The sequence below is a fragment of the Sorex fumeus genome, unplaced genomic scaffold (genome assembly GCF_029834395.1).
Source record: "Sorex fumeus unplaced genomic scaffold, SorFum_2.1 ptg000042l, whole genome shotgun sequence".
In the NCBI taxonomy this organism is placed as follows: Eukaryota; Metazoa; Chordata; class Mammalia; order Eulipotyphla; family Soricidae; genus Sorex; species Sorex fumeus.
The window spans coordinates 874,278-1,141,389 of record NW_026606099.1 but is presented as its reverse complement, the minus strand read 5'-3'; the positions used below and the strand labels follow the sequence as shown (position 1 = coordinate 1,141,389).

General features: G+C 51.6%; 13 protein-coding genes, 1 long non-coding RNA gene and 3 other non-coding genes across 31 annotated transcripts; 10 read left to right on the top strand and 7 right to left on the bottom strand.

The window, feature by feature from the left end:
* The first annotated feature begins 3,146 nt into the window (after window positions 1-3,146).
* On the top strand, window positions 3,147-4,230 carry LOC130029329 (uncharacterized). Its single transcript, XR_008793312.1, has 3 exons — window positions 3,147-3,300; window positions 3,701-3,723; window positions 3,921-4,230. It is a non-coding gene; the product is annotated as an uncharacterized LOC130029329 (long non-coding RNA).
* A 385-nt stretch (window positions 4,231-4,615) lies between these two features.
* ZC3H10 (zinc finger CCCH-type containing 10) lies at window positions 4,616-9,774 on the top strand. 2 transcript variants are annotated; one of them, XM_056120053.1, is made up of 3 exons: window positions 4,616-4,683; window positions 5,436-5,499; window positions 7,072-9,774. In XM_056120053.1, exon 3 carries the CDS (start codon window positions 7,127-7,129, stop codon window positions 8,432-8,434), a length of 1,308 nt encoding a protein of 435 aa, XP_055976028.1. In that variant the 5' UTR covers window positions 4,616-4,683; window positions 5,436-5,499; window positions 7,072-7,126; the 3' UTR covers window positions 8,435-9,774. The 2 variants fall into 2 exon arrangements, with proteins under 2 accessions (XP_055976028.1, XP_055976029.1); XM_056120054.1 differs by having other exon boundaries at window positions 4,634-4,683; window positions 7,075-9,774.
* A 7,437-nt stretch (window positions 9,775-17,211) lies between these two features.
* Window positions 17,212-35,280, top strand: ESYT1 (extended synaptotagmin 1). Its single transcript, XM_056119976.1, has 31 exons — window positions 17,212-17,806; window positions 19,377-19,418; window positions 19,726-19,860; window positions 20,026-20,099; window positions 20,215-20,287; window positions 20,586-20,675; window positions 20,852-20,907; window positions 21,574-21,697; window positions 21,788-21,964; window positions 22,050-22,132; window positions 22,600-22,648; window positions 22,782-22,868; window positions 22,965-23,057; window positions 23,519-23,590; window positions 23,705-23,791; window positions 26,196-26,345; window positions 26,805-26,960; window positions 27,081-27,257; window positions 27,414-27,496; window positions 27,593-27,641; window positions 28,067-28,156; window positions 28,240-28,335; window positions 28,554-28,625; window positions 29,207-29,293; window positions 32,845-32,985; window positions 33,102-33,256; window positions 33,332-33,430; window positions 33,511-33,642; window positions 33,715-33,820; window positions 33,930-33,979; window positions 34,373-35,280. The coding sequence occupies exons 1-31, from the start codon at window positions 17,417-17,419 to the stop codon at window positions 34,404-34,406; spliced, it is 3,309 nt and encodes a 1,102-aa protein (XP_055975951.1). The 5' UTR covers window positions 17,212-17,416; the 3' UTR covers window positions 34,407-35,280.
* Window positions 35,281-44,447: 9,167 nt separating this feature from the next.
* MYL6B (myosin light chain 6B) lies at window positions 44,448-48,764 on the top strand. Its single transcript, XM_056120160.1, has 8 exons — window positions 44,448-44,540; window positions 45,073-45,096; window positions 45,582-45,792; window positions 46,410-46,437; window positions 46,823-46,966; window positions 47,680-47,853; window positions 48,439-48,516; window positions 48,623-48,764. The coding sequence occupies exons 3-8, from the start codon at window positions 45,625-45,627 to the stop codon at window positions 48,649-48,651; spliced, it is 621 nt and encodes a 206-aa protein (XP_055976135.1). The 5' UTR covers window positions 44,448-44,540; window positions 45,073-45,096; window positions 45,582-45,624; the 3' UTR covers window positions 48,652-48,764.
* Window positions 48,765-49,008: 244 nt separating this feature from the next.
* On the top strand, window positions 49,009-51,846 carry MYL6 (myosin light chain 6). Of its 3 annotated transcripts, none has more exons than XM_056120118.1 (7): window positions 49,009-49,119; window positions 49,271-49,298; window positions 50,073-50,216; window positions 50,389-50,562; window positions 50,662-50,739; window positions 50,999-51,043; window positions 51,685-51,846. In XM_056120118.1, exons 1-6 carry the CDS (start codon window positions 49,117-49,119, stop codon window positions 51,025-51,027), a joined length of 456 nt encoding a protein of 151 aa, XP_055976093.1. In that variant the 5' UTR covers window positions 49,009-49,116; the 3' UTR covers window positions 51,028-51,043; window positions 51,685-51,846. The 3 variants fall into 3 exon arrangements, with proteins under 3 accessions (XP_055976093.1, XP_055976092.1, XP_055976094.1); XM_056120119.1 differs by lacking the exon at window positions 50,999-51,043 and adding an exon at window positions 49,455-49,474 and having other exon boundaries at window positions 49,078-49,119; XM_056120117.1 differs by lacking the exon at window positions 50,999-51,043.
* Window positions 51,847-53,327: 1,481 nt separating this feature from the next.
* Window positions 53,328-79,577, bottom strand: SMARCC2 (SWI/SNF related, matrix associated, actin dependent regulator of chromatin subfamily c member 2). Of its 3 annotated transcripts, XM_056120106.1 has the most exons (30): window positions 79,359-79,577; window positions 77,468-77,587; window positions 76,555-76,640; window positions 75,866-75,947; window positions 75,483-75,575; window positions 74,220-74,289; window positions 73,942-74,011; window positions 71,474-71,549; window positions 71,083-71,214; window positions 70,864-70,979; window positions 69,885-70,009; window positions 67,310-67,369; window positions 67,177-67,214; window positions 66,791-66,921; window positions 66,542-66,613; window positions 61,330-61,443; window positions 60,885-61,038; window positions 60,133-60,225; window positions 59,786-59,905; window positions 59,625-59,687; window positions 59,045-59,303; window positions 58,650-58,811; window positions 57,812-57,876; window positions 57,167-57,302; window positions 56,918-57,084; window positions 56,520-56,654; window positions 54,871-55,249; window positions 54,486-54,569; window positions 54,141-54,206; window positions 53,328-53,587 (listed from the first exon to the last, which is right to left on the bottom strand). In XM_056120106.1, exons 1-30 carry the CDS (start codon window positions 79,467-79,469, stop codon window positions 53,511-53,513), a joined length of 3,456 nt encoding a protein of 1,151 aa, XP_055976081.1. In that variant the 5' UTR covers window positions 79,470-79,577; the 3' UTR covers window positions 53,328-53,510. The 3 variants fall into 3 exon arrangements, with proteins under 3 accessions (XP_055976081.1, XP_055976079.1, XP_055976080.1); XM_056120104.1 differs by having other exon boundaries at window positions 54,141-54,569; XM_056120105.1 differs by lacking the exon at window positions 60,133-60,225 and having other exon boundaries at window positions 54,141-54,569.
* A 740-nt stretch (window positions 79,578-80,317) lies between these two features.
* Window positions 80,318-80,399, top strand: TRNAS-CGA (transfer RNA serine (anticodon CGA)). The gene has a single exon. It is a non-coding gene; the product is annotated as a tRNA-Ser (tRNA).
* An 8,995-nt stretch (window positions 80,400-89,394) lies between these two features.
* On the bottom strand, window positions 89,395-132,954 carry RNF41 (ring finger protein 41). Of its 3 annotated transcripts, XR_008793286.1 has the most exons (8): window positions 132,819-132,954; window positions 125,051-125,235; window positions 102,260-102,372; window positions 94,387-94,658; window positions 93,266-93,401; window positions 92,321-92,424; window positions 90,680-91,577; window positions 89,395-90,197 (listed from the first exon to the last, which is right to left on the bottom strand). XR_008793286.1 is itself a non-coding variant. In XM_056120066.1 (7 exons), the coding sequence occupies exons 3-7, from the start codon at window positions 102,347-102,349 to the stop codon at window positions 91,226-91,228; spliced, it is 954 nt and encodes a 317-aa protein (XP_055976041.1). In that variant the 5' UTR covers window positions 102,350-102,372; window positions 125,051-125,235; window positions 132,819-132,954; the 3' UTR covers window positions 89,395-91,225. The 3 variants fall into 3 exon arrangements, 2 of the variants coding, with proteins under 2 accessions (XP_055976041.1, XP_055976042.1); XM_056120066.1 differs by having other exon boundaries at window positions 89,395-91,577; XM_056120067.1 differs by lacking the exon at window positions 125,051-125,235 and having other exon boundaries at window positions 89,395-91,577; window positions 132,819-132,950.
* A 939-nt stretch (window positions 132,955-133,893) lies between these two features.
* Window positions 133,894-141,697, top strand: NABP2 (nucleic acid binding protein 2). 3 transcript variants are annotated; one of them, XM_056120149.1, is made up of 7 exons: window positions 133,894-134,030; window positions 135,315-135,416; window positions 136,055-136,193; window positions 136,513-136,584; window positions 136,731-136,812; window positions 136,897-136,960; window positions 141,421-141,697. In XM_056120149.1, exons 2-7 carry the CDS (start codon window positions 135,338-135,340, stop codon window positions 141,618-141,620), a joined length of 636 nt encoding a protein of 211 aa, XP_055976124.1. In that variant the 5' UTR covers window positions 133,894-134,030; window positions 135,315-135,337; the 3' UTR covers window positions 141,621-141,697. The 3 variants fall into 3 exon arrangements, with proteins under 3 accessions (XP_055976124.1, XP_055976123.1, XP_055976125.1); XM_056120148.1 differs by lacking the exon at window positions 133,894-134,030 and adding an exon at window positions 134,765-134,904; XM_056120150.1 differs by lacking the exon at window positions 133,894-134,030 and adding an exon at window positions 134,862-134,904 and having other exon boundaries at window positions 135,245-135,416.
* A 1,749-nt stretch (window positions 141,698-143,446) lies between these two features.
* Window positions 143,447-148,412, top strand: SLC39A5 (solute carrier family 39 member 5). The gene is made up of 10 exons (XM_056120271.1): window positions 143,447-143,730; window positions 144,355-144,538; window positions 146,330-146,492; window positions 146,613-146,782; window positions 146,910-147,047; window positions 147,368-147,461; window positions 147,549-147,695; window positions 147,797-147,877; window positions 147,968-148,158; window positions 148,269-148,412. Exons 1-10 carry the CDS (start codon window positions 143,447-143,449, stop codon window positions 148,410-148,412), a joined length of 1,596 nt encoding a protein of 531 aa, XP_055976246.1.
* A 5,034-nt stretch (window positions 148,413-153,446) lies between these two features.
* On the bottom strand, window positions 153,447-170,292 carry ANKRD52 (ankyrin repeat domain 52). Its single transcript, XM_056119940.1, has 28 exons — window positions 170,158-170,292; window positions 169,739-169,822; window positions 169,297-169,375; window positions 169,053-169,123; window positions 167,691-167,891; window positions 167,391-167,478; window positions 167,071-167,213; window positions 166,256-166,468; window positions 165,850-165,928; window positions 165,238-165,352; window positions 165,027-165,109; window positions 164,812-164,929; window positions 162,616-162,684; window positions 161,998-162,138; window positions 161,831-161,911; window positions 158,958-159,069; window positions 158,658-158,729; window positions 158,222-158,423; window positions 157,777-157,864; window positions 157,579-157,696; window positions 155,929-156,148; window positions 155,541-155,628; window positions 155,350-155,433; window positions 155,121-155,266; window positions 154,693-154,775; window positions 154,462-154,544; window positions 154,240-154,331; window positions 153,447-153,822 (listed from the first exon to the last, which is right to left on the bottom strand). The coding sequence occupies exons 1-28, from the start codon at window positions 170,182-170,184 to the stop codon at window positions 153,572-153,574; spliced, it is 3,231 nt and encodes a 1,076-aa protein (XP_055975915.1). The 5' UTR covers window positions 170,185-170,292; the 3' UTR covers window positions 153,447-153,571.
* On the top strand, window positions 170,183-190,298 carry COQ10A (coenzyme Q10A). The gene is made up of 6 exons (XM_056119978.1): window positions 170,183-170,676; window positions 185,397-185,813; window positions 186,365-186,511; window positions 188,225-188,417; window positions 188,763-188,864; window positions 189,615-190,298. The coding sequence occupies exons 1-6, from the start codon at window positions 170,183-170,185 to the stop codon at window positions 189,780-189,782; spliced, it is 1,521 nt and encodes a 506-aa protein (XP_055975953.1). The 3' UTR covers window positions 189,783-190,298.
* Window positions 187,347-187,453, top strand: LOC130029367 (U6 spliceosomal RNA). The gene has a single exon (XR_008793320.1). It is a non-coding gene; the product is annotated as a U6 spliceosomal RNA (small nuclear RNA).
* Window positions 190,299-190,965: 667 nt separating the features above from the next.
* Window positions 190,966-229,024, bottom strand: CS (citrate synthase). The gene is made up of 11 exons (XM_056120159.1): window positions 228,895-229,024; window positions 209,869-209,919; window positions 206,750-206,857; window positions 205,997-206,062; window positions 204,658-204,789; window positions 204,238-204,426; window positions 195,433-195,632; window positions 194,345-194,474; window positions 194,136-194,237; window positions 193,449-193,658; window positions 190,966-192,522 (listed from the first exon to the last, which is right to left on the bottom strand). The coding sequence occupies exons 1-11, from the start codon at window positions 228,934-228,936 to the stop codon at window positions 192,352-192,354; spliced, it is 1,401 nt and encodes a 466-aa protein (XP_055976134.1). The 5' UTR covers window positions 228,937-229,024; the 3' UTR covers window positions 190,966-192,351.
* Window positions 203,949-204,050, bottom strand: LOC130029371 (U6 spliceosomal RNA). The gene has a single exon (XR_008793325.1). It is a non-coding gene; the product is annotated as a U6 spliceosomal RNA (small nuclear RNA).
* Window positions 229,025-243,887: 14,863 nt separating the features above from the next.
* Window positions 243,888-248,586, bottom strand: CNPY2 (canopy FGF signaling regulator 2). Of its 3 annotated transcripts, none has more exons than XM_056120145.1 (6): window positions 248,159-248,586; window positions 247,529-247,644; window positions 247,259-247,374; window positions 246,081-246,284; window positions 245,840-245,936; window positions 243,888-244,047 (listed from the first exon to the last, which is right to left on the bottom strand). In XM_056120145.1, the coding sequence occupies exons 2-6, from the start codon at window positions 247,617-247,619 to the stop codon at window positions 244,004-244,006; spliced, it is 552 nt and encodes a 183-aa protein (XP_055976120.1). In that variant the 5' UTR covers window positions 247,620-247,644; window positions 248,159-248,586; the 3' UTR covers window positions 243,888-244,003. The 3 variants fall into 3 exon arrangements, with proteins under 3 accessions (XP_055976120.1, XP_055976122.1, XP_055976121.1); XM_056120147.1 differs by having other exon boundaries at window positions 248,204-248,586; XM_056120146.1 differs by having other exon boundaries at window positions 248,212-248,586.
* Window positions 248,587-249,001: 415 nt separating this feature from the next.
* Window positions 249,002-265,994, bottom strand: PAN2 (poly(A) specific ribonuclease subunit PAN2). 4 transcript variants are annotated; one of them, XM_056120163.1, is made up of 26 exons: window positions 265,873-265,994; window positions 264,844-265,229; window positions 262,195-262,364; window positions 261,956-262,076; window positions 261,746-261,823; window positions 261,044-261,311; window positions 259,951-260,293; window positions 259,651-259,747; window positions 258,824-258,943; window positions 258,516-258,635; window positions 257,326-257,454; window positions 257,015-257,214; window positions 256,786-256,922; window positions 256,574-256,680; window positions 256,311-256,409; window positions 256,149-256,222; window positions 255,893-256,040; window positions 255,460-255,603; window positions 255,315-255,374; window positions 254,957-255,047; window positions 253,163-253,320; window positions 252,928-253,071; window positions 252,642-252,821; window positions 252,420-252,513; window positions 250,997-251,230; window positions 249,002-249,716 (listed from the first exon to the last, which is right to left on the bottom strand). In XM_056120163.1, exons 2-26 carry the CDS (start codon window positions 265,123-265,125, stop codon window positions 249,682-249,684), a joined length of 3,633 nt encoding a protein of 1,210 aa, XP_055976138.1. In that variant the 5' UTR covers window positions 265,126-265,229; window positions 265,873-265,994; the 3' UTR covers window positions 249,002-249,681. The 4 variants fall into 4 exon arrangements, with proteins under 4 accessions (XP_055976138.1, XP_055976140.1, XP_055976139.1 ...); XM_056120165.1 differs by having other exon boundaries at window positions 251,033-251,230; XM_056120164.1 differs by having other exon boundaries at window positions 256,786-256,919.
* Window positions 265,995-267,112: the final 1,118 nt, after the last annotated feature.

Genomic DNA, 267,112 nt, shown 5'->3' with positions numbered 1-267,112 from the left:
GTAAGCCAGTAAAAAAGTCTTTAGTAGTTCTTTGGCAATATGGTTATTTAGTGTTTATTTGGTACCTCGGAGACATTTTTGGTGACTGGTCAAAAAATTTCTTGACATACTTGGAGTTGTTGAGGGGTTATTCGTGGCTCTGTGCTCAGGGGTTGGTCCTGGTGTACACAGGACAATTTGCGGGCTGGGGATCAAACCCCAGGATAAAATTGCAAGGCAAAGCACCTTATCCCATGTTCTCTGGTCCTGAAAAATGTTACATTAGAAAGTTTGAGATTTTGCTGACCTGCATATAGTTTCTGAAGAGTTGGCAAGGAATAGGACCATAGAATTCTGCTTGGTTTCTATATTTGTTTTCAAAACTTGGGTTCTTTATTGCGGGGGACGTTTGCCACACCCATTGATGGAGGAGGGTTTACTGCTGGTGGTGCTCAAGAGACCATATCAGATGTGAGGAATCGAACCTGGGTTGGCTGTGTGCAAGGAAAGTGCCTTAACTGTTGTACCATAATATCTCTAGCCCCAAAACTTGTTACTTTTTGGGGGGGGGTTACACCTGGCAATGCACAGGGATTACTCTGGGCTCTGCACTCAGGAACTATCCCTGGCAGTGCTCAGGGGACCATATGGGATGCTGGAAATCGAACCCGGGTTGGCTGTGTGCAAGGCAAACGCCCTACCGGTTGTGCTATTGCTCCGGCCCCAAAACTTGTTACATTTTAATGGTTATAGTACTATTTAAGCACCAAAGATGAGTTCCCTAAATTTTAAGACCCTTATTTATCCAGAGTTAAAAGGGAGAAATACAGGACCAGAAATGGTATGGGGTTAAGACACTTGCCTTGCCTGTCATCAATTCAACTTCAAACCCATATAGTACGCCTTCACTTTTGGGAGAAGCCTAACCCCACCCAAGTGCAAAATGCATAAATAGGGGCTGGAAGATAGTGCAGGGGTTAAGATACAGGCTCATCCTGGTTTGATTTGGCACCACATATGGTCCACCGAGCACTGCCAGGAGTACAGCAGGACAAGCCCCTGGGACCCTAGCACTGTCAGGTGTGGCCTCACCCCACCCCCAGAAAACATTAAAAAGATAATATTTTCAAAGTACCTTTTTGGGTAAAAACCAAGTGATGGATTTCCTCTTTTTTTTTTTTTCCCTTTTTTTGCTTTTTGGATCACACCTGGCGATGCACAGGGGTTACTCCTGGCTCATGCACTCAGGAATTACTCCTGGTGGTGCTCAGGGGACCATATGGGATGCTGGGAATCGAACTCGGGTCGGCCTCGTCCAAGGCAAACGCCCTACCTGCTGTGCTATTGCTCCAGCCCTGATGGATTTCCTCTTTCCCAGAGAAAAGACTTGCAGTGCTAGTTTGGACCCAAGTTTCACACATGAAAATCAAAGTGTTCCAGTTTTTTGAGTTCTCACCCAGACAAAAGCCTTAAAGAGCTCCTTCAATTTAGTATTATTTTTGTTTTTAGGTCACACTGCTCAGGGATCAGTCCTGGTGGAGTTCAGGTGACCGTATGTGTTGATTGGGCGTAGGGAATTGAACCTGGGTCAACTGCATGCAAGCTGTGCCCTTTCTAGCATTGCTTAAAGGGAGGGTAAAGTAAAGATGGTGGTTAAGGGTTATCATTTTTACTTTCCTGTATCTAAATCTCTATATCTTGTTTTTTGGGTTCTTTTGATCCAGTCATACTGGATGTTAGTTTTTTTCTTATTCTTTTTGGGCCATATTTGGTGATGCTCAGGGGTTATTCCTGCACTCATGAATCACTCCTAGCGGATCACTGGGAACCATTAAGGGCATCAGGGATCCAAAAAGTTCTGCCTTGTGCAAGCCAAATGTCCTACTCTCTGTACTGTATTATAATTGTTCCAGCCCCTGGGAAGTCATTTCTTAATACCTAAGTCTTTTGTGTGTGTGTGTGTTGGTTTGGGGGGTCACCCTGGAGCTGCTCAGGAGTTACTACTGGTTCTGCACTCAGGAATTACTTTACTCCTGGCTGTGCTGGGTGGACTATATGGGATGCCTGCGATTGAGCCCAGGTCAGCAGTTTGCAAGGCAAATGTCCTACCTGCTGTACTATCGCTCTGGCCCTATAACTAATAGTTTTGCCATTTAGGAATTAGCCAATCTTGCTTACACTCTTGTGGACTGGGTTGATCTTTACAGAGAACGAGAATAAAGTGCACTGTGGACAGGAATCAGATACTCAGCCACAACCTCTGTAGAGCAGGTCCTTTGTTGGCTAAGAAAAAGCTTTGATCTAGAAAACAACGATTAAGGCTATTTTTTGTAGTATAACAACTTTCTAGACCCATCACTCAAAAAAGTTTTGGGGGGTTGGGGACTTGGTTTTTGAGCCACACCTGGAGACGCCCGGGTTACTCCAGGCCGTGCTCAGGAGACCATATGGGATGGATGCTCAGGGAACCATATGGGGTGCCAGGGATGGAATGGCAACGGCCCCGTGTAAGAGAAACTCCCTACCCGCTGTACTATCGCTCTGGCCTCTATCTCATCACTCTGCATCCATCCATCTCCTGAGATCTTAAGACCTTTGCAAGTTCCAATACTGCATCTACGAGCAGCAACTTTAGAAAATAAGACGAGGCTCAAAGGGCTGCAGGGTATTTTGGGGAGCCCAGGGCTGAAATCCTTAGCACCGCAGGGTCTGTCAGCATCATCGGGTGTGGCGTGCCTTCCTCCTCCCCCTTCCCAAATAAAACAAACCAGTAAGACAAATACGGGATTTTTGAATAATCCACACCTATCCATAGCAAAATGGAGGACTTCACCAAGAAACTGCAACTCCCATGAAGCAATGAGAGTAAAGAGGGAAGTCCGTACCTCCTGCTCATCTGCAGGTCTTGTTCCTAGATCCGAAATGTGTGCTCCGGTTAAAATACAATAACGCCCTCATAAAAAAAAAAACAGGGAAGGATAATTTGTTACTCCAACTCGCCGCCAAAGCCCTGCGTCCTAAGAGAAGTCCCTACAGCTCACGGAAGCCGCCTCGGAGAAGGTCCCAGAGCCCCGCCCCCGAGGGCAGGGTGGGAGAGCGGAAGTGACGACACCGAGAGCGCCATTAAATAGCCATAGGCGGCCCCCTCGCGTTCTCTCGGCCGTAGCGCCATCTTCTCGGGTGAGTGTTCGGGCCCTCGGCGTTCGCGGTGCGCGTACCATCCACTGACATCTGATGCCTACGCTTAACATCAGTACCGCAAACTAACCGTAGCCTTTCGTTGTCTTTCCCCGTAGCGGCCTCCGCACCATGAGAGCTAAGGTAAGCTTGCCCTGCTAGAGAACGAGAAGCTCCTTACGGGCAGAAAGGAGGGAGTTCCCGGCGCGGAAGTCCGCCATGGCTTCCGAGCCTCTAGGTGTTCGCGGCTGCCCAAACGGCTCGTGAGAGAGGCGCAGCAACAACGGAGGGGTGGGAAGTCAAGGCCGTGGGAAGTGCTCGGGAGAAGCGCGTCTGCGGCATTGGGTATCGGAGTTGTAGGTCCGAGTCGAGTCCGTTTAGATGGCGATTGCAATGACCAGTGCTTTGTGCGGGGATTACGGCTCTTAGTCCCAAACATTAGAATTGTGGAGCTGGTGGGGGTGGAGGTGCAGTAGGGCCCTTAGCCGTTCGTAAGTTTGTTGCTAATACTGTTTAATTCCCTGTCCATTGTGATCTTTTTCAGTGGAGGAAGAAGCGAATGCGCAGGTAATGGGGAGACTTGGCCGTCGGGGGAGAAGGGAGATGGGACGTGCGCAGACAGAATTTGGGAGGAGCGGTCGCTTGCGACTCCGAACTGAGCGTTTCAAATGCCGAGTCGCAGTTTGCGTCGCACGCCGCCCGATTGGTGCACGTGAAAGTTGCAGTCGGGCTTAGGGGGGCGTATTCCTGGGTTTGCTTTACAGGCTGAAGCGCAAAAGAAGAAAGATGAGGCAGAGGTCCAAGTAAACTGCGATCTGGTGCACCGTGGAGGCCGCAGGAGCAGAAGCAAAGAATGGCCGAGGCCTGGGACACTGGTAGAATCTACTAACACCGTGCTCTCCCGGAATTCATCTCGCTGGATCTGGAACATCTGGTCTCCGCCACCACCATTGAGGGCGCTCCAATTTAGTCCCCTTTCGGCCCTTTGCCCCGGACCTAACATCCTGGACTATTTCTGTTCTTGACTGGCTGAATGTAACGTGTGCACAATAAATCTTGGCTGAAGATAAATAATCTCAGTTGTGGTTTTCATCTTGGATTAGGTGTGGGGATCCCATTGGCACCCATCCCCGTGCCGGTGAAGACTGTCCCCCAGCTCCACAGAGTGGTCTGACTAAGTGGTCCCCGGGCATCCGAAGGGGTGTGGAACTGGTGGGCGTGGGCAGGGTCGTCGCCCCGCGCGGTGCGGCGCGGATGAGGGTTCCGCCCCTCGGCCCCCTCGCTCGCTTCCGCTCTCCCGCGCCTCGGCCGTAAGCGGTTGGGGCTGGTTGCCATGGTGACGCGCAATGCCTGGCGGGAACTTCCTGCGTCCCGCCGCGTACTTCGCGCACCATCGAGTCTAGTTCCGGGTCCGGTGGCTAGAGCGCCGTTTCTTCCGCAGGAAACGGAAAGGCGCCAGGGTAGGCGGCTCTTTGTCGAAGCTAGAGGACCGGCAGGCGGCAGCAGCAACTACGGCGGCGGCGGCAGGTGAGGGAGGCGGGAGACTTAGGTGGAGGCCGCGCCCGAGGGGAGGAGTCGGGGCCGGCCCAGCGGCTGGGCTCCGCCGGACGACGCGAGGCCCCCCAGAAACGCCGGCTCCTCTGCCCCCGGGCCGAGCCGCTTTTCTGCCTGACCCCGCTCCGCGACCAAACGCCAGCTCCGTGACGTCACAGCCCTGCCCATCCCCTCCGCTTGATGTCACCTGGAGTCCCGCTCCTTTCACTTCGTGTGCCCGCTAGTGTCCTCTCACCTGCTCGTGGCCGGGCCCCGTGGGCCGCGCGCAAGCCTGCCAGAGCGAGACGACTTGCCGCGGGAAACTCTCCGGACTTTCCCGGCCAACTCTGGGCTGTCCCGAAGCGTCACAATCACCGCCCCCAAGTCGACTCTCCCACCCCCCGCTGTCAGTCGCTGCCCTCGCGCGCCCGCCTTCCCGTTCGCCGCGGCGTTCGGCTGACTCGAGCCCACGTTCTCCATCCCGAGGCCGAGCGGCCCCTCCGCCCTCGCCCCCTCAGGACGGGGCCGACCCCCAGGCCCGCGGCCGCGCCGACCCGGCGCTCGCCCTTCCTCGCACGGGCCACTTGGCTCGTCCTCGGGCCGCCCAAGTTCGGTGCCTCAGAGCGGGGAGCCCGGGAGCGCCCCGAGTTCTTGCCCCTTTACCAGACCTCTCTCTTGTCACGGTCGCCCCGTCGGCCCGTTCGTGACCCCCTCCCCACTCAGGTCTCCCTTTTTCTCCTGTTCAGAACCCAGCAGTGATGTGGAGGTGGAGACCCACCGGAGCCCCGGACTTCACCTGAGCTACCTCAGGTATCAAACAATCCTGGGACAGTTGGGTGGGGAGGACGAGCTGACGGTCCGCGGCGGTGGGACTTGTCCCTCGGGCCAGCCGGGGCTCGATGGCATTTCTTTTTCACCGGTTCATTTCCCTCTTCCCGAAAATGTGTATCTTTTTTTTCCAACCACTTTTCCCCTCTTGGTCGTTTCTCTCGATTTTCCGGGATTATCCCTCTCTGAGGAAGAGAACCCTGTTCTCCGGTCTGCTCTGTTCACCTCCGGGAGGTCTGAAGGCAAAGTCAAGGCAATAAAGCGATCCTGGGGAGAGCCAGACCGAAGAGAATCGATTCCCATGCACTCCGAGGGAAACACAGTGAGGCTTTCCTGTTTGAACGGCAGAGGGAGCCCGAACTCCGCCTGGGAAAGGTTTAGGGGCTCAGACACGTGGTGGCAGGAACTCCGGGCCTGTTGGGGGAGGAGAGCCAGAGCAGGGAGGGCTAGAACCAGTGCGGTGGACTGACATTCCGTGGGCCCTCTTGGGAAAGAGAAGACTTAAAAGCTTTAACGAAGTCTATAAATAAATAGGATCTTTACAGGGCGAGGAATGGTGTGGTTTGAAGTCAGTCAGTAGGCTTGTCCCACGGAGGAGCAGGACTAGGGTCTAGAATGGGGAAAGGAAGAGCATCGTAAAACGCATTTACTCTTGCTTTGACCTTCCCACAAATTATTTTGTCTTCTGGGACAGATTCCAGCGCTAGCACTCTTCCTCTGAAGTAAGGGGCAGGGGTAGGGGCTGGGGGCTGACCTCGCTGGGTTGAGGGTGGAGTGAGCTAGGAGGGAATACTAAGAGATAACAGGTTTAGGAAGGTCCGTAAGCTGGTGACAGGCTTCAGGCTCGACTCAGAAGCTCCTGTAGATTTGTCCATCCGAGAGTCCACACCTGAAATTCCCTAGAAGAGGAGTTAAGGGAAGTTGAGTCACCTGTCTTCCATGAGCCATAGCCCTGGTAGCACACCAGCTTATTTTTTTTTTTTTTGACTTTTTGGGTCCGGCGATGCTCAGGGGTTTTTCCTGGCTCGGCACTCAGGAATTACTCCTGGTGGTGCTCAGGGGACCATATGGGATGCCAGTGATCGAACCCGGGTCGGCCGCGTGCAAGGCAAATGCTCTAGCCACTATACTGTCAGTGGTCCCCCCATCCGCCATTCTTGTCCATTATTGCCAGTCTCCTTTTAACCTCGTTAGATGTTAACCGCAGTTTCCATTTCACTTCCACAAGTTTCCTAAGGCCAGTTGAAATAAAATCCCACACTATTCTCTCCCTGCCCCCTCCTTGGCCCATTATCATCAGTGAGATGAGGTGACTTCACCCCAGCTCCCTCCTTCTCTGGCCAGGCAAGTGTGAATCATTCTGACCCACACCAGGTGCACGAGGACCTGGGCGGGACCTTCTGATCAGCCAGCCAGTCCCTGCTGAATTCTCACCCCTTAGACTCTCCAACCCCAAAGCCATTGCTCTGCCTCTTGCTGGACTGCCTGCTCTGTAGTCGGGAAGAGTGTGGCCTCTGGAAGACTTCTGTTTGACACAGTTCTCCTCTTTCCTAGCAGTCACCAAGGGTGGCAAGAAAAAGAAGAAAGCCCTGATTTGGGGGGGACCAGGATGCCAGACCGGGACAACTATGCGAACGGCACTGGGAACAGCGGTGGAGGCCCCGGAGGTGGTGGCAGCGAGGAGGCCAGTGGGGCAGGGGCAGGCAGTGGCGGGGCCAGCTCAGATGCCATATGTAGAGACTTCCTGAGGAACGTGTGCAAGCGAGGCAAGCGTTGCCGCTATCGTCATCCAGACATGAGCGAGGTGTCCAACTTGGGAGTGAGCAAAAATGAGTTCATCTTCTGCCATGACTTCCAGAACAAGGAGTGTAGCCGCCCAAACTGCCGATTCATCCACGGCTCCAAGGAGGACGAAGATGGCTATAAGAAGACGGGAGAGCTTCCCCCTCGGCTAAGGCAGAAGGTGGCAGCTGGCCTAGGCCTTTCACCAGCTGACCTCCCCAACGGCAAGGAGGAGGTTCCTATCTGCCGGGACTTTCTCAAGGGTGACTGCCAGAGAGGAGCCAAGTGCAAGTTCCGTCATCTGCAGCGGGATTTTGAGTTTGATGCTCGCGGTGGAGGCGGCACTGGTGGTGGGGGCTCCGTGGGCCCAGTTCCCCCAGGACGACGTCATGATCTCTATGATATCTACGACCTCCCTGACAGGGGCTTTGAGGACCATGAGCCAGGCCCCAAGCGTCGGCGAGGTGGGTGCTGCCCCCCAGATGGCCCCCATTTTGAGTCATATGAATATAGCTTGGCTCCACCTCGCGGAGTGGAGTGTAGACTGCTAGAGGAGGAGAATGCCATGCTCAGGAAGCGAGTAGAGGAGCTCAAGAAGCAGGTCAGCAACCTGCTGGCTACCAATGAGGTCCTGCTGGAACAGAATGCCCAGTTCCGAAATCAGGCCAAGGTCATGACCCTGAGCTCTACTGCACCAGCAACTGAGCAGACTCTGGCCCCCACTGTGGGCACTGTCGCCACTTTTAACCATGGCATTGCCCAGACTCACACTACTCTCAGTAGCCAGGCTCTACAGCCTCGCCCCGTGTCCCAGCAGGAACTGGTGGCCCCTGCTGGAGCTCCAGCTGCTCCCCCAGCAAATGCTGCCCCTCCTGCTGCTCCACCACCCCCACCCCCACACTTGAACCCAGAGATCACACCACTGTCAGCTGCTCTGGCTCAGACAATTGCCCAGGGAATGGCACCCCCACCTGTCTCCATGGCTCCTGTGGCTGTGTCTGTGGCCCCGGTGGCCCCTGTGGCGGTCTCCATGGCCCAACCCTTGGCAGGTATCACAATGAGCCACACCACCACTCCCATGGTGACTTACCCCATCGCTTCCCAGAGCATGCGTATCACAGCCATGCCACACTGATGGGGCTCACGGACATTCCCCTGGTATTGTCTCCCAGGGTTAGGATCAAGGGTCCTTACCCTCTCTCCTAGCTCTCCAGGCTCTGTCTGAAGGGCTCATTCAAGAACTAGGACAAGAGACTACAAGGAGTTTGCTTCTGAGAAGGAGCTGAGCAGGTGTTTTGTCCACTTCCCTTTTATGAGGGTCCTCTTGTCCATCTTCTTCAAGCCCTACACAAGAAGGGGCTTGTGTAGGCGACTGAAGCCAGCAGAGAGGAAGGACTGACTGAGGGGCCCCGTGTCCCCTGATGGGAAGTTGGGGACACCCCTGTCTTGTCCCACTTCTGCACAGCCCAGGTTTCAGCACTGACCTGGAAGAAAAAATATTCAGCCCAGAGGGAAAGCCAGAAAAGATTGGGAAGCAGGTGACCAGGAAAGAAGGCCTGATAGGAACCTTCAGACAATTTTGGGCCTAGTTGAGTTGGACAATACAGGAACTACTCCTGGGCCCCTGGGAAGGCGGGGACCATAGTGCTCCAGCCCCAAAGATGAGGGGAACACTCATTACCTTGGTTTGGCCTGGAAATCCATAGGGCAGGGCCCACCACTTTCCAAAGAAATAAAAGAACAATTATTTTTAACAAATGGAGGCAGTTGCTTAGCTATTGTGTGGAATATGGGAACAGTAACTAGACCTCATGCCAAAACGGGATAAAGACCTAGCTCTCAAAATGGGTAAGGATGGCTAGAGACCAGTGAAAAGGGAATCAGAACCCAGGAAAAAACAAAATGGAGTTTTGGGGAAGGCACTTTGTGGGTAACAAAATTATAGTCACCTAATCTAGTTTAAAAATAGTCCCATCTGTTTCTGATTTCTATCTGCATGTACTATTCCCAGGTTGCCTTAGTAACCAGGGCTCTTAGGGTCATTTAGGGGGGCAGGTACTAAGGAAGGGTGTGTGTGCTGGGAAGTGAGAATGGGATATGTATTAAAAGATCGTCCCCTTATTCAAACAGCTGAGCAGGTGGCATTTTGCTCTCTGAGTGTTGATGGCAGTGTCCCTCCTAACCCATCCCTTTCTCAGTTACCAATGCCTTAAGCCTTCAGGGCATGGGAGCTGCTGGGAGAAGGAGAGTTCTTCTCGGGACACAAGCACAAGGTTTACCTCTTACATCCTTCCTTCATATAGGACCAGTTTTAAGTCAAGTCATTAAGGCCAGAAACCTCAGTCATCGGTCCTCAGTTCTTCCTCAGCTCATGGCTGATGTACACGAAATAACTCAGGTGTCTAGTCTAATGGGGGTGGAGAAAGTGATCCTGAGTGTGTGTGTGTGTGTGTGTGTGTGTGTGTTTGTTCCCCATCATATCTCCAGCGACCTCTTCCTCTTTTACTTGGTTGATATTCAGGCCAACACCTGGGGTGGGAGATAGTGGACTGGTCATTTGAGTGAGCGAATGAGTGTATGTATTCCTCCCATCATATCTCCAGATCTCTCTTGCTCTCTACCTGATCGATACTCAAGCCAGCACCTGGAGTGGGAGATTGTGGGTCGGTAATTAGAGAGAGGTCTCCCCCATCATATCTCCAGCTACCTCTTGCTCCCTTTCCTGATTGATACTCAGACCACCACCCTGGAGTAGGAGATTGTGGGCTGGTCATAAGAGTGAGAGAAAGTGTATGTGTGTGTGTGTGTGTGTGTGTGTGTGTGTGTGTATGTGTGTGTGGTTCCCCCATTATATCTCCAGCTACCTCTTTTTCTCTTACCTGATTGATACTCAGGCCAACACCTGGGGTGGGAGATAGTGGGCTGGTCATTAAGACTGGTCATTAAAAAACAAAAAGGGCGTAAAGTTTAAAAGGGAAAAGCACTGAAATACTGTTTGTGGATTTTACAAACCACACATTGACAAGCTTATGTTGATTTTCTGGCTCAATTCTAGATTAAAGATTGGATTACAAACATTACCAACTTGATTGTAAATAAGCAATATAAATTAATTCAAGCCAAAACCTAACTTTCCTTTTTGCCAAATATGTCTGACGAGGTGGATTTGGGGAACCAGATCTATATATTACATATGTTCTTGATTAATATGCTCCAGCTCGAAACCACCAGGCATGGCCTGGAAGTTGTAGTATGTTTTAGCAAGAGGCTATTAGAGGGGCCAGCAAGATAACACAGCAGGTAAGGCACTTGCCTTTTACGTAGCTAACCTGGGCTCAACACCTGGTACCCCATCTATTCCTCTGATCCCGCTAGGAGTGATCCCTGGGCACAGGGCCAGAAGTAAGCCCTGAGCGCCACCAGGTGTGGCCCAAAAACAAAGGTATTAGAACATACAGGATTTGGACTTTGGCTAAGTGATTTGGAGTCAGTGGGACTTCATGTTGAATTGGGTACTATTAAGGAAAACAGGATAGTTTATCTTATCTAGAAAAGGCAGAATAGCTTAAAGCTGAAGCTATTTACTCTGTGATTGGTCAGAAACGGCAAGCATTCAGCTGGGAGAGGGGGTTCGCTATTCTGTAGTTCCCGCAGATTTTTCTTTCCTCTTAAAATTGTGAAATGATTGTGGTTTTTGCCCCACTTAATAACAGTCACCGAGTGACTCTGCTATGATTGCTTTGTGAGATTGTCACCGCCCGAAGAGCATCATTTCCTAGCTGTGTTAACCCCTAACTCCTAGCAACACCGAAGCCTGGCTGTGTCAGGACAGTTCCCAGATATGAGGAGCAGCTTGCTCATTTCTTTTTCGCTGCAGATAAGAGAATAATTAACAGTCAATTAATAGTAGAGTTTGATGGAGTCAAAACAGCATTTGTGCATATTTTTTAAAGGATAAAATATGCAAATCTGTGTTAACAGAGACAAAATGTAACTTGGTTGACTAATCCCTCTCCCCCTAAAATATTGCTTGTGTTTGTCTGAGGGAAAAAATGCAGAATCTACATGAGTACAACACAGGACTTTCAATTAGTTACAAAATGGGGGCTGTATGGAGAAATAGTACAACAGGTAGGGTGTTTGCCCTACACACAACAGGCCCACATGATCCCCTAGCCGTCCAGGAATGATCCTAAGCATTATTGGGTGTATGTGTCCTTACACCCCACCCCTGAGCACTGTTGGGTGTGGTCCCCCACCCCACCCTCAAATAAAGGACCAGGGAGAAGAGGAGGTAGGACATTCCTCTTGTACACGGCTGACCCAGGTTTGATTCCTAGCACCACATGGTCCCCTGAGCACACTGGGTGTGGCCCAGAAGCCAAAACAACAAAACACCAGGGCTGGAGAGAACATAGGGACCCCTACAAGGTCTCATTCCTTGACTGCAGCTCACTCAGTTTCCATCCCCAACCTCGTGTATGGCTCCCTGAGCAACACCAAGAATGATCCCTGAGGGCCAGAGCGATAGCACAGTGGCTAGGGCGTTTGCCATGCACGCGGCTGACCTGGGTTTGATCCCCGGCATCCCGTATGGTCCCCCAAGCACCACCAGAAGTAATTCCTGAGTGCAGAGCCAAGAATAACCCCTGAGCATCTCTGGGTGTGACCCAAAAAGCAAAAAAATAAAAATGAAATCCCTGAGCATCACTGGGCGTGGTCCAAAAACAAAAAATAGTTACAAAACATAAAATTTATAAAAATTCAAATTTTGGGTCCCAGGTGCTGGTTCATAGGTCTGGAGTGTGTGTTTTGCATGGAGGAAGAGGCCTGGTTCAGTTCCTGGGCTGCATGGTCCTCCAAGTACCTCCAAGAGCAACCCCAGCACCACTCTGGAAGGGGCCCTCAGCACCTAACTCCTAAGCCAGAGGACAAAAAAAATACCGAAATAGATGGTACTTAAGAGAGGATCCACTGAAACAGCAAAACTGCAATATTTAGAATGTATGGGCCAGGAAGATGGTTCAAAGGGCTTCAGGTTTGTTTGCTGAAGGCCTGGGTTTAATCCCTCATATCACATGGTCCCTTGAACACCTCCAGGTGTGGCCACAAAACAAAGCAATGCTTGGCTACGGTTCTGTTACTCATTTTTACTTGGCAGGGGTGGCGGTTGGTTTCATTCTGTGACACTCAAGTCTTACTCCTGGCTCTGTACTCAGGGGTCACTCTTGGTGCTCAGGGGACCATATGTGATGTGAGGGATCAAACCACTGTTGACCACATACAAGGAAAGTGCTTTATCCCCTGTACTATATCTCTAGCCCCTAATTGTCATTTTTAAAGATAGCAATTGACAAATCAGTGGAGTAGTTGGAGGTAAAGATTAAAGGGAAATCTAATTTCTTCAAATATTGGAAGGACTACTCAGTGCATGAAAGTCTTACAGATGAGGCCAGAGGGATAGGACAGTAGTTGGAGTGCTTGTGTCATATGTGGCAGACCCAGATTTGAGTCCTTAGCACTCCGTATGGTCCCCCGAGCCTACAAGGAGTGATTCCTACGTATCATTGGATATGCCCAAAAGCAAAACAGAAAAGAAAATTCTTTTTTTTTTTTTCTTTTTGGGTCACACCCGGCCGCTCAGGGGTTTCTCCTGGCTCAGCACTCAGGAATTACTCCTGGCAGTGCTCAGGGAACCATATGGAATGCCAGGGATTGAACCTGGGTTGGCTGCATGCAAGGCAAATGCCCTACCCGGTGTACTATTGCTCTGACCCCAAAAGAAAATTCTTGCATAGGAAATAATTGGGGTTCTAGAAAAATAGTTAACAGTTAACATTTACTAGATACCTAATATAAGCCCAAGGCACTGTACTAAGTACAGTACATGACGGTCACGGTCACAGTCCTCCCATTGTTCATCAATTTGCTCGAGCGGGCCCAGTAACGTCTCCATCGTGAGACTTGTTGTTACTGTGTGTGGCATATCGAATATGTCACGGGGAGCTTGCCAGGCTCTGCCCTGCAGGCGAGATACTCTCGGCAGCTTGCCGGGCTCTCCGAGAGGGGCGGAGGACTCAAACTCGGGTCGGCCATATTGGCTGCGTGCAAGGCAAATGCCCTACCGCTGTGCTATCGCTCCAGCTCAAGTACAGTACATACAATTTCTTATTTATACGATGGGTATTATTATTTTTTTTTTCTTTTTGGGTCACACATGGCGATGCACAGGGGTTACTCCTGGCTCCTGCACTCAGGAATTACTCCTGGAGGTGCTCAGGGGACCATATGGGATGCTGGGAATTGAACCTGGGTCAGCCGCGTGCAAGGCAAACGCCATACCCACTGTACTATCACTCCAGCCCCACGAGGGGTATTATTTTGCAAAGAATAAATCACCCATTTTCCACAACTTAACAGGAATGGAGTCAGGAGTCTGTTCACACATTCTGATCCAGATTTTGTATAACAAGAGTTCTTTTGTTTTTATTTTTTATTTTGTTTTGTTTCGGTGCCACACCTAAGGATGCTCAGGATTTACTCCTGGCTCTACACTCAGAAATTACTCCTGCTTGTGGTGCTCAGGGGACCATATGGGATATCAAGGATCAAACCCAGGTTGGCTATTGCTCCAGCTCCCTTTTCATTTTTTTTTTAAAATCTTTATTTTTACCCCCTTTCATTTTGGAGAGTGGGCTGGGACAAGATTATCACATCCAACCCTCTGCCTCCTCATTGAAGGAATTGTAATTGACATAAATGCAGATTGAAAATAGAGGAAATCTCCAGTCTCCTTCAGTCCCCCTTTAACCAATTGGGCCATTCATCTTTTTTATTTTTTTCCCTGTTACCCACTTACTGCATGTCACCACCAGGTGGCACCTGGGCAACAGAATTGTCAATGAGCAGGGACCCACCCTGTTTACTTGTTCTGGTGCCTGCATTGCAGCTGCTGATCCTGTGGCTTCAATGTCCCAGCTCTGAAGAGCCTTCCCAGAGGATAAGGTTTCACCCTCCACACACCATCTTTAGGAGGGTCCGTTGATTTCTGTGAGGTGAGAAAAGGGAGAAGTTTGGAAAGAAACGTCCTAGATCACCCTTTCGGTTCCCTGGTACAAGAAAGCCGCCTCCACCTACTCCTGTGCTTAGCAAATTGCGGTTTACAAAGGTTGTCCTCTCAGGAGGTTACCAGTTTTCCTGCAACAGTTCTGCTTCAGCTGTCAAGCCAGCAGATCTTTCTCATGTCCTCTAAACTCCTCGAGCTCCCTTTATACTTGTAAACATTTTATATTCTGGATAACACAGAAGATAAAAAGAAAATTGTTCCTTGAGTCTGGAGGTGTAGCTCAGTGGGTCACTAAGCTTTGCATATGTGAGGCTCAACTTTATTTTTTTAGGTGGGGATTTTGGCAGTTCAGCAATTCTCAGCCAACTTGGCCAGCGGTTTAATGCAAGGGCCCATAGATGAAATGCCACAAGGGTCTTGCAGTGCCTGAGATTGCCTGAACCACCCCCATGGTGCCAGGACTACGGGGCTAGCCAGTGGTGCTCCACTATTACATTTGGCAGACCCATGGGGACCATATGGTGCCAGGGATTGAACCAGAGTTGGCCACATCAAGGTATATACCTTTAGCCACTGTACTGTCTCAAGGCTCTAGGTTTGGTACCCGGCACCTCCAAAAAAGAAAAATAATTGTTTCTTTAAGCAGAGGAGATAGGTGTTGGGAATATAGGTTCCAAGTTCAGTCCCCAGCACAGCGCTGGGGTGACTCTTTGGGTCCTAGCAGTACTGTAGTCAAGGGCTCTGCATTAAATTGTCTATCCAAATGGTCAATCGTTCAAGTATTCCCTGAGCACTGCTTGGGAGCTCACCCCGCTAAAAGAGAAAATAAGAAAATAGTTCTGCAATTGGAATGAAGCAATCTAGGACACTGCACCAGAGAAATAGAGAAAGGGAAGTGAGAAAATTTCAGATTAAGGAAGGCTGGTTAGGGATGGCTTTTATTTTTTGGATTTGGGCCACACCCCCACACCCAGTAGGGCAGGGCTTATGCTTGGTGCTGCTGGAGGCTAGGTTTGGTGCTGGGTTGGAAGAAACCTAGAACTCCAGTATGTAAAGCATGTACTCTAGCTCTTTGAGTTATCTCTTCAGTCCTGCATAGGGGTTGGTTTTAAGCAGCTCTGATGAAATACAACCTGATATAATCTATGCCCTGAAGAACTAGATATAATTTACCAGCTCTTGATCTAGTCTCTTCCTGTCAACCCTAGTTCCCCTTCTTTATCAGAGAGAGACTAACACAGTCCCATATATACAGATCATAAAGTAATACTCTACCTTAACCCCTCCTCCTGGTGGTATAGTTTCTAAGTCTCTGAACAGCGCCTCTGTAAGTCCAATTTCCAGTAATAATCAGTAGTCAACAAGGTCCTTGGTCTTTTCCCTTTCTATATCTACAGTATAATGCATTAGTTCTACCCCTGTATTTCAAATCCTAACTCATCAAATGAATTAGGAATGCCTCTCAATCATTTTGGTTTGTTGTTTTAGCGGCCTGGCAGCCTATCACTTTTTTCTTTTTGGGTCACACTCACTGATGCTCAGAGGTAACTCCTGGCTGTGCATTCAGGAGTTACTTCTAAAGGTGTTTGGAGGACTGAACCTGAATCTGCTGCATGCAAGGCAAGTGTCCTACCTACTGTACTATCTCTCTAGCCCCAGTTTACTAGTTTTTAAGGCCGTGGCAGCAAGTACTCAGGCATTCTTGGCTCAGTGCTTAGGGCACTATATGGTGCTGGAGATCAAATCTGGACCTCTTGCATGCAAGGCATGTGCACTAGCTCTTTGAGCTGTCTCCCTGTTCCAGTCTAGCAGTTCTTCAGGGTCACAAAGTTCTTGGAGGGGTTGGAGTGGCTCGGGTACTTTCCTTGCATGTGGCTGACCCGGATTTGTTCCATAGCAGCCCATATGGTCCTCTGAGGAAACCTGAAGTGATCCCTGAACTCAGAGCCAGGAGTGAGCCCCAAGTACTACCCCCCCAAGTGGCCTCCTGAAACAAAGCAACAACCCCCCATACACACACACACACACACACACACACACACACACACACGAGAGAGACAGGAAAAGAGATAAGAAACAGACCATTCCTGCTTTTGAAGCTAGTTCAGTCTTTTTTTTTTTTTTGAGGCAGCAGGGATCAGATTTGGGGCCTCACACCCAAGTGGCTATATCCCTGGCCTCTTCAGAACCAATTTAAGTTAATCGGCCATGATGGAGATTTCCAAAAAGAAATAAAACTTTATTTCCTGTTTGCTGTTTTTCTCTTCCCTTAAAGCCTACGTTATTTCTATTTTCATGTGTAATTCTTAGATTCTCACATTTTCTCTAGTCTCTGTTACAGCACAAAGTGGAGGGCTGGGGACAGGAAAGAGAGGCTGTCATCAAATACTTTCGATCCAAATAGGGTAACTTCCTTTCCTTCTGTGAGAACAGCCAGGGGTAAAAAAAGAGATGCGGAATGTGCCTGGAATATTAAAACGAGGGAAAGTTGACAAATGAATATGTAGGAATTGCTGCCAAATTCTGCCAAACTGTACGAATGGAGTATAAGGAAATCCTGACCCTCCGCAACTCTTCCAACTTCCCAGCTACTCCAGCTCGCGCCAACGCGCGAGTAATTGGCGGCGCGATTCTGCATGACGTCACACACCCGGCACTCCAATCCACGTGGGGGAGCTCCTGGGCCCGCCTCTCCCCGTAAATGGAAAGCCACGCCTCTTTGTTGTGGCCAATCAGCTGCCGCCCTTCGGCCTCTCTTCTCCTTTTCCCGCCATCCCGGCCCGCCCCTCCTGGCTCGATGGTCCAATCCGGGAGAGGAGTGCCTCTTTCCAGCCCGTGTGCTTCCCGGTGAAATGAGAGGAGGCGTTTCGATCGCTTGGCTCCACCTTGGCGTGCAGCGCGGGCCAACCCGAACTGTCGGAGGGAGGGGGCGTGGCTTGGAGTTCCCGCCCCCGTCCTGGGGTTTACGGTTTGCAGGGGGGCGCTGGTCTCAAGACCCGGCCACCAGCAGTCCGGTCTCCGGCTAGGGCGGGGCCCCTCGAAGCTGGCACCATGGAGCGCCCTCCCGGAGACGGCTCCGGCCCCAGCCCCGCCGACCAGCCCTCGGCTCCCTCCGACCCTCCGGACCTGCCCCCCTCGGCTCGCACAGAGCCGGAGCCCACTTCTGAAGACCAGCCTGCCGGCCCCAGCGCGGCGGGGGAGGCCCTGACGGTGTTGGCTTCCTTCGGGAGGCGGTTGCTGGTGCTGGTGCCCGTGTACCTGGCCGGGGCAGCAGGACTCAGCGTGGGTTTCGTGCTCTTTGGCCTCGCCCTCTACCTGGGCTGGCGCCGGGTTCGAGACGCGAAAGAACGGAGTCTCCGCGCGGCGCGGCTGCTGCTGGACGACGAGGAGCGGCTGACGGCGAAAACACTTTATCTGAGCCAGCGCGAGCTGCCTGCCTGGGTGAGCGACCACCCTCGGCCCGCAGGGCGGCAGGGCCCCCCCCTTCCAGTCCCTGCGTTCGCGAGGCGCTCGCTCCTTGTCCCCGAAGCCAGCCCAGCACGCTGGGACCCGGGACCCCCCGCCCCTCCCCCTCCCGCTACTTGTCCCGCTAGCCGTCCTCCCGGCGGGACGCGCCACCCTCGGGGCCGGCTCTCCCCTCCGCCCTCTCCCCTGCTTCTGCCTGTCCGCACGCCCCGCGCCTTCCACGAATCGGGACTTGCTCTGCGCTCGGGCCAGAGCTGTAGTGGCAGCTGGGGAGCGCGTCTCAGCCGCGGAGCTCCCCGCGCCCCTCCTCGCCGCCGCCGCCGCCCGCGCCCGGCTAGCGAGCATCCCGTGCGCGGTGCCGCCCCGGGCCTCCCCCGTCTCCCCTGCGCTCAAGACTTGAACCTTTTGGGAAAACCTAGGCAAGGCCACAAAGTTCTCCCTTTCCGGCCCCGACCCCGGATACCTGCGGAGACCGCGCCCCGGGTCACTCCCCAGCCGAGCCCCTGCACCTGCACCGCGCCCCAGGCTTCCAGCTCGGGGCAGCCGGGCCGCAGCGCAGCGCAGCGCAGCGGAGCGGAGGCGGCCGCGGGCCGCGCGGGGGAACTGGGGGCGGGGGGCCCGGCTGCTGCAGTGCCCGCTACCCCGCTCGGCCGCGCCCCGGCCCCACCCTTTTCCGGACTGTGCGCGGTGCCTGCTCGCTTGGGGCTGGGACCGAGACCCTTATTTCTCTGCCCCGTCTCTTGTGGGGAGGCCTCCCTGCCCCATGCCTTGTCTTGGTCGCGGGCAGAGCCCGTTACAGGGTCCCACCCTTCCTGTTCCTGGCCGAGGTGCCCGCCTGCCCGCAGGATGACAGAGAGATGAAGCAAAGTTGATTCGAGGCGCGCACAGCCGTGGTCCCCAGACCCTAGGTGGAGACCAGCAGGAGAAACGGCCCCGGGGGAAGTGTGACCCGGCCAGCAGCTGTCTCGGTCCCGTTCCTTGGGTGGAAACTGATCTTTCAGGGCGCAGATTTACTTTTCCCCTCCGCCCCCACCCCAATACATAGCCCAGGTGGGCCGCTTTTCCACAGTAGGCATCACACTTAGAGAAAGAAAAACCAGGGCCAGGTCCGGAAGGGCTGTTCTCCCTGTTCCTGCGGTTCTTCTTTGCTTTCTTAGCCAGGGGAGGAGGGGAGGTTGGAAAGGAGCCCCGACTCCGAATGCATCCGAATGCGGGGATTCCTTCTAGTCGGATTGGCAGGACCTCCTTTGCCAGAAGGAATGTGCCCTTCTCCCCTGGCTGCTCTCTGGCCCAGCTGCTGCCATCATTTCGATCCTTGAGCTGTTCACAAAGCAACTTTGTGTGGCCAGTGCTGTCAGCTTCCTTTGTTAGAAGCCACAGTGCGCCCTGGACAGGAAGGGGCGATATCTGGGGCATCCCAGACTCTGCGGGAGAGAAGCTCCGTCACTTCTGTGTTTCTGGAACTGTGGGCACCCACTCCACATCATGGTAGGCGCCAGGGGCTGGGGCGTGCGTGCTCACCCCTCTCTGCCTTCCCCACCCGCAGGTTAGCTTCCCGGATGTGGAGAAGGCTGAGTGGCTGAATAAGGTGAGGGTGGAGTGTCTTCAGTTTTTTTTTTTTTTCATGAGGGAGAATGAAAAGGGGTTTGTTTCTCCCGACAGAGTCCTCCCCCTTCAATTCTTTTTTCTTCTGGTTGTTTGAGCCACACCCAATTGTGCTCACCCAAAGGGTGCTGGGGGGGGGGTTGCCCAAAGAGCTGGGAATCATACCCAGGGCTCCCCCTTCTCAAAGCTGTCTCCCTTTGTAGCTCTAGCCCCAGGGAGGATACGGAAAGGACTGGCCTTTAGCGGGGAGGTTGGGCTCTGCCATGACCAGGAACTTCCTCTCCTCCCAGATTGTGGCCCAGGTGTGGCCCTTCGTGGGCCAGTATTTGGAGAAGCTTTTGGCTGAAACCGTGGCACCTGCTGTTCGAGGATCTAACCCCCATCTGCAGACATTTACATTTACAAGAGTGGAGCTGGGTGAAAAGGTGTGTGTGTGTCTGTGTGTGTGTGTGTGTGTGTATCTGTGTCTGTGTCTGTATCTGTGTGTGTTTAAGGGAGAATGCTGAAAGGGAGCAGATGGGACAGGGAAGGTGGGTGGCAGAGCGGGCTGAGATGCTCCTCCCCTCTCAAGAATTTCTCTTTCTCTCCAGCCCTTGCGGATCCTAGGGGTCAAGGTTCACACAGGTCAGAGCAAAAAACAGATCCTGCTGGACTTGAACATCAGGTACCACTCAGCCCGCTTCCCCTCCCGCAGGATCCTGGTTGCACTGACTACTTCCCCCACTCTCCGCATTTCAGCCTGGCTCTCATCCTCTCTTCCCTTTCTCACCAACCCCTAGCTATGTCGGTGATATCCAGATTGATGTGGAAGTGAAGAAATATTTCTGCAAAGCGGGACTTAAGGGCATGCAGGTGGGACGGATGTCAGGGGTCCCCCATAGTAGGAGTCATTCCACTGAGTTTCCTTTTATTTGTTGGTCTTTTTTTGTGGGGGGGGGGGCACACTGAATAATGTTTACTACTACTTCTGTGTTCTGGAGCTGCTCCTGGTGGAGGTGGGGGACCCTATGGTGTTGGGGATCATACACAGCGGGCACTCAGCCCATCGAAGCAGGTCCCCAGCCCTTAAGATTCGCTGCACATTGGGAAGTGGCAGCTAGAGAAGGGGAGCTGGGAGGGGGAAGCCTTTCATCTTCTCTTTTCGCCCTAGCTACATGGGGTGTTGCGGGTGATTCTTGAGCCACTCATTGGGGACGTTCCTATTGTGGGAGCCGTGTCCATGTTCTTTATCAGACGCCCGGTAAGGAGCATGAAGGGGACGGAATGGGCTCGGGGAGAACGGGATCAGGGGAGGAGCAGTCAGCTCTGGGGGATGGTGGAGGGAAGTGACGAGCACTTAGGGGTCTGGCAGCTCTTGGTTGGGCATGACATGGCCATCTTACAGTCTGTCGTAATCCCCCTGCTCTTTCCTTCTAGAGTCTCGACATCAACTGGACAGGGATGACCAACTTGCTAGATATCCCAGGACTCAGGTATCAAGACTAGCACCTGGGGGCTGGAGTGATAGCACGGTGGGTAGGGTGGTTTGCCTTGCATGTGGCCGACCTGGGTTCGATTTCCAGCATTCCATATGGTCCCCAAGCACCGCCAGGAGTGATTCCTGAGTGCAGAGCCAGGAGTAACCTCTGTGCATTGCTGGGTGTGACCCAAAAAGAAAAAAAAAAGGAATTAGCACCTGCCTAGTGTTCTTTCCTGGCCGGGGGCTTCAGGGATATAAAGCAATAAGATGCCATGAGTAGGGCACTTGCCTGGCACATGACTGACCTGGCTTCAGTCCCTGGCACCCCATAATGTCCCCTGAGTACTGCTAGGAGTGATCCTTGAGCACAGAGCCAGGAGCAAGGCCTGAGCGCTGCTGGGTGTGGCTCAGAAACAAAACAATCAGAAAATAGAAATGACTTCCCTCTAGCTTTGGGTTGTGGGAAACACAGTTGGAATTTGGGGGGGGGCAGCTCACCTCTTTAGGCCACACCCAGTGGTGCTGAGGGCTCTGTGCTCAGCGATCACTTCTGGGGTGTTCGGGGGACCAGACGTGGTGCGAGGGACCCAACCTGGGTTGGCTGCTTGCAAAGCAAGCCCTCTCCCCACTGTATTATCTCCCTGGCCGGCTCATGTCCCTTTTTCCCTCCTCCACTCAGCTCCCTCTCTGACACCATGATCATGGACTCCATCGCTGCCTTCCTTGTGTTGCCCAACCGATTATTGGTGCCTCTTGTGCCCGACCTTCAAGATGTGGCCCAGTTACGTTCCCCTCTTCCCAGGGTATGACTCCTGCCCCGTGAGATGGCGCCTTCTCTCAGCAGCCCCGGGTAGGGGCCTTCAGTGTCTCACTCTTTGATTTCCTGTCGCCAGGGCATTATCCGGATTCACTTGCTAGCTGCTCAAGGGCTGAGTTCCAAGGACAAGTACGTGAAGGGCCTGATCGAGGGCAAGTCCGACCCCTACGCCATTGTGCGAGTAGGCACCCAGACATTCTGCAGCCGTGTCATCGATGAGGATCTTAACCCTCAGTGGGGAGAGACATATGAGGTGGGTTGCTGAGGAGCAGGGCTGTGTACAGTAGGAAGGGAGAGAAGATGCTGACAGCATGATCTGGTCGCTCGGTGTTCCTCAGGTGATAGTCCATGAGGTCCCCGGGCAGGAGATTGAGGTGGAGGTGTTTGACAAAGACCCGGACAAAGACGACTTTCTTGGCAGGTGAGAGTTTTGCCTGCGGCATTGGGCTGATAGTAACAGGGCTTGCTTTGCATGTGGTCATTTCTGGCTCAATCCCCAGCATCATGTGGTCCCCTGAGCACAGAGCCATACCCCCCAGCACCACCAGGGATGACCCCTATCCCACCCCTGTCCACTTCCTGCTCCAAGTGATTCTATGTTAGTATTCGAAAGCCCTGGTGCAACCAAAGTCCCAGAGGTGATGCTATGACTTTTCTGAACTTGGAAATCGGCATCATTTTCCCTCCAAGTCTCTCTACCCTTTGCCCTCCCCATCCCATGCATTTGTGTGTGTGTGTACCTGAGCCTTGCATGAATCTCGACTACCTAAATATTCCCTGCATAGAAGGAGAAGGGACTGTGAGATCTGCCCTGTATTGGGCGGCGGGTGAGTGCGTGCGCGCCACTGGCCTCCTGCTCCTTCCTGTCATTCCCTCCCTCTTCTCCAGAATGAAGCTGGATGTTGGGAAGGTGTTAGAGGCTGGAGTTCTGGATGACGTAAGTTGAGAGGAGAGGAAGGGGGGACGGAGGGCTCACCCACCGGGCAGACAGGAGTTGCTGCTGCCGTGGCAGGGGAGAGGCTGGGCTCTAGTCTGAACCACGCTTCACTTTGTCCTCCCTCTCGTTCCAGTGGTTTCCTCTCCAGGGTGGGCAAGGCCAAGTTCACCTAAGGCTAGAATGGCTGTCGCTTTTGCCCAGTGCAGAGAAATTGGAGCAGGTAACTGACGTGGGAAATAGGAAGGTGGCAGGGGATCAGCCAGTAGCTGGAAATCATGGGGTTTGGGTCTGACTGCATTCGCTGCCCACCCACCAGGTTCTCCAGTGGAATCGTGGCGTCTCCTCCCGACCCGAGCCCCCGTCAGCTGCCATCTTAGTTGTCTATCTGGACAGAGCCCAGGATCTTCCTGTGAGTGTGGCTTTCAGTGGGTGGGTGCGCAGGAGAGCCTGGGTGCAGCACTCCACGTCCTCCCCAGCCCTGCCTGCTCTGCTCTAGGGGCAGCAGCAGAGAATGGAGGGGCTCTGGGCTGAACCATCGCACAGCCGGGAGGGCACTGGTCTTGCATGCATCCGACCCGCGTTTGATCCCCGGCACCCCCTATGGTCCTGCAAGCACCACCAGGAGTGATTCCTGAGAGAATCACTCAGAGAGCCAGAAGCAACCCCTTGAGCATCACCAGAACCAGAACCAACCATCACCAGAACCAACCACAGAGCCAGAAGCAACCCCTTGAGCATCACCCGGGGTGGCCCCGAGACAAACAGAAGGGCTCTGAGAAGGGGACTTGAGCCACCCCAGGGCAAAAATTTAGATGAGCGTCCTCCTCCCTTCAACAAAACGAAACCCCGTTCTGAATTGTACCCCCACAGCTGAAGAAGGGGAGCAAGGAACCCAATCCCATGGTGCAGCTGTCGGTTCAGGATGTGACCCGGGAGAGCAAGGTGAGGGGCAGGATACCCCTTGGGTGCGGAGCAGGGGACAAGATGGTGCTCAGGGCACCACCCAGGGTTCGAGTAGTGCTGAGGCACCGCCCTGATTCCACCCCACGTCTCCAGGCTGTGTACAATACCAGCAGCCCAGTGTGGGAGGAGGCCTTCCGGTTCTTCCTGCAGGACCCTCAAAGCCAGGAGCTTGATGTCCAGGTAAGACGACCACCATTCCGGCCCCTCCTTTATACGGTTGCCTTTTCCAGATCTCTGCTGTTTCTTTCCTTCATCTTTTTTGCTCTCCATTTTATTTTTTCCCCTCTATATTTGCAGTTGGAATTTTAGTTTGGCAGCTACACTTGGTGGTGGTCAGGGGCTATTTCTGGCTCCATGCTCGGGGTTTCTCCCAGTGGTATTCAGGGACCTGGCAGTGCTGGGGATCAAACTTGGGCCTCCCACTCGCAAAGCTTCCACTCTAGTCTGTTGAACTGTCTCTGGCCCATCAATTCAATTTATTTTTTTTTCCTTTTGGGTTTTTGGGCCACACCTGGCTTACTCCTACTTACTTACTCCTACCGGGGAATCACTCTTGGGAGACCTCAGGGGACCATAAAGGGAGTCAGGCATTGAATCCAGTATATCAGATCCAATCTCCAACTCCTTGATAAAAATTTTATTGTTATTGTTGGGTTTTTTGGGACCCTATGGTGTTGGGGATTTATTCAAGGCTTTGGTTCTGGGCCATACCTATAATGCTCAGGAGTTACTCCTGGCTCTGCATTGTAGTGCTGGAAGAGTGTGCGTGGGATCAAATGCTGGTTGACCTTGTGCAAGGCAGAGTCCCTACCCACTTGTACTATGCTCCGGTCCCTATTATTTTTTAAGAAGATGGGGTCAGAGATCTATAGGAGTTAAGGCACTTGCCTCACAGGAGGCTGACCTCCGTTCAGTCCCAGACACCACATATGGTCTCAAAGCAGTGCTAGGAGTCATCCTAGCACCGCCAGGTGTGGCCCCAGACACCCTCCCCCTCAAAAGAGCAAAAAGACCAAGGAGATGGCGCCAAGGTGTGGGGTGCACACTTTGGGTATGAGATCCCCAGCTTTGATTCCCAGCCCTGCATGGTCCCCTGAGCACCACCAGGAAAAGAACCCAAAACTTGCTGGGAGCAGCCCTGCAGCACTGCTGGCTGTGGGCCAAAAAGGAAAAAAGAGAAACAAAAAGAACCTGTTGATGTTAGATACCTGGTGTTTATTTTCTTTGTTATGTTTGGGCAGGACTATTCCTGCTTCTCTGTTGCTCAGGGGCTGGAACCAAGCATTCTTATACATGGCATGTGCTCTAGCCCTCTGACAGTCTCCTGACCCCAAAATACCTGAAATGTAAAAGGTCAGACAGAAGAGCATAAAGCAATCTACTGGGGCTGGATGCATAGGACAGTGGATAAGGCACTTCCTTGCTTGTGACTGGCCAGGGTTCGCTCCCCAGCATCCCATATGGTTCCCCAGGCATTGCCAGGACTAAGTCCTGAGTGCCGAGCAGGAGTAATCCCTGAGCATTGCTGGGTAGGCGACTCCAAGGCAAGCAAATAACCAGACTCTACTTTCTTAAATCTTACTAGCTGCTGTATAGAAAACCATCCAAGAATGATTAAATGTTAACTGAGTAGTGTGGAGATAAAAATATCCTTAGGAGCCTGAGAGTAGTGCAGTGGGTAAGGCACTTACCCAGAGCACTCAGCTCTAACCTCAAAAACCTCGCCTTGCACACGACGGACCAGGTTAGATCCCTGGCATCGTATGGTTCCCTGAGCCCACTGTGAGTGATCTGTGAGTGATTCCTGAGTGTAGAGTCAGAAGTAAGCCCTGAACATAGCCAGGTGTGGCTCAAAAAAAAAATCAAATAAAAATATCCTTAGCATAGAGCTAAGGATGGCCAGACCAAGGCGCAGAGTAATGAGTATTAATCCTCGTGAAAAAATCTGCACAGTCACCAGATAGTCTCTGCAGAATCTTTCCTCCATCTTTTTGCCTTGGCAATCCCCCGACTTTCTTCATTCTGTTCTTGCGTTCCTTTCTCTAGTTATGTAGGTCTTTTTCTTCTCATACAGGCCATGTCTTGCCAGTCTGTGTTTGGTCTCACTTTTCTTTGCATGCTCCAAAGAATCGTAAATCATGCCAAAGCCACCAAATCGTAAATCTTGCTGCCACCAAAATGGGTTCTGAATCCAAACATGAAAGTGACATCTGGAGTGGGTAGACATTTTTTTTGGTTTTGTTTTGTTTTTTTAGTTTTTGGGTCACACCCAAAGATAGTCAGGGGTTCCTCCTGGCTCTGTACTCAGGAATTACTCCTGGCAGTGCTTGGGGGACCAAATGGGAAAATGGGGATTGGCCCTGGGTTGGCCACATGCAAGGCAAATACCCTCCCTGCTGTACTGTCACTCTGGCCCCCTTACATGGGGACTTAATGTGGGATTTAATGGCAGAGCAGAGGAGAATTACTGTGTAATGGAAATGGAATGAGCAAAGGTTTGGCACCGAGAATGCCGTGTTTGTCTTCCCCCATGCCACCTCCCTCTCCCTAACTGTTCGCTCCGCCTTCCTCCCCCTGACTATAGGTGAAGGATGACTCCAGGGCTCTGACTTTAGGGTCACTGACCCTGCCCCTGGCTCGCCTGCTGACCGCCCCAGAACTCACCCTGGACCAGTGGTTCCAGCTCAGCAGCTCTGGCCCAAACTCCAGGCTTTACATGAAGCTGGTCATGAGGGTACGGAGATGGAGGGACTGCTGAGGATGTGGACGGGCACTGTGGATACCTCGGTATCAGGAGATAAGAAGGGGGACCGTCTACGGTGGAATTGGCCGGTGTGTCTGGAAGCCCCTGCTAGGCGCCCCAGACACACTTGGGATCTCACTGGGGCAATAAATGTCGTATGAGGAGGGTGAGCATGGGGCCGGCCCTGCTGAGATAAACCCAGCACTTGGTTTGCCTGTCAGAGCTCGGCTCTGCCCACATGAGTCACACCCCTCTGATGGTGGCCTGGCCTCTGTCTCTGTCCCTCCAGGTCCTGAACTTGAGGTTTTTTGTTTGACTTTGGGCCGCACCTGGCATTGCCTGCCCGGAGATCACTCCTGCCGGGACTTGGGAGGACATTTGGGGTGCCAGGGATCAAACTGGAGTCAGCCGTGTGCAAGGAAAGTGCTGTACTGTCTCTCCGACCCCCAGGTCCTGTACTTAGATTCCTCTGAAGTTCATTTCCCCACTGCGCCTGGAGCTGCTGGTGCCGGGGACCTGGACAGCCAGAGTTCGCAGATAGGCAGCAGTGTGGATGCGCCACCTCGACCCTGCCACACTACCCCTGACACTAGCTTTGGAACCGAGGTGCGTGTCCGCGTGAAAGGCCTGTGGCCTGTAGCAGCCTGGGCTGTGTGCAGGCCTGTGGAGGCGGGTCTGCGCGGCGTCCCTCTTGCCGACAGGCGCCCGTGCCCCTCTTGCCTGTAGAACGTGCTCCGGATCCACGTCTTAGAGGCCCAGGACCTGATTGCTAAAGACCGTTTCTTGGGGGGTTTGGTGAAGGGCAAGTCAGACCCCTACGTTAAACTGAAGCTGGCCGGACGAAGCTTCCGGAGCCGTGTCGTTCGGGAAGATCTCAACCCCCGCTGGAATGAGGTTTTTGAGGTTAGAGCTGAGGGCTCCGGGCTCTTCCCCATTCTCCTCCTAGTTCTAAGAATGTCCCCGAGCCAGCTGGGGTTGCACTCCTCGCGGGAGGGTGTCTAACCGCTTTGAGAAGCAAAGCCGAGAAGCCCCTCTGGCTCTCACGTGTCCTCCCACTAGGTGATCGTCACATCGATCCCAGGCCAAGAACTCGAGGTGGAGGTTTTTGATAAGGACCTGGACAAAGATGACTTTCTGGGCAGGTGAGAGGCTTGGAGTTCAGGGGCCAATGGGCTGGGGCTGCGGGGGACGGGCCTGCAGGCGTCAGCTCCTCCCTCCTTGAACCTTCTCTTCTCCAGGTGTAAAGTGAGTCTCACCGCGGTTCTAAACAGCGGCTTCCTTGATGAGGTGAGCCCAGAATTAAAATCAGCATCCAGGGGCTGGAGCGATAGCACAGGGGGTGGGGCATTTGCCTTGTACCAGCTGACCTGGGTTCGATCCCCAGCATCCCATATGGTCCCCTGAGCCCCACGAGGAGTGATTCCTGAGTGCAGAGCCAGGAGTAACCCCTGTGCATCGCTGGGTGTGGCCAAAAAGGAATAAAAGCATCCCTTCTGGGTAGGAGGCAGAGCACAGCAAGGAGGGGGCTCACCTGTGCACACACCCCGCCTGGGTTCGATCCCCAGCACCCCAGGTGGTCTCCTGAGCATCGCCAGGAGTGATTCCCGGGCACAGAGCCGGGATTCAGCCCCGAGCACCGCTGGGTGGACCACCTCCTCCCTTCTTCACCGAAGGCTCGTTCTTGGGAGCCTTAACTTTGCCCCCGTTCATAGTGGCTGACCCTGGAGGATGTGCCATCAGGCCGCTTGCACTTGCGCCTGGAGCGTCTGACCCCTCGGCCCACTGCGGCTGAGTTAGAGGAGGTGAGGAGGGCGCGGAGGGGGCGGGGCTTGGGCGGGCGGGGCCGCGCTCCCACACCCATGGGTGCCCTCCCCTCCCTGGGCAGGTGCTGCAGGTGAACAGTCTGATCCAGACGCAGAAGAGCGCGGAGCTTTCGGCGGCGCTGCTGTCCGTGTACCTGGAGCGCGCTGAAGGCCTGCCGGTAAGACCCGCTGCCCACAGCCCTCAGGTCTGGGGCTCCCTGTGCATGGCGATGTGGGGTGAAAGAAGCCTTGTTCCTAGGCTGGGGGTGGGGCTGACGGGTGCCAGTGGGACTGCAGGGCCTAAGGGTGGCCCCAGAACATGTGGGGAGAGAGGGAAGCCTGAGCCGCTCCAAACGGGAGACAGCCTGGAACATTTCACCCAATTCTCCCTCGCCAGCTCCGGAAAGGTACCAAGCCTCCCAACTCTTACGCTACTCTCACTGTGGGAGACACGGCTCATAAAACCAAGGTAGGAGGAAACTGCGGGGCTAAGGAAGGAAGGGACGAAGGGCTGAAGGGATACTTGGCCAAGCCGGGTTCAATCCCATCACCCCTGATGGACCCCAAAACCCGCCAGAAGTGATCCCTGAGTGCTGAGTCAGGATTCACCCCTGAGCATCTCTGGGTGTGCCCACAAAACAAAAATAATAAAAAAGTATAAACAAATAAGAATGGGAGCGGGGCTGGAGCAATAGCACAGCAGGTAGGGCATTTGTCTTGTATGCGGCTGACTCGGGTTCAAGTCCCAGCATCCCATATGGTCCCCCGAGCACCGCCAAGAGTAATTCCTGAGTGCATCAGCCAGGGTGTGACCCAAAAAGAAGGGGCTGGAGCAATCGCACAGCGGGTAGGGCGTTTGCCTTGCACTCGGCCGACCCGGGTTCGATTCCTAGCATCCCATAGGGTCCCCCGAGCACCACCAGGAGTAATCCCTGTGTATAGCCAGGTATGACCCAAAAAGGAAAAAAATATTAAAAAATAATAAATTAGAATGGGAGAGACGAGAGGGGGAAGAGTAGCAGCTGCTGACCCTCCCGTCGCCTCCTGCAGACCGTTTCCCAGACTGCAACGCCCATCTGGGACGAGAGCGCCTCTTTCCTCATCAGGAAACCGAACTCCGAGAACCTGGAGTTGCAGGTACTGTGATTCACTCTCCGGAGAACTTCTGTCATTGGCCAGGCCCTGAATCAGGCACAGAGCACTCCGGGACATCAGATCCTGTCTCATCTTTCTGAAATTCAACTTCCGTGGGAGGCAGAGGGATGGGGCGGGGCTCACAGGGCCTCCCCTCGTGCTCAGAGCTCTTCCTGGCTCTGTGTTCAGGAGTGACCCTTAGCGGTACTCAGGGGACATACGAGGTGCTGGGATTTGACCTGGGGCCGACCGCATGGCTGCATGCAACGCAAAGTGCCTTTTCCATGTCCTGTTCCTCTAGCCAGGAATTTCACAACCTTTAGGGAGAAAAATAATCAGAAAAGACTCCCAGACTGTTCACTGAGGTAAAAGACATGGCAGAGAGACAGTGGTTTGAGGGCCCAGGTGACCCTAACCTCAGGCCAGACTCGTGGAAAGGCAGAGGTGGAACAAAAGGTAACCATGATGATGATGCCTGAGCTTAAGGACAAACAGGCTCTGACAAGAAGGAAAAAGCTTCAGGTGGAGAGAGCGAAGGAGAAAGAAGGAAAGTCTTAGCTCAGAGGCACAAGGAAGAGCAAGACTACAGGGGGTTTTGACTATATATCCAAGAGACATGGGAAATGTTTGGCTTAGAAATGTTGACCTGGTTTGGTTTGATTTCGTTTGGGGGCCATATCTGGTGGTATTCAGGGGTTGCACCTAGCTCAGTGGGCCCCTTCGTGGTGCTCAGGGATCAAACCTGGATCTCTTACACGCCAAAGCATCTCCCCAACCACAAGGAACATTTGAAGGAGTGAAGAATGACATACCAAGGTTATGTTTTATGATAGAGTGGAGAAAAGTGGGCTGGAGGGGCTGGAGAGAGAGTTCAGGGGTAAGGTGCTGACTCAGGCTCAATCCTCAACACTGCTGGATGTGGCCAGAAAGCAAACAAGAGTGGAGTGGAGAAAGATAGCACCGGAGGGAGATGGCAGATTATTTAAGAGCCGAAGAGTAAATGAAGTAAGACAGGAAAACCTGACCGGGCTGGTGCACTTGCTGCATGCAGGAAGCCCAGTTCAGTCCCAGCACCGCATGGCTCCACAGATGCCAGGAGCAGCCCTGGAGGGGCTGGAGCGATGGTACCGTGAGGAGGGCGTTTGCCTTGCATGTGGCCAACCTGGATTTGATCCCTGGCATCCCCCTCCTGGAGTGATCCATGAGGACAGAGCCAGGAGTAAGTCCGAGCAGAGCCAGGCGTGGCCCAAAAATCAAGAAATAAAGTTGAGTGAATAGTAAGAGAATTTCTTAGCTAGAAGTCAGTAGAAGGACCCAGAAGAATAAGGCGGCTTAGAGCACCCACCCTAAGTGTATGTTTGTTGGGGCTGGCGCCATAGTGCGGTGGGTGAGGCGCTTGTCTTGCATGTGGCCAAGCAGAGTTTGCTCCCCAGCGCCCCGTATGGTCCCCTGAGCCTCTTCAGGACTGATCCATGAGCACGGAGCCAGGAGTAGCTCCTGAGCAACCATAAACAAACAAATGTGTATGGTTAAGGCCAGGCGGATGGTTCACATCCTGTGAATGTGGGAGACCAGGGTTCGATTCCTAGCATCACAAGTTCTCCAGCAGCACCGAGTGACATCCCAGCACTGTGCCTGGAGTAGCCACACTACTGTAAGGCGTGGGTGAGGGCTGGATGGTAGTAGAGGGGCTAAGATCCTTGTCTTGCATATGGCTCACCCTGATTTGATCCCCAACACCACATGGTCTACATGATCCCAGAGCACAGAGCCAGGAGTAACCCTTGAGCAACCCCTTAGCACCTGAGGATGGCCCAGAAACAAAAATAATAAGGAGCTGGAGTGATGGTTTTATCTGAGTAGGTTTTATCTGTGGCATCCCATATGGTCCCCCAAGAACTTCCCGGAGCAATTCCTGAGTGCAGAGCCAGGAGTAATCCCTGAGCATAGCTGTGTGTGACCCAAAAAGCCAGTCAATGATAATAATAAAGGATGTGAGCATCATAGCCAGAAAGTTCGACTGCTGACAGGCATTACAGCCATTACGTGCATGCCAGAACTAGAATGCAAGCCCTGTAAGATAGCATTGCCGTCCATGCATGAGACCCAGGAGCAGTGCCAGCCCTGCAGGGCTCCCTGAGCAGCAAGCAGAGAGCAGCCTCTGAACACCACTGGGTGTGACTACACAATAAGAACCAGTAAAGAATGCAGTCCCCAGGCCGGGACGTGACTCAGTGGCAACGAACTCTTAGTTGAGGTCCACACGTTTTGGTTTATGTGTTTGGGGTGAGGAGTGGCTGCAGTGTCACACGTGTGCAGCCAGAGTTGCACTTCCCGGCACTCACACATCTTTGAGTGCAGTGTTCACCGGGCATCATGCCCACTTTGATGGTGCGTACACACACCTGGCTGTGGTGCAGCAGGAAATTGCTCCTGGTGCTGGATGGCATACGGCAAAGCTGCCAGGCATGTCTGGTGGACATGGAACGTGGACACGTGGATTTTGAGCCTATGACAGTACGCATGCTAGACCCACCTAAGTTGTGAGGCAGGTGCCACCCCAGGCTCTTTATTTCCATTTGTGTGATTCTCCACACCCTGCAGATATCACTGTGTAGTCTGTGCAAGTGTAGGAAGAAAGTCCAGTTTCCTACTCAGGAAAAAAAAAGGGTGGGCCAGAGAGATACTCGGTGAGTTGAGCGCATGCTTTGTATGGGGGAGGCCCAGGTACAGAGCCCAGCACCACGTGATTCTTAACACCTCCAGAACTGACCCCTGAGCACAGACCGAGGAGTAACCCCTCAGCATTGCCAGTTATGGTCATCCTCCCCCCAGAAACAAAAAAAAAAAAAAAGAAAAAAGGGGAAGAGGAGTTAGATAATACAGTGGGTTGGGTGTTTTTCTGACACATAACCCACAAGTTTCCATACTTGCCACCTCATAGTCCCCTGAGCCCACCAGGAGTGATCTCTGAGCACAGAGCCAGGAGCATAAACTCCCTGAACATCACTGGGTGCAGCCCCAAAACCAGAGGGGGATAAAAGGAAGAGGGTAAGGGGAGACAGCTCATAGGGTTAACCTCAAAGGGTTACTCAGTGGGGCTGGAGCGATAGCACAGCGGGTAGGGCGTTTGCCTTGCACGCGGCCAACCCGGGTTCGATTCCCAGCATCCCATATGGTCCCCTGAGCACCTCCAGGAGTAATTCCTGAGTGCAAAGCCAGGAGTAACCCCTGAGCATCGCTGGGTGTGACCCAAAAAGCAAAAAAAAAAAAAAAAAAAAAAAAAAAGGGTTACTCAGAGGATTAGTACAGTGCCGAGCTTTGCATGTTGAGGCCCGGGTTCAGTCCCTTGCACTACATGGTCCCCTGAATACTGAGCTGGGAATACACTTGAGCATCAGAGGGTGAGCCCCCAAATGGGGAAGCGGGATCAGCGAATGGCACGCGACCCCGTCCCTTCTAGGCCCTTCACAAAGGGAACATCTCTCTCCAAAGTCACCAAGAATTCAAGCATTTGACCCGAATTTCCTGACCAAGCTGCCTCTGCTCCACAGGTCCGGGGCGAGGGGTCTGGGACGCTGGGCTCGCTCACGCTGCCCCTCGCAGAAGTCCTCGCGGCTGACCAGCTCTGCCTGGACCGCTGGTTCACGCTCAGCAGTGGGCAAGGGCAGGTGCTGCTGAGGGCACAGCTGGGGGTGAGTGACGGCAGACTGGGGACGGGGGAGGAGGGGACCACAGGGAGGGTGGGTGGGCCGAGACGTGGGTCCTCGTAGTGGGGGGCTGAGCTGCTGACAGCATCCCTGCCCCCCAGATCCTGGTTTCCCAGCACTCGGGCGTGGAGGCCCACAGTCACACCTTCAGCCACAGCTCGTCGTCTCTGAGCGAAGAGCCGGAGCTCTGGGGCCCCCTGTCTCACCCCACCGCCTCCACCCCGGAGCTCCGCCAGCGCCTCGCACACAGTGACAGGTGGGGGGGAACTGTCCCTAGAGGCCAGGCGGCAGGTGTCCCGGCCCCAACCCTGAGTCACTGCTCTCTCTGCAGCCCCCAAGATGCTCCGGCGGGGCCCCTGGGCCAGGTGAAGCTGACCGTGTGGTACTACAGCGAGGAGCGGAAGCTGGTGGGCATCGTTCACGGCTGCCGGTGAGTCCACGCCCGCCTCCTCCAGGCTGCCCACCCACGCCCCTGGCCTCCTCTTAACCACCTTCCGCCTTCTGTCACAGCGCCCTGCGACAGAACGGACGGGACCTCCCGGACCCCTACGTGTCACTCTTACTGCTGCCAGACAAGAACCGGGGCACCAAGAGGAAGACCTCCCAGAAGAAGAGGACCCTCAACCCTGACTTCAGCGAGCGGTCAGTCAGCGGTCTGTTGGGGGGCTGCCGTGGGCTGGGGGGGTGTTCCTCCGCTGACACCGGTGCCCCCAGGTTTGAGTGGGAGCTGGCCCTGGACGAGGCGCTGCGGAGGAAGCTGGACGTGTCCGTGAAGTCCAACTCCTCCTTCATGTCACGAGAGCGGGAAGTGCTGGGGAAGGTAAGCAGGGTGGGCACTGGCCACCAGGGGACACTGCTTCAGTGTGTGACCCAGGGGTGGGCTCCGTGGAGGGAGCAGAACCCCAGCTTGCCCCCACGTCACCCCACAGGTGCAGCTGGACCTGGCCGAGATAGACCTTTCCCAGGGAGCTGCCCAGTGGTGAGTGTCCAGTGGCTGGGGGGACTGGGCTCAGGTACCGAAGGAGAGAGAAGAAACCATGGGGAGGGGCTGGAGAGATAGCACAGCGGTAGGGCGTTTGCCTTGCACGTGGCCGACCCGGGTTCGATTCCCAGCATCCCCGTTGGTCCCTCGAGCACCACCAGGAGTAATTCCTGAGTGCATGAGCCAGGAGTAACCCCTTTGCATTGCCAGGTGTGACCCAAAAAAAAAAAAAGAAAAGAAAAATAAAGAAGAAACCACGGGGGCAGGAGGGAGAAGAGCAACACAGAGGAGACGCTGGTTCTCTGCCGTGAAGAGCCCTCGCACCCTGTCTCGTTTATACATGGGCCCGAGTGGCCTCTTTGTACCTGAACCTTCTCTCCTCTCCCACAGGTATGACCTCCTGGATGACAAGGGCAGCGCCTAGGCGCAGGGCGCCTGCCTGACTGTCTTCTGGCCTCACCTCTCGCTGCATCACCGCCTCAATGTGATGAACCTCCAGCTTGGGCCAGGGGCAGAGCCTGCGGTGCTCAGCCCTCTCACCTCCCAGGCCCCGGTGCGGGCCTTTGCCTACCAAAGAGGAGGCCCGGCGTTCTCCTTCAATGCACGGCCTTTGTCCTGAGGCAGGAACCTGAGCTGGCTGTTTCCTGCTCTGCCTACACAGCGTCTTCCGTCCGGACTCCTCAGGGCCTTCTGCACCTGTGCCTGCCACTGACCGCACCATCAGTGGCGTTAGCTTATGCCAAATACAGCTTTTGGAAAGGTCTTTTTTTTTTCCTTTCTTTCTTTCTTGAGGTGCTGGGGATCGAACCCAGCGCCCCACGCATACAAGGCATCTATGCTCTAACACTGAGCTATGATCCCCCGCCCCAAGACCTTCCTTTCACTGGGGAAACCACCTTCTTCCCTGCCATGAACAGTGTTTATGGGGTGCACAGAAGGGCGGGAAGGTGGGGAGACCAGCCTCAAGCTGGGAGCATCTTTGGCGATTGCATGTACCAGAGGCTCCCGGGCACTCCGTCCATTTCTCTCCCCACTTTCCTCGAGTCTGTCCTGAAAATGATACCTGGTAACCGGAACACTTGGATTCCGTCCAGGCCTTCAGTTTGCAGTCATCCATCAGTCTTGGCGCTTCTGAGTGGTGCCGTGCAGAGCACTGTAAAGTACTGAGGACAGCTGGGCCGTATTTTGACCAGGTGCCAGGATGTTGACACACTGACCGGAATTGAGTTGGCTTGTGCATCGACTCTGTCATTCCACTGTGTCTTATATTAAACATCATAATCAAACCAGCTGCGTCTCTTTTCCTTAAGGCTTTCTCGTCGCGCGTGTACTCCAAGTGTTAAGATTTCATTCACGAAGCTGCTGTTGCGTTTCTGCTGAGACTTAGTTCACTTGATAAGCAGTGAAATGAGAATTTTTTTTTTTTCTGTGTCACACTCAGAGGTGCTCTGAGCTCAGGAAGCACTCCTGGCAGGGCCCACTGTACTATCTCGTCACCTTGAGAAATAAATTTTGTTTTAGATCTCAAGATTAAGGGGTTTTCTTTATTAAATTTTTTTTTCCTGGTGGGCCAGAAAGATAGTACAGTAGGTAGGGCACTTGCCTTGCATGCGGCAGACCTGGGTTTGATCCCATAGGGTACCCCAGAGGGTCCCCCAAGCACTCACCTCAGTAACCCCTAAGCATCTCTGATTGTGCCTCAGCACCCCCACACACACACATACACACACATTTCGGGGACCAGAGAGATAGTACAGTGGGTAGGGTGCTTTCCTTGCATGTGGCCAACCTGGGTTTAATCCCGGCACCACATATGGTTCCCAGAGCCCCGCCAAGAATGACCACTGAGCACAGGGCCAGGTTTATGCCTTAAGTATACAACCTTGTTGTTTTGACTTCTACTTTTAACCCATTGAGATCCTACCTGAACTCTGCTCCTTTCCAGATTGTCTTACAATTACCATTTACGTGATCTGTAGGAAGAATAAATTACTGGAAACAGTGTCACTGGCATAGGAAATAGGGACTTGGCTCAGGAGAACTTTCTCATCAAAGTATATAAACTGGGGTTCTGTCTGTTGGGAAAGAAAAACTCAGGGCCAAGGATTAACCTCAGTTTCTTGAATTGTGAAAACTCTGGCAAAATGCCACAGGGTCTGGGAGCTGGCACAAAAGCCTGGAACACATGCTTTGCCTGCAGGAATCCTGGGGTGAAACCCAGCATCAAGTGACCTGTGAGTACAGCCCAGGATGACTTCAAAAGCAAAAGAAAACGGGGAGAAAGGACAGGGCATAGACATCTGCTTTGCGTATGTGGTCAACCCCATTAAATCCCATCACCCCATCTGGTTCCCCAAGCACAGATTCAAGAGTAAACTCTGAGGACCTCCAGTGTGACTCAAGAGGACCTCCCACCTTCTTGGGGCCTGAGGGATAGTACTGCGAGGAGGGTATTTACCTGCAAAAGCCAACCTGGGTTTGGTTCCTGGCACCACAAATGGTCCCTTGAGCACCAGGAGTGATCCCTGGGTTCAGACCCAGGAGTAAGCCCCGAGCACCATTGTGTATGGCCCCCAAACAAAATAGGACCTCCTCCCTCAGCCCAGATGAAAAAAAAATGAAAAAAAACCCCCAAGAAACCCAATCCATGCCATCCTCTCATTCAGCCTTTTTTAAACTATGGCCTTCGGGCCATGCTTCTTGCTTTAGGTCTCAAACCAATGACCCTTGACACTGATCCCTACCTACGGCTTTTATCTTCTACTAGTCCAGGGCTGGAGAGATGGATAGTCCCACGGGCAGGTGTGGATCTTCATGAGAGGGAGTCCAGGTTTCATCCGCGGCATCACAGGCCACTGCCCCATTGCCAGGAGCAACTCCCAAGTACTGAGCCAGCGACTGGCCCTGAGAACCGCTGAGGTGTTGCTGAAACCAACCGACCAACCAACCAACCAACCAACCAATCATCCAACCTGCAACCATCCAAACTGCTGGCTCAAAAGATAATTGGTTTCAGGAACCAAGTCATAGCACAACCCATAGGGCATTTGCCTTGTACACGGCCAACCTGGGTTTGATTCCTGGCATCCTATATGGTTCCCCCCAGAACCCCCAGAAGTAATTCCTGAGTGCAGAACCAAGAGTAAGGGGCTGGAGAGATAGCACAGCGGGTAGGGCATTTGCCTTGCACGCAGCCAACCCTGGTTCAATTCCCAGCATCCCATATAGTCCCCCGAGTACCACCAGGAGAAATTCCTGAGTGCAGAGCCAGGAATAACCCCTGAGCTTCGCCAGGTGTGATCCAAAATGGAAAGAAAAAAAAAAAAAAGAACCAAGAGTAAACCCTGAGCATTGCCAGGTGTGGTTCAACAACCCTCTCCTCCACAAAAAAAAGTTTTGTTTATTTTAGGTGGGTGGGGATGGGGGGGGGGCTGAGGAACACTGCCAGGCAATGTTCTGAAAGCCTGGGACATAACCAATGGAATTGGTCCCAGCTGTGCAAAAGGTTCTGCGCTCTGTCCTGGAGAGTGATGCGAAGCGGGGGAGGGGGGGAGGGGGGTGTCAAAACTAGGCTCCTGCGTAGTAGGTGTGTGCTCTGGTCCTTGAAGCTATTTCATCTCTGCCCACAAGAAGGGGGCAGGCTTGTTTTTGTTTGGGGGCTGCACCTGGTAGTACTTGGGGCACCATATTCCATGCCCAGGATTAAGCCAGGGTCGGCTGCGTGTTCGGGAGGTGTCCTAACCCCTTTCCCATCTCTCTGACCTTAGTTTGTCTTTATGGTCTTTGAGCCTCTGAGTCACACCTAGGAGTGCTCTTTCAGTTCTACGCTCAGGGGCCACTCCTGGTGGTACTCAAGGGGTGCCAGGAGTTGAACCCAGACCTTCTACACGTAAAACGTGTGCTCAGTTCTTTTGCTATCTCTCAGGATTTAGTGTGTTTTTTTGCTTTTTTGGGGGGGTGACACCCAGCAATGCACAGGGGTTACTCCTGGTTCATGCACTCAGGAATTACTCCTGGCCGTGCTCGGGGGGCCATAGGGGATGCTGGGAATTGAACCCGGTCAGGTTGCGTGCAAGCCCTGCCCGCTGTGCTATCACTCCAGCCCCTATCTCAGGGACTTAGTATTTGCCAAAATGCATAGAAAAGAGTCAGATGGGAACAATAGTACAGTGGTTAACGATAATATGTAGCCAACCAGGGTTTGATCCCCAGCATCCCCTATGGTCTCCTGAGCACCACCAGGAGTGATCCCTGAACCAGGAGTAAGTCCTGAGCATAGCTGGATGTGACCTAAAAGCCAAAGAAGAGCCAATAGAACAGTGGATAGGGTGTTTACCTTGCAAGTTGCCAACAGGGTTCAACACCCGGCGTACCATATGGTCCTCTGAGGCCGCCAGGAATAATTCCTGAGTGCAGAGCCAGGAGCAAGCTCTGAGCACCACCAGAGCTGTGGTCTAAAAAAAGCCAAAAACCAAAGAAGAGGGCCAGAGGAGCCGCAGATAGACAGTACAGTGGGCAGGGAGTTTGCCTTGCGCATATCTGACCTGAGTTTTGATCCCTGTCACCCCATATGGCCCCCAAGCACCACCAGAAGTGATTCCTGAGCACAGAGCCAGGAGATCCCCTGAGGATCATCAAGTGTGCCCTACCCCCCAAAAAAAGAGTAATCCTTGAGCACTGCTAGGTGTGGCCCAGGAACCAAAACCAAACAAAAAAGAAAAAGGGCCAAAGTCCCTTCACACTTGCTTCACACTCAGTAGACTGAGGTTTATTCCCCAGAACTGCAGATACCTCTGGGCACTGCCAGGAGTAAACCCTGAGCAAAGCAGCATGTGGCCCAAACCCCTTCCAAATACATGTGTGCAAGAATTTTAACTAGAGGAACTGGAGTGATACCACAGCAGGTCGGGTATTTGCCTTGCATGCAGCCGACCCGGGTTCGATTCCCAGCATCCCATATGGTCCCCAAGCACCGCCAGGAGAAATTCCTGAGTGCAAAGCCAGGAGTAATTCCTGAGCATCACTCAGTGTGACCAAAAAAGAAAAAAAAAAAGATAAAAAAAAAAGAATTTTAACTAGAAAGACAGCATATCAAAATGAACATTTTTTTTGGTTTGTTTTTGGGTCACACCCGGCAATGCACAGGGATTACTCCTGGCTCTGCGCTCAGGAATTACCCCTCGCGGTGCTCAGGGGACCATATGGGATGCTGGGAACTGAACCTGGGTCGGCCACGTGCAAGGCAAACACCCTACCCGCTGTGCTATTGCTCCAGCCCACAAAATGAACATTTTTTAGATATGTATTCATTTTATGTTGTAAAAGGTGCAGTTACCTGTTTTTCAGACTCAAAAGGACCCCTCACCTTCTTGGGGCCCGAGGGATAGTACCGCGGGGAGGGTATCTACTTTGCAAAGGCCAATCTAGGTTTGGTTCTGTGCTCCTAGTAAGCTAAGTGTATTTCAATTAGATTCCTAGGCCCTAACACAAATTTGGAGTTAGAATCTTTGGAAGCAAAATATATATGGGCATTTGTGTTCTTACAAAACTCCTAGGAGATTCTGGAGAATGGCTAAGACTGAGAACTACTATTTCAGAGCACAACAATACTAGCATTACTTACCATAAAAAAAAAAATCCCTCTTGACTGTATTGTGTGATTTTCAGTCTGTTGTTAGTGGTGCTACCAGATAGGGGTGCCTAGGAGCACTGACCTGGCCACACTAGCTGTGAGAAACCCCAGCAAGACCCCTTCTGTGGTCAGTGTTGGACTGGACCAGAGTCAGGAGGCCCAAGAGTGTCCACCACACGCGTAACTCAGTGAACTACGGGACCCAACACAGCTTGCATTATGGGAGGGGACGCTGTCTCTGTGCCAGTGAAAATGAGAGAAGATTCTCCAGAGCTTATGTAGGTGTGTGTCAGCCTCGGTAGGGGAGTGTACTCAAGTGCGACTGGAGGCTGGACAGTCCTCTGCACAGCCTCGTATGGCCCCCACGCCCCCCCCCAAAAAGAATGTGTTCTCCAATCTTTGTTTTCTTTGGAATAGATCAATCTGTTGTTGGAAAATATTTTTTTTCTATTTATATCTTGTATCTAGTGTGTGTATAAAAATAGAACTGTGTGTGTATGTGCGCGCGCGCGCGCGTGCGTTTGATTTTGCAGCCACACCGAGCTGTGCACAGGGCTTTTTCCTGGCTCTGGGCTGGAGTCACTCCTGGGGGGACACAGGGGACCAGACTGCGCTCATGCGGTGAAGTTAAACTGGGGTGAAAACATATTAATCCCCATATTTTCTCTCTGGTCTTTGTTGAGTCAACCCCCCGCAATTCTCAGGGGCTACTCCTCTCTTGGTGCTTGGGGTCTCTCCTCACAGTGCTCAGAAGACCACGTGGAGCTGGGGGCTGAGTCACGGCTGAATGCGCTTTGCAGCGACCTCTCAGCCACCTTTTCTCTTGATTATTTCTATTATGGGATGCCACCAGTTTGGCCACACCCAGCAGTACTCAAGATTTACTGCTGGCTCTGTCCTCAGGGATCACTCCTGGCAGTTTTGGGGGATCATGTGGGATTCTGGGGATCAAACCCAGGTCAGCTGTGTGAAAGGGTGAAAGGCAAATGTTCTACCTGCTGTACTATTACTTGGGCCCCAGTGCTACATTCTGATGAAGAGTCAGAGGGCTTGGGGCCCAGAGTGATAGTACAGCGGGTAGGGTGCTTGCCTTGTACACGGTCGATCTGGGTTCGATCTCCAGAATTCCCTATGGTCCCCTGAGCACCGCCAGGAGTGATTCCTGTGTGCAAAGCCAGGAGTAATCCCTGAGCATCTCCAGTTGTGACTCAAAAAAGTAAAAAAAAGAAAAAAAGTTTTTTAATTAAAAAAATAAAAGAAGTCAGACATACAAATTCCTTCTTGTTTATTTAGGAAATGGTATTCTCTTATCTGTACTATTAGTCGTGTTAACACAGTAGCTAGTATATCTTTAAAATATTTATTTTCTGGATCACATCCAGCTGTGCTCAGGGTTTCCTCCTGGGTTGCCACGTGCAAGGCCAAGAGCTTTCCCCACTGTATTATCTCCAGTCCTAAAATAGCTCTTTATTTTATTATTTGTATCTGTTTTGGAACCACACCCGAAGGTGCTCAGGGCTTATAGCTCTGTGCTCAGATATCACTAGTGGCGAGGCTCAGGGGACCATATGGAATGCCGGGGATCAAACCCAGGTTGGCCACGTGTGAGGCAATTGAATTCCCCACTTGTGTTATGTCTCTAACCCTAAAATGGCTCTTTAAATAATAACTTTAAATATTAACATACTTGGTTGTATTCTCTTATATATATACTCAGTCCCTCTCGGAGAGCTACTGAGAGTATCCTGTCCTCATGGCAGAGCCTGGCAAGCTCCCCCTGGTGTATTTGATATGCTAAAAACAGTAACAATAACGGATCTCATTCCCCTGACTGAAAGAGCCTCCAATACAGCAGCGTTGGGAAGGACAAGTAAGGAGAGGCTGCTGAAATCTCAGGACTGGGATGGATAGAGACGTTACTGGCGCCTGCTCAAGCAAATCGATGAACAATGGGATGACAGTGATACAGTGATACAGTGAAATATTAACTAGTGTTAGGGCCAGAAAGATCGGACACAGTGGGTAGGGCGTTTGCCTTGCATGCGACCGACACTGGTTCAATTCCCAGCATCCCATATGGTCCCCCAAGCACCGCCAGGATAATTCCTGAGTGCATGAACCAGGAGTAACCCCTGTGCAATGCTGGGTGTGACCCTAAAAGGAAAAAAAAAAAAGAAAGATTGGACAGTAGGCAGGGCACTTGCTTTGCATGTAGCCAACCTGGCAGTGCTCAGGAGAACATATGGGATGCCAGGATTGAACCTTGGTCAGCCTTGTGCAAGGTCGGCTCTCCCCATTGCACTATTGCTCCAGCCCCACTAATTGGGCTTGAATACGTATATTTCTTTTAAAGACATGTCCTTGGCTGTAGAGACAGTACAGTGGCTAACGCAGTTGTCTTACACAGGAGGTGGCTAAAATGGTCTGAAACCTTCATATAATCTCCTGAGTAGAGTCAAAAGTGGTTCCTGATCACCACGAATGTGACTTAATACAAAAACAAAAAAGTTGAGGGTGGGCTGGAGCAACAGCACAGTGGGTAGGGTGTTTGCCTTGCACGCAGCCGACCCAGGTTCAATTCCCGCATCCCATATGGTCCCCTGAGCACTGCCAGGAGTAATTCCTGAGTGCATGAGCCAGGAGTAACCCCTGGGCATCGCCAGGTGTGACCTCCCCCCCAAAAAAGTTACGGGGACCAGAGTGATAGTACAGTGGGTAAGGTGCTTGCCTTGCACATGGCCGACTTAGGTTCGACCCCTAGCACCTGATATAGCCCCCTGCAAGCACCATTAGAAGTGATTCCTGGGCACAGAGCCCCTGAGCATTTCTGGGTGTGGCCCAAGAACCAAAACCAAACACAAGAAGTTGTACACTTGTTAATCATTTTATTTAAAGTACTGAATAAATATGCAATCCCTAAGAGCTAAGTCACATGCCAAGTATGGAAGACAAGAGGCTGTTACCTCAGAAATCCACATTCATGCTGGCTAAGTCATCGTTCAGTCCGTGTTATTTGGGATCAAATGTAGGGAAAGTGGCCAGGGAGGAGGCTCAAAGTGCTGGAGCACGTGGGATCCATGGGCTGGATAACCCCTGAGCCTTCTGGGAGGGATCCCTGAGCACTGAGCCAGGAAGGGTTACTCCTGGCTCTGCACTCAGGAATTACCCCTGGCGGTGCTCAGGGGATCATATGGGATGCTGGGAATCGAACCCGGGTCGGCCGCGTGCAAGGCAAACACTCTACCTGCTGTGCTATCGCTTCAGCCCCCCTGCACGGCAAGTGCCTTAACCACTGTACTATTCCTCTGGCCCCAGGACTTAAGAAAGGAAAAGGAATTGTGGGACCAGGGAGATAGTTCAGTGGGTAGGGTTCTTGCCTTGAAACGTGGTTGGCTCAGGCTTGATCCCAAGCACCATATACCCCTGGGTGCCACCAGGAGTGATACCTGAGTATAAAGCCAGGTAGTAAACTTTGAATACCGCTGAGTGCTCAAAAAACAACTCCCGGGGCTGGAGCGATAGCACAGCGGGTAGGGCGTTTGCCTTGCACGCGACCGACCCAGGTTCGATTCCCAGCATCCCATATAGTCCCTTGAACACCGCCAGGGGTAATTCCTGAGTGCAGAGCCAGGAGTAACCCCCGTGCATCGCTGGATGTGACCCAAAAAAGAAAAAAAAAGAAAAAAAAAACCAAAAACCTCCCCCCTCATCCTCTCCCCACTCCCCCCAAAAGGGAGAGGTGCTTGCCTTGCATGTACCAAGCCGGTTCCGTCCTAACAGGGAGGAGTGTGCAGGGGAGCACAGAGATAGCACAGCGGGAAGGGCACTTGACTTGCCCTTGCATGCAGACAACCCTGCTTTGATCTGCTGCACTGCAGATGGTCCCCTGAGCCCTGCCAGGAGTGATCCTTGAGCACAGAGCCAGGAATAGTGAGCACTGCAGGTGTGGCTCCAAAAACTTTAAAAAATAAAGTGCAAGAGGAATTGGGTGACCCAAGTCCCTTGCACTGATGAAGTTCCAGAGTTGCTTGTGTGAATGAGGGTGGCCTGAGCTGACAGCTCAGTCTAGTGACCTCTGGGAATATTCCGAGCTGTCCTGTGCGGTCACCGGGTTTCTCCAGCAGGTGTCCGGACTGCAGGCTGGCAAACACATCTTCCACCCCAGGGAGCCCCAGAACCCCACAGGGAGCAGCAGGATGGAGAAGGTACAACTTGGGGTGACTGGTCCTAACTCCTTGCTGGGGATTCCACCCAGGGTCTCACCACTTTCTTGGCAACACCCGGCGGTGCTCCTGGGCCACTCCTGGTGGTGCTGTGGATCTGAACGGGGACAGAGACATGCCTTTAACCCCCTAAATCCCACAACCTTCGAGCTTGTTATTTTGGAAGGACACCCCAGGCGCTGCTCAGGGCTTACTCCTGGCTCTGTGCTTTGGAGTTATTCCTGACCGTACTTGGGGGACCCACACGCAGTGCCGGGGACGGTCTCTGCGTCTGCACTCAAGTGCCTTTCGGCTGTACTTTTTCTCGGGGCCCCTTAACTCCGTATCTCAATATCGATTGCATTCAAGAGAATAAGGAACTGCGGTTGCTGTTCCGAGTCGCACAGAACTCCGTGGCCTCTGACCTCTATCAATCAAGGCTCTGCGAGCGCGCGCGGCGAGGGACACCCCGAGGGGCCGAGTCCGGGGTGGGGACTGGAAATTGCCTCTAGTTCCGGAACAAGAACCGTGTCCAAAGGCGCCTGAGTCACCACCGGCCCCCGGGAGCCGGAAACCACGGAACCCGCCTCCGCTTATCGCGACGTTTCCCCACGAGCCCGAAGAACTACAACTCCCGGCATGCTCCGCGGCCCTCAGGACTTAACCCTTCGGGGCCTGAGGCTCCCGGGCGCCCCGCCTCCGCCTCTTACCTGGATGCTGCAGGGTGAGATTTGGGGGAAATGGGCGAAGGCTTCTTATATTTACGGCGTGTGTGAGCGTGAATGTGTCTTGATTCTTTTATTTAAGAATTAAGAGGTATGTGCGTCTGTCTGATTTTCCTAAGAAGAGAGTTTATTATGAGATTCAGATGCTTTTTGTGTGTGTGGGAGACCCAGTACCAACTTTCTGTGTCGTAATTTTTTGTTTGTTTGTTTTTTTACGACCGTCCGGTTGGGGGCGTGGGGGTGGGAATATTCATGTAGCTAGAGGACCCCACAGCATGCTTTGGATTAGAGCCTTTAGGATTTGGGCCCTTGGCCTGTCTGGGGGGCCCCTTCCCAGGTGCCACCACGGAGGTCATTTCCTTTGTCTGCTTGAATGGCCACTGGCTTGTGCAAGGGGCTTTCTTCCTTCGTAGTGTGGATGGGGGTCTAAGATGGTCTTTCCCTGCCCCTGAAGCCTCTTAGCAGGGACACAATGGTGAGGATCACGCTCCTTTTAATTGAACTGTTCTTTCCTCTTTTTTTGGTGCACAGTTCCAGTTGAGGGGGGCAGGGACTGTAAGTATTAAGCGTTTAGGCTGTGGGGGGGTCAGTGCTCCCATGGTCATTGGGCAGTTCAGGGGCTGCTGTTCATTTATTTGACCTTTCATGGTTTCCAACATTCTCACCTCTCAAGCCGCCCGCTCCCACCCGTAAGCCCCCTCAGCCTTCAGGAGTCCGAAACTGCTGTAAAAAAGGAGCTTGAGAACCTGGAGCTCCAGAATCTCCTTTGCGCCCCCCCCCCCATTGTCTAGTTCCGGCAGGCATCCCCCCACCTCCCCACCCCGGGTTAACTCCCTACTTCAGGGGCTGGCTTCCCCAAAAGGGCCATTGTTCTGGCCAGCGGAGAGAAGACCTTGAGGCCTCAGCTGTGAGCCGTCCAGGCCAGGGGAGTGCGGGCTGCCCTGTCCAGTATCTCCGCTGTCTCACCCATCCCGCCGCCAGCTGGCTCCCTGCCCCCGCCCCCGCCCCTTCACAGCACGGACTCCCGGCTATTTAAACAGAGATGGTGCCCCCATCTTCACTGTGCTCTGGTCACCGCACATCATGCCTCCCAAGAAAGATGTTCCCATGAAGAAACCCACCGGCCTGTCTCTGTCCAAGCCTGCTGCCAAGCCAGCCCTGGGGGCTTCTCCAGCCAAGAGCAAGGCTGAGCTTGGTGCCACCGTCCCTGACAAAACCCAGGACCCTCCCCTCGACCTCTCCAAAGTGGTGGTGAGTCTCCCCCGGAAAGTGAGGACAGAATTTGGAGGGCTCCCTCCCAAGGTGGGGAGACAGCCTAGGGAGTCAGGGGGTATCTTGAAGTGAGGGGGGTGGTCAGGGGCAGGAATAGGAGGCCTTCCGTTGAAAGTCACCAGCTTTCTGACAATTTACTGTTTCCCCCCACTAACCATCCCCATTCCCCCTCCCACCCACCCCAGCACTCCCTGATCCCCCACAGGACCTGTGGGATGGGGAACCTCTGGGCCTCCAGGCAGTTCCACGGTGGAAAGCGGGGAGCTGCCCCGTGCCCCCCTGAGGGAAGGCTGAAGGGGAGACTTGTTAGACAATCACAGCTGGGGGCAGGGGTAAATTTAGCCTTTGTTCAGCCCCCAGTTATGCGAGGGATGTAAGGCTCAGAGCAGGCAGGGAGGGCAACAGGTGGCGTGGGATTAACCCTGTTCCCAGGAAACCCTCCCCCTTATAATTCCTCCCCTTGGGATTCTCCCAAGGCCCCTGCGCTGGGCTCCAGGCCTGGTCCCTTCACTCCTCTCTAGAAGTGGCTGCCAGCTGGCTGGGGGGAGGGGGATAGAGGACCGGGCGCCCTCCTCACCTGCTCTCTTCTTCCACAGATCGAGTTTAACAAGGACCAGCTGGAGGGTGAGGAGACGCTGATTCCCACGTCCCCTATCCACCAAACCCTGGTCAGACCCTCTTTTTGGTTTTTGGGCCACACCCAAAGGTGGTCAGGATAACTGCTGGCGGGGCTCAGAGGACCTTAAGTGTTGCTGGGGCTCAAACCCATGTTGGCTGGGTGCAAGGCAAATGCCCAACCAGGCAAATGCCCAACTTGCTGGTACCATCGCTCCGACCTTCAGACCCTCGTCCTACTCCCTCACTAGGGTCCTGACCAAGGAAGTCCCCACATCTCTCCTCTTTGTGCCTCTGGTTCTGCTCAGCTCACCTGTGATTTCTGACCCTGCTCTCTGTCCTGGGGGGATGGGAGTGAACCCCTGGCCAACACTCATCCCAACTTTTATTTCAGAATTCAGGGAGGCTTTTGAGCTGTTTGACCGAGTTGGGGATGGCAAGATCCTGTACAGCCAGTGTGGGGACGTGATGCGGGCACTGGGCCAGAACCCCACCAACGCTGAAGTGCATAAGATCCTGGGGAACCCCAAGAATGATGGTGAGAGGATCCCTGGAACAATGGGGGGTTTTAGCTTGGGGATGGGACTGACGGATGGAACTAATGTGATGAGGGGTGCTGTGTGTGTGTGTGTGTGTGTGTGTGTGTGTATGTGTATGTATGTGTGTGTGTAGTCTCAGGACTTGAAAAACAGCCTAGCCTGCATGATGAGAGGTGCTGTGTGTGTGTGCGTGTATGTGTGTGTGTGGAGTGTCTCAGGACTTGAAAAACAGCTTAACACAAGACTAATGTGATGAGGGGTGCTCTGTGTGTGTGTGTGTGTATGTATGTGTGTGTGTAGTCTCAGGACTTGAAAAAAAGCCTAACCTGTGACTAACATGATGAGGGGTGCCGTGTATGTGTGTGTGTGTGTGTGTGTGTGTGTGTGTGTGGAGTGTCTCAGGACTTGAAAAACAGCTTAACACAAGACTAATGTGATGAGGGGTGCTCTGTGTGTGTGTGTGTGTGTGTGTGTGTGTGTGTGGTCTCAGGACTTGAAAAACAGCCTAACCTGTGACTAACATGATGAGGGGTGCCGTGTGTGTGTGTGTGTGTGTGTGTGTGTGTGTGTGCTGTCTCAGGAACTTGAAAAACAGCCTAACACGAGCGGGAAAACATCCTGAAGTTTGCACGGATCAAAGCTATTCTGGTAGGAAAGGGAAGTGGGGCCTGGTGACCCCAAGTGACCGCTCCCTCACCTCTCTAACCTCCAGAGCTCAAGTCCAGGCGTGTGGACTTTGAGACTTTCCTGCCGATGCTCCAGACAGTGGCCAAGAACCGAGACCAAGGCACCTACGAGGACTACCTGGAGGGGCTCCGGGTGTTTGACAAGGAAGGGAATGGCAAAGTCATGGGGGCAGAGCTCAGACACGTCCTCACCACCCTGGGTGAGGCCAGGGTCTCCTGTGGAGTAATCAGGAGGGAAGGGGAGGCCAGGCCAAGACAGGGAGTCATGTCCCCCCTAGCCCCCCACCCCTGCAGGAGGAGGTCAGAGCCGGCCAGAATCTGAGGCTAAGGAGAGGGGCACAGAGATGCTTCCCACAGGGTAGAGGGAAGGAGATGAAGTGGGAGGAAGACTTTGTGCCCTGACTTGTGATTTGATGTACACTGAACCCCCAAGAATGGTTTTCTCGGATAAGTTTTGCCAGGTGTTAGCTAATGCTGGTGAAATGAAAGGCAAGATGGAGAAACCCATCCAAGACATTCCCTTTTTTTTTTTTCCGGGGGCGGGGGTCAGTAGGAGTCAGTCTGCAGGGCTCAGGGCTTACTCCTGGCCCTGAGCTCAGGGATCACGCCTGGGTCACGCCCGGCCCTACCCTCAGCATTCCCTTCGGAAGGAAAGGAGGATTGGGGAAGGGCTGCTGTGGGCGAGTCTCCCGGGTGGGAGAGGAGGTGACACCCAAAGAAAGGAGCTTGGCCGGGGTTGGAGGGGTCCAGCCGGCAGTGGCTAAAACTCTGTGCGGGGGGCGCAGGCGAGAAGATGACAGAGGAGGAGGTGGAGACTGTTCTGGCGGGACACGAGGACAGCAACGGCTGCATCAACTACGAAGGTGAAGGCGCGGGGAGGCGGGGAGCGGGGCCTTGGGGGCGGCGCCAGGCCCGGATGGGCGCGGTCGGGGTCCTGCTCCCCAAGCACCCCCTGCCTCCTCCCTGCAGCTTTCCTGAAGCACATCCTGAGCGTCTGAGCGTCGCGCCGCCCCTCTCGGCCTGGGCAGAAAAGCCAGGGGAAGTGCATCTTCGTGCCCGGCTGCGGGGCTCGGCTACGTTCCCCTTTGTCCAGCCCTGGGAGGGGGCGGGGTGGCGGGCGTGACGCCCGGCCCCCTCCCCACTTCCCCCCGCCGGCGGAAGCGCGTTCCCGCCGCTAGGCGGCCACCCCCTGGTTTCAAAATAAAGAGCCGGTTGCTCCCGGGTCTCCGACTGTTGCTTTCTTCGGAGCTGGCGGTGGCGGGGGCTGCGCCGGCTGCAGGGCGGGGCCGGGCCCCGCGCCCAGCCCGGGCGCTGGGTGCGGCCGCGCCCGGCTCGGCGGCGGCGCCCCGCCCCCCGGCGAGTCCTCGGCGCGCGATTGGCCGGCTGCCCGGTGACGTCACGGGCGGCCGCAGCCCGGGGCCGGGCCGGGACCCGGAGCCATTACTGCGGGGGACGCCGGCAGGATGGTGCGGGCCGGGCGGCGCGGGATGCGCGGGGGGCCGAGGCCCGGCGGGCGCGGGCGCGGGGGCCGGGGCGGCGGGGCGCGGGGCGCGGGGCGGGGCCGGGGGGCGCGGGGGCTGCGGCCGGGCGCTGACCGCCCCCCTCTCCTCCGAGCAGTGTGACTTCACCGAGGACCAGACCGCAGGTGGGTGGGCCCGGCCCGCGCCGGGGGGCTTGCTTCGGAGAGGGGCCCTGGGGCCGGCGGCCGCACCCCGACCCGCACCTCTTCCGGGGAGCACTTCCTGGGTCTTCCCGGCTTCCTTCTTCTCACTCTTTCTTCCTCCCTCCCCTCCCACTCTAGATCTGAGCCCCACGCACCGGGTGAGTCTCGGGCGGTGTGTCTGTGGGCCAGCGTAGCCCCTCCTGCCTGCTCCGTGTGCCTCGGGGAGGGTCCACTAAGCTGCCTGCACCCCTCTGTCCTTTAACCGGCGACCTCTGTCTCTCCTCTCCCTCTGGCCGCCCCCGCCCCACCCCCAGCTTGGAATTGAGCCTGTGCAGAGCGGTGACCTGCTGTTTTGCGAGAACGGGGACGGGTTTTGCCGAGGAGATCTCGTTGCTGTACCCACCCCGGGGAGTTTCAGCACAAGGAGGGGTGTGGAGTGGCGGGCCGGGATGACCCCAGTCGGGGCCTCCTGCTCCCACTTCCTTATAAGGGCAGGAGCCAGCCGGGGCGGTGGCGAATTCCTGCCCGGGTGGTAGAGAAAGGGGGGCCTGCTGCAGGGGTGGCGAGTGGGCGAGGGCGGCCCTGGGTCTCTGGGACACCTGAGTGGGGGGGACACAGGATCGCTCCTCAGAGACTTCAGGGTGTCCAGTGGCGCAGATATCCGGTTCCCTGGCGCCACCCAGGTTGAAAGGGGCCAGGGCCCTTTATCTGCCTCCAGCCCCGGTGCGGGGCCCTGAGGTTCGGCTGCTTCCGCAGAGTTCAAGGAGGCCTTCCAGCTGTTTGACCGCACCGGGGATGGCAAGATCCTGTACAGCCAGTGTGGGGACGTGATGCGGGCCCTGGGCCAGAACCCCACCAACGCCGAGGTGCTCAAGGTCCTGGGGAACCCCAAGAGTGATGGTGAGGGTCCCGCGGAGCCCGATGGGACAGTGGTGGGCCCCCCTGCTGGCAGTCATTCCGGCAGGTCATGTCTCAGCCAGGCCTGGGGATGACGGCCGTGGGTGGAATGGGAGCCCCCTGTGGGTGTGGTCCCTTCCTGGGAGGGTGACTGTCCTCCACCTCCCGTGCGCAGAGATGAACGTGAAGGTGCTGGACTTTGAGCACTTCCTGCCCATGCTGCAGACAGTGGCCAAGAACAAGGATCAGGGCACCTATGAGGACTATGTCGAAGGCCTCCGCGTGTTCGACAAGGAAGGCAACGGCACTGTGATGGGTGCCGAGATACGGCATGTTCTCGTCACACTGGGTGAGGCTGCCGGCCGCCCCCCCCCCCCCCCCCCCAGCCCACCTTCCTTGGCCTCCCTGGCCCTCGCAGCACTTAACACGCTGGTGCTCTCCCCCACAGGCGAGAAGATGACCGAGGAGGAGGTCGAGATGCTGGTGGCCGGGCACGAGGACAGCAATGGCTGCATCAACTACGAAGGTGAGGGATGAACCAGGCCCCTTGGGAAAAGCGCTGGGGGTGGGGGGGGCAGCCTCTGGGGCTCTGCCCTGGGTCTAAAGAAATGCCAGGAGGCAAGAGGTGGGGCAGGACCCAGCCCAGCCCGCGGGGGATGGGGGCGGCGGTCCAGGGAAGGGGTGTGTGGGAAGGGATGTCCGTGTAATGTCTGTCCTCCCCACCTGCCCCCTTCACCCCATGTCTGTGTCGTGTCTTCACCATTAATGTCTCTTCCTTCCTGCAGCATTTGTGAGGCATATCCTGTCGGGGTGACGGGCCCATGGGGCGGGTACGGCTCCTCCCAGCCCCCCTTCTCTAGTCGCTCCCCAGTGTTTCCTCCGGGCCTTTGCTCTGTAGCGCCTGCCCGCTGCTACTACCATCTGACCCCTCCCGGCATGTGTCTGCATGGAGCTGGGGGTGGGAGAGGAGGGCTCCAAAGACGAAGACAGCCTTGGGGGGCTGGTACCTCCCCCTCTCTGGGGGTTGCTTCTAGGGCCTGGTTAACAGACCAGCTGCGGTCGGTCTTGCTTTAGGGGGATGCTCTGCCCCGGAGCACGGCCGGCCGGCAGGGGGGTGGGATGCTGCCCTTTGGCGCTGCTCCAAGCTGGTCTCTCCCCTTGCCTCCTGCCGGGGCAGCTTGGAGGTACCTAACCCAAAACTCTGTCTTCTGCCAGTGGCTGACAGTAGCTGTAGGCGTAGTTGAGACTTTCTTGCCTCTGCTGTGTCCCTGCTGCTGGGTAGGGTGGGGGGACACTAACAGCCGAGGGCGGGGGGCGGGGGCCAGGACCCGGCAGCCGCTGCAGACCCACCTCCAGGTGGGCTTCTAGGGCTCCTTCCTCAGGCCGCCTTTGTGGCCGCGTGGTCGCCTGGCCCCCGGCTTCCTGCTCCCTACGGCCCTGCTGCCGGCCTCACCCCCGTCTCCTCCCTCAGAGCTCGTCCGCATGGTGCTGAACGGCTGAGCACGGGCCCAGTGACCCACCCCCAGGCTTTCCCGAGGCTTCCTCGGATCTCTTCACAGAACCTCCCCACTCTGCCCCTCCCGGGCGATGTGGCCATCAGCACTCACAATAAATTTGCTTTCTATGCCCTGAATTTGCCTGTTTTCTGGGTCAAGGGGAGTAGGGTGAGAGTTTGGCTTCAGGTGTCAAGGGGTTGGAGAAGGCTGGGGGACCCTCAAGGGGGGGTCATCGTTTTCTCCCGTGAGGCACCCCGGCCGCTCATTCTCCCCTGGCCCTGCTCATTCTCCGCCCCCCCCCCCTTCCGTGGGGGATGCCTTGGGAACATGTTGGCACCGCCAAGCTGTCCCCTCAGCAGGCCCCGGGCTGCCGAGCACAAGGGAAGCAGGTGAGAGGTGACCAAACTCGCCTTGGGAGGGAGGAAGCCGCAGTGCTGGAGGTGAGGGTGGCCTGCCCCGCCGGCACTGCCCCCGCCCCCCAAGGCGGCCCGGCTGCTGGGGGCCCAGGTCCATGCCTGGCTGTGCTGTCCCTCGGTCCAGGCAAGGCTCCCGTGAGGGACCCGGGAACGCCCCCCAGCCCCCTGCCTGACAGCCACAGGTGAAGAGAACACAGAAGCCTCCACAAGGTGCAACTGAAAGCAAATTAATTTATAAAAAAAAGAGAGAAAAGGAAAAAGAGAAAATTTACAGAAAACTTTCAAACAGAAGGAAGGTGCCAAGACGCAGAGGAAGAGGGACGCGGGGCTGCGGGGACACAGGGCCTGGTGTGGGGGCCTGGGTCACGTCCGCCTTCCCTTGCGGGATGAGAATACAGAGGCTGGACCCCGGGCAGCAGAGCCGAGCTGCGAGCTGGGGCCGGGACTGCCCTTGGGCGGGGAGCCCCTTCTTTGCTGCCCGCCCTGCTCGGTGCCCTCACCTGGCAACCCCCTGAGCTGGCAGGCAAGGGTGGGAGGGAGGAGGCGGGCCGGGTGGTCGCTGGGTCACCGGGAGGAGGTGCTTAAGTGCTTCTGACAGGCTCCCCTCCCCACTGCCGGGAGCCCAGGTCGTGGAGAGAGTGGCCCAGTGGCCTCTGCTCCCACCTGCCACAGAGATCCCCGAGGTGTCCCCACCTCAAACACACATACGCCGACATCAACTATGCAGGTGCCTTTAAAAACACAAAACTGACACTGAGCGGGACGGTGGTCTGGTGAGCGGGGCCTGGAACAGCAACGCAGGAAGCAGCAGGAGAGGTTAGTAGGAGTAAGTGGATGGGGTGGTCGTGGGGGGTCGGGGAGGCGACTCGGCACTAACAAGGGGCGGGGGGCAGGCTCTGCACCCTGTTCTACCCCCAGAGCTCTTCCAGAACCGGGCTCCCCTGCCTAAAACTCACCTCTCCGAACAATGCAAAAGATTCTTTTAGTGAGAAGAATTGGGAGGGAGTTCCAATGTGGGTTTTTGAAATCTACTATGTAAAGGGCTTGATTTTTCCTTTTTTTATCCATTAAAAAAATGCAGTAGTTCTGGAGGGGGAAGTGGCTAATCGGCCTCGCAGACACCTTCCCCCAGCCCTTCCTTTGAGGGCAGCTCCCCCATCCTATCCTCTCTCCTAGACATTAGAAACGTCGTGAAACAAAAGTCCTTAGATAATCCGATATAAAAACGCGCCTCTGGCGGGCACAGTGGGGGCTTTGGAGGGGCAGGAGCTTTCCTTACGTAGTGATGAGCTCTCCGGGCTGGGGAGGGGTCCCCGCAGAGCGGGGGGGCTGTTCCTGGAACCGTGACCTCCACGGGGGTGAGGGAGAGCTGTCGGGCCGGATCCTCACTGTGGAGGCGGCACAGGGGTGACCGTGCCTGGGCTGGGGGCCGTCGGGTCCGGCGGCAGGGGCGTGCCTGGGTCTGCGGAGCAAAGGAAGGCAAGTCAGCGGGCGAGGAGAGGCCAAGCCCCAGGCCACGCAGACAACCAGACCCGGCAGTCGCATGCAATGTTGATGGAGGAGGTGTGAGCCATGGACCGTCTCCACTCCCCAACCCCGCTTCCACCTCACGCTGGGGCCACTGAGAACCGAGATCGTTCTCCTGGCCCGAAGGGGACTCTCCGGGGGGAGGGAGGGAGGGCAGGGCGGCATTTGGATGTCATGGGAACAAGCACAGGGAGGCCAGTCAGCATGCAAACAGGTTGCCAGTTTCCAGGTTTACAACCGAGATGCTCTGTGCACTCGTCCGTGACCCACCAGGAAAGGCCCCGTCATCCCCGAGGTGGCAGCTGTCTAGCTGGGGGCGGCAGGGACAGCGGAGACGCCCCTCCTCCCGTGTCCTCATTATGCTAGAGCGCTCTGAGGGCTGCGGAAGCCCCAGCACCCTGCCCCCTCGGCCCCGCCCCCACGCCGCCCTGTCCTCCCCCGCGTGGACCCCTCGCCCTCACCCTTCTCCCCTCCAGGACCCTTCTCACCTGGCAGTGGGCTGGCACTGGGCAGGAGGTTGCCCTGAACAGCTGCCACAATGGCAGGGCTCTGGGCTGCGGCGGATCCGAGCCCCGGCCCGAGAGGCAAGGAAGATGGCATGGTGGCGGTCGCCGGCAGGTTAGGATGTAGAGGGTTCGCCATGGACACAGGCAGGTTAGGTGGGGGGAGAGTGCCCGGGGCGAACGGGAGATGGTGGTGATGCCCATGCAGGTTAGGAGGAGGGGGGAGGTTAATACTGATGGAGTCGGCTAGGCTACCGAATGGGATGATGGATGGAGCAGGAGGAGGAGGAGGAGGCGGCATGCCGAAAGGCAAACCCAAAGGAGCATTACCGGCCACGCCTGGGTGCCCGCTGCCTGGCACTGCCCCTGGCATCATTGAGGGAGGAGTTTGTTGGTTGGGAAACGGTGAGGGGCCTGGTGGGAAAGGGGAAAGGGGGAGGTGGTTAAGGACCGCCACGCCCGACCCCCACCCCCACGCCCTTCCCGGCAGGGCCTTCCTGGCCTCTCCCAGCTCCTGCTTTCCTTTCCAGGGACCAGGGAGGTGGGGCAAAGTCCCCACGGCCTGGGCTTGGGGGGGCCCTGCTGGACGTGGGCACATGAGCCGGAACAGAGGCACAGCCTAGCTCCCGGTGCCCGGTTCCCCCCTCCCCTCCAAGGGGGCCTGGATCCCTCGCCGAACCCCACTCCTCGGCAAGTCCCAGAACCCGTCACTCACCATGGGGTCCAGGGGGGGGTACCCCTGGCGGGACTGCCCCGGGCTGAGGGGCTCCAGCCGGCTGCTGCTGCTGGGGCACTGCCGTGGGCCCCGCCTGCCCGATCTGTTCGGAGGGGCCCAGGCCCCCTGGAGGGGCCCCGCTGCCGGCAGGGGCCGGGGCCACAGAGGCCTGTGCCATGGCCAGGCCGTGGACGGCGGGCGGCCCCGCGGCCCCTGCGGGCGGGACGGGCTGCGAGCCGGGCGGCAGCACGGGCGGGGGCGGCGGCTGCTGGTGCATCTGCTGGAAGTGCTGCTGCCGCGCCCGCATCTCCGCGTACTTGAGCTGCTCCATGTGGAAGGCCTGTCTGTCCGCCAGGAGCTGCTGCCGCTGGTACTCCAGCTGCGGGGCAGGGGCACCGTCACGCCTCCGTCCGCCCCCCGCAGGGAACCGAGCCTGCTGCTGAAGCCATGAGGCTCCCCGGGGGCCCTCTGATCTGGAAAGGCTTTCCCGCTCCTCTCGCCCACGCCTTTCCTCCCTCCGGTAGCGGCTGGAATGCAACAGAGCCTGTACTTTTCTTTTGCTCTGGTCACTCCCGGCGATGCTCAGGGGTTACTCTTGGCTCTGCACTGCGCTGTCACTCCTGGAGGTATTCAGGGGACTGATCAAACCCGGCTCAGCCCCCTAAAATGCAGCATTCTTAGGAAGCCATTCCAAATCAACTCACTCAGCTCTGAGCCTTCATCTATTCTCTCTCAGGACTTACGACATTTAATTTGAAATCTCTTCATTTATCTATGTGTGTGTGTCTATCTGTCCCCCTGTATGTACATATGTATCCTGTATCTCCTAAATATCTACATATCCTGGATATTGAACCACTCGGGCCTCAGATGTGCAAAGCGTGTGTTCTACCGCGGAGGTACTTCCCTAGTCAGATACAATAAACAACATGAACCTGGGATTGTTTTTGTGGTGCTCAGGGACTCTTCCTGGTTCTGTACTCAAGAGTGACCCCTGGTGACCACACTTGGGGAACCATGTGTGATGCCGGGGATTCAAACCAAGGCTGAGGCCGACACCTGCAAAGCATGCGTCTCACCTCCCGTTCTGATAAACAGGTTTGAAGTCTCCATCCTTCCCTTTCTGGCTCTGAACTGTAAGCTCCCGGTGGTCAGGAGCCCTGTCTTCTCCGTCCCGCCCCCTTTGGCCCCCTGGATCTGAAGCCGGCACCTTCTCACTGCCCTTTCAACCTGTTCACTCACTTCACAGAACAGGAGTCCCCTAGGGGTCAAACACGGTGTAAGGCACAGGAGACACGACAATGAAATCAAACTAACGGGGCTCTCAGCTTCACAGAGTGGAATTCTGTGGGACTTTGGGTTCTGGATTTCACCAGGGGGCGGGGGATGGGGGGATATACATTTCTTTTTCTTCTTTTCGGTGATGGCAGGAATGGAGCTGGGGGCCTCACACATGAAGTTCCTTGGGCTCCTTCTCCCCAGGCACTTTAGGGCTGAGCTGGGCCACTGCTAACTGCCAGGCTGGCCATGCCGTTCTGCTGGCAGCCCAGGCCGAGCTGCACTGCGGGGTAGGCCAGCCTATGTGGGGGCGCCTCAGTGTCCAGGTGGGGTTCCTGGGCTAGAACGATGCCAAGGGGGACGCTACTCACTGCTTCTCGCTCCCGGTCCATGATCGTCTCCAGCTCCTCAAAGTGCCGGAGTTTGATCTCCAGCTTCTTCATTTGCGTCTCCACCAGCAAGGCCACCAGGGACTTGATCTTCCTCTCCTCCACGGCCGCCAAGTGCTAGGAGGCAGGTGGGACAGTGCGTTAGCATCAGCCATCGGGGCCTCAGGGGGTGGGGGCGCTGGGAGGTACTAGGAAAGGACTCGCTCTGGTGACAATCCAGGCTCGAGAGAGACCGTGGAGAAAGAGAGAGCACAGCCCTGGGCAGAAACAGGCCTCGTGGCAAACGCTTCCAAAGGCTTCGAAAGACTCTGGGAGGCGAGGGAAGGAGTCCGGGTGCGGGCGGGAAGCTGGGGAGGGGGTCTGCTAGGCCTGGGCTTCACCTTGGCCTTCACGGCGGCAGCGGCCAGGGCTGCGGCGGCAGCAGTGGACAGGTTGCCCTCCCCGATGTCCCGCTCCACCTTGGTCTTCCTCTCCGCCTCCGGCTCCACCACCTCCTTCAGGACTTCCTCCTGCCCTTCCTTTGGCTCCTTCTCCTTCTCGGGGTCAACTGGGCCCAGGAACGGGACGTGTTAGGCCCGCGGCCGCACTGGCCATCTCGGGACCCCCATCCGCACCACGGGGAGCCTCACCGGTGGGGTCCCCGTCGCTCTTCTCCGACTCCTTCTCACTGTCACCTTCCTTCCCCTTCTCGTCATCTTTCTTGGGAGTCTCACTCGGCTTCTCCTTCGTCTCTTCCTCAACAGCCCCGACTCCTTCTCGGGGTTCCTGAAGCCCCAGGGAAAGGAAAGAAGGGAATATCAGTGGGGCTGGCTGTCTTGCGAAAGGCCCCGGGCTCGAATGGAATTTTCAGCGGGTAGGGCATTTCCCTTGCACGCGGCCGACCTGGGTTCAAGTCCTCCGTCCTGCGCGGCAGAGCCTGGCAAGCTCCCCCTGGCGTATTCGATACGCCAAAAACAGTAGCAAGTCTCACAATGGAGACATTACTGTGCCCACTCGAGCAACTGGATGAACAACAGGAGGACAGTGCAGCGCTACAGTGCTTTTTTTACATTTTTTTTGACTTGTCGTGGTAGCAGGGCTCAAACCCAGGGCCTCACACATGCAAGGCAAGCGCTCCATCACTGAGCCACATGTGATTCCTGGAACTGGATTTAGGCCAGGAGACACGGCCCTCCAAGCCCACCCCTCGTGTGTGCACTGACAAGACCCTGCCCAGACCATGGCCAGCCAGCCTCCACCCCCACCTCTGCCCTGCAGGGCTGACACCACAGTACCTTGGGTTCCTTCTTCTCCTCTGTGGCCTGGCCTTCTGCACGAGGCTCATCAGTTCCACTCTCCTCTGAGCCCATGCGGACAACAAATGGGAAATGTCTAGTTCAAAATCTGTGGTTTGTTTGTCTGTTTGTTTGGGGGCCACACCCAGAGTGAACAGGCATTCCCGGCTTGGTTCTCAAGAGTGCCCCCTGGTGGGACTCAGGGGATCCCTATGGGGAGCGGGCGATTGGAATCATGCAGTAGGATGCAAGAGAAACATCTTAACCCTTGCACTATCTCGCCACCCTCATACCTGTCTTTGTGCCTTTTTTCTTTTAAAGGGGGAGAGGGAGCCCACACTCAGCGGTGCTCAGGGCTCACTCCTGGCTCTGTGCTCGGGGATCACTCCTGGCAGGGCTTGGGGGACCATATGGAACACCAGGGATCAAACCCAGGTTGGCTGTATGCAAGGCAAGTCCTATTGTGGCTCCTATAATCTTTTTTTTTGGGTCACTCCCGGTGATGCTCAGGGGTTACTCCTGGCTGGATCTGTGTTCAGGGAGAACTTGGAGAACTCAGGGGACTGTACAGGGCGCAGAGAGCAAAATGCGGGTTGGCTGTGTGCAAGGCAAGTGCTCACCCACTGCACTGTGGCTCTAGCCCCGCTGCTTCCCTAACTGCCCCTCCCCCAGGCAGAGTGTACTGAGAGGATCCCCAGGAGGGCGCCTCGGTCCCAGGGAAACCGCCCCACCCCCGTTCCTGCTGTCCTGGGAGCCTGAGCTGAGGCCGTACTTCGCGTGTAGCGTGGCCCTGGTTCTGGGTGGAAGGGGAGGAACAAGGGGTCCTGCGGGGCCTCACCAATCCGCTCCGGCTCGTCTGACGTGGTCCCTGCGATGCCGCTGCTCTCCAGACCGAAGGCCGGGTCGGCCTTGCCTGTCACCTTGGCCGCTTCTTCCACTTTCCGCACGTGGGCCTCCACCAGGGCCGTGGGCACCTCCTCCTTCATCTTGGAGAACTCTTCTGCAAGAGCCGGCAGGTGAGGCTGGGAGCCGGGCCGGGGGCAACTCTGGCCTCTCCTGCCCATCTCTCCATCAAGACCCACCGGGAGCCAGCCCGGTGCTGAGCAGACGGCGGCAGCAAGCCAAGGGCAATGGCCGGGCAGCCCAACTCTTAAAGGGGGCCAGGAGGGTTTGAGGCCTGAGCCAGCGGCCCTTCAAAGGCAATCCCGGCAGGCTGGGGCCCTGCCCCATTACCTAGGGCTGACTTGGCAGCAGCAGAGGCGACTCGCGGATCCACGACAGACGCCAGGAAGGCGACAGTGCTCATGACGGGGTTGCCCGATTGACTGAAGGGGATGGGCTGGTAGGCCAAGGGGCCCAGGGAGGCCTCCGAGTCCTCCAGGTATGGGTCTTCAATGGGAAGGCGAAGGAAATGCAAGATGCACTCGTCCTGCGTGCGGCTGCCCACGTGCTCGGACACTTTGTTCCAGTCGTCCTTGTACATTTCCAGGGCCTGGCGTGGCGGAGGAGACGCGGCTTCGCTCACTCAGCCACCTGCCGCCTCCACGGCCAACCCCCTCCCGGCTACCCAGGGGAGCCAGCTCCCGAGCCTCTAGGCTGGTGGCATCTGCGGACTCCGCAAGGTCCCTGGGGACTCTGCAAGTGGCCCCAGGAGAGGCGAGGGAGGTCGTGAAATGCCACGAGCCCCGGGCCTAACGCAGGTGTCCCCGGGAGGGCAGGAAGGAGCGTGACTGGGGGCCCGGAACCGCTCTCCCGCCCATAACCGGCACTGTGCTCCGTGCACCCTAGAAGGCCTCAAATGCACCCTTGTTACCTCCAGCAGGAGCAGCGTCTCCTGTTCGGTCCACTCCCGGGTGGCACTGGCCGCAGCTTTGCTCTGCAGGGGAGACGGGAGATGAGCGGGGAGCCCCTGAGGAGCGCGGCCCCCGCCCCGGCCTGGCCTGGCCCGGCCCGGCCCGGCCCGGCCCCCCCTACCTTGGAGGGGACGTTCTTCTTGGTGTACATGTCGGTGCGCAGCCCGAAGTTCTGCATGTCTGTGGGTTTCTCTTTGCCTTTGTCGGGGAAGTTGAGCATTTGCTGGGAAGCAGAGGTCTGCTGCGCGCGGAGGGGAGAGGACGGGTGAGTGTGGGTGAGCGCCAGGAGGCGGGCAGACAGAAAGAAAAGACAGAAGGAGCTTCCTTCCCGAGGCCAGGGACACCCCTGGGCGGGCGGTCCTTCCTCACTGCTGTCGGTCCTCTGCTCTCACGGCTCTGGTTTCCGGGCAGGGGTTCCCCCAGTAAAGGGGCGAATAAGAAGCTCAGCGGGGTCTACACCCCACCTACCAGCTCTGGCTTGCCCTTAGCCGTCTCTGGCACCAGGTCATCCAGCTCTTTGCCCTTTCGCCCAGCCTTGGTATCAGCATCAACCTGGCGGCCCTGGGGGACAGAGCTTGGTGTCATGGAGGCTGGGCAGGAAATGACCAGGCCGAGGCCCTGGAGGCCTCACAACCAGTGCTGGGTGGCCCGTGAGCTCTGGGGGCTCCTCCTTGATCGACCGGCTCTTTGGCAGGCATGAACTCCATGAACATTCATTCACGTGTATCTTTACAGGTCCTCTTGGGGACCTGAGAGTTCCGCTCTAGGCCTAGTCCTCTGTGGCCCTGGGCAAGTCCACATAACCTTTCTCCTCTTATTTCCTGCGATGAGTGACATGGAAGTGGAGTACAAAAATGGAAGTGATAATAACTATGAGGCAAAAAAATGAAAAAAAAATAAGGCTGGAAACATGAGTAAGTGGAAAAAAAAATTCATGCAACAAAATTTTAAGCGTCCCCCCTCTATCTGCTCCATCTCGCCTATCTGCCACTCGAGGACAAGGAGCACTTCTTCTCCCTCGGCCAAGTTCTCGCGGTCTTAGGGACAGACACGGAGAGAAGCTGCTAAACACATGGGGCTGCTTCCTGTGACCCTCTGCGTTCCCCGGAAAAGGAAGAAGCCCGGAAACACTCCTGAACCAGCAGCCGAAAAACTAGAAACAGAAAAGCCCAAGAGGCCCGACGCACCCACCCAGCCGTCCCCACAGCCCCTCACCCTACCTGCGGGGTTTTGGGCTGCAGAGGCACCAGCCCTGACGGTGTGTCCGCCAGCACGTGGAAGTGAGAGGTGGGTGGAGGCCCCATTGGGGTTGGCCGACTCTCCGCATCCACCTGGTAGTTAATGAGACCCCACTGTTCGAGGAAGGCATGGACCCTGTGAGGAGAGACAGCCCCAAGGGCCGGGGGCGGTGAGCGAGGCGGCAGCGGCGGGCCTCCAGCTCCCTCCCGCTGGGGCTTGTTCTCTCCCGGGAAGCCCCTGCCCCCCACCACCTGAGCTCGGGCCTCTCCCCACACCTGCCCGCCTCTGCTCAGCATCTGGCGACTGATGCTGAGAGCACGAGTGTCCACCCCACTTGTCACTCGGACCCTGAGCCCACCCTCCCCCGCTCCCCATCTCTACTTCCGGCCAGTCTCCTCTCCCTCACCCCTGGGCGGCAGGACCCACCTCATGATGGCACAGACGTCACCCGCCAGGTTCCTGCGGCAGGCGGTGGACGTGAGATACTCCTGTGGGTTGAGCCGGTACGTGTCAATCATGAAGTTCCGGTAGGCCAGATAGCTTATGGGAGAGACAGGACAGGGGAGAACAGTTTAACGTCTGTCGAGGGCTGGCGGCCAGAGAGAAGGACGGAAAAGATAACAGCTTCTCCAAAAGAGGGGCCAAGGGGCTGGAGAGAACAACAGTGCCTCGGGCACTCGCCGTGCACACGGCTGACGTGGGCCCAATCTGCAGCACCCCATCAGGTTTCCCGGTGCTCCACCAGGAGTGATCCCCGAGCACAGAGCCGGAGTAAGGCCTGAGCACTGCCGAGTGTGGTACTCTGCCACTCCCCATAGTAAAATGAGTGGCCGAGGGTTGGGGAGGGCGCTTAATGGGCTACGCAGGGAACCAGGGTTTGATCTGTGGCACCACATCTTGTTCCCCAACCCCACGGGGAGCGGCTCCCAAGAACACAGCTGGGGGCAGCCTCTGAGCACCACGGGGTATGGCCCCTGGAAGAGAAATAAAAACACGGGCCAGGAAGACAGTGCCGAGGTTACTGGATGCAGCCGTAGCACGTGCCAGGCAGCTAAAGAAGTGAAGAGAGGCACAGGCGGCTCAGGGAACTCCGTCGGTTCACTAGGCACTCGACGCGAGGGACGCACACATTTCGTAGTCTTCTGGGTGGGATTATTTCACTTCTTTGCTTTTTGGGTCACACCCGGCCATGCACAGGGTTATCCTGGCTCTGCACTCGGGAAGTACTCCTGGCGGTGCTTGGGTGTCCATATGGGACGGTGGGAATCGAACCCGGGTCAGTCGTGAGGAAGGCAAACCCTACCTGCTGCGCTAGCACTCTAGCACCTCTTTATCTGACTTCACAACAGCTGGGGAACAAACCCAGCGCAAGACACAAGCTCCGCGGCGGAACCACATCCCCGGCCTTGGTTTTGTTTATTTACGTAGTTTTGGCACCGCCTCGAGCCGTAACTGAAACTACGGCTGCCCTGTGCGCAGGTGTTGCTCCGGGTGGGACTCAGGGCTGTGTGGTGCCAAGAAACAAACGGGTTGGCCACAGGCAAGGCAAACACCCAAACACTGTCACATCGCTACAGTCCCCCTTCGTGAAGGGGCTGTTAGTGTTTTGGGCCGCCTCCGGCAGGTGTGCCGATTAGGGGATGGTGCTTGGGAACTGTGTGGTGCCAGGGGCCCCCATATGCAGAGGAAGCGCTCCATCCTTTGGGCCCGACACTTCTGGAGGTGCCTCTTCAGAGTGTTGGCAGCCCCCAGGGCTACCTCTGGAGCCAGGGTTTGAACTGGGGCCCTGGGCATGCCAGGCTTCAGCTCCAGCCCTGAGAGGGCGCTGATGGGGTCACCGCAGTGGTACTGAGGGGTCACTCCGTGCAGTGCCAAGGACAATGTCCTAAAGTGCTGGGGGCTTGAAGCTGTTCCTGCAAGTACTCAGGGCTACTTGCTATTTCTGTGGTGACTGTGGGTTGCGGTGTTCCACACTTAGTTGTATTCACTGGAAGTGCCTATTTATTAGTTTGGTTTTGGGGACACACCCAGCAGTGTTCGGGGCTTACTCCTAACTCTGGGATCACGCCAGGTAGACTTGGGGAATGCACTTTGAAAGCGGAAAGAGTGAAAGTGCTAAGCTTGAATCACACTTCTACCACAAATACTGCAAAGGTCCTAGGCAAGTCACTGAAGATTTTTTCAACCTCAGGGGCTGAAGAGATAGTACAGCGGGTAGGGCGCTTGCCTTGCTTGAGGCTGACCCGGGTCCAATCCCTGGCACCTGAGCCCTGTCAGTGATTCCCGGAGAGCAGAGCCAGGCGGATGCTCTGAGCACGGCTGGGTGTGGCCCCCAAACAAACAAAAAGATGTAGCACAGTGCTGGGTACGCTTAAGAATCTCCAAAAAGTAGAAGCTGAACTGGAGAGACAGTTCAGGGTTAAAGGTTAAAGGGTTAAAGGGCTCGAAGAGATAGTATAGTGGGTAAGGTGGGATCAATGGCTGATCCGGGATCAATCCGGGCATCCCGTATGATCTCCCCAGCCTGCCAGGAGTGATGTTTGAGCACAGAGCCTGGAGTAAACCGGGTGTGGCCTCAAGACAAAACCAAAAAGAATAGGAGGAAAGGGGTCAGTCTTGAGTGGGGCTGACTCTGGTTCAATCCCTAATACCGCCTGTTGGGAGTGAGCAGGATCAGAAACAGCCCCCGAGCACCCACTGCTGAGTGCGGTCCTAGTCCCCCTGCAAAGAAAAAAAAAAGGCAGAAGATGGGACCAAGAAGACAGTTCACAGGGTGAGTACGCTTGCTCTGCCTACAGGAGGCCTGCGTCTGGCCACATGGTCTGCTGAGTATCTAAAGACTTATCCTTGAGCCCCGTGCCAGGAATAACCCCCAACGACTGCCAGCTGTGGCCCTCAAACAATGAAGCCAAAAAAGGGAGGGGAAGAAAGTGTCAATGTCAAAAACCCTACCCAGAGCAACAATGCAGTGGGTAGGGTGTTTGCCTTGCAAGCAGCCAACCTGGGTTCGACCCAGCATCCCATGAGGTCCCCTGAGCATAGGAGTAATTCCTGAGCATAGAGCCAGGAAACCCCTGACCATCGCCAGATGTGACCCCAGCTCGCCCCCCAAAAAGAAAGAAAACAGAAAATACTGTATAGTATGTCAAGTTTAAGAACAGTAGCTACAGGACCGAACAGCTAGAGCAGTAGAGCCTTTGCCTTGCATACAGCTGACCCAGGTTCAATCCCCAGCACCCCACACGTTCCCCAGAGCCCCACACGTTCCCCAGAGCCCCACCAAGGAGAGCAGAGTCATGAGTAAGCCCTCAGCACAGCAAGGTGAGGAACCAAAGCGAACAAACAAACTGAAAAGCACAACAGCAGCAAAGTGTCCACACCTGGTTATACTGCTTACTAGCAGGGGAACCCGGACCCGCGGCTGCCCATGGATTGCCATGGCTCACACTGATCACGGTTATTAACACAAATGGCATGATTTAAGCCCCCAATACCCTAGTCAGTGTTCCTGATCAGTAAGCTGGAGCTGATAATGAGGGGCACCGTTTGTTTCGTAGGGCTGGACCCCCAGCACTGCGTCACACCCCTTGGCCAAACAGGCCCAGCGGACACTACAGCGGAGGTGAGTGAAGGCTGGCGAGTTAGCACAGGGCAAGGGCACTCACCTTGTATTGCCAACCCAGGGTCGATCCCCAGGACTCCATATGGTCCCAAGCCCCACCGGGAGTGATCCCTAGCACTAAGCCAGGAGTAAGCCCTGACCACAGCGGGGTGTGACCCCCAAACAAACAAAACTCCAAAACACAAAACAGCCAGCCTGCGCTGGCTTCACATCGGAATTCGTCGATGGTTCTGGAGTCTCCCTGCCCGTTCCTCCTGTTCTTCCCCTGTAAGGCCCTTCCCGACATCCTGTGCTTAGGCAAGACGGTGGCTGTGAGGCCATGAGTCATTGCTGCCAGTAAAGCTTCCTTGACCTGCCACCCAAAATAAGTAAATGGGTGAATAAATAAGTGAATCAGTAAGTACAGCCACAGTTGATGTACGTAGGACACTCGGAACTAGCAGGCTTCTGATAAACTCAGGCAATGCTCATCACTTAGAATGGCACACGGTGGTTTTGGTCCTTGTACCTTCATTCCTATCACCTGGTCACCGCTTTCCTTTCCCCTGGAGAGCAAGGCTTCAGCACTCCTTGTGCCGGGGGCGGGGAGGGCTTAGTATCCCCACCACTTCACCCTTCAAGGCCAGGCAGATTGGGGCCAGGAGACTCTCTGTACCCTGGCGGTGTGTTACAGAACTGCCTCTCAGAGCGCCCCTCCATCCCATCAAATTCAGTCCCTAGTCTTCATAGTTCTGCCCCATCTCTTTTTTGGGGGGCACGCCTCGCAAGCAGTGCTCAGGGGGCCCAGGGGATTCACAGGCTGAGCAGGCCAGATGGTGAGTGACCAGCCCCGGGATGCTGTACCACTGGGCGTGGCAATGCTGGGGTCACCAGGGTCATCCTGCGGTGTTTGGGGGCAAGCCCATACCTGCTGGTACTCGAGAGGGGGAGGTCGGGGGCATGCAGTGCTGAGGACCAGACTTGGGGTTACACTGCAGCCCTCTGAGCCATCCCCTTGGGCACCTGGATCCCCTGCATCTCCCACCCCCACCCCCCAAGTTTTTGGGCCACACCCAGCAGTGCTCAGAACTTATTCCTGGTTCTGCACTCAGGGATCACTCTTAATGGACTTGGGGGGGCACATACAGGGAACCGGGGGGGGGGGGGGGACGCGGACTGATCACGTGTAAGGCAAGTGACTTACTTTACCTGCTGTGCTATTGCCCCAGTCCCCTCCCCTCTGTCTTGTTTTTTATTTGGATTTTAGGCCATACCCAGTGGTACTCAGAGCTTATTCCTGGCTCTGTGCTCAGGGGGCCACTCCTAGTGGTTCTTGAGGGACCTCGTGGGGTGATAGGGATCAGACTGAGTCGACTGCATGTAGCACAACAGACTTACCCCTGCACTATCTCTCCAGTTCACATTTTCTACCAAAACCCACTCTCAGAGACCAGCCTGGCAAAAGTCATTTACATTTCAGAAAGGTTATTATACAAGCGAGGAATATTTACATTGGAGACAGTCCCAGTAAGTTGGGATTTAGACTCCATTAAAAGAATAGAGGAACCAGACAGTCTAATGGGTAGGGTGCCTGCCCTGCAAATGGCCAACCCAGACTTAATTCCCAGCATCCCATGGGGTCACCAAGCACTGCCAGGAGTAAGCCCTGAGCACCACCAGGTGTGGCCCCCAAAACCAAAACCAACAAAGAGAAGGAATTAAAAGCACCAAAGCAGGGACTGTTCCAAATGCTCAGAACTAGTGTGAAGCAGATGCAAGGCGCCGAGTTCAATTCCTGGCACTGCACGACCCCCCCCCCCCCCCCCAGCAACGCCTCCCTGCAAAGCACAGAAGTGCGCATAGTCCCTGAGTCCCACCAGGTGTTGGACCGCAAAACCAACAAGAACGCTGGCTAGCCTGGCCGAGGGAGGGCACATGTACGTGAGGAACAAAACGCGGGCTGAGCCGGATGCTGGGTCAGGGCGGGCGAGCGTGGACAGGAAGGAGAGAGGGGACTGTGGGCTGAGGCCTTCTTACATTTCTGGAGTCTTGGACTTGTTCTTGCCGTTGAAGAACTCGGGGAGGGCTCTCCGCTCGATGGCATGAACGCTGCAAGGGAAGCCAGGGCGGGTTCAGAGGGCGCCCCCGGAGAGGGCAGCCCCGCGGGGAGGCACCGGCCTGGGGAAAACTCTCCCGCCAGGGCTGCAGGAGGGCAAGAGGAGCCGCTCCGGAGCCCTCAGCACGCCCTGGTCTGCCCGCCCACCCTTGGGGACGGAGTGGCGGTACCTGTTATAGTCGAACCAGGCGGCGTAGCTGGGGATGATGATGTGGTGAGTCTGCTCGGTCACGTTGTCCTCGTGCAGGTCGGGGTTCTTGGTCTGCTCCCCCTTGTTCCCAGTGCTGTTCTCATCCTCATCCTACAAGCGCAGAGGCCGTTGAGCACCCGGCACTCCTCTCCTCCCCTACAAACCACCCCTGGCTCCTGCACGCCGGGAAAGTGGGCACTAACGATGGACCCGGGACGGTCCCCCTGACCCGCAACGGGTCAGTTTTGTGCGACCGCCAGAATCAGCCTAGGGTGGGAGAAGCCTGGGCCACAGAGAGCTCTGGGGAGGAGGAACTTCACAGCCACAAATCAGAACCACGCAGAGGGGTCCCGAAACTGGCTTCACCTTGCCCGTGGTCTCCATGCTTTCGTCCTCCTGTTCATCTGAAAAAGACAAGACCGTGAGCTCGAAGGCAGGCATGTCCCGGGGACAGGCAAGGAGAAGCCCCCAGCCCCCGCTTGCCCGGCTCCCCTCTTACCCAGGTCAGTCATGGTGCCTCCTTTGACAGGGGCAGACTCCGAGTCCTTCTTCGTGTTGACTGTTGGGAGAGCAAAGTGCTACGATCAGGCGGGTTCTGCCTAGATCAAGCTTCACTGCATCCATGCTATACTTTCTTTTGGTTGGGGACAGAGGGGCTCAAAACCAGTGGTGCTCAGGGGCCAATCCTGGCTCAATGCTTGGGGTACTACGTAGTGCTGGGGACGCTGCCCGGCACAGAAAGCGTGTGTGCACCAGCCAGTGAGCCATTAAGACCTCGCTTTCTCCAAAAACTTCCTCCATTTGATCTCATAATATAGTCACTTCCTCCAATCACAATCTTCTAGGGCCTGAAATTCACATGTCATTTTCACCTTCCCCAGCCAAAATCTGCTTTGAACATTTTTTTCTCTAAAGGTTCTCTGGGTCAGGGGCTGGAGTGATAGCACAGTGGGTAGGGTGTTTGCCTCGCACGCGGTAGACCCGGGTTCAATTCCCAGCATTCCATATGGTCCCCTAAGCATCGCCAGGAATGATTCCTGAGTTCATGAGCCAGGAGTAACCCCTGTGCATCACTGGGTGTGACTACCCCCCCCCCCCCAAAAAAAGCAAAGATTCTCTGGGCCAGGGGCCAGAGTGACAGGATAGCAGGTAGGGCACTCACTTTGTACGTGGCCAAACCAGGGCCCAAGCCACTAGATCTCACATAATTATCCAAGCTGCCCAGGAGTGATCACTATTGAGTATGGAAAAGAATTTCTGGGCCAGAGATATGGTTCAGTGGTCAGCATCTTTTTTGGGGGGGGGGGTGGGGGTTTGGTCCACACTCAGTGGTGTCCAGGGGTTACTCCAGGCTCTGCACACAGGAATTACTCCCTTAGGGTGCTCAGGGGACGATATGGAATGCCAGAGATCCTGCTGCACTATCGCTCTGGCCCCGGAAGTGTCTTTCTTAATGCTTCTCTAAGCACCAAATATACATCCTTATTTTGCAAAGCCTTCATCTGTGTGTTCCGGAGTCTCCCAGCAGTGCTCAGGGCCCTTCCCATGGTATGCACCCTGGCTCTGTGCTGTGCCCATCCTCTGGGTAGGAGTTATGTCCTACCCAATCACTCCTGGGGTACTCAGGGGTTCATATGAAGCGCTGGGGATTGAACTGGGATTTGCCACACACACAGCAAGCACCTTACCCACTATAATATCTCGCCATCCTCTGGTTTTCATAAGTTCTCAAGAGATACAATAGTGTGACTGATCCACTAAGGGGGATTTCAAAAATATAAAACATGGGGCTGGAGCGATGGGTGGTACATGGTGGGGGGGCACTACCCTTACACAGGGCTGACCCAGGTTTGACCCCTGACACCCCATATGGTTCCCTGAGCCTGCCAGGAGTGATCCCTGAGTGCAGAGCCAGAGTAAGCCTTGAGCATAGTATAGTTCCAAATATACAAAATATTAAACACGTTTGAAAGTAGAAGTTCTTCAAGTGAATTCACACACAAATGCACAAGAGAAAACATAGAGGAAGGGCTTGGACAAAGGGGGGCAGGGGCACAAAGTCCTCTCTTAGGACCCCACCCCTAAAACACAGTCCTGGATACTGGTGTAAGTCTATAAGAAATAGAATTGGGAATCAAAATAGTACTCTGATGGCCCGAGAAAAGTCCTCACTGAGGATGCTGAAAGGGTGCGCAGGACACAGGCAGAAAAGATCGAATTCATTATATTAGTGTGGGGGCTGGAGCGATAGCACAGCGGTAGGGCGTCTGCCTTGTGCGCGGCCTACCTGACCGACCTGGGTTTAATTCCTCCGCTTCTCCCGGAGAGCCTGGCAAGTTACCGAGAGTATCTCGCCTGCACGGCAAAGCCTGGCAAGCTACCCGTGATGCATTCGATATGCCAAACACAGTAACAACAAAGTCTCACAATGGAGACATTACTGGGCCCGCTCGAGAAAATCGATAGGAAAAGGCAGTGTTACTTCAATGACAAAAACAAGAGAGTTGGGGACAACTGCTCTGGGACACAAAGCACATCCACAACTCAGATGGATGAGTATGGTGGCGATGAAAATGATTTCAATAATCAGGGGCTGGAGCGATAGCACAGCGGGTAGGGCATTTGCCTTGCACGTGGCCGACCCAGATTCGATTCCCGGCATCCCATATGGTCCCCCGAGCACCGCCAGGAGTAATTCCTGAGTGCGTGAGCCAGGAGAAACCCCTGTGCATCGCCAAAAAGCAAAAACAGGACAAAACAAAACAAAAAAACAACTGTTTTTTTGGCAGCCACATCTGGCAGTGCTCAGGAGCCACTCCCAAGCCAGTGCTTGGGGGTCACTCCTGACAGTGCTCAAGGAAGCACATGGTACCAGGCAGTGGCCGCAGGTCTCCAGCATACAAAGCGAGTGCTCAGCCCACTGAGCTATCCCTCTGCCCACTGGCCAGTATCTAACAGGCAAAGATCGTCCAGATGTGGAGCTGAGCCTGGGAACCAAGCCCACCCACAGGCTGGGCAGAGCAGGGCTAGGACAAGGAGTGCGGGAGGTCCAAGCTGCCCGGCCTGGCCCATACCTGTCTTGGGCAATGTCACCTCTTCTACGTTGGGGACTGGTGAGGGTTCATCCAAGTCCTTTGTTAAGTCTTCCTGCTCCTCTTCTCTGTGGCCGCGCTTGGACTTGGTGTAAGGTGTTGAGGGACTTGGAAGAAAAGAGCAAAAGAGAAACCCATCATCCTTGGGCAAGAAGTCCCCGAAGCAGAAATTCCAGGGAAGGGAAACCGGAGAGATTTTAAGGGAAGAGGGGATTTCTTGAAATTCTTGAACTATCGGAGCATCCCATATGGTCCCCCGAGCATACAGCGGGTAAGGGCGGTTTGGTGTTTTGACCCCAACGGGTTGCTCAGGGAAGATAGAGTTCAATCCCCAGAATCCTATAAGGTCTCCTGACCACCGCCAGGAGTAATTCTTGAGTGCAGAGTCAGGAGTAACCCCTAAGCATTACTGGGAGTGGCCCCAAAACCAAAGAAAAAAATTAAATAATCAAAAAAAATTTTTAAAAAGAAACACTAGTTGAAAAGACAGTTTATCGATTAAAAAACTTGAAAAAGGGGCTGGAGTGATAGCACAGTGGGTAGGGCATTTGCCTTGCACGCGGCCGACCCGGGTTCAATTCCCAGTATCCCATATGGTCCCCCGAGAACTGCCAGGAGTAATCCCTCAGTGCAGAGCCAGGAGTAACCCCTGTGCATCGCCGGGTGTGACCCAAAAAACAAAAAAAAACTTGAAAAAGTTGTTAAGGGAAGCATACACAGAAAAATGCTGCCACAATGTGAGGGAAAATGGCAAAAGTTTCTCCCCCGACGCTCGAACTTTCTTTGAATTTCCTAGAGCTCATGGCTGGAATCACCTGGCAAAGCTGCACTCCCCTGGGATGGCAGCAGAGGTTCGAGCAGGTGCAGGGGACTGGGAGGGATCGCTCCCCCCTCCCTCCCTCCTTCCTCCACAAGGTGGGCAGAGAAAGGGGAGGGCAGGGCAGGGGAGGGGGCAGCCTACCCCTTCTTAGCATTTTTCTTTTTAGCTTCTGGGGTTGGCGAAGGAGAGGGCGAGCGTTTCCTCTTCTTATAGTTGCCCCCCTTCTTGTCCCGTCGATCAGAATCTGGGCTGTTCACCTGCAGGATGGAAAAAAGGGAAATGTCAGCCAACAGTTTCCAGAGATGATGACATTCAAGACTTGTGCACCGGGCTTCAGGGAAGAGAAGAAGGGATTTTTGCCTCATCTGTCAAAGTTTTGGCCGAAATCTTCTTTCGGCGGGAAACGGGGTTTTTGTCATCATTCACTTCATAGTCTTCCTCGTTCATCCATTCGTTGAAGGTGTCGGTGTCAAGGATCCACTTTGCATGGACCTAGAGTGCAAAGGCGGAGGCAGGAGCCCAGGGTCACCCCCAGCACCACCGGGAGGGGTCCCCAAATAAACACCACCAGGCGTGGCTCAAAAACAAAAACCATCACCAAAACATGCCCAAAGGCCAGCTGCGCTAGAGAAGTCTAGAGGCGAGATGTGTCTGGGACCCCTGACGTCACCCAGGGTGCAGGTGCCGCTGGAGCGCCTCCCAAATGGGCCCTGCCCTGGCACCCTTCTCGGGCTACGGGCCAAGAACTCACCTTCCTAGGTTTCTCCGGAGTTGGAGCATCTTCCACAGATGCTTCAATTTCACTGGCTGGGATCCACGTGTCATAACTGCCATGGGAAATTGAGCATAAAGGAGATATAATGAGAAGTTGCAGAAACAAACCTTCTACCGCCTAGATTTACAAAAAAAAAAAGGATTGTGTTATTGGTTATTATGCGAGACATTTTTGTAAATACAGTCACAAAATATTTTAAGAACAGACAAAAAGCAGGCATGTGTCTTGCACGAGAGGTTTAATTCCCGTCACCCCATAGGGATCACCGAACACTGCTAGAAGTGATTTCTGAACACCGAGTGCATGTGCACACACATGTGCATACATACCCACATACACGCACACTCCACACACACACACACACACACACACACACACACGCTCTCTCTCTCACTCCACAAACACTTCCGACAGTGCTTGGGGATCACATAATGTGCAGGATGAAACCCAAGCCTTCCACATGCAAGGCACCTACTCCAGGCCTCACAGCTGCCTCTCCCGCCCTTTTCTTTCAATTTCCGGGTCACGCCTGACTCTCCATACCAGACGGTGCTTAGGGGCTATTCCCAGCAAGGTGTCCAGTGGACACTCAGTGTGGGTCATGCTGGGACCTTTCTCCCACAAAGCACGAGCACTTACTTGCCTTCTCAGCTGCCCCCAGCCCAGCGATGTGTTTTTCACAGGGACTTGTTGTGTGTGTGTGTGTGTGTGTGTGTGTGTGTGTGTGTGTGTGGCAGGGGAGTTGCCCGTGCTGGCAGTACTCCAGGACTACCTCCAGCTTGGTGCTCAGGGGACCATGCAGTGCTAGGGACGGAACCTGCGCCTCAAACACGTCCTAGAACAGTTTTCTCTCCCACCCGCTCCCCATTCTCTATACAATGGCTACCTCAGAACTGGATACTAGATGGCATTTTACATCCCGTGTGTGTGTGTGTGTGTGTGTGTGTGTGTGTGTGTGTGTGTGGTGGAGGGGGACACGCTTGAGGGGTGATACTGGTGAAACTGGGTCATCTGGACAATTCGGTACTTGAACCTAGACCTATTGTGGCTACCAGGCATGCAGCTGGCAGTGCTGGGGGCCACGCAGTGCCAGCGCTCACACCTGGACCCCTGCACCTGGAAGGCTCGGGCTCCTCGCCACTGCCTTCCCCAGCCCCTGCAGCTTACTTTCTGCATCTAACATTCACCTACAAATTGCCTGTTATTTCAATTTTTCCCCTTTTCTGGAAACAAAAACACAAGAGAATCTTCAACGCTCCCCCGGGAGGCTCCAGTCCCTGCAGCCAGACCTACTGGGCGCAGTCCTCTGCATGGAGGGACGAGGTTCCTCTCCCGTCCCCCCAGAGGGATGTTACGGGGCGCGAGCCTGGCTAAAGAGAATCTGCAGTTCCAGAGTGTGTCAGCCTTCACTGGAAGGCGGGAGCCTGTGGGAATGCCTCCAAGTGCGGTGACCCCGCTACGTGCGGGGACAGTGCTCGGGACTCTCCTGGTGGCCCACCACCCATGCCAGAGTGGAACAGCACGGTGGGGTGCCGGGAGGTGCTGGCGGCCATAAGGCCCGAAGCCTCAGAGCTGGGTCTAGTCCCTGACATGGGGTGTGGCCCTTCACCATGTAGACGTTGCCTTTTGCCCAGACCCCCGCTGTGGCTGCTCTCTGCAGCACTGGGGGGGGGGGGGTGGCTGTGCAGGGCCCCCACGCTCAGCTGCCACCGCCTGTTCCTCAGGAACAAGAGCTTAATGTGACTGGGACAACCAGGATAGTGACCAGCACTGCTGCCCAATTACCTGCTCTTCCCATCAGCGTAAGAGGGGCCGAGGACGTGACTCAAGGATAACACGCTTGCCTGGTATGCATTAAGGTCTGGGTTCAAGCCCCAGCATCTCACAACAAAGAAAAATAAGTACAGAAAAGGTGCAGAACAGCCTCCTGATCACACATACAAATTTGCTTCAGCATTTCCCCCCCTGTTGGACATTAGAATCTAATTACTGATTTATCAAAAGTTATACTTTTGGTGGCTGGAAAGACCATTCAGCAGGTGGAGCGGGAGGCCCAGGCCCTGTCCTCGGCACATGGTCCCCCAGCGCCTCCAGAAATGACCCCCAAGCGCCTCCTACAAATCCAACAGGCATCTCGCTTGGAGACTCGCCCACATCTCAACCTGAGATTTGCACTGCCCCCAACTTTTCCTTGAAATATGTCTATGTTTTTTCACTAGAACAAAACCAAGTGTACCGTGATAGCCATTTCACACATAAATACCCAGTTCCCTTACCCCAAATATTGTCCAGAAAGAACAAATGTCCCCCTGGACGGAGAGCTCGGGTAACAGGAAAACAAATGAACAGACTACCACCCCCCACCCCCGGGTGCCTTCTGGCTCTGCTGAATGTTTTAGGCCCGCCTCGTCCTGACACCTGGGCCAGGAAGAATCCGTCCTCACCTGTCAGGACAGTAGCCCCAGTGCAGGAGGACCTGCTTATCCCTCTTCATGACCGGGCGCACCCATTCCTCTGGGGACAGACAGAGCAGGGAGAAACATAAGGGCGTATACAGAAAAGTAGCTATACAGCCATCTGGTGGCAGCAGGGGGTCTGGAGGGAGGGAGGGAGGGAGGTGAGGTGGCAGGACTCAGGCTGCAGGGGAGGGGCATCCGGGCACTGCTTGGAGAGGGGCGCCCCCCACCTCCCGGTTCCAGCACTGCAGGGAGCTGCGCCTCACCTTCTTCCAGGTTCCCGGGGACCGGATACACCACATGGGAGGCATTGTTCTTATCCTCTGTGACTGTTCCCTGGAAGGCACAGGAAAACATGGTCCCCTCTAGCTCAGATGTAAATACACCAAAATAAGATTCATCCGTACAACCTCTTTCCTCGTCTTCCATTTGTTCAGAATGGGATACATTTGCTTTTTCTAAGGATAGGCGAGCTCAGTGCAGAGATAACTGGGATTATGCTAGTAATGGAGGAATGACAGAGAGCGAGAAATTGCTGATAATATGAATAAACACATCAAATGAAAAGCCAGCCATGTGCCTAGCAATGACATCTGCCTGCTACCCGGAGTTCTAAAGGGAGAGAATTTCCTTGATCTGAACTCCTGCAATCTCATAATCTAAATTTGAAACAGGGGAGGCGGGGGCGGCGCTCATACCAAGTGATACTCAGGGGTTACTCTTGGCTCTGCACTCAGGAATCACTCCTGGCAGTACTTGGGGGACCATGTGGGATGCCAGGGATCGAACCTGGGTTGGCTCAATGCAAGAAAAATGCCCTACCCTCTGTATGATCATCCTGGCTCCCTAAATTTGAAATTTTTACGGGGTAGGGCGCCCGACCAATGCTCAAAGGAGCCACTCCCAGCCAGAAGCGCTCCAGCTGCTCTACCTGACAGCCCCATGCTGGGGCTCAGTGAGGCGGTGCTGCTTAAATCCAGTGGTACTGGGGCACCGGGATCACAGCCGTGATGCTGGGAGACACTTGGGCCACACCAGGTGGTGCTCGGGTCCAGCGGTACTTGGGGGACCCCAGATGCCCAGGATTGACCTCAGACCTCCACATGCACAGCATGCACGCCAGCCCTCGGAGCTCATGCCTGAGAGCAGGTCACCTCTGGCTCAGGGGACACGCACGTATTTGTCCTCCAGGCCAAGTCAGTCTCAGGGAACAGGGGTCCAAACCTGGCCAGACTAGAAAATGCAGTGGGGGGTGGTCAGAGCAATAGTACAGCAGGCGGTACTTGCCTTGCAAGCGGCCAACCAGGGTTCGATCCCTGGGTACAAGTCAGGTGTTAGTCCTGAGCACTACCAGGTGTGACGCAAAAACAAACAAAAAAAGACTAGAGAATGGCATCTGGGAGACAGAAAGAGAAGCTCGGGCTTGAACTACTGTCTTCTTCCAAGCACACAAAGCTTTACAGGGACACCACGGCCCTCCGTGCTTAACGGTCATGACACTCACATCCTCTCCTGACCCACCCACTTACCTGGTGTCTCTTGATAATATCCTTTAATTTCCCCAGTAGTTTGGGCTCGATTTCTGGACACAGAAAAATGTTGGGCCGAGACAGGCAATTATTCTGTAGGGGGGGAAAACAGATGAATGAGAATATGGGAAAGGGTTAGTTTTTTTTTTTGTTTTTCTTTTTGGGTCACACCTGGCGATGCACAGGGGTTACTCCTGGCTCTACATTCAGGAATTACTCCTGGTGGTGCTCAGGGGACCATTTGGGATGCTGGGAATTGAACCCGTGTCGGCCGCGAGCAAGGCAAACGCCCTACCTGCTGTGCTATCGCTCCAGCCCCCAAGGATTAGCCTTGAGTCTCACTAAGGGAAGGGAGGAGGAGGCGGGAGGGTCTGGACTGGTACCTGCACCAAAGACTTCTCAATGGTCATGAACATTTCCACATTGCGGTCCATGCGGGACGGATTCTGGAAATCGTAACGCCGCCTTATAAAGAAGCATTCATCCAGTGAGTGGCATAGCTCAGTGTGAGGCCAGAGCACAGGACTTTTCTGCTATTTTGGTTTTGGGGTTCCAGCCAGCTGTGCTCAGGGCCTGGATCTGCACTCAGGGCTAAGGGACCATATTGGGTGCTGGGATGGATCCCTGGCTGGTTGCATGCAAGGCAAGTAAGTACCCTGCCTGCTGCACCATCACTCGGCCTCACATGGAACTTTTTATCATGGAAATCAAGAGGTAATCTTAACCATGGCTTTGGAAAAGTACCTGGGACCTGGGTTTACAATCGCAACTCCACAAATCACTCTGTACTTAGGAAGTTAGAGATGCCACCACAAGAATTCCTTTTCTGCCAGAGCATACACACTGATGTACACACACACACACACACACACACACACACACACACACACACACTCTGGATTATTTTGGCTCGGAATTCTTGCCCTTTTTCTGTCTGAGCAAATCGGGCCAACTAACTTAGCAAAACAAACGCAAGAATGGCATATGTTCTCCACCCCAGAGAGGGCCCAGGGGATCATAAAGGTAGGGTCCTCTAAACCAAATGCAGAAGAACAGAGAAAAGCCATCTCACCATCCTTGGTCACTCTTGAATTTATAGGCAGCTGCAAGTATGTGGCACAGAGAACCTCCTGCTTTGAAATCTAGGAAACATTTGATCTACAAAATTGAGACAGGGAAGAAAAGTGAGCATTATATCCTAATCTCTCTCTCTTTCCATTTTTTTTTTTTGGTTTTGGGCCACATCTGGCAGTGCTCAGAGGGGTTACTCTTGGCTCTTCACTCAGAAATCACTCCTAGTGGAGCTTGGGGGATACCGGGAATCGACCTGGTCGGCGGCATGCAAGGCAACTGCCTTACCTGCTGTTCTCTCTCTCTACCACCCCCCTCCCAATTCTCTCAACAATTTTACAAAAGTTCGTGATCTGATGTCCCTCCCAAAACAGCTTTTTTTAAAATGTTCCAGGGATCGAACCCGGGACTTCTGACATGCGAAGCATGTACTATTCCACTGAGCCATATCTGTCACCCCAACACTGGAATTCTTTCACCCTGTTATGTCACTATTTCATAAGAATGGGAAGAATGGCGGGAACAAAGCCCAGCACGCACTGGGTTGCCTGACTAACCGTTACAGAGGGTGTTCCAGGTAGGTCCAGTCACCCCACCTCGAGGTGCAGGAACAGAAACCCAGAAGCTTCTCTGGCTCACCCCAACACAGACACACCAAGCCTGTGAAATGGGAATCTCAGAGCTTTCTAAACCTGCCCCGAGGGTTCCATGCATCCAGACACAGTTGCAAAACAGGTCAAAGGGAATGATAAATCGGATACTGAAGTACTAAAGCCAGGCAGGGATGTCCCTACCAGGGATAGGACAGATTACCCCGACTTTTTAAAAATCATAAACTGCATCCCAAGCGAAAGAAATGGAACAAACCCCTTAGTCTGGAGCCGCCCTCCCCTTCCCCCCACTTGGGAACTCACCGGCAGTTTAGTGAGTGGTGCATTGCTGACGTGTTTGCCAAAAACTTCTTCCTGAAACTGTAGCAACTGCACCACCAGGCTAGACAGGGACTTGTTGGTGGGTGGTTCGGCTTGTATATACTGGGAGGAGGGAGGGCAAAAAAAGAAATACAGGCCCTCAGATAAAGCATCCACTGTCACCCTCGTCTCTTCCCTGAGTTCTGGAAGCCTTTGGAATCGAGTCAAGACGCTCTTCCCCACAAGCCCGGTCTCTAAGAAGACAATGGCTGAAGCTATGCCCTAGCCGCTCCTCACCAGGAAGTGAAAAATCTGCAGCCAAGAGCCCAGGCTGGCAGAGTCGGGTGCTGGAGGCTTCTGAAACAAAAGCTTGGGGGACCCTCCTCCGGCCAACGGCACGGAAGGTTGCAAAATTCTGAAAGTTCATGGTGTTCAGGAAAAGATACCTTCAAGGCTCCAAATGAGAACAGTGTGTTTCCAGGGAGTGCTTTGTGACAGGCCAAGATGTCCCTCTAAGTTGCTAATGAGAAAGGTTCAAGGGAGTGAGGACGAGGCGAGCGGGAACTCGGGCACTCAGGCACCCTGCTTCTCCTGAGTGTGGGGGGTACAACCAGCCCCCGCAGACCCCATCTGGGGAAAGAGCAAGAATGACCTTTTTGGTTGGTGTGGGGGTGTGCTCAGGGGTTACTCCTGGCTCTGCACTCAGGAATCCCTCCTCGTGGTGCCGGGGGGACCATATGGGATGTCGGGGTTTGAACCTGAGCTGGCAGCATGCAGAGCAAGCGCCCACCCGACTATCCCACTCTGGGGCCAGGCCACCTTCCCTTCTGAGGAACTCATAGGGAGCTCAGCAAAACCCAAGCCTCCTGAAACAATTGCACTTTAGGCATCCAACGCTTCTGGACCGACTCAGAAGGGAGCCAGAGGGCTAACTTTCTCTTTACCTCAACCTCAATCACAGAGCACTGTGCTGCTAAGGAGGGCTTTGAAGTCCAAGGAAGATGACAAAGAGCCAAGTGCTCAGAGGCTGAAGCGATCGCGGGCTGTCACTCCCCCCAGGGACAGAGACTGAGCCCCTAGACTCATCTGTCTTCCCAAAGGTCAGTGGTGGGAAGCCTGCGAACCGGCGTCTCCCGCTGGGAGGGGGCCGAGCCCCGGACCCCAGGGCCAGCTGTCTGTCAGGCTCGGACAGGAGGGTCCTCGGAGGAAGGGGAGGGGGCCGTGGGCACTTTCCGCTGCCGCTCGGCCCGCTTCTGACAGGCGGCAGGGCCGGGCAGGAGGCCCAGGAGAGCCCGGGAGACCCCCACGCCCTCAACCGGGGGGGGGGGGGGGCTTCGCCCCAGGAAACCCCACGGACAGAGATGCGCCTTCCCAGCGGGGCCCAAGACAAAGACGACACCAGGAAGAGGTTTGGCAGAGGAGCCGGGGCAGGCCCGCGACCCTTTGTTCGCCGGCTGCGGGTCTCCGGGCGGGCGGTGGGGGGCTGGAGGCAGCAAGCGTGCCCCCGGCTGCCGGGCCCCCCAAACCCGCCAGGCGATGCCCGCGCGGCGCGCCGCCCCGCGCCTTCATTGTGCAGCCGGGACGCGGCTTCCCGGGGGCAGCGGGCCGGGGCGCCCCGGGGGCGGGGGGCGGCGGGCGGGCCGGGAGGGGCGCCCGCGGGGTGGGGGCGGGCGGGGGCGCTTCTCCGCGCTGATGGGCAGCCGCGGGCCTGCACGGCGGCGCTGCCCGTCCCGCGGCCGCGGGCCCGGGGCGCAGAGAGAGCACAAAGCGCGGGCAGGCCCGGGCCCCGCGGCGGCGGCGGCGGCTCGGACCCCGGGCCGCGCCGCGTCTCCGGAAGGGCCGGGCGGCGGGCGCGGGGGCTGCGGCCCTTCGTGGCGCCCCCGGCCCCGCGTACCTTCTTGTAGTTCTTGCCGAGCCACAGCCGCACGTTGTCGAACTGGGTCACGGTGTCCGCGGCCTCGTAGTACTTCACGTTGGGGCCGCCGTCCTTCTTCCGCACCGCCATCTTCTCCCTGGGCCCGGGCCCCGCCGCCGCCGCCGCCGCCCGCCCCGCTCGGCGCAGCTCCCGCCCCCTCCGCCCGCCCCCCGCCCGCCCCCGCCGCCCGCCCCCGCCGCCGCCGCCGCCGCCGCCGCCGCCGCCGCCGCGCCCGGCCCGGCCCGGCCCGCGCAGCGCCCCCTGCCGGCCGCCCGCCCGCCCGCCCCGCCGGGCCGCCGGGCGCGGGGGCCCGGGCCGCCTGCGGAGGGGTCCGCTCGCTCCCTCGCTCCCTCGCTCGGCTCTTCTTTCTTTTTTGGCCTTCCCGAAGCTCGTCGAGCGGCGCCCACTGCGGGCGGGTCGCTCTGGCCCCTCCCCACGGGGGCACCGGCACCGGCGCCGCACGGAGCGACCCTCGCCTCGCGGGGCGTCTGCCCCCCGACGACCCCCGGCTCCGCTCCTCTGCCAAGTTCTCGCCTTTTCTCCGCCCCCCTCCTACCCCTCCACCCACGGGAACTCCCCGCTTACACGGAGCCCCCCTCGCCCCCCTCTCTCTCCGGTCCCCCGGCCGCCCGGCTCTCGCGCCTTCAGGTCGAGCCGCCCCCGGCCCCGGGACCCCCCGGGCGCCCGGCCCTCGCCCCCCGCCGCCCGCCCTGCAGGCCTCGCCGGGGCCGCCCGAGCCGCTCCGCCCGCCGCTGGGCGGGCGTCCCTGCCTCCCCGGGGCCCCGGGTTCAGCCGACCCTTCCCGACTGGAGGCGAGGGGAGGTAAGAGCGACGGCAGGGGCCCACGGGCGCGCGCGGGGTCGGGGCCTGGGCACGCTGCCGCCCCGGCCGCGGCGCCGACCCCTTCTGTAAGCGCCGGGCGGAACGCGGTTTTGGGAGTCACGGTGGCCGAGTGGTTAAGGCGTTGGACTCGAAATCCAATGGGGTTTCCCCGCACAGGTTCGAATCCTGTTCGTGACGGCCGCTCTTTTTTTAAACGCTCGCCCTTTTTTTTCCCCTTCTGCCTCCCGGATACGTATACGTGCCTTTTCTGAGGCCCCTTTTGGATCTCGCAGGTGGAAGCCAAAAAGATCTTGGCTCCTGAATTTGGGGGCATGAGCGAGCGCGGGAAGTTTCATTATGCAAGCCGTACCCGGCTGCAGAGATAAGGAGCCGGTTGCAAAATCCTCTAACTGCTGGTTTGCTGGCCGCGCTTTCTTCGGGCGACGTTGTTTCATTCTTTGGAGAAGAGAAGCCGAAGGATTTGGCTGAAGTGTTAACTCTTGCTCGGGAATGTCAGTGCCTGCTGTGGAGTATCCCAGACCTGGGGCTGCCTCTGAATCTCATAAGCACAAGCCCTGGAGGTCTGATTAGTATGAAAACCCAAGAAACAGCTCTTTCCCTTGGATTTCCGGAGGGCAGTGCACCCCCCTCCCCCCCCCCAACAGCAGCACGCAGGATCTTGCTGCAGCTACAGCGTGGGAACATAACTATCACCTTTCACAAAGTGATATTCTAAATTCTTGGTGTTTCAACAAACTTCTCTTCATCTCTAACCCTCCTGTACTCACCTCTGCAATTCCATTTCTGGGGTCAGGGAGCTAGCACAGTGGGTAGAGCTCTTGCCTCGCACGTGGCCCAGGAAGTATCTAGGAAATTTGTCTGAGGTGGTTCTTTTTTTTTTTCTTTTTGGGGTCACACCCAGCGATGCACAGGGGTTACTCAGGAATTACTCCTGGCGGTGCTGGGGGACCATATGGGATGATGGGACTCGAACCCGGGTCAGGCCACATGCAAGGCAAGCGCCCTATCCACTGTTCTATCACTCCAGCCCCTGAGGTGGTTCTTTTTGCAATTTATTCTCTAAGGCCATGGAGGACAAGGGCAAGAATTCATAGAACTTTCTATACATTCCGTACAGTGGCTTCTCCTCACTGCCCCCACAAGCATCACTCTCCTTGTTCATGTTCATGTCCCGTACCTCTTTGGTGCACTTGAGTACTAACGGGGGCCTGTCATTGCCATCTAGAATTGCACCGAGCGTCTCTTCTGAAGCTCAGCAACAATTAAAATCTGTTTCCTCTACCTCCTGAGCAGGTCTTCTATCCATCCGCATTCTTTGAGGTTGTTACAGGTCCCAAGCGAGAGCCCCCATCCTTTGTAGGGGAGGGGGAGGGAGCACTGACACCACCACCAGTCACTGATTTAATACTCCCAAAACAGGGGCAGCTTTGTTTCATGCCAGCCCTCACCGCCCTCCACCACAATTTATTTTTAATTTTAATTCTTAAATTTTATTTTTCTACCACTCTTTTAGGATCTGTTCATGCTATACCCTGACTCAAGCACCATCTCCTAGCTCCTCACTTAAATGTCCATTCTCGAGGGCATTTTCCTCTTAACCGCATTCTTACACCCTAATCCTATTAGGTAGTCTTTCTTCTCCCATAGGCTATAAACACTTTAGGACACACACATACCCAAAAAAATCTGAATGGATTGCTTTTTATATAGTAGTTGCGTGGATTCCGAGCCAGGCTGCTTTCACCTCAGGGTACCCCAGAAGGGGGCGGGTGAGACCCCTCCCTGCCCCAAGGGACCCAACTCCAAAGGCAGCTGACCTCAGATACCCAGTTGCTCCCATGCTCCAGGCTGCTTTCCACACGCTCGGCCAAGCCTCACATATGAGGAACATATTCCTGGACCACGCAGTCGGGAAAACACACATCATAAGACACTCCCTACCCATTTTCCATTATATATATATGTATATATATACCTCTTGCCTCTTGGAGAGCCCCGGCAAGCTACCGAGTATCCCACCTGCACGGCAGAGCCTGGCAAGCTCCCCGTGGCGTATTCGATATGCAAAAACAATAACAATAACAGGTCTCATTCCCCCAACCCTGAAAGAGCCTCCAATAGGTCAGCGGTGGGAAAGACGAGTAAGAGAGGCTGCTAAAATCTCAGAGCTGGGACAAATGGAGATGTTACTGGCGCCCCCTCAAGTAACTCGATGAACAACGGGATGACAGTGATACAGTGATCTCCTGGGCTTTGCACACGGATGAGGATACTATGTACCAATAGAATCTTATCTAGTAGGTTCTACTCTGATGTGGGCCAGTTCCTGAAGTTTAAGTAGAGGGAGCGCCTAGGCAGGAAAATGCCCAGCAGAGGGCGCCCGAGAACTGCCGTGCGGGGCCGGTAGGTCCGAGGTTTACAAAATGGAGGATCTGGGCTGCGGGGTGGGGGAGGGGAGGAATCAAATCTTGCCTTCCCAAATGCTTCAGACATCGAAATTTCGTGCCCAACGGACATTTTAAAAAAATTTTTACTATCTCCCCATATCTCACCTGAAGCTCCCCAGCTCCTTCCGTCTGAGCCGCGCGGTATCTGTCACCATTCTGAACATTTCCACCCCCCTATTGAGTTTCTGATTCAGGATGTAGCTTTGATTTCTTCCCAAAAGTTACGCTTGCCAGAGTCTTGCAATCTTGCAAAGGGTTTTCGTTTTTCAGGGTGTTTTAAGGGACTGGGAATGCAGTAAAGTGGTTTGTCTTTGTGAAGTCCTGGGTTCCATCCCCAGCACTGCTTACCAAACAAAAAAAGTTGACAAATATCCTCCATAACCCCTTCGAATTCTCCATTAAATCATGAATTCAGAAAGCTACATTTTTCTTTGAGACAAGGTATTGCCAAGCTTTCTTCCTCCTTTTTTGAGGGCGTGTGTTTTGGGAGCCGCACCTGCCAGTACTCAAGGGACCTGTAGTGTTTGGGATGGAGCCCTGGGCCTTTTGCATGCAAAACAAGCTTGTGTTACCATCTTGCAAAACAAGATGGTAACAAGATGCTTGGTAACCATCTCTCTGGCCCTGTTTTCTCCCTTTTCATTTTTTTGAATACAAAACGTATATCCTCTGCTTCCAGTTCCATATACATTAATACTCTGTCATTGAAACCTTTGCCATGTTTGAAACCAGCGATTTTGGGTAGGTTGGAGGACATACTGTATCCAGGGCGGACTTCCGCATGCAAAGCATGTGTTCAAACCTCCCCTGGGCCCCAAACCAGTGCTGTCTTACTGGGCTTTAGACTCTGTATCCTCTTGCTCTTGGAACACGGCATCTCCTAAAAATTCTATCCTCTCCCGTCTGTAGTCTGTTGGAGTCATTCTTCTTCCAAGCCAGTTTCAGGGACTGTGGTTTCAAAGCATGGTGCTTGTTTTATCTCCAGTTGACCTCTATCACTTAAGATGCAGTCTCCTGCTTTAAACTTAAAACACTACCTTTAGATTATTGCCCTAGCCTAGAACTTCAGCTCCCTATCTGACCAAACACACGACCAAACACACGTTCCTATTGTCTGTACACCCAGCCTCGACCAGTACCCTAAATTCTTTCTAATTAAGGGCTGGAGCGATAGCACAGTGGTAGGGCATTTGCCTTGCAAGCTTCCGGCCTGGCCGAGCTGGTTCGATTCCTCCGCCTCTCTCAGAGAGCCCGGCAAGCTACCGAGAATATTTCACCCTCACGTCAAAAGCCTGACAAGCTACCTGTGATGTATTCGATATGCCAAACACAGTAACAAGTCTCACAATGGAGACGTTACTGGGCCTGCTCGAGCAAATGATGAACAACGGGAGGACAGTGCTCCAGTGCTAAGGAAAAGAGAAACCTCCAATCCCAATACCTCCAATGGGCTGGGTGTCTCCATGCGGTGGCCTAATGCTTCCTGCCTTCCCCTCATGAAATTCCATCTGTCTCTTCACCTCATAGCAAGCTAATTCCACCCAATCTTTTCTGTGGCATGTTGCTTAATATTATTTTAGTCCACCACCCTGTGGTGCTCAAGACTTACTCCTGGGCTCTGTGCTCAGAGGTGACTTCTGGAGGTTCAGGGAGCCGCATGGTACCAGAGATTGAATGCAGATCAACTGGGTGCAAGGCGAGCACCTTCCCTGCGACACTATCTCTGCGGCCCCATGTGTAATTAATAGAAGCATTAGGACCAGGGAGATAGCTCACAGGGCTGGATAGGCTTCGCCTGTAGTGGATCCTGGCTTGGTCCCTAGCACTGCATGGTGCCCCAAGCACTCCTGGAAGTGACCCCAAGCACTGAGCTGGGAGTGGCCCAGGAGCGTGGCCAGGATGTGGTCCAAAGCACATCAGCCAACTTAACCACACCATATTTTCCAGATTACTTCTGGAATTTCCCAAGGTTTCGTTCTCAGACTTTTTGCTCTCCTTTACTGTCTGCATTCATTCCTAGGATTTTTTGATCAACACTAAATTATAAATCTTCATCTCTCGCCCTGATTCAGGCTACGGACCCATGTTTCCTATTGCTGACGAAACACTGCTCTGTGGACGCTCTCCTAAACCTCTTCATCATCCTTCCCAAACTATTCAGGTAAATTCAAGAAATAATGTATGATTCATCTTTATACACCCCTTAATCTGCGCGGTAGTTAGGAGATTCAGGATCTGAAATGACTTTCAGGATTCAAGTCCTGCTTCTGATCATCACCTATGTGAATTTTGCCTTTTGTTTTCCCAGAATATGGAGATGGTAAGTGTGTCGTTGTTGGGATAACTATTCACCTTTTCCACTGCCAGTACCACATCTTACTCAGATCTCATTTCCAATGGTTCATGGAAGACTTTCCGCCCTCTCCCTGGGACTGAGTTCACCCCTTGCCCTTTATTCCCTTGGACTTAAGATACTTATTTGCAACAAACTATTTGCAAATAGTTTGTTGTATCTATTTGCAACAAACTATTTCCCATTATTTGTTCAAATGTATATTACTGATCTGCAGACTGCTTGAAAGAAGTGTTTCTCAGTTGCTTTTTTTGGTTTGTTTTTAAGCCTCACCGGCATTTGCTCTGTGGTTACTCCTGGCTCTGCACACAGGAATTACTCCTAGCAGTGCTTGGGGAGGGGGTGGGGGAAGGAACGGGGACCATATGGAATGCTGAGGGAGGAACATTGATCCGCAGCAGGGTGCAGGGCAAGCGCCCTACCCACTGAACTCCTTTCTACCCGTTTTAATTTTTTTTGCTTTTTTTTTGGGGGGGGGGGGGTCACACCCGGCGATGCACAGGAGTTACTCCTGGTTCATGCACTCAGGAATTACTCCTGGCGGTGCTCAGGGGACCGTATAGGATGCTGGGATTCGAACCTAGGTTGGCTGTGTGCAGGGCAAATTGTGCTATTGCTCCAGCCCCTCTACCCGTTTTTAAAATCTTGAAAATTCCCTGCTATTAAAAGGCAAGAATTAGCCCCCAATTATGTTTGATCTTTCATTATCTACTCAACAAATTATGAGCTCTAGCTTTCACTAGTTTCTTCAACTTATCCTTCACTTCCACCTATTGAGAGCTTGCAAATTGGGGAACCCGAAATTCTGGATCCACACGTTACAAAAAACTGAGGGGCAGGAGAAATATTACAGCACGTAGGGCAGTTGCCTGGTGCACGGCTGACCTGGGTTTAATCTGTGCTACTGCATAAGGTTCTAGATCCAGGAGTGATCTAGAACCTGTAGAACCTGTGAGCACTTCCTGGTATGAGCTACCTGTAAGGTGCTTGCCATGCATGCTGCCTACCTGGGCTTGATGCCTGCACCCTTATGATTTCCCGAGTACCACCAGGAGTGATTCCTGAGCACATAGCCAGGGGTAATCCATGAGCATTGTGATTTAGCACTCCAGCTCTTGAAAAAAAAAATAATAGATTTGGAAGTTAAAGAGAGCGATTGGGTGGGGCACTTGCATTGTATGAGCCCAACTTGGGTTCAGTATGGTGGCATCCCATATGGTGCCCCAGGCACCATAAGGAGTCATCTCCTAAGTGCAGAGCCAGGAGTAACCCTGTGCACCCCTGGTGTGATTCTCCCACCCCCACCCCCCAAAAAAAGGCGGGGGAAAAAAAATAGATTGTGCAGTATTGGGCTCCTGCTCTTTTGTGGTTTTGTGGCCATACTGGGCTATACTCAGGGTTTATTCCTGGTTCTGTGCTCAGGGATCACTCCTGGCTGGCTCAGGGGACCATATGCAGTGCTAAGGCTTGAACCCTGGTTGCCTACATCTAAAACACCCTTCTCAAGGAAAAATTAAATGAAACAAAATCACTCATGGCCTAGGAGATAGACCAAGGTTGGAGTCCATCCTTTTCATATAGGAGGCATGAGTTTGATTCCCAGCACCATGTGGTACCCCAAGAATGATCACAACCCACCTCCAAACATTGCTGGTAATAATCCAGGTCCACCCAACCACCACCACCACCTCCCCAAAAAGGGGAAAAATTTGGCGTGTTTTTCTCTCTCCTAACAGTGCTTAAAGCTTACCACATCACGTATTATATGCTAATCTTGTCTTTTATTTGGGGGGGGGGCATATCAGCAGTGCTCAGGGGTCACTGCTTGACCATGTGGTGCCAGGGATCGAGTTCAGGCCTCATGTAGGCAAAGCATCTGCTCTGCCGCTTAGCTTTCCACAGGCCCTGAAGTTCTAAGGTCAGGGCTGAAACGGAGCACAGTGGGTAGGGGGCTTGTCTTGCATGCAGAGCCCAGATGGAACCCCCAGCACCCCATACTTTTTGCTCTCCTTTAGTCTCTGCATTCATTGGTTCCCCCAAGCCCAGCCAGAAATGATTCTTGAGTACAGAGCCAGGAGTAAACCCTGAGCATTACCAGGTGTAGCCCCAAAACAAAAACAGAACACTTTATTCCTTTTTTTTTGGGGGGGGGGGGTCACACCTGGCGATGCAAGGGGTTACTCCTGGCTGTGCTCAGGGGACCATATGGGATGCTGGGAATTGAACCCGGGTCGGCCGCGTGTAAGGCAAACACCTACCCGCTGTGTTATCTCTCCAGCCCCAAAACAAAACTTTTTTTTTTTTGCTTTTTGAGTCACACCTGGCCATGCACAGGGGTTACTCCTGGCTCTGCACTCAGGAGTTATCCCTGGCGGTGCTCAGGGGACCATATGGGATGTTGGGAATCGAACCAGGGTCGGCCGCATGCAAGGCAGACAGACGCCCTACCCCCTGTGCTATTGCTCCAGCCCCAACAAAACACTTTAAAAGGTACCTGTTCTCTTGCTACCTGAACCCCATCTTCCCCACATTCCCATCCTAATGAATACTTTGCCAAAAGCAAAATGTACTCCAAGAGGAAATTTTGAGACTTTTCACAACCCTTCAAACACTAAGCAATGGGTTCCGAACAAAATTTGAAGCCTCAGAGTTGAGGGGGCAGAAAGGGACCCATTATTGGTGCTACTGGACTGCATCTATTGTGCTCAATGTCACGGCTTCTTCTCACCTTCTGGCTTCGGCTTCTTTGGGGGCTATACCTAGTGGAGCAAAGGAATCATGTGGTGCTCAGAACCGAACCTGGACCTTCCACATGCAAAGCACGCACACTAGCCCTTTGAAATACCTCCAGTTCCCTACTTACCATTTTATAATGACCTGTTTGGGGTGGAAAAAGGTCCTTTTGGTTGTTTTCACTCCAGGAAGATATCTCCAGTACTGTCACGATTTAAATTAGCAGGGCCAGAGAAATGGTCACAGGAGTTGAGGCATCTGTCTTAATACGACTCACCCTGCTTTAATCCCAAGCACCAAATATGGTTTCTGAAGCAACACCAGGTGTAGCCTAAACCCACCCTCCTCCCCGCCCCCCCCCAAAAAAAACCCCAAAACACTAGGGAATGACAGAGATGACACAAAGGCCTGGAGTGCAGGTCTTACGGGAGTCTGGGTTCAATCCCCAGCAACGCATGGTCTGGAGAGCACAACCCCACCCAGCACTGCCAGGATTAGCAGCTGAGCAAAGGCAGGTGTGGCCCAAGAATCCAAACAGTGGGTGCGTAATAAATGCTCAACACATTTAAAATATAGTAATGGGGGTCTGCTGTTCAAGCTTGTGTACCCCCAAACACATATTTTGCTTATCAGTCTTTTTGCCTATCCTACTCTGGAGACGCCTAGATATTTTCTCTCCCTCGTTTTTGGGCCACATCTCCTATATAACCCACAGTGCTCAGGGGACCGCTGGGGATCAAACCTGGGTCAGCCGTGTGCAAGACAAACACCCCACCTACTGTACTCTCTCTGTAGCCTCTCTCTCTGGTTTGGGGGCCACATCTAGCAGTGTTCAGGGCTTATTCCCGTCAGGCTCAGGGGACCATATGGGATGCTGAGGATCAAATCCTAGTTGGCTGCGTGCAAGGTAAGTGACCTGCCATACCATCACTCCAGCTTGCAGTGCTCTCGCGAACACACACTTGCCACATTCTCTTCTGACATCTTCTCACATCTAAGTTTGAATAATAAGTATCTTGGTACACACACACTATCCAAGTTCAAAGTTCAATACCCAGCACCACATACAGTCCCCTAAGCACCGCAAGGAGTAAACCCTGAGGGAGCACCGCTGGGTGTGACCCCAAACTCAAAATAAATTCAAAAATAGACAAAACCGATGATGAGGGTTTGGCCACTGCAGAGATTCGGGTGCTGCCCGTCCCCTTCCCTTCATGTCCTTTCTACGTTAGGAGACCGGGAGGGGGTGCTTCCCTGCCTGCGGGAGGATCGATTCCCAAACGAAGGGGTCTGTGGGATGAGAGACCAAGGTGTTTCCTGGAGAGTGGCCCAAACCCCAGAGCACTTCGGGAAGAAGGGGAATGCAGGCAGCGGCAGACCCTGGAAAGCACACAATTCTCATCAGTGCTGAACCCGCTTCGGCTGCTCAGGGCAGGACGGCAGGGCGCAAACGGTAAAGATGAAGTCAGGGACATGCCGCTCCCAGGCAGACACCCTCTGCGAGCAGGGGTTAATCGGCGGGGGGGGGGGGGGGGGGGGGGGGGGGGGGGGGAGTTGCGTCAGCAAGGAAGCGCAGGCATGAGAAGGCCACACACAAGAGAAGTCTTGACCAGAAGGGGGAGTGATGCTGAATTAAGAATTTTGAGAGTGGAGTAAAAGGTTTATTATTAGTGCAGTCAACACCATGGAACAGCACATGTGACACAACCAGCAACCCGCAGAGACACTAGTGCAAAGGGTAGGGAAGCCTTAACTGAGCTTCCTGGCTCCATCTGAGGGGTGCCAAGAGGGTCCGGGCCCTTGGTAAGGCAGGCGGGGGGAGGGGAGTGGAAGAAATGGAGTAATAACCAGATTAAACATAGCAGCGTTTTCAAATTCCTGAGCACAGTGTCCTGGAGCTGGAACATCTGACCGTTCCTCACGCTGTGCCCCTCACTTTTGCTGACTCCAGTGGCGCTCGGACCTAATACACTCAGGCTGGTGGCAACCTGGCCTGGCCTTCTGCGATGGGGCGCTGTGAGGTGGTGACAGTCTCCTCCCACTCCCACCTGCATCTGAGCATCATCACATTCACTTCCTCTCCCCTTCCCTGGCGCTGCCATCCCCCCGGAGTCAAGGAAGGGCTGGCCCACAGTGGCGTGGAGGAGGGACAGGCACAGCTTCTCCTCTGGATACAATTTCCCTCCCGTCTGGCCTGGAAAGTGTAAACTGTCCCCGCGTAGGAAACGGGGTGGAGGCTGGGGCGGCTGCCTACAGGGTGGGACCCTGCAAGGGCTGGGAGCAGTTCCTGGGGAGCGCAGGCGTCCGATGCTGGACCCTTCCACGGGCCACTGGAGTCAAAAGCAGCTCCTTGTCTCCATGGGTTACGGAGGGTTGAGGCAGACATGAACTATTCAGCCAAGGACGCCCTCGGCCCTTCCAACATTAAAGCCAAAGGTTGTGCTGAAAAGCAAAAAATACAAAACGGTCCCACATCCCTGTCCCTCCCTAGCCAGAATCCCCACGACAGGAACAGCAAAAGAAAAGTTTTACATTTTGTTCATTTTTTTTTCTTTTTCCTTTCTTAAAAAAAAAAAAGTAAATAAATTAAATTGTCTACAATGTGGCTGGGCTAAAAAAGGGTAGCCATAACTAGGCCATTCTACATATATAAAAAAAGACTTAAGTGGGAGGAAGGGAAGAAGTAAGATATAAACAAACAATGGCCAAAGGAAATGATCAGAGGAACTACTGGGATCCCGGGGCTGGAAGGGGCTTAAGGGAACGCACAAGGCTGGGCCACAGAAGGCAGAGCCCGGCCCATGTCAGCAAATGCCAGCGAGCTGCTTCTTGCTGAGAAAACTGACCCCAGCAGACCGAACCCCCACTACCAGAGAGGTACGGGAAAGAAGAGCTCGCCTGGCCGGTCCCTCCCGCCCAAGCACCTGCACGCGGCGGCTGCACAGGGCGCGCTTGGCACAGAGGCCCGGGTCCCCAGCGTCTGCTCCCGACTGCCAGGGCTCTGGGCGCACCCCTTCCGTTTCTTCAGGATCTCTGCTCCCCAGAGCGCCTCTCCAAATGCTGTCCAGAGACGACAGGCCTGCCTCCTCCGCCTCCCCGGTGCGGGAGCACGACTGACCCTTAGTCTCCTTGATCGACTGCGATCCCGTCGAGCAAATGCTTATCTGTGCTTTCTGAAAATATATGGAACCCGAGGCAGGAAAAACGGAAGAAGTGGGCACTTTGCCAACCGGACCAAAAATTCTGAATCTTCCATGTCAGGGGGAAGGAATTAGGCAAAAGGAAGGAATCTGGGTTTCCCACCTGAAAGGTGGGGCAAGGCGCCCCGCCCTTCAGTGCCAGAAGGGCAGGGGCAAGAGTGGCCGCGTGGAGGCCACAGTAGTAAGGACAGGCGGCAGGACCCAGGGTCCGGCTGCTGCAGGGACGGATTCTCTGCCTTCCGTCTCTTCCTGACGTCCCGTCAGCCTCTCCTATATTTCTTCCACGCCGTGGGCAAAGATCATGACCAGTCCGGGCTCCTGCACCATGTCGTCGCCCATGTGCTGGTTCTCACAGGCCATCACGACCACTGCCTGCTTGCCAGGGATGCGCTTGGCCACGTAGTTTTCGTAGTAGCGCCGGTTCATCTGTCTTGTTTCCAGCGTGGCCAGACCCTGGGGCCAGCTCCGCTCGTGGGCGTTTTCGATCAGCTCATTGACGATGGAGGCCGGACAGCCACTCTCCACCAGCGAGCGCTTGATGACAGCCTGGAGCACCGCGTCAGGGGTCGAGATCATGCCGCCCCAGCGGGTCACTCGCGCTGGCTGCAGGGAGTTCACCCACCTGCGGATGAAGTGGGCGGCAGAAGTCATTCCAGCTTCTTTTCTGCAGGTTCTTTCTCCCAACCCCAATCCTCACCCACCCTGCACTCGGCTTACCCCCGTTCTCCTGTCTTTCCTCCCATCACTAGATGGGAGGAACCTGCAAGTATTCTCCAGTCGTTCCCATCCGAATCATTCCTTAGATTCCACTCCTGCAGGAACCCTGTTCTTTTCCTTTAAAATCCCAACTGCCTAGTGCGCGCCTTGTGCCTGGTGTATGCCAAGTACTCAACAGTTGGTCAGTGACGGACTCCACCATCCCGACCTGTGGCACAAGGATTAGTCTAGAAACTGAACGGGGCCCCAGGACTGAGAGGCAGCCCAGATTTTGCTTGTTTCAACTGCACATTTATACCGCTTTCCTGCAGAGGCACTCCCCCACCTCTTCGGATTGTGAAAAGACGGGGATGATTATCTTCTACTTCTTTCTGGCCCTCCGAGTACACCACAGCCCTTAATGCAAGGCTTTGTACGTCGTAGACACTCATTCTGGATAACCTGCGACTCTGGGTCAGCGCTCCCTCCCACCAACCCGAATGACCCGGGTCCTCTACCGGGCTCTAGCCGTCCCCTTCTTTTTGCAAGGGAAAGGCAGCAGCTCCGGCCCAACCCTCTCATTACCCTCGGCCACTCCCCGTGCCTCCCCTGCTTTCAGAGCTCTGCCAGAACAGGAGTGAGTGACTCCAGGTCCCAAGTGACACTCACTCTAGGATCTCGTTGTACTCAATGGTCTCCTCCAGATTCTGAAGGTTGGGGTTGACACTGCGAATGGCACGCATGTAGGCCTTGAGCAGCTGAATGTCTCGCTTCTGTGGGAGGCAAGGAGAACCAGGGATGATGCTTCAGGCAGACAGCGGATGAGACAAGTTTCTCGGTAAGGGGGACAACTGGGGCTGGAGAGATGCAGGGCACGCGCTTGCCTAGCATGCAGCACCCCTTTGTATACAGCAAGGCAACTTCACAGAGGAGGCATTTAGCAATGCTGGGGAAACTGTTTTGCTTTTCTGTTTCTGAGCCACACCTGATGGTGCTCAGGGCCTACTCCTGACTCTGTGCTGGGACCACTCGCAGCCTGCTGAATTTGCTCTCTAGCCTGTGTTGGGGGAGAGAGAGTGAAGAATACGTGTTTTAAGCCACATCCTGCAGTGTTTAGGGGTTATCATGGCTCTGCACTCAGGAATTAGTCCTGTGGTGCTCGGGGGAACCATATGGGATGCTGGGGATGGAACCCAGGTTGTTCGCATGCAAGACAAGCGTTCTAATCATTGTACTATTGTTCCAGCCCTGGAGTGTTGGGGGAACTTCCCCCCCCCAATATACATTTTTTTGCTTTTTCGGTCACACGCAGCAGTGCACAGGGGTTACTCCTGGCTCACGCACTCAGGAATCCCTCCTGGCGGTGCTCGGGGGACCATATGGGATGCTGGGAATTGAACCTGAGTCGGCCTCGTGCAAGGCAAATGCCCTACCCGTGGTGCTATTGTTCCAGCCCCCAGGCGAATTTTTAAGAGAATGACATTAATGAGATAAGGGGAGCAAGAAGCACTCCAATCGGATCCCCTGCGGAGCCGCAGGACAGTCTGCTCAGCCAGGCTCATCAGCACAGGCACCAACTCGCAGGCTGTGTTCTCCCCACATTCTGAGTCCTACCTGTTCCGCCAGCTGGTGTTTGTGTTCCGCTGAGGTCTTCTCCAGCTCTGCGATCCGTGTCTGCTGCTGCTGGACCACTGAGCGCAGGTGCTTAATGCAGTTGTGGTTTGGCAGCTCATCTTTGGGCATTTCCAGGCTGTGCCCATAGTGGGAAAAGGAGAGGAACAGGACTGGTTAGTGGGAAATGTGGGCAGAGGGAGAAAAGTGCTGAAAGGGCTTTCTCCAACCCCAAATTTCTAACACTTGTTCCGAATTATTGTTGGGCCTTCTCCAAGCAGTTCTCCAGAGCTCCAGGGGTCCCTCTTGGCAATTCCCGGCCAAGTCGGCCTTCAGTTTGGTGTGAGGGTTTGCGAATGTGCTGCTTGGAGGGTCCTGCAATACGGGGGATTACCCAGGGCCAGACCCGGCAGTGTCAGGAACCACAGGGTGCCCAGGATCAAATGCGGTCGGCCACAGGCTCGGTGTGTGCCTAAGCCCTGTCTATCTCTCCGGCCCCCATTTCTTCATTTCTAACAGCCAGTCCTCTTTGGCTCCCGCTAACCCTCTTGCTATCTGCTTTCCCAAAGCTGCTTTCCCTCTCTGAGACAGAGTTTAATCTTCCACATAGCTCTTTCCTCCTACAGAGCCTACTTGTGTGTGGCTTTCTCTGAGAAGCCTCAGACCACAGTCCAGCTCTCAGCCATTAATCCCGTGTTTCACTGAATTCAAGAAAGGAAGATGTAGGGCAGGAGGAAACGTGAGGCAGCTAGAAATCAGAGCCGACTCTGACAAAGAGGGAGCGCACTGGAGTGGAAGGGAAGAACAGAGCAAACCGGTCTTTGGTGTTATTACACAGATCACCAAACAGTTCCTATTAAACCACGGTCAGAAGGCCAGGGATGTGGCTCGAGTGGCAGGGCACATGCAAGGCCCCAGTCCCACCAGCTGTGGCCCTCACAACATAAAAAAAAAAAAAGCAAGAGCAAAAACACTGTACTCGGGGGACATACAGCAGCGTCCTTGGCGAGGGAGTCAAACTACACCTGCCCCTGCCCCAACACATAGAAGCCGACCCCGGCTAGTAAGCAGGAGAGTCACAGGCGGGGCCTTCGCAATGCAGGCAGGGGGGAACGGTAGCTCACCCGCAGCCCTGTTCACAGGTCACAGGCCGTTTGGGGTTGTGCTCACAGTCGCTGAGGTGAGACATGAGGTTGTCAAGCCGGACAACAGCACTACAGCCAAACACAGCGTTGTCACAGGCGATCTGCAGCTTGGACAACATGTTCCGCATGATACGAGGGACTGGACGCAGGTGGGCGACGGTCACTACGCTCCGGTCCACGGGGCAGGTCTGCTGCTGAGAGAACCACTGGGTGATGCAGGCGTTGCAGAACGCATGCTCACAATGAGGTGCCTGCAGGGGAGAGCAGGGCGAGAGGAAGATTAGCTGGAGCCCAGAATCCCACCGGCTCTGAATCCCAGTGTCGAGCGCCGAGGTTCCTGGGCCCTGGCAAAGTCGAGCTCTATTGTGGGCCCTGGTGCAGACTTTCAGATGCATCCTGTGTCCAAAATTAGAGATAAGGAAAACGGTTGTAAAAGGCTAGCTGATAAAAAGGGCTGGAGAGACAGGACGGCAGACAGGATACTTTCCTTGAGTGCATACTTCCTTGCATGCAGCCGACCTCAGCTCAATCCCCAGCACCACCCTGTGTCCTGAGCAACCACCAGGAGTGACCCTTAGCTGCAGAGCCAGCACAGCTGGGCGTGGCCCAAACACTACATAAATAAATACATGATGTAATAACTGGTAGAAATAATATTCCAGGACAGAAGACATGAGGATGTTCAATATTAATTGTTCTGAACTGCATACACAGTAATTGCCAAATGAGTCTGGAGGAGGGAGAGGGCTTTCCAGGCTAAGTCAATCAGGGCAGGTATTTATGAGGGCAGAGTTCAATATGCAGCCGTGGACGGAGCTCAGCACTGGAACACGTACTTCACGAATGAGAGGTTCTGGGTTTCATCACCACACCAAAATTATTTTTGATATGTGTATCAAATTTATGTATAGAGATATATGCCACTCCTTTTCTGGTTGCCAGGGATCAAGCCCCGGGCCTCACACATACAAGGCAAGAGTAGTATCACTAGGCCACATCCCAGCCATAGGATGAATTTTTCTGTTGTTTTTGTGAAGCCAGAAAGTTGTTATTGAAATTTATTTAGAAAGACGTGAGGAGAGAGAAAGAGAAGTACAAGTTCAAGAGAGAACATAGGCTTCTCCAGCATGGAGACAGGCAGGCAAAGAAACAGACAAGCCACGGTAGAACACAGGCGAACACAGCAGAACATGGTAGCACAACGAGCAAGTTTTTTTTTGTGTGTGTGTCACACCCAACAGTGCTCAAAGCTTACTTCTGGCTCTGAACTCAGGGGTCAATCAATGCAGGCAGGGCTCAGGGACCAAACCGGGAGAGGATGTGTGCAAGCGAAGCACTCTACTCTCTGTAAAATTTCTCCAGTCTGAGCCTTTTTTCCCTTTTCTTTATGGGAGCCACATCTAATGGTGCTCAGGGCTTACTCCTGGCTCTGGGTAGTTTGGGGACTATATGGGGTGCTGGGGATTGGCTGGGTGCAAGGCAAGTGCCCTCCCCCCATCCTATCTCTGGCTCCTGTTTTATGGCTCCTGTACTTTCTAGAGGCCACGATCCAGCTCAGAACTTGCCTAGGGGCCCTGAGGGCCGGTGCATAGGGGGGAGGTGGGGGAGAGGGAGAGGGGTAAGTATATTGGTATACAGGAGGTAGTTGTGGGCATGTGTTATACCCTTGAGCCATTATCCTGCCAAGATTTTTTTTTCTTTTTGTTTTGGGGCCATACCTGGCAGTACTCAGAGCTTACTCCTGACTCCTGAATACTCCTGCATTCAGGGACTAATCCTGGTGGGGATCAGGGAACCATATGGGGTGCCCCGGATTAGAACCCAGGTCAGTCACGTGCAAGGCAAGTGCCCTACCCGCTATGCTATCACTCTGGACTCCTAAAATCTACTAATTTCTTTTCTAAGTACTGGGGCAGGGAGAGGGGGGTCAATCTCAAGCCCCCCCACACGTGACACTCACTGAGACATACACTTTGCATAGGCAAGGCAAGGCCCTTTGTTCAATCCCTCTCACTACAGGACCTCCCGAGCACTGCCATGTGTGGCCCCGTAACTAACAACCCAAAAATGCAAACTGGATCACATCACACCTCCGATTTAATCTGGATGTGGTTTCCCATTGTACTTAGATCCAACTGGGGATCCGACTTCTGCTGGGTCGGGCCCTGTGTCTCCTCACCTCACACCCTCACACCACGTTCCCAGTCCCTGGGAGCTTTGCGTTAGCTGCTCCCCTTTGCTCTTCCTCTAAATCTGAGCATGACAGATCTTATCATTCAGGTTGCAGTTGGGTCTTTGTTCTTTGGGGCACACCCACAGTGATGAGAGGCTACTCCTAGTTTAGTGGGTTAATCCTGGGCCTCCCACAGCCAAAGCACGTGCTCCAATCCTTTTGAGCTCTCTGGTCCAAAAGTATATTTTATCCCCAAAAATGTGGAAGTCAACTCATAAAGAGTCATCAGTAAGGGATTAAGTAGATGCAGCTGAGTATTCTCAGGCCTGTGGGCCAGAGCAGTAGTACAGAAAGGCCGCTTCAGCCGCAATCCGGGCTAACAATAACTGGCACCCTGTAAGGCCCTCAAGAATCCCGCCAGGAATAGCTCCTATGCATTGTGGTGTGTGGCCGAAATACCCAATATAATTTTAAAATTATAAAATGAGGGGGCTGGAGTGATAGTACATCGGGTAGGGCATTTGCCTTGCACATGGCCAACCCGGGTTCAACCCCCGGCATCCCATATAGTCCCCCAAGCGCCGCCAAAAGTAATTCCTGAGCGCAGAGCCAGGGCCCTGAGCATTGCTGGGTGTGACCCAGAAAGAAAGAAAAAAAAATTCTAAAAATGAGAATTAGATAAGAAAGGGAAACACGGGAAGACGGCATTGGTGTGGTGGCAGGCTCTCAGCGCTCGTAACATCTGGCTGATAGGGTCATACAAAATTTCTGCATGAATGAAAATAAGTGCCCTTTAAATACTTTCTCTCAAAGAGTGCCTGTAAGCAAAACCTGGTGCCCATCATGGAACACTGGCTGGAGTGGGTCTTGTTAAGACGGTGCCAGTGCAGCCGAGAGCACTGAAGTTGGCAGAGCTACCACAACTCTTGGCACTATGGGCAGCGGGCCACGGCAGCAGCAGCAGTTTTGCGCAAATGAATAGTGCTCTTCAGGTCCAACCTGGCATCACTGCAGTGTGTGGGGCCCGGAGTTGAGGGGGCTCCCTGGGTTCCCATCATGGGGTGCCGGCTCTGGTGGCCCCAGAGACTCACTGCCGGCAGGGCATCCCTGCCACTACTGTTCCCCAGAATCAGCCCTGGCTGCTGGTGCCACCTGCAGCATATTATTACGGAGGAAAATCTCCCAGAGTGCCTATTGGCTGGAGACCTGACTCGAAGACAGGGGTGAGTGCTCCCTGGCCAGGTTCTGCTGGACTGGTGGTGACAGCCCACCCTGAACACCCGCGAAGGAGTAGCACCCCTGGCCCTGGCCCTGGTCTGGCTGGGGCCGCCTCTGCTGTCACCACTGGGGCCCAGAGGACGCAGCACCACCAGCAAGCCAAGCTGGACTTGTTGGACGAGAACATCAGCAGCCTGATCGTGCCCTCAGGCTTCCTGACATCCCAAAGTTGTCACTATGCCTCGGGCCAGACCAATGACTTGGGACCAAGTTTTTCAAGAAATTAAACCGCCAAAATTTAGGTTTGCGGGAGCCACGTCCACAAACCACCTCCGGCTTCACCATGCAAGTTTATTTTCCAGAGACTCATTAATAAATCTTGAAAGACATCAAAAGCTGCAGCAAATCTCAGACCTATGTATGGCTGAATAATCTGGGACACAATGGAGGGTGGTGGATTAGCCCAGTGACTGCCCAAATCGAGCCCCCAGTAATTGTTTGATCCCATTAGCCAAAATAGCCACCATGACCCTGGCTAGACTCTACCATCTCGGGACGGACCTCACCAAGATATTAATGTGCTGAAAATTTGTGTATGAGGATTTTGTGACTGAAATCTCCAGGCTTCCTTGGAATCGGAATGGGCTACCTCCCCCCATCTCCCTGTACTTCCAGAAGCCCCTGTAGTCACATCCACACTCCAAAGCTGCCACCCATGTCAAAAAAGCTACTCCAGCTTTATCTTCCCAATAAAAATACTGAACTCCCTGAACAAACACGATGACTGCTTAGTACCTGTATTGCAAACCATAATGAAAAAAGGAGAGAGAAAGAAAGTAGAAAAGGGGGTGTTGGCGGATGTCAGGTGGGAAACTGGGGACACTGGTGTGGGAAATGTACACTGTAGAGGGATGGGTGTTGGAACATTATATAACTGAAATCCAATCATGAATAGCTTTGTAATGGTATATCTGCAATTATTTGGTAAAAAAAAAATTTTTTTTTTATGTAGGAGTACTGCTATTTATTCAGCCACTGATTAGGCTGATTGAACTGTGTATGAACTCCACCTTACTTTTTTCCCCCCATTTTTTATAATTTTATTTATTGAATCACTGTGAGAACAGTTACAAAGCTTTCAGGTTTAAGTCTCGGTCATACAATGAAACACCCATACTTTCACCAGTGCCCATTCTCTACCACCAAAACCCCCAGTATACCCCCATCCCACACCCTCCCCCTCCCTGTGGGGCAGATGATTTTCAAATTACTCTCTCTATACTTTGATTACATTCAACATTTCGACACCACACCCTCCATTGTTATTTGGGTTTTTACCCCAACACTCAGATCTGCCGAAAAGGCAACAGTAGACAATTTGTTTTCTATTTCTGGTTATGAATAAAATATGATGTCACGTGGCTGCAGTAGTGGCTGCGCAATTTTGAAATTCCAAAATTTTAACAATTAAATCCAGAGGGATTTTTTGCCAAAACCTGCTGGATTCCAAGATTTGTTCCTGAGTCTCTGGGATCATGGCCATTAAGCAGCTTGATCAGGAGCCAGAGAGGCCGTTTGTAAGTGGTAACTCGGGGTGTCATTGGGATGGGGAGAAAAGGGAAAAAGACAAATAAATTAAAAATAAGTAAATAAATAAAATGGGGAAAAAAATGTTCTCAGGGGAGAGTGAAAAGTATAGTGGTTACAGTGCTTGCCTGGCACGTGGCTGACCCAGGTACAATCTCAGGCATTCCATTTGGTCCCCCAGCACCACTAGGAGTAATTCCCTAAGCAAAGATCCAGGAGTCAGCCCTGAGCACCACAAGGTGTGACCCAAAATCAAGAAAATTTAAACAAAGTTAAAGAAAAAATCATTCTCAGACTAGAAAGCTAGCTCAATAGGCTAGAGCACATACTTTGCATCTGGGAGTTCAGAGAACCAATCCACCTCCCTGCCCCTGCCAGCAATGGTCCTCAAGCACTACTGAGAGTGACCCCCTAGATACCAAACTAGGCATGTCGAGCATATGCCATGCATGCAAGAGACTTGGGTTCAATTCCCAGCATCACGATCCCCTGAGCACTGATACAGGAGTAGTCCCCAAACCAACACCACCTCCACAAAACAAAGAATTCTCACTATGTTACTATTTGACACTATTTTAGTATCTTACCATATGAATTTACTATCTAATAAAAAGCTTAAATAGGACAATCACTATCCCTAGCAGAAGCCCTACCCTAGGAAACCTGGCCTTATGAGATATTCCAGGCCCAGTCCTCAGAAGCAAACCCTGGAGGCAGAGGGTGGCTGTGCCTTAGTCACCAACTCTACCTGACTTCTCGCTCATGATTCACTTCCAATGATTATGCAGAAAACAGCCCAGGCCCTGCCAGGGTGGGAAGTGTCACCCCCTCTGCGCCCCCACTAACCTGACACCACCAGGCTAGCTTGCTCCGTACCCAGGCACTGTTTCTGAGAGCAACAGGAAGCAAAAGCGTAGGCCTGGGGCTAGCTGCCACTGAACACAGTCTGGTTTTGCTTAGCTCCTGGGTGGGACTGGAAACTGGAGAGTAGAACAGATTCAAAGATTCCAGGGGAGCTGCTGAAGTTACAGAAACAGTTGGGAGGGGCCACCACACTGCAGTGACTGGTGTCTGGGTTTGGAAAACACAATTATCTTGAGTTAGTCAGTAGTGGCAAAGCATTAATAAATATATATAGAGTGAGGGCAATAAGGATGACGTGCAGGATGACATCCCGCCAACACAGCAGTAAAATGATTAAGAATTCAACTCATGGGGGCCAGAGAGAGCACAGGGGGTAGGATGCTTGCCTTGCATTGGCCAACTGGATTCGATCCCAGGCATCCCATATGGTCCCCCAGGCACCGCCAGGATTAATTCCTGAGTGCAGAGCCTGAGTGCAGAGCCAGGAGTAATACCTGAATACTGCCAGGTGTGGCCATTAACATCCCATCCCCCCCCCAAAAAAAACAACACAAAACCAGAGAATTCAACTCAAGGAGTCTGGAGAGACAGTACAGGAGTTAGAGCATTTTATCCCCAGTACCTCATGCCCCCTCACCCACCCACCCAGCACTGCCAAGAGTGACAGAGCCCATAGGAGTCCCTGAGCACCAAAGGGTGTGCACTGCACCCCCCCCCAATAAACAAAACAGAGAAGTGGCCTATTGAAGGTGCAACTTTTTTTTTTTCCTTTTTGGGTCACAGGGGTTGCACAGGGGTTACTCCTGGCTCTGTGCTCAGGAATTACCCCTGGCGGTGCTCAGGGGACCATATGGGATGCTGGGAACCCGGGTCAGCAGCGTGCAAGGCAAACGCCCTACCCGCTGTGCTATTGTTCCAGCCCCAAAGGTGGCAACTTTCACACCAAAAGGAAGAGCACATGGCTGCATCAAAAGTTGTTTTTTGTTTTTTTTCAATAAAGGTAAAGGTAAAGGCCCTCCCGTTGATCGTCGATTTGCTCGAGCGGGCCCAGTAACGTCTCCATTGGAGACTTTGTTGTTACTGTGTCTGGCATATCGAATACTCTCGGTAGCTTGCCGGGCTCTCCTACAAAAAAAAATCCTGCATGCTACACTGTACACTTGCTATACCTGGCTACACCAAGGCATCAAAATACAGTAAGGGTTTGGGGTGGGTACCCAGGAGTGAGTCCTGAGTGAAGAGCCAGGAGTATCTGAGCATAGATAGCTGGGTATGGTCCAAACCACATCTCCCTCCCACCACGCCCCCTGCAAAAACAAGTACAGAGATAGGCTTGAGAAAACCTGCAGGATGCTTGCCTTGCACCTGGCCAAGCAGGGTTCAGTTCCTGGCATCATAAATGGTTCCCTAAGTACCCAGGAGTGATCCCTTAACCCTGAGCACAGAGCAAGGAGTAAGCCCAAGTACTGACAGGTGTGGCTCAAAAAACAAACAAACAAACAAACAAACAAACAAACATATAGATAACACACTCAACACACTGGGTCACAAGAGTCCAGTACGTCAATCACGGGTAAGAGGAGGGAATGCAGAACGAGACTGAAAGAAAGGAAGCTGCCTGGTATCTGAAAGCAGGGAAGAGCGAAAAAGGGTTAGAGACAGAACAGCAAGTGAGGCGCTCGGCTTCCACCCCACCAACCTGGATTCAATTCCCAGTCACCAAGAGTGATCCCCCAGCACTGAGCCAGCAACCAGCCCTGAGCACACTCCACTCCTCAAAAAAAAAAAAAAAAAAAAAAGAGAGAATAGAAAATGCCTCCCTGAGGGCTGGAGAGACTCCTCAGCAGAATCTAGAAGGCCCTCTCCTTGTAGCTGCCACTCCTCCTCTGCCCAAATCCTATTATTCTATATGTTTGGGAAAAGCGGGTAGTGATAGGAGGATGAGGAGTTGGTGACTTCCCCTTTGGGCCCATTACTTTCCCACGCACTCCACTGCCGTCACCCACTCACCTGCACTGGCTCCTCCAAGACTCCGCTGCAAATCGGACAGATCAGGTCTTCATCAACATCCCCCTGGAATCGGGTTACATCATACCCCATGTCTCATCACTGAAACCTGGGTCCTAGAAGGAAGAACAGGAGAAGCGGGCAGTTCAGATGAAGCCTACAAGTACGTGCGAGCTTGGACTCATCTTCACGGTCCAGTCACATATTCACAGCCTACTGTGCGACACTTGGCTGGAGTGACAGCACAGCGGGTAGGGCGTTTGCCTTGCACACGGCTGACCCGGGTTCGATTCCTCTGTCCCCTTGGAGACTGGCAAGCTACTGAGTTTCCCGCCCACACGGCAGAGCCTGGTAAACTAACCTGTGGCATATTTGATATGGCAAAAACAGTAATAATAGTCTCACAATGGAGACATTACTGGTGCCCGCTCGAGCAAATCGATGAACAGGAGGACAGTGCTACCATGCTACTGTGAGACACTCAGGGAGAGTAGAGTCAAGACATTTAGTTCTATTGGGAAATGACATTACATAAACGCACACTAGGAATGCAGAAGTGAGGGCTAGAGTCGTATACAGGAAGTAAGGCACTTGCCTGGCAGGCAGCTGCAGGAAAGATGACCTTGGTTCAAATCCCCTGAGTATCATATGTGATACTCCTAAGAATAGGCATAGCTTCTGAGCAAGTGGGTGTGGTCCACCTCCCCATCCCTCCCCACAGGTGTGCTTACAAACCAACCAAACCAAACCAAACCACAAAGTGATAAAGTGACAGAATAAGCACTAAGCTTTGTGACAGAGATATGGATACCTAATCCAGGCTAAAAGGAAAGCACCTTCCAAACCTAGACGTGACCAATAAGACAAACAAGAGTTAGCAAGTATTGGGGGAAAATAAGGGCACCGGTTAGGAACATTAAATAGAACACTCAGGAACCAGAAAGAGAGTACCTGCATTAAGGCACTTGTCTTGTATAGTGGTTTGATCAGCTGGCAGGTTTGATCCCCTAGCACCATGTACGGTCCCTGAGCAGCGCGAGAAGCGACCCAAACAGAGAGCCAGGACTAAATCCTGAGGAATGCGGATGTGGCTTAAAACAATCCCCACCCCCAATTTTTTTTTAATTCTAAAAAAGAATTAGTACATCTAAAGATCCAGAAAGAGAACCGATGATGGAATAAATTTCGAAAAAGGGCGAAGAGTCCAAGGATGACATGCAACTGCCTGCAATGCCCAGTGACACTCACATGAACCAAGCACAGTTCTGGGCCTGCAGCTCTGCTGTCTAAGACCCGTGAGTGCACAATCCAGATACAAGGTTGGAGTTGGCCCAGAGAAGTCTTATGGAAGGAGTTTAGGCTTGATTGTGAGGGCTGGCTCTGGGAAGCCACTGAAGGACTTAAAAGAATGAAGTGTTGAAAGTTCCCTTCTGTTGTGTCAACTGGGAAAGACTAAAGACAGACGGAACACCTAGGCAGGAGAAATGGTGAAATCTTAGCTTGTTACACAGTGATGATGGTGATAGAACATGATAGATGGTGAAAGAAGGCAAGTACAGGAGAGCCAGGACTGAGAGCAGCGAGGCTGCCACAGGAAGAGGTGACTGAACAACAGCTGAGACTCCCAAACAGTGCAAAAGAGCACGTGGATCGTAACCAGTCCACAAAGCAACCATGTGGTCATCAACCCGTGGTATCTTGCAAATGATGAGCCGTGGTACTAGAGTGAACAGGGGTTTAAGGCGCTTCCTGGCACATTCCCAGCCACAGTTCTAGCCCCAGCACTGTATATGATCCCCTCAACTCCACCAGGAGTGATCCTGAGCACAGAGTGAAGCGTAAGCTCTGCGTACCACCAGGTGTGGCCCTCCAAACAAAACAAAAAACCTAAAACATTGAGCCAAGCACATCCCAGAAATTTAGAATCATGCTGTTCAATTTAAAAGGGTGGGGGCCCGAGAGAGCGAAATGGACTGAGCACAGGCTCTGCATGCAGGAGGCCGAAGATCAACACCCAGTGCCACAGAGACTCCCTTTCACTGGGAACAACACTAAACACAGCTGGGAAGAGCCCTGGACACTGATGGGCATGGGGCCCCCCAAAAAACCCTAAACAAATAAGAGTGGGAGAGAGGAAATGGAAGAGGGATCTTGACATACCAAGGCAAATTAGAGTACCAGCTTGGGTCCAAACTGTCTGGACCCATACACTTCCAGTTCGCATTAGCTATGTGACCTTGCTACATAAACTTCCTAAGTCTAAGTGGGTTTTGTTTGTTTTTTGGGTCACACTCAGTGGTAGTCAGGGATACAGGGTGCTGAGGACTGAACCAGGGCCAACCGCCTGCAAGACAAATGCCCCACCAGCACACTATCTCTCCAGGCCCATGTTTCTTTTTTAATAGATGCAACGAGTACAAATAATAACAGGTAACTCAAGAGATTTCTCAAGGAGATAATGCATATAAAACACTGAGCAGGACTGGAGCGATAGTACAGCAGGTGGGGCAACTGCCTTGCATGAAGCAGACCCAGATTCAATCCCCAGCACCCTGTATTATCCCCTGAGCACCACCAGGAGTAATCACAGAACCAGGAATAAGACCTGAGCAGAGCTGGCTGTGGCCCAAAACCTAAAAATTAGCAAACTATCTGCACATAGTAGGCATTTTAGATGACAGTACTCATATGTACACATTTCATTTCTCCAACTCAAAAATTCCTTAAAAGCAAAGTCGAGGGCTGGAGCAATAAACAGTACAGTGGGTAGCGTGTCTGCCTTGACCCAGGTTCAATCCCATACAGTCCCCCAAGCACTACCAGGAGTGATTCCTGATAGAGGAACTAGAAGTAATCCTTGAGCATTGTGGAGAGTGGCCCCAAAACCAACCAACCAAAAAGAGAGCAGGAATCGACTATTCTGCATGCAAATTAAGTACAAATAAATAAAATGTTTGGTTTGTTTCATTGTTGCTTTATGGGAGGCTACAACAGCAATACAGTGGGTAGAGCCTTTGCCTTGCAAACAGCTGACCCAGGTTCAAAACCCACCAGGAGCCCACCAGGAGTCATCCCTGAGTAGAGCCAGATGTAGCCCCAAAACAAAACAAAATGCTGCTTTATGGACCAGAATGACAGCATAACAAGCTGAGTGCATGCAATGGACGCAGGAGGTACAGGTTCGATTCCTGGCATCACATGGTCCCTGAGCACCATTCAGAGTGACTCCAAGCACAGTAGCTAACACCCCTGGCCTCCACCTCAGCACTGCCAGGTGTGGCTCCAAAACCAAATAAATTGTTTAGGGTGAAAGAGAAAGCTCAAAGGCCTAGAACAGATGTTCTGCACATGGGAGGCCCCCCAAGCCAGAAGGCATAGTCGCCTCTCTAAGTACAGCTAAGAATGGCATCCACCCCATATACCTCCCCCTAAAATATAAATGTTGCTTTAAAGGTGTTTCCCAGAAACCAAGGTACAAGGCACATCTACTATTTTCCCAGGCTAACATCCCTTTCCTAAACAGTACCATAACCCTAGGTCCAACTAGACACACAACCTACCCCAGGTCCCTGAATAATGTCTGACCTCCCCCGGGAGCACTTTCCCCTGACTGCCCAGCGGATGGATGGACAAGCCAGAGTGGCTGCCATTATTAAAGAGCAGACTTAGAGAACGGAGCCAATATTGAAGAAAGTAAAGCGGAAATGGGACACGAGAAACCTTTAAACGCCCTCGGTTCTGCAATGTCTAAAACATTAATAATCTATTGACTATCAGTGAGAGGGCCGTATAAATCCCCCCTTATGTTTAGGCAGGTTTGAGTTGGAGTTAGTCTCCAACTAATCCTGTTTAGGGGCTGGAGTGATAATACAGTAGGCAGGAGTGTTTGCATGGTCGACTGGAGTTCAATTCCTGGCATCCCATATAGTCGCCCAAGTCCATCAGGAGTGATCCTTGGGGACAATGATACCCTCCCAGCACCACTGTTTCTCTATGCACTGCTTCTCCAGCTCAGTGTCTTGTGCTTACTAGCAATTCCTCTAAACATGTTAACAAACTGAGTACTGCCAACCACCTGCCTGAATATATCCTATGACGGAGGGCAAAAAGGGGAACATTTACCGTACATTTTTGTTTCCTCAGGCCCTTGATCTGCCTCTAGTCAACATAATAGTGTGCATATACGTGTGTATATACATACATACATATATATATATAAAGCAAAAAGGGTAGGAGGGATAAAACAGGCATTAAGGTGCATCCCTTGCACACACCCGACGCTGGCTCAATCCGCGGCGCCATAATTGGTTCCCCAAGCACCACCAGGAGCCACTCTTGAGCAGAGGCAGGAGTAAGTCCTGAGTACTACCAGGTGCAGACTCCCATCACCAAACAAACAAAACCCCAATAAAACAGAAGCAAAGGGCATAATTTCCTAGAATAATCTATAAACAGTAGATTAGAGCAGTGCATAACCAGGATTACTGGGGTCATATTGTGAAATCTAACACCCATAACTGAGGCCCCTGTGATTTACTCACTGACTGGTGTTAGGGTGCGAGAGAAAGAGCAGCCAGTGTCCTGGTTCTAGGACATCAGTCACTGAGCTCTGTGCTAGGTGACCATGGCATCCATCCTGCAGCCACATTCTGGGAAGGTCCTCAAGCTCTGCGAGACCTTCCCCTAGATGACAGCTGACTGGGTCGAGGGAAAACATGCTGCCCGAGAGGCTCAAAAATGTACCATCCCGGGGCAGAGAGCTCAAGGGCTGGGTACAAACTTTGCAGGTGGGAACACCAGGTTCGATCCCGAGTGCTACATGCCCTCACCCCTCCCGCACATACTATCTGGAATAGCCCATGGGATTAGTCACACAACTGACTACAAGTTACTACAAGTCCACAAAAAGCTTGACACCAACTAAGTTCAGTTCGTAAGTGCAGTTTATCTTTCTCTGCTGTCACCTGGACAGAAATTCAAGCAACTTTTAAAGGGAAAGGCAAGAGCAAAATAGGGTTGAGAGGGCTGGAGAGAGAGCAAAGAAGGTAAGACGCTTCCCTTGCAACCGCAGACCAGGTTTGATCCCTCGCACCACATACGGTCCTTCCAGCATCACCAGAGGTCACTTGTGAGCAAAGCCAGGAGTAACCCCTGGGTATGGCCAGGATGTCCCAAGACCCTCCTCCATCTAAAGCTGGCGTGCAAGCTTTGCATGTGAGAACCCTGGGTTCAATACTTGTCACCCAAGATTCCTCAGTTAAGCTGGGAGAGAGCCCCTCCCCACAGGCACTGCCCCTTCAGTGTAACCTCCACGACTGCTGGTAAAGACCAGCTCAAGAGCTGATGGTTGTGACCCCTCCCCCAAAAAGAGGGTCAGAGTGAGAGCAGCAGGTTGGGACTCGACTTGCAGGTGGCTCATCCTGCCATTCCCAATGCCACATGTGTTCCACTTGCAGAGCCAGGAGTGTTCCCTGAGTGCAGAGCCAGGAGAAAGCCCTGAGCACAGGAAGAAAGGGAGGGAGGGAGGTAGGGAATGTATGCAGACAAATACATCAGACAAAGGGTTAATCTCCAAGATACAAAAAGTACTTGGGGCCAGGGCGATATACAGAAGCTAAGGCCTTGCATATGGCTGACGAGGGTTGATCCCCAGAACTCCATATGCCTCTGAGCCCCACTAGGAGTTATCTCTGGACGCAGAGTCAAGAGCAACCTCTGAGCACCACTGGTTGTGGTACACAAACAAAAATATATATATATATTTTAAATTTTTTATTAGTCATATGCCATGAGACAAAAAATATATATATATTTTTTGCTTTTTGGGTCACACCCAGCGATGCTCAGGGGTTACTCCTGCCTCTGCACTCAGGAATTACTCCTGGCGGTGCTTGGGGGAACCATATGGGATGCCAGGGATCGAACCCAGGTCGGCCGCGTGCAAGGCAAACACCCTACCCGCTGTGCTATCGCTCCGGCCCCAATATATATATATTTTTTTTAATAAAAAAATAAAAAATCCCCTGACCCTGAAAGAGCCTCCAATACGGCAGAGATGGGAAGGACGAGAGGAGAGGCTGTTAAAATCTCAGGGCTGGGACAAATGAAGACATTATTGGTGCCCGCTCGAGCAAGTTGATGAACATTGGGATGACAGTGCTACAGTGCAATAAAAAAATGAAAAGGTGGGGCTGGAGCAATAGACAGCGGGTAGGGTGCTTGACTTGTACACAGCTGACCCGAGTTGGATCCCCAGCACTCCATATGGCCCTGAGCGCCCCATGGAGTGATCTCTGGGTCCAGGGCCAGGAGTAAGCCCTGGGTACTGCTAGGTATGGCCCACAATAAATAAATCACTGTCACTGTCCTCCCGTTGTTCATTGATTTGCTCGAGCGGGCCCAATAATGTCTCCATTTTGAGTCTTGTTGTTTCTGTGTTTGGCATGTTGAATACGTCACGGGGAGCTTGCCAGGCTCTGCGGTGCGGGCGAGATACTCTCGGTAGTTTGCTGGGCTCTCCAAGAGGGGCGGAGGAATCGAACCCGGCTCAGCCGGGCCGGCTGCATTCAAGGCAAATGCCCTACCGCTGTGCTATCATTCCAGCTCAATAAATAAATAAATAAAAATAATAAAAAGGTGGGGTCGGACCAATAGTACAGCAAGAAGGGTGCTTGCCTTGCACTCAACGAACCTGGGTTGGATCCTGTAATCCCATATGGTCCCCTAAGTACCAGTAGGAGTAACTCCAAAACATTGCTGGGTATGTCCCAGAAACAAAAAAAGCAACTTGAGAATATCGTGAGGTGCCAACTCACCACCAAGAGTGATCCCTGGGCGCAGAGCCAGGAGCGGGCCTAAGCACCAATGGGTATGACCCCAAAAGCCAAAATAAAGGACAACAAACCTCTATCCTATCACTACCGCAGCGAGGCAGAATTGCTGGGTTGATTTTTGGTTTTACTTTTGGTTTGTGCTGTTACATGGTGCTCTGGGCCACTCCTGGCTCTGTGTTGCGAGCCCACGCAGTACTAGCCGTAATGACATGAAAAGGAAAGTGGCCAGATAGGACAGTGGGTAGGGAGCTTGGCCTTGCACAAGGCTGACCCTGGTTCAATCCCTGGAACCCTATATAGTCCCCCAAACTCTGCCAGGAGTGATCACTGAGTGTGGAGCCAGGAGAAAGCTCTGTACACCACTGGGTGTGTCCCAACACAAATAAAAAGGAAAAGAAGATCCTATGAAATGAGGCTCACAAAAGTCAAGGGAGGGCAGGAAAGGGAAAAGAAAGGGAGTTTTCTGGTTTTGTTTTTCCTGCCAGGGATCTGACCCAGAGCCCTCCCTGATGCAAAGCATGTGCTCTACTACTGAGTTACAGCCATGGGCAAGGAAAGAAGATTTTTGTTTAATGGATAGAGTTGCAAGATCAAAACACTTTGGAGAAATACATGTTTCACACAAAATGAATATACTTTACCCTACTGAATCAGACATTTTAAAGTGCTCAGCTGGGGCAGGAGACACAGTACAAGGGGTTTAGCACTCGCCAGGCACTCAGCTGACCTGAAGGCCCCCCACACCCTCAAGCCCCTGAACTGTTAGGTCCCGTTGGTTTAGCGTCAGCAGGAGTGGTCCTCAGCAATGCCTGGGACCACCCTCTCTAAAAAATTAACAGGAAACAGCAAACTTCGCATTATGTTTTTTACCCTCCCCCTTCCTCTGTATCATCTTTTGTTTTGTTTTGTTTGCTTTTTGGGTCACACCTGGTGATGCACAGGGGTTACTCCAGGCTCTTCACTCAGGAATTACTCCTGGCGGTGCTCGGGGGACCATATGGAATGCTGGGAATCGAACCCGGGTTGGCTGCGTGCAAGGCAAACGCCCTACCCGCTGTGCTATCGCTCCAGCCCCTCATGTTTTGTTTTTAGCACCAAAAACCCAAGGAATTGGGGCCAGGGATGATTCAAGTGGCAGAGCACACGCCTGTCGTTTGAAGGCCTGTTGCCAGAGCTGCACTCAGCGTGACCTGGTGGCCTGTCACTCAGGCCCGGGACTGGGGAGGTCACGGGCAGAATCAGAGCTGTGCAGCGTGGAGTCCTGGGTCTGATCCCAGTCACCAAACATGGCTGGGAGCGACCCTTGTGCTAGAGTGACCCGCAGACACTGCCAGCTGTGGTTACCAAGCAAAACAAAACAAAGAGCTGGACCCATCACCAGGCGAACAGAATTGACCACTGTGTGGTCCCCAGCATCACTATGGTGGCCTCTGTGGCCACCAATACTGCTGTGCCCAAAGAACACCAGGCCGAGTATTGCCAGGCTAACGCGGGACTTCAAAAAGTAAAGGCTTTGGGGTGTTTTGAAGGACTACAGCCACAACCAGCAATGCCTGGTGGACCATATGTTGAAAGGATTAAAACTGGGCCACACTAACCCTTAAAGCTGCATCTCCAGTCCCCTGCCCCAATATTTTTGTTTTGGTCTTTTTAGTTTTTTCTCTGGTTTGGGGGCCACACAGGCTACGCTCAGGGCTTATTCCTGGCTCCGTTCTCATTATTCCTGACGGTGCTCAGTGAACCATATGGGATGCCAGGGATTGAATCCAGGTTGGCTGTGGGCAAGGCAAAAACCCACGTGCTATACTATTACTGGCCACTGTCTTTTTGAAAATTTTTTATTTTAAAGATAACTTGTAGATAACTCAAAAGACTGGAGTGAGAACTTTACTTGCAGGAGGCCAGGGTTCAATCCCAGCATCAAATGGTCCCATGAACACCATCAGAGTGATCCCCAAGCACTGCCAGGTGTGGCCCAGTCATCAAAACAAACAGAACGGAGTAGAATAGTACTTTAAAGAATAGTTTTTACTTTTGAAATAAAAAAAATACTAATAGAATGTGATCATATCCAGAAGTTTCTCCCAATGACTTGGTTATGATCATCTTTTCTTGTGTTTTGGGGCCACACTTGGCTGTGCTCAGGGCTTATTCCTGGCTCAGGGATCACTCCTGGTGGTGCTTGGAGACCATATATGGTGCTGGAGATCAAACCTGGGTCATCAACATGCAACAGAAGAACCCTACTTGTTGTAGTATCTCTCTGGCCCCCAGAGTCTTATTTTGGAGCTGTGATAGCACAGGGGTCAGGTCATATGTGTTAAACTTGGCCCCTGGTTTGACTCTAGTACTACATGGATCCTCCCAAGGGTCTCCAGGTATAGCCCAAGCGACCCCCCCTCCCCCAAGAACCACAATGTGACATAGGTAATCCCTGGTACCACATCCTTGAATGATCCGGCCAGTTTGGCCAGTAATTGCCAGAAGTGATCCCTAGCGCCCCTAGGCGCTGTTTGGTAGGGCCTCCCTGCCACTTCTCAAACGACATTCTTCGTGTGTGTGTGTGTGTGTGGGGGGGGGGGGGGGTAAGGGTTGGGAGGGTTGAACCACACTCAGCATACTCCCAGGTGGACCACATACAAGGTCTTACTCACTGTATTATCTCTTTGGTCCCCCCAAAAGGCACTCTTAATTCTTACTTTTGCCTCAGAGATTGAACAGATTGTAACAGACCACGGGTCAAACCCCCCAAAGGAGAAATCCGTTCCACAGCACCTCATTAGTCTGTACTTAAACGACGATCACAATCACGACCATCCTGTTATTCGTCGACTGCCTCGAGCAGGCCCCAGTAACGTCTCCTTCATCCTAGCCCTGAGATTATATTCAAGGCTCTTTAGGAGAATGAGACCCATCATTGTTACTGGTATTTGGCATATTGGGTACGCCACGGGGAGTTTGCCAGACTCTGCCGTGTGGGCAGGTAACATTCGGTAGCCTGTACAGGCTGTACTTAAACACCCTGGAAAAGTCAAAACATGGTACACTCAGAAGAGACACGAAACAGCTAGGCCAGAATCTCTCCTCACATAGCAGTCTAGAACATTTATATCCCACAAAGAGAGACTAACCAACATAGAGGCTATGGAACTACTATCACCTTCCCTCTCTGCTTCAATCAAAGCAACCTGACAGGTTAGTGCTGTTCTGGATGACAGTCATGGCCATTCTCACAGTCCAGATAAAGGGCAGAAAAGGCAGAGGGGTCCAGAACCACTACCTGAAGGGTTGGGATGTTGCTCAGCTTGCTTTGCATGTGTGAGGCCAGGGTTCCAGCTAAGGGACCTCACCCCACCCAACCCCTCCACACATACACACAAAGCACTACGCGCCCTAAAACATGGTCTAAAATTGTCATCTCACTAAATTAAATAAAATTTACCATATATGGGGCTGGAGCGATAGCACAGCAGATAGGGTGTTTGCCTTGCATGTGGCTGACCCAGGTTTGAGTCCCAGCATCCCATATGGTCCCCCGAGCACTGCCAGGAGTAATTCCTGAGTGCATGAGCCAGGAGTAACCCCTGTGTATCGCCGGGTATGACCCAAAAAGCAAAAAAAATAAAATAAAAAAAATTACTATATATGGAAAGACTTCTAGAATATGCTATTAAGATTTAAAAGGGGCTAGAGAGATAGCACAGCAGGTAGGGTGTTTGCCTTGCGCACAGCCCACCCCGGTTCAATTCCCAGCATCCCATATGTTCCCCTGAGCACCACCAGGAGTAACTCTTGAGTGCAGAGCCAGGAGTAACCCCTGTGCATCGGCAGACTTGACCCAAAAAGCAAAAAAAAAAAAAAAAAAACCTGAGGGTTTGAGAACAGATTACTGGTTAAAGCAACTCTGGTACATCTACATAATGGAATACTATGCAGCTGTTAGAAAAGATGGTAAAGGTAAAGGTAAAGGCCCTCCCGTTGATCGTCGATTTGCTCGAGCGGGCCCAGTAACGTCTCCATTGGAGACTTTGTTGTTACTGTGTCTGGCATATCGAATACTCTCGGTAGCTTGCCGGGCTCGCCGAGAGGGGCAGAGGAATCGAACTCGGGTCGGCCATGTTGGCCGCTTGTAAGGTGAACGCCCTACCCGCTGTGCTATCGCTCCAGCCCAGAAATTTGCATATAAGTGGATGGACATGGAAAGTATCATGCTAAGTGAAATGAGTCAGAAAGAGAGGGACAGACATAGAATGACTGCACTCATTTGTGGAATATAAAGTAGCATAATAAGAAAGTAACACCTAAAGATAGTAGAGATAAAGGCCAAGAGGGTTCCTCCACAGCTTGGAAGCTGGTCTCATGTGTTGGGGGAAAAGGTAGTTGGGATAGAGAAGAAACCACGAAGTAAATGATGGTTGGAGGGCTCACTGGGGAAGGGAGATGCGTGCTGAAAGTAGGCTATGGACCAAACATGATGGCTACTTAGCACCTGCATTGCAAACCATAACACGAGAGAGAGAGAGAGAGAGAGAGAGAGACAGAGAGAGAGAGAGAACATGCCTGCCAAAGAGGCAGAGGGTGGGGAGGGGTGGGATTGGCAGGAGGATACTGGGAAAATTGGTGGTGGAGAATGAGCCCTAGTGGAGGGATGGGTTCTCGAACATATTGGATTGATCTGCAATCACTAACGTTTGTAAGTCTGATGACCTCTCAGTGTCTGCACTGCAAACCATAATGCCCAAAAGTAGAGAGAGAGTATGGGGAATATTGTCTGCCATGGAGGTGGGGGAGGGTTGGTAAGGGGGGTATACTAAGGAGATTTTTGGTGGGAATGTGCACTGGTGGAGGGATGGGTGTTTGATCATTGTGTGATTGTAACCCAAACATGAAAGCTTGTAACTATCTCAGGGTGATTCAATAAAATTTTTTTTAAAAAAAAGAAAGTTTGTAAGTCTGTAAAAAATAAATAAATTGGGCCTGGAGCAATAGCACAGTGGGTAGGGCGTTTGCCTTGCGTGCGGCTGACCCACGTTCGATTCCAAGCATCCCATATAGTCCTCTGAGAAACCACCAGGAGTAATTCCTGAGCGCAGAGCCAGGAGTAACCCCTGTGCATCGCTGGGTGTGACCCAAAAAGCAAAAAATTAATTAATTTTAAAAAAGCTGGGGGGGGGGGTAGCAGGTAAAGATATAATACAGTGGGTGGTACTCCGCTAAAATAAGAATTTTAAATTGTAAGAATTAAAAGAAAAGTATTAAGGTTAAAAGTCAGGGGGAGGGGCTGGAGTGATAGTACAGTGGGTAGGGCATTTGCCTTGCTCGCGGCCGACCCGGGGTTCGATTCCCGATTCCCGATTCCTGGCATCCCATATGGTCCCCCAGCACCGCCAGAGGTAATTCCTGAGTTGCAGACGCAGGAGTAAGTAAACTGAGCATAGCTGGGTGTGACCCCCTCTCCAAAAAACAAACAAACAAACAAAAAGTGTCAGGGCATGTTGACAGATAGTATAGTAGTATAGCAGCTGGGGTGCTTGCTTTGCATGCAGCCATCATGGTTTGTTCCCTGACATACCAAATAGTCCCCCACGCACTGCCAGGACTAATTTCTGAGCAGAGCCAGGAATAAGCCCTGAGCACTGCCAGGAGTGGCCCAAAATACAAAGCAAGAAAGTCAATGGGGGCTAGAGAGATAGTATAATGGGTAAGGTGCTTGCTTTGCATACTTTCAGTCTGGGTTTAATCCTTAGCTCTTCATATGGTCCCCAACACCTCCAGGAGTGATCCTACAGTGCAGAGCCAGGAACATGAGCCTGAGCATGCCCAAAAACAAAAACAAAAGAAACGAGAAAGTCAAGAGTTTACAGATGGTGAGGCACTTACATTGTATGCAGCTATGTTGGCAAGATCTTGGTTCAAACTCTGGAACTAACTATAGTCTCCTGAGCACTACCAAAGACCACTCCTTAGCAGAGATCCAAGAATAAGGTCTGTGTACCACACAGAGCATAATTAAATGTTTTGAAAAAGAAACTGTTCACTTACATGTCAAATACTGGGGCCAGAGAGCACAGTTGGGTGCGATACTTTGCATGGAGGGGGCTTAGATTTGATCCCCAGCACAACCTGGTCCCTTAAGCACTGAGCCAGAGGTAGCCCTTGAATGAAGACTACTGAGTGTGCCCCATCCCCTCAAAAAAAACGTTTCAGGGGCTAGAGCGATAGCACAGCAGGTAGAGCATTTGCCTTGCACGCAGCCGACCTGGGTTCGATTCCCAGCATCCCATATGGTCCCCTGAGCACCGCCAGGAGTAATTCCTGAGTGCATGAGCCAGGAGTAACCCCAGTGCAATGCTGGGTAAAGGTAAAGGCCCTCCCGTTGATCGTCGATTTGCTCGAGCGGGCCCAGTAACGTCTCCATTGGAGACTTTGTTGTTACTGTGTCTGGCATATCGAATACGTCATGGGGAGCTTGCCAGGCTCTGCCGTGCGGGCGAGATACTCTCGGTAGCTTGCCGGGCTCTCCGAGAGGGGCGGAGGAATCGAACTCGGGTCGGCCATGTTGGCTGCGTGCAAGGCAAACGCCCTACCGCTGTGCTATCGCTCCAGCCCTCGCAATGCTGGGTGTGACCCAAAAAGAAAAAAGTTTCAAATACTATGTATGTTATATATAGCACATTAACTTATATGATATACATGTATATTATATCTACAACAAGATTTAAAAATATATCCTTTGCCCACTTGGGGTCCAGACTATCAACGCCCATGATCTGCCTCCGGGCGCCGTCTCAGCAATCAACAGCCTCAATCCAGAGACTTAGCAGTGAATCTCAGAAGATAGCAGCTCACTGGAGATCTCTCCAGACCCCATTCTGAGCCAATTCCACCAGGGCACCTCAGATGGAGCCGATATGCCCTCTCCGCCTACTCCAGATGAAACCCCAGTGGCCACGAGCTTCCAGAAGCAAAACCCAGGTATACGGGTTCCAGGACTAAGACTCCAGGCCACATGGTGGAGGCAGAAACAAGCCGTCCCTTCCCGTCTCCTGCCAGATTGGTGTCCTGGCTGTCACATCCATGATCTGCCTCCGGGAACCATCTCAGTGCATCAGCAGCCTTGATCCAGAGACTCCCAAATGGATCTCAAAATGGATTAACTCCCTACAGAGATGTCTCTGGACTCCAGCCATTCACAATTTTAGAATTCCAGAAGCATGCAGCCACGTTTGCAACCTCTCAGGATATTCTTAATAAGCAATAAAAAATAATCTAGCATCTGACCCTGGCAGGCAGGCCTTAATGGTGGTGGGCAAATTCAAGCAAACCACAATGACCGAAATTAGAGAGTATGGGGGAAATTGTCTGCCATAGCGGCAGGGGGAGGGCTGGGATGGCGGTGGGGGGTGGGGATACACTGGGGACATTGGTGGTGGAAAATGTGCACTGGTGGAACGATGGGTGTTCGATCATTGTATGATTGACTCTCAAACATGAAAGCTTTGTAAACGTATCTCATGGTGATTCAATTAAAAAAAAAAAGAAAGAAAGAAAATATGTCCTTATAAGTTGATCCAAAGAATTAAAACAACAAAAAGAGTCAAGGAGCAAGAGAGAGCACAAGGGTTAAGGCATTGGCTTTGCATAGTATACAGCTGACCATGGTCTGATAGACAGACTCCTGAATCCTGAGCAGAAAGACAGAACACCACTGGATGTGACCAAAATGAACACTGATAGGTGTGGCGCCCCCCCACATACACACACAAAATAAATATACTTTTGTGTTTTCGGGTTTTGGGCCATACCCAGCAATGCTCAAGGGTTACTCTTGATGGTGCACAGGGGACCATACAAAATGCCGGGATCGAACCCAGGTAGTGCCCTACCTGCTGTACCATCACTCCAGCCCCAACATACATCTTTTTTATTTTTATTTTTTTTAATATTTTTTACCCATTTCTCACCACCACGGATCCCAGCATCCTTCCCACCCCCCACTCCCCCCATCCCACCCTACCTCTGTGGCAGGGCATTCCCTTTTGTTCTCTCTCCCCATTGGGTGTTGTGGTTTGCAAAAGAGGCAATGTGGCAATCAAGTTTGGTCTATAGTCTACTTTCAGCACAACATACATAATCTTAACTAGTGATTCTACTTATTGAACTTAGTCTAAGGACACAATTTCACAAAGATCATAAAAACAACATATGGAGAGGCCAGATAGTACAGTAGGCCAACGTTTGCACACGGTCAACTCATGTCAACTCCCAGCACCCCGTATGATCCCCCCAAGCCTGTCAAGAGAGATTCCTGAGCAACACCAGGTAGGGCCCCCAAATTGGGGGGAAAAAATGTACCTGGAGATGGTTCAAAGAATTTAAGCACATGTGGTCCCCAGAGAACCACTGATTGGGGCCACAACCCTTCTCAAAAACAAACAAAAAAAATGCCACAATATATCAGGTTGGTCTTTTTTTGGTTTAGTGATTTATTTTGGGGTTTTACTTTGTATTTTTGGTTTGGAGGTTACACCCAGAGGTGTTCAGATGCTACTCCCTGACACAGTGCTTAGGGATTGATCCCAGCAGTGCTCAGGGAACAAGGTGGTGCTGAGATATAGCACAAGCCTCCTACCTGCAAAGCATACTCACATAGTCCTTTGAGATACATCCCCAGCCCCGTATCGTTTTGGTTTCTGTTTGGGAATGCCCCGGGTTACAATCATCCCAAGATCGTTAAAAATGGCAATAAAAGTGAGAAACAGCTTCAATATCCAAAATTCCTATATGAAAATGGGGTACCATAATAGCATAACCATGAGATGTAGGACCAGGAAAAGCTCAAAGAGAGACCGTGCTCTGCACAGAGGCTCAGGTTCGATCCTTGGCGTCCCATATACGCCACAAGGAGTCATTCCTGAGTGCAAAGTCAGAAGTAACACTGGTCCACTGCGTACAAGCAAATGCCCGACCACTGTACAATTGCTCAATCCTCCCCTCCACATGTTTCTAAATAAGTTGTTTCTTCCCTGTCAACTGCCACTGCACTATCCAGTTATCTACTGGCTGCTGCAATCCAGTGGTGAGCTGAGACTAACCCTAGCTTGAAACAGGCCTTTTTTGAAATCATGTGCATAACTCTGTCCAAAGAAAGCCACACTCTGAAGAGATTAAGGGGCAAAACAGGGTTTCTCTGATGACCAAAATAAAAGAAAAAAAGAGGATGAAATGGGGCATGGTGCTGCCAACATGTCAATCTGTACCTGTGAGGTGAGTGCATCAGCACCTGATGGTGCCTTCAGACTTCTAGATACCAATTGCTGCTGTGCCTTTGGCCAGACTCCAACAACTTGGGCCCAAGTTTACCAAGAAAGTAAACGGCCAGGTTCGATTCCTCCGCCCTTCTCGGAGAGCCCGGCAAGCTACCGTGACGTATTCAACACGTCAAACACAGTAACAAGTCTCACGATGGAGACATTGCTGGGCCCACTCGAACAAATCAATGAACAGGAGGACAGTGCTACGGTGCTACAGTATTCCTTATGCAATAACTTTTACTTAGATATACATCATTATATATACCGATATTCCATTTCGTTAAGAAGCATTTATATACAAAATGAATATAAATACATGTTCATATAAGAGGTCGGAGATACAGTACAGACGGTAAGCCCCTGCTTTGCACATGGCTGGGCTGACAGGGGTTTAATTCCCAGCATCGCAGATGGCCCCCCTCCCAAGCACCATCAGGAGTCATCCCTGAGCCTATAGAGCCAAGAGTAAGCTATAAGAACCGCCAGGTGTGACCCAACACCCTCCCCTTCCCCGCCCCCCCAAAAACCTGTCTCTTTTTTCATTAGGGGCTGAGGAGCCCAGGGGCATCTCTGTGATACAAGGTTGGCTAAAGGGCTGGCACTGCAGGGCTGTGCTTTGGGGTAGAAAAACACTGCACCCGAAGCATTCCCTTTTAGTAGTTTTAATCTCAGTTTTTCTTCCCCCCCTTTTTTTTGCTTTTTGGGTCACACCCAGCGATGCACAGGAGTAGTCCTGGTTCATGCACTCAGGAATGGTGCTCAGAGGACCATATGGGATGCTGGGAATCGAACCTAGGTCAGCTGCGTGCAAGGCAAACGCCCTACCCGCTGTGCTATTGCTCCAGCCCCTCCCCCCTTTTTTTATAATGTAAGTTTTTGGGTCTCACCCAACAGAGCTCAGGGCTTACTCCTTGAGGGCTCAGGGGACCATATGTGGTGCTGGATGTTAAATCTTATCTCGCTGAAGGTTGTGTGTTCACGGGCTCACTGGATGGCTCTTTCTCACTGCCTGCGTTCGGTGCTCTTGAGCCCTGTGTGTGGTCTGGATTGGGACGGCTGTTCTTTCTCTCAAGTTTGAGCCCCTCTCGCTCTGACTCTCTATCCCCGAGCTTACAGTCTTAGTTTATATAGCAGTCACATAAGCCGGTGACATAAAGGTGGGTTGAATATTGACAAATCAACAAAGAGAGCTAAGACCACTCCTCCAGGAGATTCATGATCACGACCAGCCTGTTATTCGTCGACTGCCTTGAGCAGGCCCCAGTAATGTCTCCTTCGTCCTAGCCCTGAGATTTTTTTTTAAAAAGTGCCATATTTAAGGCTCTTTCAGAGTTAGGAGAATGAGACCCATCATTGTTACTGGTATTTGGCATATTGGGTACGCCATGAGGAGTTTGCCAGACTCTGCCATGTGGGCAGGTTACATTTGGTAGCCTGCCAGTTTGTCCAAAGTAGGAATGAGATAATAAGATGTCGCACGGCCATGAACGCGGCCACGTGCTTCTGGGAGCTGGGTTTTATAGTCTCTGAGTTTTGGACAGGAGATTAACTCAAGGATAAAATCTCATCTAAAGAGATTACTCCAGATTACTAGGAGATCCACTCAAGGGTGGGATCCCAACAAGGGTGTGTTCTTCCCTCAGTTAGTAATCTACTTAAATAGTTGTAATAAATCTACTTCTAATATTTCTAGCAATGTCATTCTGTATGAGCACAGTAAGAGATATAAACTTAGTTTGGTTCTTCCTGAGAACATCTCACTCTACATTCCGCATCCTCAGGCCGGTTAATCTTCCTAGCTCCAGCAGGGTCCTAGTCTCGTCGTTACTTACTTTTGGATCATGACAGCATTTGTCCATGATCATGCCCTCAACTTATAGGTGAGTATCGTGGCTCTTTGGCCTGGCCCATTTCGATGCCAGGGTAGCTCACAGCTTGCCCTGGGTCCATTCAGTCCCTCATCGGGACCCTGCTTTTGGGGTGCTAGGAACTAAGGGCAACTGAGTCAAGAAAGCAGATGCCCAAGAGTAAATATTATTCGGAGTCAATCAACTCCCAAGTTACAAAGCATAATATTAACTGTCTTCCTGTGTCCACACAGAAAGGACATTGCTTACAATACAAGTTCAGTGTCCTTAGATGGGTGTGACCCAATAAACCTAAGCTATCTGAGGAAGGACAAAACGGTGTTATCCTACACTGGATATCTAGCAACACGCAGGACAAGCGCCTTATCTGCTAATACTATCTCTTCAGCCCCATCAGTTTTTCTTCTTAGGTTTTCCCTACTTTTCCTATAATGGTATTTTAATTATACGTTAATAATTACGTCACCGTTTACTGAGCATTACTATTTTCCAGGTACTATGCTAAGCATTTCTAGTATATTAAATATTTTTATTCCCTTAGGAGGGTCCAGCCAGCAGTTCTGGAGGCCATTCCTAGCAGTGCTCAGAGACTGAACCCAGGACTGTGGCACGCAAAGCATGTGCTCTAACCCTTTGAAACATCACCCGGGCTTAATAATCTAATTCTTACAACTCTATGAAGTCAGCATAATTATTATCCAGTCTACAGATGATTAATAAAATAAAAATAAATAAAGGCCCTCCCGTTGATCGTCGATTTGCTCAAGCGGGCCCAGTAACGTCTCCATTGGAGACTTTGTTGTTACTGTGTCTGGCATATCGAATACTCTCGGTAGCTTGCCGGGCTCTCCGAGAGGGGCGGAGGAATCGAACTCGGGTCGGCCATGTTGGCCGCTTGTAAGGCGAACGCCCTACCCGCTGTGCTATCGCTCCAGCGGGAAAAAGTTTGCCCAAAATCAAAGCGCTAAGAAGTGGTGAAGCCAGATTCAAACCCAAGCGGACTGGCTCCAGAGCCGAACCTTTTGATCACTGTGCACAATACCCTCTCAAACTGAGAAAGGCAAGTTGCTAAACAGTACCTAGAGGAGGGGCTGAAATGACAGTACTGTGGGTAGGGTGCTTACCTTAAACAATTGTGCTTGATCCCCAATACCTTATGGTCCCCGAAGCCCTGCCAGGAGTGACCTGAGCAAAGCCAGGACTAAGCCCTGAGCACTGCCAGGTATGTCCCACCACACCCCCAGTAAAAAGAAAAGTATATGTAGACTTTTTTTGGGGGGTGGGGAGTGTGCTACCCCCAGTTTGGCTCTTAGGGGTGACTCCCACTGGTTCTCAGGGGACCATGCAATGCTGGAGATAGAACCTGAGTCAGATGTGTGCAAGGCAAGCACTTTAATCCCCGTACAGTTCTTTGGCTTTGTAGATATTTTAACTGAGATTATACTTTCAATCTAGGTACTATAAGTCTCAAAGATTCTTTTTTTGAGCAGAGGGCGTAGCCTCCCAAGAAGAGTTCAGGGCACCTGGGACCAGTTGTTCCTAGTGATTCTTGCTAACCAGGGTGAGCGGTTCAGTGTGAGTATCCGAGGATGTGGTGCTGTTTCGGCACCACGGTGCCAGGAACTACAAACCTTCTTCTTTTTTTTTTGGGGGGGGGGGGGGGGAGGGTAAGGGCACACCCTGAAGGTTCAGAGCTTCCTCCTTGGTTCTGCAATCGGAGGTCACTCCTGGTAGTGGGGATTATATAGTGCCAGGAATTGAACCCAGGTGAGCTGCGTGCAAGGCAAGTGCTGTACCTGCAGCATTATCACCAAGGTCCCCAAAATTTAATTAAAAAATAAATCAGTTATCCTGGTGCACCATTCTCGAGTTGCCCATATTCCAGCTTAGGGTTTTTAGATTTCCCCTGTAACTGTTCGTAGGGCTGCATCCTCCTTCAGTGCCCCCCCTTACCCCCTTAAGTCTGTTGAGTTTTTTTTTTTTTTTGCTTTTTGGGTCACAGCCGGCAATGCACAGATGTTACTCCTGACTCTGCACTCAGGAATTATTCCTGGCGGTGCTCAGAGGACCATATGGGATGCTGGGAATCGAACCCGGGTCAGCCGCGTACAAGGTAAACGCCCTATCCACTGTATTATCGTTCCAGCCCCAAGTCTACTAACTTCTTAAACAAAAAAGAAAATTGCGATTCCCAGCATCCCGTATGGTCTCCCGAGCATCACCAGGAGTAATTCCTGACTGCAAAGCAGGAGTAACCCCTGTGCATCTCCAGGTGTGACCCAAAAAAGAAAAAAAAAATCACTTTAAAAACAAGTCAGTTAAGGGGGCTGGAGCAATAGCACAGTGGATAGGGCATTTGCCTTGCATGCGGCTGACCCGGGTTCGATTCTCAGCATCCCATATGGTCCCCTGAGCACCGCCAGGAGTAATTCCTGAGTGCAGAGCCAGGAGTAACACTGTGCACCGCTGGCTGTGACCCAAAAAAGAAAAAAAAAAGTTAGTTAAAAAATTAAAAAATAAATAAATAATGAAAACAAGTCAGTTATCCTTAGGATTGTGGATGCAGTTCAGAGGCAGGAAGCAGGTCTCTATTTGTCAAGCATGAGAAACAACTGTTGGTTGTAAATAACTTTTGGAAGCCAGCTCTGGCCTGGGCAGCCAGTCATGCTGCTAGGCTGCGCCCTGGAGTTATTCCTCCCTATCTCGTCTCCAAGTGCTGCACGCTGTCAGAGGGACAGGTTATCATTCCAAGGGGCATGTCTCATAGGGCTCAGCCGCTCCCTGACCTGGAGGCAGAAGCCTCAAAAAAAAAAAAAAAAAAACACAGGGAAGTTATAGTAGGCTGATCTGGCCTTCAGTCCTTGATACAGAGAGCATATCGCCCCTATAGTATCACGGTAAGTGATCCCTGAGTCAGTTTTTAAAAAATTAAAACCAAATCAAATTGAAACGCTGAACTCAAGCAGCATGAGTGGCAGGGGTGTCTCCTTTAGGCATTTAGGATTCTGTTAACTCCTGACCTAAACATTCTAAACCTGGAGCTCGTAGGGTAGTGCACTTACCTGTTTGACTAGGGTTCAGCATCCCATATGGGCCCCTGAGCCAGGAATGATTCTTGTTTTTTTTTTCTTGTTGGGTCACTCCTGGTGATGCACAGGGGTTACTCCTGGCTCTGCACTCAGGAATTACCCCTGGCAGTGCTCAGCAGGGGTCCATGATGCTGGGAATCTGAACGTGGGTCGGCCACATGCAAGGCAAACACCCTACCCGCTGTGCTATTGCTCCAGCCACCAGGAATGATTCCTGAGTGCAGATTCCAGGAGGAAGCCCTGAGCACCACTGCATATGGCAAAAAAAAAAAAAATCCTAAACTCAAATTGGAAACTGTACACACTGTCTACACAACCTCCCTTTAGAAAAACATTAGAGACACTTCTACCCTTAGTTTATATTTTAGGGTAGCTGGGCACACTGTTGACAATTCTTGGCAAAACATGAGGGTAAAGTCAGCTGGACTTGCCAGTTTCCCTGTACCAATACTCTCTTCTCTAGGCCCTGAATGAAATAGGTGTGTGGCGGGCCAAGGGCTGTCCAATTGCCATGCCTGCAAACCACCAGTTTGAGCTTCAGGGATAGGGGCGCCCAGGAACTTCAACCTCTAGTTCAGGATGTCTTAGGTACCTCAAAACTAAACCATCTTATCTCTTTCTCCAGCTGATGAAAGTCAAGTTCTTCTCATAAGCAGCCTTAGGTGATCTCAAAATAGTTCAAAATTCACCTGATCCAGAAAACTACAAAATCGTGCAAAAAATAAAAAGCCGTTAAAATCTTCATGTTCTTTTTCTTTTCCCAGTTTTGGGACCAACCAAGCCAAGTTTTGGGGCTTCTTCATGCTCTGTGCTAAAACTTAAGTATTCTTCAGGCAAAGTATATGCTCAATCCATTGATCGTTCAAGCCCCTTCTCGTTCATTTTTAAACACTCAAAAAAAAAAAAACCCAGATACAGAGAGATAGTACAGCAAGAAGCGGTGCTTGTCTGCCATGTGGCTGAACCTAGTTCAATCCTGGCATCTTGTATGGTCCCCCAAGCTCACCGGGAGTGATTAGTGAGTACAAAGCCAGGAGTAAACCCTAAGCATTGCTGGATGTGGCTCAAAAACAAGCAATTTGTGCGGGCCAGAAAAATAGTACAGGGGTTAAGAAGTTTGGCCTGCATGTCCCTGACCTCAGTTCGATCCTAGGTATCACATATGGTCCCCCATGCACCTCCAGGGAGCTCTTCAGCACAGAATCAGAAATAGCCCCTCATCACTGCCAGGTATGGCCCCAAACTCCCCCAATTAAAAAAAAAAAAGACTCATGACATTGCCCATGCCAGCAAGGAGATACAAACTCCATATCGCCAAGTACTTGAAGGATGTCAATATCCAGAAGCCATAAGTGCTACTCCACTATTCCAAAGGCAATGGTTAAGTCTGCTCAGGCCGGAATTTTTACTGCATGTTTCAAAATGCGGACAGTAAGACCAGAGAGAGACAGTACAGTCAATAGGGAGCTGACCTTACACGAGGTAACCGAGGTTAGATCCCTGAAACCCCATTAGTCCCCCAAGCCTACTCAGGTGTGAACCCTGACTGCGGAGATGTGTATTTGTGCGTTAGTCATGCAAAGCTTTACGCAGAAAGGAGGTTTTAAGAACCAGATTGTCAAAAGCAAAAGGAACTCAGATTAGCAAAGAGATAAAGCATCTAATGGGATTCTAAATCAGGGCTCTTTACCTTCCAAGTGTTGGGGGGCAGGTTCCCTGATCACAAGGCTCCAACCCCCTGAGGCCTCCACTCAGTGCCACACAAGAGACGCTTCCAGTGACCCATCTCGTTGACTATTCTCCAACTGAGCCTTCCTTCCTAGTGACCAGCTCCATCGCCAAGGGGACAAATGTGATGTCACAATCAGGAGCACTCTATTAACAGGAACAAGGAAGAAAAAAAAAAAAAGAAGTGAGTCAGGGGAACTACTTCCATTTGAAAGCAAGACTGGCCAGACTTGGACATGACTGTTTGTGGGGAAGATGACACAACTTCACTAGGGACCAGAGCTTTCAGGGTTAGGCGTACAGGACTTCCCCCTAGTAGTGAGGTCATGGGGGCAGGAGAGATAGTACACCTGGTAGGGATTTACCTTGCACACAGCTGACCCAAGTTCAATTCCCAGCATCCCGTATGATCCCCCCAAGTACCGCCAGGACTAACTCCTGAGCATCACTTGGTGTGGCCGAAAAACCAAAAAATAAAAGTGACATAACCTAAGGAATCCCAATCCAGGAGACTTAAATCCCATATGGTTCCCTGAGCACCACCAGGGTTGATTCCTGAGTCCAGAGCCAGGAGGAACCCCTGTGCATCGCCAGGCGTGACCCCAAAAGCAAAATATAAAAGGTCAAAGATAGAGGCTTTTTCCGCTCTGCAGAAACCCGTGTTCTCTCTTGTACACCTATTTTCTCTCACTCTCTCCTCTCGTGTCTTTAATACTGAGTTTCAAATAACTACCTCACAAATACACACACGATTCAAGACAAAATGATCATTTTATTAGTGCACACAAGTATTGTCAATGACTGTCTATAAAATTCACAGATCTATGCTTAACATGTACTATATGATTCTTTGCTCCTTCCAAAGTACTTTCACAGGGGTGGAACGATAGTACAGCGGGTGGGGCGTTTGCCTTGCACGCAGCCAACCCGGGTTCGATTCCCAGCATCCCATATGGTCCCATGAGCTCCGCCAGGACTAATTCCTGAGTGCAGAGCCAGGAGTAACCCCTGTGCATTACCGGGTGTGACCCAAAAAGAAAGAAAAAAAAAATTCTGGGGCCTGGGATGTGGCTCGGCAACAATGCACTTGCCTTGCATGTGTGAGGCCCTGGGTTTGATGCACAGCACACCAAGATAAACAAAAAAAGTGGCATTATGCCCAACTTGTAAATACTATCTTTTGATTTGTTTGTTCTATTTTGGGGCTCTGCACTCCAGGGGTCACTCCTGGAAATGCTCATATGGGGATAGAACCTGGGTCATCCGAGTGTAAGGCAAATGCCCTAACCACTGGATGTACTATCATCCAGTCCCTGTAAACCCTACTTCATCAGAAGATACTCAAGAATACAGGTGTAGGACAGGAGACTCAATGGACTGAGCACATGACTTGCACATGGGAGGCCAGGTTTCAATCTCCAGCATCACATATGATTGCTCCAGGAACCACTAAGAGCCACTCACAAGCACAGAGCCAGCAATGGTCCCTGAGCACTGCTAGGTGTGGCCCCAAAACAACAAAAATAACATTAAATTTAAAACCTCATTTAAAAGGGGGGGTAGGGCCAGAGTAATGGTATCGACGGTAGGGCGTTTGCCTTGCACGTGGTGGAACAGCACTGGTTCTCCAGCATCCCATATAGTCCGCGCCAAGTACCGTCAGAAGTAATTCCTGTGTGCAAAGCCAAGAGGAACCCCCGAGCATCACCAGTTATGGCCCAAAAAGCAAAAAAAATGTTTAAAGGGTGGGGGGTGCAGAGCAATACAACAGTGGGTAGGCACTTGTCTTGCACGAGGCTGACCTTACTGCAATGCCTGGTACCCCATAAAGAACTCAGGATCCCTGAGCCAAAAATGTTTTTAAAAGAAGTTAAAAAAAAGAAAAAAAAAATTTTTCATTAAAAAAAATTGAAAATGTAGCCACATATACAAGTCTATAATCCTATGAGTCCTAGCTTTAAAAATAAACAGGAGGGGGTTAGATAGCACAGTGGGTAGGGCGCTTGCTTTGCAAGTGACAAACCCGGGTTCGATTCCCAGCATCCCAGCATCCCATATAGTCCCCTGAGAGTAATTCTGAGTGCAGAACCCTGTGCATTGCCAGGTGTGACTCAAAAAGCAAAATAAATAAATAAACAGGAGGGTCTGGATTATACAGCATACAGCAAATAGGACATTTGCCTTGCACATGGCTGACCGAGGTTCAATTCCCAATACCCCAGACGGTTCCCCAGCACCACCTGGAGAGATCACCACCTGGAGAGTACAGAGCTAGGGATAATCCTGAGCATCCTGGGTGTGGCTCAAAAACAAAAAATAAATAAAATGCAATAATGGGAGACTGGTGGTAGCATTGGTATTTAAACACTATATGCCTAAAACTCAAATATGAATAATTTTTTTAATTACAGTACCGCAATAAAATTTTTCAAATAGGGGCCAGACAAAATTTTAAAAAGCACACGCACACGCACACACACACACACACACACACACACACACACAGTGGAGGGCATAGGAGGTAGTACAGGAGCTAGGGCACTTGTTCTGCACACAGCTGAGGCAGTAACAACAGTTCAAATACTGGCGCACTGGCACCACAGGGTTCCCCAAGCAAACACAGTGTGGCCCCCAAAAGAGAGGTGCCAGAGAGAGAGCTCAGCAAGCTGAGTGTGTATTTTGCACGTAGGGCACCAAGTTTGATCCTGATGGTCAGTCCCTTGAGCAACACCAGCAGGTCTGGCCCAAAAGTCACGGTCACAGTCCTCCCGTTGTTCACTGATTTGCTCGAGCGGGCCCAGTAACACCTCCATCTCCATCGTGAGACTTGTTACTGTGTCTGGCCCAAAAGTAAAACAAAAAAATAATAAAAAGCTAGTGAGCTAAAAATTGTTCTAAGAGAGGTAATGGGGAGTCCAGAAGTAGCAGGTGGATGGGGCTGGAGCAACGGAACAGTGAGTGTGGTGCTGGCTTGGTCTTCTAGCCCGTATTCTCCCTTGAACGTGCTTTTCTCTGTTTCTTTGTTTGCGATTTCTACTCAGGAGAGGCCTGTGTTCTCCCTCGAACATGTACTTTACCCTTTCTCACCCATCGCAGCTTTCTAAATTAGTTTCAATAAAAACTTTCTTGCTTCAACACCACCAACAAAAACAGAATAAAAACAATGGTGCTTGCCTTGCATGAGGCCAACCAATATTTAATCTTTAGCACCACATACGATCTCCCAAGTCTCACCAAGAGTGATGCCTGAGTGCAGAGTCAGCCTGAGGGGGAAAGAAGGGAGAGGGGAGCGCAAAGTGACAGAATGGAGGGGAGGGAGTTAGCCTTGCACCCGGTCACATGGCCAACCAGAGTTCAATCTCTGGCATCCCATATGGCCCCCCGAGTACCGCTAGGAGTAATTCTTGAGAACAGAGCCAGGAATAAATAACCCTTGAGCGTTGCCAGGTGTGACCCCCCCTTAAAAAAAGCCAAAAGAAAAAAATAAAAATCAGGGCTTTGCACATGACTAACCCAGGCTGGATCTCCAGCACCACATAAGGTTCTCTGAGCACTATCGGGAGGAGCTAGACTAGAGCACTACAGGATATGGTCCAAAACCAACCAACCAAACAAACAAACAAAAAAAAGCAGTGAGGATATATTCCAAATTAAATTTAAAAAAAAAAAAAAAACATTGAGGGGGGGCTGGAGAGATAGCACAGCAGGTAGCGTTTGCCTTGCACGCGGCCGACCCGGGTTCGATTCCCAGCATCCCATATGGTCCCCTGAGCACCGCCAGGAGTAACTCCTGTGCATCGCCAGGTGTGACTAAAAAAGCAGAAAAAAAAAAAAAAAGGGGGGGGGCCAGGGTTATAATACAGTAGGTAGGGTGCTTGCCTTGCATTTGGCCAAACCAACTTCAAACCCCAGAACCCTATATAGTCCCCCAAGCCTCCCAAAAGTGATCCCTGGGTTCAGAGCCGAAAGGAAAGAAAAGGGAATATCTAGTATAGTGAGTAGGGTGTTTGCCTTGTATGTGGCCCACCTGGGTTTGTACTGGCACCCAGTAAGGTATATCAAGCACCACCAGTAAAGAGCCAGTAGTAAGCCCAGAGTACCGTCAGGTGTGGCTCAAAAACAAACAAGAATCTCCCAACACTAGGGCTGGAGAGAGTACAACAGGGAGGCAACAGGTGCTTGCCTTGCATGCAGCCAACCTGGGTTCGATCCTGGCATCCCATACGGTTCCCAGCACTGCCAGGAATAATTCCTGAGTACAGAACCAGGAGTAAACCCTGAGCAGCCCTGGGTATAACCCAGACAAAAACAAAACAAAACTCTCACACTATAAGGAATAGCAGTTTTTCATACTTTTCCTGACCATCAAATGTCTGTATCAGTAGCTTCGAGAAAGAAACAGAATGATGATTTAAATATATAAAACACAGCAATAGTAGGTAAGGCACTTACCTTAGCCTGTACATGGGGTTTGATACCTAGGGATGGCATATAGTCAACCTGCCCCTCACTCCCAGGAATGATCTCTTGAGCACAGAGCCAGGAGTTAAGCCCCAGATGTGACCAATTAAAGTAAATAATCAGAGACGCGAGCTCAGAGGGGGAAAAGGTCAAAGGGCTGGAGTGAATGTTCTGCATGCAAAACCAAGTTCAATCCCCAGCTCCATATAGTGAGTTGAAAGCTAGAGAAAGGGCACAACAGGAAAAGTATTTGCCTTGCACGTGACCTACCGGGGTTTGAGCCCCAAGCACCTCGAAAGATCCCGTGCTCTGCCAGGAGAGATCCCTGAGCACAAATAGGAGTAAGTCCAGAGCAAGCTGGTATGTCCCAAAAACAGAACCAAACCAGACAAAAATAGTACAGTGGGGGTAGGCATACGGCTGACTTGGGTTCGATTCTGTCATTCCAAGTGGTCCTCCAAACGCCAGGAATAACTCTAAGCACAGTTGGGTGTGGCCCAAAAAAACAAACAAAAAAGAATGAGAGGGGAAAAACAAACAAAGTTTCCTATATAGGGCAAGGAGAGCAGTTATGTCCTTTCTCCCAAAACCTCCAAAACCGGTGCCTGCACCTCGAAGGTAAAATGCATCAGGTGGAATGAAGCATAGTGCAGTGGGTAGGGCATCTGCCTCGAGCACCGCGAATCTGAGTTCAATCCTTGGATCCATCCTCAGCATTTCATTTCGTATGGTCCCCAAACCCCACCAGGAGTGATCCCAGAGCACAGCTGGGTGTGTGGCCCAAACACAAAAGGGGGGGGGGGAATGCCAGTGCTATTAGCTGTGCTATCTTATAGCCTCAAGTTTCAGACTCAGAAAGCAGAGTTTGGGGCTACAGGGGAGAAAACAAGGATCCCTTGAACAGAACAGGACTTGGCAACTAAGAAGAGACCCAGAAGTCTGAAGACTGGTTCTGCTGTTTTGCTCCCAGCTCTGGCCACTATATAACTTTATACAAGCCACATAACCTTGTATAGTTCTCAATTTCTTCACTTGCCAAGTAGGGAAATACTTATCTACTTTTTATGTTGCCCTGAAAATTAAATGAGATTTTAAAAAAGAAAAAAACCGGGGCCATGAAACAAAAAAAATTTAATTAAAAAAAAAGTGTGTGTGTGTGTGTGTGCGTGCGCGCGCGCACGGTGGGGGGGGCGGGTCTGGATAGTATGGATAATACAGTGAACAGTTCAATCCCCAGCATCCCAGAAGTAATTCCTGAGTGCAGGGCCAAGAGTAAGCCCTGGGCATTGCCAGATATGGTCCCAAAAGCAAACAAAAAAAGGGCTGGAGCGATAGCACAGTGGGTAGGGCGTTTGCCTTACATGTGGCCGACCCAGGTTCGATTCCCAGCATCCCATATGGTCCCCCAAGCACCACCAGGAGTAATTCCTGAGTGAAGAGCCAGGAGTAACCCTGTGCATTGCGGGTTGTGACCCGGAAAAAAAAAAAGTAAAAGCATAAAGAATAAAGCACTCTTAATACTCCTATCTTTAACAGTTTCTTTGGAGTTTTATGTTTTGGGGGGCTTTTTGGTAGTAACTGAATAGTAACTTTAAGTACTAAGGGTTAGATAGGAAGTGCTTGTAAAATTCTTTCAGGTAGGGTGTTTACCTTGCACGTAGCCGACCCGGGTTCGATTCCCAGCATCCCATATGGTCCCCTAACCACCACCAGAGGTAATTCCTGAGTGCAGAGCCAGGAGAAACCCCTGTGCATCCCAAAGTGTGACGCCAAAAAAAAAAAAAATCTTTTTAGGCTTTGATAGTTCTGCAGGTAAGGCACTGCCTTGCACACAGCAGTGGACCCAGGTTCAATCCCTAGAGGGACCCACCATCTGGTCCCCTGGGCTCTGTCAGGAGTAATCTCCCAGCAGAGCCAGGAGTAAAACATAAGCCTCCCCCAAACGCCCCTCCTATTTTCTGGTAAAATTTGGGGGGGGGAGGGGGTTGTTTGTGGGTTTCTGAAATACACCAGATGATGCTCTGGGCTACACCTGGCTCTGCGCTCGGGGATCACTTCTGGTGGAGCTCAGTGATGGGAATGAATCTGGGTTGGCAGCACGCAAGGCAAGAACCCTACCCTCTGTACTCTCTTCTTTGCCCTCTCATCCGTCCCTTTTTTTTTTGTAGCAACAAAAACACTAAGTTTAGAGTTCTGAGGGCTGAATAGGAAATGCTTGTAAAAAGCTTGTTTCTTCTTTTCAATTACTGGGAACCCCGCCCGGCCACAAGGTCGGCTGGGCACAGAATGTAGCACCATTATTGCATCACTCAAATTCCCTAGCTCTAATCCCCCTCCCCCCATTCCTCTTTGAGGGGGGCGGGGGAAAAAACAACAAAAAGCAAAAAAAAAAAAAATCAGTTAACGACTCGATCAGCTTCTGGCCCCTATCTATCTTCAGCTTCTTCAAACCACCTGTAAAGGGAAGGGATTTCGATGCTGCACTCTCACAGCCCAGTCCTGGAACGGTTTGGGGCCACGGGGCTCGTGGAGCAGCCACGTTTGCTGGGACGTGGAAGTCGGTTTCTGACCGTAAAAGATGTCCGTCGTCCGCCCCTCGGGCCAAACCCCCTCGGCCCTGCGCGGCGATCCCTCCCCTCCCCTCCCCAGCGCCGGCATCGGGGGGCGCGGGGGGGGCTTTCCGGTGCGCGGAGCCAGCGCCGAGCGCCAGGCTGGAAAGGCAGGGCAGGGATGCGAGGAATGCTGAGATTCCTTCGCGGAAGGGTGGGAGGGAGAGCGGGGAAGGAATGGAGGAGGGCGCCGAGGCTGCCAAAGACAAGGCACGGGAGAGCGGCCAAGCCACGGCGCGCCGAGGGCGGGGGTTCGGGCTCCGCCGCCCCTGCCCAGGCTGGTCCCCGGGTTTCCTCCCTCCCCTCGCCGGACCGTCCATCACTGGCCATTTAAACACCACGTTGTGTCCCCCCCAGCCCCCCGCCGCCACGGTGCCCTCCCCCCAGCCCCCCGGCCAGGCCGGGCCCCTCCCGCCCTTCTCCACGCTTCCTCCGCCCCGAGAACCCTCCCCGCGCCATCCCCCCCCGCCAGCGACCCCTCCTCACCTCAGGGCCGCCCCTACTGTGGCGCCCTTCCTTCGTTTTCCATCTTCACACCCCACCCCTCCCCTGACCTCCTGAATGGCGACACCCCCGCCCCAATCCCCCTGGGACAGCGCCCCCCCCACTCCCCTCCCACACCCGCCTTGCGGTGGGAGCCCACGCAGGCGCAGTACGCACCGCCCTGGAAGCGGTCTGGACTCTCCGAACCCCGGCCCGGTGGAGCTGGGGCTGCAGCGGCCACCGGAGAGCCCCGGAGCCGGGTCCCAGCCGTCCTGGGAGGGGAAGGGGAAGGGGAAGGAGGGAAGAGCGTCCCGACCACTAGTCGCGGCCCGAGACAGATCCCCGGCCCCGCCCACCGCTGCTACGCAACCCGGCGGAAGCGCGTCACCAAACCCCGCCCCTCGGCTTTACTCCGTCCCAGACCAGCCGCCTGGCGCGGTCAACGAGGAGAGGAAAGGGCTAGCCTGGCCTCCGCTTTAGGCCGGAAGTCCTTATGGTCCCTAGCGTGGGCCGTATAGCCATTTGGGAGGGAAAACTCTATGTTCTTCCCCGCGTGGATGTCAGGGCTGAGCCCCGGCCTCCGCCAGCTCCCCCAAAGGTCATTCTTCGCTTTGAAAGGGTGAACGTAGCCCGTGCGCTAAGGCCGGAGCAGCTGGGCGCGGGACCGTCGCGAGGAGGCTGGCCTGCTTGGTGACCTGCATCCGCAAGGCCTCTCTTGGGTTTCCAGAGTCGTGGTTAGCATCCTGGAGCCTCCCGACCCTATGACTCATAGTCATGGGAGTGGAATCTGTAGTCAACAAGGCGACAACCGGGTGGGGATTAGGGGAGTGTCTGACCGCAAAGCTTTGATTTAGGGTACCCTCCGGGTTGCCCTCCTTTTTTCTAGCCGCAGTATTGCCACATGCACGATGGATTCCCCAAACACTCGCAGAGTTTCCCTGAAACACCTACGGGGAGAGAAGGGAGACAAAATGTCCCTCTTCCTAGACTGTGGTTTGATTTCCTTAGGAAACAACACGGTGGTTGGGGGTGTGGGCGGGAGAGAACCTGGGCTGCGAGGAAAGTCAAGGTGGAGTCTAAAGCGCTCTAGGAAAAGGTAAGGAATTAATTAAGTCTAGGAATTAAAATTACATGCCCTCTTAGGTTAACCTGATATTAAATAGGTATTAGTTATGGATATCTGCTGAGCACTTTAGTTTATTTCTATGTACTTGGTTTATACAGAACATTACAGACCTAGTTACCTTTTTGTTGACTATAACAAGTCCTTAAGGTCTGGCCACTTTCATGCTCCCTGGGAGCCTCAGATCTAGAGAGATCAGTGCACTTGGAACTTGGACTATCGTGAATGTTGCTCTCTGCACCCTGGTTGCTTTGCTTCCAAAGAGGGTGAGTAGCCCTATTGTCTGTCTCTGGCGTGAATGCCCCCTTTTCAGAGATGCTGGCCGTGAATGCCCTTTTTTTCCAGGACACTGACCGAATGGAATGGTGCATTACAGAATAGGATCCCAAACCAGGAATAAAAATGAGGGTTAGAGCAGGAGTGGGAGGAAGCTGCCCGCTCTTCTGGGAATTATTTTATTTATTTATTTTTGCTTTTTTGGGTCACACCTGGCGATGCACAGGGATTACTCCTAGCTCTGCAATCAGGAATTACCCCTGGCGGTGCTCAGGGGACCATATGGGATGCTGGGAATCGAACCAGGGTTGGCACGTGCAAGGCAAACGCCCTAACCGCTGTGCTGTTGCTCCAGCCCTATGGGCATTATTTTATATAAAACTTAACGTTTTCTCATCTACAAAATGCAATTAGATATTTAAGATTTGTCGATGAAAGATGAAGTGTTGAATCGGGAGTTTTGAAGACTTTTGTTCGTCGAATTCCAAAACCTCGGTCCTTTTTCGCTGTCTCTTCTTGGCGAGACAGAACCCTAAGTGCTTTCTCATAATATAGCAAAGGAAAATGGGAATCCGAGGCGCCCCCTGGCGATCCATCGGGTGATCCATCTTTCTCCTTTGTGAATCGTGTCGCCGGCTCCTTTAATATCTGAAGTCCGCCCCCTGCGCGGAGGTTGATCTCAGGTGCCGATTGGTTGGACGGGAGAGGCGGGCGGTGCTGATTGGCCGGCGGGGCGCAGAGCGGGGAGCCAGGGGGAAACTTCCGGGAATGTCTGTACTCCCGCGTTCCATTGGGCGGCATCCGGCGGCAGCGGAGCCTGTGGCTCCCCCTGCGGGCGGCTCAGCAGCGTGCACGGGCGAGCCGGTTAGCAGGGTGGGTGGTGGGCTGGGAGTGGGGGTGGGGGGTACCGCGTCCCGGGTTCTCCCGATTTGGGTTCGGGAAGGTGCGGCGAGTGAGATTCCATTCCCCGGCTCTGCACCAGGTTCCGTAGCTCCGTCTCCATCGGCACCCAGACTTTTCGAGAAAAGCATCTTGGGAGGGGGCCCTACGGCTCCGCGGCAGCAGCGCCAGCGACCCCCTCTTCCCACTCCAATTCCGATCGTGAATCGGAGGCCCCCGGGGAAGTTCGTTCCTACGTTCCTAACTTGGAAGAGTTAGAGGGTTTGCGGCTGCCTGATCCCAGCCTAGTTTTGTTCGTCGGGAGGCCTTGGGAAGTGGAGCATGAGGGTTAAGGCTCATGGGTTGAGCCTTCACTCCCCATTTCCCCCCTCTAGTGGGGTTCCGAGGCTCGGGCAGCATGACGACGGAGACCTTTGTGAAGGATATCAAGCCCGGGCTCAAAAACCTGAACCTCATCTTCATTGTACTGGAGACAGGTGGCTATGCTGGGGCGCTGGGGGCGGGGGAGGGGCATCTCCTCGCTCACCCTCCCCTCCCGCGCGGGTGGGAAATCTCCAGGGTGGGAGTGGGAGGGGGAAATTCCTACCGGGTTCTTAACTTACTCCCAGAATGGCACGATGCTCCAAAAGACGCCGCTCCTAACCAGTCTCTCTCCTAGTCCCCTCTCTGGTGGAGAATTAACTGCAGTTGAGTTTGGGGGTTTGGTTTTTGTTTCTTTGGGCCACACCCGTGGTGCTCAGTGCTTACTGCTGGCTCTGTGCTCAAGGATCACTCCTGGTTGGGGGCTCAGGGAGCCATAATGCAGTGCCAGGGATTGAACCTGGTTGACCAAAATGCCCTACTTGCTTTACTGTCTCTCTGGCCCTGCAGTTGAATTTGGAGTAGATTGATTGCCTGACCAGCTTAAGTCTCCAGGACCACAGGAGTTTTCTCATTCGGGTCCCTCTCCATGGTGCTGGCTGGCCCCTCCCTCCATCACCCCCCCACCCCAGCACCTGTCTACCCACCAGAGGAGGGGAACTTGTTTTGGCCTGTCCGCATGCCTTTCCCTCCCCCACCGATCCAGGTCTTGTTCCTCTGACCACCACCTCTCCCATTTATCTATTCTTTCCAGGCCGAGTGACCAAGACGAAAGACGGCCACGAGGTTCGCACCTGCAAAGTGGCAGACAAAACTGGCAGCATCAATATCTCTGTCTGGGACGACGTGGGCAACCTGATCCAGCCAGGGGACATTATCCGACTCACCAAAGGGTGAGCCCCTCAGGGGACCCTCGGGTTATCCAAGGGCAGGATGGGATTAACAGTTCCTGTAACTTTTTTTTTGACTTTTTGGGTGACACCCCTATAACTTTTTTTTTTTTTGGCTTTTTGGGTCATACCCTGTGGTGCACAGGGGTTACTCCTGGCTCATGCACTCAGGAACTACTCTGGCGGGGCTCGGGGGACAATATGGGATGCTGGGGATCGAATCTGGGTTGGCTGCATGCAGGGCAAACGCCTTACCCGCTGTGCTAGCGCTCCAGCCCCAGTCCCTGTAACTTTTACGAATCCTGTTCTTGTGTCCCTGTAGGTACGCTTCAGTGTTCAAAGGTTGTCTGACATTGTACACTGGTCGTGGGGGTGATCTTCAGAAGATTGGAGAGTAAGTGAGGGGATTAGGATGTGGAAACAGCTGGTGGCCCAGGGCAGGGCGGGGGAATGTCAGTCTGCAAGGAGGCAGCCCGAGGCTGTGGTGTCCAATTCCTTCTTGGGACGTTTCTGAGGCTTCCCAAATCACTTCCCTTGCAGATTCTGTATGGTTTATTCTGAGGTTCCGAACTTCAGTGAGCCAAACCCAGAGTACAGCACCCAGCAGGCTCCCAGCAAGACGGTAATGCCTAGGGCCATGTGGGGAACAGGGAGGCCAGGAATCAGGAGGGGGAACAAGGGATGAATGTGTGATTTGTGCCTTCAGGTGCAGAACGATAACAGCCCTACAGCCTCCCCACCTACCACCGGAGCCCCCACGGCTCCTACAGGTAAACCCATTTCCCTTCCTTTCCCTTTCATCTCCTCCTGGCTCCCTCACACTCCCCAACCTGGAAAGCTGCATTTCTCCGGCTGGAACAATAGCACAGCAGGTAGGGCATTTGCCTTGCAGGAAGCCAACCCAGGTTCAATTCCCAGCATTCCATATGGTCCCCCGAGCACCACCAGGAGTAATTCCTGAGTGCACGAGCTAGAAGTAAGCCCTATGCATCACCAGGTGTGACCCAAGGGGGCGGGGGGGGGGGGGGGGAAGCTGCATTTCCCTTGTTCCTTTTGCAAAACTCTCAATATATCTCCTACCTAGGTTTTTTGGGGGGCTTATTTTGGGCCATACTGGGAATGGTCAGGTCTCACTTCTGGCCCTGGCTCAAGATTCATGAGGGATCAGAGAGATAATATAGTAGGTAGGATGTTTGCCTTGCATGCAGCCAACCCAGGTTCCATCCCTAGCATCCCATATGGTCCCTGATTCCTGAGCTCAGAGCCAGGAATAACCTCTGAGCATCACTGGTGTTGCCCAAAAAACAAAAACAAACGAAAAATATCATTCCTGAAGGTACTTTGGGGACCTTATGGATGCTGGGGATCAAATCCAAATTTGCTACAAGTATGGCAAGTTTCCCAAGAGACCAAAGAAGAAGGGACATGAAATTCATTTGAGGGAAGAATTATAATCCTGAGGGTTGAGGCCTAAGAGTCGTGACCCCCTTAGAAGCCCAAGCAATAGTTCAGGGGGTCGGGTGTTTGCCCGTATACTATTCTACACACTATACTATCTCTCTAGCCCACCATCTAGTTCTTCAGCAAGTCCCCTGTAATAAAGATTTGGTAAACTGCTTTTATCACAGACCGAGCACATATGGGTGTTTTTTTTTGGGGGGGGGGGAGGTTTGGACCACACCTGGCGGTGCTCAGGGGTTACTCCTGGCTCAGCACTCAGGTATCACTCCTGGCGGTGCCCTGGTGACCATATGGGATGCCGGAACTTGAAACCAGGTGGGTTGCATTCAAGGCAAACGCCCTACCCCCTGTACTATTGCTTCAGCCCGAAGGGAGTCACCACTCTTCATAAAATAGAAACTTGCTTCTAGGCCTCAATCAATCCTCAGGATTATAATCCTTCCCTCAAATGAATTTCACGTCCCTGCTTCTTTGGCCTCTTGGGGAACTTGGCCTTGTTGCAGATCGTTGACTCTTACCAACACTACCTCCTTTGTTTCCTGCTTCACTGGAACCTGGATTTTTACTGCTCTGCTCTTCTGGGTCATCTTCCTGCAGTCCCTTCCCTCCCTGGGCATTGGCGCTCGCTTGCTTCTGTGCATACCTTTTGTTTCTGCATACTGCTTGGCTGCCAGCTGCCTAGTTTAGGGTAGGTACATCCACCCTTCTGGTTTAGATGTACTGAAGGAGATGTGGTATTTTTTTTTCTCAATAATAATGAAATAATGAGCAACTAGGGAACCAGAGAGATAGTATTTCAGGTAGGGTTATTCCCTTGCACGCAGCTGACCCAGGTTCGATCCCTGTCACCAAATATGATCCTCTAAGCCCTACCAGGACTACCGCCATGTGTGGCCCCAAAACAAAGAAGTGAGCGTCTAGGGTCTGGCATGTGGCGCAGTGGTAGAGCATCACATGTATGAGATCCTAGGTTTGTTCCCAGCTGCAAAAAAAAACAAGTTTACATCCAGGACTGGAGAGATAGTACAGCAGGTTACCTGCTTTGTACACTGCCAATCTGGGTTCAATCCTAGTACCACATATGGTCCCCTGAGCCCAGCCAGGACTAATCCCTGAGCTCAGAGCCAGGAGTAAGCCCTGAGCACCACTGGGTATGGTCTGCCCACTGAAAAAAGTTCGCATCCATGGTTTCTGTAGCATTTGGGCAACTCCAGGGCCTGAAGCCAAGGCCTCCTCACACGTGAAGCTTGTGCTCTGTTGCTGTGCTTCGTCCTTTACCATAGTGTCCGTGTTTTCATTGAAAATAATGCTACCACTTATTCCCATGTCTCCTTGGCTTGGTAGCTAATAGAAAAATATTTTGGGGCCAGAGCAATTGTACGACAGGTAGGGCACTTGCCTTGCACGTGGCCAAACCCGTATGGTCCCCTTGAGCCTGGTTCAAGTGCCTGCGGCTCAGTCCGTCTCGGAAAGCACAAGGGCTTCTCTTAGCACTGCACTGTTGATCAGCACGGCCAGCCACTCCAGACAACTGGTCGACCCACTTCCCCGCACCAGGAGCTTGTCTAGAGCCGATCTGGGTTCTGTCGATCCATATCAGAATTGAATTTTCAACCCACCAGTCGAGAATTACAAAGAGGGGATATATATATATATATTTTTTTAAATAAATGAACACTTTGGCTAAATAAATTTTTTTTTTTTGTAGTTACTCTTTATGTTACTGAGAAAGCTATATAGCTTAGGTTGGTTTATTTTGTTGTTTTTTTGTTTGTTTCTTTTTTTTTTTTAATTTTTGGCTATTTTGTATTTGGGGGATGGATTTTTTCCTAACTTTACCAGAGTTTGCAGCTTATACCTCAACAGAACAGGAATATTTTAAACCATTGCCACTGCAGACAAACTGGAAAAATAATGGTTTCCTAAAAGTTTGAGGGTGTTTTTCTTTTTTCTTTCTTTTTTTTTGGGGGGGTGGATAATCTGTTAGGAAGAAACAAAATCCCCTGTAGGCTTTTTGTAAAAAGTTCAATATTCTTTGTCCAGATTTTAGATTTCTCTGAATAAATGACTTTTGCAGAAGAAAAAAAAAATGGATGGCCCCAACACAAAAAATTCTGTTGTGGGGCTGGAGCAATAGCACAGCGGGTAGGGCATTTGCCTTGCACGTGGCCAACCCAGGTTCGATTCCCAGCATCCCATATGGTCCCTCGAGCACTGCCAAGAGTGATTCCTGAGTGCAAAGCCAGGAGTAACCTCTGAGCATCGCCGGGTGTGACCCAAAAAGCAAAAATAAAAAAAAGATTCTGTTGAATTAGAACTACCAAGTTTGCATGATGTCCATATAAATTACTGAAAATACATATATGTGGTAAAGAATATTTCAGCCTTTTTGTCCCTAATAGTAATTTGCTGTATGTTTATCACTTTGTCATCTGCCTTTAGATGCAAATGGTTTAACAAAAACATACAGCATAAAACTTTATACTGATTTTTGGGGGGATGGAATCTTGCTGACAGTGTTCAGGTGACCGTACGGAGTGCTGGGGGTTGAACTCAGGTCAGCTGTGTGCAAGGCAAATGCCCTACCCTCTGTACTATCTCTCTGGCCCCAATAGTGATTTTTTTTTTTTACTGTCTGTGCACTCACCTAACATTTTCTGTGAATTGAGGAAAGGACATTGCTCTTTGGGGTTTTTTGTTTGCTTGTTTTTGCTCTTTTTTGTTAGTTGGTGGACCAACAGGGTTACATAGGGATACGAGAACCACAAACAACTTCAGCTCGATTTAAGGCTATCAAGGTATATGTATATACAAAAGGCAGGTCTCTACTTCTATGTAACAAACATTTATTGAGTGCCTACTGTGTGCCAGGGAATAAAGTATAGATGGCACCCGCCTTGAGGAGGTTGTGGTAGAGGAGACAGATGATTATAATGCATGGCGGTGAGCACAGTGGCAGTGGCGTAAAGTTCCAGGGACTTGGAAGCCATCTCCTACACCTGACTCTAAACCTTTTTTATTTTTGTTAGGGGCCACATGCAGTTAGGAGTTACTCCTGGCTCTACACTCTGGGATCACTCCTGGCAGGCTCAGGGGACCATATGGATGTAGAGGGTCAAACTGATCAGCCATGTGCAAGGCATGCGCCCTACGTGCTGCATTCTCTCTCTGGCTGAACCGATTTGATTTGGGGTCCATACCCAGTTGTGCTCAGGAATTACTCCCAATAGCCTCAGATGACCATATGGCATGCCAGGGATTGAACCTGGGTCAGCTGCATGCAAGGCAAGCAAGCACCCAACCCACTGTACTGTCTCTCCAGCCCCATGATTGCAAACTTTTGTTTTGTCTTGGGTCCACAACTGGTGGTACTCAGAACTTTATCCTAGTTCTGCACTCAGGGGTCATTCCAGGCGGTCTGAGGGAACCACATGGAATACCAGGGATCAAACCTGGGTCAGCTGCATGCAATGGCAAACACTCTACCTACTGTACTATCTCTCCAGCCCTCATGCAGCAGTTTCCAGAGTAATTGAGTCTTCTCCAAGGCTCAGAAGATGGTGATCGTACTCTCTTCTCTCTCTCTCCTTCTCCTCCTCCTTCTTCCTTTTCTTCTTTCTCTTCCTCTTCCTCCTCTTCCTCCTTCTTTTCCTCCACCTCCTCCTCCTCCCCCTCGCCCCTCCCGCCCCCGCAGGGAGGAAGGCATCAGGATGGACCCTTTCCTGTCTTGGTTCTCTAATTTCCTATGTTTCTTTCTCTTTTCAACTAGCCTCTGAAAACCAGAATGGGAATGGACTGAGTGCCCCAGCAGGCTCTGGAGGTGGTCCGCACCCGCCTCATGCACCCCCCCACCCTCCCAGCACCCGAATCACCCGAAGCCAGCCCAACCACACACCTGCCGGCCCTCCTGGGCCCTCCAGCAACCCTGTCAGTAACGGCAAAGAAACACGGAGGAGCAGCAAGAGATAGCAAGACAGCCTTCCTCGCTTCCTGCCGTGGGCCCGAACCTGACAGCCTTCCTGACAGCCCTCCTGACAGCTGTGCAGGAGGGGCAGGGACTCTCTCAACTTCCCTGCAGACCTAGGGGCCAGGGGCCGTGCTCCCTCCACATTGGCCCAGTGAAGTGGCCCATCTTCTGGGATTCAGTGCCCTCTTCCTGCCGTGCTGTGCTCGCATTAGAAATGAATTACAGTCAGTTGTATGTGTGATGTGGAAGTCTAGTTGAATGCCTCCTTCAAATAAACGTTCACCACTCCGGACTCAAGACTGCTCTTTTGTGGGTTTTTTTTTGGGGGGGGTCACACCCAGTGATGCACAGGGGTTACTCCTGGCTCTGCACTCAGGAACTACTGCTAGTGGTGCTCTGGGGACCATATGGGATGCTGGGAATCGAACCCGAGTCGGCCGCGTGCAAGCAAACGCCCTACCGGCTGTGCTATCTTTCCAGCCCCTCAAGACTGCTCTTTAACCCGCTTGGTACTTTGCTTTTACTGAGGAAGCAAAGAAGCATTTGGAAAGGTGGGACGTCCCTAAGGAGGTGGAGGAGACAGAAGTAACAGGTGAAGAGGCCTCGGCCAAGCCGGCCTGCCCCTTTAAGGTAGTGTCCCTCCTCTCCCCCTCCCTGCAGGTGACCCTTGCCCGACTGCCTGCCTGCCCCCCACCTTCCACAGCTGGAACCAAGAAAGCTGTGTTCCCCCTTCCTCTGGGTCTCACTGCCTTCTGCTGTCAGGTAACACAAGCTGCCACCGCCTTCGAGCCCTAGGACCACTCAGCCCCCGCAGAGTCGGCTCTCCTGACCTTCACCTGGCCTTCCCTAGGCAAGCCAGGACCCTGCTGCATCTCCCTAGGCCCGCTCCTTCCCCCGCCTTCCCAGGCCCTGGCTCACTCCTCGGGGTAGGGGACTGCTAAGCCCAGGATCTTATGCAGACATCTGGGTCAGCCACTTCCGGGGGCTGCTTCTGCCCCCTCTCCAGCTCTGGGACCACCTGGGTCCAATTTTCCCATGAAATGAGGGCCTGGGGGTTGGCAAGGAGCAGAACCCACTGCCAGGGGGAAGGTAGGTGAGGTGAGAGGGTAGGCGGGTAGGCAGGGAAAGGCTAGAGGGCGCCCGTGGGGTGGGGGTGGGTGAGTTATCTGCAAGAAAAGGCCGGGTCCAGGTTCTTCGCAGCCATGTGGCTTCTCCTGAGGCAGTCGGTGGCCCCTCCCTATCGGGGCCCAACCGACTGACCTTTGACTCCACCCCAGAGACCAGTGAACCATTAACTGCTCTCTGATGTGGACCTTCCCACACTGGCCCCACCCCTGGCCCCGCCCCAAGGGAGGTGGGCTAGGAGGGGGCGCCTGTCCACTGCCGCAGCTCTGGCCGCTCTGACGTGGCCTCCGGTCCACCTGGGCACCTGGAGGCTGAGTCCCGGCTCCCTCCTGCCCTCCCTCAGGAACCTCTGAGGTGACAGCTCTGGTGCTGCCAGTGGGGTGAGGTCCTGGGGATTGAGGGGGCAACAGAGAGGTGGGGGGAGGTTGCAGGGCTGAGGGGTGGGGTCTGGGGGACCTGCTGGAAGGTCAGCTCTGGATCGCGTGAGGCAAGTGCTCCGAGAACTAGCAGATGAGAAGCTCCCCCAGGAGGCTGGGGAAGGGGGAATGGCGGAGGGAGGGGCTCTGAGCATTGGGGGCTCTTCCCTGGCTGAGCAGCGGCCCATCACCTACCTGCCTTCCGCTTCTCTTCCAGGACACACTTCTCAGGATGTTTCGGGGAGACTAGAAGCTGCGCCTAGAGCCTTTCAGCCCTCACCCCGACAATGGGGCTTCCGACGAGTCAGCTGCTGGCTGGCCTGTGTGTGTGGATGGCCTTGGGCTGGGCAGGGGGCTCTGGCCCTGACCTTGGCCCTGCCGAGCAGGAGCAGAACCATTACCTGGCCCAGCTGTTTGGCCTCTATGGGGAGAACGGGACGCTGACGGCAGGGGGCCTGGCAAGGCTTCTCCACAGCCTGGGGCTGGGCCGAGTGCAGGGACTTCGCCTGGGACCCCAGGGGCATGCAGCTGGCCGGGCCTCCTCTCCAGTTGGAGACAATTCCACACACAGGTACTGCGCCCTTCCCAGGAAACCCAACTCCAGCCCTCAGCGCTTGGCTGAGACTCTCCAGGGTCTAGCTCTGCCTCCCAAAAGCAGATTCCTGGATTCACACTTTTTTTCAGTGTGTATCTTTTTAAGATCCTTAAGTGTCTATTGCCACCATGTTCTGTGCAGGATGGGGTGGGGACACACCTGGCAGTGCTCGGGGCCCACTCCTGGCTCCGCACTCAGGGATCACTCCTGGAGGGCTCAGGCAACCGTATGGGGCGCCGGGGTCATTGCGTGCAAGGCAAGCACCCTCCCTGCTGTGCTGTGGCTCCAGCCCCTCTCGTGCCTTCTAACTCTCTCAACTTCTAGATTCCTGGGCTTGTGGGTGCCTTGCTCAGTCAGTATTTCCAGACTGATGTGGCTCCCAGTTTATAGTGTTCTCAGTCTTCTTCCCCATTTTTCTTATCCCTGCCACCTCCCCTCTGGGCCCTCCTATAAATGGCCAATTCTCAGGGCCCTGGTTTCTGGGTCCCTGGATCTCAAGAACTCTAACCAGTGGCTGGTCCTCATTCTCCTAAGCACACTGGGGACCTCCCAAGGGGGGACAATCTCAGCGACTCTGACTTGGTTTCTCCACCCTTCCAGGCTGCAGGACTCAGAGCTGAATGTGGATGTCTGGGCAGGGCTGCCTCTAAGTCCGTCAGGGTGGGGGGACCTGAGCAAGCCCGAGGCCCCGTCCCCTCCCCGTGGGCCAGGCCCTTCGGGGCTGGGCCTCTTTCACAGGCTCCTGCTGCTGGACCACTCACTGGCTGACCATCTGAATGAGGATGTAAGTATGATGAGCACTAAAGGGAGGGAGAGAAAGGGCTGGGGAGACCGCAGAGGGGGGAGGGGTGCGTGGGGCGGGACTCCAGTTTGATCCCTAGCACAGCAGGCCTCTGAGGTGCTGCTGCCACTGCCCTGAAGCCCCCCAAGCGCTGACAGCATGGCCCTGGCAGACCCCAGCAAGAACAGTGGAAGGAAGAAAGGGAGGGGGGTTGGTTCTTGGCAGGGTCGGGGGGGCGTCCCAGGCAGTGCTGAGGGGGTCAGGAACCCTAACCAGCAATGCCTGGGTGGCTGTGCAGGCCCGAATGTTCGGTGTTTGGACCAGGCGATGCTTGAGGACGTGTTACCTCAGCCTTGCACTCCAGCCCCCTGAGTTGTCTCCCCAAGCCCATGGGATTTTATTTGCTTATGGGGCCATGCCCAGCTGTTCAAGGCTTACGACTCCTGGCTCAGGCATCACCCGTTGCTTTGCCTCTTGGAACCATACGCGGTACCAGGAACAAACCTGGGTTGGCTGTACCAGGCAAGTGCCTTATTCCTCTGGCCCATGGCTATGGTATTTAGATAACCCGTCCGTCAAACACTGTCCTCTCGTTGTTCATCGATTTTCTCGAGCGGGCCCAGTAACATCTCCATTTTTTTTTTTTTGCCTTTTTTTTGGGTCACACCCGGCGATGCACAGGGGTTACTCCTGGCTCTGCACTCAGAAGTTACTCCTGGCAGTGCTCAGAGGACCATATGGGATGCTGGGAATCGAACCCGGGTCGGCTGCATGCAAGGCAAACGCCCTACCCGCTGTGCTATCTCTCCAGCCCCAACATCTCCATTTTGAGACTTGTTGTTACTGTGTTTGGCATATTGAATACCTCACAGGGAGCTTGCCAGGCTTTGCCGTGCGGGCGAGATACTCTCAGTAGCTTGCTGAGCTCTCCGAGAGGAGAAGAGGAATCGAACCCGGCTCGGCCTGGCTGGCTGTGCGCAAGGCAAACACCCTACCACTGTGCTATGCTCCAGCCCTCAGATAACCCAAAATGTTTCAATTTAGTAAGTGGTAACACTTAAGGTTTTTCATTTACAGTTAATAAAAAAAAATCCAGCTGTGGTCTTAGGCTCTGTTATCCCAACAGTGAAACATATTCCTTCTGGGCTCAGCATACCTAAAGGCACCCAGAGTTCCAGGCTCCAGTTTAGGGGCCACCTGTGGCAAAGCCAGAACTCCAGAGCAGCAGTACAGAGTCGGATCTGAGGACAGCCAGCGGGGAAGAGCTATTGCAGCACAGGGAGCCACAAACGCTGACCCTTTAAGCAGCCCAGGGAAGCGAATGCCCCATCACAGGAGGCCTCCAGGTCAAGGAGAGACGCGCATGTGGCAGGGTGCTGGAGAGGTGGCTGGAGGGTCTTCCAGGTTTTTCCCTTTTTTTTTTTTTTTTTTTTTGCTTTTTGGGTCACACCCGCGATGCTCAGGGGTTACTCCTGGCTCTGCACTCAGAAGTTACTCCTGGCAGTGCTCAGGGGACCATATGGGATGCTGGGACTCGAACCCAGGTCGGCTGCGTGCAAGGCAAACGCCCTACCCACTGTGCGATCTCTCCAGCCTGGTTTTTCCTTTCTAAGACCCATGGAGGGTTCCGACTGTCCACAGTAGGTCACCCATTAATGAACTCATCAGCATCCCTGTCCCTGCCAGCCTGAGCCCAGGGAGGGCCGGGAGAGACGCAGGAGTCCAGACAGCACACGGACTGAGGGCTCAAGGTCCCGGTCCCGCTTCTCAGTGTCCCGCTCCCGCCTCCTGCAGTGCCTGAACGGCTCCCAGCTGCTGGTCAATTTCGGCCTGAGTCCAGCAGCCCCACTGACCCCGAGGCAGTTTGCTCTGCTGTGCCCGGCACTGCTTTACCAGATCGACAGCCGAGTCTGCATCCAGGCCCCGGCCCCCAGTGCCCCTGGGAACCTACTGTCTGGTCAGTGCGTGAGAACGGTGCTGGGGCCCCGATTCCTGGGAGGCGAGACGGGCTTCTCTGCTCCAGCTGGCTTCTGACTGAGTTCAGCCCCCGCCCCCCCCCCCACGTTCTCCTCCGCAGCCCTGACTCACAGCGCCCTGGCGGTCCTGCTCCTCAGCCTCCCGGCTCCTCTCTCCCTGCTCCTGCTGCGGCTCCTGGGACCTCGTTTGCTGCGACCCTTGCTAGGCTTCCTGGGTGCCCTGGCCGTGGGCACACTCTGCGGGGATGCGCTGCTCCACCTGCTGCCTCACGTACGTGAAGCCGATTCCTGTGCACCTGCCCCCCGGGGAACCCTCTCCCGGGACCTCCCTGCTCCTCGGGGTCCTGAAGGTCACTTCGTCCCCTCACGAGGAACTGCCCTGACCTCTTCTCCCACAGGCACGAGGACATCACACGGGCCCGGGCGGTCACTCCGAAGAGGACCTGGGCCCGGGCCTGTCGGTACTTGGAGGCCTCTTCCTGCTCTTCGCGCTGGAGAACACGCTGGGGCTGCTGCGGCGCCAGAGGCCCAGGCCAGTGCGTGACACCCCTCATCTCCCCCGCGCCCAGACCAGGGGCCTTAGCTGAGAAAGGGCCCCACAGGCCTGGGGGTGGGGGCGGGCGATGAGGTCCTCTGGCAGAGGCCTGGCGGCCCCCCAGACCCAGACCTGAGCAGGGGTGCCTGCTCAGCAAGAGAACAGGGAGGTGCCACCTGGGAAGCCAGCAGAGGCCCGGGAACCCCCGCCCAGGGGCTCCTGGTGATCCCAGGTGCTCGTTTTCCCAGAGGGGAGGCTGGCTTTGCCTCGGCCGCCGGCTCTGCCGCCTCCGCCACCAGGAGGTATACCCTCCCATTTCAGAGATGCTGCTGGCACACCGGGAAGGAGCGCCGGGCACGGAACCCAGACCCAGAGGAGGGCACCACCGTGGCCCTGCAGCAGGCCACAGCACCAGGTGCCCAGGGGAGGAGAGGACAGAGCTGGTCCCCGGCCTCTGCTCCCACCTGTGATCACCAACTCCGTTCCACTGTCCTTCCTTCAGAGCCAGGAGCTCAGGGCCAGGGGGAGCAGGACAGTCGGCCCCCACCGGGGCACCAAGGCCACAGCCACGGGCACCAGGATGGCAGCTTCACATGGATGGTTCTTCTGGGAGATGGTTTACACAACCTCACTGACGGGCTGGCCATAGGTGTGCAGGGCAGGCCTGGGGCTGGCACCTCTGTACCCGGGAACGCGCTGCGGGGGTCGGGGCCTCGTTCAGGCCCCACAGCCTCCGCCTGCCACCCACAGGCGCCGCCTTCTCCGATGGCTTCTCCAGCGGCCTCAGTACCACGCTGGCGGTGTTCTGCCACGAGCTGCCACATGAACTGGGTGAGCGGGGCGGGCCGGAGGGGCAGTGGCGGGGCTTGGGGGGCGCAGCCGGCAGCTTCAGTCCCAGCGCCTCACCCTGTCCCCCCGCAGGCGACTTCGCCATGCTGCTTCGGGCCGGGCTGCCCTTCCGGCGGCTGCTGCTCCTGAGTCTGGTGTCTGGCGCTCTGGGACTGGGGGGCGCAGCCCTGGGGGTGGGGCTCAGTCTGGGCCCCGTCCCGCTCACCCCCTGGGTGTTTGGCGTCACAGCAGGGGTCTTCCTCTACGTGGCCCTGGTGGACATGGTGAGCAGAGAGCACTGCGGCTGGAGCTCCCACCCTCCCCTGGGCCAGCCGAGTTGGGGGGCGGGGGGGGCGCCCATGCTTTCTGACACCTCCCTTCCTTGCCTTCGCAGCTCCCGGCCCTGCTCCGTCCTCCCGAGCCCCTCCCTGCGCTCGAGGTGCTCCTGCAGGGGCTGGGGCTGTCGCTGGGGGGTGGCCTCATGCTCGCCATCGCGCTGATGGAGGAGAGGCTGCGGCCCCTGCTGCCAGAGGGCTGATGGGCGGGGGTGGGGGGGGCCCCGGGCCTGCCCCTCCCCCCCAGCCACAGGAATGGAGGCGGGACACCGGGCCAGTAGGAGCAACAGGATTTTAATAAACAGAACCCATCCCAAAGCCATAACTACGACAGTTGTACTTGCACCAAAACAGCATAGAAAACCGGGAGGGAGGCGGCGGGAGGGGAGGAGGCTCAAAGCAGGTGGAGGGAGGACCAGGAGGGCGGGGCGGGGCGGGGAGTCCACGGGGCGGGGTGGGGAGAGCATTGTGCTTTAGCCCGGGGCGAGGGAGGGGCGGGGCAAATGCACCAAGGTCCCCACTGGCCTGCTGCCCTCAGCACCCTGGGGAGTCAGGCATCTGGGCAGTGCTGCCCTTTATTGCTGCCCACCAGCATCGAACACCCCCCCGACCCCCGACCCCCACGCTAGCACCACAGGGAGATCCAGAGCAGGGAGAAGGCAGGAAGGGGAAACATTGCTTAGAGAAAGATTCCACTAGAATCCAGTGAATTGTGCTCAGTTCTCTTTACTTCCTACAACCGAGTACATGGGTCACAGGGTGGAGGGTGCAAAGGGCCGGGGGGGGGGGGGCTGCCCCTCCCAGCCCCCCACACCCCTGCACAGGATGGTGGTGTCTGCAGCATCACAGGTCATGCAGGGCACAGGGATGGGGAAGGTCACACACACAGACGCCCACGCGGGGACCAGAGAACACCCCTGAATATACACAGCTGTACACAGGGAACCACCCCCCCACCCCGGCCCCCATCCCAACCCTCTCCCCTGTCTTGCGGTCCCTCCTGGGCAGACAGGAGGAACTGTATTGCTTTGAGAGCCACCCTGGGGGCCGCCCTTCCAGGCACCCTCCCCCCACCCACCCCCATTTGGCACATCTGCAAGACTTGTGGCAGGCAGCAAGGGGGCCCCCTCCCCCCACTGCCAGTCTTCCCGTGCTTGGAGCTGAGGAAGGGGCAAGAGGTTCCGTCCTCCATCTGTCCCCCTAGCCCTTCCTGAACCCCTTCCGAACCCAAGCCGGCAGAACCCGCCCCCACCCCCCACACATACAAAGCTGAGCTATCCAGGAATGGGGGGGGGAGACGGGGAGATTGTCCGGGGACGGAGCAGAGGGAGAGGGGAGGAAAGACTGGAAGCAGAGACCCCCCCTGGCGTGGGGGTCAGACTGGCACAACAGCTACTTTAGTGCAATTGGAGAGGGTGCCCAGAGGGAGGGATGGAGGCGGGAGGGGCAGTCAGGTGCCCAGGGCCGGGGCCAACAGAGGGTCTCACGCCCCGCCACCGACTGCCACCCTCAGCCCTCCCAGACGCAGTGACAGGTCCCCTCACACCTGTGGGCAGCAGCAGCCTCGGGTCAGTACCTTCAAGTAATTCAGAGCGGACCCCCCCTTCCGGCTCCCTCCCAGCTCTGGGATTTGGTCGCTTCTCTAGGGGGCGGGTTGGGGGGGGTTCCCTGGGCAACCCCTTCCCTCCGGCCTCCCTCTTCCCAGCCCACAGGGCTTGGTCCTTAAAGATTCCTCCCCCCCACGCCCAGGTCAAGGCGGCGGGACGGGCCAGGCGGGGCGGCGGGGGCTCCCGGTCCTCCTCCTCCCAAGGGAGGGTGCCACGAGGTGGGTGCCCCCAGAAGGGCGTCTGGGCTCGGGTCTGTAAGGCTATTTTCCTTTGCAGTGGGAGAGAAGGGGAGGGGAGGCGGGGGATGAACACCGGGTGTGGGGGTGTGGGGAGGGTGAGAGGCGGAGGCGGGAGGGAGGGGCCCCCACGGAAGCCCTCAGGGGGTCACTGGGGGACCCGGAGTGCCCGACCTCGCCGCTCCCGGCCCTGCCCACGGCGAGTGCGGGCACAGCTGCAGGACTATTCACTCGGAGCCCCCCACCCCCGGCCTCTCTTCCCGTCGGGGCCAGGGCCAGGGAGTCGGAAGGTGCTCGGGTGGTCAGACAGCGGCGGAAACAGTATTGAGTTTTCCTTTGGTTACATATTGAAGGCAAAGGTGAGCTGGACTTACAGTCAAAACGGATAGGGAGGAGGAAGGGGGAGGGGCCGTGGCGGGGTGGCGGAGGGGGGAGGCCCCCGGAGCCCCTTCACCCCCAGGAACACATGTCTATTGGGGTGGCAATTCCCTCAGTCTCATCTCCCCACCCCCCACAGCACCAAACAGGAGAAGCCCCTTCCCCAGGGGCCGCTCCCCACCCCTCATGGGCTGTACATTCAGTGGTTCTCAGCAGTCCTATGGCTCAGGGGGCCACGGGGAAGGGAGGTGGCCCAACAGTCTCACTGGGACAGTGGCAGTGACCCGGGTCTGGGGGTCCCGCCGGGGACCCCCAGTTTGTGCCGTTTGTTTTTCTGAACGCTATACACAACCCTTCCAAAGCCACCACCCAATTGGAAACCTCCCCCCCCAACGCCCCAAATCAGAAACGAAAAACTGGCTCTTTCCATCGGGCCCTCGTCCGGTCCACGCACACTTCCCTGTCTGCTAGGTCGCCCTTGCTCTGACTCCTTCGCTGGGGGCCGGGCCGCTCCCAGGCCCCTCACTCAGAATAGGCCTTTTCTCAAAAGTGCTTATTACTTGAAGCAAGTGCTTTAGAGCTGCGCTGGGGGGCGGGGCGGGGCAGGGGTGCTTCCTCCCCACCTGGCCCCTGACGATTGGGGGGCATTCTGCCTGTTTTACTTCTCCACACCCGTTTAAGTCAAAGAGGTTTTTCCAAAAAAAAAAAAAGAAAGAAAGAAAGAAAGGAAAATCCTAACGTTAAAATAAATACGCAGTGGCCATGAGAATGGTCAGAATGCTTCAAAAACCTCGAGGGGCTGGGGAGCCCGGGGTGGGTGTGGGGTTTCCTTTGGCATAAGGAGGAGGCTGCTCATCCTCCAGACTTCCTCACGGCCACACGAGGAGGGGCAGAGGATGCCCTGCCACCGGCCAGCACTGCTGACGGGGCACTGGAGGGGCCGGGCAGCGGGGACCAGGCAGCCACCAGAAATCTCCTCCAGCACAACAGCGGGGCTCCTGCCCCGGACACCGACTCTTCCTGTCATCACCCCACATTGCTAAAGGAGAACACGACTGATCCCCTGATCCCCGAGGGTCTTCTTGGGAGGACCCATCTCCCTGCTCCCCCCGCACCCGTCCCCACCAACTAATTCCCAGCACCAAAATGAGAGGAATGGAGGGGGGGAGGGCGGGAAGGTTCAAGGAGCAAGAACTGAAGGGAGGGACAAGCACTGTAGAGCCAGCAGGGTGGGGTGGGGGCTGCAGCCCTTAAGAGAGGTCACATTGATTGTCGTGTAGGGAAGGACGAGGCGGGGGAGTGCATGGGGGGGCGCTGGGGCATGAGGGGCATCGCAAGGCCCTTTGGCTTTGAAAACAAAAATTACAAACTAAAAAGCTGCACAATCCTTCTCACCAATAATGGTCATTTGGAAGCTTTGAAATGGTTCAGGAACTGAGAGGTGGCAGGAAGCAAGACACAGAGAGGGAGGGCGACAGACAGGCCAGGCTTCGGGTCGGGGCATGAGGTACGGTGAAGGGACCAACTGGGGCGGGGAGGGGCTCCCTCTGCCCCCCGCGGCAAGGGTGGCGAGACTTGCAGGGTACCCAACTGAAAAGTGGGGGCAGGAGAGCAGGGTGGGGGGGTGCCCCAGGATGGGGACCCTGTACTGTGTAAACGAAGCCTGTCCAGTTCTCCGGGGACAATACTGATGGCAGCCAAACTGGGCGTGGGCGCACTGTGGGCTGGGGGGGGGCGTGACCTAGATTCAAGTTCTGTGTCTTGGCCCCTGGCTGAGGTATCAGTGTGAGGATGGGGGCAGGGAGGGGTGCGCCGTGCGGGTCGACTGTCCAGGGGTGCTGAGCTGGGAGATGTGTGGACAGACAGGGGTGTCTGCAGGGACAGGGGCCAAATTCAATGCTACATTGAGAGAGAAAACTGCCCCTCCTCACTCCAGCCCAGTTTGGCTTTCGGGGTGGGGCTGGCTGGGAAGGAAGGTGGGCGCAAGGCCCAGCGCCCGTGGTCGCTCCCTCGATCAGAGTCAGCCTCATACCGGAGGGGAGTCTGCCAGCCCCTCCCACCATCTTTGGCTTCAGATCAGGAGTGACTGGGGGGCTGGGGGAGAAGGGGGTTGGGGCAAGGACTCTGGGACATAAGGAAGGTGGGGGCTGGGGGGACGTAAGAGAGAGGGGGGCGCAGAAGGAAGACCGCGGTCCTGCCCTCCACATACATGCAAACACATGCCTGAAACACATAGGACATACTAGTGCTGTGATTTGAAATGGGTAGGAAATCAATTTGCTTCTTCCCCTAAAGGGATAAAATGCTCACTTAAAAATTCATGACAAGCCTCGAAAGTTCAGGGAGGAGAGCCAGGGAGGGAAGGGCCACAGGCTCTGCCCTCCGAAAAGAAGCTAAAAGAAGCAAGGTTAAAGTGCGTGGCGGGGTCCGGGCCGGGAGGGGGAGGGGCGGGGGCTGGGGGGGGCAGGCTGTGGGGGCAGAACCAGCCCTTGATTTGCATATGAGGAGCCAGGGGAGAGTGCAGGATGGGGCCCAGGTACAGTAGTTGCTGCTTCAAGTGTTTTGCATTTGAACTTGAGGGGCGATGGGGGACAGAAGTTGGGGGGGAAAGTTCCAGGCCCCAGTGCTAAATACCCTCCCCCCTCATCCTCTAGCTGCCCCGGAAGGGGGAGGGGGGACACCCCCAGAGTGCTCACACAGTACCGGAAATTAAGGCTTCTCACTGCTGCGTGGATGGAGGGGCCGGCGAGCAGGGAGGCAGTGATGGGGATGACAGAGGAGGGGGTCTGCCTGGCAGGAGGGCAGGGGGCAGCGGGCCACAGAGGAGGGTCTGGCAGCAGAAAGGGGGAACCGAGAGACGGTAACAGAGGGGAGCCAGGCATTTAGCAATCATTCTGGGACACTCGGCAGAGGGGCTGCCCTGGGGGTACCGAGGGCCTGGGCTGCTCCCTGTCCGCCCCAGACCCCTGCCAGGATGGTGTGCAATGGGCGAGCGGCTGCTAGCACCCCAGAGCTTCCGTTCACCCCCTCCGCCCCCGCCCCACACCCAGCCGTGTTCTCCTTTAAAGTGCCCTAAATGTATAGACTTCTTCTAAATAAATATAAGATATCAAGCCACCGGCGGGGGAGGGACGCGAGGGGCTACTCGGAGTAGCAGCCGTCTAGGCCAATGGCGCCGTGCCGCTCCTGGCTGTAGGGGCAGGAGGCCCCGTGCGGCAGGGCCCCGCAGCCACCCACCGTCTTGGCGGCGGCGATGCTGCAGTTTTTGAGCAGGCTGAAGCTGAAAGGACTGACGGCGTCCTTGGGTGGGAAAGGCTTCATGGTGGAGAGGATCAAGGCCAGGCAGTCTGCCACGTCTTTGTTGGGGGCGCAGGCCAGTGCTGGGGTGTGACCTGCGGGCCAAAGGCGGACAACTGAGGTCCAGGGTCCCGCCTCCCGGGCCCCCATCCCTCGCCGGGGCCCCCTCCCCCACCGCCCCCAAGTCTCTTCTCTGTGGAGGGGGTCAAGGCCTTGGGCGAGCACCCCAAGGCGGGGAGGGAGTACTCAGAATTCCAGGGCTCTGCAGGGAGGCACGGGGGGCAGGCAGGGGGCCACGGGGCTGAGGTGTGGGAGGTCTTCTGGAAGACCCTGCTGGCGCCCCCTAGTTCCGTCAGACCCCCTCAGAGACTGGCATACTGGTGGTGGGTCCCTGCTCTGAAGCGTCCCCTTGGGAAGAAAACCCAGTTGATAGCAAGGTTAAGAAGTCACCTCCTCGAGAGTGTCCCCGACCCCAAACCCGGGAGAGGCGGGGGGCTCTGCACCCCACCCACCTTCTTCATCCACAGCCAGCACAGTGGCGCCCCGACTCAGCAGGGCCTGCACCACAGAGGCCAGACCGTTCCGGGCAGCAATGTGGAGTGGCCTGGACAGGACGGGGAGGGAGGGAAGAGGCACGTGAGCCGGAGTGCGCGCGCGCGGCAGTGGTGGCAGGGGGAGGGGGCGTCCTTCACCCACCTGCCTCCCCCCGCCGGAGCCCCTGCCCCGACACTCACATCTGCAGCGCACTGTTGGTGGCATTGATAAGGCCAAGGTCTTGGGTTTCTGCCAGGATCATGAGGGCACATTTCTCATGGCCCTGAGGGAGAGGAACAGAGCGCAGACTTGGGGCAGGGGGCACGGGGCGTTACAAGCCACCGGTGAGAGGGGCAAGCATGGGGGGAGGGGAGGCAAACCCAACAGGGCGCCTCACCCCTGCGGCCCTCCCCCGCTCTCCCTGCCCTTACCTTGCTACACGCCAAGTGGAGGGCAGTGTTCTTGTTCTCGTCCAGCACGGTCAGGTCTGCCTTCCCCCGGTACAGCAGAAACTCTACAAGGCAACAACAGGACACACACGACTGAGGCCTCCACACCGCCCCATCCGCAGTGGAGACATTCCCAAAGGCAAGCTCCTGCTTCCTGGACCCCACTCCCATCCTTTCTGGGGTGGTGTTTGGAGTCACCCCCAGAGGTGCCCAGGGCTTACTCCCGGCTCTGCACTCCGGGATCACTCCTGGCACAGGGCTTGGGGGATCCTACGGGGTGCTGGGATGGAATGTGGGTTGACCGCCAGCCAGGCAAGCATCGTCTCCGCTGGACTACGGTTCTGGCCCCCACTCCCATCTTTCGAAAGCCCACGAGGTGCTCCCCTCGCTCCCACGCAGCCCCTCCGTACCCACAGCAGCTGTCTGCCCATTCTCCGCCGCCGTCATGAGTGCCGTGCGGCCGGTGTGGTCGGTGGCGTTCACCTCAGCTTGATGCTGCAGCAGCACCCGGAGCCCAGAGACATTGTCCGCAAAGGCAGCGGCGTGAAGAGGGGTCCTGCGGGGAGGTGAGGGAGTGTGAGGCTGGGCGCGACACGAGTGGTCACCTGAGGCGACCGGGGACCCCGCCTCCATACTCACCGTCCTTTGGCATCACGGCTGTTCACAATCTTGGCACCCAGAGCTCCCAGCAGCATCTCTGTGGTGCTGTCCTGGTTATTAATTCTGGGGGAACAGGCAGAGTGGGCAGGTGGGACAAGGGAAAAGGGAGCCCAGTCCCAGGTTCCCAAGACAGACCCTTGCAAAGGGCAGAGGCAATGGCGGGAACTTACACTGCACAGTGCAAAGGAGTGAAGGGGTTTCCTTCCAGGTATGAAAATGGGCTGTGTTCAAGTAACAACTCCAGACAATCTTCGTGTCCTGGGACAAAGGAGATGTATGGCAGAGGGCAGGATCAGCCAGCGTCCCCGCCGCTATCCTGTCCCCTCTCTCATTAATATTTTTGGGTCAGACCCGCTGGTGCTGGGTGTCTATAGGCGCTAGGTCAGCAAGCAGGGCCTCCCGCATGCCAACCAGGCACTCAGACCATCCCCGATGGCCCCTGTCCCGTCTTCTGGTCCATCCCACCCCTTGATCCAGTTCAACCCGCCGTCAGCCCACTGTCCCTGGTCTCTGACCCTGTCTGCCCCCCTTGTCCCCCTCCCGTCCCCAGCCCTGTACCAGTGTAGGAGGCCCAGTGCATGGGCGAGTATCCACTGTAGTCCACCCCCGCGTCCAGGGGGTCTGTGGACAGGGCAGCCTGCAGCAGGGTCCGCAGCACTGCGGTGTGGCCACACGCGGAGGCCAAGTGGATGGGCGTGCGGCCCTTGAAGTCTCGGCACAGCACAAACGCGTCATGGTCCAGCAGGGCAGCCAGGCAGTCCTCACAGCCAGTCACTGCCTGCGGGGCATGGACGTGGGTACATGTGGGGAGGATTCAGGCCCTGGCCACTGGCCAGTCAGGAGGCCGACCCAGGCTCAAGAACCACTTCCGGAGCCAAGCAGGAGGCTGGGGCCCCAAGTTCCATTCCAGCCTCACCTAGACCCCGGTACCACCAGAACTGAGCCTCGAATCCTGAACCAGGAGGAGCCCCCCAAGTAAGAGTGGGTGGCCCCAAAACTGAAACAAAAGAACCATTTCTGAAGCTAGGGAGATAGCACAGCATGTGGGCACTTGCCTTGCAAGCGGCCAACCCGGGTTCAATACCCAACATCCCATATGGCTCCCCAATAGCCACTGGGAGTGTCTCTGAGTGCAGAGTTAGGAGTAAGCCCGGAGCACAGGCGGATGTGGTCCAAAAAACAGCAACAAGGGCTGGAGCGATAGTACAGCGAGTAGGGCATTTGCCTTGTGCACGGCCGACCTATGTTCAATCCCCAGCATCCCATATGGTCCCCCCAAAACTGCTGGGAGTAATTCCTGAGTACAGAGCCAGGAATAACCCCTAAGCATTGCTGGGTGTGACCCCAAAAGCAATAATAATAATAATAATAATAAACCAGCAACAGAAAGAACCACTTTCAGGGCTCCTATCCTTGTCTAAGCAGCTTCTTCCTTCAGTGTCTCTAAGCCCAAAGATAAACAGGAGGAAGAGAATCAGCTTTGGAGCGGGAGATGAAACGAGGGAAAAGTACGGATCCAAAACTCCACGGTTGGGGTTGGAGCAATCGTACTGCAGGTAGGGCATTTTTCTTGTACGCAGCCAACCAGGGTTCAATCCCCATCATCTCTTATGGTCCCCTGAGCAATGTCAGGAGTGATTCCTGAGTGCAGAGCCAGGAGTAACCCCAGAGCATGGCTGGGTGTGGCCCAGAAACAAAAACAAAAGAAATACCATAGTGGGAGGCAGGGCAGAGACTTAGTACAAGGTGCAGCTGACCCAGGTTCAATCCCCAGCACTACAAATGGTCCCCTAAGGACCACTGAGAGTGACTCTGAGCACAGAGATGACGAGACTAAGTCCTGAGCGCCACCCACATGCCAGTAAGGCCTGACTGCCTCACCCACATGCACACACATCCCAGATTCCAGTGTGATCCCAAACCAAAAACAAGCCAACAAACCCAAATCCCAAGGGAGGAGGCAGGTTTCGGGCAGAAAACCAGAGGATGGGGGCAGGGGCCCTGGTCACATGGCCCAGCGGGACAAGGCCATCAGAAAACCCTGGGGCCGAGTCTGGCAGCCCACATGCCAGGCAACCTGCGCTGGCTCATGCGTGCACAGGGCCCCAAGCACCCTACTGCCGAGCCACAGCCCCAGTTCCGACAGCCTGCTGCCCCATGGCTACTGGGCTCTGCATGGCCAGTCTGTGACTGCGCCTGTGTACTCACCCCCCGGTGCAGGGCAGTGCGACCCCGAAGGTCAGCAGCATCAGCTGTGGATCCTTTCTCTAGCAGCAGGTGTACACAGTCCGCGTGACCGTTCATGATGGCCAGCATCAGCGGGGTCCTACAGAGCGGCAGGCGCACAGGTGAGGGCCTGGCTGGGAAGGGAAGCCCCACACCCACCCGAGCCCAGCCCCCACTCACTGGCCGTAGACATCCACGACGTCTGTGATGTCAGCTCGCTCCCCGCTGTCAATCAGCAAGTGCAGGGAATCAGTGTGGCCAGAGGCAGCTGTGAGAGGATGGGCACAGTCAGGAGGAAGGGGGCGGAGCCAGGAGGGGAGCAATCTTGGGCAGATGTGGGCAGGGAGGAATCCCGGGGACAGGAACTCCAAGTCAGGACTGCGAAGCACGGGCTCTGCGTGAAGGACTGGGTTTGATCCCCAGTACCACAGGGTCCCCCCCACAACCAGCACTGCTGGGAGCAACCCCTGAGCACCGCCAGGTGTCCAGGTGTCGGCCTGGCACAAAACCCAAGTCCATCCTCCTCACCCCACTGCGATTCAGGAGAGACTGGGGAGGGGGAGGGGCGTCACGCTCTCAAGGGCCTGGTTTGGCCAAGGAGGGGCTGTCCCCAAGGTGCACACACCAGCAGCATGCAGGGGTGTCCACTTGCGCTTGCGCTCCTTGATGAGGGCAGAGGCGCCGTGAGCCGTCAGCACCTCCACACAGTCCGTGGAGCCTCGCTCAGTGGCCAGGAAGAGCGCGGTGCGGCCCTTGTGGTCCCTCACGTCCAGATTCACCAGCGTCTCGGCCAGTGTCTTCAGGGCTTCACAGTGACCGTTGTAGGCCTGGAGGGGTACAGGCCACCCACCCAGTTGTAACACTGCCCTCTCACCTCTGCCCCTGGGTGACTCCAGCCCACAGTCCCCCGACTCAGCCCCACCAAGCTCCTCGAACGCCTCAGCAGCCCAAGCCCTGCCTGAGGCACCCGTGCCTACCACATCCCCACGGGCCTGGGCACAAGGAAGGGCCGCTGAAACAGGAAGGGTCGGGAGGGCGAGAGGAAAGGAAGTAGGACTCACAGCTAAGTGCAAAGGGCTGACTGGAATGGTACTTTCCACATCCTCCAGGCAGTTAAAGGACATTTCTAAGAGCTGCAATGGGGCGGGACAACAGGCGCTACGGTTTGTGCACGCCTACGCATCCCCCGGCCGTCCCTCTCTCTCCCACAGTTGACGCACAAAGTCCCCCCCCCATATCTAGAAACCGCATCAGCTTCACCCACCCTTGGCCAGGGAACTCACCGTTACAGAGACAGGCGGTGGCCCGCTGGCCGGCCAGCCAGCTCATCCCCCTCAACACAGGCCAGAGCCCAGACCTACCAGTTCGAGGTTCTGTCTGTTGCCATAGGCGGCTGCATAGTGCACTGCTGTGTAGCCCTGCCGGTCCCGCAGGGAGGGGTCTGCACCGTTATCCAGTAAGAACTCCAGACAGCTAGGGGGCAGAGGCAGACTGTGAGGCAGGGACAGGCCCAGCCCAGAGGGGGCAGCTGCCTGGGCGGCAGAGAGGGGCAGGGGAGTCCCACGGGAGTGCATCCACTGTGCTGGGGAGACTCACTCCCACCTCTCACAGGTCGGCCTGAGCCACTCGGGCAGATTCTCACACTTTCCTTCCCTTCCTATTTGTGGTACCTGGAGAGCTTCTCTTTTGTTGTTACTTTTTATTTTGTTTTATTTTTTGGCCACACCCAGTGATGCCCAAAGCTTACTCCTGGCTCTGTGCTCAGAGATCACTCCTGGCAGTATTCAGGGGACCACATGGGATGTCAGGGATTGAAACCGGCTGGCCACCTGCAAGGCAAGCACCCTGTGGGCCCCCTCCTCCTGCACCACCTCTCTGGGCCCTTACCTGGAGAGCTTTACAAAATTCCTAATAAAGGGCAAAATTTCAAAATTTCAAAATTCCTAATCATCAGGGGTAGCCCCCAAATGAAATAAAATTTCTAATGTGTCCTAATAGTCCCAATCACACAGTTGACAGATGGACCTCAAAAACACTGGTCATCGGAACAATCTCTAAAGGTGGGACCTGGCTTGAATACTTTTAACCAAGTGACTCAGGGGCTGCAGCCAACTTGGAGAAGCACTGAACTCTAGAACATTCTCACCTTGGTATACCTAGGGTATACCAAGAAGACCACAGAAGAAAAATTGAGTAGACAAGGGGCCATGGCAAGAGACTAGGGGCCATGAGAAGAAACCAAGGTTGGCATGGGCCCACTGGGGAGAAGGTGGAAAAACGCAACTCTAGAGGACCTGGAGTACAAAAGCATCTCTGGGGGCAGAGCGATAGCACGGCGGGTAGGGCACTTGCCTTGCACGGAGTCCACCTGGTTCGATCCCCAGCATCCCAGATGGTCCCCTGACCACTGCCAAGAATAATTCCTGAGCTCAGAGCCCCAAGTAACCTGAGCACAGCCAGGCACGGCCCAAAAACAAACAAACAAACAAGCAAGCCCCAAATCAACTCCCAACACCTCTACCATCTCCAGGCTGCCACCCTGTCTCACAGACGTTCTCAGGCCATGTCACGGCTCACCCCAAATTCAGTCCCAGCACCCTCCATTCGGTGTGGCCTTCCCAAACCTTTCCGGTTAGGGGTTTCTCCCCCATATTCCCTCAGCACCCTTGCAAAGTGTAGGGATCCACTAAACCAATATTTTCCACTTAAGATGTTTCAAGCATTGTTCTAAGCAATTTCTGTGTATTAAATCACTGAATCAATGGCAATGATCCTGCAATACCTGCAGGTGAGTCTTGAATTTTAAGAATTTTTTTTTTCTCTTTTTGGGACACACCCGGCAATGCACAGGGGGTACACCTGGCTCTGCACTCAGGAATTACTCCTGGCAGTGCTCAGGGGACCATCTGGGATGCTGGGAATCGAACCCGGGTTGGCCGCATGCAAGGCAAACGCCCTACTCATTGTGCTACTGCACCAGTCCCTTAAGAATTTTTTGTGTGTGTGTGGGGGGGGTGGGGACTGGAGAGATAGCACAGCGGGTAGGGCATTTGCCTTGCATGCGGCTGACCCTGGTTCAATTCCCAGCATCCCAAAGGGTCCCCGGAGCACCACCAGAAGTAATTCCTGAGTGCATGAGCCAGGAATAACCCCTGTGCATCGCCAGGTGTGACCAGAAAAGCAAAAAAAAGAATTTTTTTTTTTAATTAGTGATGGGAATCAAACTTAGGGTCACAGGCATGCAAGATTCCTGCTCTACCACTGAGCCCCATCCCGGCCTGAGTGTGCTTTTGAGGGCTGAAAAAACAGTACAGGGATTACGGCACTTGCCCTGCATAAGGCCAACTCTGGTTTGATCCCAGGTACCACATACCATACACCAAGCTCTGGTAGGAGCAAGAACCAGGAGTAAGTCCTGAGTACTTCTGGGTCTGTTTCCCTCCCTCCCCTCCAACCCCCACACACAAAGTGCGTTTAGGGGGCCAGAGGGATATTATCACAGGTAATGTATGTCTTGTATGCAGCCAACCCTGGTTCAATCCTTAGGACCCCATACGATCCCCTGGAATGACCCCTGAGTACAGAGTACAGAGCAGGAGCAAGGCCTGAGCACTGTGAGATATGACAAGAAGAAAGCAAACCCATGAACAGAAAGAAGTTTGTATTCAGAAAATGAACTCTGTGGGACCAAAGCGATGATGGTACTGTAAGTGGGGCATTTTCCTTGCAAGTGGCCAAACCAGGTTTGAGTTCTGACATCCCATATGGTCCCCTGAGCACCACCAGGAGTAATTCCTGAGTGCAATGCCAGGAATAACCCCTGAGTACCACCATGTGTGGCCCACAAAGAAACAAAATAGAATTTGGAGGGACTGGAGAAACGGTGCAGCGGGCAGGGCACCTGCTTTGCACCCAACTGACCTGGGTTTGATTCTGGCATCCCATATGGTTCCCAGAGCAGCCCAGAAGTGATTCCTGATGGCACAGCCAGGAGTAACCCCTGAGCACTGTCATGTGTGGCCCCCAAACAACAAACAAACAAACAAACAAAACTTGGAGGTGCTGGGAAGATGCCTGTGGGTCACACTTTTTTTTTTTTTTTGTGGGTCACACTTTTGTCTTTAGCATGGAGCCTACTCCAGGGCTGGGCACTAAGTGCCCCAAAGTTCTAGAAGTTGCCTGGGGGTGGGACTTGGCAGGGTCAGGGTGGAGAATAACAGGCCCAGGCACTCACAAGAAGGCCTCCTTCCTGCGGGACTCCTTCAGAGGCTCATCCTCGTCAGCGTCGTGGCTGGAAGATGAGTGAGGTTCCGCTCTGTGGGGGCGAGAATGGAGAGTCAGCGTGAGGCCCGAGGGGGGTTGTGGGGAGGGCAGGGCTGAGGGCCGCAGTGGGAGCCTCACCTCCTGTAAGTGTCTGAGGCAGCAGCGTAGTGGAGGGGGGAGCAGCCTTTACAGTCCGCCTCGTTGACGCCCGCCCCGGCGGTCACCAGTGTGACGGCACACTGGTAGCTGCCATTGGCGGCTGCATAGTGCAGGGGCGTCCTGGGGAGAAGAGGAGGAGGAGGGGTAAGGACCAGAGATGAGAGAGAGCTCGACAGGCGGGGCATTTGCCTTGCATGCGGCCAACCCGAGTTTGATCCCCGGCACCCCACGGGGTCCCCTGAGCACTGCCAGGAGTGACTCCTGAATGCAGAGCCAGGGGAAACCCCTGAGCATTGCAGGGTGTGGTACAAAAACAAACAAACAGAAGATCAGAGACAAAGCCACATGCAGTACCCCTGGGGTCCCCCCCAATAAAAAAACTGTTCTGGGGGCTGCGGAGACAGCTCAAGGTTTAGTGCACAGGCTCCGCTAGCAGGAGGCTTGGTTCCTGGCAGCACCTGTTGCCCCTCCCAGCGCCCTGAAGAGAAACCCCCAAGCAACACACTGGGAGAAGTCATGAGCACCACCAGCTCAGAGCCCGGCTCCCTGCAGACTTCCCCGGGTGCCTCCCAGCGCCCCCCACACCTCTATACAGACCTTCCAAATTTGTCTCTCCGCCTCAAGTCAGCTCCACTGCTCAACAGCAGGTTTAGACATTCAACATTCCTACAAAGGAGCATGGAGTTAGTTAAGAGAGTCTCGGGCCTGGAAGGCGGTCCAAAGGACTGCGGCTCACGGTCCCTAAACATCAGGAGGGAGTGAGCCCCAAACACTGGGTTATGGCTCCAAACTGATGCAAACAAAAAGCAGGACTCTCAACGGAGGGAGTGAGGCCCACTGGGTATCTGCTCAGTCCCGGTCATCTCATTCATACTCGGTGACACAGCAGAATGCTGTCCAGCTCTTTGTTTGTTTGGGGGGGCCACACCCCACAGTTCTCAGGGTTTACTCCTGGCTCTGAACTCAGGAATCATTCCTGGCAGGGCTCAATGGCTGCTGGAGATTGCACTGAGTCTGCTGCGTGCAAGGCAGTATCCTGCTTACTGTACTATCAATTCAACCACTGGTCAGTTTTTAAATTTCATTTTTGCCTTTTGCATAACATCAGGAGGTGGGGGGGAGGGGTGTGCATTCGTTGCCAGGAATTGTATCCCGGGCTTTGGCATCTACATTCTAGTCCACAGAGCTCTCTCCAGATCTTAAAACTGCTTATCTTTTCCCTTTCTTTCTTTTCTTTTCTTTTTTTTTAATTTTGTTTTTGGGTGGTGCTCAGCACTTACTCCTGGCTTTGCACTTAGGAATCACTCCTGGTGGGGCTCAAGGGACCATATAGGGGCCAGGAATTGACCCCGGGTCAGCAGCATAAGAGGCAAGTGATTTAGGCGCTGCAGTACATCTATCTACATTATATTACACTGTAGCAATATATAGCTTTGCCCCACCCCCTAAGCAGTTTTGAAACAAACTGTAGAATTCTGTGTTTACCTTTCTTTTTTTTTTTTCCCTTTTGGGTCACACCCAACGATGCTCAGGGGTTATTCCTGGCTCTGCACTCAGGAATTACTCCTGGCAGTGCTTGGGGGACCATATGGGATGCCGGGGATCGAACCCAGGTCGGCCGCGTGCAAGGCAAACGCCCTATCCACTGTGCTATCACTCTGGCCCCCTGTGTTTACCTTTCTTGATCTGCTCAAGAACAGGAATTCTTTGGGGAAAGAAAACATGTCACTAGAGGGTGGGAGAGAAACTGTACATAGTGCAGGAAAAGTGAGGACTAGTGAAGGAATTGGTGTTGAAACATTGTATGCCTGGCACTCAATCATGAATAACTTTGTAACATTGTGATTAAACATTTAAAAGAAAAAAGAATCAATGACAGCTTAGGGAAGACCAGGAAGATAGTTCAGCAAGTAAGATGTCTGCCTTGCTGTGTGGCCAATCTGAGTTTGAGCCCAGAGACTTATACGGCCCCTCAATTCCTCTAGGAGTGACTCCTGAGCACAGAGACTGGAGTACTTGCTGAACACCATCAGGTATGGCCACAAAAATAAAATGAAAAACTGAAGAAGGGCTAAGGAGACAGCTCAGAGGGTCAGAGTGCGTGCCTTGCAGGGGCGAGGTCCTGAGTCCCATCTGCAGCTTGGCAGGGCTCCCCTCTAGGGCTGCTTGGGAGCGTCCCCCAAAAGAGAGTCTAAAACGTCAAGAATCGGGGCCAGAGAAATAGTACAGAGGGCAGGGTGCTTGCCTGTCCAATTCCCAGCATCCATATGGTCCCCTAAGCACCTCCAGGTGTGACTCCTGACGTGGGGAGTGATAATACAGCAGGTAAGGCATTTGCCCTGAACATGGCCAACCTGGGTTCGATCCCTGGCATCCTATGTGGTCCCCCAAGCACCACCAGAAGCAACTCCTGAGTGCAGAGCCACTGCTGCATGTGGCCCAAAAAGCAAAACAAAACTCAAGAATCTTTGTACGAAACACAATTTACAACATTCTGGGCGCCTTTATTTCTTCCCTCCTTTGTCTATGTTCAGAATGCTAGATATTTCTGAACTTCGATAACAGTAATAACAGCATTATTTTCTTTTTAAGCAGGGGAGGAGTGACGGGGCGTGGCTCAGTGGTAAAACACACGCCTTGCATGCGTGAGGCCCTGGGTTTCATCCCTAGCACACAGGCAAAAAGGCAAAGACCACCAGGGTGTTGGGAAGCCCTCCGCCCCGGTGCCAGATGGCCCTTCGGCTGTGACCGCTCTCACGACTGCCCCTCAGGCTAGGCAGGGTGGGGACTCACCCTCCAGAAGCAGCAGCATGAAGACAGGTGCGGCCAAGGTTGTCGGGGGTATTGATGTCGAACCCAGCTGAGAGCACGTGCTCGTTGCTGAGTGAAGACACGATGCTGTACAGCTGACCTGCGGGAGGACAGGGGTGAGGGGGATGCCGAGCTAAGTGGCCACACCCTGGCCTCCCAGGGCCCGGCCCACCACCCTGCACCTGCTCCACGCCTACCTGAGGAAAGAAGCTTGCGACAACAGTCAGAGAATCCAAAGAGGACAGCTAAGTGCAGGGGGAACATGTCGTGGATGCCGCGCCTGGGGGACAGGGAGGGCCTTGGGTCAGGGGTCGTGAAGAGACCAGCTGGGGGTGAGGCGCCCTCTCACAGAGTTGCCCCGCGGGGGCAGACCGGCTCTCCGTGTTGGGGGCGAGCGGACTGACTCACCGGGCGGTATCCGCGCCATTGGTCATGAGGGTGCTGATGAGCAGCTCGTGTCCGTAGCGTGCAGCCACGTGCAGTGGCGTGTTCCCAAATTTGTCGGCACAATCGATCTCGCTGCCTGGGGGGACGGCAGGGGGCACACACGCAAACTCAAGCGGAGCCCTCACCTCAGCCCACTCACCCGAGTTAGTCATAGCTGATGCTTATGACACGCCAGAGCCGGACCAAGTGTCCGCCATGATTTCTCTTGCTTGGGAAGGACACCCCCAGGTGGGCAGGGCAGGGGGCGCCATGCAGAGATCCCGATGCCCACGATTAGGGAATCGGTTGGAAGGTGGACCAGGGCCAGAGTGACAGTACATCAGGTAGGGTGTTTGCCTAGCTCGCGGCCGACCTGGGTTCAATCCCCGGCATCCCATATGGTTCCCCAAGCACCGCCAGGAGTAATTCCTGAGCACAGAGCCAGAAACAACCCCTGAGCATTGTTGGGTGTGACCCAAAAAGCAAAAAAAAAAAAAAAAAAGAAGCTGGACTAAGGAAGGAAAGGGGTTCAGGGGCTCAAGGATAGTTTGCTGGGGTTGGGGAGTGAGTACGCGATGACTCCCAAATTCGTACCATTCTGTATGAGGATCTGGGAGCGGGTGAAACGGCCATGGATGGCAGCCATATGCAGAGGACTTTTTCCTTCCTTGCTCTGCGGAAACAAGGCATTTTATGTTTGTCTGTTTGTTTTCCAGTGTAGGACATGGACAATGCCCAGTAGCCCGTTCCAAAGGACCCACCCTGAGGACAGAGGGCTTGTGTGGACATCTCCATTCACATGCTCCTGGATCCCTGGCCAGGTCTAATCCAGGGCTTTTAACTGTTTTACAGTGGCTGCTGAAAACCACTGGTCCAATAAACCCAGGAGAAAAGTAGACAGTTCCCAGGGAATTGATTATTCAGACGGGAAGACCAGTCAGGACTGCCCAGCCCAGGTCCTCTCCCCGTCCATCGGTCTCGGTCTCATCCCTCCATGCACCTGGTAGTTGACATCTGCCCCGTTATTGACCAGGAGCTCCAAGCAAAGTGCGCCGTTGGTGGAGACTGCCGCCACATGCAGTGGCGTGAAGCCCTTGTCGTTCGGCTGGTTGACGTTGGCTCCGGCATTCACCAGCTCAATAGCCACAGCATCCTGGCCCAGGTAGCAGGCGATGTGCAAAGCTGTGTTTCCAAAAGCATTGGGCTCATCGATCTGGATTTCCAGGGGCAAGAGTAAGGGGGGTATCAGTTTGAGCAAAGCAGAAACCGTCACGAGAACCCAGACAACTTAGAGAACCCCTGAAATCCGATGACTGTCTGAGTCTCCTCAGTTTCAGCTTCCTGATCTGAAAGTCTCAAGGCACGACTGTTTTGTTTGGAGGCCAAAGCTGGCATTGCTCAGGAACTACTTCCGGAAGAGCTCGGGCGACCAAATGAGATGCTGGGGATTAAACCTAGGTCCGCCACGTGCAAGGCAAGCCCCCTACCTACTATACTATCTTGCTCCAGACCCCTCTCTGAGGGCACTATTCTTTTTTTTTTTTTTGCTTTTTTTTTTGGGGGGGGGTCACACCCGGCAATGCACAGGGATTACTCCTGGCCCTTCGCTCAGGAATTACTCCTGGCGGGGCTCAGGTGACCATATGGGATGCTGGGAATCAAACCCGGGTCGGCCGCATGCAAAGCAAATGCCCTACCCGCTGTGCTATCGCTCCAGCCCCTCTGAGGGCACTATTAACAAGAAAAATCCCTCCGGGCCTTCTCACCTCGGGCTCCTGACCTCAAGCCCCCGCCTTTAGCCCCCAGAGCCCTGACCTCAGCCCCCATCCGGAGCAGGTACTTCACCACTTCAATCTGGCCACTGGCAGCAGCGGTGTGGAGCAGCCCATAGCCCTTGCGGTCCTTGCAGCCGAGGTCTGCTCCCCGCGCCACCAGCAGCTTCAGAACCTCCAAATGCCCTGTGAGAGGAAGAGGGAGAGAGGGAGAGAGAGGCAATTAGAGACAGAGAGAGAAGAGACATTTCCAAGGAAGGGGAGGGTCACCAGTCAGTTTCTGCAACCCTCTGCTCTCTCTCCAAAGGTGGCAAATCGTCACCCGGCCTGTGGGAGTCCCGCCGGCCCCAAAGCCTCGCTCACCTAGGAACGCTGCCCAGTGCAGAGGCTGCCGGTCCTTCTTGTCGCAGACATTCAGGCTGGCTCCTTTGTTGAGAAGCAGGTTCACCGTCTGCATTGGGATAGGAGAGACACCGGCTCAGAGCCAGACCCACGCTCCCACGGCTTCCGCAGGGCCCTCCCTCTAGCCTGACCGCGCACTGGATGCTGGAGCCCAGCGCTTGTGGGACCATTCAGGCTGCCTCTCCTGGGGCCTGACAACTGAGGAGCCAGGCAGGGGGACCCATCAAGGACAGAGGGAGGGGGGCGCCGGAGGGTCCTCACCTCGAGATGCCCACTGTGGACTGCATGGTGCAAGGCACTGCGTCCGCTCCTGTCAGCCACGTTGAGGCTGCTCAGCAGGGGTGCCAGCGCCTCAGCGCACTTGGTGGCCCGGTTGGCAGCGGCCACATGCAGCGGTGTCTGCCACAGCTTGTCTCGGGCATTGACATCTGCTGAGTGTGCCAGCAGCAGCCCCAGCACCTTCTGTTGAGGGGCGAAGGAAATGGAGAGACCTTAGCCAGGGAGTGGGAGTGACACCAGCTAGGGCGTTAGAAGCGGGAGGGACAGGTGGGCACAGCACATGCGGCCCCACCTCCCCTGCTCACCTTCCCAACACACCTGGCCTTCTAATAACTACTGGATCTTTTTGGAGTTTCAAAGAGATCCACTGCTTTTTTTTTTTTTTGGCATCACATCCAGCAATGCACAGGGGTTATTCCTGGCTCATGCACTCAGGAATTACTCCTGGCGGTGCTCAAGGGACCATATGGGATGCTGGGAATCGAACCTGGGTTGGCTGCACACAAGGCAAACAAACACCCTACCTGCTGCGCTATAATTCCAGCCCCTTCACTGCCTTCTTGAGGAAAGCCTAGGCCCCTGCCTTTTCCCTCCTGTGATCATTACCCAAGCCATTACCCTCAAACATCTCTCTTCCCTACTACTCTGAGAAAAAAAAAAAAGAATTACCAGGGATAGGATCACAGCAAAGCCCTTGCCTTGCATGTGTGAGGCTGTGGGCTTGAATCCCTAGATACACACACACACACACACACACACACACACACACTCCAGCTCCACAAATGCCTTAACATGCTCCTTGAGCCCTTCAAAAGGCAGCAGTCATTCCCATGGCCTCGATGAACAAGATACTGACTGCTCTCCAAATCCAGGCTCCAGGCCTCTCCTCGTCACCACCTTCCCAACTGGCCAAGAGAAGGTCTCCTTTACCGCTCCTCATAGCAGAGAGGCCCAATGACTGAGGCATCTCTGACCTTTAGGCTGTCAACCTGATGCTTCACGAGGCGCAGGGAGGCACCAGACCAGCACCCCCATCCTCCTTAGCAACAAGAGAAACCTTAGAGCCCAGCAGGGGATTAGGCGCCAAGGTGGCCCCCCAGGGAGGAATGAGTCCCCTCGCAGTCTGCCAGCCCAGTGTTAAGCTCTCTCCCCTGCGTCAAGGCAGCTGGCAACACTCGGCCCCCCTCACTAGCCAATTCTGGGGGCTGGCTGAGGTCTGGCCAACTCCCTTCTGGGAAGACACCAGCACGTCGGGCACGGGACGGAGGCTGTCCAGGCCAGCACCTCTACCCTCAACGTATCACCTCCTTGGGAGGTTTGTGAAAGGAGAGGGGACACCTGTACCTCATTTCGGGAGGCAGCAGCACGATGAAGAGGGGTCAGCCACAGTGTGTCCTTAGCGTTGACATTAGCACCTGTGGGGATAGAGGGGTACAGAAGAGAGCCAGTCATCTGGCCTGTATCGCGCGAGGCCTCGCCTGGAACAAATGCTGGAGAACAATACTTGGGTATTGGGGGAAGAAAAAAGAGGGGCTCCTCCCCTTGGGTCCCTCCCCGGGAGACACACCTTCCCACTCCCCACTTTCACCTGACATCAGTAGCAACTGGAGGATGGGGACATCGCCTACGTAGGCAGCAGCATGCAGTGGGGTTCGCCTCTCTTGGTCCTGGGAAGACAGAAAAGGGGGGGTCCCCAGCCCAAGTCTTAGCACGCCAGACTTTCCCCCCACAGTCTCCACCCCATGGGTTCTGGAGCCAATCTAAGGTCAAAGCCAGCACGCAGGGAGGAGGGGGACCCGGGTCAGAGCCACTGGACTGGCCAGGCAGTCTCCTGCTTCCCGGAGGGGTGGGGGCGCTGCAGACACCCACAGTTCAGAAGCGAGCCCCGTTTCTGGGCATCCTCGCTCCGGGCCCCACCGACGTGTGCTGGGCGCGCGACCGGCCGGAGCGCACAGCCTCATCCCCGGGGTGCCCGGGCGGGCCGGGAGGGGTCGGACACCGGCTCGCCATCCTCGGGGCTTCCGACTCACCAGCACGTTGATGTTCTCCTTCTGCGAGAGCAGGGATCGTACTTCCTCCACATCTCGGCTAAAGATGGCCTGGACCAGGGGCGGCTGCAGGGAGAACCGGCGTTCAGGCAGCGGGCCGGGGCCGAAGCGGAACCGGAGCGAGAACGGGCGGGGGGGGGAGGGTGACACCAGATTTGGGGGGAGCGTCACGGAAGGGGCTCCGCTCCGGGGTCCGGGTCGCAGGGGGGTCGCCGCGGGTCGCCGGGCCCCCCCTTCCCCCAAGGACACGGGTTCGGGGGCTGAGGGGAGCGCGGCGTGGGGCGGGGCGGGAGCTGCGGGAGACCCGGGCTCGGGCCCAGGCTAGGCCGCACATCCCCGGGCTCGCGTGGCGGCGGCGCCGGGACCTGGAAGGAGGAAGCCGGCCGGGCCGGGCGGCTGACCTGGTCTGTGATGCTGAGGATCCCCATGGCCCGGCCCGGGCTCCGTCCGCATCGAGCTCCCGGCGGCAGCGGCGGCGGCTCCACCGGGGACACGGGGCGGCCCAGGCGGCGGCTGCGGCGGCGGCTGCGGGGAAAGCGCGGCCCCGCCTACCGGGGGGCGGGCGAGCGGGAGCCCGCAGCGCTCCCTGGCGGCCGCCCGGGGCCCGGCGCTGCCCTGCGGCCCGCCCGGGGCTCCGCCGCGCCGCGCGCGCCGCCGCCCCGCCACCCGCGACCCGCTGCGCGTTGCCCGCGGCTTCCGTCCGGGGCCCCGCGGGGCGCTGCGACCCGCTCCCGGGGGTCGGGGGACTGGATCGTGCGCGCTTCTCGATCTCAGCCGTCGGCTCCGCGGACAGCCCCCGGGGTCACGAGCCCCCAGACGCCCAAGACTTGGGAAAGAGGGTCGGGGGGTGGCGTGGCGTCAGATCGGGGGATTTCCTGTCGCAAATCGTCCCAGGCGGGGCAAAGGCGCCAGTCCCCACCGTGGGCTATGTGTGACCACACTTGAGTTGGGCAGAAAACATCCAGTAAAAAAAGTGCTGGAATAGCATACATATGTATTACATGTATGAGGCCTGAACCCCAGGGACAGAGACAGACAGAGAGAGAAATTTGTTGTCTCTATAACTATAGGTCTGTAGAGACATAGAGAGGCAACCAACCATCAAACAAAGAAAAAGACTGGTCAAGACCGAAGCCATAGTACGGCAGGTGGGGCACTTGTGTTGCACACGGATGACCCAGATTCCATCTCTCCTACCCCAAATGGTCCCTGAGAACCCCAGGAGTGATTCCTGAGTGCAGAGCCAGGAGCAAACCCTGACATTTACTGGGTTAGCCCCCCCAAAAAAAAGCAGAAAGAAAAAAATAAACCCTTGTAATTTTATGATTTATTTTTGGTGCAAGGGGAGCAAACTCAAGGGCCTCAGGTCACCAACCCCTTTTTGTGTGGTTTTACTTCCGGACTATATTCTGCAGTGCTCAGGGGCTACTTCCTGCTGGGTTCAGGGGTCCAGCTGGCCACTCGCACTCCAGACATGTGAGCCCTTGAGCCATCTTCCTGCCTCACTTGTTTGTGGGGAGGTGCCACACCCAATGGAATCGCACCTGGTGGTCCTCGGGCAGCAGGATGCTGTTCCAGGGATGCTGCCTGGATGCTTCCCAGTCCAACCCTGTGCAAAACAAGTGCCTTACTCTGCACCATCTGTCCAGCTTCCTCTGTTTTGTTTCTTTGGTTGCTTGGTTTGGGGGATCTCTAACCCAACTGCGATGGGGGCTAGTCCTGGCTCTGTGCTCTCCAGGTCAGTCCCAAAGTGCAGCATATGGGGGAGCACCAGGCAGGACCAGAGATCAAACCTGCTCTCCTGGATGCAAAGCATGTGCTCAACCCACTGGGCTATGACTCTGCCCATCTATTTTGTTTCACTTGGGTGAGGGGGTCACCTGGCAGTGCTCAGGGCTTACTCCTAGCTCTGTACTCTGGGGACCACTTCTAGTGATACTTAAGGGGCCAAATCTGGTACGAGGATTAAACCAGGGTTGGTCATATGCAAGGCAATGCCTTAATCCTTGTACTGTCTCTCAGTTCCTTGTTGTTTATTTTGATAGAGTCCTCCCCAGTAAGCCCTGAGCATTACATGGTTTGCCCCCCTCAAAAAAAATTAAATGAGTCCTCCCCACACTTGCCATACACTGCCCCACCCCAGTATCAACTTCAGTTCCACATGGTGCCTGAGCGTAGAGCCAGAAGTAGACCCTGAGCATCCCCAGAAATGACAAAATAAACAAACAAATAAAAATGTCCTCCCCTGTGTTACCCAGCCAGAGTCAACTCTGTGCTTCTCTGCCCTGCAGTGGGAAGTTAGATACTTGGACCTGCCCACACTCAGACCCTGACATTCACACTAGGAGTTGTGGTAGCACTTGGCCCTGGAGTCCAAGGGGTTTCCAGGGCTGCCTAGGAGTGGCCACAGTGGCCATGTGGCACCAAAGACTGAAATCAGGGCCCCCAACATGTGCTCCATTCTTTTGAGTTATCTCCCAGTCTCAAGACCAATACTGTGAATATGGTCAGATGGCAAAAAAAGAAACCTAAAAAAAACAAAAAACAAAAAAACATTTGCAAAAGAGATTCTGTGAATTGATGCCTGATGGCTAAGGAAGGCCTGAAGAAGAGGAGCGCTTTCGGTTTGAATCCCAATTCCATTCACTGCCAGGGAGAGATGACAGGGCCCATACTTCAGAAGTCTCCAGGATTTCTCTCCAAACAAGAGTTAGAGTGTTTCCTCTTTTCTATTGCAGAAGCCAGAGAGCAATAAGGTAAAGGTAAAGGTAAAGGCCCTCCCGTTGATCGTCGATTTGCTCGAGCGGGCCCAGTAACGTCTCCATTGGAGACTTTGTTGTTACTGTGTCTGGCATATCGAATACTCTCGGTAGCTTGCCGGGCTCTCCGAGAGGGGCGGAGGAATCGAACTCGGGTCGGCCATGTTGGCCGCGTGTAAGGCGAACGCCCTACCCGCTGTGCTATCGCTCCAGCCCCTAAGCAATAAATCAAGGAAATCCAGCAATAAATCAAGGAAAAACTAAGTGGATGTTATACCAGTCCAAAAAAGGATAACAGGGCCAAAGAGACAAAACGGAGGTTAAGGTATTTGCCTTGAATTGGATCACTGGGACCATATGTAGTTCCTGAATACCACCAGTAGTGAGCCCTGAGTGAAGAGCCAGGAGTAAGCCAGGAGCATAGACTGGGGAGGGAAGGAAGGAGGAAGGTAGGAAGGAAGAGAGAGACAGAGACAGAGAAAGAGAAAGAGAGAAAGAAAGATAAGGAAAGATAAAGAAAGCAAGCAAGCTAAAAAAGAAGTTACGACTTCTAATAGGTGATTCAGAGTCCTGTCTAAACCTTGGAACAATTTACTATGGAATACTGAAGCTGAAGAGACAGTTTAGAGGATAGAACACTTGATTTTTTTCAGAGTGGACCTGGGTTTGATCCCCAGCACTATATTGGTCCCCTGATTACCACTAGGAGCAATTCCTGAGTCCAGATACAGCAGTAAGCCCTGAGCACCTCCAACTATGGCCCCGAACAAAAACAATATGTGTTCTAAGATGGAAACTTTTGTTTTTTTTTGCTTTTTGGGTCATACCTGGCGATGCACAGGGGTTCCTCCTGGCTCTGCACTCAGGAGTTACTCCTGGCAGTGCTCAGGGGACCATATGGGATGCTGGGAGTCGAACCCAGGTCGGCTGCACCCAGGTCGGCCGCGTGCAAGGCAAACGCCCTACCCGCTGTGCTATCTCTCCAGCTCCCTAAGATGGAAACATTTTAAAGTTTTTGTTTTTGGAGTCACATCTACCAGTGCTCCCGGAAACCATAGGATTGAGCTTGAGTCTCCAGAATGCTAAGTATGTTCTCTCCTGCCTGGGAACATCATTGAAAAGAGTTGAGGGGCCAAGGAGATAGCTCCTGATGGGCTGGAGCACATGTGCTTTTCATATTGGGGTCCTGATAAGTCCAATCTGGCAACACATGGTCCTCTATGCACCACAGAGTGCCATGCGAACTCCACTCGCCACTAGTGAGTGGGACGTAGGTCTCCAAGCACGGTCAGGTGTGGCCCAAAAAGAAAAAAAAAGCAGAAAAAAGGGAAGTGGAGGGATTGTGCAGTAGGTAGGGCACTTAATTGCCTTGCAAGTGGCTGACCTGGGTTCATTTCTCAGCACCCCATATAGTCCTCCAAACCCTCCAGGAAAGGTCCCTGGTTGCAGTGTCAGGAGTAAGCCCTAAAGTACTGCCCAGTATGGACACCCCCCCCTTTAAAAATACCCCTTTAAAAAAAAGCAGAAGTATAATATGCTGAGGCTGGAGTGATAATACAGTGTGTAGGGTGCTTGCTTTGCACATGGCCAACCTGGCTTCAATTCCTGGCATCCCATATTGTCCCCTGAGCACTGTCAGGAGTAATTCCTGAGTGCAGAGCCAGCAGTAACCTTTAAACATTCCCATGTGGGACCCAAAAATGAAATAAGTTTTTAAAAAAATTAATGCCCTCCCTCAGGGCTGGAGGGATAGTATAGCAGGTAGGATGCCAGCCTTGCATATAGCCAAGCTGAGTTTGATCCCCAGCACCACATATATAGCCCCCTGAGTACCACCAAGAGTGATCTCTGAGTACTGCGCCAGGAGTAAGCCCTTAGCACTGCATGGTGTGACCCAAAAACCAAACATAAATAAAATAAAAATGTCCTCCCTCTTAATTCCAATAATCTATATTGCTTCCAATATCTTGATTCACACCAGAAGGATAAACAAGACATTGGGGGGTTGGAACCATAGCACAGTGGGGGTAGGGCATTTACTTTGCACGCGGCCGACCCAGGTTCGATTCCCAGCACCCCATATGGCCCCCCAGCACTGCCAGGAGTGATTCCTGAGTGCAGAGCCAGGAGTAACCCCTGCGCATTGTTAAAATTAAACAAGACATTTGTAATTGCTTTCTCTTGGAGAAATTCAGGGACAGGGAATGTGGAATGTACTTATACCTTAAATATTTATTTTTTTTAGTTTGCCTTTGGGCTACACCTGGTTATGCTCAGACCTTACTCCTGTCTCTGTGTCGAAGGATCATCCCTGGCAATCTCAAGGGACCATATGTAGTGCTAGACATTGAACCCAGGTCAGCCATAACCAAGGCAAGGACCCTACTCATTGTATTATGCTACACTCGCTGGGCCAATATTTACAAATAAATATGGGGCTGGAGGATAGGTCAGAGGATAGGACACTTGCCTGCAAGCGGCTGACCTAGATTCAATGCCCAGCATTCCATATGGTCCCCCGAACCTGGCCAGAAGTAATGCCTGAATGTAGTCAGGAGTAATCCCTGAGCAACCCCAGGCGTGGCAGAAAAAAATAAAGAAAGGAAGAAAGAGAGAGAAAGAAAGAAAGAAAGAAAGAAAGAAAGAAAGAAAGAAAGAAGAGAGAAAGAAAAGAACGGAAGGAAGAAAGAAGAAAGAAAGAAAGAAAGAAAGAAAGAAAGAAAGAAAGAAGGGAGGGAGGGAGGGAGGGAGGGAGGGAGGGAGGAAGGAAGGAAGGAAGGAAGGAAGGAAAAGAAAGAGGGAGGGAGAGAGGAAAGAAAGAAGGGAAGAGGAAGGAAGGAAGAAAAGAAGGAAGGAAGGAAGGAAGGAAGGAAGGAAGGAAGGAAGGAAGGAAGGGAAGATAAAGAGATTTTTTCTTTTGAAAGGAAGGAAGGAAGGGAAAGAAAGAAAGAAGGAAGGAAGGAAAGAAGGAAAGAAAGAAAGAAAGAAAGAAGAGAGAAAGAAAAGAATGGAAGGAAGAAAGAAGAAAGAAAAAAGAAAGAAAAGGAAGGAAGGAAGGAAAAGAAAGAGGGAGGGAGGGAGAAAAGAAAGAAGGGAAGAGGAAGGAAGGAAGAAAAGAAGGAAGAAAGGAAGAAAGGAAGGAAGGAAGGAAGGGAAGATAAAGAGATTTTTTTCTTTTGAAAGGAAGAAAGGAAGGAAGAAAAGAAGGAAGGAAGGAAGGAAGGGAAGATAAAGAGATTTTTTTCTTTTGAAAGGAAGGAAGGAAGGACGGAAGGAAGGAAGGAAGGAAGGAAGAGAAAGAAGGAAGGAAGGAAGGAAGGAAGGAAGGAAGGAAGGAAGGAAAGAAAGAAAGAAAGAAAGGGAAAGAAAGAAAGAAAGAAAGAAAGAAAGAAAGAAAGAAAGAAAGAAAGGGAAAGAAAGAAAGAAAGAAAGAAAGAAAGAAAGACAGACAGACAGACAGACAGAAAGAAAGAAAGAAAGAAAGAAAGAAAAAGAAAGACAGACAGACAGACAGACAGAAAGAAAGAAAGAAAGAAAGAAAGAAAGAAAGAAAGAGAAAGGAAGAAATCTAAAGTCAAAGGTGTCTATTAACACTACTCACTATAGTTCAAGCAAAGCAGCACATAGTAGTAGGTACACCATGTTTTATGATAATAATGATGAAGTTGAAGTTTAAGAACTCTAAGTGCAGATAACTGGAAGTTAGATGGAGATGGATGTTAGGACACGTTGACTTGGCTACTGACCGTGAGTGAGAAACCTTCCAGGAAGGGCTAAGCTAGGCAAGGGCCCAGAGGGAGGAGGCGACTATGTGGCCTCCTTTCCCCAGAATAGCCCTTGGTAACCTGAGCAATTGGAGGCAGGGGTTGAGATGGAGTCACGTGCCTGGGTCTGCCACGGGAGAGGAGGTGAACAGGGAGGTTGCCAGCAGGTTCTCTGGGCAGCTGATGGGAGGAGGATGGGCTCAAGGAGTTATATTTAATATTATTTAGAGCACATAAAGAGGATTTTCCAGTAGGGGGGAAAGGGATATGATGTATGAGGTCAGAGCGATAGCACAGCAGGTCGGGCATGTTTGCCTTGCATACAGCCAACCTGGGTTTGATTCCCGGCATCCCATATGGTCCCTGAGCAACACCAGGGGTAATTCCTGAGTCCAGAGCCAGGAGTAACCCCAGAGCTTCACCAGGTATGATCCAAAAAGAAAAGAAAAAAGGACATGATATAAATGACACAAATACTTCCAGGGCTTAGAAAGACGCACAAGGGTGAAGGGGACACTGAAAGCGGTACCAAAGCCACGCTGTGTAGCTTTTCTTCTGAATTTGATGAGTAAATTACTATTTGGTAACTTGGGGGCCAGAGAGATAGTACAGTGGGTAAAGCAGTTGCCTTGTATGTGGTTGATCCGAGTTCAATCTCTGGCACCCCATATGGTCCCCTGAGCCCTCCAGAAGTGATCTCTTGAGCAAACAGCCAGGAGTAAGCCACACTTCCAGGTGTGGCTCAAAACCTGAAAATAATAATAATAATCACTCACCGTCACTGTCACTGTCTTCCCGTTGTTCATCGATTCGCTTGAGCGGGTCCAGTAACATATACACAGTGACACTTGTTACTGTGTTTGGCATATCGAATACATCACGGGTAGCTTGCCAGGTTTTGCCGTATGGGTGAGATACTCTCGGTAGCTTGCCAGGCTCTCTGAGAGGAGTGGAGGAATTGAACTCGGGTTGGCCATGTTGGCCACTTGCAAGGCAAACGCCCTACCTACTGTGCTATCGCTCCAGCCCAATAATAATAATAATAATAATAATAATATATTTGAAAATTATTAAGAGAGTAAAGTTTAAGAGTTATTGTCACAAAATAATAATAATAAATAATAATTTTGGGGGGTAACTCTAAGCAGATGCCTACCTGTTAACATCTCAGTTTTCATCCTTCTAAAAAATGTTGATTGAGTATCACTCTTACAGAAAGTTCTATCTATACTAAATGGTTAGAGGTAGAAACAAAGAAGTGATGGTGTCCTTTTGTAGAATTTATAACTTGGTAGCAGTGATATAGTGATATAGAGGCTGGAGAGGAATAGGTTGAGAATAGAAAGAGAATGGGCCCAGAGAGACAGTTCAGTGGGTCAGGCACTTGCCTTGCACACTATTGGCCTGGTGACCTTCCTCACTGCATAGAGTCCCTTGAGCTCAGCCAGAAATGATCCCTGAGCACAGAGCCAGTGCTAGGTTCTCAGCACCACCCGTGATCCAAAAACAGAAAAAAGAAAAAAAGAGGAAGATTCCCGGTACGGGATGCGAGGAGAATGGGTCTAGGATATGCGCTCAGAAGAAGCAGAAGATAACCCTCTCAAACATTCTGCACTGCCTTACTTGTTTGTTTTGGCATCTCGCATGCCTTAAACTCAGTGCAAGGTGCTCACCCATCCATTCTCCCTAGTTAAGAAAATACGAAAGAGGCTTTTGCCTTTCCTGGGCATCCAACTTAAGAAACTCCCACGCCCCAGTTTCTCTGCCCTTTCCTTCTTTCCTTCAAATAAAGTTTCTACTGAATTAGGACATCTTGTTTCTAGTCTTCTGCTTGAGGACGAGTACCAGAGCATGCTATGACAGTAGGACATGCGTATACATACACATCAATAACTAGAGAACATAGGCTACATACAACTCCACATAATATCATACATGGTCTGTGTTCAGAGTCATGTTAAGAGGGGAGGGGATGTAGTAAAGGATCTTCCCAATGGAACTGTGTTTTTTTTTTTAGTTTTGATCAGGAACTACTCATATCACAGTGCTCAGAGGTCCTGCTTAATGATGACAGGGGAGCCATTCAGATCAAATCCCAGCCTCCAGTATTCAAAGTACATGCTCCAACCCATTGATCTATCTCTCTGGCTCAGGGAATTGTGTTTTGAGTTAGTACTTGATGATATTGCTGTAGAATAACAGAAATGTCAGGGAATTTGGTTGCTTCAAGTATAGGGAATTAACTAGGAAAAGTTTAATTAGCTACTCTAATTAGTAGGGGGACAATCGGTAAATTGGCTTGACAGACCCATGGTACCTTGGGGATTCTGCAGTCATTATCTCGGTTAAGGCAGAGCATTAATGAGGTCACAGTTCTTTTACCAGTCAAATCCTTACTCTTCACACTAAGTGGCTGTCTCATTTGCGAAAGACCCTGATCAGAGATGGTAAAGCTGGAAAAGTAAATCTAGTCCCTCAAGGTCACATTATTTATTTATTTTTGGTTTTGGGACCACACCGGGTGTTGCTCAGGGTTCTGCAGTCAGGAATCACTCCTGCTGGCTCTCAGGACCATATGGGATGCCGGAGATCGAACCCAGGTCAGCTCATGCAAGGCAATTGCCCTACCCACTGTACTATCTCTTCAGCCCCAAGGTCACATTATTAATATTGTCAGGGGCTGAGGCAATAGCACAGCAAGTAGGGTGGACAATCCAGGTTTGATCCTTGGCATCCCATATGGTCCCCCAAGCATAGCCAGGAGTAATTCCTGAGTACAGAGCCAGGAGTAACCCCTGAGCATCACCGGGTGTGCCCCCCTAAAAAAAGGAAAAGTATTAATATTGTCAGTGCGTTGCCATGGATCAAATCCAGGGCCTCATACAAGCAAGGCAAGTACTACAGCTCAGCCACATCTCTGGGCCAACGTCATATCATTCTGAGAGTGACTTGGATTCTTATCTTCCTTGTGGGGAAAAGGATTACGTTGTGCATACCTGGCAGCTGTCAAAGGCTATACCTCTGAGGACACAGGTCACTCCTGGCAGTACTCAGGATACCATATACAATGTCAGGGATTGAACTGAGGTTAGTTGCATTCAAGATAAGCACCTTAACCCCTGTACTACTTCTCAGACTCACAGATTGTCTTGGAACAGGAATGAGATAATATACCTGATGGTGGTGGTGGTGATGGTGGTGGTGGTGGTATAGAGATAAAAGGTCTCTCTGGAGGCTGAGGGAACAAGAAATGTTAGGAGAGGAAAAAGTGAGATAATTGGGGGTCATAGAGATAGTACCGAGGGCAGAGTGCTTGCCATATACACAACTGACCAGTTTTGATTTCCAGCATCCTTTTGATTCCCAGCATCCTATATGGTCCCCAGAGTGCCACCAGGAGTAATTCCTGAGTGCAAAACCAGGAGTAAGCCCTGAGCACGGCCAAGTGTGAACCTAAAACAATATAAAAATATACAAAAAAGTAAGGCGATTTTTTTGGGAGTGGGGTGAGCCACACTCAGTTGTGGGTCAACTCTGGTCTGTTATTTATTTATTTTTGGTCTGGGTGGTCATACCTGGTGGTGCTCAGAACTTCCTCCTGACTCTGTGCTCAGGGATCACTCTTGGTAGTGCTCAGGGGACCATATGTGGTGCCAGGATGAAGCCTGGGTCAGCCGTGTGTAAGCGTCCTACACTTTGTACTTTTCCTCTGGCCTTAAACTTGATCAGTACTTATTGAAATAGGAGTGAAAAATGCTCTGGATTTGAGGCTTGTGAGGCAGTGGTAGGGAACTCTTGCGAGACCTTGGGTTCAATTCCTGACCCTACACATGCACACATGTACACACACACACACACACACACACACACACAGTGTGTTTGCTGGTTACCCAAACCTGGGTTCTATCATTACCACTTAGTGTGAAATCTCTGCATATAGAAAATAAATATTGATATATCTTTTCCCCAGAATGATGTAAACCACAGTTCAAAGCAGGGCTCCTCTCTTTAAAATTCAGATAAAATGAGACCAAATTCAATGAAAAAACACTGTGGGGGTGGGTGGGAACCATTGCCTCAAACTTTCTCTTTCCAGCATAAGTTCCAGCCTTATTAATTTTTTAATTAAAAAAATTGGGGGGAGCCACTTCCAGCAGCACTAATTCCTGGCTCTGCACTCAAGGGAACATAGGGGTGCTGGGGCTCAAACCTGGGTCAGCTGCATGCAACAAATCTCAAATTTACTGGCAATCTCAAGGAATAGGGGGAGTAAGACTTCAAAAAATAGGGGGAGTAAGAATTCTTATGTTTGTTTCTAGTTTCCTTTTTTCTGGTTAAGAAGTGTCTCTTGGGGCTGGAGTGATAGCACAGTGGGTAGGGCGTTTGCCTTGCATGCGGCCGACCCAGGTTTGATTCCCAGCATCCCATATGGTCCCCTGAGCACCGCCAGGAGTAACCCCTGAGCATTGCCGGGTGTGACCCAAAAAGCAAAAAAAAAAAAAAAGTCACGTCAGACTCAAAAGACAACTTATACTATAACTATGTTTATTTGTTTATTTTGGTTCTCTGTCCCTCTCGGAGAGCCCGGCAACCTACTGAGAGTATCTCACCCACAAGGCAAAACCTGGCAAGCTACCCGTGACGTAGTCGATATGCCAAACACAGTAACAAGTCTCACAATGTTACTGGGTCCGCTCGAGTAAATCGATGAACAACGGGAGAACAGTGATGGTGACAGTGTTTACTTTGGTAGTGTCAGGAATTGAATCCAGGGGTTCATATATGTAAGGCAAGTACTCTACCACTGAGTGATTTCCCAACCCTCTCATTACATTTTTGGTGTGGGGAGGCGCACCTGGTGATGCTCAGGGGTTCCTCCTGGCTTTGTGCTTAGGAATCACTCTGGCAGTGCTCAGGGAGAGCATATGGGATGTCAGGGATCAAACCCAGGTTGACCACATATAAGGCAAGCATCCTACCTGCTGTACTATCACTCTGGCTACTGTTTTTATTTATTTGTTTGTTTTTGGGCTACACCCAACGATTCCAGGAGATGTTCAGTGGTTACTCCTGGCTCTGCACTCAGGAATTACCCAGGTGGTGCTCAGGGACCATATGGGATACTGGGGATTGAACCTGGGTCAGTTGCATGCAAGGCAAGCACGCTACCCGCTGTACTATCTCTCTGGCTCCTCTCATTACCTTTATAATCTGGCCCTATTCTACTCAAGAATGAAGCACTTGACTAAAGATTTAGCAAGACTAGAGGTTAGAAATATTAAGGATTTAGAAAAAGCAGAGATGGCATTTGCTTCGTAACAGTGGCATGAACATATTTGTTTTGGGGCCATATGTGGTGGTGCTTGGGACTTAATCCTGACTCTGCACTCAGGGATCACACCGAGTAGGGACCAAATGTGTTACTGGAGATTGAACCTAGGTGGGCTGCATACAAGGCAAGTACCTTACCCCCTGTGTTCTTTACAGCCCCATATCTTTATTATTTTTAAATTCTTGCAAAACTGCAAAAGAACTATATTTTATTTTATTATTTAAATTTATTTTATTTTTTGTTTTTGGGGTCACACTCAGTGGTGCTCAGGGAGCACTCCCGGTAATGCTCAGGGAATCATATGTGGTGCCAGGGATTGAACCTATACTAGTGATCTAGTCCTATTATTATTATTATTATTATTTTAATTTTTATTAGTGAAACACCATGAGGTACAATTGTAGACTTACAATTTTTTGTGCTTGGGTTTCAATTATACAATGATCAAATACCCATCCCTCCACCAGTGCCCATTCTCCACCACCACGGGTCCCAGTATCCCTCGCACCCCCCGCTCCCCCCATTCCACCCTGCCTCTGTGGCAGGGCATTCCCTTTTGTTCTCTCTCTCCTTTTGGGTGTTGTGGTTTGCAAAAGAGGCATTGAGTGGCAGTCATGTTTGGTCTATAGTCTACTTTCAGCAGTATCATTATTATTTCTAAAGTAATTTTTAATTTGTTTTTGGGCCATAGTTGGAGATGCTCAGGGATTACTCCTAGCTCTGCACTCAGGAGTAACACCTGTCAGTACTCAAGAGACCATTTGGGATGCTGGGGATAAAGCCTGGGTTGGCCATGTGCAAGGCAAACACCCTACCCTCTGTATTGCTCAGGTCCCTAAAGTAATTAAAATATTTTTATTATTAAAAAATAAATGTTTGGGGCTGGAGCGATAGCACAGCGGGTAGGGCATTTGCCTTGCACGCGGCCAACCCGGGATCGTTCACCGGGAGTAATTCCTGAGTGCATGAGCTAGGAGTAACCCCTGTGCATCACCAGGTGTGACCCAAAAAACAAAATAAATAAGGTAAAGGTAAAGGTAAAGGCCCTCCCGTTGATCGTCAATTTGCTTGAGCGGGCCCAGTAACGTCTCCATTGGAGACTTTGTTGTTACTGTGTCTGGCATATCGAATACTCTCGGTAGCTTGCCGGGCTCTCCGAGAGGGGCGGAGGAATCGAACTCGGGTCGGCCATGTTGGCCGCTTGTAAGGCGAACGCCCTACCCGCTGTGCTATAATGTTTTAATCGAATTCCTGTGTGATAAAGAGTTATAAAGTTGTTCATGATTGAGTTTCACTCACACAATGGGCACCCCTAAAGCAATTTTTTAAGGCACCATGATTTACAAAGTTATTCATACTTGAGTTTCAAAAACATAATGTTTTGGTATCAATTCCACCACAGAGTCAACTTGCCTTCACCAATGATGGCAGGTTTCCTTCCAACCCCAATTTTTCACCTTTTCAGGAACATTGTTGGGTTTGGTTGTTGTAGTTTAGATCTCATGAATTCAGTGTTGTTGGCTCTGTGGGTCAGATATATAAATATACCACATCTCTACCTTGATGATGTGTCAGAGGCTTCTTCTGACTCCCTCATTTGATTCCTTCCCTATTCTAATTTTGATCATCTAGGGGCAGAGATAATTTGGAGCTTAGGAACTCCTCTTATACCTTCTACTCCCTCATCCTGTTATACTATGTACCACAGACAAGTGAGATTATCTGGTGTTTGTCCATATAATATTCTGACTCATTTTGCTTATTATGGCATCCTCTAGTTCAAATCAAGTTGCAGTGAATTACAATATTTTTTCCCTTACTTGTAGTTACATAGTATTTCATTGTGTATATATACCACACCTTCATTATCTATTCATCATCATTGGATACCTGGGTTGATTCCATAGTTTAGTTATTGTGCTAAGTGCTGTAGTGATTAACTGTGTGCATACATGCTTTTGAATGAGTGTTTTTGTGCCCTGGGGCCCTGGGGTTATTTTATTATTTTTCAGTTTTCTCTCCCCTCCTACTTTTTCTTTATTGTTGTTGCTATCGTGATGATTGAGGGTTGTACATACTTAGTGGTGGTGCTTGAACATTTTTAGCTGTGATGTGTGTGAGGGATGGCACATCACCTTGTGGTAACTTGCACATTTGATCTCACCAACGTTTGCACTTTTTATTTTTTTTAACCACACTTTTCTGTGCTCAGGGGTCACTCCTCGTGGTGCTTGGGGGACCACATGTGGTCTGGGCATCAAATTGGGGTCAGCTGTGTGCAAAGCAAGACCCTTACCTGCTGTACTCTCACTCAGGTCAGTAACTAGTGTTTTTTTGTTTGTTTGCTTTTTGGGTCACACCCGGCAATGCACAGGGGTTACTCCTGGCTCTGCGTTCAGGAATTACCCCTGGTGGTGCTCAGGGGACCATATGGGATGCTGGGAATCGAACCCGGGTTGGCCGCGTGCAAAGTCAAGTGCCCTAGCCGCTGTACTATTGCTCCAGCCCCAGTAACTAGTGTTTTGGGCCAGAGATAGTGGTGCTCAGAACTTACTCTTGGCTCTTCTTTCAGGGATCACTTCTGGCTGGCTCAGGGGACCATAGGTGGCGCTGGAGGTGGAACCTGGGTCAGCGGTGCAAGGCAAAGGCTCTACCTGCTAAACTATCCCTAAGGCTTCGAGTTTCACTCTGAGCTCAGGGATCGCTTCTGACCGGCTCCACATGGCACCATATGGGTTGTAGGTGATGGAACCAGAGTGGGCTGGTCCAAGGCAAACCTGCTGTTATCATTAACTTTTTTAGAGCGGTCTGGGTTTTGGCCACACCCCTTGGCATTCTGTGCTACTCCAGCCTCAATGCTAAAGAGTCCCTCTCAGTGATGTGGAGGAGGGGACCATGGGTGTCCAAGGACTGGGGATTCAGGCATGCAAAGCACGTATTCCAGCCCAAAGAGCGATGTCCCCAGCCCTATCAGTGTGATTTCCCCCTCCTAGCATAGTAATGTTTCATAGCCTCGGGTTCCTGTGCATGAAGTCCTCATAAATCTCATAAAAATGCGTATTTTTTCATATAAAGGAATGCAAGGCAAAGGCCCTACCTACACTCTCTCCGGGCCCTTTTAAAGGTCTTTCCTTCCTTCCTTCCTTCCTTTTTTCTTTCTTTTCTTTCTTTCTTTCTCTCTTTCTCCGTTTTTTGGGGGCCACACGTGGCTCAGAGATTCACTTCTGGAGGTACTTAGGGGATCATACGGGTGCCAGGATAGAATCTGGTTTGGCAGCCCGCAAGCCTTACCCTCTGTTCTGCCGTCACGACCCCCTTAAAGGGTGATTTTTCTTCCCTGCCTGGTTCTTTCCACCTCGGCTTCTTACCCATACATTTTATATATTGTTTTATTTTTTTGCTTTTTGGGCCACACCCAGCGAGCGATGCTCGGGGGTTCCTCCTGGCTCTGCACTCAGGAATTACTCCTGTCGGTGCTCAGGGGACCACATGGGATGCCGGGGGGTTGAACGCGGTCGGCCGTGCGCAAGGCAAACGCTGTACTATCTCTCCGGCCCCTTACCCATACCCATACATTTTAAAAAGAGGAAACTGCTGAATCTTAACCTAGATTTGGGAGGTCAAAGCCATCTACGGTGCACAAGGGTCAAATTCCTTCAAATTGGGAGGCTTCCGATTCCTCTGGAGGAGGAACAGAACTCCTTAACCACACACAAGGCCGAAGGCGATCGAGGCTGGAACGCAGCGGAACCGAGCGAAACGGCCCTTGGGTTTCTGTCCCCGAGAGCTGTGCGGGAACCGGCGTCGCGGGCCGAGGGCGTGGAACTACATCTCCCGACGGGCGGCGGTGCCGGCTCCCCGCCGCCCCCCGCCGGTCCCGAGCCCTGGCAACGGCGTGACGTCGGGGCCGGGGAGCTGCGGCGCGGCGGCGAGCGCCCTCAGTGCCGGAGCGCCCGAGCGCCGGGGCGGGACGCGGCTCCTGCGCTCCGAGGCCCCGAGCCGGCCGCGCGCCGCGGGCTGCTGCCCTCGCTCCGCTGGGTCGCGGCGGCGGCGGTCGCCAGCGGGGTCGAGCGCCGAGAGCGGGCGAGGGGCGCGCGCATGGCCTCGGCGGGCGCGCGCGCGGCGGCCCAGCGCTGCTGCAGCCTCCAGCTGCGCCCGGGCGCGCGCACGGCCCCGCCCCCGGGCCCGGCGCGGCCAATGAGGTGAGTGGGAGGCGCCGGAGTCCTGGTGGCCGGGTGAGGGTCTACTCCCAGGGACCCCAAGTTGCCCCGTGCGGGTGCGCGTGGGGGCGGGTAACAACCCTGGGATGGAGGCGGGGCCCGGAGTGGGGGGCCGCGGCAGTCGTGCCCGTGGAGTTTTGCAGGTTATCCGCGAGGGGAGGCCCCCGGGAGTGGGGGCCTGAGCCCCTCGACTCGGGAGGAGGGCGCTCAGTTAACTGCAGGCTTTGTCGCTCTGGCGCCCGGAGATGCTCCCCGAGCACCTAGCTTTCAGTGCTAGCGTGGCCCCTGGCCCAGAGCGACAGGCGCCTCTTACGCACCCGGCGATTTCCCATCCCCCCTCCCCCACCCTGTCCTCAGCCGCCCTCGACCTTTCACACTCGTGACTGCCTGGCCAGGGAGCCTGGCTGGGCGGCTGCAGCTGCTGGGGGAAATCTTGTCTGGACAGTCCTTCCCTGGAACGCGCCCTCCTGCCTTTCAGCTGAGAGTAGTTGAGGAACCTAAAGAATTGTGACTTTCTTTCTTTCTTGCTTTAGATTTCCAACCTCCAGCAGCCTCCTCTTGCCCCCGACTGCCTGGGTCTTGGCGGCTAAGACTGGTCCTCTGCCCAGGCGCTCCTTTATGGGCTTTGCTGCCCCCTTCACCAATAAGAGAAAAGCTTACTCAGAGCGCAGGATCATGGGGTGAGCATCCTTCATTGCCCTACGTCCCTCCACATAATCTTTCCAACAGATAATTGTGTCTAGCTAGCACGTAATGGGAAATTGTGATTCATTCATTCCTGGGCAGTCTCCTAACCTGTATCCTCTCCTTTATTTTCCCCAGCCAGCCTTCCAACCTGAGTTTCCCTGGTCTTTGCTGATGTGCATATGCATTAAGTGATAAAGGACTAGAGTTGGGCAATCTAAGAGTGTTGTCTGTTTCCTGAGCTAACACTTGTCGAGCACTTATTTCTGCTAATAGATCGATGGCTTAGGTGTTTTACATAGATTTCTCATTTGATCCTCTCTACAAACTTATGAACTAGGTACTTTAATCACCCATGATGATTAGAACATGGACACAGGTTAATTTATCTTGCACACAGACAACCTGGATCCCCAGAACCACATCTCGTTCCCTGCAGCCCTATCAGGAGAGACCCCCTGGGAGAAGAGCTAGGAATAAAGCCTGAGCACCATTAGGTATAGCCCAAAACCTTCACGTACCCTCTCACCCCGGGCCCCAATTTGGGTGAGCAAGTACAAAGTGCAAAGTTTAAGGTGCTTGCTTTGCATGATGCTGACCCCATATGGTTGCAAGAAACCCACAGGAGTGATCCCCTGAACACACAGTGAGGAGTAAACCTTGAGCACAGCCAGGTGTCACCCAATCCTGCACCCCCTAAGGGCCCTACTTCCTCTCCCCCCCCAAAAAAAAAGTAGGTCTGAGATCCTTCTGTGATCACAGGTCACAAGAAAAATGGGCAGTTTCTGTTTTCCCTGAGATGGTCTGTTTTAGGATTAAATAACTAGTGCAGTGCTCGCTTCGGCAGCACATATACTAAAATTGGAACGATACAGAGAAGATTAGCATGGCCCCTGCGCAAGAATGACATGCAAATTCGTGAAGCGTTCCATATTTTTAAGATGAAGTCATGAAATTTACATACAAGTGGTACTACATGGAAAGTATCATGCTAAGCGAAATGAGTCAGAAAGAGAGGGATAGACATAGAAAGATTGCATTCATCTGGGGAACATAAAGTAACAAAATAGGAGACTAACACCCAAGAGTGGCTGAGATTAATACCAGGAATTTTGCTCCATGGCTTGGAGGCCAGCCACACATGCTAGGGGAAAAGGGAGCTCAGATAGAGAAGGGAGCACCAAATAAAAGGTGTTGGGAGGATCCTCCCAGGATGGGAGAAGTATGCTGAAAGTAGACTATAGACCAAACATGATTGCCACTCAATGCCTCTTTTGCAAACCACAGCACCCAAAAGGAGGAAGAGAACAAAAGGGAATGCTCTGCCACAGAGGCAGGGTGGGATGGGAGGATGGAGGGTGGGAGGGATACTGGGACCCGTGGTGGTGAGAAATGGGCACTGGTGGAGGGATGGGTACTCGATCATTGTATAACTGAAACCCAAGCACAAAAATTTTTAAGTCTACAACTGTACCTCATGGTGTTTCACTAATAAAAAAAAATAACTAGTGCAAAAAAAATCCTGTAAACTGCAAAGCAGCAATAGCTTCTGTGTGTTTGCAGAGTAAGTCATTCCTGCAGGTTTATTTGGGACCTGTAGTTCCTAAAGGTGGTTAGTAGGTATTGGTATGGGGGAATAAAGGGCATGCCTAGGACGAGGAACTAACCGTCTGGCAGTTCCTTGGCCTCTCTGTGATTCCTTTCCCTAGGTACTCAATGCAGGAGATGTTCGAGGTGGTGTCCAATGTTCAGGAGTATCGTGAGTTTGTCCCCTGGTGTAAGAAGTCTACTGTGGTATCCAGCCGCAAAGGTCACCTGAAGGCCCAGCTGGAGGTTGGCTTCCCACCTGTCTTAGAACGTTACACCTCTGCTGTTTCCATGGTCAAACCTCACATGGTAAAGGTGAGCTCTGAGGATGTCAGTTTTTTGTGTTCTCTGGCACTTTCATGCTTGTTTTTGGGCCACACCTGGCTTTGCTTTGCACTCAGGGACCACCCCTGGTGGGCTTGGGAGACCATATGTAGTGCCAGGGATTGAACCTTGGCCACTGTACTATTGTCAGGCCCTATGCACTTCTATACTATAGGGCAATTTTGGTCCTTGTAGTAATTTTTTTCCCACATGTCAAGTATTTCCCCATTAGAGGAAAAAATGCCTTCCAAGACTTTCTATACTACATAAATATATGTATGTATATATATATATAATCCCATTTTAGTATTTAACTACTTGACTGCCTCGTTCTAGGCCGTTTGCACTGACGGTAAGCTCTTCAACCACTTAGAGACCATTTGGCGATTCAGCCCCGGTATTCCTGCCTACCCCCGGACTTGCACAGTGGATTTTTCGGTGAGTTGTATAGCACAGCACTGGGCTCCAACTGGGTGTGGGGGCAAAGCTGGGTGTTGAATCCAGGTCTCATGCATACTGGCATGCACTTTCCCAGTTAGCCATATCCTCAGCCCGTTTTCAATTTAAAAAAGAGGTGGGTTGTATTGAGTTCATACTACAGTGCCCAGGGGTTATTCTTGGCTCAGTGCTCACTCATGGCTGTGCTTGGGGAGGACCATTTGGTGATCGGGATTGAACGGGTTAGCTGTGTATAAGGCCTTAACCCTTGTACTTTCTGGCCTCTGACCTTAGAGTGTATTTTATTTTTCGGGGCCGTTTTGGGCCACACCCAGCATGCTCAGAGGCCTGTATGAGATGCTGGAGATGAAACTTGGGTCAGCCTTGTGCAAGGCAAGCATTCTGCCCACGTACTATTGTTCTGGCCCTAGAGTGAGTCTTTAAATACTGCTAGCACTTAGCATTTCTCAAGTCAGTGACTGGTCTGACTTATATTAAACTTTCCTAAGCTCAGCTCTAAATTAATACCTTTTTTTTGTTTTGTCTTGGACCACACCTGGTAATGCACAGGGGACCACATGGGATGCTGGGAATTGAACCTGGGTCGGCCCGTGCAAAGCAAAAGCCCTACCTGCTATGCTATTGCTCCAGCCCCTAAATCAATGCTTTGAAGAAAGGGAAAAACTCCTTATAGCTAGCCAAAGTCTATCCCATATGGTTTTGAAGAATTTGTTTCTTCCCCATTCCCAGATTTCCTTTGAATTCCGTTCTCTACTGCACTCCCAGCTGGCCACCGTGTTTTTTGATGAAGTCGTCAAAAAGAACGTTGCTGCCTTTGAGCGCCGAGCAGCTACCAAATTTGGTCCAGAAACAGCCATCCCTCGTGAACTGATGCTGCATGAAGTGCACCAGACTTGAGGCAAACAATTAGCCTCTCCCTCTCCTGCCGTCACACCCGTTCTCTTATTTATTTCATTTTGCGCCTGCTCCAGTTTGCGAGAAGGATCTGGAACCAAGTTGGTTGGACAAACTAGGGCAAAGGCCAAGGTAGGGGAAGGACATACACTTCAGGAAGGTTCACAAGAACCCTGATACCTGCAACCTTCTCGCTGAATTACGGCCAGGACTGAGTAGTCTGGGCCCTGTTGAGGTGCCTTAGCGTCTAATTAGGAGAACATAGGAACTCTCCTAAGGACTGAGTAACTGAGCCCTTTTCTCTGACAGAGCTACAAGGCAGTCAGTAACTTTAACCTGCCTGAGATTTGCTCCAGCTTAAAATCCATAGGATCTTAAATTTCCGCGCTGCCTGCCTCCTGAGTCATTTTCACCAAAAGTGCCACAGGGTTGACAAGCACTGACCAGGTTGTACCCTTGGATTGTACCTTATTCTTCCACTTGGCTTGAGTTTTTATAAAATGTCAATAAACTGTGTCATGTCAATATGGCTTTTAAATGTTACTGCCTGGGGGGGGGGGGGGGTATTAGATATAGCAGTGTAGCAGAAAGCCGTGGCTTCCTTTCCTGGGGGAATAAAGGCGAATGAAAGCCTTTTGGACCGTGGGTCCCTGCTAACTATAGTAGCACATACTAAAAGCCAGAATCTCACTCTCCCTTGCTGATTTATACTTTTCCAGAAGACCATCTGCAGTAGGAATCTTGGGACAGAATGATCAAACGTTAGGTCTTCCATATAGTCGGTACCCTTAGGACCACCTCTTTGGGGTGGGGTGGCATGTGTCTCCTTTTCAGAGTATGTGCTTCTATAAAAACTGAAGTCCTCTAGCGGCTCTGGTTCAAGGCAGCAGGCAGCCCTCTCCCATTTGTCCTTGATATGTATCATCTGTTCCTTTCACCCAGTGGGCTGAACTGGTTTCCTTGGCTTAGTCACACGAGCAGTTGAGAAGTTTTGGCTATATTCTTTGATGACAAAATTAAGGACAGAATCTAAGGCCAAAGACCTTCAACCTTGATGAAAGACCAAAATCACTTTTAGAAATCTCCCTGGGAACCGTCTTCTGATTAAGTTCAGGATCTTGCTCGCCACATTTCTTACCTCATATCAAGGACTGTTCCAGACTTTATAGAATAACAGGCTCAACAGTTGTTAATAAAAACATTTATTTTGCATTTTTATACAGAACAACCTGAAGTCTGCATTGTGACTTGACAGTTACCCAGGGTTTACAGACAGTGTGTTCATCTCAACAGCATGGTTCTGGGGACTTGGGGGTCCACACAAACATAGGTAGGAGTTGTGAGGGAGAAAGGGGCACAGCAGGAGTGTATTTCAATCCTTTCTTGAAGAAAAGGCAGTAGAGCGGTCTGAGTTGCTGACAACCTGTGCAAACGGGGCTTCTAAAACAGACACTGTACTGTGAGCTTGTGGAGAGGGCAGGATTAGGACCTCCATAAATACAGGGGCACTTTCTCGTGGCAGGGTATGGGAAGGCAGGCTTATTATTCTTAATGCCCTCAGCCCCAGGCTGTGATTCAAAGACCATGTCCAATCTTCAGTCACTTCTCTGTTCCAAAAGGGGCGTAGGTACCCCCTGGGACTAGACCATGCAGGGTATTTCCAAGTCCCTGTTCTATAGCCCACAGTATATAGTAAAAGAAAGGAGAAGAGGAAATCAGTCACAGGTTAGTGGTTTGTACTCTGTGGAAGTTAAGAGCTTAATTCACATAAAGTGCTCAAACCCCAGTGGCTGGGAGAGCCCACAGGTCAGACAGTGGTGTATGTGACTGGCTAAAAAAAGGAGTCAGGTAGGGACCAAGAAGTGAAGATGCAGAACATCCTCAGCTTGAAGTGTAATAGGTACAGAAAGTTGGGAAAGGCATGAGTATTAAAGTAGTAGGAAAAAGAACACTCCCACACCTTAACGTCCATGCAAGAATTAAAAAAAAAAAAAAGTCAAATCAAGCACTAGGTGCCACCTGAATGCCTTGGCCTTTATGGTCACCTGATGGCATTTGGGAGGAAAAAAAGGGTCAAAGCACACCCAACTAACCAACAAACTTTGATCAGAAGCAGCGTCTGTGTGCACAGAGAGGAAATGGGGCTTGGTACAGCTTACAATCCAACATGATTCCTATGAAAATGGCAGAATCCTGGTTTGCTGGCCCATTAAGGGGAGAACCAAAAGCTCTTGACATGACTGCAGATTGTCTGCAACCTGTTTTGTCCCAGGGAAAAGGAACAAGATTCTCTCTAGAGATGGTGGCGGGGCATGGCAAAGCTAACCTGTACCACATGCATTAGTCCTGTTCATCCTACAGTTGATGGGCAACTCTTACCAGGCAGGGAGAAGGAGCTGTTTAGGGAAGGGATCACTTTTTATCTCTTAAAGTTTTAATTTATATTAACCTCAAACTTAGTATCAGTGCCTCAGATACAATTTAATCTTAAGTCTTTAAAGGCCCCCTGAAACAAAAGTATACTTTTTTTTAAGCGCCCTCACTTTCTAGTTGTTTACCCCAGTCTCCAGTTTTACCCTGACTTAGAGTCCACAAACTTCATCAGACCATCCGTGCTCATGGACTTGGGCCTCTCTAGAGGGAAGCCTAAGGCTCGGCTCCAGATGAGCTGTGCCAGTACACCCAGTGCCCGTGACACCCCAAACAGGACCGTGTAGTAATTCATCTCCGTCATGCCGTAGTACTGTAAGGTAAAAAGAAACAAAGCGGTGTTATGCAGGCCCAGAGGGAGTGGCATGTACAAGTCCAGGGCAATAAAACTTTTCTTTTTCTTTTGCTTTTTGGGTCACACCCAGTGATGCTCAGGGTTCAGTTACTCCTGGCTCTGCACTCAGGAATTCCTCCTGGCGAGGCTCGGGGGACCATATGGGATGCTGGGAATCAAACCCGGGTCGGCTGCGTGCAAGGCAAACGCCCTACCCGCTGTGCTATCAATCCAGCCCCTAAAACTTTTAACTCAAACTGTGTGAAATTGGGGTTTGGACCATACCCTATGGTGCTCCAGGTTTACTCCTGGGAGTACTTGGGGGACATGTGGTGCCTAAAATTGAACTAGAGTTGGCCCTGTGGGTGGCCAACGGGTTTAACCCCTGTACCATCTCTCTGGTCCCCAAATCCTGTTATTTTGTTTTTGTGCCACATGTGGTGGTGCTCAGGGCTTACTCCTGGCTCTGTGCTCAGGGATCACTCCTGGCAGTGCTCAAGGAACCATAGGGGCTCGAACCTGGATCGGTGGCATACAAGTCAAATGCCCTACCCACTGTTATTTGTTGTTTTTAAATTGTGGGGGCCATATACCCCGCGGTGCTCAGGGTCCAGGACCACTCCCAGTGAGGATCGGAATACACAGACTGCCAGCGATCAAAACCAGATCCTCACACATGCAAGGCATGTGCTCTACTAATTGGGCACGCCTCCAGTCTAAACAAAGCCAGTATAAAATAAGTCTCAGAAGACAAGGGCTCTTTCCCAGGCTGTGGTTCCTCCCACCATCAAAAGTATAGGGAAGGGTGTATGAGGCCTGCCCTGACGAATAAGGTGTTTTTTGGGGAATGCCAGAGAGCAGTAGAATTTCATACAAATTAGAAGGCAGGGGAGCAGAGGACTCACCTGGAGCAGCACCCCACTGTGAGCATCAACATTGGGCCAAGGGTTCTTGGCCTTGCCCTGTTCTAAGAGAACATTGGGCACAATCTTGTACAGCTGAGCAACTAGCTTGAACATGGGGTCTTGAGGCAGATGTTTCAGAGCGAACTCCCGCTGACAGGTATAGCGCGGGTCTGTCTTTCTTAGGACAGCATGGCCATAGCCTGGGACAACCTGCAACAAGAAGAAAACAAACAAGTTAAATTCTCAGGTTAAAATGATTTTTTTTTTTTTTTGGCTTTAGTGCAGCAGTGCTCAGGGATCATTCCTGATGGGGCTCAGGAGACTATATGAGATGCTGGCATCAAACCTATGCTGGTCACATATAAGGCAAATGCCCTCCCCTCTGTACTATCTCTTTGGCCCCTCAGGTAGAATTTCTTATGTTTTTGGCTACACCTGGCAGTGCCCAGGGATCACTCCTGGCAGGGCTCCAGAGATCATATGTGGTGCCAGGGATCAAATCTGGGTCTACTGAATGCAAGGCAAAAGTAAGACAGCTGCACAGTCCATTTGCTAAATTTGGTAGACTAATGGAGGGGAAAAAGTCTCCTGTTTTGGAGGCTTCTCTCATTTATTTATTTCTTTATAAATTCCCCCAAATGGCACCCCCCAACATGACCATTCTAGTTGCTAAGCATTTCTGCTTACCCGTCCTGAGTTAAGTGTATTCCATATGTAGTCTCGTAACTTCTCATCTGACACATCTTTGCCTACTTCCTTCTGTAGTTGTGTCAGCCAAACGAGCACTTCCTATGGGTAAGAGAGAGTCAATAGTAGACCAGTAGAGGTTGTCAAGTCACAAACACAGGAGGGAATAATAAAAACAAAAAGCAGATAAAGGGAAAAAGTAGTCTTACCTGGTTTGCCAGTCCATGTAGGGGCCCCGCCAGCCCGTTCATAGATGCTGCAAAGGACAGGTAAGGGTCTGAAAGGGCACTGCCCACAAGGTGGCTGGTATGGGCACTTACATTGCCACCCTCGTGGTCACTATGGAAAGAAAGGAAGAATTAAAGGAAGATAAAGAAAAAGGGGCAATTACAAAATACAAATCTTTTTGTCTTGTTATATACTAGTTATGTTTCCCTATCATACTGGCCCATACCCAAAGATGGTCTAATCTCATTGCTGGATTGCTCACTAACCCAGACTAAGAAGTTACTGGCTGATGATGCCTATGTTTCAAGCTTCCTGACTCTGCATTTTTTTTTTGTTTTTGGGTCACACCCAGCGATGCTCAGGAGTTACTCCTGGCTCTGCACTCAGGAATCACTCCTGGAGGTGCTGGGGGACCATATGCGATGCCAGGGATCGAAGCTGGGTCAGCCACGTGCAAGGCAAACGCCCTACCCGCTGTACTATAGCTCTGGCCCCTCTCCAGCTTTTTAAAAACAAATTTTATTTTAAAAAGGGTTTATTTTTTGGGGGGGTGGGGTGCCATATCTGACAGACTCAGGGTTTATTCCTGGCTATACACTCAAGGGTTACTCCTGGTAGGCTTCAGGGACCTTATGGGGTACCAGGGATTGAACCTGGTTTGATCACATGCAAGGAAAGTGAATTACCCGCTGTACTATGGCTCTGCTCTCGCCCTCACTCCAACTTGTTTAACGTCTTTCTGGGCACATCTAGGAGTGCTATGGGCTACTCGTAGCTCTCAAACCAGCTTTAATAAGAATGGCCATAAGAGGGAGCTCCTGGAAAAGTTGAGAGTACCAAGCCTGCCAGGCTCCAGGCTTTTCCAACTGTAAGCCCGACACTGGTGCTATGTAATTTCCCTGCACCTCCGGTTCTTTACCAATGTATCAGCGACTATGCTGTGCTTCCAACTACCTGCTCTCAGAATGTGACAATGTTATCCTAAAACTTGTAGAATTTTAGGCTCTTGCCTTCAAGTTTCCCCACCAATCCAGGCGCCTGGTGGGTGTGGCTGCTGGGTCTAGCTCACCTGTGGATGGTGAGGTACAAGCGCATGAGCTCAGTGAATTTAGCATCGGTATAGCCTAACATGTTGGTGAAATTGTGGGACCAGTCCAGCTTAGAGTCAATGGCCCCAATGCTGCTGCCCTCCCGGTAAAGATTTCGGTAAATCTTTGCTGCAACACAAGGTAGCTTTGCGATCAGATCCATACAGTCTTCGTAAACCAACTAATAGGGAGAAGAGAAAGAGAAAAAAACAGAAACAATAATCAGTAAAGAATTACTCAGATCGGACGCCCATGCTGTCTATCTTCCATGGCCTATTTGGGTCAGTGGTCACATAAAAGAAAATAGTAACAGTATCTACTTAACCATTATCCAAACACTGTACTATGTGAATTACACATAACATCTCGTAAGATTAGAACTTATTCCCATGAGCTTGGTCCCTAGTATACAGAAAATCCCAAAGACACTGTTTCTAACTTTCATCACTATAAAGTTGGGGGAATGCTAAGAGGCTATTTCTTGGGTCTGTGCTCAGGTTCTATGGTGGTGCTCGGGGCATAGGTGGTGTTGAGGTCTGAACCAGACTTGGGGGAATGCACGGCAAGTACCATAACCCTTATACCATCTCTCTGGCCCCAGATTTTTCTTTTTTTGGGGTAATGTTTGGGGACTCTTTGGGGTAGCTCATGGTGCTGGGGTTAATTAAACTCAGCGCCTTATGCTCTCTACCAGGAACCCCTTAAGTCAGATTTTATTTTGGGTTACTCCTGGTGCTGCTTGGGGGACCATCAGGATGCTGGATATTGAACCTGGTCGGCTGCGTGCAAGGCAAGTGCCCTGCACACTATACTCTATCTCCAGCCCCTGAAAGCCAGATTTTGAACCCCTTTAAGTTCAGAATGCTTTCTTCATAGTGTGACATAACAGTGCAGTCAATGAATGTTCTAAGACAGCTAAATTTTTCTGATTGCTTTTGCCTTCAGGCCACACCAGCAGTGCTTGGGGGCAATGCTAGGCCTGAACTCAGGCTTTGGCACAGAAAGCACGCACTCAGCCTACTGCAATCTCTCTGGCCTGAAGCTGTTTTAATTCTCTATCCTTTTCTCTTTTTTTTTGGCTTTTGGGCCACACACAGTGGTGGTTGGTTAAGGTCTACTCATCACTTACTTGGCGCTCAGGGGTTATTCCTGGCAGTGCTGGTAACAACATGTGTCAGGTATCAAACTAGGCCTCCTGTATGCAAGATGCCTGATAGCCCAAATTTTGTAGATTTTGGGCCATACCCGGCCGCACTCAGGGCTTTACTTCTGGCTCTGACTCTGGGATTATTCCTGGCAGGCTCAGGGGGCCATATGGAATGCTGGCGGTAGAACCCAGGACGGCCACATGCAATAAAACAACCTACTCACTGTATTATCACTAGGTCCCAATTAACCCATATTTAAATTCACTTATCTTTTTTTTTTGTTTGGGGTCATACCAGCTACGATCAGGGGACCATTTGGTGCTAAGAACTGAACCAAGGGCCTTACACATTCAAATACTGTATCACTGAGCCACATCCTTGGCCTCTTACATCTTAGCTTTCAAAGACAATTCTCTATATATGCTAAGAGTCAAAGAGTGACTTTCAATTTTACTTTGGGCCAGACAGTACAAAGATTAAGTGCTTACCTTGCATGCAGCTAACCTGGGTTTGATCCCTAGCACCCAATAAGGCCCCCCAAGAACCTCCAGGAGTGATCACTGAACTGAATCAGGAGTAAGTCCTGAGCACTGCCAGGTGTGGCCCAAAAACCAAAGAAACAAAAAATATCCCAGAGATTACATCTTTTTCTTTTTCTGGTAACAAAAGTTAAACTCAGGACTTGCTCTTCAAAGTTCTCCTTTGAACATGTATCTTTGAATCTCATAAGTCTGTTTTTTCCACTGGAGAAGTTTATTTTCTCTCTTGAACATTAATTCCTCTTCCCTTACCTCTAAGAAAATTGCATTCAATAAAAACTATCTTGCTTCACTAAAACCAAACGAAACCCAGGGACTCATGCTTCAGCACTACTGGGAAATGGACCCCCGCCACACAAATGCAAAGCATTCCCGGAAGCCCTTTGAGCTATCTCCCAGCTGAGTACTTCCTATTTAGAAGTACTATGTAATAGATATATGTACTAAATGTTAGTATACGCCTTTTATTTTTTCTGTTTAAATTTTATTTTTTGAGCCTATACCAAGTGGTAGTGAAGCAGGCAGGCAGCTAGCGAAAGGGCCCCGGGGCAGTAAGTTCTAGAGAATAAAATCAACTAGCTCTAAGGCTTCCAGGACCCACCTTGAGAACATCTGAGCTGAGCTCTGATAACATCTTTACTGGCACCAGAACAAACCCAGAAGGCTGGCCCTCACCTCTGAGAGAAGCTCTTCTGGAGCAGGAACAAAGGCCAGGTCGGAATGAATGTCAAAGAAGACCCATCAACCGCTTCTAACTCTTCCCTTTGGCAACCTCCCAAGCCAAGGGACTCTTACCCTTGGAAGGAAAGGTAGGAAGCCCTTGTGGGGAAACTCAGGAGAAACCCTATAAAAGCCAACCCGGAACAAAGGAGGTCTGCACATATGCTGCCCATTGCATGTGTGTTGCCAGCCCATGCACTCGTGCTGAGCACATGCTGTCCACACCTCCCCTCTGGAGATGTGCTCTTTCATACTCTCAATGCTGGGATGTGTACTGGTGCTCTCTCTCCATTCTGGAGAAGCCCATGTTCTCTTGAGCACATTACTCCCCTTCCTCAGAGTCTCCAAATAAAATCTATTTTTACCTCACTGCTTGTCTCCTTAAATTCTTTTCTGAGGGAAAAGGTGAGGACCCAACAGGCCTGGGTATGGTCTAGAACTTTCTTTTCCTGCAGATTTTCGAGAAAGTCTTGCCATCATCTCTCTTCTCCGCACTTCACATAAGTCCCCTGGGGCACCACCAGCACCAGTAGCAACAGGGACAGACAGGGAGACATACTGGGGATGGGAACCCAGGACCTTGCATACATGCTACCATTTGTGGTACATCTGCTCTCCTTCCTGTGTTTTCTTACAATAATTCTGTAAAGTAATATAGCCCTCATTTTACAAATGTGGAAGTTGGGGCTTGGCCAAGTTAAGGAATTTAGCACAGTTCTACCCATACAGCTAAATAAATAACCTCTAGGGCCAGAAAAGAAGCTCAATGAACTGAGCACATAGATTGTGTGGAGGCAGCCCCAGTTTTACTCCTGGTACCATGTGGTCCCCGAGCACTACCAGGGTGACCGCCAAATACAAATAAAAACCTACACAATATGTTCTGCTTTCCCCTGCAGTTCCTGGTACAGAAAAAGCACAGAATAAATACTTGCTGATTGGTATTACATAGTGCCATTATATCAAGCAGGTTAATGCGCTTCCAAGAAGTCACAAGGGTGCTGGAGAGAGTAGAGCCAGTAGACACAGTTCAAGCCCCAGCACCCCATGTTCCCCCGATTCCCACCAGCAGTAATCCCTGAGCAGAGAGCCAGAATGATCCCTGAGTACCACTGGAAATGGCTGAAAAAACCCCAAAGGTACAAGGTTGGGGTTGGAGGGAAAACAGCAGGTAGGGCACTGGCCTTGCATTTGGCTGACCAGAGTTCAATCCCTGGCACCACCTATGGCCCCTCAAGCATTACTAAAAATGATCCAGAAGTGCAAAACCAGGAAGAGGAAGCCCTGAGCATCACTGGGTGTTGCCCCAAAACAAACAACAAACACAGCAAAAAAAAAATTGTCAAGAGTTCACTAGTTACACTGAAACAAAAAAAGGAAATTAAAACAAAACAAAACAAAAAAACAAAAAAAGAAGGCTAGAGAGATAGTACAGAGGGTATGGCACTGGCTTTGCAAATGGCCAGCCCAGGTTCAATCCCTGGCACCCATATGGTCATGCCCCCAACCCCCCTACAAAACACAAAAACAGGGGCTGGAGCGATAGCACAGCGGGTAGGGCGTTTGCCTTGCACACAGCCAACATGGTCGACACAGGTTCGATTCCCAGCACCCCATATGGTCCTCCAAGCACCGCCAGGAGCTAAGCCCTGAGCATCAGCGGGTGTGACCCAAAAAAAAAAAACCTAAAACAAAAACACAAAAACAACACAGAGACAGTACAGGGGTAAAGTCACTTGCCCTGTACACAGCTGACCCCAGTTCCAATCCCTAGCACCGCAAAGAGCCAAGAACAAGTTCCGAGAACCACTGGGTGGGATGCCACTCTCTCCACCTTTCTCCCCCCACTGGGAAACCTATGGTAATTAATCTAAACGAGTTAATTTCCATGAAATCAGTGAAATACTCAATTTTGTCAATGCTACTTAAAAGAGTGTCAAAAGGGGGCTGGAGCAACAGCACAGTGAGTAGGGTGTTTGCCTTGCACTCAGCCAACCTGGGTTCGTTTCCCAGCATCCCATATGGTCCCCTGAGCACCGCCAGGGGTAATTCCTGAGTGCAGAGCCAGAAGTAACCCCTGTGCATTGCCAGGTGTGACCTTACTGGGGTTTTTGGCGGTGGAGAATGGGCACTGGTGAAGGTACGGGTGTTTCATTGTATGACCGAGACTTAGACCCAAAAGCTTTGTAACTGCTCTCACGGTGATTCAATAAATAAAATTATAAAAAAAAAAAAAGTAAGGTGGAGTTCATGCACAATTCAATCAGCTAATCAGTGGCTGAATAAATAGCAGTACTCCTACAAAAAAACAAAAAACAAAAAACAAGAGTGTCAAAATAAAAGGCAACTGAAACACTTGCAAGTTCTCAGATTACTTGTCTAAAAATCATGGTATTAAATGTACCTACTTGCAGATTTACACCCCAATGAAGTAGGTCACTTTGAGAAGCCCTAAGGGACCTGGAGAGTGATTAACAAAATAACAAGAACAGGATCCCAAGCTAAGGATCTGTGGAGTGTATACTTTGAAAATCACTTGGGAAGTAGAAGTGGTCATCTTAAGCTTCAAGGAAGATTATTTCATCCTTTTCTACCATTGAAGATAAAAGCTTACAAAGCAACAAATATCAGACAAGATGAGCCAGAGTGGCATACAGTGGATAGTTCATTTGCTTTGCATGCAGCTAACCTGGATTTGATCCCCAGGACCCCATATGGTCCACTGAGCACTGTCACGAATGATCCCTGAGTACCACTCAGCGTGGCCAAAATCAAAAACCATGCTCAAAAGGCTGGACTGCATACCTTGCATACTCCAGCTCCTGTGTTTGATCCTTGGCACTATATGCTCACCCAGGGCCCCAGTTAAAAGAAATTCTTTTCTTTTATTTTTTCTTTTATTTTTCTTTTTATTCCTATAGCCATCACACCCGTCTAGGATAATGGTAAACAAAACTGGACAGAATCATCATTTTGTGATACCTGATTTTGTTTTGTTTTTGTTTGTTCTGGGGCTATATCCAGTGGTTTTCAGTACTAGTTCTTGGCTCTGCATCCCTCCTATTCCTCCACATCTACTGTTGGTAAATTTCTGGCAATAATATAATATAATATAAAGAAAAAGGAGATGGGGGTGAGGAGACAGAAAAGAAACTGGTATTAATGAAGACACTGAAGCAAACACAAACTTAAATCTGTCTCTAGAGCCAAAGAAATGGCCTTTGTGCTGCTTGTGCCCACATGGCCGAGCACATGCATCTCCCCTCTTGAGATGTGTACTTTCATGATTCCGTATCTAATGCTGGGGTGTGTGTAGGGGCTCGTCCCTCCTGGGAGAACCTTCCTCCCTCCCTTCCTTCCTTCCTTCCTCCTTCCCCTCCTCCCTTCTTTCCCTCCCTCATTCCTTTTCCTAAAACCTCCAAATAAAATTTATTTTTAAAATAAAAAACAAAACAAAACAAAAACAACCAAGAAATAGCTCAAGGCTGAGTTCATGCTTTTGCACACAGGGAAGGATGCTGGAATTGGTTAGGGTTTTTTTGGGCCATATGTGGTAGTGCTCTGGGCTTCCTCCTGGCAGGCTTAGAGTACTATATAGAGTGCCAGGGATCGAACCTTGGAGAGGAGAGTAGAGGCAAGTGCCCTAACCACTGTACTATCTCTCCGGCCCACAACAACAAAATTTAAAGTCATATTTTAAAAATTTTTTGGTTTTTGGCCACATCCAGTGATGGCTCAAGGGTTATTCCTGACCCTGAACTCAAGAATTATTCCTAGTGGTGCTCAGGGATGCTGGAGATTGAATCTGGGTCATCTGAATGCAAAGCAAGCACCCTAACCTCTGTACATCTCTTAGCCCCAACACACTGATCCCTGGCTCTATGTTCATCATCACAATTGTCTAAGATAAAGGTGAACTGAACTGGAAAGAATCATCAGCTGAAGTGACCTGGGGTTTTGTTAATTTGTTTATTTTGTTCTAAGGCACACCCAGCAGTTCTTAGGACTTAATCTTATTGGTCTTTGCATCCCGCTAAGCCCCCCATTTCCATTGCTAATAAATTTCTAACAATTAACTTTTATTTTTTTCTTTTTGGGTCACACCTGGCGATGCACAGGGGTTACTCCTGGCTCTGCACTCAGGAGTTACTCCTGGCGGTGCTCAGGGGACCATATGGGATGCTGGGAACTGAACCCAGGTTCGCCGTGTGCAAGGCAAACGCCCTCCCAACTGTGCTATCTCTCCAGCCCCTTAATTAACTATTAATTATTATTGAGAAGATAGAGAAAAACGGGATGGGGACAGGCCGGTGAGGAGACAGAAAGAGACTGGGTATTAATGAAAAAACAGAAACAAACTCAAACTTACATCTGCCTCTAGGGTCAACTAAAGAGCTCAAGAGGTTTCGCACATGCTTTGCATAGAGAAAACTGGAATTTGCTTTTTGGGTCTTACACAGCGGTGCTCAGGGCTTCCTCCTGCTTCTGCAAGTCAGGATCACACCTGGCGGGCTGGACCAGACTGTCAGGGATTGAACCTGGGTAGGCAGCATCCACGGCAAATGCCCTCTGTTCTATACTACCTCTCCAGCCTGGTCACATTTCCTTTTTGGAAAATAAAACTCATTTGTTTCTGGACCTACTTCCAGGATACGAATCACCTTTCTGCTCCAGCCAGGTATCTTGAATGGGTTAGCACTGTCAGCTAGCTGTCAACCAGTTTTAAACTTGAGTTGCCGGGGCTGGAGTGATAGATCAGCGGGTAGGGCGTTTGCCTTGCACGTGGCCGACCCAGGTTCGATTCCCAGCATTCCATATGGTCCCCTGAGCGCAGAGCCAGGAGTAACTGTGCATTGCTGGGTGTGACCCAAAAAGCAAAAAAAAAAAAAAAAAAAAAAAAAAAAAAACCACTTGAGTTGCCTTACCTACCAACTGCCCGACTTAGATTTTGCAAGGTTCTGCTTTTCTGAAAAAGATATCCTTTTAGATTACAGTACGACTACCTGGAAATCTCCTTTAGGGACCCCGCTGTGATGTCATATCCTTTTTAATGTTCTAATAGATGTTGTCTACCTCTATTACAGTAAGACTAAATGACAGTTTCTTGACCTATTTATCACCCCAGTGAACTAATCACCTTGCTTCACTGAGCTTAAAAAAACTGTGCTTTTAGAAAAGATGAAGTCATGAAATTTACATACAAGTGGTACAACATGGAAAGTATCATGCTAAGCGAAATGAGTCAGAAAGAGAGGGATAGACATAGAAAGATTGCATTCATCTGGGGGACATAAAGTAACAAAATATGAGATTAATACCCAAGAATAGCTGAGATCAGCACCAGAAGGATTACTCCATAGCTTAGTGGCCAGTCGGGCATTCTAGATCTAGAGGAAAGGGCAGCTCAGATAGAGAAGGGAGCACCAAATAAAGGGTGTTTGGAGGATCCTCCCAGGAGGGGAGATGCATGTCGAAAGTGGACTATGGACTGAACATGTTTGCCACTCAATGCCTCTTTTGCAGACCACAACACCCAAAAGGAGAGAGAGAACACAGGGGATTGCCCTGCCACAGAGGCAGGGGGGGTTGGGGGGATGGGGGGGATATTATCCATGGTGGTGGAAAATGGGCACTGGTGGAGGGATGGGTATCTGATCATTGTATAATCAAACCCAAGCACAAAAAATTGTAAATCTACAACTGTACCTCATGGTGTTTCACTAATTAAAAAAAAAAAATTAAAAAAAAAAAACCTGTGCTTTTTATCTTCGTAATCTCAATGGGTAACCATAAAATAAACAAAATGCCAGATAAAAATGTATGATTAAAAAGCTGTGCTGTTTAACTTTGTAATCTCAATGGTTGATCATACATAAAAGGAAGTGACTTTCTTTTCTTTAAAAATTTTGTTTTTTTTCTTTCTGGGTCACACCTAGTGATGCACAGGGGTTACTCCTGACTCTGCACTCAGGAACTACCCCTGGCGGTGCTCAGGGAACCATATGGGATGCTGGGAATCGAACCTGGGTCGGCTGCGTGCAAGGCAAATGCCCTACCCACTGTGCTATTGCTCCAGCCATATCTTTTCTTTAAAATATGGAACGCTTCACGAATGTGTCATCTTTGCACAGGGGCCATGCTAATCTTCTCTGTATCATTCCAATTTTAGTATATGTGCTGTCAAGCGAACACGGAAGTGACTTTCTTAAAGATCCTATATTCCTTTTAGTTTTCTTACACTCTAGGCAACTGCTATGTATTTCTGCTTCTTTGGTGCTGGGCTAAAACCAAGGGCCTTACACATATGAAATGTACTCTACCACTAAGCTACCCCCAGCTCACACTCAAGTTTTTTGAATCTCTGTCACAAATCACCTACCTCCCAGTACTTGGTTCGGTGGACACCCTCTGCGTATGCCCGAGCAAAATTACTTTCACTGTTGAGGGCTGTAATGGCTGCACTGAGTTGAGACATGGGATGTAGATTATTGGGAAAGTTGTCCAACATGGTCACAACATGGGAAGGCAGAGCTGCCCTTTTCGCCCACTCTTTTGAGAGCCAAGATACCTGTGGAAAGGGAAACATTGCTTAGAACACTAGGTAGAAAGAGAAATAAACAGTAACATTCAAGTTAAGAAAATCCAAGAGAATTCAATCCAATATACTAATACAGCAGAACTATGATTCCCTCCACCCATTGCTATAAACTACTTCCATAGGCTGATCAGAGTTAAGTGTGTAAGATCAGAGAAGGACAAAAAAGAAGAGAAGGAAAGAGCCAATATTCTTATACTTTACCTGTTCTTCTGTTGGGATTTTTCCTGTTACAAGCAGCCAAAATAAGCCCTCAGGCAAGGGTTCTTCCCCACCCTTAGCCTTGGGCAGCAGCTTTTGGCATTCAGGGATACTGTAGCCTCTGAAGCGGATACCCTTAAAAGAGAAAAGTGAAAATGACAGATTTATTAACCTGGAAATAAAGTCATTACCGGGTCTTAACTTTTGTTGTTTTGGGACCACAACTGGAGGTACTTAGGGTTTACTCCTGGCTCTGCACTCCTAGGAGGCTCAAGGGACTTTATGAGATGCCAGAGATTGAGCCCTCGTCAGCTATGTGCAAGGCAAATGCCCTATGCACCGCATTATCACTCTGGACCCAACTTCTCAGACTTTTATTCCTACACCATGTTAACTTTTTTTTTGCGGGGTGGGTGGAGGGAGGACTAGAGCCATACCTGGCAACGCTCAGAAGTAACTGGCAGTGTTCAGGGGACCACATGAGATGCTGGGAATCAAACCCAGGCTGGTCGTGTACAAGGCAAATGCCTGACCTGCTGCACGATCACTCCAGTACCAAGTCAACCATTTTCTTTTCTTTTCTTTTCTTTCTTTTTGCTTTTTGGGTCACACCCGGCAATGCAGAGGGGTTACTCCTGGCTCTGCACTCAGGGGACCATATGGGATGCTGGGAATCGAACCTGGGTGAGCAGCGTGCAAGGCAAACGCCTTACCTGCTGTGCTATCACTCCAGCCCCGAGTTAAATAAGTAACTTTTAAAGCTTAATCTTAACTATTTCTTTATAATATTAGTTTTACTAGTTGATATATTTTAAAAAGTTAGGTCTTTTGGGGGAGCGGGGTGGTGTTTGGGTAACACTTGGCAATGCTCAGGGGTTATTTCTAGCTCTGCACTCAGGAATCACTCCTGGCGGTGCTTGGGAAACCATATGGAATGCTGGGAATCAAACCGGGGTAGGCTGCATGCAAGGCAAATGCCCTATCTGTTGTATTATTACTCCGGCCCCAGTTAGCTCCTTTTTCATTCCTTAGTTTCCATCTTCCAAAGTAAGATGCTAAGGTGCTTGATTATGTTCTCCTTACCCTTACTTGCTTCCCCCCCACCTTCTCTTTTTGGGTCACATCTGGCGATGCACTGGGGTTACTCCTGGCTCATGCACTCAGGAACTACTCCTGGCGGTGTTCGGGGGACCATATGGGATGCTGGGAATCGAACCTGGGATGCTAGGCAAACACCCTACCCGCTGTGTATCATTCCAGCCCCTACCCTTACTTGCTTGGTCTATCCTGTGTCCAACAGTCAAATCAATGATTATCAGCAACTGACACGAAGATCTCTTACCTCATCAGGATCAAGAACTGACGTTTCATATACCAATCCCTTCATGCCTCTCATGCCACCATACATCTGGATGGGGAAAAAGTGGGTTTTTATTGGGTGGTACCAGTTACTCAAGCCAGGCTTAAGTGTTATGACCTAGCTACATCCCCAACCCTGTGCCACCAAACATTGAAAGAAAAGAATACGCAGCTAGCTGGCAAAACAATTCAGGCTAGAACTTGTTCTTCATGGGATCTGGGAGAAGAAATGGAGGAAATGTGTTCTGACATGCAATAGTTCATTTCAGAGAAAATTTCTGCTACGTTCAAAGAATTTCTGAAAAGTACCATAGAATGATGCTTAAGAAACAAAAATTTTACATTGAGAAGTCACTGAGTCACATCTCTGGGTCCCTTTCTGTCCACTCTCACCCCAAATAAATAGACTACTATGTATCTCCATCAGGAGAAGGAAAGAGAGTGCCTTTTGGTCTTATGGTAGACGAGGAATTATCACCTGTGCTGTTTAGGCTCTTACGATGGGAAAAAATCATCTTAAAGCCACTCTAACTGGATAACTTAGCATCAACTCAAACCTGGGTGTGAGCCTTGATCCTAAGAGCTGAGAGGCAGGGAACACAAATAGAAACCTCATCCCTCCTCCTAAATTAGGTTAAGCACAACGATTTAGAAGAGAAGAGTTTAGTTTCTAATGACCAGCATAAGTGCCAACATTTCCTTGTATGGAACAGAACCAACCCCCTACACCACTTACCATATCAACAGTGATTTGGCCCACCACTGTCTTGCCATGTTGCTGTCTGAAGTTTTTAATTCTGGCCTGTTCCTTAGGTATCAGGTCAGACAATACATCTTTCAAATTCTAAAACAGAGAAGTAGATGAAGATTAATTAGAGGGCTCGAGAGCTGATACAGTAGGTAAGATACAACCCTTGCACACACTGACTGGGTTCAATCCCCACTACTATGCAGTGATACCCTGATACCCTTAATAAGAATGATCCCTGAGTGCAGAGCCAGGAGTAAGGCCTGAACACTGTTGAGTGGGCCCCAAGACCAAAGAGGGCCGTGGGTAGGGATGTTCATTAGATTTCCTACAAAATGTGCACATGTGCATATACGTGTTTACATGTAACACTTCCTTTGTTTTTGTTTGGTTTTGCTTTTTGGGTCACACCCAGCAATGCACAGGGGTTATTCCTGGTTCTGCACTCAAGAATTACTCCTGGCGGTGCTTGGGGGACCATATGAGATGCTGGGAATCGAACCCAGGTTGGCTGCGTGCAAGGCAAATGCCCTATCTGCTGTGCTATCGCTCCAGTCCCTCCAGCCTTATAACTTTTACCTGCCAGGAAAATCTGGTACAGATGAGGTAAAAGAATTAGGTTTTGTGGGTGGAACACATAGTACAGGGTAAGGTGCTTGCTTTGCAAGCTGCCAACCCGTCTGAATCCCTGACAATGCATAAGGTCCCTCAGTACCACTAGAAGTAAACTCTGAGCACAGTCAGATGTGTGCCCCCAAATTTTGGCAGACAAGGGAAAAAGGGATTGGCATGAAAAGTTATTCATAGTTTCAATTGGGAAAATAAAAAATCCTGAAAACTGAGTGGAAATGTCTGCACAATACTATAACTATAGTTACTGAATAACACACGATTAGAGGGTCAGGGAGCTAGTTCAGCAGGTAGGATGCCTGCCTTGCATATGGTCCACCCAGGTTTGATTCCCAATATCTCATATTGTCCCCCAAGTGATCCCTGAGCACAGAGCCAGGAGTAACCCCTGAGCACAGCTGGGTATAACCCTCATCCTCCAAAAAGCACACAAAAAGTTGTGCTGGGGTAATATTACAGCGGGTAGGGCTCTTCCCTTGTACCTGGATGACTCAGGTTCAATGCCCTGAATTACTTGTGGTCTTCCGGGCCCTGCCAGGAATGATTTATGGACGCAGAGCCAAGAGTATTCCCTGAGCATCGCTGGGTGTGCCCCCAAAATAGAAAACAGTTAAGGGACTAGAAAGATAGCACAGTGGGTAAGGCGCTTGCCCTGCATGGAACTAATCCAAATTTGCTCTCTGGCAACCAATATGGTCCCGAGCTCCACCAGGAGATTCCTGAACACAGAGTCAGGAGTAAGCCCTGAACACTGTCAGGTGTTCCCCCAATCTCCCCCACAAAAAAACAAAAATAAAAATGATAATGAAAACAAAATAACTGGGGGGGGCAGTACAGTGTGTAGGGTGACTGCCCTGTATGCAGCCCCACCCAGGTTTGATACCCACCAGTCACCCCAATGGTACTCGAAGCACCATCAGGAGTAATCCCTGAGCACCCATGGGTGTAGCCCAAAAACCAAAATAAATTTAAAAAATATAGTTAAAATGGTTAAGTTTTATACCAATTCACAATCTTGAAAAATGAGGCAAAATTTGCTTCCTGTTCACTCTGTATTGTGTGTGTGTGATCCCCAGTGGTCCTTGGGGTTCTGGAGATAGCAATACTCAACCTGAAAATTTACACTTTGGCCTACTGTTGGTGGGGGGCCAGAGCTACACATGGTGGTGCTGGGGTGGGGTGGGGTGAGGCAGCCTTACTATGCTGAGAATCAAACTCAAGAGATTTTGTACATGCAAGGCATGTGCTCTACCCCTTTAAACTATGTGCCCAGTTCCGAATACATTTCTCAAGGTAATAGTAGTGATGGCTATACAACAAAGAGCACTACTGGAAAATACTTATTGTACAATGAGGCTGGGCTGGAGCAATAGCAGAGGGGTAGGGCGTTTGCCTTACAAGCAGCCAACATGGCCGACCTGAGTTCAATTTCTCCACCCCTCTCGGAGAGCCGGGCAAGCTACCGAGAGTATTTCGCCCGCATGGCAGAGCCTGGCAAGCTACCCATGATGTATTCGATATGCCAAACACAGTAACAACAAGTCTCATGATGGAGACGTTACTGGGCCCTCTCGAGCAAATCGATGAACAACGGGAGGACAGTGACAGTGACAATGAGGCTAGGTAGTCAATCTCCACCCCCCGACCCCTGGACCAAGGGTTAGGCTGTCTTAATTTTTGTCAGTTCTCTCTCTCTCTCTTTAAATTTTTATTAGTGAAACACCATGAGGTAGAGTTGTAGACTTACAAATTTTTGTGCCTGGGTTTCAATTATACAATGATTGAGTACCCATCCCTCCACCAGTGCCCATTTCCCACCACCGCTGATCCCAGTATCCCTCCCACCCTCCTTTCCCCCATTCCCTCCGGCGTCTGTGGCAGGGCATTCTCTTTTGTTCCCTCTCTCCCTTTGGGTGCTGTGGTTTGCAAAAGAGGCATTGAGTGGCAACCATGTTCGGTCTATAGTCTACTTTCAGCATGCATCTCCCATCTGGGAGGATCCTCCCAACACCTTTATTTGGTGCTCCCTTCTCTATTTGAGCTGCCTTTCCCCCTAGCATGTGCAGCTGGCCTCCAAGTCATGAAGTGAACCTCCTGGTACTTATCTAAGCTATTCTTGGGTGTTAATCACCTATTTTGTTACTTTATGTTCCCCAGATGAATGCAATCTTTCTATGTCTATCCCTTTCTTTCTGAGTCATTTCGCTTAGCATGATACTTTCCATGTTGTACCACTTGTATGTAAATTTCATGACTTCATCTTTTCTAACAGCTACATAGTACTCCATTGTAGATGTACCAAAGTTTCTTTAACCAGCCATCTGTTCTCAGGCATTCAGGTTTTTTCCAGATTCTAGCTATTGTAAACAGTGCTGCAATAAACAAGCAAGTGCAGATATCACTTCCACTATACTTTTCCAACAGGGCTGAATCAGTCGACACTCCAAATATTCTCAGTTCTCTTTTCCAAGCCTTACCACAGAGGAAGCACTGGCATGCCGGGCAGCAACAACAAGACAGGAAGCATTCTGGGGAAAAAAAAAAAGAAAAAAATCAAATGCAATAGTTATTCCTTCCTATCTATTCGTAAGAAATAGTTGCAATGACCCAAATTCTTTTTATCGTAGCCAAAGAACCCTGGCTAACTTTATGAAAACTGACTTATCTGAAAGTTTATGAAAGGCCTTGGGCAACTTGTAAGGTACCAGTGTGGAGTTAGACATAGGTTTAACTCTGCTTTTTGTATCTCTAACTTCATTAAGCATCCCCTGAGGTCTGTCCCATCCTCTGGGTTGCAGGGGTGAGCTTTTTTTGTTTTGTTTTGCTTTTTGGGTCACACCTGGCAATGCTCAGGAGTCACTCCTGACTCTGCACTCAGGAATTACTCCTGGTGGTGCTGGAGTGGAGTAGGGGTGCCCACATGGGATGCCAGGGATCAAACCCAGGTTGGCAATCACCCTACCCGCTATACTATCACTAGGGGGTGTGGGCTTTACTATACTATCACTAGGGGGTGTGACCCAGGGACAGAGTTTCTCTGCTTGCTCCCACCAACCACAGGACGCTTTCCGGACCCGCGTGGGCTTTGTTAAACACAGAAAAAAAGGTTGGAGAGGGCACTGTTAAAAGAGTACCCAATCCAGGAGGCCAGAGTCATAGTACAGCAGGTAGGGCGTTTGCCTTGCACATGGCCAACTGGGTTCAATTCCTGGCATTTTATATGGTCCCCCCGGTCCCCCAGGAGTGACTGAGTGCAGGGTCACGAGAATACCCTGAGCACCACTGAGAATGGCCACAAAAAAAGAGTAACCAATCAAGGAACATCTACCTGTCATAAGTTCTGATGGTCTAGGAAGAAAACAAGGAAATAGATATAAAACTTAAGCCTAGAGGTAACATCTCTCTCCAGTACCTGTAACTTGGTACCACTTCCATCTTTCCAGCCTAGGAAAGCCACAAGTAGTGCCTTTTACAATGCAATCACAACCACTTGGGGATAAGCAAGAAGACAGACAGATCTACACAATGGAATAACTGACAAGACTACTCAAGAAAAAAGAGAAATAGAATTGTAAGTCTTTTTAAATTCACCCAAGTGAGACAAGGAAAATTAAAAATGAAATAAAGATATTCAGATAAGGCTGAAGATATAGTACAGAGGTCAAGATGCTTGCCATGCCTGCAGCTGACCATGATGCTTGACCCTCCTTACAACATATGATGCCTCAAGCAATGACCTGTACGGCTCCAAAACCAAAACAAGAAAGAAGTGTAGCTTGCTTATGTTTTCTGTTTGGAGGCAGGTACTTTTCCCCTAAATACTACTTTGTTCTCTTCCCTTTGAGGCAATCACTGAAGACGAATCCCTTTTAACCTTTGACTAGTTCATTAAAAAGCAGTTCAATGTACCTTCCCACATTCACAGGAAAATGATGCTTCCCCTCTTCAAAAAACTGAGGCAGAAGCGCAATGTACAATTTATGTCCATCTAAAAGGATAATGAGGGGCTGGAGCGATAACACAGCAGGTAGGGCGTTTGCCTTGCACGCGGCCGACCCGGGTTTAATTCCCAGCATCCCATATAGTCCCCTGAGCACCACCGGGGTGATACCTTAGTGGAGAGTCAGGAGTAATCCCTGTGCATTGCCAGGTGTGACCCAAAAAGAAAAAAAAAAAGGATAATGAAATTCAGGTTGTGCAAGGCCACCACGAGTCAGAAAATTGGCAAAACAGTCCAGGTTTACGAGAAGAAACATGTGACCTACACTGAACAAGTGCAGCAGGAGGTGAATGGCACAACTGACCATGTGGACGTTCACCCTGGCAAGGCAGTTACCACAAGGCTGAAACTGGACAAAAGACTGCAAAGGATCCTTGAACATAAGCCAAATCTTGCCAAATAAGAAAGGAAAAGGGCTCGGGGCCGGAGCGATAGCACAGCGGGTAGGGCGTTTGCCTTGCACGTGGCTGACCCGGGTTTGATCCCCGGCATCCCATATGGTCACCTGAGTGCTGCCAGGAGTAATTCATGGACAAAGCCAGGAGTAACCCCTCAGCACTGCTGGGTGTGACCCAAAAAGGAAAAAGAGAGAGAGAGAGAGAGAAAACAAAGGAAAAGGGCTAACATAATAAACGAAGAGATGCAGGAATAGTAATTTTACAATTTTCATTGAAAACTACAGGGGGAGGGGCGGGCAGAGAAGTAGCACAGCAAGCAGGGAGCTATCCTTATATAGGGCTAACCTGGGTCCAATTCACCCAGCACCCCATATGATCCCCCAAGTCCTGAGCATTGCTGGGCACTGCCCCCCTCCCCCCAAAAAATAAATCAAATGAAAAAAAAAGAGAGAATGCAGAATAGCAGCAGGAAGTTCAACATTGCCTTTGTCTTCTTTTTCTTTTCTTTCTTTTTTTTTTTTGGCTTTTTGGGTCACACCTGGCGATGCACAGGGGCTACTCCTGGCTCGGCTCTCAGGAATTACCCCTGGTGGTACTCAGGGGACCATATGGGATCCTGGGAATCGAACCCGGATCGGCTGCATGCAAGGCAAACGCCCTACCCACTGTGCTATTGCTCCAGCCTCTGTCTTATTTTTCTTGAATTCTGGGACCACATCTGGTGATACTCAGGCTTACTCATGGTTCTATGCTCAGGGGCAGTGCTTGGGGGATCATACATGATATCAGGAAATAAACAATAAACTGGTGTTGACATTTGTACAACCAAGGTGCCTTAACCCCTGTACTACCTCCAGTCCCAATACTGACTTTGGGGGACAGCTCAACATGAACACATGTACTGCATGTGGGAGACCTGGGTTTGAAATGATCCCCAGTAGCACATGGTCCCAAGAGCACCAATTTAGGCTAACTCCTGAAGTTTTGGGGACATGCCATAAAAACGAAAGTGAGGGGGAGGGGCAGAGAAAAAGAAAACCTGTTACATTAACTAGTTGTAATAACTTGAACAAGGAGGTGCCTAACTTTTCTGCATTTTATTATTTTGAAGATAAAATTGTATCATCAAAGAAGCCTTGGTTTTCTCCTCTAGAAGGCCAGATTCCTTTTCTTTTCAAGCAAGATTTTTATTCAGGAGATGAGAGAGGGGAGAACGGTGAAAAAGGGAGGAATGGTAGCGAGGAGGGGAGTAGAGAAAATAAAGTTGGGGGTGGGAGAAATAATACAGCTGTTTGCCAAGTGTTTGAATCCCCAGCACCAGGAATGATCTCTATTCAGGGGCCACTCCTGAGCAGAGTCAAAAAGAGCTGGAGCTGGAGCAGTAGTAGAGGCGGTAGGACGCTTGCCTCACACACGGCCTACCTGGGTTCGATCTCCAGCATCCCATATGGTCAGTCCCCTTTGTACTTCCTGGAGTGATTCTTGAGTGCAGAGCTATGAGTACCTGGGTGCTGTGAACCCTCTTCCCTGCTCCCCTCATCCACCCAAAAGCAGAGAGAACATGGGCTTCTCCAGAAGACAGCCCAGAAACACCTAGAAAGTAACTGTTACATTGCTGACTGTATTAAAATTCACTGGAACCAACGGTACTGAAATCGGCCCCAATGGTTTTAAGAGTTGGATTTGAAACTGAAACCAGTGGGGCTAGAGAGAGAACACAGCAGGCAGGATGCTTACCTTGCAAATGGTCAACCCAGGTTTGATCCATGGCACCCCATATGATCCCCTGACCACTGCTAGGAGTGATCCCTGAGCACAGAGTAAGGAGTATGCCCTCAGCATGGCCAGGTGTAGCCCCCTCCTCAAAAAAAAAAAAATCCCACAAAAACTTGAAACTAGCAAACTCTTTTGGCCATGGGCTGCTGCAAGGGTAAACAATGTTTATCTTCCCTTATCTTGTGAACCCCCCACCTCACAAAGCCTATCAAAAATTTTCTGTTGGGGCCAGAGTGACAGTAGAGTGGGCAGGGCACTTGCTTTGCACATGGCCAATCTGGGTTTAATCCCTGGCACCCCACATGGTCCCCCAAGCAAACCAGAAGTGATCCCTGAGTGGAGAGCCGTGAGTACGCACTGATGAGCACTGTCAGTTGCGGCCCCAAAACATCACTTGACATGAAGCCCAGGTTTGAACAGGACACAGCATGGTCCCTGTAACACTACTAGAAGCAACATTAGAGCACTAAGGTAGAAGCTGATCCTGAACACTGCGACAAGTATGACACACCCAACCAAAAAGATTTACAGATATTTCAATGGGGGAGGCCACACTCAGTGGTGCTCAGGGTTTATGAGAAGACATGGGTCAGCCGCGTACAAGCCAAGTGCCCTACCTGCTGTATATACTTCTGAGCATGCTTCAGGTCACCTTGTACAGACCAGTCTGCAACCTGTTTTTTTTCTAAATACAGGCTTCTCCAATGGTAATTTGGGGGGGATGGGGGCGGGGTTGGGTCACACCCAGCTGTGCTCAGGGCTTACTCCTGGCAATGCTTGGGGACTATATACGGCACCGGCAATTGAACCCAGGTTAGTTGCTTGCAAGGAGTGATTCCTGTCAGTAAAGCACTAGCAAGACTGATCCCTGAGCCAGAGCCAGCGCCAGCAGTGAGCCCCAGCACCATGTGTGACTCCAAAAAAAAAAAAACAAGAAAAACATGCTATTTCAAATGACTGCTGGGTCAACCTGTACCTTCGGGGCAAGTGCATCTGCAGCCTGATGGTGCCTTCAGGCTTCCAGATACCCCAGGTCCCAACAACTTGGGACCAAGTTTACCAAGAAATTAAACGGCCAAAAGTAGGGTAAGTGGGACCATGCCCAAAAACCACCTCTGGTTCAGCTATAAAGCTCATTTATTGGTTTTATTTCAGAGACCCATAAATAAATCTCAGGGGCTAGAGCGATAGCACAGCGAGCAGGGCATTTGCCTTGCACGTGTTTGACCTGGGTTTGATTCCCAGCATCCCATATGGTCTCCTGAGCACTACCAGGAGTAATTCCTGAGTGCATGAGCCAGGAGTAACCCCTGTGCATCGCTGGGCGTGACCCAAAAATCTCAAAAGCCACAACTAATCCCAGTCCTGCACATGGTTGAATAGACCAGGGTAAACCGGAATGGGGATGGGTTAGCCTGGAGCCCACTGAAGCAGAGTCCCTGGCAACCGCTTGGCCGCTTGCTTCCATAATTAAAAATCGTCACCATACCCCTGGCCTGACTCCACCGTCTCAGGACAGACCTCACCAAGACATAATCTGCTGAAAATTCTGGTATGCAGGGTTTGTGACTGAAATCTCCAGGTTTTCTCAGGGTCGAGATGAACTACCCCCCCCACCTCCCTCCTCCCTGTACTTCCAGAAGCCTCGGCAGTCACATCCATACCACAAAGCTGCCACCCAACTGAAAAGCTACTACAGCTTTACGGTCCAGATAAAAATACCGAATGCCCTTGAACAAACACCATAACCTCTTAGCACCGGTACTGCAAACCATAATGCACAAAAGGAAAAAGAGAGAGCAAGCAAGAAGGAAAGTACCTTGCATAAAGGGAGGTGGGGAATGGGGTGTTTGGGGATTTTAATAGGGAAAAGGGACATTGGTGGTGGGAAATGTACACTGGTGGAGGGATGGGTGCTGGATCATTGTATGATTGAAACCCAATCATGAACACTTTATAATGGCTATCTCACGAATATTCAATTAAAATTTTTTTAAAAAAAGTAATGTGGCGTTCATGCCAAATTCAATCAGCTTAATCAATGGCTGTATAAACAGCAGTACTCCTACATTAAAAAATGACTTCTAGGAAAAAATATGGTAAAAAAATTAAAATGACTACTAGGGGGCTGGAGCTATCGATAATACAGTGGGTAGGGCATTTGCCTTGCATGTGGTTGACCCAGGTTCGATTCCCAGCATTTCATATGGTCCCCTGAGCACCACCAGAAGTAATTCTTGACTGCAAAGCCAGGCTTATAAATGGATATTCATGGGAGAATATCATGCTGAGGGAAATGAATCAGGAGAGGGACACATAATGACTGCACTCATTTATGGTATATATATATATATAAAAAAATAAGTAAAGGTAAAGGCCCTCCCGTTGATCATCGATTTGCTCGAGCGGGCCCAGTAACGTCTCCATTGGAGACTTTGTTGTTACTGTGTTTGGCACATCGAATACGTCACGGGGAGCTTGCCAGGCTCTGCTGTGCGGGCCAGATACTCTTGGTAGCTTGCCGGGCTCTCTGAGAGGAACGGAGGAAGCGAACTTGGGTCGGCCATGTTGGCTGCGTGCAAGGCAAACGCCCTACCGCTGTGCTATCGCTCCAGCCCTGAGACTAATATCCAGAAACAGAAAGGCCAGAAGGACTGGTCAATAATTGGAAGCCTGCCACAAGTGTGTGTGTGTGTGTGTGTGTGTGTGTGTGTTGTGGGGGAGCACGTGCAAAGAGGGCAGTTAGGATAGAAAACAGACCAGCATGAAAATAATAGTTAGAAATGACCACTCTGGACAAGAACTGAGTGCTGAAAGTAGGGAAAGGGATATACATGATACACAGGATAACCTTTCAATATCTGTATTTCAAACCATAATGCCCAAAAGGAAAGGTGTGTGTGTGGGGTGGGGGGGTGGTCGGGAGGGAAATTAGCGGTAGGAAATGTACACTGGTGAAGGGATGGGTGTTGAAACATTATATAACTGAAACCCAAATCATGAACAGTCTTGTAACTGTGTATCTCACAGTGATTCTACAAAAATTTAAAAATAAATTAAAAAAAAAAAAGACTGATAGACTAGAAATAACAGAGACTTTCATGCAGCCAAACCCAATTCAATCTCTAGCCTCCAAACCCTACAACGTGGTCATCCAAGCATCTCCAGGAAAGACCCCTGAGCAGAGTGAGGAAAGCCTCAAGCTTCAGATGTGTCCTCAAAACCCAAAACAAACAAACAAAATTACTGCATAGAGAGAAGCATTCGTTTCATTGGAGACTGTAAGAAATACAGATCTTGGTCCACCTTAGACCTATGAAACCAAGTCCTCAGTTTAACAAGCATTAGCCGATTCATATGAACAACAAAGTCTGAGATAATGGACAATTCAGATGAACAATAAAGTCGGAGATACAACCATGGTCTGAAGTATTTGATGAGGGAGCAAAAGAGTACAATGTAAAGGGCCTAGAATGTGAGAGTTTCTAAGTCCAAACTCCAGGTTTTGCCACAATCTTGCTATTTTATATGTGACCTAACATCTGAGTCTCAATTTCATATTTCTAAACCAATAATAAAGTCAATTTGGGGGTGGGGGTAGAGAGACAGAACAGGGGGACTGACCTTTCATGTGACCAACCTTGGTTTGAGTCCCATCCCATCTCTCCCCCAAGCCCATCTCCTACAAGCAGCATGGCTGGGAGCAGCCCCAAAGCACAGACAGGTGTGACCTCTACCTCACTCTCAAAAATAATTTCAATGGTCTGAAAAACAGTACAGCAGGTAAGGTGGTCGCCTTACATGTGGCCAACCCAGGTTTATTTCCAGCACCATAAGTCCCCCAAGGCCACCAGGAGCGATCCCCGAGCATACATTGGACCTGCCTTCTTCCCCACCAAAAAAAAAAAAAGGGGGGGGGAATTTCAGGGTACACAAGTGGATAGAATGAAATAATCTGCACAAAAGGATCTAGAATAATACTTTCTGCATATTCAAGAAATGTTTCTATTTATTTGGGTGACCATACCCACCAGTGCTCAGGGCTTACTTCTGGCTTGTGTTCAGGAATCTCTCATGGTGGGCTTGGAAGACCATATGGGGTACTTGGTACAAGCCTGGGGTTTTCAGGTGCAAGGTAAGCACCCTACTTGCTGTACTATCTCTCCAGCCTCCAAGAAATACTTATAAATACAACTTATAAATATTTATGGGGTGCCGGGGATCGAACCTGGGTCAGCTGTGTGAAAGGTAAACTGCCCTACCTGCTGTACTATTGTGCTAGCCCCACTCAAGAAATAACTCTTATTAGTAATGTATTAGGCTAATTGCCTATTATCTCAGTAACTGGATTAAAGAAAGAAGTAATCAAGGCAGAGGAAAGTACAAATGAGTAATTCCCTCCAGCGGTAGAATAGGAAAGGACTCTGGACCAAGAAGGACAGTTGTCAGGGAAAAGAAACAATTTCCATTCTTTTTTGTATTTTCAGCCACACTGGCTGTGCTCAGGACATACTCCTGGCTCTAGATTCAGGGATCACACCTGAAGGAGCTCAGGGGACCATGTAGGGTTCTGGGGAATTGGACCTAGGTCACCTGTGTGCAAGGCAAGTGCCTTACCAGCTATACCATCTCTCCAGACCAAAGAAAAAATTGAGGACTACACCAAGCTGCTCAGGGGACAATATGACACTGGGAATCAAACCAGGGTCTTACACATAAGGTACATGGCTCTATAAGTTGCATCATATCCATGGTCCAGAAGAAACAAATTTAACGAATCTCTGAACAATGCAGATAACTGTACAGTGGAGAAGCTGGAAGTTCAACACACCCAAGCCCATATACCTCATTTCATTTACCCTTTGGCTGCGTCAAAATAAGCTGTGAAATTCTGCTCAGCACACTCAGGCTGCATTCACTGATAGGACAAACCTCTGAGTCATCCCGGAACTTCTACCTTGCAGCTTCTATCCCAATCCTTGGAGGTGTGGCAACAGAACTACTGGCTTCTGGTTACACACCACGCCATGCCACACCATGCCACGTGTAGGGTGACTCTACTGAATAACAGCTGTTAGAAGTATCAGGGAGTGACCTCACTTAACAGGTTAGCTCCTTCATTGGAAGGGGTGAGGAGATAGGTGAGCTCCTTTGTAGGGAAAGATGAGAAGAGTGTTGCTTACAAAGGACCTGGTTCATAATGTTAAGAGGGTCAAAATTCTCTACAGCTTGGGGCTGGGGAGGGAGCAAGGCGGAAAGATCGTACAAGTTGCTTACCTTGAATGTGGCTGACCCAGCTCTGATCATTGGGACCCCATATGGTTCCCTGAGCCCTGCCAGGAGTGATCCTTAAGTGCAGAACCAGAAGCCAGCCCTGAGGACTGCCTGGTGTGCACCACCCCAAACGAAACAAAAGTCTGGGTATGGGGAAATTGCAGTCATTAAGAAGCTTTTTCAGCCTCATATGCTGCCCCTTTCAAGTACTCTTTCATTAAATATTTCGTTGATAGAAATGAGCTGCATATCTCAAGTCTACTAGGATAAATATATATATAAAATTGAAAAAACCCTCATCTTAAAACGGCAAGGGAGAACAGGGATTAATAATAATACTTGTTCAAGGACTTAATGCAGAACCCAGCAGCTTGGAGCAGAAAAGTGAACAGACTATGCATTGATCCAGGCCATCAAGTCTGCCGGAGGGGAAAGGGTGTTGCCCCATTCGCCCTCTCCTCTCTGGAAAGAAAGATGGCGGCCACATGGGAGCCTTGTGGACAGCAGGTATGAGCCGGGAGTGTGGGGGCGACTAAAACCTCATGGGAAGGGGGCCGTTTCGCTCCGCCCTTCACGCCCTACCGAGGCCACCGGTTGCCCCCCGTGAGCGGCTCTCCAGCACGGCCAGGACTCCAGAACACAGAAACCAATTTCTTAACTATCTGACTTTCAGTAGAAATACTTCCAGGGTCAATAGGTAAAAGAGCAGAAATCCAAAACCAACATTTAATTCTTGAACCCAGCCGTAGAAAGCAAATCACTTCACAATGCTTTTTCAGCATGTCTGATTTGGGGGGGGGGGGGGGGGGTTAAACTCTAAATAATAGTGGTGAATCTTTTATTGAAACAATGAATCTAATCAAAGCAGATAGAGTGTTAACTAGAATTCATCTGCCTCACAGGGACGGGGAGGGGTGGGGGGTGGGGTTTTATTGGGGTTCTTCATGGTAAAAAATAAGTATTGGTAAAGGGAAATGTGTTTGATATTTGCATGACTGAGACATAAACCTGAAAGCTTTGTAACCTTTCCCACAGTGATTCAATAAAAAAAAAAATAATAATAATAATACTTGTTCAATATAAAGTTAAAAAAATATTCTGCCAGTTGTCAGAATTGATAATACATATATAAGGACTAAAAATTAATACAAGAAATTCTACCAAGGGCTGGAGAGATAGTATAGCATAATATAGTATAGCCTTGCACATGGCTGATCTGGGTTCAATCCCTGGCACCACATATGGTCTCCAGAGCCCTGCCAGGAATGATCCCTGAGCACAGAGCCATAAATAAGCCATAAATATCACGGTGTGAGTGGGGGGGGGGGGGGGGGGAGAAGAGGAGGGAGAGAGGAAGAGAGAGAAAGAGAGAGGAGAGAGAGTGAGAGAGAAATGTTTTGCTAGACATATCTAAAATACTTCTGGAATAAGGGTATTGGCCAAATTACAAAAAACAAACAAACAAAAACAATGAAAACCACTCCCTTCTCTGTCAAATTCTGGAAACAGAATACTAGTTGTATAAGCACTTCCACAATACTGTAGCTATATATTTTTTCTTCCTATCTTAGGCTAATTGTTATCATTCGTCCACTTCTAGGGGAAAAAAATAATTTTCTTTGATCCTCCATCCTAGGCATATTCAGAAACGTCCTGAGCCACACACCCAGAAGTTCCAACATTAAAAGCTTGAGATGCTTCCATCTTTAGGAGCCCTTGTTCTTCAATAACAACAAGAGAAAACTCAGAGCTTGCCAAGCCAGTAAAACTGGCTCAGTTGATGAAGCAAACGTTAATGTAATAATAACAAGTAGGAAAAGTGTGCTATTAAAAGTTTATAATGGAGAAGAAACAACTAGCACTACGAGAAAAAGAACATGCGTAGGACAAAGGTTCCTCTCCCTGAAACCAGGTCAGAGGACTAAAGCCATTTAACATCTGCATTTCACAAGGGCCATACTGGAAGTTGGCACGCACTACTGAGTCAGTCCCTTCATAGCCTGAGCAGAGTAATGTTCAAATTTCATACTTTGATCCTTCTTTATACTCACAGGAGTTTCCTTAATTCCGAAGCCTGTCATTTTCCAGTAGACTTTCCCCCTACAGGTTGGCTGATCTTTCAGCAAGACCGCAAAAGCACCTGTTTCAGCCTCAAAAGAATCAAGAGACCAGATTTTCTCTCCAGTAGAAATCCTGGCCATTCTTTAACAAGCATTTGCTCATCTACTCATGCCCATTCTAAGTGTATACTAATGAGTAAATTTAGTATACAGGACCTGTTACCTTGCTACTTTCTCAGGAATAGAAAATATTCCCTTGGTTCTACTCTGAGTTAGCATTTAAGCTTCAGTTTATGGTACTTTTCCTGCAAGAAAGGTATTCCTGGAAAAGGTCAATCTGTACCTGTGAGGCAGAAGCTTCAGCAGCCTGATGGCGTCTTCGGACTTCCAGATACCCCAAAACTGCTGCTATGCTTTTGGTCAGACCCCAAACACTGGGGCCAAGTTTACCAAGAAAGTAAAAGGCCGAAAGTTAGGTTATGCGGGAGACACATCCACAAACCACCTCTGACTCAGCTATATAATTGGAGGCAAGGACTCTCTGGTTCCTGATCAAACTGTTTAACGGCCATGATCCCAGAGATTCAGAGACAAATTTCGGAACCCAGCAGCTTTTGGCAAAGATGCGTCTGGTCCCCACAATGGGTTACTGGCGCCGAACCACCCCAAGGGGGAAAGGGTGTTGTTCCTCTGCCTGCTCCTCCCCCTTGGAGGCTCGGTGGCCGCCATCCTCCAGAGGCCACTGGGCAGTCAGGGTTGGGCCCACAGTGACGAGACGCACGGGGCCTCACGGGATAGGGGTGCAGCTGGCCCTTTCCTCCCCAACCCAGCGAGACCCCAAGTCACCACCCACGAACGGCCCCTTTGGCTCCTGATCAAGCAGCTTAATGGCCATGATCCAACAGACTCAGGAACAACATCTCGCAACACAGCAGGTTTTGGCAGAAATTCCTCCAGATTTAATTGTTAAATTTTCAGAATTCCAAAATCGCGCAGCCACTACTGCGGCCGCACAACATCATATGTTATTCATAACCAGCAATTGAAAACAAATTGTCTACTGTTGCCTTTTCGGCAGATCTGAGTGTTGGGGTAAAATCCCAAATAATAATGGTGGGTCTGGTGTCGAAATATTGAGTGTAATCAAAGTATAGAGAGAGTAATGTAGAAATCATCTGCCCCACAGGTAGGGGGAGGGTGTAGGATGGGGGGTATACTGGGGTTTTTGGTGATGGAAAAATGGACACTGGTGAAGGGACGGGTTGTTTCATTGTATGACCGAGACTTAAACCCAAAAGCTTTGTAACTGCTCGCCCAATTCAACCAGCTTAATCAATAGCAATACGAGTTCGATTCCTCCGCCCCTCTCGGAGAGCCCGGCAAGCTACCGAGAGTATTCGATATGCCAGACACAGTAACAACAAAGTCTCCAATGGAGACGTTACTGGGCCCGCTTGAGCAAATCGATGATCAACGGGAGGGCCTTTACTTTTACTTTTTACTCCTACATAAAAAATAAAAAAATTCCTGGGGGAAAAAAAGAACTATGAAAACAAACCTAGAGAAAATAGCCTAAATAAATATCACTTAGAATAGTCACTTTTAAGAGGCTGGAGTGATAGTACAGTGGGTAGGGCACTTGCCTTGCATGCAGCTGAGCGGGGTTCAATCCACTGCATCCTGAGCACCATCAGAAGTGATTCCTGAGCACAGAGCTAGAAGAAAGCCCTGAACACTGCCAGGTATGGCCGAAAGACCAATAAATAAATAGTCATGTTTGAAGTCTGTTTTGATGTGGTTTTGTTGTTGGGCTTTGTCGGAGGCTACTCCTGGCTCTGTGCTGGAGGGACAAGCGGGTGCTCCTCATGGTGCTCAGGGCCAGGCATGCCTGGGACTGAACTGGGCCTACACAAAGCATACACTCAACCTGTTCGGCTCTCTCTCCAGCCTTTGAAGCCAGTTTTTTAAATAATCACTAAGAATTTTTTAAAAAATTACTGGGATTCTAGGAATAATTCAGTGGGTAGGGTACTTGCCGTGCGCAGGGCCAACCCACATTCGATCCCCAGCATCCCACATGGTCCCTCAAGCACCATCAGCAATAATTCCCGGGGCAGAGACAGGAGAAACCCCTGAGCATTGCTGGGCGTGGGGCTCCCACCAAAAGAGTACACGTCAAATACTAATACCTATACTCAATAAAGCTGCAAACAAGAAGAGACTTACAATCTGGGGGCCACTTGGGATGGCTGAGTAGTTCACCAGAAATGAACCATCAAGCACTGACAGTCAACGGAATATAATCTGAAAATTTTCACACTTCAGAGCCTATTCCACTTTTGCCAAATCAGAAACTGAAGGTAAAATTTATGAATTCTACAATGTGAATAAGCACAGCAGATGATCATCACACTTTGGACTTACAGACCTTTTAAAATGACAGTGGGGCAGGGGCAGTGAAGGAGCCCAACAGGCTGGAGAATGTGCAGACGTCCTAAATTTAACCTCAGCACCACGATGCTCCAAAACATCGCCACGTGGCCCTGACGAACCTCAGCCCCTCTAGGCCTAAGCAGGGTCACATCACCAGGACGAGAAGGGCTGGAGTGATGGTACAGTGGGTAAGAGGCTTGCCTTACACATGGGTGGTCTGGGTATCATCCCCAGCATACCATATGGTCCTCTGAGCCCAGGAGGAGTAATTCCTGAGCACAGCCAGGTGTGACCCCCAAACAAAAGAATCTTCAAGTAGGAGTGGGTTCCCTGAGCACAGTTGGGAGGTCTATGTGCCTCCCCAAGCTCCCACAGACAAAAAGTTAAAAGAGGGGCTGGAGCAATAGCACAGTGGGCAGGGCGTTTGCCTTGCACACGGCCGACCTGGGTTCAATTCCCAGCATCCCATATGGTCCTCCGAGCACCACCAGGAGTAATTCACGAGTATATGAGTCAGGAGTAACCCCTGTGCATCACTGGGTGTGACCCAAAAAGGGAAAAAAAAAGTTTAAATGATAGCATGTTCAAAGAAAATACTGGGCTGGAACAATAGCACAGCGGGTAGGGCGTTTGCCTTGCACTTGGCCAATCCGCATTCAACCATTCCCAGCATCCCATATGGTCCCCTGAGCACTGCCAGGAGTAATTCCTGAGTGCATGAGCCAGGAGGAACCCCTTGCATTGACGGGTGTGGCCCCAAAAGCAAGCAAGCAAACAAACAAAAACATCAACTGGGGAAGCTGGAGACAGTCCAACGCTAAGATGTCTGTCTTGCATGTGGCTGACCCCAGTATAATCCCAGGCACTGCTTATTGTTTCCTGAGCACCTGCAGGCCTGGCCCAACCTCCCTCTCTCCTCCAGAGAAAACCAAAGGAATTCAAAATCTAAGGAATTTGAAGGAAGAAAGGAAGAAGTTTGTGGGTTTTTGTGTGTATGTGTGTGTGGGGGGGGCACACTGGGCATTGCGCGGGGCTTATTCCTGGCTCTGTGCTCAGGGATCATCCCTGGCAGGCTGGGGGACCACTTGGGGTACCGAGGATGGAACCTGGGTCTGCCACATACAAGGTAAGTGCCATACCTTGCTGTTATGTGGTTCTAGCCCCGGAATGAAAGATCTGAAGAACTATGAACTAAAGTTGCCTCACTTCTATTTAAACTTCACATCCTACTCAATTCTTGATCACATAAAGCACTGAATCAGGGCAGAAAAATTTGCGCGATATTATAGAGATTTACTTACACAGTGGACTGTAAGCAGGAAAGTCTGGTTTCTTGCGTACAGTCCACTTGGTTCTAAGAAACAGAAGTGGCAGCTTTCCCACTTCTCTGATCTGCTTCTCTGCCATACAGTGCTTGATTCTTCCCAGCCCATGTCTTTACTCTTCATCTTCCCAGAGTCAAAAATGTTGCTATTACTTTACTTTAAGGCTCCGAGATTTGGGCGCCAGCTTTAAATATTCAGAGCTTTAAACCTAACATTTCACAAGACAAAACTGTTTTGTCGAACCCAATCTAACTGATGGAATCTCTTATAAAGCAACCAAGTACATTAATAGGTGTCTCTTAAAAATTCCAGAAACGCAGGGCAGCAGTGATAGTACAGCAGGGAGGGTGCCTGCCTAGCATGTGGCAGACAGCAGGCCCAGGATCAATTCCCGCCACGACATAGGATCTCCTGAGCCTGTCAGGAGTGATCCCTGAGGTTCAGAGGCAGGAGCAAACCCTGAGCACGGCCGATGTGGCCCCCCCAAATAAGAAGTGCCAGAGAAACAGTACAGCAAATAAGGCACTTGCTTTGCATGTCGGCCCACCTGGGTTCGATTCCTGAAATTCCATTTAGTTCCCTCCCAAGGTTGCCAGGAAGGATTCCTGATCACAGAACCAGGAGCAAGCCCTGAGCACCACCGGGTGTGGTATCCCCCCACAAAATGAAAATGAAAACAAATTCTAGAATAATAATCTAGAATAATCTTTAATATAAAGCTGGATAGTACAGTGGGTAGGGTGCTTGCTTTGCATGCGGCCGACCAGCAGCTGACCAGGGTTCAGTCCCCAGCATTCCATGTGGTCCCCCAAGCACTGCCAGGAGTAATTCCTGAGTACAGAGCCAGGAGTAACCCCTGAGTATTGCTGGGTATGACCCAAAAAGAAAAAAAAACTTGAATAATTTTTAATCAATTTACTCAAAGTTAAAAATCCTAACATGAAGGAATAATTCTCAGTGAAGCAAGAATTAGGGAGGGTTGGTGAAGGCGAGTTAGCATTTGAGTTCAAAAGAGACCCATAGGACCTGAGCAACAGTACAGCGGAGAGGGCATTGGCCTTGAATTCGGCCGACTCAGATTCGATCCCCTATGTCCCACAAGATTCCCCGAGCAATGCCAGGAGTAATTTCTGAATGCAGAGCTAGGAGTAACCCCTGAGCATTGTCAGGTGTGACTCAAAAAAAGCCCAACAGAAGAGACCCATAGGCACTACCTCAATTCCCAGCCCAAATCCAAACCCATAACACCTGTGAAAAGAGTATTTACATCACAAAATCACAAAGCAAGGCAAAATAGTAAAGTGGTTCTTAGTATGAATTTACTGAAATAAACAAGAGGTCAAATAATCTCTCCCTGAACTAAGGCATCCATTTAAATTACCTGACAAAGTAAGATAGCACAATAGAACAAACACTTTTGTGTGTGTGTGTGAAAGGAGGGAGGAGGGAAGGGGGAGAGAGAGAGAGAAAAGAAAGAGATAAGTGCCTGCTATGGGGGGTGAGGGGATGAGACTATTGGTGGTGAAGGAACAGGTGTTAGAACATTATATGACTTAAATCCAATCATGAACAACTTTGTAACTGTGTATACCACTATGATTCAATTAAAAAAATAAAATAAAAACCCCCCAAAACAAAAAAAACTAGCGTTTGTATGTTTCCTAGTAGGGTGAAAAAAATCTCTTCCTAGAAAAGTGAAACTACTTTGACCTTGAGGATCACAAACAGTAGTGGTCAAGTTCTAAGGTAAGGTGACTATATTTGCTTTCTAAAATCTACCTCAATAGCAAAAATAAAGTTTAAGTTAAAAGCTAATTTCGAAGGAGAGGGGGCCAGAACAATAGTAGAGCGGGTAGGGCATTTACTTTGCACGAGGCCGACCCGGGTTCGATCTCTAGCATCCCATATGGTCTGCTGAGCACCACCAGTAGTAATTCCTGAGTGCAGAGCCAGGAATAACCCTTGAGCATCGCTGGGTATGACCCAAAAGATGAAATATAATTAACAAAAGCTAATCCAGAAAGCTCAGGCAGGTGCTTGCAATGGTAATTAACGGAAAGGCTTAACAGAACAACAAAAGACAAAAAAACAAAACAAGACAAAAAAACCTGTAGGGCTTCTTGGTATCCCGATCATATTGTGTAGATATGGTTCTCAAGTTGACTGGAAACTGGAATCACCTGAACGGACTTAAAAATACTGAAGCCGTCAACTTAGTCCTTCCTAGTCTAAGTTCTTTCCTGGCTGGGGAGTTTTTTTTTCTTTCCCTTCCACTTTCCGATGAACCCTTCTATTTTCAACAGTAACCAACAAACACAAACTGAAGCCCCTCTCAGAAACTGGCCTGACATAAATGTTGTGGTTATGGTCTGGTTCTCAACCATGTGATCAGGAATTCAACAAGTTCTCTGGGCTATTCAAATCAGAAGGCAAGTTTGCGAAGCTCTGGCTAATATCTCAGGACACTGCCATTCCTGAACCTACTGGCTTTATTAGTTTGAAGGGCCAAGGGTCTCTAATGGTCACCAATTTATAGGCTTCTGAAATCCTCAGGTGCATTTCTAACAGACAAGCAACGGGAACGATAAGAATACTTCAATTATATGGCCCTGTCATACCAAATACCTAGAAGCTTTCTAAGCTTCTCCCAGAGGCAAAAGAGACAAAATAAATTCAAAAGGTAAATTCGAAAGTCTTTTTCAAATTCGCAGTAGGGTTAGACTATCTGGTCAGAGGCAAGAGCTCTGGAATGAACTAATTATAGTGTCCCCTATTCTGCCAAAAACACTATCTAGAACTTGCTGCGTGTCCCAAGAGGTTTCCTTACCCTGTTCCCTGGCAGCAGAAGCAACAGTAAAGACAGACAAGGATCTCCCAGATGATCAGCCTACACCTTGCTGCTGGGTGCCAAGAAGAAACCCAATGTAAACCCTACAGATGCACCCTGTCCTGCCAGGCCAGATACTACAGTCAAGTCAAAACCACTCTAAGTGATCAGGAATGCGGCACAGTGACAGAACGCGTGTCTTGCACGCATGAGGCACTGGGTTCCATTCCCTGCACGGAAAAAAATAGTTAGGAGGAAAGGGGGGAAAGAGCATTCTAAGAGTTTTCCTCGGGTGCTAACAGCTCTGAACTGTTTGGTTTTCCTTTATTAAGAGAAAGCATAACTTCTTTTCAAGAGTCAAGGTCACTTGTGGGACTGTCCCTGCTTGGATTAGAGGGCCAGGACTCCCTCAGCACGGCAGCTTCTGTTTAAAGGGCCAAGTCGCGGCTCTGGGCAGCTAGCTCCAAGAAGTGGGGTGCATGCTTGGCATTTAGTAGCCCAGGGTCCTAAGTGGCACGGTGCCCCGAGCAGCCTAGAGAGTAAAGCCCCCGCCAAAAAAAAATTTTTTTTTTACGAAGGAACAAGTTATTCCGAGAAATATTCTATGATCCAAAAGGCAACGAAAGTCAAGTAAAGGGCTCCGAAGAACAAGATCAAGATTTTCTGAGCAGAACAGGCTGAACTTAAGCCAGCAGGTAGTGGCATCGGTCACGTTGCCTTGGCACGGCTATCTCCTGCCCAGCTCGGTCACGGAGGGCCCGCAGGACTGGGGGACCATCTTTCCGGCTCCCTCCCCGACAAGGTGTCCTAATCCCGCAGGAGGTTTCAGGGCAGGGCTCCACCCCCACCCTAGCTCCCCCTAGGTAAAAAAGGTGCGAGCCTCCCGAGGACGACTGCCCGACGCGCACGGCCACGGCGACGGCTCGACCCCATCCCGCACGGGCTGAATAACGGGCCCCGAGCAAAGCAGCGGGCAGTTCGCCAACGGCCGCCGGGAGGAGCGGCGGCCCAGCCTCGGCCCGGGGACGGCGTGTGCACATCTGCTCGCCCCGGCCACTCCTCCCGCCCCCGCCCCCGTTTCCAAACTCGGCTCCTTCCCCAACTCCGCTGGACGCCGGCCCGGGCCCCCCCGCTCCCACCGGGCCTCGGGGGGGCCGGGGCGCAGGCCGGCCGCCCCGCCCGCGCCGCCGCGGGGGCGGCTTCTGGGGGGCGGCCGGCGCGCGCTTCCCCCCGGCGCCGGAAGGCCGGCGCGGCACATGGCCCGGGAGCGGCGCGCCGGGCTGGCGGCCGGCCGGGCGCGGGGCCCCTTTAAGGCGGCAGCGGCGCCCCGAGAGCCGCGAGGGTGACCCCCGCGGCGCTCCCGACGGAGCCCCACCCTGCGGGCTCGCGCTCCTTCGCTGCGCTGCTCACCTTGGTTCCGAAGAGCCGGGCGGCCGCGGTGAGCAAAGCCATGGCGGGCGCGCTCGGGGGTGTGCTGGGCCGGGAAGAAGGGGAGCGAGAGAGCTGCGGCAGGAACCGGAGCCGCTGCAGCCGCTCGAGAGGCCGCCGCGACGCGGGGACAAGGTTGAAAGGAGGCGGCTGAGGGAAAGGGTAGACGAACCGGCGGCGGCGCCCAGCCCGGGGTCCTCGCCGAGGCCCCGCCCACCACCCGGAACCCGCTCCCGCCCCTCGCCGAGGACTCGCCCTGGGCGCGGTGATTGGTCCAGCGCGTGGCGGAGGGCGGGACCTGAGCCTAGGACGGCGCTTGCGGCGGGCAGGATTGGGCCGCCCGGGCTAGGCTAATCGGGTGGAGGCGCGGGGGCGCGGGGGCCGCCGGAGGGTAGGTGTCTAGGTATGTGCCTGAGAACTCAGTTAACTTCCTCCTGCAGGCTTTTCCCCTTGCCCTGAACACATCGGTGTTGGTTGTTGGTTCTGCGGGATAAGCCCAGGACCGCGACCTTGGAAGACCTTCGGAAGCCGAGCCCGTTAACATACTCCCTGGGCGAGGGATGACTGTCCGCTCCTCCCCATCCCCTTGGCGTGCTTTCCTACGTCTTTGGTCAATGACTTAACGACCATAGAGGTGAAATCATGTGGCCAGCAGGCTAGGATGCCGGGAGAGAGCCGCTCGGTGGGGGTATTCGGGGAGTCCTGGCGTTACAGACACTGAGAGACCCGAATCTGCGGAGAAGGAGAGCCCAGAGCAGAGGCCTCAATGTCACGGCTTTTCTGTGTGCTGTCAGTTCTGCAGCTCGGGCCAGGAAATCCACATCTCCTGCATGGCCCTTAATATCAAGGTTCCTGTGTGGACCCGGGCTCCTGAGCACTAATCTCCTCTCACCGCCGTTTCAGTCACATAATCCCCCACGGCCAACCCATCCCACATCTGTCCTTAGAACGGGGAGCCGGGCAGAAAGAGCTTAATGCAAGGGAGCCCTTGCTCTGCATGGGCGAGGCCTGGTTTGTGTCCCCCACTCCCCCAGCCCTGATCGCCCCCACCCCAGCAGTTCCTGAGCACCAAAGCAGGAGTAGCACTGCAAAATGTGGGCCACAAACAAAGTCCTGAGTGGCTGACCAATCATGGTCCATAGCCAGGCATTAGACATTGTCCTCTTTGTCACATCACTCCCATAGGGCCTCTGGGTCCTTTCTCCTCCTTGGCTATCTCTATGTGTCTATGTACTTTCAACCGTTGCTCCCCAGAGAACATGAAATGAACTATGGCACTAGAGTGATTTTGCACACCGCTCTTGACTAATCCCCCTGGTAGACAAGATCTCTGGAACCTTTCTACCTCCTTCCCCTATGAACGTCATTGACTCAAGGGCAGAGAACTGAGCCAATGACCAGAGCACCTTCCTGACAAACCCTACACCTAAGTCAGTCCTTTTATCTCCTCACCTAGCAGGAACAACAAGGTTAGAAGTCTCGGTACCAGCCTAAGCCAAGTTTAGGTTAAACCTGGTATGTAGAGAAAAAGAAAACTGATGCCTTCACACCCCAAATTTCCTTTGGTCCAGTTTCACACCTCTGGGCATGCTTCTCTGGTTTGGGGGAACCTAGGTAGGTCTTAAGAAAGAACTTCATCAAGAGAAGCCAAAGCATCAGAAGAGCCCTGACCTCAGCTACCTTCTCGGTGACTTCAAAGCTCCACTGATCAATATATGCTCCCAATTTAGCATCTCACAGAGGATTTCCTCATAACCTTAGAATAGTCTGGCCTGATTTTTTCTCTCTGGTTAATTATCCACAGAGTCTAGCCACCAGTTCAGAGGATTGAACTCCCGTGCCCCAAGAGACGAGACAGTGTTGGGGTGCAGCAATCAAAGGTATCATTATTGACTGGTCATAAGGGAGGGAGGGGAACAGTAATGCTGAGTCCCTGAACTCGGGGTCCTGGAGCTTTGTGTCACAAGGACTTTAGAGACTTGTTTTGAAGTTGTTTCTTCTGACATCCAAGGCTGTAAGGCCAATGGGAAAGCCCAGGGATCAAAGGGATTAAATGGTCTCTCCCAAGAACTGACTCAAGAGTCTCTTTCTGAACCCGGATGGGAGGCTCTGGCAGATGGAAAGAAAGTTGAGGAAGAAGGATTGGGATGAAGAAAGCACTTGAGTAAGCTCTTAGGCTAAATATATGTAAAAGTCTAGGAACTGGAGTGTGTGTAGGATAGGCCTAGGGAGAGAAGGCGGAAAATTGAGGTCATTTTGACCTTGGTAGGATCCCTTTAAAATGGACAAAGGCAATGGTGCCCTCTAGTGGTCAAGAGTAAGTGGGCTAATGCAGCCTAAACGCAATCTTACCAGTAAACCAAACTCCTGGGTTTAATTAGTAATATCTGAAATTTATCCGTTACTATCTAACGGTACTATCTAAATGCAAAATGTGAATTATATTAATCCTTGAACAACTCTAAGGAATGTAGGTAATAATAGTATCTCTAAAGAGAAGGAAACCAATTTTAAATGAAGTATTCTGTTCAAGCCATAGTTTGTAATTAGCATTGCTAAAATTCCGCCCTGATTGGTTTCACTCCTCAATCTATGTTTAAGATACTTTATTGTCTTGGTGGGGGGGGGTTCTTGGAATTGCTGGCTGCACACCCCACCCCTACCCTCCATCCCCCACACTAAGCCAGGAGTAGTCTGAGCACTGCTGGGTGTGGCCCAAAAATTAAAAAAGGAAAACTTTAGTCTTACTCATTTATAAAACATATGTACATTTATACAAAAATACCTAGTAAGGGGGCTGGAGAAATAGCAGCTGGTAAGGTGTTTGCTTTGCATGTGGCTGAACCAGGTTCAGTTCCTGGTAACCTCATATGTTTTCCTGAGCACTGTAGGAATGATTCTTGAATGTACAGCCAGGAGTAACCCCTAAGCATTGCCAGGTATAGCTCCAAAACAAAAACAAGAGAACAAAGTCCTGTTCCTTATTCATCCCTTTCGGGCATACCTTCACTCACCCCACACTCCCCTTCAGTATCCCATATGGTCACACTGCCAGGAGTAATTCCTGAGTATAAAGCCAGGAGTAACCCCTGAGCATTGCTGGGTATGGTCCCCTCCCAAATAAAAATGTAAAATATATATATATATATATATATATAGAAAAAGTAAAGAGAAGAAATTTGTGGTTTGAACTAATAGATGAAAAAACGTGCAAAGTATCAGGTAGTGGTGCTTTAAGACTCACGTGCTAGCCTTAGTTCAAACTCCTTCAGTCACCGACTTGCACATAAGCTTGCTGGGCTGAGCGCTGAGCATTTTCATTTATTTATTTATTTTAAATTTTATTTTTATAAAGTTGTTCACAATGATTAATTACATTCAGTATTTCAACATCAATCCCACCACCATTATGCCTCCACACCACCAATATTTCCAGTTTCTCCCACCACCATCCAAACCTACCCCAATAAATAATTTATTTTGTATTGCTTGTTATGAATAATCCACTAAAAATGATCAAAGTTTCCTTAGGAAAAAGTGTGTGAAGATTGTTGTATTTAAGCCTGGAGCCATGTATAAGAGATTTACTAGCATGCTCTTAATCTTGTATACTAACATATATAATATATATTTTATATATAAATATATATGTAATATAATATATATATTTTTTGCTTTTTGGGTCACACCCAGCGATACTCAGGGGTTATTCCTGGTTCTGCACTCAGGAATTACTCCTGGCGGTGCTTGGGGGACCATATGGGATGCCAGGGATCAAACCCAGGTCGGCCGCGTGCAAGGCAAACGCCCTACCTCTGTGCTATTGCTCCGGCCCCACTATATATATGTTTTTTTTTTAATTGAGATCAATTGCCTTCTACTTTACACCTCATCCAATGTGGTGTGCTACTACTGGTACATCAGTGGTGTAGAGTATGGGGTGTCATTCACAGCCATGTGCTCCAGAGATTCTAAAATTTTAAATAGGTTGATATAGCTGGAGTTAAGTTTTTAACAGAATGGTTACGTTAGGGTCCAGAGACATGTCTGCAGCTTGTTGCTCTCTTCCAAGATTTATTTGTGAATCTCTGGATCGTGGCCTTTAATGAGCTTAGATGATGCCAGAGGCAGTTCATGGGTGTGACTCCCAGACTCCTGTAAGTTTGGAAGTACAGGGAGGTGGGAGAAGGTGGTCCATTCCCAACTCTGTGAGCCTGGAGATTTCAGTCACAAAACCCACATAACTGAGTTTTTCAGCAGATTCATTCCTGGATGAGGCTTGTCTGAGTCTGTGGAGGTCGGCCTTGTGAGCACTTTTCTTTGAGGGGTACAAGTCCTAATGGTGGCACTTAGCAGGGGTCATTTTAGTGATCACACATGTACTCACCAGAGGTCGATGTTTCTGGCTGTGGTGCTTGCATATTTTCAGTTGGGTACTGCACCCATTTTGTGGTACTCACAGACATCTGGCTGTTGTGCCGCAGGAAATCAGACAGCAGAGCTGCTAGAGTCACACTCAGCACATGGAAACAGGAAATTTGAACTCATTACCACATACTTGCAAGGCAGGCATTCTAAGCAATGGACACAATCGTTGGTGCAACTCTTCAGGGTATGAAGCATGTGAATGTTATTCATGTGTTGTGGAGTGGGGTTAGCCACAGCTGTCTTGGAAACTGATTTGACAACATCCAGTGTTAGATAACATTGGTTTGTCCTTTCTTCCTGGCCGCAGGGAGCTTGGGTTGATTGGATTACACCCATCACAGTGCTGCCCAGGCACTCCCATTCCTGTCTTTATCTTTAACTCTTCTCTGTGCTCTGCTTCCCCAACCGGTCAATCACCTTTATCCCCAAAGCAGTACCTGTGACTTGTAGAGTCAAATTCCTCAGAAATCTCTGGATTTGTATTTGTAAATGAAATATTGCTTTTCTCCTTCCCTTATGTCCTTTTGCATAGTTTATTTCAGAGCAATGTCCTTTTTGTATGGACACAGAAAGGCAGTTAATGCTATGCTTTTGTAACTGGGAGTTAATTGACTCCAAATCATAATTATTATGTTTTTAATTAATAATAATCACTGTATCACCATCATCCCATTGTTCATCGATTTACTCAAGCGAGTGCCAGTAAGGTCTCCATTCATCCGAGCCCTGAGATTTTAGCTGCCTCTCCTTACTCGTCTTTCCCAACACTGCCGTATTGGGGCTCTTTCAGGGTCAGGGAAATGAGACCCGTTATTGTTACTGTTTTTGGCGTATCAAATATATCACAGGTAGCTTGCCAGGCTCTGCCGTAAGCATGCACATAATAGAATAAAAAGCATGCAAAAAATAGAATAAACCTTTTTTCTTGCTCTCCTATACTCGGAACTCGGCTCGCTCTTGGAAGGGAGTCAGCGTGAACCTCGTCCAAACAGGCCCTTCGTCCCCCCTTTGCTCAGGAAAAGAGAAAGCTGGCAGTAGAGGGCAGTGTGCTGCTTCCGTGCACTCTTTGGACCTTCTTGCTCGACTTTTCCCGACTTCCTTAGCCTTGGAATTTGGGCCGTTTCTTTTCTGTTTGTTCCTACCGCCTCTCCAGGTTGGCAGAACCAGGCAGTACAGTGTCAGCGTTTCAGTGGGCTCCTCAAAATAGTTTAGCCCTAGCACTTCCTGTTTGTTTTAATATTTTTCCTGGGTAATTCACTGGAATTCGAGTTGAAGGGGTGATTAAATGGCCCTTTCATACCACTACTGAAAAGAGTTAACCTAACGTTAAATGTTAGAACTTGTTCCTGATTCACATATTCCAGACCCTGTTCACAGTTTCACCACAAAGCATTACCTCTTGAGCGATATTTTTCTAATTCTTATGCTTTGGGGGGGAAATAGTTTCCATTAAATGGAAATTTAATGAATTGCATTTTTTTTCCTTTTTTTATTAGTGAAAAACCATGAGGTACAGTTATAAGCTTACAAATTTTGTGCTTGGGTTTCAGTTATACAATGATCAAGTGCCCATCCCTCCACCAGTGCCCATCATCCATCCCCACGGGTCCCAGCATGTCCCCCCCCAACCCTCATCCCCCCCCCCCCCCCCCCGTCCCATCCTGCCTCTGTGGCAGGGTATTCCCCCTTGTTCTCTCTCTCTTCTTTTGGGTACTGTGTTTTGCAAGAGAGGCATGAGAATCACGCTGAAAGTAGTCTATAGACCAAACATGAATTGCATTTTTAACCTTCTAAGTAACTAACTAAGGCATGCTTATCTAATCTCACCTTTAAGAATTTGGGTTGGGGCCAGAGTGATAGCACAGTGGGTAGGTCTTTGCCTTGCATGCGGCCGACCCCTGTTGGATCCCTGGCATCCCATACGGTCCCCCAAGCACCACCAGGAGTGACTCCTGAGTGCAGAGCCAAGGAGTAACCCCTGAGCATTGCTGGGTGTGACCCAAAAAATGAAAAAAAGAATTTGGGTCTTTTTAAAAATCCTGCCTGCATCATTGTTCATGCTGTGAGGATGGGTGTTGCATGCATGCCTGGTTGTGGTGCTCACACATTTCCTCACTCCACTCCCTCAGCTATGAGTTCACACATCAAGTTGTCCACATTAGAGGTGCTTGTGGTATCTACCCCTTTAGGGGATATACTGGCCAAGGTTCTCATACCTTTTTTAGTGTGCTTCTGGGGGTCGCATTTCTTTTTTGTGTGTGGTATTTACACATTACTGGTTGTGGTGCTGCTGGCAGATCACAGGTAGCTGTGCACCATGTGCAGACAGAATCGTCAGGCACTTACTGCATGTGGGCACCAAGAATTTGAACTCATTACTGTATGTCTTTAAGGCATAAAACATTGTGCTAGTTCTCTGGGCATCCTTTAAGTTGTTTGTTTTTTTGCAAAATATGCTTATGCCAGGACTGGAGAGATAGCACAGCGGGTAGGGCATTTGCCTTGCATGCGGCTGACCCGGGTTCGATTCTCAGCATCCCATATGGTCCCCTGAGCACCACCAGGAGTAACTCCTGAGTGCAGAGCCAGGAGGAATCCCTGTGCATAGCCGGGCGTGACCCAAAAAAGCAAAAAATATATATATGCTTATGCCTCAGGTATGCAGCTTTATTGGTTTTTTTTTTTTTGAGGGGGGAGGTGGTGGGTGGAACTTGAGTCTGTTCCTGAAAATATCTGGGGGACCATGTGATGCTGGGAACCCTGCTTGCAAAGCTTGAGCTCCAGACCTTTCATCTCTCTCCCTGACTCACTGCCTTATTGATTAAATAAAGGTAAAGGTAAGGTAAAGGCCCTCCCATTGTTCATCGATTTGCTCGAGTGGGCCCAGTAATGTCTCCATTGGAGACTTTGTTGTTACTGTGTCTGGCATATCGAATACGTCACGGGTAGCTTGCCAGGCTCTGCTGTGCGGGCGAGATACTCTCGGTAGCTTGCCGGACTCTCCGAGAGGGGTGGAGGAATCGAACTTGGGTCGGCCATGTTGGCTGCGTGCAAGGCAAACGCCCTACCACTGTGCTATCGTTCCAGCCGGGCACCTCATTGATTAAATAAGTATTAAAATATATCGAAGTGTTATAATTAGGAAATACTGCAGAGATAAGATGTTTAGACCAAATAATGTTTTAATTTTATTTTTTAGGTTGTGGAAAAGCACCACTTACTAATATATGGGAAGGCTCTTGGATAATAGGGGGTAAAATTGCTGATATTGGCTCCTGGCCATGGATTGTCTGCCTGCAACTTCCGTATGAGAAAAAGTTTGTTCATTTATGTGGAGGTTGTTTAATAGCTGAAAGGTGAATTCTTACAGCTGCTTGCTGCATTAGAACTAGGTATGTATTTAGAAACAATTCCTGTTTTATTATGGTCACTGTCACTGTCACTGCCCTCCAGTTGTTCATCATTTGTTCAAGCGGGCCAGTAACATTTCCATTGTGAGACTTGTTGTTCCTATGTTTCGCATATTGAATACTTCCTGAGTAGCTTGCCAGGCTTTGGCCTGCAGGTGAGGTACTCTCGGTAGCTTGCCTGGGCTCTCTGAGAGGGGTGGAAGAATCGAACCCAGGCCGGTTGTGTGCAGGGCAAACTTATATATATATATATTTTAAATTGAATTACCACTTACAATGTTGTTTATGATTGGGTTTCAGTCATACAATTTTCCAACACCTGTCCCTTCCAGCACATTTCCCATAAGGGATATTTTCATGGTAAAGGTAGAACACCTATTTACTTCATCCATGTTCATTAATCCCCATTTGCAAGTAGCCACAATGCCTTAAAATAGGACACTATTTGTTTAATGGACTACTTATAAATGCAAAATTATCTCTATCATGTGGAGTATAAGGAAACACAGTAAGGAAATACACAATAGCCAACAATATTGTTGACTGAGAACTGAACTAAGTTTACTAGTTAGGTCACGGATCATCCTGTTGTTCGTCGATTGCCTCGAGCAGGCCCCAGTAATGTCTCCTTCGTCCCTAGCCCTGAGATTTTCAAAAGTGTCATATTCAAGGCTCCTTCAGGGTTAGGAGTATGAGACCCATCATTGTTACTTGTATTTGGCATATTGGGTACGCCACGGGGAGTTTGCCAGACTCTGCCATGTGGGCGGATTACATTCAGTAGCCTGCCAGGTTGTCCAAAGTAAGAATGGGATAATAAGATGTCGTGCGGCTGCAAATGCGGCTGCGCACTTCTGAAACCTGGGTTTTATAGTCTCTGGGTCTTGGCTGTTGATGGGATTACACAGCGCCAGGGCGCCAGTTGGTGGGTGTGACCCCTGCCTACTGGAAGATGGAGGATCTAGGTGGAGACCCTCCACTACTCAGGTATTAGAAATGAAAGGGGACTGGGGAGATGAGAGGGAACATGGAGACAGTGGTGGAGGGATACTGATACTCTGATGGTGGGTGTAGTGTAGCAATGTATGTATTATTTTTCAGATAATGTATATATCTCAGGTATTACTGAAACAATATTAACACCATTGTAAATCACAGTACCTAAATATAAAAAAGTTAATAGATCCTTTAAGTCAGAAGTTGACAAACATTTTCTGTAATGATAATCAATGGTCATGGTCCTCCCGTAGTTCATTGATTTGCTTGAGCGGGCCCAGTAATGTCTCCATCGTGAGACTTGTTAAGACTGTGTTTGGCATATTGAATACGTCATGGGTAGCTTGCCCGGCTCTGCCGTGGGGGTGAGATACTCTTGGTAGCTTGCTGGGCTCTCCGAGAGGGGCGGAGGAATCAAACCTGGCTCGGCCGGGCCGGCTGTGTGCAAGGCAAACACCTTACCGCTATGCTATCGCTCCAGCCCTGTAATGCTAATAAATCTTTTATTTGTTTTTAGCCCACAACTGGCAGTGCCTAGGGCTTCTCCCTGACTCTGTGCCCAGAGATTGCTTGGGGGAGCACATGGGGTGCTGGGAGTTGTGCCTAGGTTGGTCATGTGCAAGGGAACCACCCTCCCTACTCTGGTCCCATTGGTAATAAGTAAGTTTTTACATATCATATTTACATATTTACATATCAAGATTTTATATATCATTGGTAGTAAGTAAGGTTTTACGTATCATATGGTCTCTACCATAACTACGGAACTTTGCTACTTGTACAACCAAATAGTCACAGATAATGCATAATTGACTGAATATGGCTGTGGTCATAGGAAACTTTGCACTTGAACAAATGAACACTTGAACGAATGAAACTTGCACATAATGCTATTTTGCCATTTTGAAGCTTCCCCAACTATTTTAAAATATAAGAATATTTTTTTCATAAACATTTTAAAGAATTTTTGTTTCATTTGGGGCCAGTGAAGTGGTTCTGAGGCTTCCTCCTGACTCTGGTCAAGAATCACTTCTGGCAGTGCTCAAAGACCATATGTAGTACTAGGTATTGCACCTGGGTCAGGCTCAGGCAAAGCAAACATCTATCTGTGATACTATTGCTCCAACCTATATGGATATTTTGAAAACAGGAGACAAGTGAAATCTGGCTTGCAGTATGGAATTTGTTGGACTTCGCTCCAAACAGAAAAGCTTTGATTTCAGCCTCTAAAATATAAAATATATTAGCACATTTTAACTATGTGCTTGTATTTATCACCATTGGATCATGAATTCTTTGAAGACAGAGCTACAAGCTTATATTCCTAGTACTGTAAGACTTACACCAACTCTACAGAAGGCACAATAAATGTTCACTGATTCTATGGATGGTGTCAATTTGGGAGAAATAGGATTTGATAGCTCCCTTAGTTTTTATTTATTTTAAAGAACAGCTGTCTTGGAGAGGAATGAAATTGAAAATTCAGTTGAGGATCTCAGTGGACTGGACCTGGTGCTTTGAATGCAAGAGCACTAATATGATTTATTGTTTGTTTTTTGGGTCACACCCAAAAAATCTTAGGGCTTTCTTCTGGCTCTGCACTCACAAATTATGTCTGGAAGCTTGGAGAATCAGATCGGATGTGGGGATTGAACCCAGGTCGGTCACTGCAAGGCAAGCTATCCATTGTACTCTCTCTCTCACTCCAAGCCCCAGTTTCTATGCTTGGTTCCCTCTCAGAGAAACCTGCCAGCCCTGAGTCAGGAGTAGCATCTATATCCCCAGGTATGGCCCCCCCAAAAAATATAATTGAGGGCAGCTTGCCTTTATGGAATATATGGATTTTAATTTGAATGCAAAATTTTAAGATACAAATTCATCTTTTGAGCAATAATAATGACAAAAAATTGAGAAAAATTGAGCCAGGGTTTCAGAAAAATATTGAAAAATGTTGCAGAGTAAGAAATCAGTTCTATTCTTTTACATGTTGGTATTGTATTACTGTTTCCTAACATACTGTCTTTAAGAACTGCATTCAATAGCTTTTCAGTCATGAAATGAGAAGAAAAGGACTCCTTGGTATGGTTTGAAGGTTCTTGGAAATGTTCTTCTTCTCTACTAAGTCACGGTCATGGTCACGGTCCTCCCGTTGTTCATCGATTTGATCGAGCGGGCCCAGTAATATCTCCATCGTGAGAATTGTTGTTACTGTGTTTGGCAAATTGAATATGTCATGGGTAGCTTTGCCAGGCTCTGCTGTGCGGGCGAGATACTCTCGGTAGCTTGCCGGGCTCTCTGAGAGGGGCGGAGGAATCGAACTCGGGTTGGCCATGTTGGCTGCGTACAAGGCAAACGCCCTACCCGCTGTGCTATCTGGTCTGTTTCTTTGACATAGTGGGGAGAAGAGTGAGACTGGAGTTGGGAGACTGTGTTCTCAACCTCCTCTGACACTTTGTATAGCAGTAGTTTTAAATAACTTTCCAAAATCTACACATATGACCTTGACACGAAATAGAGCGTTGCCCCATCAAAAATTGAGAAGAGATGAACAAGAACTTCCTCAAAGAAGTACAAATAGAATGCATATAAAAATATATGCTCTATATAACTATCAGGGAAATGCAAAGCAAAACAACAGTGAGATGTCACCTCATATCACAGAGACTGGCACTCATCAGAAAGAACAACAGCTAGTGTTGGCAAGGATGTGGGGGAAAGGGACCCTCTAGTCGAGCCTTTTTGGAAGACAACATGGACACCTATTCCTTCACCAGTATGCATTTCCCACCACTAATGTCTCCATCCACCAGCACCCTCTACTCCTGCTACCTTCTATTCTCTGTCTCTGTCTCTCCCTGTCTCTCTCTCTCTCTCTCATTTTCCTTTTAGGCACTGTGGTTTGCAGTATTGTTGCTGAAAGGGTAACATGCATATCACTTTACTTCCTTTCAGCACTCAATTTTTGTCCAGAGTGATCATTTCCAACTATCGGGAATATGATTTTTAACAAGTTCAAAACTAAAGTATTAATTTTTCCCTCTAATTATGTCCTTTAATGTCCTTTAATGATCACTTAATAAAGTGATTATTATTCTTAATTTAGAATTTAATAAATAATATTTTTTCTAGTTCTTCACATAATGACAAATTTCCCATGAAAGTATAGTCTTATTTTCCAGAAGATTCATCGATGTGCCATAATTTTCTGCCTAACAGCCTATAAACGTTTTTAGTCAATTGTAAAATTATAGCTATTCTAGTTAAGAGTAATTTTAAGTTAATCTGCACCGTATAGCTTAAAAATTAATAATAATAAAATATAAAATTATTAACCGACTCCTGGACATCTGTCTTCTCATCTTAAATCTCAGTTGCCCTTAGTTCCCAGCACTCCCAAAAGCAAGGTCCCAAAGAGGGACTGGGTGGACCCAGGCAGGGCAAGCTGTGAGCTCCCCTGGCATCGAAACGGGCCAGACCAAGTGCTATAATACTTAACTATAAGAGAACGGTCATGGGCAGATTCTGTCATGATCCAAAGAGTAACAACTGGATTAGGACCCTGCTAGGGTTAAGAAAGACTAATCTGGCCTGAGCATTGTAGTCTGGGGTCTATAGAGAGATGTTTTCAGGAGAGCCACTCTACAAGGTGAACGTATCTCTTACAGTGTCCATACAAAATAACTTAATAATATAAAGAAGTATAATTAAGATGAATGTTTAAATGGTTGTTGGACTAAGGAAAGGAGAAACATACCCCTAGATGGTATTTCGCCCTTGAGTGGATCTCCTAGCCGCAGGAGATCTTTCTTGTCTTAGAAGAGCTTCCCTCAGAAGGAAGGGCTTTCATATGTTGGACTGTGCTACCTCACTTAGGGGTACTTTCTACCCCCAGTGCTTGAAGGTTGGACCCTGGACCAAGGCAGCGAGATGAGCGCAGAGAAACTAGCACAGGGGACAGGAGGAGATGGGAATGAGGGGCAGTGGAAACTGAATTCCAGGGGCGCTTAGTGACACTAAAACAGGCATGTGGGGAGAATGGAATAAACGGCAACTGATCACCAACCAGTCTGGCTGCCGTTTCCTCCTTCGGGGGTCTGTTGGTGGTGGCTGCAGACCAGGGTGGGGAAGCGACTCCAAGCCTCCGCACACACGTGGCAGGCAAGAGACCACACCGCTGCTACTCATTTATTTTGGGAACTTACACAATCCAACATTTTTTTGTTTTGTTTTGGGACCACACCAGGTGGATGCTTAGACATTACTCCTGGCTCTGTACTCAGGAGCCACTCCTGGTGGTGCTCAGGGGACCATGTGACACCTGGGATCAAACCTGAGTCAGCGGCATGCAAAGGCGAGCGCACTGAGGTCCCTATACAGTATTAACGGGGAGAAGGAATTAATTCCAGACTGTCTTCTTGACAACTAGTATCAGATGTTGGTTCTAAGCTAGTTCATATATTAGATTTTATAGAGATTTGTGGTACAAGAAATCTGGCTTGGACAACTTTTTTTTCCCCCCACACCCGGTTGTGCTCAGATCTTAATCCCTGCTCTAGGTTCAGGGATCATTCCTGGTAGTGCTCAGGAGACCATATAGGGTGCTAGGAACTGAACTCGAGTTGGCTGCATGCAAGGCTAGTGCCCTATCCACTTTACTCTCTCTGGCTCATGGACACATTCATTTTGTTAGCTAGATTTACAGAAAGGTAGTAAGGAGTATGTGTGTGTGTGTGTGTGTGTGAGTGAGGGGGACTAATTAAAAGCTGTTTTATAGCTAAACCATATTGATATGAGAATAATCATCAAGCTTAGAGATCCAATTTTGCCACCGAATCCAGAACTTTAGGACCCATTGTATCTCTGGGCCTGTTTCTTCATCTGTAAGACTGCAAACTTGAATTAGATGACCTCCACAGTCCCTTTAGATTCCACACTTAACTTAAAATGTCTTTGAAATGCTCATCAGAGATGGCTTAACAGGCTGGGTTCAATATTTGATATGGCATGGTCCGCTGAATACCACCAGGAGTGACCCCTAGCACAGAGCCAGGAGTAGCTCCTGAGCACCTCCGGGTGTGTGCCCAAAACAAATAAGTGTTGGAAATGTTCCTGGTGTTCTCTCCTTGAGGCATTCCAGCAGCCACATCTCAGGAACAGAGTTTTTGGTATTTTTTGGCTTGTTGATTCACATTGGTTCCCTTCTGGCTCTGCACTCAGGAATTACTGCTGGGAACCATATGGGAAGCTGGGGATTGAACCCTGGTCAGCTGGGTTCAAGGCAAACACCCTAACCACTGTATTATTGTTCTGCCCTGATCAGGGTATAGCTTAAATAACTTAAATCAAAGACAGACTTTTGGGTTGGGTTTTAGTCTTTTGGTTTTGGGCCACACCCACAGTGCTTAGGGTTCATTCCTGGTAAGGCCCAGGGGAATATATGGGGTGCTAGGGATCAAATCCAGTTGTCCACATGCAAGTGCCTTACCTACTATACTCCTTCTCACCCTTCATTTTCATTCCCATGTCCCAGTACAGAATCTCCGCATTGGGGCCAGAGAGATAGTGCAGCGGGTAGGGCACTTGCCTTGCAGTCAAGCTGGGTTGGATTCCTGGCACCCCAAATAGTACCCAGAGCCCTGCCAGGAATGATAAGTGGGCATAGAGCCAGGAGTAAGCATTAAGTACAGCTGGGTGTAGCACCCCAGAAACCAACAACAATAACAAAAAAACCAGAATCTCTAAATATAGTGAAACTAGTTTTATAGTTGATAGCCAAGGCTCATGACAGAGATAAGAATACACTTTAGTGTTGTTAATTGACATCAAATATAAAAGTTGACCAAGAAAGCAAAGCCTTTGAATAACATACTTTACTTCATCTGTCCCTATTTGATAAAACCCCAATTTTCAGCCAAGTTGATCACATTCATTTTCCCCTTGTCTGTTCTGTGTCTCTGTGCCCAGGGATCCTACCGAGTGCCTCATCCATGTGAAGCATGGGCACTGCCACTGAGCAACATCCTGGCCAATATTCCCAATCCCAAAGCACCACCAGGCCTCTTCTCTCCTGACTGCAATCCACTAGTTTCTAGCCAAATGTAAACATTGATTCTGGGATGAAAAGACAACACGGTTTGTACTTTTGGTTTCTTTTTTTTTTCCAGTTCATTTCAATAAAAACATAATATAAAAGGCATTGCCATCTTCTTCCTCTCCTGGGGTGATCCATCAACTGCCAATCTGGGCTGCTGCAGTGATCAGAGCTCATCATGTGAGTCGTGCAGGGTGTGGTCACATAGATCTGTAAACAGCACAAAATAATTTGGAGGAAAACACCACTCAGAATGATACATACCATTATAAAGAGCCGGGGAGATAGTGGAAGTGGTAGTGCACCAGCTAGCAGAGGTCTGATCCCTGTATTGCATGGTCCCCTAAGCACCCTGGGTGTGGCCTTGCTAGCCTGCGCCTATCGGGGTGGCCCCTCTAAAGATTTTTTTTTGGCTCACACCCAGCAATGCTCAGGGGTTACTCCTGGTTCTGCACTCAGGAATCACTCTTGGTGGTGCTCGGGGACCATATGGGATGCTGGGAATCGAACCCGGGTTGGTCACATGCAAGGAAAACACCCTACTCGCTGTGCTTTGGTCTAGCCCCTCATTTGCATTCTTTGGACCCCAGTTTATCCCAGAATGCAGCCCTGAAGGCCCCCAAGCACTGCTTGGGGTAGTCCTGCTAGTCCTGAGTACTGCCTCATCCTTGGGCTATGAATGAATAACATGAATCTTCTTTTTTGGGGGGCCATACCTGGCAGTGCGCAGGGGTAACTCCTGGCTGTACACTCAGGAATTGTTCAGGTAACTATATGGGATGCTGGGGACCGAACCCGGGTTGGCTGCATGCAAGGCAAGCGCCTTACTCACTGTACTACCTCTCTGGCCCCTAGCATGAAACTTCTCACTGGGTTGATTTAGTATTTCCAGGAGTGACATCTTTGGCCCTCCGGATATTCTTCAGGAGGCCCCCCGCAAAAAAAAGAAAAATACCCAGATCCAGGGCTACGGTTGGAACTCAGTGGTAGAGTGCTTGCTTTGCATGTGATCCCTTAGGTTTGATCCCAGCATCATCAAAAAAGATTCAAGAATCACTCCTGGCAGGCTCACTATATGGGATGCCAGGGAGTGAACCTGGGCTGGTTGTGTGCAAGGAAAGAGCCTTAACTGCTGTACTACGGCTCAGGCCCAAGAACATATACTTTTTTTTCTTTTTGGGTCACACCCAGCGATGCACAGGGGTTACTCCTGGCTCTTCACTCAAGAATTACTCCTGGCGGTGCTCGGGGGACCCTATGGGATGCTGGGAATCAAACCTGGGTCGGCCGCGTGCAAGGCAAACACCCTGCCCACTGTGCGATCGCTCCAGGCCCAAGAACACATATATTTGCTTTTTGGGTCACACCCAGCGATGCACAGGTTACTCCTGGCTCATGCACTCAGCACTCAGGTATTATTCCTGGTGGTGCTCGGGGGACCATATGGGATGCTGAGAGTCGAACCCGGGTCGGCTGCGTGCAAGGCAAACACCCTACCAGCTGTGCTATTGCTCCAGCCCCCAAGGACATATACTTTTAAATGATAAAAGGTTACCACTAGCCTCTCCCATCTATCCCAGGTGAAGAAGCCACACATCTGAAAGCTAACAAGAGTGCAAAAGAAAAACCCAAGTTCTCTATCTTTTTTTTGCTTTTAAGCCACTACCAGCAGTGGTAAGGGTCATCTCAGTGCCAGAGACGAAATCTGGGGTCTCCACTGCCAAGCATGTTCACCCTTTGAGTTCTCTCTGGTCCAGAAAAGGTAATTAAAAAAATTTTTTTAAAAAAGGTTTTACTGGTGTTGGGCCACACCCAGCAGTGGTCAGGGGTTACTCCTGGCTTTGTACTCAAGAATTACTCCTGGCAGTGCTTGGGGGAGCTGCTCTGTCTCTCTGGCCCCCTATTTGAAACGGGTGTTTTGGAGGAGTTAGTGGGAGAAGAACAGTACTAGGTACTGAGCCCAGTGGGCTAGAGGACAGGAGATGGATTGTGAGTACCTTACCTGTTCGCTTACTACAAAGTTTATCTTTAACATTGTCAGACTCTCGGGAGAAGAATTCAATGAGTTCATCCTCATATTCTTCCACAATGCTCTCACACTGTCAAGCCAAAGAAATGAGTGAAAGAAAGGAGCAAGAAGAGGCCTCTGGCCTCCACCTCTAGAGGAGTTTATCCAACTTTCCAGTTGGGCTCTCCACGCACCCCTCATTCCTGAGAACCAGCCATCCACTCCCGTAGCTCACCGCAAACTTGAGGGTGCCGCTGATGTCAGAATCAATTCGAATGCCCTGTAGGTCCAGTCCACTGGAGTCTCCATTGCGGCCCACTACACGCACGTAGTTCTTACGGTGGGTGGACAGGTCAATCTGTTCCCCATATTCCTTCATCCGGTCACATATCTCCTCTAGGAGCTCTGTGAGGTGGGCCTCTGAGCGGGCATAAGGCACCTAGAAATGTCCTCAGCCTTGGGTCACAGTCTTCAACCTCTGTACATTAGTAATTTATATCCTTACTTTTCCTTTCAAATCTAGTTCAAGCAAACTACTGTAAAAAGTCCTCCCTATCTTAAAAACAAGATGGTTTCAGATTACTTCCGAATTTATGACCTTAGTTTACAAGTCTAAAGAGTAAAAGAGGTGCTCTCATTAGTTCCAAATTATAGAGACCTCTATGATTAGCCCTAGGAATGTGTTCATCCAAGTCCCTTAGTTCTGACCATTGTAAGTTAGTAATTTTGTTTCTCTGTTTAAAAATAAGATTAAGATTAATACCTGCCTTCAACATGAGCACCGGGAAGGTAGCAGAGGTTCTGAGGACAGCTATTTGAGCTTAACACGAGCCTCATAGCCTCAACATGACTTTCTTCACTGTTTATCGGTAAAATACATGTGTTATATTTTTTTCTTTTTTTTGCTTTTGGTGGTGTTCAGGTATTTATATGGTGCCAGAGATCAAACTGGGATTGGCTACAAGCAAGGCCAGTGCCTCCAGTCATGTACAGATCAAACTGGGGTTGGCTGCATGCAACTATGTCATGTACTATCTCTCTGGCCCAAGTGTTCTATTTTCAACTAAAATAAGTGTCCTCATTAAGGATAAGGCCTATTTCATTCACAAATTAATGTTTGAACAGAAACCTTATTACCATGGTGGAAACACCATTAAGGATGTGAAAATGGGGCTGATCAGAATTCCCTACTCCCTAACAATTTCTACAGCAGCAACAAGGTATGAAGGTTTGGAGCCGGGAAGCAAGTGCTAGGGGTAAACCTTTGCTTTTTCCAAATGGAACAGTTCAATCTTTTAGGCACTTCTCTAAGTCAGAGTTTTCTTAATTTCTAGCCCAGGCCCTTCCTTCTTTCTTGAGTTCTCACCCAAAGTCAGAGTGAGTTCATTTCTTTGTGGGAACAGTAACAGTTACCTCCACCACTGACTGGCTGCCATCTGGATTGATCCGGAAAGATCCCATCTGAATGGTCTTCTTGGGATCCACCTGGGCAATCTCCCACTCTATTTCATCCACCAGAGCCCGGCAAGCTGGCGGAAGGGGAGGGAGGGAGGAAGGAGAAGGGCATCAACCCAGGAATTCCCATTCATTCTCTCAGGTCATGAATCTCACGGCCTCCCACGGTTCTGTCTGTTCCTCCCTATTTCCTCCCAACCCCCTTCCTTTCACTCGGTAGGCGTTTACCTCCACAGTGCAGATCCTGGCTCCTCCTCCGAGCCCAGGTGGTCCCCAGCAGGGCCCCCAGAAGCAGGGCCAGCCAACCCCAGCCTTTCATCTTCAGCTAAAAGGGGTTGCTCCACCTGGTTTGGATGGGAACAAAGCAGAGGTGTGATGGGCCATCTCCATCCCCGATCCCCGTCCCCCACACCCACCCCACTCTTGGTCACAAAGGCTCAGTGTGAGCCTGGCTCGAGGCCTCCACTGCACCCGGATATGCCCTGGGGCAAGGAGGAGAGCGCCAGCTGGCGGATGTGGGGCTCAACCCCAGGAACTACGTGGACAGGTGAGGCCCCTGGCTCCGAGGGCTGTGTGGCAGCGGCGGCCAGGACGGGCACAAAGGAAGCAGCATGGTGCCAGGGACTGAATCACAAAAGCATGCACGCCGGCCGGCAAGGCGAGCACCAAGCGGCGCGTACTTGCACCCAGCACCGATGCCTACTGCGCCCCGACCTCCGGTCTGGAATTCCAAAACGCTTATGTTAAATATTAAATCCTAAGCTATTTCCGGACCCCTACGGCCCTCCCCCCAACCCCCCACTTGCTCGCCCTAACACAGCTCCGACCCCGGGCGCCCCCTGCATCTATCTGTCCCACCTCTGCTCCCGGGGCCCAGGCGCTGGCAGGCAGCCGCACTCGCACACTCGCACCCGGCGACCGTGCCGCGGGGCTGTCCGGCCTCCTCCAGGGCGCTGCGGCGCTTTTCCGAAATGAGGTGCCCCGGCGACCGCCTGACCCGGTTCCCCGAAGCCCGAGGGGAAACCCAACTAGGGGTCCGAAGCGCAGCGGCGCGAGCCCCACATCGGAGAGCGCCCCGAACCCGCCGCTCCAGACTCGCGCGCGGACAGGCAGCTTCGGAGTGACTCCGAGCCCGCGAGGACCCCTGTGGGCTGCACAAGGACCCAGACTTGCGTGGCGGGGAGCTACACGTGACCATCAGGGGTCAGCTGAAGAGGAGGCGTGGCCTAGAGCAAAGGCGAGCGCCGCGCCGGGTGGATGGAGGCCGCTGCGCGCGCCTGCCTGTCGCGGGGGGACCATGGAGCGCCAGCGAGCAAGGTGAGCGGCTAGCCAGCGAGAAGCCGCGGGCGCAGTCACCGGGAAACTGCATCTCCCAGGAAGCATTTCGGCAGCGCACGGATCAAGGCAACAGCTGCAGGGCGTAAGCGCTCCTGGGACTTGTAGTTTGTCGGCTGCCCCAGCGCCGCCCCTTTTACATAGTGGATGGGAAACTAGAACTGTGTCTTCGAAGAATCCGGCCTTGTGGCATTACTTGTACAGTCCAGGAACGCCATAACCGTATTACTCCAGTATTCTTTGAACTCAAAGAGTTTTGCCAGCGTTTCTAGGTGGGAATGTACAAGTTTTTGTTTTTCCAGTTCTTGTAGAAAGCTAAGAAATGGGACGGTGGCTGAAATCATACAATTTCACGCTTAGCAGGTCTGAGATGGAGACGTCAACAATATTTTTGTTTTTATTTTATAAAACATGCAGTTTAAAACAAGATAAAAAACACAAAACAAGAAAACAAAACAGGACAGCAAAGTGGACGGGCTGAAGACAGATGCTTCTTGGCTGTCAGTGGTTGTGAAGTCAGCCACTGGGCAGGATACAGGATACAGAGACCCTTTTGGCAATGGTAACATTGTTAACAGTGTTTTGTTAGGGCCACCAAGACTCCACATGCCGGCTCCTTCACAAGCAGAATTAAATCTTGACCTATTTTTGTATCCTTGTCATTAAATGAGACTTTAGTCTCTCATCAACTAGAAACAGATCTAGTCCCAGGAGCTTCTTTGCCTACATAGGAAATATGCAGAATATAGGATATTTATTTTTCCTGAACCCAGGATATTTATTAAGAATACTACTTCCCACCTGAGTCAATTCTCAACTCTGTTTCTGACCAAGTATTTTGTAAAAGAGTAAAAAGAGAATCTGGAAAAAAAAAAAAAGAGCGAGAGAGAATCTGGCTCCTGGACCCTCTGCAACAATTCCGCATTCCAGTTCTGTTAATAGCACCATCTAGAGATCCTGAACAGGTCCAATTCTGGAAGTCATCTCCCCACTGGGAGGCAAGAACAATGAAGGGGAAGCAAGCAGTTCATCGGGAGAGAGTGAGGTCAGAGTGCCAACACGGGGGAGAAGACAGCGGCATCTGTCAGAGACAAAAACCAAGAGCATTTCTTTTTGGGGGGGGGGCGGTGCTGAAATAACAGTAAAATAAAAGCATGACTGTTTTGTGGGGCTTTTTTTTGTGTGCTTTTCGGGTCACACCTGGCAATGCTCAGGAGTTACTCCTGGCTCTGCACTCAGGAATTACTCCTGGCGGTGCTCGGGGGACCCATATGGGATGCTGGGACTTGAACCCGGGTTGGCTGCGTGAAAGGCAAACGCCCTACTTGCTGTGCTATCGCTCCAGCCCTGTTTTATTTTTTTGCTCCACACCCAGCTTAGAGCTTATTCCTGACTCCACTCAGGAGATACTTTTGGCAGTGCTCGGGGATTGAACCTGGGTGGACTGTGTGTCCGGCAAAAGGCCTACCTGCTGTACTATCTCTCTGGCCTCAAACATGACATCTTTTCTAAAAGCATGACTTTCAAGGAACAAACAGAAGCATGATCTTTAAAATGAGTGCAGGAAAAAAAAAGTATTTTAAATGAATAAAACTGAGTGCAGAAAAAAGTGCCAGAGTGCTGCCAGGAATGATTTTAGAGTGCAGAGGCAGGAGTAATCCCTGACCATTGCCACACCAGGTGTGGCCCAAAAACAACCAAAAAATGAGTGTAGGAAAAACACCTGGCATAGTTTCGTTTCTGAACCACACCTGCCAGTGCTTGGGGAACCATGCAGAGTTAGTAATCAAATTCTGCCTCCCCTGCTTTTACATGCAAACCATCTGCTTATTAGCCCACTTGAACTCTTTCTCCAGCCCCTTTTTTTTTCTTTACTGTCCCAGACATGCATTTTTTTCTTTTTTTTGGGGGGGGGGGGTGGGTGGGGGCACCACACCCATCCATGCTAAGGGTTACTCCTGGCTTTGCACTAAGGAATCGCTCCTGGCAGGCTCGGAACCATATAGGATGCCAGGGATCGAACCAGGGTTGGCTGCATGCAAGGCAAGTGCCTTCCCTACAGAACTATTGCTCCTGCCCCAAGACATGAGTTTTTCTACTGGGTCACATCCCTGGCTTCCTACTTAGGAAGAAAAAAGTTACAATGGAGACAAGGACACAGACCTGTTTCAATTTTTTTTAGAATTAAGCATAAGGAGGTTAATAGAAAATAGAACCAATAAGAAGATATATCTCACTGAATTTTGCGAAATTAAGTACTTTGTAAGCTGTGATAAAATAGGGACTACACTGTTATTAATCAAGATCATCATCATCATTATTATGATAGGTCTAATTTTCATAAATGCAGTCAAAACCCACCTAGTCCAGTTTCCCGTGTCCCATCCCAGGCCTTACTCTTGGGACTTGTTTGACCCTCGGGCTCAGGCACCTTCCAGTCCATCTTCCGGCCCTTCTCATAAAGGCCCTTGAGCACTTTGTGGAAGGACTCGAGCTCGGTGCCATTTTTGCTCAGCTCCAGATACTTTCGATAGAGCTGAAGGGCTGTGCGGGCATCCTCAATACTGTCATGGGTCTCCCCTTGAATCTTCAAGTCTGAAGGAAGAAACGGAACCGTTTGGGGTTTGTGTTTTGCTTCTTGGGCCACACTCGGTGATACTCATGGGTTACTCCTGGCTCTGTATTCAGGAACTACTCTTTTTTTTTTTTCTTTTTGGGTCACACCCAGCGATGCACAGGGGTTACTCCTGGTTTGCGCACTCAGGTATTACTCCAGGCAGTGCTCGGGGGACCATATGGGATGCTGGGAATCGAACCCAGGTTGGCTGCATGCAAGGCAAACGCCCTACCTGCTGTGCTATCTCTCCAGCCCCAGGAACTACTCTTGACAGTTCTCGAGGGGCCATAAGGGATGCTGGGGATTGAACCAGATGGCTGAGTGCTGGCTGCGTGCAAGCCAACTGTCTACCCACTCATTGTACTATTGCTTTGGCCCCAAGAAGTATAATAATTTAGAATCTAGCAAAAGCAAGTTAAAAACATTCTACCCACACCCTCAACTCCCAATAAATAACAGAGTCCTGACTGCCCTAAGGGAAAGAGCCAAACCATCCCTTGCACACAGAAGGAAGACTGAGCTAAAGCAATTCATTCTGACTGTATGTATGGGTTTTTCTTTTTTTCCTTTTTTGTATGTTTTAATTTTTGGCCATACCCAGCACTGCTCTGAACTAATTCCTGGCTCTGTGCTCTGGGGGTTACTCCTGGTGAGACTTGGGGAATCATATATTTATTTTTTTGTTCTTGGGTCACACCCAGCAGTGCTTAGGACTTATTCCTGGCTCTGTGCTTAGGAATCACTCCTGGTGGGGCTCGAGGGTCATATGGAATGCCAGGGATCGAACCTGAGTCAACAGTGTGCAAGGCAAATGCTCTACCCGCTGTACTATCACTGGCCCCTGGGGGACTATATTTGGTGCTAAGGACCGAACCCGGGTCTGCAAGTGCCTTACCCATTGTACTCACTTCTCTGCTGCTTTATCTGTCCATGCCCCACCCCTTTATTTATGGCATTAGCAGAATCTCACATTTATTTGGAGGGAGATCTCCTGAACTACACCATCAGGTGCTAGCGGATCATACAGTGCGAGGGACTGGCCTTGGGCCTGCCCTTTAAGTTATCTCCCATTCCTAGTATCTCTTACCACTAACTCTCAAAGTCCTCTTACTTCCAAAGCCCCTTCAAACCCTATTCCACAAAGGCATGAAAGGCAGAGAAACTCACCGAGAAAGTACCAAGCAAGGAATCGCAATGAAATCATTCGTTTTCGGGGCATGTGAAACAGATACACAGTGTCCAGGACTTGGTCCTTGGGCACCTGGTAGGGATAAAGGGTAAGAGAATGAAGGCAGGACACCCATCATTTCCTATTCTCTAAGGGCATAATGTAAACCCTGGGGGGGCCCACATTCAAAGAAGACTCTGAAAAAAGAGCCTGGCCCAAACCATGAGGTTGATGACTCGAAAGTCCTTCTGCAGACCGTGACCCACAAATTTGACTCCAATGTCTATGAGAAAGCGAAGCTTTAAGTAGGTAGACTTGAGTGTCGTGAGGTGCTTCGAGGAAATCTTGGCATCAAGGTCTCCTGGCTTTATCCCCGAGTACTGAGTCAAGTAATCCACCACCTAAGGACAGAGAAAAGGACATGCAGGACCCAAGAAGCTGCGCCCCTTCCTGGGTTCTCGAGTTTGCACTGGGTCTGGTCACACTGGGGTCTCCTTCTCCTGATACCTGCTCCTGGGTGGAGATGTAGTCATCAATGAAGGGGATGCCCTCATTGGGCCCCTGGCCCCGAACACAGGTGATCCTCGCTACTGACATCTGGCTAGGTTTGATGGTGGACTTGGTGCCATCACTGCGCAACTCGGCTTCCTCCTACACAGAAGAGTGCACGCAGAAGCCAGAGAGATCCCGAGGAATCCGACACCCTCAGTCCCACAGCAACACCCAACCCGTTTTCGGTTACCTCATTCAGGGTGACAAACTCAGCATCTAGGCCCACCAGGTCCCCAACTTGTGGCATTTCATTCAGCATCAGTGGAATGAAGGTAGTATGTGTTTTCCTCTGCTTCCGTGCTAGAGAGGCTTCGGCCAACAGGACACTTGCCTCAATAGGGTTCTTGACTGCAAAAAGGGGGAATCCAGAAGAGAGATGACTTGAGGATGGGGAAGTGACCAGAGAGGAGGCCATGGTGTCAAAGAACAAGCCTAAGTATGGTCCCTCAGAAATCAAGTCATTGGATGATGGCAAATGTTGTATTCAGGAAGCTGGGGTCTGGCAGGCACCACATGGTCCCCTGTGCACCACCAGGAGTGGCCTCTGAGCACTGCTAGGTGTGGCTCCCCAAATTCAAAATAAATAGGACTTCACAGAAATGGTGGTTTAAAGTGATGACCAAAAGGGGCTTAATAAGAGTTCATCTTCAAAATAAGAAATGTTCACTTGATATATAAGCTGATCATACTTGGGCTGAGGAGATGACTCAAAGGGTGTAGGAGGCCCAGGCCCAACCCCCATCACCACATGGTCCCTTGGCACCAAATCAGAGGTGTTTGGGTGTGGGCCCCCCCCCCCCCCCCGAACCAAAACCAAACAAGAATGATTACATTTGGCCTAGAAGATGACTGGAAGGGCTGGAACACATGCTCAGAATGAGGAACCCTGAGGTCATGGTCCCCTGGGCATGAGTTGGAGTCTCCTCTAAGCACTGCCACATGTGGTGCAAAACCAAAATTTTTTAATAATTAAGCTTAAACTTAAAATCATACCCATAGCCATTGTGAGCTAACTCTTCCTTCACCCCTTCTTTCCCATTAAATCCTCAGGATCTTCAACATTTTTTTAATGCTTTTTTGTTTTGGGGCCACACCTGGCAGTACTCAGGGCTTATTCCTGGCTCTGTATTCAGGGATCACTCCTGGTAGGCTTGGGGACATATGGGGTGCCAGAGCTCAAACCCAGGTCAGCCATGTGCAAGGCAAGTGCCCTACTCAGTGTTCTCTCTCTAGTCTCTCCAACTTTTAAGAACTGGTCAGTAGTCAGTAGTAAGTTTTAAGTAGTAAGTCAGTTTTAAGAACTGGTCAGCAGTAATTGTTCTAGTATCCCTGGAAATGTTAACATTAGGGGTTTTTTTTTGGGGGGGGGTTGGGGTACACCTGGTGATGCTCAGGGCTTACTCCTGGTAGTGCACTCAGGTATCACTCTTGGCGGGGCTCAAGTGACCATATGGGTGCTGGAGATTGAACCCGGATTGACTGCATACAAGGCGAATGTCTCACCCATTATAATATCTCTGGTCCCATGAGGTCCTGTGTTTGATCTCTGGAACCAAACACATATATGCACACGGGTGCGTGTACACACACACACACACACACACACACACACACACTTTTAAGAAAAAGGGACTGGAGAGATAATTAAAAGGAGTCAGTGCATGCTTTGCCAGGGAAAGGTCGGGTTTGATCCCCAGTGCCACAGGGTCCCCTAGCACTGAGCCAGAAGTAGCCCCTGAGCAGTGCTGGGTGTGGCCCAGAAACCAAAGTAAAAAAACTAAACAGGGGCTGGACAAAGTACGGTGGGTAAGATTCTTGCCTTGCACACAGCTGACCCAAGTTGGATACCCGGCAAAGCATATGGCCCCCTGAGCCCTGCCAGGAGTGATCCCTGAGTACTTCTGAGTGTGACCTGGGGCCAAAATAAGCAAACAAACAAATAACATAAGCTGCCTGTACTCCTGGGTGTGGCAGTAACACTTACTGTTCAGGTTGTATTTGGAATTAAGGTTTCTCTTGACATAATACAAGATAGCAGGCACTTTCCAGCTCATGTCAAACTGCACAGCCTCATGCTATCAAAAACAAACAAACAAACAAAAAAAACAATGAGCACTTCCAAATGTCTGTCCTTTTGGCCCAGGTCAGAACAGCAGACAGGACTCAGGAGCTCCCATTAGCGCTGCTAAAGATTTTTATTTCTGAGTACCCATCCTCGCATTCCCAGTCTGCCTGGCATTCTCCAGGGCTTCAAGAATGAGGATGCGGGGGCGGGGGTGGGGTGTAGAATGGGGGAGGGGGAAGCAGTTGTGAGGGGGGGAATGTTAAAAGTTACAACTAACCTTATCAATAGGCTCGATAAGAAAGTCATTGAAAAGGTACCACTGCTGGTGGGTTACCCCCTGTGGAGACAAGGCGGAGGCAGAGGCCAAAGTGACTGCGTTGACCCTCGAGATGGGGAAAGACCCGGGGTGCCACGCCGCTCACCTCCTTGCGCTGGTGGTAGGTCTCTCCGACTCGGATGTGAGCCACCAGGCTGCCCCCTGTGCGCGAGTCCAGGATGTGTACCACAGTAGCCATCAGGTCATACACAAAGACACCAGGCTCCTCCTCCGCCCTGGCCGGGCCCCACTGTGAGGGGTACCCAGGCTGCTAGGCTCAGTTTAAGGACGGGAAGGCGGGGGCATGGGGAGGGGGTGCAGGCAGTGGGGGTGGAGGGCTGGGGGGAACCAGGGTGGGTTAGCTCCATCCTAGTCCATCTATGGCTTCCAGGACTGAACTGAGTCACTGTGGAAAAGCCCACAAGTGTTTTAAAACTGAGCCTTGTTTCCCCGTGTTTCCCCCCACCTACTAAGGTCCACCTTCCCCCCTGCCCTGCTGCCGCCCAACCTTCTCTCCCTCTTCCCAGACTTGCAACAACCTGAATCTCATCCTCATCAGTCCAGTTGCAAACGTCCAGCCCTTTGTTCTTGGTCATCTTCATCCGAATGGAGAACGGAAGCCACACGCTCTTGAGCTCCTCGAGGGAAGGGCACACCAGCAGGCCCTCCGGACCCCCAAGTTCCTTCCTATCGGAGCGGAAGGCCAGAAACTTGTTCCCAGGAGATCCAGACCCAGTGGCAAAAGGCACCACTATCTGCTCGAATCCTCCGGCGATTCCCCAAGGTAGTACCTACCAATCAGCTAGAGCAAACTCCTTATTCTTGGACATTTCCCCACTGTGCTTCTTTATGGCCATCTTGAAGGCAACCTGAGCAAAAAGCAGACGATCTAGAATTCCTGAGGCTCCTTGGTGGCACGCGGAAAGAAGGAGGGGAGAAAACACACACGGTCCTTACATCAGCCTGCATCCTCCAGAAATCAGCTTCTTTCAGGCTGTTCACCTCACAATTGATGACGAGAATATCTGGCAGGTGGCGAATGTTGCGGGTCTGAATCTAAGAGGAAGAAGTGAGCAGGGGTTACCGGGAGGACACCGGAAAAGCGCCAGTTAAATCCGCGTCTGCCTCGTCCAGCTGGGGTTCTTCGTGCTGACCTCACTGGCCCCAGGGCCGAGCTGCCAGCAGATCAGCACTCGAGTTCCGTGCCCCGGGCCACTCACCGTGGGCTGGTACTTTTCACAGTTGTCACACCACGCCTGGGTATTCTGCTCCAAGCAGATGCTTCGTTTCAGCACCTGAGCGAAGTCACAGTTCTTCCCGGCTTTATCTGCGGATGACGGAAGCCAGTTCTCCTCCTACCCACGGTTCCCGGACCTCCGTCCCTCTCGTTCCCCCCCCCCGCCCCCGCCCTTGGCCCAGTCTCCAGGCACACCGTCAGGGTAGGAGAGGGTGAAGAGCAGGGTGGATGAGGCGCGCACGGTCTCACTGCCACAGCGGCACAAGCTGCAGTTCTCCATCTCACAACTGAACAGTTGTCCGATGACGGAGTCCCCGGAGGAGCAGAAGCTGCTGAGAGCAGAGAGGGCTATCGATGCACGCGGAGGGGGACTTGCAGTGGCCGGGCAGGGGGGCTCTGACTCCTCCGGCCCCCCATCCCATACCTGCCTCCGGCACCCCGATAAGCCTGAGGCACTTCCAGCTCCTGCATGTCCTGATGCAGCTGAGTGAGGATGAAGCGGTTCCACCTCTGAATGAGTCTGGCCAGGTTGCCCTTGCCTGAAGCCTCATCGGAGTCGGCCAGGATCAGACCCAGGGCCGAGGCCTCAGGAATGGTGCGGAAGGCCCGAAGGAAATTACTGCCCTGCAATCCAGGAAGCACAGTGCTGGAGAAGGTCTCCTCCTTGTGGCCATTTGCCCTGCCGACTGGCCACCTCCCTTCTCCTTTCAACTCTCCCAGGCCTCTGGCACTGACCTGACATGGGTCACCTCGAGAGAGGTCCAACATGTGGAAAAGAAAGCCCAGCTCACACGCCAGGCAGAACTCCTTCTGGCAGAGGTGGTTCTGGATTAGACAGCGCACGGGCTCCAGGAAATAGAGCACCTGGAGGAGAGAGAGCGAGCAGGGGAACTGATGTGGGTGACTGGTTTGGGGAGGGGGAGAGGGATGGGGGGAAGGGTAAGTGAGCTGGTAGAAAGTACAGAGTACAGGGCTAAAGAGATAGTATGGCTGGAGCAATAGCACAGCGGGTAGGGCGTCTGCCTTGCACGCGGCCGACCCGGGTTCGATTCCCAGCATCCCGTATGGTCCCCTGAGCACCGCGAGGGATAATTCCTGAGTGCAGAACCAGGAGTAACCCCTGTGCATCGCCAGGTGTGACCCAAAAAGCAAAAAAAAAAACAAAAACAAACAAACAAATAAATAAAGAGATACTACAGTGGCTAGGACACTTGCTTCGTACACAGCTGACCTGGGTTTGACTCTTGGCATCCCACATGGTCCCCTGAGCACCACCAGGAGTAATTCCTGAGTGCAGAGCCAGGAGTAACCCTGAGCGCAGCCGGATGTGGCCCCAAACTCAAAAATAAACAAACCAGAAAATACACAGCACTAGGCCAGAGAGATAGTACAGTGGGCAAGGTGCATTCTCTGTGGTACCCTGAGCCTGCCAGGAATGGTCCCTGAGTGCAAAGCTGGGAGTAATTCCTGAGCACAGCTGGGTGTACAGGAAGGGGGAAAGGGAGGAAGAAGAAAGAAAAGAGAAGGAAGGAAGAAGGGAGGAAGGAAGGAAAAAGGAAAGAGGGCAAAAGGGAAGGAGGGGGGAGGAGAGGAAAGCAGAGAGAAGTACAAAGTGCGAGCCTACTGCTTTGTGGAACTCACAGAGGAGACCTGAAGGCCACGAGGGAAAGAAAGGAAGGTAGTAGGGTGTCTGCTTGCTCATGCCAACTGGGCTTCGATCCCCAACATCCCATACAGTCCCCTGAGCACCGTCAGGAACGATTCCTGAGTGCAGAATCAGAACTAAGCCCTGAACACTGCAGGGTGTGCCCCCCTCCCCTCTGCGGAAAAAAAAAAAAGCAAGGCAGAGGTGATAAAGCAGCTTGGGGTGACAGACAATGAGCAGGGTTGTGAACACACTGAAGATGCAGGAACACTGCTCTTACCTGGATCATGCAGTTACAGTAGGCATTGGGAATGTGGGGCTCTAAGCCAGCAAATAAGGTCTTATTGTAGTGTTTGAAGTCAAAATCCTCCAGCCCTAGCTTGGAGTACTTGATAGTAACCTGAAGCAGAAAGAGTCTGAGTGAGTAGGTATCCTTGGAGCCCCCCTAAATCCTCCCAGTGGCCGTACCCTTCCTCTTGAGTCCAGGACTCTCAACTGTGTCCTTCAAACGAGGTTTCCTCCTGTGACCCCCTTCTCCAGGAACCCTTCCCTGCCTCCCAGAGGATTTCTTCCCAGGGACCCAGGTACCTTGCGGTACTTCTTAGAAACCATGTGGAGATGCGGTTCCTCTTCCCGTCCAATCGGTGACTCTGTGACCTGGCTGACACTGTCAAATTCGCTGTCTGACTCCTTGAGTCGGTACGGGATCTGGAGTTTTGAAAGGCAGGCGAACAGCTTCGCTTTCCCCACCTTTACCCCAACAGACAGTTCTTAATTTTTTTGTTTTTGTCTTTGGTTTTTGGATCACACCTGGCAATACTCAGGGATCACTCCTGGCAGGCTAAATGAACCACCTGGGATGCTGGGAATCAAAGCTGGGTTGGTCGTGTGCTCTACCCACTGTACTCTCTTTCCCCAAAATACTGAATTAAGAGCAAGCACCCTCGAGCCAGAGAGATAGATCTGGGCTGAGTGCATGAGACCATGGGGCAAGTCCTGGCCCAGCCTGGTTCTCCATACATATATGGAAGGATCCCCAAATCCCCAAGCGTTGTATAGCACAACCACCACCACCAAAAAAAAAAAAAAAAAAAAGATTTTACTTTTGCTTCTTTTGGTTTTTGGGCCACATCTGGCAGCCAATACCAGGGAGACCATATGGGGTGCTAGGGATTGAACCCAGGTCAGTCATGTGCAAAGCAAGCACCTTACCCACTGTACTATTGCTCGGGCCCCAAGAATCCTATTTTTCTGTCTCTGAATTCCTACTAATGGCTACCAGGAATTCTTGAACATCTGGGCCTCAGGAAATCTTTGCCAACTGACTGAAAACAGACTTGGGTCTGGTAAAGGAATAAGCCAGGACAAATGTCAGATGGCTGGGGACGGGGACACTCTCTCTCCCCTGAGCCCACCTGATTGCGCAGCCTGGTACGGGGGTTGGGTGCATAGCCAATGAAGCCCACTTTCTTCATGGTTCGCAGAATCTCTGCATCCACGGGAGGCGCTCGTCTACAAGACAGCATAATGCGATAATGCGAGGGTTGGTTTGTCTGTGGTGTTGGTACATTCAATCTCCAATCAGCGGGAGGGGGGCGGGGGGCTGGTGGGGGAGGAGAGGGGAACCTAAGGCAGACAAAAGTCAGGAAAGATGTAGAATCTGAGCATCTCTGTCCAACCCACTCCCTCCTTCTGGCCCTGAAGCGAGGTACAACCTAGGAGCTGGAGCAGAGTTGGCAGCAGGCCAGTCAGAGAGGAGCGTTTCCGTGGTGAGCGGGACAGGGATAAGGGACAGAGGCAGCAGGTCCTGACTCCAGTCCAGAGGAGGCAGCGAGTCCACCAGACAGGGCAAAGCAAACTCGGTCTCCCGGGAGTAAGGGTTGAAGGAGGGCTCTGGGGAATCAGTCCAGAGGTGCACACAGCCCTCGGAGTCCCCAAAGGCCAGGGCTTGCTTGCTGGCTGACACATCAAACGTCATGAGCAGCGGCCCCACAGGATTCACATGAAAGATGTCTGCTGGGTTGGCCAGGCCTGTGGGCTCACAAAACTGGCACTGTCCTAGGAGGGAGGAAAAAGTTCAATGAGGACAAGGCAAAAGGGTGTAATCCTGGGGCTGGAGCGATAGGACAGCGGGTCTGGCGTTTGATCCCTGGCACCCCATATGGTTCCCTGAGCACTGCCAGGAGTAATTCCTGAAGGCAGACACAGGTGTAACCCCTGAGCATTACCGTGTGTGACCCAAAAAGAAAAAAAAAGGGTGAAAGGGAGCAATCATTTTAGGGCCTTATTTTCTTCCCTTTGTTTCAAGGAAAGACAACCCCCAGACGCACACAGAGAGAGAGAATACCACCCGATTCCTTCCCATGAGCCACAGGGAGGTCTGCTGCGTAGAAAAGGGCAGTTCTATCATCATTCTGCTCCACCTTTACTTTTTTCTGTTCTTCTCACCCAGGGGAAAACATGCCAGCATCACTGGCTAACCCTAGTAAAACCCTATGATCTCACTGAAAAGTCATTCTCCAGCCCCTACCCCTCCACTGACAACTTTATAGGAGTATTTTTTTTTTTTTGGTGCCTAGTTCCCCTTTACTCATCAAACCCTCATGCCCTGTCTACATCTCCCTTAGCTTTTCTTTTTTCATTTGGTTTTTGGGCCACACCCAACAGATGCTCAGAGCTTGCTCACCGAGTGCTCGGAGATTACCCCTGGTGGGCTTAGGGGTCCATCCGGGGCGCCAGGCTGCGTGCAAGGCAAGGGCTACCCTACTCGCTGTGCTCTCGCTCTGGCCCCTACATCTCCCTTCTGACCTGACTGGGAGATGATGGCGAGACGAGACGTGTAAGTAGGAATGAAACGCAAGAAGGCAGGGTCCACGTGCACTTGAAGAGGAGTGATGGCACGCATCATGCGCAAATCATACACCTTGAGGAAACGGTCACAGGCCAGGCCAGTGAGGCGGCTGGAGAAGCCGCAGGCGGCCAACAGGTTGCCGTGCACGTCGAAATCTGACAGACTCCCTGAGAAGGCGTCGAACTCGTGCTCGGCTTTAAAAGTACGAAGGTCTCTCAGGGAAACCTGGCGAAAAGAGAAAAGATAACCCTGTCACATGCCAGTGCGGTCATCAAGGAGAGTACCTGACATTTACGGTCCCCTGGGAGGCCCCGACCAGAAGGACAAAGACTTTAGGAGACGGGCAAGTCAAGGCCAGAGGAAAGAAAGAGCGAGAAAGAGAAAAGGGAAAGCGCCAAAGACAGAGAAGGCCAGAGGAAGCGAAGAGCTGCAAAGGACCCCCAAGAAGGCCAGCGCTGACACTTTACTTCTAAGGGGCTGGTTCCAACAGAAAGCAAGAGGCTGAAAGGTAACCTCAGAGAAGAACACAACTGGGCAGGAACTCCAGTCACTGCCCTCTCCCTCCCAGTGCAGCCTCAGAACCCAGGGAAAGGCAGAGTCCAGTCCCGGATCGGCTGAGACCGGGCCCCGCCGCGGGCGGCAGGAAGGAACTTAGCCACCTTGCCAGAAGTGTGGCCACAAAAGAAGAAGCGATTCGTCTGTCTCATGATGGTGACTCCAGGTGTCTCCACTGCATACTGGGGAGGGAAGCAGAAGACAGTGGTGGGGACAATTCTCCCCACAGCCCAGAGGAACAGAAAGGTCACATGCCTCGCCCCCTCCCCAATGACCGCAGGCCCTGCGCGGGTCTTTCCTGCCCGAAGTTCTACCTTCTGGGTCTCCTGGACAGTGTTCAGGTCAATCTCCACTATGTGGCTCTGCAGCCCGCCAACAAGCAGCGTGCTGCTGTCAGTCAGCAGGAGACTGTGCATGTCTTCACTCTCCTCCAGCCTGTGGGGGACGGTTGAGCTTGAGGGGCCAGGCTCTCGGAAGCCTCCGGTCCTTTGGCTTTCTAGTCTGTATGGAACCCCAAGAGGAAAACCCCATCCAGACCTGAGAAGCCACTTACAGGTAATCAAATATAATGAGGCCACCGCGGGCCATGTACTTGAGGTTGTTCTTGGTGAGGAAAAGGATCCCATTTTCCAGGCTCTGGATCTGCCGGATGTCATCGCTGCCATTGACCTGAAAGGATGAGTAGCGCTCCAAGGTTGGGCCAAAAAATGAAGTGGCGTGACCCTGGAGGGGACAAAAAAGATGACAAACACCCTGAGTGCAGGGGCAGAGCCATCTGCGATGCAGGTCAGGGACAGCACGTTGTTCGGTTTGTCTCAACTCTTTCCTGGTCTTTCTGGCTCGCAGTGACTAAGTAAGGCAAGGGACCGGTCAGGATCAGGGATAAAGACACTGGTAATCGTGACATTTTTCATGTCTTGTCTTTCTTTTTTAATGTAGGAGTACTGCTATTTATTCAGCCATTGATTAAGCTGGTTGAATTGGGCATGAACTCCAGTCATTTTTCACTTCCAGCAATATTATCTTATGCTCGGCGAATGCTTTACAAAGCTATACATCATTTTATCTTCACAGTGACAGCCGAACAGGAAAGGGTTCTGTTCATTAGAACCGTGTTCTAAACGTCAGGAGTGAATCCAATTTGTCACTGGCAAGCTTATATCCACAGTCAAGCCTTATTTTTTATTTTAAAGTTCTGGGCGCTGGAGTGATGGCACAGCGGGTAGGACATTTGCCTTGCACGCGGATGACCGGAGTTTGATTCCCAGCATCCCATATGGTCCCCCAAGCACCACCAGGAGTAATTCCTGAGTGCAGAGCCAAGAGTAACCCCTGTGCATCGCTGAGTGTGATCCAAAAAGCATAAAAAATAAATAAAATCAAGTTTTGTTTCATAGGGACTAGAACAATAGTACTGTGGGTAGGGTGCTTGCCTTGCATATGGCCAATCTTGATTTGATCCCTGGTACCACATACGGTCTCAAAGGTCTCACCAGGAGCAATCCCTGAGCACAGAGCCAGGAGTAAACCCTGAGCACAGCCAAATGAGGCTTAGGAACAAAAACAAACCCAAAAAGCCTAGAAGAATCTGAAAAACTGATCAGACTCCTGTCCTGTCCATTTTGTCTGTTTTAGAACTTATTCCTGGTTCTGCACTCAGAGTTCACTCCTGGCAGCTTGGGGGACCATATGGGGTGCCTGGGATCAAACCCAGGAAGGTCTCATGTAAGGCAAGCTGCCCTACCCGCTGTACTATTTCTCCAGGCCCTCTCCCCACATCTTTCCAATTATTTATTCAAGAAAATTATCTATTCATTCAAGAAAAACTATCTTTCTCCAAAAAAATAAAATAAGGGGATGGGAAGGTTTGGGTCACACATGACTCTGCAAATAAGCACCAAAATAATAACATACTTTGCATATACAGAAGCCCTGAGTTCAGTCCTCAGCACTGAATGGCCCCCTGAGCACCTAGCTGAGAGTAGCAGCCTAGTACTGCCAGATGTGGCCAGGAAAAAAAAAAACAAAAATAGGGCTAAAGAGATAGTACATAAAGTACTTGCATGTGACTGTTGCTGCACGATTCCCTCAAGTACTGTCAGTTGCGTGGGCCCTGAACACAGCCATGAGAGGCCCCCTCCCAAACATAAAGATAAAAGACACCAATAACAGGGGCCGGAGCGATAGCACAGCGGGTAGGGCGTTTGCCTTGCATGCGGCCAACCTGGGTTCAATCCCTGGCATCCCATATGGTTCCCCAAGCACCGCCTGGAGTAATTCCTGAGTGCAGAGCCAGGAGTGACTCCTGAGCATTGTTGGGTGTGACCCAAAAAGAAAAAAAAAGACACCAATAATAACTCTCAGAGACATTCAAAAAATGAATCAGAAAGGGCCAGTGCAATAGTACAGTGGATAGTGTACTTGCCTAGCACAGAACTGGTCTGGGTTTGATACCTGGTATCACATACATTCCCCCGAGGCCCACCCCCAGTGATCCTGAGAGCAGAATCAGGAATTAGCCCTCAAAGCAGTTCTGGATGTGGCCCCTCATGAAATAAACAAACCAGAAGACAAAACTATTCCACAAAAGATATGCAGGCATATATATCAAATATAAGAACAAAAAATAGAGGACGAGCATTAGAGATTGTATTTGGATAACTACAGAATAACTTATGGTATACATAATTTTTGAGGGGGTCTTAGTGGTTGTCAAGGGTCACTCCTGGCAGTGCTCAGTGAACCAGGCAGTGCCAGGGATCGAAAGCATGTATCCCGTCCACAATCCATCTCCTTGGCTCCCTGATGGGTACTCTTGCCAAAACCTAACCAAAGCACACAACAGGAGATTCCAGTAAGGCAAGGCATCCCTGGATCCTCTGACTCTCTTTTTCTCTCCAATTCTCTCCTCTCCACGACATTTACAAACTGAGCTAACTTAACTCAATTATTGGTCCCAGCAAATCAGTTTTCCTGGAACTAAAACTAGAAAAACGCTTTCCAACATCTCCTTTCAGTCCTTACAAAGAGGTCCAATCCTTTCCTTGTTTTTGTTTGGGTCCATACCCACAGCCTCTCAGGGATCACTCCCAGTAATGCTCGGGGCAACATGCAGTGACTGGGAACCGAACACAGGCCTCCGGCATACAAAGCATGCACTCCAGCCATCTCTCGGGTGCATAGAAAGAGATGCAGTTCTTACCCCATGGCTTCCCACCCACAGCATCTCCTCGTGCAAGTCAAAGTGGGAGACGGAGACAGGCACGCCCACTTCTGCCACCACACTGTGCAATTCAGAGTAGACACCTTCCATTATGTGTACTGATTCCTGAACAGGAAGAGCCTCCAAGGCCACTCCCTCCGGGTCCATGTCCACATTCTGCAGCAGACTTGGGTTCAGGTGGGCATCCAGGACGGGGTCCAGGGCAGAATGCATGGCCGGGGCATATTCTGCCAGTCCAGGGTCCAGACCCTCGAAGTTCATGATGATGGAGGCTGCAGATCAGACTGAGTCACACCCTCCCTTTAAGATGCCTCACCCAACTTTCAGCAGGACAGCACCAGTGGGCCTAGAACGGACATCCTGGCCTGCAAAGGGAAACAAGGAAGTCCGTCAGGCGTGGCCCAAATACTTGTACTCAGTGTATTACAGGTTCCTTGGGTAAGAGGAAGATGAGGCAGGCAGGCGAGGCGAGAATGCCTACAGGGCTGAAGCAGGTAGGACAGGGGACGGGTGAGGGAAAGGGCGGGAGGGAGAAGTGCTGTCCCTTCCTCCAACTCCAGCCCTCCCTACTCCCCACCACCACACTAACCTAACCCTTGACTCCTTTTCACTTCAGGTCTACTCACGCTCATTTGCCTGGTTTACTTCCACTGAACTATTGGTGGAAAGAGCAGCAACTGTGGGTTTAGGAATTAGGTAGAGGGGGCTACGGTACTTGTTTCCAAGAACAGGGGTGAGGTGGAGTTGAGAGGTGAGGGAAATAGGGTAAGACAGTTTCCCAGCATCCTCTGCAGAGTTACCCAGAATTCTCTAGGCAAGAGAATGGTCAGTTCCCCACAATTGGGGGCGGGGGGAGGGTCTCGATGGAAATGGCTAGTTACCCAGAATTCTCTGGGGGGGTGTGGAAATCAGCAATAAATTACCCAGAATTCTCCCCCGCACGGAAAGGAGGGATCAGAGCAAAGGTCACATGTGTTCCTGGGATGCTTATAGGGATTGGGTAATTACCAAGATTTCTCCATGGCGGATATTTTGGAGTGCCCGGAATTAAAACGAGTAGGGGTAGAGCAAGCGCCGTCAGTTCCGCGGGAAATTCCTGTTTCCCCAATTCTCCCCCGCGCTTCAGGCTCAACCGAACCCTACGGCGCCGAGCACGCGGCGCCACCTCCAATCAGAAGGGAGGCTGGGGTCGCCTCAGCCAATCAGGAGGGAGGCTGGAGTCCTCTCAGCCAATCAGAAGGAGCCAGGTACAGAGACTTCCGTGAGAGGCGTGTGACGTAAGCGGCTACGTGAACCGCGGTGGCGGAAAGTTACGGGCCGCCGAGAAGGACAAACGGGTTCAGGGCCTCGCACTCCTTGATGTCCTTTTAAAAGCCATCTTTTTTTTTTTTTTTTTTTTTTTTTCTTTAGGCTTCCGTAAGCGGCGTGGGAGAAGCAGAACTGTAATGCTGCTCTTAACTCTAGCTTTAGAATTTTAGAATCTAGAATGAGGGGGCCGGAGCTCATGGCGACTTGGGTGTGATCCTGGGCACCCCTGTTTTCCCTGAGCACCGCCGGGCGCGGCCCCAAACCAACCCCAAACCGAGAATGATGTCCAAAGCGCAGTGTTGGTAACAAATACTGGATATTCCCCACGATTCTTAGACCAGGCCCCCTTTCTGCGGTGTTCTTTTATACTTGTCTATCTCTGACTGTATTGCCCTCCACCAAAAAAGTTCTTTTGGGGGGCGGGGGGGGGAACTGGCATTTCCTGTGATTTCAGATACATGAGAGCGACAGATCTGGGGGAAAAAATGTTTATTTTTGTTTGTGGGTACTACCGTTCTGGCCCCTGGGAAAAAGCAATCGAAAACGAAAACGGGAACCAAACTCCAGCCGGATTTTAGCTTCAACCCTCTGCAAATTTTTTTTTTTTAAAGGGCATCCATCTGAAACTCCAGTCCGGAATTATCCTTTCCTACAGGCTCCGGTAATATTCCCATGGAACAAGGCCTTACATCTATCAAATTCCCCTTGCTTGTGTCGCTGGACATTATCCGGAGGGAAGCGCCGTAAATTGAGATGCTGCCTTCCCAAAATTTAGGGATTTAGTGTCAGCAGTTCTGAGGAATTCTTACGTCCTAGAACAGTGTCAATCACCTTGAGATGGGTTCAGTTTGAGGACATCACTTTAGCTTTGTTCCTAAAGACTGCAATAGAAGCTCAAGGTAAATCCCCTACCTGTTGTGCTATTGTGCCAGCCCCTGGA

What these genes read in the sequence shown, in the direction of transcription:
- ZC3H10 (XM_056120053.1), top strand. Translation starts at nt 7,127, where the DNA reads ATGCCAGACCGGGACAACTATGCGAACGGCACTGGGAACAGCGGTGGA.
- ESYT1 (XM_056119976.1), top strand. Translation starts at nt 17,417, where the DNA reads ATGGAGCGCCCTCCCGGAGACGGCTCCGGCCCCAGCCCCGCCGACCAG. An exon ending in CTGCTGGACTTGAACATCAG is followed by an intron (nt 20,100 to 20,214) that starts GTACCACTCAGC and finishes ACCAACCCCTAG; the next exon opens with CTATGTCGGTGATATCCAGA. An exon ending in AGCGGGAAGTGCTGGGGAAG is followed by an intron (nt 33,821 to 33,929) that starts GTAAGCAGGGTG and finishes GTCACCCCACAG; the next exon opens with GTGCAGCTGGACCTGGCCGA.
- MYL6B (XM_056120160.1), top strand. Translation starts at nt 45,625, where the DNA reads ATGCCTCCCAAGAAAGATGTTCCCATGAAGAAACCCACCGGCCTGTCT. An exon ending in TAACAAGGACCAGCTGGAGG is followed by an intron (nt 46,438 to 46,822) that starts GTGAGGAGACGC and finishes CTTTTATTTCAG; the next exon opens with AATTCAGGGAGGCTTTTGAG. An exon ending in GGGGAACCCCAAGAATGATG is followed by an intron (nt 46,967 to 47,679) that starts GTGAGAGGATCC and finishes TCTAACCTCCAG; the next exon opens with AGCTCAAGTCCAGGCGTGTG.
- MYL6 (XM_056120117.1), top strand. An exon ending in GCATGTTCTCGTCACACTGG is followed by an intron (nt 50,563 to 50,661) that starts GTGAGGCTGCCG and finishes TCTCCCCCACAG; the next exon opens with GCGAGAAGATGACCGAGGAG. An exon ending in TGGCTGCATCAACTACGAAG is followed by an intron (nt 50,740 to 51,684) that starts GTGAGGGATGAA and finishes CTCCTCCCTCAG; the next exon opens with AGCTCGTCCGCATGGTGCTG.
- SMARCC2 (XM_056120104.1), bottom strand. Translation starts at nt 79,469, where the DNA reads ATGGCGGTGCGGAAGAAGGACGGCGGCCCCAACGTGAAGTACTACGAG. An exon ending in CCCCGGGAACCTGGAAGAAG is followed by an intron (nt 74,012 to 74,219) that starts GTGAGGCGCAGC and finishes GTCTGTCCCCAG; the next exon opens with AGGAATGGGTGCGCCCGGTC. An exon ending in CTGCCGCCGTGAAGGCCAAG is followed by an intron (nt 56,655 to 56,917) that starts GTGAAGCCCAGG and finishes CCTGCCTCCTAG; the next exon opens with CACTTGGCGGCCGTGGAGGA.
- RNF41 (XM_056120066.1), bottom strand. Translation starts at nt 102,349, where the DNA reads ATGGGGTATGATGTAACCCGATTCCAGGGGGATGTTGATGAAGACCTG. An exon ending in ACCTGTGAACAGGGCTGCGG is followed by an intron (nt 93,402 to 94,386) that starts GTGAGCTACCGT and finishes CTATGGGCACAG; the next exon opens with CCTGGAAATGCCCAAAGATG. An exon ending in AACACCAGCTGGCGGAACAG is followed by an intron (nt 92,425 to 93,265) that starts GTAGGACTCAGA and finishes TGCCTCCCACAG; the next exon opens with AAGCGAGACATTCAGCTGCT.
- NABP2 (XM_056120149.1), top strand. Translation starts at nt 135,338, where the DNA reads ATGACGACGGAGACCTTTGTGAAGGATATCAAGCCCGGGCTCAAAAAC. An exon ending in CTTCATTGTACTGGAGACAG is followed by an intron (nt 135,417 to 136,054) that starts GTGGCTATGCTG and finishes TATTCTTTCCAG; the next exon opens with GCCGAGTGACCAAGACGAAA. An exon ending in ATTATCCGACTCACCAAAGG is followed by an intron (nt 136,194 to 136,512) that starts GTGAGCCCCTCA and finishes GTGTCCCTGTAG; the next exon opens with GTACGCTTCAGTGTTCAAAG.
- SLC39A5 (XM_056120271.1), top strand. Translation starts at nt 143,447, where the DNA reads ATGGGGCTTCCGACGAGTCAGCTGCTGGCTGGCCTGTGTGTGTGGATG. An exon ending in TGCTCCACCTGCTGCCTCAC is followed by an intron (nt 146,783 to 146,909) that starts GTACGTGAAGCC and finishes CTTCTCCCACAG; the next exon opens with GCACGAGGACATCACACGGG. An exon ending in CACTGACGGGCTGGCCATAG is followed by an intron (nt 147,696 to 147,796) that starts GTGTGCAGGGCA and finishes TGCCACCCACAG; the next exon opens with GCGCCGCCTTCTCCGATGGC.
- COQ10A (XM_056119978.1), top strand. Translation starts at nt 170,183, where the DNA reads ATGGCCCGGCCCGGGCTCCGTCCGCATCGAGCTCCCGGCGGCAGCGGC. An exon ending in CAAAGGCGCCAGTCCCCACC is followed by an intron (nt 170,677 to 185,396) that starts GTGGGCTATGTG and finishes TCTGTCCCCGAG; the next exon opens with AGCTGTGCGGGAACCGGCGT. An exon ending in TCAAACCTCACATGGTAAAG is followed by an intron (nt 188,418 to 188,762) that starts GTGAGCTCTGAG and finishes GCCTCGTTCTAG; the next exon opens with GCCGTTTGCACTGACGGTAA.
- ANKRD52 (XM_056119940.1), bottom strand. Translation starts at nt 170,184, where the DNA reads ATGGGGATCCTCAGCATCACAGACCAG. An exon ending in CCAGTTGCTACTGATGTCAG is followed by an intron (nt 169,124 to 169,296) that starts GTGAAAGTGGGG and finishes CTATCCCCACAG; the next exon opens with GTGCTAATGTCAACGCTAAG. An exon ending in ACTCCTTTGCACTGTGCAGT is followed by an intron (nt 155,434 to 155,540) that starts GTAAGTTCCCGC and finishes CTGTTCCCCCAG; the next exon opens with AATTAATAACCAGGACAGCA.
- CS (XM_056120159.1), bottom strand. Translation starts at nt 228,936, where the DNA reads ATGGCTTTGCTCACCGCGGCCGCCCGGCTCTTCGGAACCAAG. An exon ending in GCCAAATCACTGTTGATATG is followed by an intron (nt 206,063 to 206,749) that starts GTAAGTGGTGTA and finishes TTCCCCATCCAG; the next exon opens with ATGTATGGTGGCATGAGAGG. An exon ending in ACCGAACCAAGTACTGGGAG is followed by an intron (nt 195,633 to 204,237) that starts GTAGGTGATTTG and finishes TCTCCCTATTAG; the next exon opens with TTGGTTTACGAAGACTGTAT.
- CNPY2 (XM_056120145.1), bottom strand. Translation starts at nt 247,619, where the DNA reads ATGAAAGGCTGGGGTTGGCTGGCCCTGCTTCTGGGGGCCCTGCTGGGG. An exon ending in GCGGCACCCTCAAGTTTGCG is followed by an intron (nt 245,937 to 246,080) that starts GTGAGCTACGGG and finishes TTGGCTTGACAG; the next exon opens with TGTGAGAGCATTGTGGAAGA. An exon ending in ACTTTGTAGTAAGCGAACAG is followed by an intron (nt 244,048 to 245,839) that starts GTAAGGTACTCA and finishes TGCTGTTTACAG; the next exon opens with ATCTATGTGACCACACCCTG.
- PAN2 (XM_056120163.1), bottom strand. Translation starts at nt 265,125, where the DNA reads ATGAACTTCGAGGGTCTGGACCCTGGACTGGCAGAATATGCCCCGGCC. An exon ending in CTGATGAGGATGAGATTCAG is followed by an intron (nt 255,604 to 255,892) that starts GTTGTTGCAAGT and finishes TACCCCTCACAG; the next exon opens with TGGGGCCCGGCCAGGGCGGA. An exon ending in TTATCGAGCCTATTGATAAG is followed by an intron (nt 255,048 to 255,314) that starts GTTAGTTGTAAC and finishes TGTTTTTGATAG; the next exon opens with CATGAGGCTGTGCAGTTTGA.